The 273,940-nt window shown below is 35.7% G+C and overlaps 3 protein-coding genes and 1 non-coding gene across 5 annotated transcripts; 1 reads left to right on the forward strand and 3 right to left on the reverse strand.

Moving 5' to 3' along the window:
• Positions 1 to 24,009: 24,009 nt before the first annotated feature.
• On the reverse strand, positions 24,010 to 220,177 carry mahj (LisH and WD40 domain-containing protein mahjong). Of its 2 annotated transcripts, none has more exons than XM_089239163.1 (37): positions 220,033 to 220,177; positions 211,717 to 211,819; positions 207,756 to 207,832; positions 194,742 to 194,815; positions 185,202 to 185,312; positions 184,119 to 184,256; positions 175,424 to 175,600; positions 170,507 to 170,701; positions 165,107 to 165,217; positions 162,755 to 162,913; positions 160,164 to 160,204; positions 145,416 to 145,554; positions 145,089 to 145,271; positions 141,266 to 141,426; positions 137,387 to 137,533; positions 136,085 to 136,190; positions 119,817 to 119,921; positions 118,757 to 118,828; positions 114,604 to 114,685; positions 109,545 to 109,672; positions 99,695 to 99,776; positions 97,687 to 97,775; positions 88,143 to 88,330; positions 81,040 to 81,115; positions 80,749 to 80,810; positions 77,901 to 77,958; positions 76,639 to 76,707; positions 75,437 to 75,493; positions 62,883 to 62,965; positions 60,100 to 60,184; positions 55,975 to 56,208; positions 53,130 to 53,223; positions 45,364 to 45,462; positions 41,463 to 41,536; positions 36,852 to 36,932; positions 31,657 to 31,810; positions 24,010 to 24,160 (listed from the first exon to the last, which is right to left on the reverse strand). In XM_089239163.1, exons 2-37 carry the CDS (start codon positions 211,812 to 211,814, stop codon positions 24,090 to 24,092), a joined length of 3,960 nt encoding a protein of 1,319 aa, XP_089095289.1. In that variant the 5' UTR covers positions 211,815 to 211,819; positions 220,033 to 220,177; the 3' UTR covers positions 24,010 to 24,089. The 2 variants fall into 2 exon arrangements, with proteins under 2 accessions (XP_089095289.1, XP_089095288.1); XM_089239162.1 differs by having other exon boundaries at positions 219,744 to 220,147.
• TRNAS-GGA (transfer RNA serine (anticodon GGA)) lies at positions 167,197 to 167,270 on the reverse strand. Its single transcript has one exon. It is a non-coding gene; the product is annotated as a tRNA-Ser (tRNA).
• An 8,827-nt stretch (positions 220,178 to 229,004) lies between the features above and the next one.
• LOC149080142 (uncharacterized) lies at positions 229,005 to 229,421 on the forward strand. Its single transcript, XM_089238611.1, has one exon. It carries the CDS (start codon positions 229,005 to 229,007, stop codon positions 229,419 to 229,421), a length of 417 nt encoding a protein of 138 aa, XP_089094737.1.
• A 14,909-nt stretch (positions 229,422 to 244,330) lies between these two features.
• Positions 244,331 to 264,168, reverse strand: LOC149080143 (uncharacterized). Its single transcript, XM_089239165.1, has 2 exons — positions 262,338 to 264,168; positions 244,331 to 247,244 (listed from the first exon to the last, which is right to left on the reverse strand). Exons 1-2 carry the CDS (start codon positions 263,608 to 263,610, stop codon positions 245,620 to 245,622), a joined length of 2,898 nt encoding a protein of 965 aa, XP_089095291.1. The 5' UTR covers positions 263,611 to 264,168; the 3' UTR covers positions 244,331 to 245,619.
• Between the last annotated feature and the right edge of the window lie 9,772 nt (positions 264,169 to 273,940).

Raw genomic sequence — 273,940 nt, forward strand, 5'->3', positions numbered from 1 at the left:
TTCATGAACATAGTGATATGACAATGTAAGTTTCAACTTTAAAATGTTACAAAAATGAGAACAAAGTATATTAAAAAAAAAAATTTTCATTTAAAAACATGAAAATACTAGTGAAGCCACCAAGTAAAGATTGTCACAGGACCAGCGAAACTTATTAGATTATGGATATCGTCGAATCGTGGATACGCAGAAAAAAAACATAACTTTATCGAAAATGCATAATATTAGCATTACTCACGTTTTTCCAATCAATATTAGTCTAGAAAAAAAACCGAGATTCTCGGATTTTATCAACACGAGATAAAATTTCCTCTTTATCAGGGAATTGCTTTTATTTCTTTTCCAACTTCGTTATCAGAGGCAGCGTAGGTTGCCTTGTGGACACTCCTAGACTAAGTTTGAAGGAACTTTATGGAAATTCTCCGCAGAGTGGCGTTACGACTGTGGCAGCAATTTATTCAGACTTTAGACGCCTCAGACACTTGGCCAAGCTCTATATAATACTGTATATATGGTCTGTGTATTGCCATTCTACTTAGCATGCCAGACGACGTAAGCTGTGTGCAACCTTGCCAGCACTTTCAATAAAGTATCCTCTTCACACCTCAGCCAAAACTGACTATTGAAATTTTTTTTTCTTTATTGATTTGTGTTTATTGTATGTCGAAATGTCCTTTAAAAATAAAAATAAATTATTAATTTGGGTTAATATTTTCACTAGGACCATTTGAATAAAACCGGGATTACACTGTAAAAGTTTGATAAAAGTTTTTTATAAGACTTAAAAAATGCAGCAATAAGACTATTGGTTGCATTTGCGCGAATGTAACCGGTACGATTATTGGTTGCATTTTTTTCCAAGTTCTATAAAATAAATTTTATCAAACTTAAAAAATGCAACCAATGAGTGAGTGTAACCAATGCGCTTATTGGTTGTTTGTCCAAGTTTTGTAAAAGATCTTTTATCAAACTTTTCTCTCGAATGTAACCGATGAGATTATTAGTTGAATTTTTCAAGTTTTATGAATGAACTTTTTTAAAACTTTTATAGTGTAATTCCGACCTTAGGTTCAGCGAATCAATACCTAAACCTCATTCAAATTGACAACAGAAGTCTCGACTGCAATGGTATAAAAAATCACGTCAGCTAGAAAAAGGATGATTGGGAATTGCCTCAACTAACTTTACAATAAAGATTCAAGAATCAGCTGAAAACTGGGGAGGGCTACGATAAATTCATATGGAGAAAACAGGAGAACAGCCCAAGGATAAGTGCACTGATAAAAAAACTACTAATGTTTGTCGTAATGTTTGTTATGTCGTTCGTTTAACGTTTGGACATGCATGATAGTCAGCAGATTAAGAAAACTATGCATCGTGAAGCGTACTGTGATTTCAGAAGTTCTGCATGGGCATTATAGAAAAGTTTTCGATTACGAGTGTACATAAATTGTTTTGGGATTCAATTAACTTTACACAACAGGACGACAAAGGGTCTTGCTATCGCAGCAAAAACACCACCAGTCCTCTGATACTTTTTTTCCGAAAAAAAGCTCACCGTAATTTGTTTAACACGGTAAACAAATTGAAACTTCCTTTTGCGAGATAGAAGTCCGCAACTCCGTCTTCCCACATGGAAATTTTGTTCCTTGAAATCATCAGAAAGATATGTTGTGGAAGCCATCACTTGGTGCTTTAGAAAAGGTTATAATAATAAAAATACTCCGTTCCATACATTTTTTATACATTGTCTGGTTACCCTGCTCCTCTGAGCAAACATTATTTCACTATAACATTTTTAAAAACAGCGTGATCAAACACTTATTTCTCACCAGTGTTGATCGAACACTTTCCTGGGTGTTGCCAATTCATAAACGGATTTTCAAAGTCACATTAGAATAAATTTTTGATTTTTTTTTATTTATTCTGTGCTTAGAATGATTGATTTGATTAAAAATTATTCACTGAGAGAAAAAAAAATAATTTTAATTTTCTGTTTTTAGCGTTTTAAACGAACCATTGGTAGTGTGTTCGAACGTTCATTGGTGGTGTCAGGGCCACCACTAGTTGCTCAATCAGCCGGGCAAGAGTGCATTTTCGCACCCCCTTGTAATGTTGAAGAGGAAAAAAAAAAGAAATCAAATCATTATTTAGCGGGTGAAATTTATGCCCTCTCTGGTCCGGCGCCGGGACACCAGACCCCCCCCCCCTTCTCCCCCTCTAGATGCGGTCCTTGGTGGTGTGTTATGATCAAACACTTTTTGCAACGGGTAATAGATTACCCGTTAATAGAAGCAATTACCCATCTGTTTTCCTCTAACATTAACAAATTTTATGAAGGAAAAGAAGAAGCTTATGCTTTAATTGATATTTACGTATTTACATCGCGTTGAACTTGAGTTTCGGGACCAGAATCAGAATGCTTTTTTGCAGTTTTATCTCATTAAACATGGCATCTCGTTCTGAAATGGTGTTTGAAGAATGGTGTTTCTCAGCCCATCTGCATCCATGTATATCCATGTAATTATTAACATTTCATGTACCTGTGTAATATGTGTAGATGAAATAAATTTGAATTTGAGTTCTGGAGCAAGTTGAACGTTTTGCTGCTACTACTCTCGATTTTCGTCCACAAATTTAAGAGTTTATTTTTTTCTTCTAACCTTTTTTAGAGCTCTTATTAATTATTCTCTAAAATTTTTGGCTCGAATTGTGATTAGCAAAATCTAATGCTATTGTTGCCTCATTTTCCGAAATTTCAGAAGTCACGAAAAGTATCACATTCGCTGTTCTGCGAATGTGAGCAGTTAGTTGTCACACAAATCTATAGACATTGGCATGTAGCCTCTCAGTAGTGATGAACGTTGAACTTTACCATAGGGGAGAAGGAACCCTCCTGGACAGAAAAAAAACAAAAAAAACACACACACACACACATACAGGGTGGTAACTATCGACCGCCCAATTATACATGTGATTCCTTATGAAAAACTAATATGAAAAAGTGTTTTCAGTTTTTTTGGTGTAGACAGTGTGTGTTTCGTGGACACTAGGTAATTTAATATTTCGATGTAGAAGTTGCTTACGATAAGAAATACCTATTTGAATTGTAAAAATACTACATTTTTTGGCAGAAATATGAAGCATAAACAAAAAAATGGGGACTCAATTGGTGACTTTCTGCCACCTGTTTTTTCAGGGTTTTTGCCATTTTTTCACTAGTTTGTTATTGTCCCAGCAATGGTTCGCAAGTATGTGTAGAAACTGGTAGTCGACCCTACCGCAATTACTCAAATGAAACACTTGAAGAGGCTCTTAGTGTGATAAGAAACAAACAGATGCTCAACATTTCTGATCATATTGGGGAGGCGTTTGTAATGACCATGAAAAAAGTTGGCAAACGGCAAATTTTACTCTTGGCCTGACCCAGCTGACCAAATTTGGTATCCGAGGTGCCGAATCATAATGAAAATCAAGAAACCTTGACCTATTAGCAGGGACAACAACTTTGTAGTAGATTCGAAGAAATTAATGTTATATTTAGTGTGTTATTTTTTAAGAGCCTTATATTTTCGATTTTTAAGTCTTCTTTATTTTTGTTAATGTTTCAGGGAATTAAAATTTCCCACAAAAAGTAAAAATAAATGCTTTTTTTAGTTTAAAAATGTCAAACTGATTTTTTAGGTTTCGGAGATTATTTTATTTAAAAATTACCTAATTTTGGGCAGAAATAATTTTTCGAAAGGGTTCCAACGTTAACAACCGGAATTCAATAAAAATGGGTGTGACAGGTGAGAAAAAGTAATGGCACATAGTCCCCACCACAGGGGGTGAGTATGTGACACGAGAAAAAAATTCGTTGGTATTTCCTTGTCATCATAATTTTCTTTTAAACCAGAAATCGAAAGCTGAGATGTGAGGCTACCTTTAGTAAAATCCCCAGCAGCCTAGGCAAAGCATAAGGGACCCTCAAAAAGTGGCCTTTGTGCCTCAAAAAGTGGCACAAAGTCATCCCAGTATACGATTCTTTAACACGAGCTTTTAGGATTTTAATTGATGGTTATTTTTTATTGAATTTCAACTGTAACGTGTGTGTGTGTACAACTTTTTCAAAAATCACCAAAATTTACCCATATTTTGTGTCATAAAATTTTTTAAAATAATTTTAATAAAAAATCCCAGTGTTAAAGTTGCTATATCGCCTTTATCTCAGAAGGAAACGGATGGATAGACGTATGTGGGCAGGGCCGTATTTATGTTTTTGCCACCCCCATCCCATTTCAGTCTAGCTTTTTACCCCCCCCCCCCATGTACTATTACCAATAAATCATAAACAAACAAAAGACAAAAAAGTGGTACTGTATATAATTGCGCCTAAATTTTACTTTTCTGTCCTGTATTCGTATCCTATTCCGATCTATAATGATTGCCATATAACGGGGGAGGGGGGTGGTCGCCCGCAGGCTCTACACATCGATGAAAAACACTGATAAATTTAATTGGAATGTATGGTGCATACATTCAAATAGGAAAATATCTCATCACCAATCAATGTGCCGAGATACTTTCTGCGTACTTGGTTATAGTCTAGCAACAAAATAAATAATGCATTACATAATATTTATACATATTACCTTAAACCGCACGTCCTAAAATGTATTTTGAAATAATGAAATACTTTTTAAAAATTGTTTCGTGGACAGATTAAAATTCTAGACAGGACCCGCCAGTGGTTTGTGCACTCCTGTGATTTAAATGCTTGCATTACTTCGATATACAGCGTGTCCCACAATCGCCTGACGGTTTTCAAAATGGGAATAGCAAGAAAACGGTGACCGATATTTAAGTCATTCTTGAGGAATGTAAATGTGCGAAGTCAGGAATTTCAGTTACGTTATTCATGTTTCAAGGGATTGCAGTTATTAAAATAAAATAAAAAATTAACTTTTTATATAGCAAACCTGTGCCCAAAAACGGAATTAAAAAGTTGTTGCCCTGTCTCTTCTGATGCAAACGAAGAAATTTCCACGTTTCTAAGTGCAATATTTGCAGATATATCTAAATTCAAAAATCGGCGAAAATTTGGGAAAAAATCGTTGTCCGTTAGTTTTTACTGCTTTTCCCCCCAATTTTTCTCCGATTTTGGAATTCAAATACGTATTTCAGTAAATACTTAGAAACAAGGAAATTCTTATTAATTAACCCGCTTTTGTTCCTTTCAATTCTGTTCTTTTCCCTATGCTATTTTTATATTGAAAGCTACATAATAAAAAAAAATATAATATTACATACAAAGATTATGTAAAAATTCTTTGAAAAGTAAATTTAGTATTTAAAAGGTTAGAATAATGCACATCTAATAGATTTTCTCCTGTTATACTGAAATCAATTTTTGTGAAAATTTTTTACATGATAGTCAAAAATGAGCCACGTTTAAAATCAGTGACGAAAAATGCATCACGAAACTTCATGGTTTCCAAAACTTGGTATGTTCATTAGTTTCCAGACAATTTAACAAAATTTTAATTCCACAGATCTGAATAATCAAATTTATTATATCAAACTGATTCTAAATACGTATTGATATGGGATTTACTGAGTTGTAATTAATTTTTATTAGAATTAAAAACGAAATGAGCAATAACTAATATATATTTTATTATGATCTTTTGTTTCTATATTTAATGGCGTATATTTTTTTATTGCGATACATTGTACACTGCTCAAAACAATTAGGGGAGCAAGCAAAAAAGTGAAGAAAACCGTGCGAGACAGCCACGTATTGGCATACAATGGATAGTACACGCGTATCAATGCGCAATACAGAAAAAAGACGCAAACAAATTTGAATTAAGCTTTAATTCTTTGGAAATATGGAAAAAACGTGAAAAGATGATTTAGGGCAACAATTTGGTTACATGTAAACGATAAAAAAAAGTACTGTTTAGACATGATGCATGAGTTTTAATAGGGCGTGTGGTCTCCTCGAACAGCTAAGACTGCTGCACACCTGTTTGCCATGGATGCGATGAGGTTATCGATCAGACTTTGGAGAATACTGTTCCACTCCTCAAGAAGTGCAATCTGCAAGTCTCGGACAGTAACAGGCGGCCTTGGTCGCGCAGCAATGCGTCGTCCAGGTCAGGAGAGCACGCTGGCCATTCCATACGCTGTATTGTTTCAGCTTCAAGCATGTTCTCCACCAGACGAGCTCTATGCGGTCGGGCATTATCGTCCTGGAAAACAAAGGAATCTCCAATGGCTCCAGCGTAAGGGATGACATGAGGTCGCAGTATCTCGTCTGCATACCTTCGGGCCGTCAAAGTGCTCCGTACGTCCGCCTATGCTGATTCCACCCCATACCATCCAACCAGCTCGTCTGTATTTTGACCTTTCACGAACGAATGCGGGGTTATTTCGAGTGCCCCTGTCCCTCCATACCAGAACACGTCAGGTGTCACACTCCAGATTGAATCGGGACTCGTTTGTAAACAGCACTTGGCTCCAATCATGTTGCTCCCAATCTCGATGTTCAGCAGCCCATCTTCTTCGGTGGCGTGGGGTCAACGAAATGCAGACCATTGGCCTACGTGCATAGAGCCCTCCCTCATGAAGCCGATTACGTACTGTTTGGCTGGATACCCTTCGTCCTGTTGCCAAGAGCAACCGTCTTTGCAGCTGCGTAGCATTCTCTGTTCTGTTTCGACGGGCTGTTAACCGTATATACCGGTCATCAGTTGCTGTAGTGGCGCATGGCCGACCTTGCCCTGGTCAACGTCTAACATTTCCTGTTTCTTGGAATCGATTCCACAGCCTTGCAACAACACTTCTGGCGACTCCAACAGCGTCCGCGACACTACGTTGTGTTTGCCCGGATTCCAGTCTGCCTATAACACGCCATGCCATGGATTCCGGTAAATCACGTTGTTGAGACATCCTCAAGTCACCTTCTCTCAAAAAAAAAAAATACTGCGCAATCGAATTTCACAGTTACGGCAGTAAAACAGACGTTTCTGCAACATCCCGATTTCTGCCCTTATCTCCTTTTTCTGGTTTTTGACGTCATGAACTTTGATTTGCATATGAAGTTTTCTTCTTCCGTTTCCTGCTAGGCTTTAAATTATGGATGATTCATTTTATGTTACTTATCGGTATACATCTTTGCGTAATTTTGTAAAAACGATGTGCTCCCCTAATTGTTTTGAGCAGTGTAGTTTAATACAATACCGTACTTCTTGGAATAATCACCACATGAACGTATGCGTCGCCTTATGGGAGAAAAAGAACCATCAATATATGACGTTGTGTTTATGAACTTAACATAAGGCCCGCATTCGTCGCGCATTTCTGATATAAAATTTATTAAATAATTGTTTTTAATTTCGGAAATACTTGCTAAATGCTCAGTAATGCTTGTCAAATTTAAATATGCTACTCGGTTAAATGACTGTTGAATGTCATGTGATTCAATAGGCCAATCTCTTGGAAATTGTGTTTTTTGAAATAATGAACATACGCGTCGCATTTCAGTGTAAGCACCACCAATCTCTAAAATCACTCTTTTCAAAACGTAGACAACGTGATGCTCGTTCCATGGAATATATATATATTCTGTATACAGTGCCGTCTTAAGGCACGGCCCGGGGGACCCAAGAGAAAAGGGGCCTCACAAAAATGGGATCTGGTTGAGATTTTCGAAAATTTGTCTGGTAGGACCTCAGAAAAATCATTTGGCCCGGGAGCCCATAATGCTCATAAGACGGCCTTGTCTGTATATATATTATATACAGAAATAGTTCAAACTGCAAATGCAGAATGTAAACTGTTCACCTGTCGTGTTTGTTACTCACACATCTGAAAAGCAAGTAAGACAGGACAACATAAAGATTGCGGAGAAAACACGATTTAATTGTTGTCCCTGTATTAAGATCAGGATACGAGTCAAATTGATGTGGTTTTGCACCCACAATGAAACTAAATTACACACACACAAAATAAATATTCCTTTACTTTAGTTTCTTAAATGAGCACTGGCTCAAACTTTTTCAATTTATCGATGCATGGTATAAAAAAATAAGCGTCTTACTCCTAATTGTATTACAAAGGATTCCAAATTACCTAAGATTGAATTGTGGTGATTGTGTTCATAAATTATGATCAAAGAAAACTCACAAAATACAAAATGAATGAACTTATCAGAAATGAATAGCTATATTTGATATTTGCTTTTGTCAGGAAAAGTGTAAAATGAAGAGCTTTTCTCCCCGTTTTGTTGGTAATCGTGCGTTTAATAACTGAATGTAATTTTGTAATACTGTATACAATTGATAAAAATGTAGGTTCTGCCATGCTCCACATTTGTCCTCCCTTCTTTTTTTTCAGGAAAACGTCACAAGAGGAGAGCTGTCCTTATAGGAAAAGTAAACGGAATCGCGTGACCCCGCCTACCATTCTATACCATGATTTCTTTATATTCCGATTAGTGACTGCAAACGGATGTTGTTCTGTATTGACCAGCTTCATCCCATTTCGGTTCCCAAACAAGTTTAAAAAAAATCGTATTTTAATCGAATTCATCCATTCGATTTATAGCCACTTGACACTATTTCTACCCCCCCCCCCAGATGGTCAACCACCAAAGCTCCGACCGGCGCCAATAAAAGCATCTTTGTTGCAGAAGATTCTTTTCATATGACTGGCGTCGTTAAAATCAGTAGAATGTCTTTTTTTTTACTTTCAAAGACAGCCAAAATTGAGCTGTTGAAATGCTCTTTGTGGTCAGCCGGGAAGGGTGCAGCAGCCTCCGGTCACGGAAAAAGAACCTTCCTTCTTTTTTTTCTCTTCCTGATCACTGTACCAACACCCTCCATAGATAACCCCCCTCCCCCTTCTTTCTAGGGCCGGGCTCCGAAGATTGGTCGTTGTCCAAATCCATTAACAACCAAGGACTCTGAGCTATCAGGTCCCGACTGAAACGTAATTCGCAGGGGCGTCCGAGAAGAGTCGTACGAATCCACTAAGCCAGGGACTCGAGCTATGGGTCACAACCCAGACTATCATATTAAAAATTATGACTTTTTCCGGCGATATTATTCGTAAAAATATTAATTTCAGTGACGTTTTTTGCTGCTTACAAAAAAATTGGAATCCTATTGACAAAAATGAAGTTTTTACGGAGTTGCGGGGTTCAAGTCGAAATGAAAACACTGTGTAATTGATGTTGTGCGTCTAATGAATTAAATATTTTACAGGGTTCATGCTCATTTTCGTAAAAAAATTTCCCTGACTTTTCCAGGTTTTCCAGTTAAATTTTCAAAAAATTCCTGGTTTTTTTTAAAATCAAAAAATTGATATAAATTAATACAAATTTAGAAAAAATTAATTATATTATAAAATTATTTATATAAATTATAAAATTAATCATTTTAATTACAATATCATAATGACATCATAATCGTAGATTTTTTTTTACACACATTTATGCTTTTCAAATACACCTGATGGAGAAGAAAAATGGAACACAATTAAGGAATGAAAGATTTCCCTTTTCGGCAATTTCAATGCCCACAAGATTTAAGCCTTTACAGTTGTTTCCTTTGTGGCATAATTAGTCAAAGATGTAGTTGGTTTCACTGCATCAAAATTCTTTACAGTTGGGCTTGCACCAAAGCCTCCTAGAAGTAGTATCTAGGAGGCTTTGCTTGCACTCGCGTAAGCGCTAGAACCGAGAAGCGACGCAATCGGGGGTTGTTCACTGAACTCTGATTTCACGTGCTTGGCATAGTTCTGGATAACTTATCCGCCCATGTTGCGAGTTTTACCGCAAAGTTGCCACCACGCTTTATACGGGTCATTTTTGACTGCTTCGATCCAATCAGCCTACTGACGATCCGCTCAGAAAAGTTTTCTTACAACGTATTGTTTTCAAATAAAAATACCCACGTGGAAAATCAAAACATACCCGTGCGTCATCTGTCGTTCCTAACTGAAGTCAACTTACGAAATTATCGCAACTGCGATTTGTACCCATGGCTTTCTACGATGCGTAGTTATGATGTTTCTGGGGAAGCACTAGAAAAAGTTACGATAAAGTCGTAGCAATACGCTTTTCCAAGCAGACTTACGAAATCCTAGTTCCTCCTTGGCAGTATTTAACGTTTTTTGCGATATATTGCAATATTTTACGGATTATCAATATTTACGATGTTATCGGAATTCCCTTTTTCATCCCGACGGATTTTTTTTTCCTCATTATTATTTTTGATCAATCTTTTTTCCCGATCAGACGACAATCGTGACGATTTTCCAGGTCGTCGTCTGAAATTTCCAGGTTTTGAAGCAAAAATGGGCCATTTTCCCGGACTTTTTTTAGTAAAAATTTTTTTCCCCGACTTTTCCAGGTTTTCCCTGACCCGTACGAACCCTGTTTTAACATTAAAATGTATAGGAATGAACTGCGACCGAAGCCAAACATGTATAAATGAATGAGAGTCGCATAAACGAGTGTTACCATCCATCGTATGGAGTACATACGCAGGTCTATACATTTATAACATACCGAGGGCATATATAATTGTTATAAACTTGCAATATATTAACAAAATTTATCAAACCTACCAAAACGGCTTGTGATTATGCACATTTAGCGGATTTATCATATTTACCGTAACATACACATAGAACAAGGATGTGCATAAATAGAGAGCAGTGGTTGAGAGCGGGCCGCAACTAAATACTTTGTAAGCTGGGGAAAACACGCATTTTGGCACTTCCCTCGTGTATTGTAAAAAAGAGTAGTTAAAGGGTGAATTTTGTGCCCTCTCAAGTCTAGTGACCGGAACGCTAGACCCGCTTGTTCCCCCTTAATTGTAACAGAGGTTGAGGGAGAACAAATTAAAATAGTATAATAATCACTCTTCTTTTTAACAATTAAAACTGTCAAGTTCGGCAAAATGTTATCAAAAAGGATTTTTCTCTGTAAATCTAATAATATCCACACAGAAAGAAGTAAACGAAAAACTAAGATTGTTTAGAGCAGCGGTTCTCAACCGGTGCTCCGCGGAGCCCTCAGGTTATAAGTATTTTTGAATAGTAATATTAAATCAGTAACTTTGTTGAATGAATGAAAAATAGGCCCACGGGGCTCCTTCTCAGAAATTATATACCGAAAGGGGAGTCAAAAAAGGTTAAGAACCGCTGGTTTAGAGTACCAGTTACCGTATTATCAACAGCTTGAGAATTTTTTTACTTCCATTTTATCGATTTTTTTTCATTCGTTGAAAAAAAATAGTTCCACAACTCTGGAACATGACCACATGTCACTACTGGTACTGCAGTTTGTTATAACTTATTTAACACACCGATTCTAGGCGATTATGTTGTGATGCTAGTGCTGGTGGATGTGTCTGGTTGTTATTTCGGAAACATACAGTCATGACTCCTTTCTTCTTTTAGTTATTTAATAGAAGGGAGAGATTTTTACGACATGTTCGGTCGACAGTTGGAGCCAGACTGAACTCCAATACAAGAACACACTAGATAATGCCTAGCTAGTGAGTGGCATAAAAAATATAATAAAAATATAAAAATTGTACAAGACAAGTAGCGCCACAGTACTCCCCCACAAGTCTGAAGGACGGCATATGGCACAATGCAAAAAAAAAAAAAATGACAATATAGTTACGGCAACTAATATAGCATTGACATGTGCAAAAAAAAAATCTGTTCGAAAAATTCAAAAAATACGCAATACGAAAATTTTTTCAAAAGTAATGAAATATTCATATGCACAATTAATAGTCGAGCAAAAAATAAATTACAAATGATAAAAAAATGTATGTAATGTAAGTAAATGTATGTAATGTAAGTAAATGTATGCATATGAAAAAACGATTACTAGAATAGATAATAGACATATATACTGGGTGATTATAAAAAAACTATCCCGACATATGGGCCCCTAACTATCATACCATTCACAGAAACTGAATGAAATTTCGGCATAAGGTACTTTGAGGTATGCGCTCAAGAATGATATGGAAAACAACAGTGTCACTCTAACAGTTACGGTTACAGTGAGAAAATTTCGAAAATATCAAATGGCAACACCAGGTTTTTTGTATTGGAATGCGATCTCTATACTGAAAAACACTAAGTAGCGTTGCAATGGCACCTGTAGCACGAAAATCCCCTGGAGCTAGGCAAGGAAAAAGTAAAAAGGACTTTGCCGTGCACCAGAGCATTAATGTTCGTTTCATTCGTCACACCGTTTCTTCGGCTGAGATCCCAGCCTGATTAGTCCTCCACAAGGTCATGTGGAAAATTTGTGAAACACAATAAAATGCTTTATTTTATGCTGCTTCTCTGTCCTTATTGGTTGTCCTCACTTTTAGCCTATCTACCGCCGGTGATTTTCATGCTACAGTTGCCGTTCGAACGCTATTTAGGGTTTTTCACAATGGAGATCACATTCCAATACAAAAAACTTGGTGTTGCCATTTGATATTTTCGAAATTTTCTCACTGTAACCGTAACTGTTAGAGTGACACTGTTGTTTTCCATATCATTCTTGAGCGCATACATCAAAATACCTTATGCCAAATTTCATTCAGTTTCTGTGAATGGTATAGTTAGGGGCCCATATGTCGGGATAGTTTTTTTTTATAATCACCCTATACATATTTATATACACTCAAACCTGTTTTTGTGCGGTGGATAGGGACCTCATAAAAAAAATCGCACAAAACTTCACGAGTAGCTATAAAAAATGTTTTTCGCAACACATTTAAAAAATATTTTTTTTATGGGGTGGATAGGGACCGCATAAAAAAAGTCTCACGTAGAAAATAACTCAAAATCTTAAGAAATAACTGGAAATTGCTTTTTTAAACGAAATCAAGACACGAGGCTGGGCAGCTACTTGGAATCTCGCCAAACCTTTTGGAATCTGATTTAAAAAATACACATGCGAACATTTTCAAATATTTTATTTACATATGTACTTATTTTACACATACAAAACTGTTCAAAATGTATAACCATTATCCTTCGTAGTCTGACAATACGCGAAATTTTCTTGTGGTAAACTGGTTCAAAATCACTTTCGTCACTTGAAGATACTACCTCGCACTCGTTTAGAGTTGACTTTTTTTCAGTTACCCAATAGTCGGTGATCAGTTTTTGCGACGACTGTTGTTTCACTAGACGCTTGTATATGCCTTGGTAGCCAGATATACAAGATTGAAGCTCCTTTTGGAATTTTGAAGTTCTTTCAGAATTGGCATCGATTGCAAGAAAATTACCTTCTAATTTACTGCAAAGTTGGAGTCCTGCATATACACTGCTGGCCACCGTAAATGCAACACCCTGAAGGAAGCATGCAAATAATATGAAATTTACAACATGCATTAACGGAGGTGAGATATGCAAATGATTAGAATTTCAGCGCAGACGCACATCACGCGCGCCTGTGGCGCCACTTCAAAGCGCTATTTAAGGCTTGGAGATTTCGACGATTTGAAGTACGGCAATTGTGTTTTTCTTGTGGGTTTTTCAAAAAAACGATCAATTATGCCTCGTAGAAAACAGCGATCATCTTTTGATCAAGTATCCGAGTTCGACAGAGGAAGGATAGTGGCCTACCGAGATTGTGGATTATCTTTCAGGGAAATCGGTAGTCGTGTTGGACGAAACCAAACAACTGTAATGCGGATATGTGATCGTTGGATGCAGGAAGGTATGACGGACCGACGTGCTCGATCGCATCCACCTCAGTGCACCACTTCACGTGATGACAGCCGTATTGTGCGTATGGCAGTGACGGATTGCTCAGCCACATCACGAACCATAGCACAGCACATTCAGTCTGTACCGCATCATCCAGTGTCTGCGCGTGGCATTCGACACCGTTTACAGCAGAGTGGTCTGTCCGCAAGACGTCCATTGCTTCGTCTACCCTTGACGCAGAACCACAGACGTCTCCGCCGCCAATGGTGCGATGAAAGAAGGATGTGGACGGCACAATGGAATGAAATTGTCTTTACTGACGAGTCACGCTTCTGTCTGCAACACCACGATGGTCGGATTCGAGTCTGGAGACACCGTGGAGAGAGGATGCTGAACAGCTGCGTTATGCACCGCCACACTGGTCCTGCACCGGGTATTATGGTATGGGGCGGTATTGGATATCACTCTCGCACTCCTCTAGTACGCATTGCCGGTACTTTATAAAGCCAGCGCTACATCTCCGAGGTGTTGGAGCCAGTTGTCCTTCCTTACCTTCAGGGCTTGCCCACAGCCATATTTCAACAGGATAATGCGCGACCACACGTTGCACGCATTGTCCAAAGGTTCTTCGTCAATCGCCAGATTGAATTGCTTCCCTGGCCAGCTCGCTCTCCGGATCTTTCGCCGATAGAAAACATGTGGTCCATGGTTGCTCAACGATTGACCCAGATTACATCCCCAGCTGCCACACCAGATCAACTTTGGCAACGCGTGGAAGCTGCTTGGTCTGCTGTACCCCAAGAACACATCCAAAGTCTCTTTGAATCAATGCCGAGGCGTGTGGCAGCGGTGATCTCCAACAATGGCGGCTACTCTGGCTACTGATTTTGGCAGGAACCACACTTCACAGAAGACTATAAATTTAATCATTTGATGCTTGGTCAACATGTTATCTACAAAATAAATATTGTTGGGATATCTCTTGTCTTTCTTGGTGTTGCAATTTGGGTGGCCAGCAGTGTATTTTATCTTCTGTCATATAATCGGGTTCTTCTTGCCCATCAGTAACATCTGTTACGTAATTTATAATGTCATCATCCCATACGGTTTCATCCTGAATCATTTCGACAAGATCATTTTCACTGAAAGTATTAAAACCTCCGCCGATGCCATGTGCTAGCGTAACGATGTGATGAAATATCAAAATTCAAAAAAACTAAATGGCCGATCAAACCTAATTTTTTTTATTGATAACTTCGTCAGTTATGTTCTAATTTAATTGAAATTTTCATAAACCGCACCAAAAAAAAATCGCACAAAAAAAGACCGCACAAAAACAGGTTTGAGTGTATAAGAAAATTGAAGAATGAAAATTTTGCAAAACAATTATTTTCAAAAAATGTTGCAAAACATAATTTTCATTTCAAAAAATGCGTAAATAAGAATAATATCAAGGAATTCTTATACGAACCGTACGCCCTGATCGAGTTACATAAGGCTGTTTCGGTTCAGTGAACGGTGATTGCTCATTAAAAGTGCTATCAAGCAAAAATGCTGGTTTCAATCTGTCTATTGAGATTTTCGTTAGTTTGCCTTTCATGTTCACTGTATATACTTTTGGAGATCGTTCAATCACTTCATATGGCCCCAAATATGGTTGTTGAAGGGGCTTTCGTACGGTGTCCAGACGCATAAACACATGGGAAGAAACAGCAAGTTCTTTATGAACGAAAACGTTGTGAGTCCCATGCCTTGAAGTTTGGATCGGACGTAAAGTGTTTATGTGATCTCGTAGAGCACGTAGAAATTCTGGCTGTGTTGGCTGAGGATCGGAACTACGGAAGAAGTTAAGCGCAATGGTGATCCGTAAACCATCTCAGCAGCAGGAGTTTTGATGTCTGGTTTTATGCTGGCTCGGATGGACAGAAGTATGGTAGGTAACACTTCAGTCCAACATTCCGTGGCATGGCAGCGTATGGCACCTTTGAGCTGCCGGTGGAACCTTTCAACGATGCCATTGGAGGCCGGATGATACGCTGTCGTGCGTGTTTTCTGAGTTCCAAGAAAACGAACGAATGCGCGAAACAAATCTCTTTCCAATTGTCTCCCTTGATCGGTGGTAACCGATTCCGGAACTCCGAATCTGCTGATCCAGCCAGAGTAGAATGTCTCTACTAGTAGAATGTTTCTGCTTTTCCATCGGGAAAGCCTCTACCCACCTGGTGTATCAATCCACACAGGTAAGGCAATAGGTGAAACCCCGAGGAGGAGGAAGAGGACCAACAATGTCGATGTTAATGTGCGGACATTGAGGCAAAGGGTATGCATCGATGGAAGATCTAGTGTGGCGATGCACTTTTGAGCGTTGACACTCGATGCACGCCCTGGTCCATCGTGTAACATCTTTGCGTATTGAACTCCGCACATTCGGTTCTAAAAGTTGTAGAATGAAGCAGTTTTCACCAAAAATTATGGTTTGTGATTTTCTACCCGAATATGTGCAATTTGTCTTGATGAGGGGTCATCTACATATTTATTATTGTTCAAACTTCGAAATCTTCAATGTAAACCCTTATTTTTTTCCATCTTATCTGATTTATCGCATTGCATTTACCCTAAAAATTAAATTTCATCGCTGTAAGTATAAAAATGAGAGAGATATGAGTAAAAATGTGTTTGGGGACGCTCTCAACATTGAGAAACTGAATTTGAAGGTTGATTGCAGAGGGAAAAAACACACTAAACAAGTTTCGAACGATAAATGCTCCATATGCTACGCGAGTGTTTGGATTTTTTTTTTTAGTGCTGTTAAAAAATAAATAGTTTTTATTTTATGGAGGTGAAAAACAAACTTTTTTTTCATTACTCTTCATTTTAGTGACTTTATATTCATGATTGTACGAATATTTATACCATAATTGTTTCAAACGATGTGTCACAAAGCAATTGTTAGTAACGACAATTTCATCAATTCAGAAAAAATATAAGAATTTTCTTAGAAGAGTTGATCCACTTTGCCCAAGAATATTTAGAAGACACCAACGAATACGGCAAATACAACAAAAAATAATAAAAGATAGATTTGGTATTCAACCCAAATGAGAAACTCGGTCAGCGAAACTAGTGGTTAAATTTTTCCTCTGAAGACGGCACCCATTGGTGTTGAAATGCATTAGGACTTTTATTATTTTTTGTTGTATTTGCCTTATTCGTTGGTGTCTTCTAAATAAGAATTTTCTGTTGAACATCACACTATATTATAATTTTGTTTCATTTTTTTGCTATTCCTCAATTTTTAATAATGCTAAAAAAATACGGATGAAACGAAATGACGTGGTTTTAGCAGAGATGACTCCACCAATAGCCACTACCCTAAACTTGGCACAAACTAAGATGATTTACACTGTTGGGAGAACCGTTATTTATTGATTATTATACAAATACAACGCCACAACAGGCAAAATGCCCAACGAGGTGGCTGAGAAAAAGATGCCCATAAAATCTCCATAAATATTAACATCAATCTAATTGTATGATATTAATTTGTGAATTCTTTGCATGTTATTATATTTACCATTTCAGCTCATGAATATTGTGTAAGGAATGAAATGAATTTCTGAAATAGTGAAAAATTTCAAAATTTCGTTGTTTATTTGTTTACTCAAATTTTTAAAAAGAAAAAAAAACTGGATGAATGACTTATTTACCGTATCACTGTATACTTAAAACATTACCCATTTCAGCAAAGTTATGAGCTTCATATTGAAACATTTTCACATAATTTGTCATGAGAAATTTTTCAATGAGTTTCAAATTTATATGGTATATGGTCCCTAAAAGTGGTCATTTTCATATAATCCTTCATATCTCACGAAATAGAGGTCAGATTAGAATGAAAATGAATTCTGTTGGGTTTTCGACTATGCCGATTCGAATGAAGTAAAAATTAATGTATGCTTCTATTCACAAATTTTTAAAATATGTTTTAATAATTCATACTTTAAAAAAAAGGCAAATTCAAAATGACTAATAAAATTATATTTGGCCCATTAGAATCTATCATTTAATATAAAAATTAATGAGATACCAATATTATTTCAGCAATTATGCTCAAAAACAAGATGTTTCCGTTTAAACTCATTTTTCAATAATTTATCTTTCACTAACCGTTCATTCTCAATTGATGAAATTTGGTATTTCTGCATTTCTTAAGATACTGAATCCAAATATGGAAGAAAAAAAATGAGGTTACCATCGAACTTTCAAAAGATGGATCTAGTTTCAACATCTAGATGCCCCAAGAAAAAATGAACTTAATACACTTATGGAAGATCTTAAACGAAGAAGAATAGTACCCTTCTTTTTCTTTTACAATAAATAGAATCCAAGATATCGCCATCATTCGGATAAAAGTTGTGGGTACTGTACATTTCAAATCACTTTGTATTATCACACCAAAATAATATTCAAACACTCCGACCATAGGCACCAGAAACTGGGGGGCTGATGCCATTTGAGCTCTCCCCCCCCCCCCACAACTCCAATAACTCATGAATGTACAATACAATGCACCATTTCGCCTCCTGAGTATGGGTTTGAGTTCCTCATAAACGGAATGAATGGTGATTTTCAGCCCCCCCCCTCCTCAATGTTTCCTTCATGTCTGCACCTTTGACTGGCCAAGGATGCCGGAAGTTTTGGAACTTGTGGGTTCTTGTCTTGATCTTAAAGTAGGAAATTTTGATTTCTGAATCATTTTTCTGCGTGCTCATACCCATTCCATAAAGTACCCTGAGCACCAACAGCATCTCTGTCTCTGACACCACTAGAAATGTCAATCGATTTTTTTTCCAATTTCCAACTCTAAAGTAACAACTCTCGAGTAAAAAGAATGAAATCAGACTTTTAATTAGCCCATTGTATGTAACTTCATGTACATGACACTCATACGGCTCCAGTCAACGATTAGTAAAAATTTCTTCTAACAAAACAAGTGAATTAACATTAACAGACAATGTAAGATTATATTCAGAGGTATATTTCCTAGGTGGGGGGGGGGGTATGCAGGCTTTATCCAAAGATGACAAATGAAAGGGCGTAACCAAAATTGAGTAATTGATGATCAAGAACATGAATTAGAAAGGAAGAAAGGAGGCAAGGTCTGAATAGCCCACAGGTGGGAAAACTATAAATCCGCCTCTCATTTATTAGGATAATTTTAATTTTAAAAACAATTTGTATTGTACATATAAATACTCCACAATATCTAAACCTTTATTTATTTTCAGTGCTTTGAGTATCATTTTATTTAAACACTTATATAACGTGAATATCGCAGTAAAAACCTGATGATGATTCACAGAATAATGTAAGTGATGGTATTTTGAACTACCATAATTTTTTTTTTTTTTTTTTTAAAGATACGTAGGAGAAGATTTCAATCTATTGCAATTTAAATTTAATTCAAACAATTTAATTTAAAAAGTACTACGTTATTTTTTGTCATCCGTATAATCTGTATCTCTACTTTAAGATACAACAAAAAACTCAAATAAAGAAAATGAATAATAGGCTAATTCATTCAATTGCATTAAAAGTTTTTCTAATTTCGGAACATGAATTATGGGGGAAAAACTTTCAAACACACATGCAAACCAATAAATCATTTCCACGTTAGGTTTTGCAATATTCCATGTTTTTGCCAACAGAAATATGTAGACCAAGCACACCAACCTTGAACCAAAAGCTTAGATGCTAATCAAAACTATGTGAAAATATTCAAACAAGCCAGCCAAAGATATGCGACTAATTATAAACATAAGATTAATGGTTATATTATATCTATGCGACTGTGACCCATATTCATCTTTCTTATTGGTGATTACATTGCCTTTGTCGGTGCTCATCCTGTGGACATTATGAAAACTTCATCGAATTGTCATTCATAAGCACTGTACATTTCTACCCTTGATCTGCACCCAACTTCCTTCGCTGTGAGAAATAGAAATCCCAACAAAAGTGGGAAGTGTGACTTACATGGTGAAAATTAAATATTAATTTAATTGAATTATTAATTAAATATTTCAGGTTCTTATGGAGATACTGTAGAGGATAAATGTTGGTGACTCTCGAAGGGGGTGGGGAGAAACTCTCGAGCCCATGGAGCAGACACAAATTTACCATTAAAGATAGGCTCACTGTATAATATAATTTGGGGAATATCATACAAACCGAAATTTTTCCACATATTGAAATTTTATCACAGCAAAAATCAATAATTTAACATTTCAAATTTTTATAACTGAATTTTCAAATATAATTAAACTTTTATATGCAGTTAAATTTTTAAATGTAATTGATATTGTAATTTTAACTGTGATGGTCTTTCCGCATTGACAAAAAATAATTATTTTCAGTTAACTGCGTGTACACTTTTGTTCATGTTTTTATTTCACGTGAAAGAAAAAAACTTACATACAAGCTCGCATGGAACATGTATAGTGAAGAATCGACGGTTCAACAAATTGATTCTGCGCTGTAATATATAAGTTGATGTCACAACGAATTGACACGGCGGCAAACTTGTACACCTACGAATTGGAGCCGCGACAAACTTGTACCGCGACGAATTGACATTGCGAAATTTTTTTATCTCAACGAATTGACACAGCGCGAATTTGTACCGTGAGAAATTGACTGGCTACAAGTTTCAGCTCCTCAAATTTCTCGCTAATGAATTTGACACTTTGATTGATCACTCAGTAAATTCAAGCATTCTAGTTTTCCACTGATGGTATCCAACGCAATCAGATTAGCCTCAATTCGGTCGACGGCAGACAGCTTATACTCCATAGTGGAAATCCGCTTATCAAGTTCAGCGCAGGTGGGTCCCATTTCTTTGATTTGTGCAAAAGAATGGAGAAGAAATATGTGCGTCTTATCTCAATGAAGTCTCAGTGAAATTGAGACTTCATGTGTCTCCTCACATGGATGAGGCTGACAGGGCTGCAGCCCTAAGGCATGGGACAATCCAGGGGTGCAAGTGCAGTGCCCCTCATCTATTTCGGAGCAGCAAATTTCATTTTTGGAGCAGAAATTTTGAAAATGGAGCAGAACTAAAAACAAACTATATCTGCAATATGAGTAATTTTTCTGTGAAATGCCAAAAGTTTTGCCAAAAATGGTTGAAACAAATAATTCTAAATAAATTTCCTTCACAAATTAAAATCCATTTAAATTTTTTCTGAAGTATCTTATCTGTCACTACTTAAGCAACATGCATACTAAAAACCTAGGCAGCAAGAATTTCTGCTGCTTGAACACCAAAATCTTATTCATCCTGATATAGCAAAAAAAGTGTGTGCGGAATATAATAAGGGTTTCCGTGAAAAAAATATTAGTTTCTCACAGAATTTAAAGGAATTATTAAATTTAAAAGCAAAATGCAAAAAACGAGAAAAATATTAATTCCTTATTTACTTAAACAATTTCTCAACCTAATAGCATGTTAATAGATTACGAATCAGAGTTGCTTTCAGAAGTTCAACATCTCGATGACAATTTTTTTCAAATTTTTCATGCCCTTGAACACAAGATTTTGTATGTCTTATTCCATTAAAGCATTGGATGGACAGATTTTTCAATGTTCGAACAGACTTTTATTTATTTGTTAACAATGAACTCTCTTTCACTGTCTGTGTTACCATGTGCTAAAGATAAAAAAGCCTTCACCAAAACTGGCAAAATTTCGAACTTTGGGCTGCTTTCAAGGTTACAAAGTTTGAATATGTCTGCCCAATATCTATCTCTCTATTCTCTGAACTGATTTCACTTCTTGTAATTCTTTGCATTGTAGTGCAACCCATTCATCACACATAATTAATAGTTCTGTTGGTGCTACAATGTTAAGCAACACCTCAGCAATATGTGAGGAAGTAATGTACCATCCCAGTAATGCACGAGAGGGAGTGCAAAAAACAAGAAAGAGTACAAACGTTTCATTCTCTCCAACATGTTTTGGAAAGGTAGGACCTTAATATAAAAAAGGTATCTCACAGAAGTTATGTAAAATGAGCATCCTCCTAGTACAAACTCCTTCCTTTGACTATTGTTAAGAGCGTGCCCCTCCCCCACCAATGCAGTGGTGGACCGTGCGGTCATATTGGGCGGCGCTCTAGGAGGGATGCCAAATGGAGTTGAAAGGGTGAAAAAAAGCTTTGTTGACCGAAAAAAAAGTCGTCAGTAGCGCCAAAAATAGATTCCGCATGGGTAGAAATTTTTTTCCTCGAGCCACTCCTGTTCACCAAATCCGGATTTTTGCTATGTGAAATTGTCACGATCTGCAACCGCCGACGATAAGCACACGACCGCGTAGTGGCTAGATGACAAAACTATGAATATTTTAGATGAAGTTTTTACAGATCCAATTTTTTCCCAACGATCTTCGAAAAATGTCAGTAATTTAAACTAATAAACCAATCCCCTTTTCGATGTATGCCGTCTTTGAACGCAGGTTGGCAGCCGCGAAATTACCGTTATTTTCAGTATATAACCCACAGAAGAAAAAACTGTCTCCGAAATCGGAAAATAACGCATATTCATTCAAGGACTTTGATAGCCCGCCAGTTAACCAATAACAGTATAGGACTTTATACTTCAAGGTAGTAGAACTACTTTTCAAGGTCACGAGATAACGCGATTGTGGCAAATGGTGGGAAGTGAAAAAAATTGAAGTTTCTCCCTCCGTATCTTTTTCCGTGTCTCGGAAAGAACGTGTCCCGTGAACAAAATTTTCATGCTTCTTTTTCCTAAATTCCGGATATTTGACGCACTACAGTGCATTAGCGGTACCTCCGACAATCACAAACAAGAATTGGCGCAAATGCGCAGGGATTCGGCACCTTGGCCTACCATGTAGCAAGAGAACCGTTTCGGCGCAGTTTGGCGCAGCTCTTGCACCCCTGGACAATCCCCATCCTTGTTTTTTCATGCTATAAATTTACTACAGAGCCCCCCCACCTCAGTGAAAACTCAGACTTGCGACCCCACCGAAGATCCAACAGCCCCGCTCCACGATGTGGGGGGAAGGTCATGTCTTTTCTACGGAAAACCAATATTGTTCCCAAGAGGACTCCCTACTGCCATGGTTTATTACAGTTCCCCTCCTCCTCTAGGAATTATCACATGATCTTGAGAACACTGCTTTAGGGGGAATATTACAGATGTTGAAAGGTCCAGTCAAGCAAAGAAAGAAAACCTTTTTTTGTTCATCCAGTCTAAATGGATTTTTTGCCCTAACCATATGTCTGCCCCAATGTAGGGTGGCTACATATTGGCATTGTTCTTTTCTGTTGCTACTCACCCTCCGGGGCAAAAAAAAGAAAGGATAAAACCTGAGAGAGAAAAGAAATATTGAATACCACAGCTTCTCCAAATCCTAGATTTTAGAAAAAAAATCGAAAAAAAGATCTCTGGAAAGAAATCTGTGACCTTCACTCAAATTTTGTGACTTTTCCAGGACTTCTGTGACCTTTTTCTCATTCCGTGACCTTTCCGGGACTTTGTGACTTTCCCGTGTTGGCAGACACCCTGACCAATTTTGGGGTGATGGAATGTAAACACTTCGAAAATTTAATATCAACGAATTGCAGTAATTTTGCGTGTATAAATCAACAGATAGAAGTTTCACTCACCAATAATAAAACCTTAATGCATGCAAGTGAAATTATAGTGTTATTTTGCAGGAAAAACGCACCCCCTTCAGAAAAAAAAGAATCTGAACCCCACTCCCCCTGGAAAAAATCCTGGTTGTTGGTTATAATTTCGGAGAAAAAATTGATTTTTCTACTTGCATCCATAAAATTTGAAAAAATTATTTTTGCAAATAAGTTTCTCCCGACTTCTTAGAGAAAAAAACCTGCAGATAATATGCAGCAAATATATGTAAACAGCAAAAAATAAAATATATATCCAGCAAATATAGTATATAATCCATATTTTTATAATAAAAAAAATTCTAATGTTTTTTCAACATATAATCTGTGGATATTCGCAGAAAAATACAGTGATTTTTAGTCTATGTTAAAATAATGATGGAATGTAACTTTATCATTGAATTTTTTCCCAGAGAAAAAGTGTTAAGTTAATTACTGAGCACACTGTATATTCATAAATCTGCATAATATTATATTATACGTATAATCTCAACATATATAATCTTAAATTTTTCAGATAAAAAAAATTATTTTAATTTTTGTTAATGATGATGCTTATATTGCATACAAGTATTTATAAACATATAGATTTATTCAATATACAAAATACAATTTTAAAAATAAACAATAGGATTTATATGATGGCGTGTTTCAACTGACAAATGAGAAGTAAAATTCACTGTCCGTTGCTGTGGAACTACTACTACTTCCATCACTGCTACCTATATTTCAAGGAAAAGAAAAAAAAAATTGTTTACTGAATTAAAAATATATATAGAGTTAAAATAATGACCACAACTACAATATCTATATATTAACCACTTTTCAAAGAAATAAAAAAAGGAAAGGCTTGAATAAACTCTTTTCGAAGGAAAGACTTTCTGGATGCATTATAGGCCAGAAAAATGTTTTTCTCTAAAGACCCTTTTGTTTGCTGCATCTTAACATAAACAGTGACAGGTATCATTTATAAAAATAGTTGTACAGGGTAGGCAAAAAAATCCGTAGAAACTTTAAAAATTCATAAAAACTGGAAAAATAATCGAAATAAAAAATGGTTTGCAGGGTCAGCATCGCTAAGTCACAGGAATTTTTTTAAGACAGGAAAAAACTCAAAACAGCCAATAGATGTTGCTGCAGGTTTCCATGGCCTCCTTGGTCTCCAGATTTGACACGCAGACTTCTGGTTATGGGAATATTTGAAATCCCAGGTGTATCGATCCGGTCCATCCAATCTGCCGGGACTGAAAGATGCGATCAGCAGAAAGGTGTCATGTATACATCCGGACCTGCTGCACTCTGCCGTTGCTGGATTTGTGACTCACCTGCAATATGTTATCCCCTTTGGTGGTGGTCATGTAGAACACATATTGCTGTAATAAGCTATTTGGAGGCATTCTGTTCGTTATTTGAGTATCTTTTCTTTGACTTGTGTATGTCAGTGCCACCTATCAGCTGTTTTTTTAGTTTTTTCCTCGTCTTAAAAAAATTCCTGTGACCTAGCAATGCTAAACCTGCAAACCATTTTTTATTTAGGTTATTTTTCCACTTTTTATAAATTTTTAATGTTTCTATGCACTTTTTGTCCACCCTGCATTAAATGTACGTATACAAGCCACGGACAGGATACAAAGTTTTCGAGGACTGTGATCTACATCTGATGGGTAGGAATTTCAGCTGCTGAAAAGGAAGAGATATGCAGTGACTGTATGCGCGAGTAAACAAGCAACTATTTGAGAACACAAATTCGAACAGTAACAGAGCATGATGATTAGTATTAGGTATTGAGAAGTGTAGTAACAGAAAGAAGAGGGTGAGAGTTGCGGTAGTAGTATTAAAATGATTTAAAGAAATCTGAAGTGATGTTTTGAGTTTGCAATAAATTTTGTTTTTACTTCAGCCGTGGCCACTTCTGAGGGAGACATAACAGATGTTAACCAAATCAGAGTTAAATCACTGTAAACAGTTTAAGAAAATATGCTCACAAGCTACAAAATAACTAACAAAATTTTTCATTCAAATCCTTTCATATACATTGTTTTTTTTTTTTCTTCAAAAAAAAGCCACAAAACGTATTTTTAAGAAAACTCATCCAGTTTTTTCTTCTACAAGTCATGACAGCTTCACATGATCTGCATTTGTGAATGAGTCACAAATTTTTTAAATTAAAAATTAAATATGGGGGAAAAGTTTATGAACATTGCTATACTGGGGGGGGGGGGGCGGCAAAGCCTACCTGCACCCTTTGGCGGCAACACTGTTTTTCTCATCACATCACATCTTGTTTATTTCGTCCCACTTCATCAGTGACATGAAAAGTGGCATGTGAAAGCACCAGTGTACTGAGGAATTTTACAATCTTAAAGCAACAAAAACGCCAATGAGATTCATCCAGCACCCTTCCAAAATGGGTCAACTTCCCCCCACAAGGGTTCCCAGCCTGAAGCCCTGTTGTACCCCCCCCCCCCCATGAGCACAAAAAAAAATTGCAATTCGTATTGATTTTACTGACTAAAATCTAAGAGCCCCCAACAAAGGAGTGGGAAGTCAATATGCAGATTTTATGGGCCCGGTACATGGATTTATAGGAAACTTTTACTGCTAAAGTTACAAAAACAATGAGATTCATCCAGGGCCCCCAAAATGAAACCTGTCAACTTCCCCATCGGGGACCCTGACCTGGTGTCATATCAACTCTCCCCCCCCCCCCTGTGAGGGTCACAAAAATGTTTCACTTGTATTAATTTCACAACAAATAAATTCCAGGGCCACCTGATTGGATTTATCGCGGGCTTCCGTTGTTGCAAATTTTACAATGTTATATAACAAAAAAAAAGAGATTCATCTAGCCCCCCCCCCCACATCACAGCGGTGGTTGGCTGAAGTTGGTTTTCTGTAGTGCCCAACTTTAAGGAGCGAATGCGAGTCTATCTCCACTTTAGAAAAAGTCTCTCCACAGAGAGCAACAGACCTACAAACAGTAAAAATGTAATTCAATCATAACACATCACTCACTTCACTTCTGAAATATAGATGACAGCTTTGAAAAATCAAACAACACTACATATGCACTCAGACTGTTTGTTTGGTACACACACACACAGTTACACTTTCGGCACAATTCACTTGGTAGTAAATCACCCATAGATGGTGATAGACCTGAGTTGTGTTTGGTTTGAAAGAAAGAAAGGCCCCGGAAATCACTCACTCAAGCAATCAAATGTGCCGCAGGCCACTTAAGTGATTGGGAAATTTGCCTCGGCCGTGCAATTGAAGTAAGAATTTGCCACGAGCCACTTGAGTGATCTGGAAATATGCCGCAGGTCATTTAAATGAGGTAAGAATGTGCCGCAAACCACTTAATACCAGGGCCACTTGAGGCAGGCCAAATTGAGGCCATGGGTTGAGTACATGTATGCTTTAAAATAAGAGGCTGTTCAAGTATTACGTCAGTAAATAAATTTTTAGCAATTTTTGACCCACCCTCCTTGTCAGAAAAAGTTAGCAAAACTCTTACCGTCAACAAAATTTCATCAGCGCTCTGCCCATCATCAGAGATGTACGGAGGTGGAATCTGGGTTGGGGCTCCCCCTCCCCCAGATGACCAATTTATTTTTTTAATGCAAAAAATTTTTTAAAAGAATTAAAATTTCGAAAGAAAACATCTTTATATGTTATTATAATCAATTTCTGTTAATTTCAATGCTATTAAAGGGCTAAGAACTCAAAATTGCTCAAGAAATCCATTGCGACCCTACCACTAAGCCCTTGGTAACCCTTGACTCACTGTAAACATTTGGCCTGTGCGGACCAAATGTGGCCCTGAGGTTATTATGTGGCCTGTCCCCAAATCTATTTTTGTAAAAATGAACCAAGTGACCCGTGGCACAATTCCAGAATATTTAAGTGATCTGTGGCACATTAAGAGATCCCTTGAGTGGCATGCGACAAAGTTTTACAGCATTGGTGCAACCACCAGTGCAGTTCTACATCACTCAAGTTATCCGTGGCACATTCCGTGATTATGCCGCGGATCACTTGTATGACGTGCGACACAGACCCAGATAACTTTGATCCACTAAGTACTTAGAGATCACTAAAGTGGCTTTGTAGGGGACTCAATAGGGAGAATGTTAGTTCAGGTGCCCACAAACTAGTGAAAAGTTTTACTCGTTTTTTGCGCACCGAGTAAGATGCCATTAAAAATATTTCATATTTTTATAAAGGGTGGTTGATGACATAAGCATCATCCAAACCCCACCCCCAGTCATCAAAAGTCAGCAAATCGGAAATCCCCCATCGATGCTGATGTAATACTTGAATGACCCCTAACATAAAGATACACGAAAGTTATTTTCTGAAGGTTAAAAAAAAAGTGGGTTCAGCTAGCGGCTGATCGGCTCGTCTTCCCCCCCCCCCTTCCTGTAAAACCAGACATGGTTCAGGCTCTGTTACTAAAAGCCGGGTTTTCCTAGAAGCAGGTTTTCTGTGCCACACGCAACGTGAATCACCTAGCGCGACACACCGTCTATTCATCAATAACAAAAGCAGTAAGACTTTTCCTACAGAGCACAATACAGCTCACGTCAGTGCTTTACGTTGGGAGTGATTGGCGGACTGCTTCTGGAGGAGTTGAGCATCGTGTGCTGCTCGTTTCATCATTCGCTTCATTTTCGTGTTGTGTGTCTTCCATTCAAACCAGAGCATGCAGCCGATAGAGTACCTGACGCCAGGGTCATATACCATATAGCCGTCCTGAGCTGATGTGTCACACTTAGAAAACACAAATGCGTAACGTCATTATGTAACCCATTTCTGCCGACACAAAATGATCCAGTTCGTTTCACGCGGCGCAAAAAGCTTACTAGGAAAACCTGGCTTCGGGTCTCAAACCTGGCTTAAAAATCATATTTTTAAAAACAAAAGCTCATAATTGTATTAATTTGCTAAAATAGTACTAAATACAACAAAATCGTAACGGTTGGCATTTATGCACAACCATTGGATGTTTCAATCTCATCCAGTGCTTTCACATTTCCTATTACAAAGGAGGGCTTTTTCTCTTTTCTCCCTCTTTATATTTGGGGAAGCTTCCTCTTATTTTTCTAGGCAATGCTATTCATCACCATGGGGAATCCCTATTCTAAAAAAGAAAGATCATCCCTTCAGAGAAAAAAAAAAAAGGACTTTTTCAGGAGTGGCTGCAAAAAGTAAGAACTTATAGGGGCCCTTCCAGAGGGAAATAAAAAGTTAGGGCTTTTTAAGGAGTTTGTAAGGATGTGCGAACCCTGCTAGAGGCAGCAAACCTTTTTCAAAGCTGTGCCACTGTTAAGATCATATACAATGTACATGTCACTAAGAATTTTTATAAAAAAAACCATGCACCCCATTTTACAGGTAAATAATCCCTCCTTTCGCCCCAGTATAATTTATCTGACGGGAGTTGATCTCATCATTAAAAAGTCTTACCACTGGAAGCAAAACACCAACAGCAGTACAAATATTCAATCATTATAATTTGCTCGCAATTTGAGATGCAGATGACAGAACTAAAAATTTCCACACAACACTAGATATGCACTCTGACTGTTATGTAAACACCACTTCTCCGGCAAAACTCACTCTGTAATAAATTGCCCATAGCAATAGATCAAAGTTTTGATCGCTTCGAAAAAAAAGGTGTAAGTTGGCTACCCCTATTGCTTTTGCCACATTTTTTAAAAGAAAATCTAGTTATCATAATGCAAATTGTGTATGTGAATTGACAAAAGCTTGCATAGTGCACTATACCTTTGGTATAGCCAACAGATCTGGGGATGCTTTGAGTGTTACGATCGAATTGAGCAAACTCAACACAGTGAGAGGGCTGAGCCTTACCACACCACTTCTTTGTGGATACCTTTTAATCTAATATACAGGATTTTGAGTAATCCTATGCCTCCACAGTTTTCTTCATGTTGGTACCTCCAATTGGGTGTTTTCAAAATGATCAAAAAGAACAAAATATGTTGTAAAGAAGTTATTACCAAATTCTTGTTAAGAAGTTGAAAAGTTTTTTTCCCTGTCATTTTACAAAGTATAGCCATGGCTTTTTACTGAGTAGGATGCATCTTCTGTCTCATGTTTTGTTGGTAGCTGCCACAACCAGGAGCAATAAGAATGATGGGGAATCATCATCAGAGCAGTACCACCAAGCTTATGGGGATGGTGAAACCTAATAGCGTACATATTTGTTCAGTGTTATGAGCGATCACTAATATCCTACCATCTATTGTCAAAATGTGCATGGCTAAAGTATATGAATGTTTGTTTTGTTGAAGAAGAAAGTAGAGTTGGAAATCTGCTGTGATTGTAGTAAGACTTGAACAGCATCTTCAGTTGACCATACTTTTATGGCAGCACAGATTAAACCTTTTGTGAAGGCCTGTTTACACAAGGCAAGTGCTTTAGTTGGTAACTTAATTTTTAGTTGCCAAGTACAATACAATGTATGCAGACGATAAGGGCCATTTACACGACTTTAGTTGGCAAGTGCGCAAATGCACAAGTGATTTAGTTGGTAAGGTAATACGAACGGTTCTATTTTTCCCGGTTAAGTAGACCTATGCGCATGCGCCAGTGGGCGTGACCTGCCGCTCTTGGAGGGGGTCTTTTGCTCTCTCACGGAGGGGTTTATTTTGATCTCAAGCGTGAACCTGTTCATGCTCTGTCGTCTCCTGAAGTTTCGCTAGAATTCCGCGGAAATATTGGATGGTGAGGTGGCCAGAGGACACAACCTTCAAGTTTGTTGAAAAATATCTCCGCCATGAATGTTTGTTGAACTATAGAAATGAAAATTACCTTAACAAACAAGCTAAAAATTATTCGATGTTGGAAAAAGCTATGGAATATTCTGTCGACGTGATGTCAGGAGTTGAAAAAAATTGAAGATTCAAAAATATATATCAGCTGGGGAGGATTTATATATTAAAAACTGGAGGGGGGTTTCGAATATTTCTCTCGTCCAGAACGAATTTGCTGCCATCTGTTGTAAAAATACATGATCAAATATTTAACATAAAGATATCATCTCTATAGATTAAATTAAAAAATAATAATAATTTCGAAAATTTGGAAATAATTTTTATGTTTAATTTTTTATTATCTAATTTTTAACCATTAGAATTTCCTACGGGTGCCAAGAATCTTCTCCCATATTTTCGGCTTACATAATTCATAATTTATCTCCTCTTTAACTTTGATTAAAATATCATATAATCGATATTTACAACTTAGAGGAGAAATAGAGAAATCTTATATTTCTTCTCGATGACTTACATAAGTTTATATGTTGTGTATTCTTTTTTCCCTTCTTGGGTAAGTGAAATGAATAAATTTATATTCTTAAAAAAAAAAATCATATAATGTGGCTCTGATCACAGTATTCGTAGGTTCTATCTGATCATCTTCATCCATCGTTACGAAAGCTATGAGCTTTAAAAAAAGCACCTCTCTAAATGCCAGATAAATAAAAAATTATTACTATTATTCTCCCGCACGTTGTGCGTCTCTCTCTCTCTCCGTGGATTTGAGTAGACTGAAGCGTGCATGCGCTAACTGCACTCACCTCCGTAAAAATTATCCAATGAGCGTCTACTTACCACTTATCGCGTGGACACTTTCAAGAAGAATCGGTAAGCTAAAATTAAGTTACCAACTAAAGCACTTGTCTCGTGTAAACGGGCCTTAATGTGAAAAAGTCACCACAGTACCCACACCTGATAATCATGACCTGTATTGTTCAGATATTTGGTATTTCCATAGTGTCCTCTCTCTTTCATTCATAAATTTTAAAATTTCATGCTGGTCCCATATTTTGAAAAAATATACATTTCCAATGACTTGTGTTTAAACTCTGTTATATACCACTATTTAATTGATAAAACTTCATGTGATTGGACAATCCAATTCTATTATGGATTAATAGAATTCAGTCATTTATTAATTATTGAATAATTGATATAGGGTAATCTCTGAATGAATACTGTTATTTAAAACTAAATTGCAAATGAAAAGCTGCAACAAATACTGTATTTCGGTATGCAATTTGATTACACAACAGACTAAAACTTTCTATTATAAGTTACATACTTCTGATACAAGTTCAAGATGTGAAAAATATTTGGTATGACATGTAGAGATAAAAATAATTTAATAATAGTTGATAAATCAGTCTTACTTGACTCATTACTATCCCTGTCAGTCTCTACATGATCTTCTGCTTCCTCATTTTGTTGTCCATCTTCTTCCTCTTCTTCATCAGTTTGCTGGATACCTTGACTTTCATCATCTAAATCATCATCAAGCTGATCATCTGAATCATCATCATCATCCTATTGGAAACATTAAAAACTTATTAACTTGACAAAAACAAATAAAATGTTCATTTTCATTCTACTCTTCACAATGGTTGTGGTGTAATCAGTTAATGTAAGAAGTGGTAGGCCAGGTCGAAAAGATACTTTCCTATAGTACCAAAGGATGTTTAGAGGTGTAGCGAGTTCAATACTCGATTCGTCCTTATCAGAAACTTTCTTGATACAGAAATATAACAGAAATGGTGATAACATGACCACAGAAAGAGATTGCTACTGCAGGGAATTCCACACAATAAGACGTTGGTGCACCAACCTCTCGCTATGCTATAAATGGAACAACCTACCAGCAAATAAGCTAACATATTTTAAGATGGCTGTTGCTATGATGCATCTCTTAGCTCATATCATGTTTCATTTGCAGCATAAAGCCATTAAGGTTTATTAAAGGATTTTTAAAAATCTTTTTGGCATATTCACACAGATAGAAAAATATGATTTGTAGCAATTAAATTGAAAACAAATTAGCAAAAAAATGTTCATAAAAATATTATAAATAAGTAAAAGGTTGAACAAAAACGTAAATTAATATTTAACTTAACCTGCGAGTTGAAGAATAAAATAAAGAGGTAAATATGTGAGTATACAGAGCAACAAACTAGTAATGCATCATAAAATTTACAACTTATTTTTACCTCTTTATACATTCTTTGCCCCTTCCAGTAGTACAATATGTATGTTGTCTATGTACATTAGGGTGGGTCACCGTTGTATGTAAGAATTGTTTTTTCAAATTTCTATCCAGCACAGCATGAAAAGGATGCCAAATGGTGCCTTTAGTTCACATATAAATTTTTTTAAGAATTGGTTATCATCTTCTGCTTCCGGATTGACTTTAAAGAATATATATTTTGAAAAATATAACTTTTTTTGATGACTTGTCACAGTAAAGTTTTAAGAAAAGAATTTAATGTGTGTCTATAAACAAATACAAACTGCATGAGTAACATTTATTTATTACAAGAAAAAGTTTACAAAAATGGCATTTATATTATCATCATAATAATTCAAATAGCGCGAAAATCCTTCTTACTATTGAATTACGGCACTGCGTTTTGAGACTTTTTGATTTTTTATGAAGCTATCTCTCTAATTTTTTGCACAATGTGGATGAAATTTCTGTAACAGTCTTGACCGTGTTTTCATCAGTTTGTGTTTGACATGGCAGGCATAGTAAAGGCAGTTCTCCTGATTTTTGGACGACAAACAGTTGGATGTCTTCGTCAGGTATGGATTTCAATATTGCTGGATCAGATATATTCTACTTCTGCCAGTCAATGAGATCGATGTATGATGATGCATCAAATTTTACAATAGGAAGTTGAAACAGTCGGAGTATATTTTTCTGAATGCGGCGGGCTGCTAATTCACGGATGTGAATTTTCAGGGTGCGCGAAGTAAATGTTTCAAATGTTTCTCTTTGAGAGAGAGCTAAGGGATATATTTTGCCTTTCAGTTCTGTGGGCAAATACCTAGGTGCAGTATTCCATCTTTACAGGAAGTGTGAGTTTTGATAGCAAACCAAGTTGTAGCATTAAACTTGACAACATACGTTGCTAGAATTATTAAATTTTCAGAAGGAGATTCTATTGAAACGTACAAACATAGAATTAGATTAGCACGAATTAGCCATTAGCCACCGCCCTATGGGTGGAAATACGGGGGGGGGGGGGGGGAAGAATCCCCCAGCGTCAAAAGTGGAGTGGACGGATTGAATGTATAAATTTTACAACGTTTTCTTGCATTAAGGGTTTTTGTATGCATTGCTGCAAGTGACCAGGCAAAGACACATTGACAATGAACAAATAATTTATTAGGTTTTCTAACAAAGAATACTGAACTGAAAAGTTAATCACCTTTACGAGTCAGGGAATTCGAAGGGGTCGAGATAAGTCCACTAGCACTCAGTCCTCTTGACAGGTAGTAACGAGTCCGTAGGGTCCGGTTGATAACGAAGAAACCATCGAGTCTGATTAGCAGTGACGAGCAGTGAACAGCGATGAGTCCGGCGACGACGATGAGGTCATAGAGTCTGATAGGCGGCGATGAACGATCGTAGAATCCGGCCAGCAGAGAAGAACGATAGATGATGAGTCCGTAGGATCCCGGTCGACGTAGATGAGCGATTGACGATGAGTCCACGGGTACCCGGCAACGAGTCAGTAGGTTCCAGTCGGTGGCGATGGATGTGTAGGCTCCCGGTGTTGGATTTAGCCCATCTGATGATGACGAAGCAAGAACGTTCAGGAACGATAAGTTAGTCCAGCGTAGCAGATCGAGAGGAATCTATCTGACAACTTGGCATAGGCAACTTCTGGTGAAGGTGGAAATTCAATCCATTATTTTTTAGAGACCTCAGCAACGATTTGGCAGATCGCTTCCAAAGATGGAGAACTCCTAGCACACCAGCAGTGCTCACGCTCTAACAAATCACAAAAAGCCACAAGGAAGAAGGAACTATGCCTTCTTATACAAGTTAAAGTACTCCAAGCGCCACCTAGGCTTATTTGCATACCAGGAAGAAATTCTCTCCGAACTAGTGCACAGTGACGTAGCTGAAAAATGTACTTCTATGTGAGGAAGATGACGTCACTCCCCGGGTGACGTACAATCTAGGATCATTGTGCGATCTCGGATCGGAGATCGTCACAATGTATATAAGAATTGACATCATCATTGTGCCCCCCCCCCCACACACAGACTTGCAAGTCTATCTCCACCTATGATTGGGCCCCCCGAGACATTTTGCCTGGCAATTTGTTTGCTAAATACTTATGCCTTTTGAAACTGCTGAGACTATTCTGTACAAATGTTTGGTCTGTGCTAGCACCTTCAATAGAAAACTTGGGTAACTTTGTTAAAATTTACTTGAAACGAAGCACCAGGTTTCTTTTTACATATTTCTTTATCTTTGCTGATTCTCTCTGAAAATGTTTTGGGTCCTGATGTGCTGCCGTCAATATGTAGAAACAAGTGTCAGAATGGTAATTCGTTAATATGCAGTAAACAAATAATCCACCGCACAACAGCTTATCTAACCTTTTTTCAAGAAGACGTATGACACCTCCATATTTACCAATGTTCGCATTAGTTCCACGTCACACCCAACTACCACTAAAGACTCCATGGATATTTCTGATTCCAAGAAGAAATCAAAGATTGCTTGTTCTATGCATTCAGATGTGCCAAACGCTGGTGCTTCGACTCTAGTTCCATTATCAATGGAATATGCTCTTCATGAATGCTCTGTCTATACATTTTTCCATCCTTTTTTGATGTAATTAAAGTTTTATCCTTCCGTGTGTCAGTCGAAGTATAAAGCAGTTATTTGTAGGACTTTGGTTGCTTGTTGGTCGATTAGGAAGCTTTTCTCTCTGACAGTTATTTTTTTGTATTTGGGGCAATATTCAATGTTCTTACACTTGCAGGATGAAACAATAATTTGCGGTGAAACTCTTCTAATTGCTTCTTCGATATTTTAGGGTTCTCTTTTAAAGATTTTTGTATTTCACACATGATACGCCTTTAACATCGCTTTCACTCGCTTATGTTGGACAGAAGGAATGGAAAATGACCATATTTCTTCAACTTTTGCCATGACAATGTCATAACTTTTAGTTTCATCATCACGTTTTATCTTATGACTGTTAAACTCATAGATCTTCATAACATCTTCATATATATAGGTGGGTAACATATTGCATTTAATGTCACTTGAATGACGAAATAACGGACATTTACACTTTGAACGAGTACGATCGATGATCAAAATGACACAAACGAGAGCGACACAACCTCGCCTTATTTCAGCCGAAGTTATACTGGGAAACATGGGCGTCGCATGCGCACGCATAGGGTCTTCCTAGACTCTCCCCCACTCTACCCACTCATCCACCCCTCACACCTACAACGTGACGAATTGTCTATGTTTGTAGAAATTAACATAATTGGTCGAAACCCTGACTGAAACCTACCTTGAAAAAAAAAAAATCAAAAATATCGAAAAAAATCAAAAATCGACGTCAATCCGGAGGCAGTTACCCTAATCAGAATGTAAAAAAATCACAAGTGTTATTTTGAGACCATCTAGCACCTTTTTATCGCTGTGCCCCTTAAAAAATGAGAATTTTATTTTTTTGACCCACCCTAATGTACATCCTTCAGTTAGTGAACTTGTATAATTCATGCTCACTTCCACCTTATTGCAGTAGGATTCTATTTACAGTTTCATGTTTTCTTTATCCTAGAAATTCACCAACATAACCTCTTTCACAGAGGGGATATACACCACACCATAAAATATAACAAGTAAATTTTCAATTTCGGTAAAAAACTCTAATGAACATAATTTTTTAAAATTAGTTTCATGTGTGCTTAGATTTACACAGACATTCGGCCGAATACCTAAGCAACATTCTGAAAAAGAGCTGAATAGGTCAAATGGCAAATGATTATTCGTCCCATCACTACTTTTAACCAAAAAGAAACATTTCAAGCAGATGGAAAAATTGCAATACTCAGTCAGAAAGAAAAGTTGGCCAGAAAGAAACTGGCTTTGGTAATGTTTTTTTCAGAGAGATTACACTGTGGCAAGCAAAAAATAAACACATAGCCACACTGACTTGCAAGCAGTTTCTGGGCTATTAGGCCATGGTCTAAGGAGTTTCCTTCCTAACGTTTCACCCCCATCTGTGGTAGGCATCTCTTCTGAAGTTACGTAAATTTCAGCAGCATATGAGAAAGGCTTCGTGCATCAATCACTTAATGAATGAAACCTTTCTCACTTGTTGCTGAAAACTACATAACCTCAGAAGATGCCTACCACAGATGTGGGAGAAACGTTGGAAAGAAATTTCCTTAGATCATGGCCAATAACGCGGAAACTTCTTGTAAGTCATTGAACGCTGGCCATGGAAGCCTAAAACAATATTACATAGACATGCTGTATAATATCAAAGCATCATTCAATGAAGGAAAACATGAATTGGAAAAATCTTACTGAATCATCAACTTCTTTCGACCATCCAATACTATAGATGTGGCATACACTGTCTTTGCCTAGAACTCGAACAAGAACTTTCTGTAATCAAAATATCAGAACAAAAATTAATAATCTGGATACATAAAGCATTTTTGTTTCAGGCAAGCACTGTACAGCTAACTCTTTGTAGAAGAGTTATCTCTCTGTAAGTTACACAGACACGAGGAAAATAAGCAATGTTCTTAAAAATCATTCCCTAGGAAAAAAATTTGTGATGCGAGTTCTAATCTAAGAGAGAGGAAAAAATCTACCTTTGAAATTATATTCATATTTACAAACATTGTATATACTCAAGATAGAAATAGCAGAAAATCCACAAAGGAAGAGTATATGAAGGTCATTAAAAATATGTGATACAAGGATTAAGCAGTAATACAAAGGCCAAATTGCCCAACGAGGTAGCTGAAAAAATTATGCCCATAAAAAACATGGATGCCAAATAACCAAAATACAGCAACCCAATATAAAAGCATATATCACCAAAAAAAAAATATATATAAATATATATATATATATATATATATATATATATATATATATAAATTAGAAGAAAAATGAAAAGATGAAAAATATAAACATTTTCTGTATTTATTTTTGTATTTTTCATTTTTCTTTTAATTAAGTAATTTCTAGTTATGTGCATACAGCTGCCTTTTGAAATGTTTTAATTTTGTACTTTTGAATACATTTGGTATTTTTAATTCAGTATCTCTTTTAGAATGTATGTTATATATATATATATATATAAAATAAATAAAATATATATATTACAATATATACATATAATATACTGATTGGATCATGCATAGTCCACAGCTTTAACTGCAATAGTTTCGCTAGTCCATTTCCAGTTGCATGAACTCTAGTTATGATAAGTGTAAAAATAAATAATTTTATAAATGTGAAGTCTACTAGTTGACTAAATGATTACATTTCTCAATTGCAAAAGGACAATGCTGTGGAAATCGATTGTTAATTATGTCAGATTTCTGGACCTAATCCAATGAATGAGAAAAGTGTAAAGCCAGTGTAATTCTTTTTGGTTATTTATAAAAAAAAATAAGTCTATGAAGGCTTTTCAAATACTTAAGATAAAGAAATAATTTAATCATTTTTGTCGCACACACTATCAACAGAATAAAATTTGTGTCAGGTTTCAATGAAAATGTTTCTAAAACAGCTACAAAAGCCACCCATGGGACTGCTAAAGGAAAGTTATGTTAATATAGAGTTAGTCTCTCATTAATTAGAGACCAGTTAATGGATCATTTGCTAATCACGGCTGAATATTTTAGTCCAGTTAATAGATTAAATGGTTTGATTAAAAATTTGCAAATCAACTTGGTTTACTTGACAAAACTGATTAGATCTTTTGAAATGTGTTCCTATACTTAACATTTTAACTGAGTAGCTATAATTACAAAAAACCGAAGCAATAAAATGATTAAATCTTAATTCAAAAATACTAAAACTACCTTCTTCAAAAAACTGGCCCGCATGGGGATTTTCACCAGAACAGTGAAACAACAGAACAATATGAAAATAAAGACAGTGGGATGGCCTCTTTTTCTCTGCCCAACAAATAAATAGATCTTTTCTGGATATTATGCCAAGGTGAATCCTGAAAGAATAGTCATCTTGTTTCCATCTGGAATCGAACCCAAATCCTCTTGCAAACCGGGCAAGTTCACTACCATACACACCATTGGAGATATGATCCTGCCTTCCTTAAGGTATGAAAAGGCTCCCTTTCTTCCCAATAAGGAAGGCAGGGTTGTCTCTCCAGTGGTGCATATGGCAACACACTAGCAAGAAGACCTGAGTTTGATTCCCAGTAGAAACCAGATGACTGGGTGATATGGAGTTTAGATACCCTTCAGAAAGTTGCCAAATGTGACACCTTGGAAACGTTTGTTCATTTTCTCTGTGCTTGCCAAATGGATTATACTGCCTTCTTTCTCTGCTAGGGCTTTAAACCTGCTTAGTGAAAGAAATTAATAGCAGGGAAAATATTACCCTTAAATACCTGAAATTAATAATGGCAATATAAAAAAAATTATGTTTTCTTCCTGATTTAATCAAATTCAGTTCAGGTGCATCAAGTTTACAATAATACTGGCTCAGGGAACAAGCGCGCAGCAAAGCTAAGTCCTGCTATCTCATTTATTGATTCACAAATATTCCAATACGTTTGCATTGTGGTAAGCCACTGCATTTCTTATTCATTTTTTTATTATTATTTATGTTCAGGGGTAAGGGATCATGACTAAATGCAGCCAGCATTTACAACTTGGTAAATTTTCTTAATTACATTTAACACTCGAACTCATGGCGAGTATCAATTCTCTGTTTTGATCAAAAAACTCATGTGTGTTATTTTTCAATAACTTCATGTTGAGTTTTTAACCATATCCCAAGGAGACGACTTCTGCCCCCTTTTCTCTTAAAAGGATAGCACAGATAGGAGCAGCCTCTTCATTTATTTAGATATGGCCTATATATTGCTTGCAGGTATATTATAATATCCCACTTACAGGGGTTCTAATATTTAACAAAATGGTAACAGTTACCATGCCCTTCGTTCCCAACAATGTCACAAAAATTCTAGGAAATCTCCACAGAATAATATTTTTCACATACACACGGCCCATAACTCATTTTATACAACTTGGTGTCAGAGCAATGGGCAAATTTACCTAAGCTCTTCCCTCTTGGGATACCAACAAATGATGATAATGTTGATAAAAGTAAATGGTGATGATGACAAAGTAAAAGCAAAATCTCATCTATATTTATAGCTGTAGCAATTTTATCACGTTCCCTCTTATGTCCCATTTGCACATTCACATGCAGGTATGTTGGCAATTGGACAAAACCTTTTCAGCACTATTGCATTGTTGAACTTCATGTCATTTTGCTTTCATCATGTGGTGGTGCTGTTGCTGTATATTCTGCTCACAGTCACATTTCAGCACCAATTTTTGTTTCCATCATTCATGGTGTGAAACTACTTCTGTTGGGCTGAGGCCTAGCAACTTCAAACCCCATGGAATTTATTTTTCCAGTGAGTTTTAATTTTGTATTTTTTTCTTTTAATTTTATAGTACAAGTGTATTGTCCATTCAATTCTGTTTATACACATGTGTGGATTATTTCAATTCATTAAGTGGATAATTAATTACACATGTGTTTGCTTTAAGGATCATTGCAATTTCTAACATGGATTATTACTGTGACGTGGAGGAAGGAGGATGAAAAAAAAAAACAACAACAGATGAGCAGTGAAAAAAAGCTTTTTTATTTCCCTACATTATGCATCAACCCGAGGTCTTGGCACCCATAAGGGTAATTAAACTCTGTTTTTACTGCCTAACATAAAGAATGATGAGCCATGCGAATAGGGTCAGGGAGTGATTTCTTAGCTGATGACACATTAACAGAGATGCATCCTTTTATTATATTGGTGCAAGTATAGTTGGTGGTCAAATTATTGAGTTTTCATGTCTTTCGATTTTGATGCTATTTATTCTTGGCTCACACTAATTTATACCTTTGAAATGTTTTGAGTAAATTTTTTGTGATAGAAATTCAAAGAAAGATGGTGATGACTTTGGTTTCAAATTGAAATCCATGAGAATTTTTAGACAAGACTAAAATTCATTGTCTTGCCACTGTCAACAGCAGTTTTCATATCTGGAAAACATCAGCTCATTCTATTTAAATAGCTCATCAGCTCATTCCAATAACATTTAAGAGCAAAATCCTCTAAAACATCTTTCTATAATTTCTGAGAAAAGCAAGTAGCAGTATGAAGATTGAAACTAGTTTTGAAATCAGAAATGAACATGAAAATAACCGATTTTTTGAAGAAAAAAAAAAAAAAAACTACAAGATCTAAGCAAAGAAATTCCATGAATTGACAGATAATTGAACAGCATATCAAAATTCTTCCATAGGGCAGTCTTAGTTTCTTAATATATTCCCTTATTTGAATTTGACATATAGGTGCGTGAAATATAAATGAAATTTTTATGGCCACGAAGCTGGGCTGGAAGAGATCTCGGCAACGGGATAAGTCCAGTGGCAAAGTTCTGGCATTCATTCAGTTGATTTATTAAAATTTTTTTATTAACCAGTTAAAATTTTTAATCATTCAACACCCCCTACTTTTTACGAAAGTGGGTGAAACGTAGACATGAAAACAATTTTCTTTGCTGTAGTACTTATCAAAGCATGCATCATGGCTACTAGCAGCATGTGAAGTTGAGATATTGGTATATGCAGAAATGTAGTGGTTAGAAGTGACTACAGTTAGCTCAATTTATACCATCAATTACTGTCATGAGATTACAGGACAAGGCAACTGCATGCATCAAAAGTTTGAGGAAACACTGTTTTACAGAGAAAAGCTTCTGAATAAAGGTTGCCTTTCTGAGGTTTTTCTGTATAAAACATGAACTATTGTCATGTTTTGAAAAAGATAGTTGAACATGTTTTGAAAAACATGACAATAGTTAGAAAATCTTAATCAATACTTACAAGAATGGTTAATGTTTTATAATTACTCACTTCTAAAATAGCCAAATAGGTATCTCCAGAATCTATAGCAAGATCAACATGGGCTTTATGAGTATCTCTTGTGGCTGAAAATGAATAGAAAAAGTAGCTATAACAACGCTAGAATGAGATTTTATTTAAGTGAATACCAGTATAACTATAAATATGAATAAATAAAAATAATAATAGAAACAATGGATCTAAATGACAAAATTTTAGCTAAGGCATATATTTTTTAAGAGCAGTATATTTATATTTTATCATTGCTGGTTTTTTATTGCTATTATTGGGTTGCTGTATTTTTGATATATATATATATATATATATATTGAAAAATATCATTTTATATAAATATATGAAAAAAGAAAACATTATGTGAACTGGAAAGCCAAAAAATGAAGAATGAAAATATAAAATTCAAAAATGAGAAATTCAGAAAATGAAGAAAGTTATAACCAATGTCTAGGGCTCTCATCAGGGAGAACACCCTGACATTGGTTTAACACAAAATGTTTCTGAGAGCATGTCCTGGCATTTACAGCTCAAAAGGATGCTCGATTCGGGATCTCATCAGGGGGGAACACAGACATTGGTTTATCACAGAACGTTTCTGAGAGCATGTCCTGGCATTTACAGCTCAAAAGGATGCTTGATAAGAGGATTGAGCATCCTTTTGAGCTGTAAATGATGAGCTGAAGATATTGATTTGTGTGTCTATTTATACTTTAAAGTGATTATTTTATAAGTGTGTGTGAAAGTATGTACTGAACTATTCTGGGGAGCTGCAGATGAACCATGAATTCAGCAAGGCAGTCGTTGGAGACAAAAGTTTGAGAACCACTGCCTTATGCTATAATGATTAAAAATAAATATATATGGTCAACAAACTTGACATTGTTTTATTAAAAGTCATTTCTTCATTTGTAATGAATGTAGTTACCCTGATAAAATTATCAGATATCAACTAAAGCACTGAAACTACAATGGTTATTACAAGATATACGGAGGACTGGATGTTGTGAAGATATTGATTATTTGAGATGTAAATTTTTTTTTTTTTAAGGAACGAAAAACTCATCTCTGCCTCTACCGGGAGACAAACCCGGGTCCCTCGATTGCCGGACGAGTGCTCTGACCACTAACCTACAGAGGAGATAGAGATTTTCCTTCACTAGAGCGTATGTATGTGCTGAACGGAACCGTGCAATGGACAGTGCACCGATCAGCCAATAGCTCATGGATGACGAGCCACCAGATGGCTATATATATGACATGAATGTCGCTCTTCACTTGTTAATACAAGATATACGGAGGACTGGATATTGTGAAGATATTTATTATTTGAGATGTTAATTTTTTTTAAGGAAGGAAAAAAAATGAGCTATTGGCTGATCGGTTCACCATCCATTGCACGGTTCCGTTCGACACATATATACGCTCTAGCGAAGGAAAATCTCTATCTCCTCTGTAGCTTAGTGGTCAGAGCACTCGTCCGGCAATTGAGGGACCCGGGTTCAACTCCCGGTAGAGGCAGAGATGAGTTTTTCCTTCCTTAAAAAAAAAATTAACATCTCAAATAATAAATATCTTCACAACATCCAGTCCTCCGTATATCTTGTATTAACAAGTGAAGAGTGACATTCATGTCATACAATGGTTATGACTAGAGCCCGGATTATATGCACTAAAAAAGTGGCAAAATATGCTCTAAAAATATGCAAATATGCACTTAAAAATGCAAAAATATGCACTTATAAATGCAAAAATAAGCACTTAAAATACAAAATGTGCACTGAAAATTCCAAAATATGCATTAAACACCCCAGAATATGCATTAGAAATCTTGAAAGTCAAAAATTTCGAAATATGTATAAAAAAAGAGAAAATATGCATTAAAAAGAGAAAATATGCATTAAAAAGAGAAAATATGCATTAAAAAGAGAAAATATGCATTAAAAAGAGAAAATATGCATTAAAAAATACACCAAAAAATATGCAAAAATACACCAAAAATACGCAAAAAAAAGCGAATGTGTTTTTAAAATACATTTTTTCTATTAGTGCATACGTATTTCATTTTTACCAAAAAATATCCCCTCCTATATATGTATACAGCATATGCAAATAACTTCTACAAATTTTTTATTCAGTCATTTTTTTAGTTTTCAGTTTGTTGTAGCTGCTCAATAACGAAAATAGCAGTAATAAAAGAATTCCGACACTATTTCTAAAAACAAAATTAACATTTTGACACAGCTCTAGAAATAGCCCTACAATAAAACAGTAAGTCGTAAAATACTTTATAAATATGTATTAATTCACTAAATTTCACATACGGGGAAAAAAAATCGATGTTATGAAAATATTATGAACAATATTTATTTGGAAAATTATAAAAAAAAAATTGAGTGAGCTTAAGTAAACCTTCAAAAATATGCACTTATACTGGAAATTCTTTGATTTAATGCATTTATATGCATTAATGCTAAAAAAGGCCAAAATATGCAAATGCATATGCACATATGCATTTGCATATAATCCGGGCTCTAGTTATGACTATGCTCTATATTTCACAAACATCATAGGATATTCATTATCAACAAGTAAAAAACTAAGATGAAGTCTGAAAAGTAGACACCCCTAGTCAAAGTACAGTGGAACTTCAGCTAATGAGCAGTTCAGTTAACGAGAAATTCTTATGAGCAAAAATTTTGACTCTGTTAACGAACGATGATTTGCATTATGAGCAAAAAACTTGAGCTTTGTTTATTTATTTTCACGTTATCACAACTGAGCTGATGGTTTTTGCTTTTGCCCACACACGTGTTATGGAGAATTGTGGGTAACATTCTCCTCTACAGTCTCTGGTAAGAGTGCCTCACTCGGAAAATTAACACATGTGCAAGTGTGAATATTTACGCTACAAAACTAGATGTAGCATTGCAGCCATGCGTATGTGTGTGCACTTGAAGTTTTTTTAATTCTTTTCAAATTCTGGAGAAAACTGTGGGCTGATTATTGAAGGTGACTTTGAGGGGGCTAGCTCATGAACAGGAGCCACTACTTGTTGAAGAGATTGCGTGCTTGGGGAAGACCATGGACTAGAGGTATATGGAGATGGCATTCAAGAACTGGAGGTGAAAAATGTCTAGAAGTTGATGGTAGATGAAGTTATGGATCTCTTTTGCATGCACCAGCAAGAGTTTATAGTTGCAATATAGCGATATGGCCAGAGTTGATGTTTGGTGAAGTAGCAAGAGTTTATGGACAGTACCTCACCTGAGGAAGAGAGAAGGAAGGAGAAGTCCCTCACATAAAATGATATTAGAGAGATGTGTAGAATGTGGAAATGTGTGCAAAACTCTAGGAAAAAACCACCCAAATAAAGCTGTGGCAGTGTGCGAGAAATGAATCTGTCCAATGAACAATGCAATTTCACATTTCCCAGAAATCCTAAAAAGAGGCAAAAGTAAGTGTCACCGGATAAGGTTCTTTTTGAAATTCACACAAAAAGAATAAGTTTGCAAACAGTGAGCCTGTAAATCATCCTAAATGATAGTCGTCCTCTCTCTCGTCACTTAGAGTATAGGGACTAGGAATTTGTAAACATTATTGTATTGTATGCTTAATCAAGGCTATTATGTTTGTTTATTTTTATATTATAGTTATTTTATTGTATTATGTATTATTGTTTAATTATTGATTGAATGCTGTTTTTATTAATCATTTTCATGCGAATGAATAATTGTGGAATGAATTATCAGAGTTTCCATTATTTCCTATGAGGAAGTTTGATTCAAATAATGAGCTATTCAGATAACGAGCACGATGGCGGAACGAATTAAACTCATTAACTGAAGTTCCACCGCATATTGGTGGTTGAGAAATAGATACAAATTCAGTTATTACCTACCTATACAAGTATAATCAGATGCATCAAATGACCTAAATGAAGTTCCATAGCGCTTGAAAACTGGATCATCTAAGTTATCTATTTGACTCAACATGATAGCTACAAAAAAGTTTTTATAAGGTATTTAAACTTTATATGTATTTTTAATTGAAAAAAACTATTGTTCATCAGCAACCAAATAAAATGTTGAATATACTGAACCATGTTTATACATCTTGACATTACATGAATGACATTATATGATGACTTGTAGATGAATATGTTGTATGATTGAAATTAAGTTGATAATTATGTTTTTTACTTTATACTCCTTAAGCCCCTAAAACTATTAAAAAATATTATAAATCATAATGAAATAGACAATTAACAAATATTTGATTGGGGGAGGGACTAGGAATTTTAGGTAAATATGTGCGTATCTCAGAGAATATAACTGGGAAGGAAAAAATCTCTATTATTCAGCAATCATAAACTTTATAATTGGAGCTTTTGCTATTCATGAATTAAAATGTACATTATACAAATATTAATGCACAAGAAGACTTTTGGGATTACTTTACCAACAGTACTTAGCCCTGGTCTACTGACACAGAGGCAACGAACTACCATTTTATCTCTGAAGAATGGCCGTGTCAAAATCAATTATTGTGGAACCCATATGTAACGACATTTATATAAGTTCCATGCATGTAGGTGCTCAGGTGCTGCCATCTATCTTTTGAAGAAAAAACTGACATTGAATACACATTCTGATAAGTACAATTTAGGCTACACGTTGTAAGGTTTGTTACTCGCTGCGGCAAATTTTTTTCAAAGGGCAGAACTGCTCACATTGGCACCTTAAAATTGAGAAAAAACAAAAAATTACTTTGACCAATCACTACTGTGCTGCCTGCTGGGATTGAACCAAAGATGCCTACATGGCCATACATTTAGAATTTAAAAATTTATTTTTATTACAATTCAACTATATATTTTATGTATTTTTTGTTTTTCTAATTCTCTATCACTAAATTTAAACTATGAATGACTAGCTTGTGTTTGATAAGCAATTATGTTTCCTTATTCTCAAAATTCTACAGCTATGATCATCTTGAAACGAATGATGTAGCTTCCTTATAAAATCATACTGAAAAAGATAGTTTGATATGATTTAATTAATAAGGATTAATTAAATCTTCTAATAAAGACTTGTAGCTCTTCAATTTGTTTTGTTTGTGATAGTAACATTGCCCAACAGTGTGATACTAAATAATGTGAGTTAATGATCTCACCGGCCAAGGGCGTAGTGGGGGGGGGGGGGGGGACTTGGCCCCAAAATGTGAGAAAATGACCGAAAAAAGGGAAAAAGATGGCCAAATCTATTGTTCTATCACTTTGGTCCCCCCGAAATGAAAGTGGTCCCCCGCAAATGAAATTTCTGGCTATGCTCCTGTAACCGGCTATATTTCAGTTCTTATCGAGCACCAGTAATATTTAACCAAGCTGAGCTACATCAATTTTGTCTTCCTCTCTGGAACCACATCTTTTCTAAGAATAGATTGCTTCACTTTCAATAACAGTTGATGAAAGCATCAGACTTACGTTACTTTTTTATTTAACAATGCAAATCTAATCACCAATTATTGCAAATTCATCTCTCTATCTCTGTTTATAAATTCATAATTTTTCAGTTTAGATTTGGCATTGTCTAGTCTATGACTCATTACTGTTCCAATAAAAAAATGTCTTGCATCAGAAAGTAAAGTATATACATATACAGAGTGCATAGAAAACAGGGGGGGGGGGTTATGGCATTTTACTGGCAAACCGTTGATCCTAGAGACATACTTCCAATTAGAAAAAGTTTCCAAATAACATGTAGTATTCAGACATGTCCTTCATGTTGCACACAAGGGGTTGCACAGTTATTAAAATAAAAGAATTAACTTTTTATACAGTTTCCATGTGCCCCAAAACCCAAATAAAAAGTTGTTGGCTTGTCTCTCCTGATGCTAACAAAAAAATCGATGTGTCCAAGTGCAATATTTACTCAGATATTTGAATTCGAAAAACAGAGAAAATTTGGGAAAAATAGCTCTAAATAAATTTCCTCCATTTTCATGTTTTCATCCAGTGTCCATTGAAATTGAAATCCTCAGCAATTTGAAACATATTTTTTTAAAAGATGATCAGAAATAATAGTCAATTTGTGTATATCACATACAAACAATTTCTAGCTATGACTAAAAACAATTAGGACTGGGCATAAAGCATTTGACAGTGTATTCATGTATTTTTTTCCATGTAAAAAATTTTCCACAATGTTTACCATAAGCCAATAGATAGGTACCTGCAAAGGGAGCCAAATTATCTTCCTACTGAAAAAAAGGAACATAAAGACGCTAGTGGTAAGAGCAAAGAAAATCTGTAAAGGAAAAGATCTAGATACTGAAATAGAATGCCTAATAACCATCTTCAAAATATCCAGCAACAATTCTATGGTGTAGATCAAACAACTCTGCATCACACCAAAGAACAAACAAACAATATAGAATTACCACAAGCAGAAAAGTCTTCTATTCATCATCTGCATTACTGACAGAATTGGGAAACTTTAGAAAAGAGGAAACATCAAAACAGTGTTTGAGCCTACAAGATAAATATGCCAAGCTCTTTGACCAGTTTAAGATCACTGTGGCACTCTGATGATCGATGATGAAGGGAGGAGTCTCTAACCCTTTAATACTGGGAACATTTTGAAAACACGAATGTTTGTTAAGTATTTGACCCACACGATCGTTCGAACTCGGGCTTAAAGTGGTAGGATAGTTTGCACATGTGGTAAAATCTACATAGGCACAACTAAAAGATTAATACTGACCAGATATAAAGAACATGAGAGAAACTACAAGTTGGACCAAAACAAATAAGTCTGAGGTGCTAGAGTGACCATTCAATAAAGACCTCCTGATCAAAATCGAAGAAACTGAGGATCTATCTGGCCAAGACTATTTTTACACTGGATTATACAGAGGGGCAGTAGAAATCGTCAAACTTTCACAACAAGAAAGAAGAGGTGAAAGAGTTACGTATATACAGGGTGGTAACTATAGACCACCCAATAATTACACACTTGATTCCTTATGAAAAACTAATATGGAAAAGTGTTTCCCGTTTTTTGATCTGATCTTTGGATATACTTCTTGGATCTTGAATTCTAGCCATTAGTTCATAGGTTCAGTTGTCTCTCCACAATAGGTTCCCATGCCTAATTTCTTCAGAAGGCACCAAAGAATCAAAGGCCCTTCTCAACAAAACGAGCATTTGGTGAACAACATATCCTCTGAACTGAGGCACCTATGGGAGGTATTTCTAGGAACTCTACAGAGAACGACCAATACAAAAAAAGGTACATGAAGCGGGCAAGATTTTGTCCTTTAATAAAGGCGGGAACAGGGGCTACTGTGAACATACTTTCAGATGAAGAGTTTGAGAGCAATTTTCAAAAATGGTAATGAAAACCTCCACTTTTTCTTTCTTCTTCTTTCAAATGAATAGTACAAACTCAATCACTGTGAAACTGAAAGAGGCTCATATACAGGGTGGTAACTATCGACCGCCCAATAATTACACATGTGATTCCTTGTGAAAAACTAATATGGAAAAGTGTTTCCCGTTTTTTGATCTGCTCCATAATTAACAAGTTATAACGCTTTAAAAATTGATGACTTTTTTTACAAGTCAGAACAGGTTTTTTGCATCTCACAAAGCTAGCTTCACAGACGTTATAGATAAGCGTTAGTCTCATTTTGTTTTATTCTCCAGAAAGTACTGCATCTAATTATTTATTCTTATAATTTCTAATTTGATGACATTCAGCATGCAAGAATATTGTGACATGCACTTTATATTAGGTGAGTGCCACGGATCAGCCTTGCAAGCAGCAAGGTTATAGAGTCAACGGTATTCAATGCGAAAGCACCAAGACCATAAAGTTATTTTGCGACTGGACCGCCGATTGCGCGAATCAGGGTGTGTATTACCACAACCAAACATACGCTGGGCCAGTATCGGCCGTAAGAACACCGGCTTTCGAAGATAACGTGTTGTTGTTGGATGAATCGGATCCAACGAACAGCAGTCGAGCGATCGCACGAGAATTAAATTCAAGTCATGTAACGGTCTTAAACGTTTGGCGCGATGATTTTTTGCATCCGTATCATTACACACAGGTGCAAGCACTTTCATCAGAAGATTATCCGCGAAGGAAAGAATTCTGTCAATGGCTGCTTCAACAGCATTCCAATGACAGCACTTTCCTAAATACGATTCTATGGACTAACAAAGCAACATTTACTTGTGAAGGTGTCTTTAACAGCCATATTTGGGATTTTTCGAATCCCTATGCAACATGTTCGTTGGGGAATTAATGTTCGGTGCAGCATTATAAACAACAATCTCCTGGGACCATATCCGCTTCCATAATGTCTGATTGCTGGAAACTACCTCGTTTTCTTGAGAGATTGCCTCCCAGACTTCCTTGACAACCTTCTTTTGGCTATCTTGCAAAATCTTTGGCTGCAGCAAGATGAAACACCAGCCCATTACGCATCGAATGTCCGCGAGTGGCTAAATCAAGAATATGCAAATCGGTGGATTGGCCGCGGTGGTCCAATACAGTGGCCTGCTACATCCCCTGACCTAAACCCTTTAGATTTTTCTTTATGGGGACATCTTAAAGCACATGTGTATAGGCATGTGCTTGACTCACAAGAAGACCTCGTAGCCGCCTTGCACGCGGCAGTGACAACAGTTACACCATCCATGCTGGAGCGGGTTCAGCTCTCCCTCCCATGCCGTGCTTCTTCATGTATCTCAATGGACGGAGCACATTTTAAGCACTTACTAATGTAAGATGCAATCTTCCTTTTAGCCATTGTGGCGGTTGAGTGATCATAGTGACGGACTCAAATCACGAGGTCCCGTGTTCAAACCCCACAGTCGCCACAGCAGTGGTCGGCTGTAGTTAGTTTTTCTGTGGTTCCCAACTTTGAGGTGCGAATGTGAGCCGATCTCCCGTTAAAAAGTCTCGCGAAATATAGCAACAGAGCTAAAACGGTATAAATATTTAATCATTACACTTCGCCCACAATTTGAAATATAGATAAGAACATTGAAACATCAGAGCTAGATACTGAATCAGACTGTCAGGCACACACACTCACATTCCTGGCAGAACTCTCGGTAGTAAATTGGTCATAGCAATAGATCGAAGTTTTGTTTGGTTTGAGAGAAAGATACTTCCTCTTACCAAACTGACCTTAAAAAATTTTGAGAGTGATGAAATTATTCTTCAAACTAGTTTTTTCGAATAATACTGGCTCTAATAACTACCATAAAACTAAACGTTTGGGAATTAAACGTTGTGATTATAATATCAAAATTTTAGGCCTGAAAATAAATCATTTTCATGTTTCCAAGGAAATTTTAATGGTTTTAGGGTATGTTATGGCAGCTGATGTCAAAAATGCTGATGGTTTCGGTACAGTATCAATATTTCAATGTAGTCTGCAGCCATTAATTTTTACGTAGAAATTTTTCTTTCCAATTTTTATTCACTTTCCTATGTTATTCAACACATTATCACATTTATATCATTACCAAACATCAGTGATCTTTATGTATTGATATTCAGTTTAGTGGGTGCAGTAGCCCAGGTCGATAAGATACTTGCCTAAAAGTACCAAAGGATGTTTAGGGGTCGCGAGTTCGATATCCAGTTCGTTCTCATCAGAAACGTTCATGACGCAGGGGTACAACAGAAACGGTGACATGACCACAGAAAGATTGCTACTGCAGGGAGTCCCACATTGAGGGGTTAGCGCACCAACCTCTGGTGAGTATAAAACAAAGGCTGCCGTTCGGAACTGGCAATAAATTGCCCGGTCTAATTAGCCCTCGTATGTATGCAGAAAGTGACCGCGGTGCGACAAAAATGACCAAATGATAATTAAGTTTATAAATGATTCACACACACGCATATAGTACACTTCCAATGTGATTTGTATGCTGGCTTATGGCCTGAGCGGATCGAGAGCTCGCTGTGTTAGGAGAGGGGGATTTAAAAATAAGATTTTTTATGATATAAAAAATAAAACTAAATAAAATGAGCTAATCACTGTGAATAGGGTGACCATACCTCCTTCATTTTGTCTCGTATTTTCTGGAATAGTCTTGTTATTTTTGTTTTTTCTCGGTCCCGAATTTAAAAAAAAAATGTAAAAAATTTTTTTCTTATTTTTTTAGTCAAAGTTTTCTTGAATTTGTTATTTAATCAAAAACGTTGATACAGGTAATTTACAATGGATTGATTGAATGCAATATTATCATATAGAAGTTCCGAAAATTTCATGAATTATCGCATTTTTCGTCGCCCCCCCCCCCTCCCAATAGCTACGCGGTTTGCTTATGGTATTACCATCAAAGTTCAACTTTCAATCAAAAACTAGAGCCGATCTGATAAAATCAATGTCGGATTCAGAATCAGTGCTCCAAAAACACCATAAAATCACTGAAATATCCTTGAGAAAAAAAATCAGAGTTGAATAGTGTGAATCAACAGAAAAATTCAAAACCAAAAATTATTTTGAATACGTCAATTCGTAACGTAATAAGTTTTATTAAAAGTTTCTGATTGAATCGTCATTATTTTACTGTTTCCACTTAGTCACACCTTCGTCAAGGTACCATTTGTATATCCCTCATCATTGAAGCTTTTTACAAGTAACAGTTTCGATGAAAGTTAAAAAAAAAACACCCAAAAAAAAATACTGCCGTTTTATTGATCAACATTCTAATTTGATTAAAACAACGTAAAATAATGATAGTGCAGTAAACACGTACGCACTGTATGAACCTTCCCTCAGAAAATTAGACTTAATAGTGAAGGTAAAAAAATTGAAAATTTTGGCAAAAAAGTGCTGATTTGGCTAAAAAAAATTTCAAACAGATCTCATTTGGCTAACATGGTACAAATCTTGCGATAAATTTGCCAACATAAAAGACGAAGCTAACATGTAAGTGATATGTAATAGCAAGGTTATAGTATCACAATACATGGAGAGAAAAAGTGCCAATCGTGAAGGAAGAAGGCCGAACTTGGCTTCTAATGGGATTGAATATTTCAGTTCATTTTTAAGAAGTGACAACCCGCTGCTGGCGGAGAAATGCACTTTGGTTCAGTGTTTGGCATATAACTGACTGTTAAAAAAATGACACGTCACAAAATTTTAAAAGCTTATAACTCCCTTAATATTCGTCTGATCGAAAAACTTTTTTCTGTATTAGTTGTTCACAAGGAATCATGTGTGTAATTATTGGGCGGTCGATAGTTACCACCCTATATATATATATATATATATAAATCAAACTTGGACTCTTGCGTTAAGGACCGTGGGATCGTTAATGTAATCCGTTCCAAGATCACCATCAGAATGAAAAAAAGAATTGAATAATCTGCTATTTTGTCAGCCAGTGAGAGCAATCTAGATGCATGATAAACAACCAATCCCAGCAAGTCAAGTCTGTCCAAAAATTGTATGTTTCTATGATTCAGTCAGTTTTATCAATATCACTAGATAAAGCAACAGCTGGTGCTGGAAAAACGTTGAGTTGAACTAAGATAGTTATGTCATTCATATCAAAAGTGATAAGAAATAAATAAAAATTTCCCTTTTCCTTAATATATAAAGTATGTAAGAGTAAAATAATTATATAATAATAACCTCCATATATAACATCTCCAGAGCTGTCGAATACTATCTTGCAATTTTCCAGTTCAGGCACAGTTTTCAACAACTCATAGGTTCGTGCATCCCACTTTTATTTTATAAGTCAAGAAAACATATGGAAGAAAATTTGTTTTCAAATATATAAAACATAAATAATGCTTATATATAAACATATGAAATTTAATTCATATTTTTCACAGGAAAACAGATTTCTAAGAACAATGGCTAAATTTAATCTTATTAGAAATTTTTTTAATTCAAAAATATACAGAGTTTATTGATAATGTAATTCAAATTTGTTTTTAAATGTGCATGACAAAAGTTTTTTAATAGTACAGCAGAAGGAAGCTCCCTAATATGGACGCCCATATAATCCAGACTGATTTATTCCACCCTGGTCATATTTGTCAGGTTATGATTTTTTTTTACCCAAAATCAGTTTTGACTTTTTTCTTTGTTTACTAGTTTTCAGTTCATTTTGGTAGCTATTTTCTTTTCATCTGAATAAAAACAAGAAAATATTTTTGTTTTGAGAGAGAGAGAGGGAGAATTCATCACTGAAGTGTACTCCTGTTTGCAGCCCATGGATAAGAGCATTCTGTGTGATCCATTAAGTATCTTTACGGGATTACTTTTCTGAACAAAAAAGTGACTTTTATCAATTACAGTAAGAATGGGCAAGATTATACCAAACGAGTAAGAAGAATGCAGATTGAGTGCTGTGCAAGCTGAGAAAGTGTCTCTTCAAAACCATCAAAGAATTTCAAATAGCATACTAGCATAATTTAGGGCCTACTTCTTTGCTAACTGAAAACAATCCAGGTGGGTGCCAAATTTGATATTTGCGCCGAACGTGAAGCATGTGTAATGAGTACCAAAATATCTTTTTAGAATACATCAGCAATATAATAAACTAGGATTTAGAATACTATGGTATTGAAGAAATAATTGACATAGATAATAATGAGCAGGTTTTAAAAAATTAATAGATGGGAAAATTGTGAAATTTGTAACATGGTTTGGAAATGAGAGGGAATAGATTCAGAAAGTGGTATAAAACCTGAAAGTTATAAAGGGAGCACAGAAAGTTCCAACTAATAAGTTGTTTTTTACTTTACTGTGGGTAAGTGAGGTTTTCCTTTCAGGGAAATATTCATAACCATGGTGAGCAAAATTACCTTTGCCTCTGAAATGTACCAAATGGCAAAAAAAGAAAAGAAAAAATTGATATTGCTGTTGCTGATTTCAGTTACACTAGATCCTAAAAGTGCTAGCTATCAACTATGTAAAACGCTTATTCTAACACCATGAAGGCTACCATCAAGTCTGCAGATTTAATCTTAGGAAAGAACATGGATAAGTTCTTATTTTACTGAACCTGAGGTGACCACCACTAGATGGTCCTTCAATATGCTCTCATCAGAAGTCCCATCTGTCCAAGATGAGGACAGATGCATAACATGAATTTTTTTCTAGAAAGATTTCTGGCCCAACCCAACTGGTAGTAAATTGCTGTATGGCAGTATGACCAAAGTTGGTGTGCAGTATAGTAGTAGCTATCAACCAGAGTATGTTGTAGAATGAGGGTCGAGCCACAGGCAGAGATGTGGATCAAAAATTGAAAATGAATTAGTAAAAAAAATAAATATTGAAGATATATTTCTGTAAAAGAAATACTGTATATCAGTGATTCTCAACCAGTGCTTAGTGTACACTTCCCAGGGGTTCCACGGCCACTCCAGGACAATGAAATAAATGAACGAATATGATAAATGTATAAAAAGAGGCTTGTGCAGGGCTCTATCATAGAAATTATATACTGAAAAAGGCTCAGTAAGACAAAAAAAGTTGAGAACTGCTGCTGTATATTATGGGCAGGGTGAGACTTGAGACTAAATTTTCACCCATGCAAGACATTGGTTCGCCATCCCTTTGGTGTATAAGCGCATCAGTAAAATGACCCAGAAAATTCTCAAACGTGTCTCGGCTAGATAAAATGTATAAAATTAGTTATCTCCGAGAATCATCAATCCAATATACACTCATTGCCATTGTTTCCTTGATATCTTGGGCTGAGAAAAAGCCATCTATCTCTTTCTACCATCCCACCTGGAAGCTATTTCCTGAAGTTAAGAAAGGCTACTAATGCCTCTACTTCAGTGCCTCCCATCACAGTGCATGAAATAAGAAAGGCAAGATTGTGTCTCCAGTGGTGTAGATGGTAGCATGCTTGGTTGGTATGCAAGAGGGCATGGGTTCGAGTCCAGACAGAGACCTGATGACTTTTCTTTCCGAATTCACCTCAGCATAATATCCAGAAAATATTTGTTTTCTTAATATAATTAAATCTTTTTTTTTCAACATCTGATAAAAAGGAATATTCACATTATATTGTATAAAATTTATGTACAACTCTCAGCTGTTTCTAAATGACCAAAATTCTCATAAAAGCATTCATCATACCTTCACACAAGTTTTTCTATGCCTTCTTAAAAGAAGGTGGACTCTGTCAATACAGAAAAAAAGGTGGTTATCAGGAGTTATCTTTCTCCACAACAATGCTTGTACCCCACTACAGTAAGGTCACTGAAAGTCAAAGTAAATGGTTGGCTTAGTTATGAGACCGAAGTCTCAGGAGAGCATAGAGAATTGCCACCTTGTGCCAAGAAACAATACGTGCCTTAATGGAAATAGTGGTTGTGTGGAAAAGTAGCAGAGTTTTAACCTTAATTTTTATAGATTTATTTCTATTTCATATTCATACTTTACCAGAGGTTGAAAAAATATCCCTCATATTTTATGGAATTTTAAAAATGATAATGAAAATTTTAAAGGATACAATTTCTGAGTTTGACACAATTTCCACAGAATTTGGATGAAACACCCCATTGATCTTTGAATTGAACTTATCCAACTTATGAACTACTTGTGCACTGCGCACATCCCATATAACTCCATCTGACAGCACAAGATTGTCTGTATAGTTGAAGGTTGCTTTATTATATCTGTAGAAGTTACCAAAACCTGGTTGGTCTAGTGTGAGTATTAAGGCCCCAGTTTCCACATCATATATCTAATAACAATAAACATAAATCAGTTTGGTTTATTATACATATATGAAATTAGTTTCAAAACCATCACACATACTTGAATTGCATTATGTAAAAAAGGCACAAGTCCATTTTTCACAAAATTTATACGATATTTTCTCTATATTTCCCACTTCAGTACATGCTTTTACATATCATATATGAAAAGGGCATAATCTGATACTGCCTCATAGAAAATATCCCAAAATTTAGGCAGAAACGTCTAGTCTTGGATAGATTTTCGCTATTTTCTAAAAACTAGTTTTGTGACAAATCCCCTTGCTGAAGTGATACATTAAATAAATTTTTAAATATGTTTTGTTAGTATATTTATACTTCCATATCTCTGAAATGTTCTTTATTTTTTTAAAAAGTTCAGCTTTTCTATGGACATATATAGTCACTGGATATTTTCTTGGTATATTTGAAGTGTTTCCCCATTCCCTATAAAATCATGAAAAATTATAGAACAGGATGACACGATAAGTTCAGAATCATTAAGATTCAAAAGTGTAACTTACGAAGTAGTGATGTTGAAGCCACGTGGGTTGAGCTTGAAAACAAAAAGCATCTTAAGTTTATTGCATGAGTTTGTTATAATCCACTGAATAAGGATCTGAACTACATATCCAAAGTTCATGAGGAAATTTCTTACATGTATAAGCGTAAGAGGGTTGTCATATTAAGGTATTTTAATTACCCCGGTATTACCGAAGATTTTGAACATATTTCAGTGGGGGATGAGTTTTCTTCTAGCAGAATGTTGATAAAAAAACCATGATTTTCTTTTTAAAAATCAAAAAATCTGATTTCTTTGATTTAAATAAGATTTTTTTGATTTTTTTAAATATTATTTCTCTAAAATACAAATTTTAAATTTAAATATTGTGTCTAAATGACTGAACAATATTAAATCTTAAAGGTAAGTATATTTTTTAAGTATAGAAATTGGACAAACAACAGTTTTTTAGAAAATAGTGAACTTGATAAATAAAATATGTGCATAGTCATACGTGGAACAAAAATTTATATACAGAGGGAAAATTGTTAAAAAATTTCTGCTAATTTTATCCTTTATCAAGCAAAGGGTTAATAAAAAAACTAATTTTTTTTCCAAAAAAATCAAATTCAAAATTTTTTTTCATTTAAATTGAATACTTAGTCACACTTTTTAATTAAAAGTTTGAAATGTTGACTTAATAGGGGTATTAAATAGTTTTCATAATAGGTATACTTTTCACATTTTGACTTATAGACAATATTAAGCTCTAAAGATCTTGCTTTAAAAAAATAGTATTACCATACTAAACTACTAAAAATGCCATTTATCATACCAAAATCGTATTATTAGCTAAATTACTAAGAATTTTTTTATTTACCATTTACCATAATTTACCCATTTATCATATCAATGATATCTAAGAACAAATCATTATATGTTTAAAACAATATTTAAATTTGTATTTGATAAAAAAAATCCAAAAGTACATAGTTATATATGTATAACATTCATTAATTTTAAATATTCTGGAGTAATATCTTTTTATGTAAAATATCACTGTGAAATCAAACTTTTCTTTGAAAAAGAACCATCTTGAATGAACAAAATTCCTTATTACGAGCTAAGCTATGAAAAATTTCTGAATGTTGTGACATAATCGAAACAGCATGGAGGGTGGGGGATTAGAGTTGTGGAAAATTTTAAGTTTTTAGTATGACTTTTGAAATTTATTTACTATTTATTGTTTCCCAACTGTGACAATTATTCCCACAGATAGTATATTGGCTACTTCCACAAAGCCTGTAGTAAATTCCATTCCAGAGATAAAAATCTTGTCTATACAGTTATATTAGCACTATTTAACGACTTCACTTTTCCTATGGGAAAGAAAGTTCTTGGAAGAGACTTGAGAAACCTCTTTCTCTAAAATCTTCTGAGAAAAACTGAATTAATTCTAGCAACATGAGTCAGAAAACAAATACCTTTATCACATTTAAATATTAATTGTGTAAATAATTAAAATATGAATCTTATTATCTCTTATTTACTTGTATCACATCATACAAGTTAAAAAAAATCATATTATTCAAAATTGCTTGGAATATCAAAAGTACCTGATTTAAATCAAGCTGATTTAAACCGAGCTACCCTGTCTTCTAGTCATAATCATATTTTTTTCTCTAAGATTTTCAAACAGACAACAGAGTAAAGTACAATCTGTAAGTAAAGCAGACAACAGAAGAATGGTTCCTTGTTTTCGAACAATAAACTTTGACCTTTCGAAGAATAAACTTGACTCCCGCTATAAGGAGTATTCTTCATTATTTTTCTTTTATTTATTTATGTTGCTTTGTTTTTGCTACTGATGAAGGAACTTCCTATAGTTCCAAAACGCGTATACAATACAATACAAATACAGCCGTGGTTCTTTTTGCAATTTTGGGTTCAAATAACGTTGTTCATTCAATTGTCTTATCTAACCCAAAAGGTAATTCATTTTCTAAGGTTTTGATAATTAATTAGTTTTGGTGTTATTCAATTTATATTTGATAATTTACACATAATTCAGTTTATTAACCACTTTCTTGTGTCAACTAAATATGGTTTTTGTTTCTATTTCTTGGTGATTTTCTGTAATTTTGGGCAACACTAATTTGCAAGTTTTGTTTTTTTTTTTTCAATTTCTGTCCATCACTTGCTACAGTTAAATTCATGTTATATATTTTTAAGAAACTTTTCTGGCGACCCATCGATTTGAAGAATTAAAATCGTCATTAGACTTCTGTGTCTTGAATCAGCCACATTGCACGAATTTCATTATTTACTCCAGTTAATAGTGACTTTGTTTTATTAACTGAAAAAAATAGATAAGTTCAGATAGTTGTTTTTCCAGCTTTGGAAATTTGTTTCATTTTCCAATCATCAACTGATAACTGTATGGAGTATCTCTTTCTGATAGTTAGGTCTCTCTGTCATTTAAAAATTTTTATAATTGTTCTTTTTATTTTGACATATCTTGAACACTTGTCTAGTGATACTGGTCTCAAGTACTGAAACATCCACTAATATATTGAACATAAATTAAACCAAGGCCATAACTGGTGGGGTGGGGGGGGGGGGCAACTTCCCGGGTGGACATTTTAGGTGGGAACAAAGAACACTATTATGGGATTATCGAATTTTAAAGTTGTGAGAGCGGCAAAAAAAAACCTAGTTACAGCCCTGAATTAAACTCACAAAATTTTGAATGAGCTTTCAATGTGAACTCAATCATATATCCCCATCTCTATTTACATGAATTATTTTCAGTCGCAGCTAGAAATTCAATGTGAGGAGAGACAAATCAACTCATACAAATATTTCTGATCACTGAAAAAAAGATATGTTTTAAAGGTTCAAAATATTTGCCAAAAGTTTCAACGGTCACAGGATATTCTTATGATGGAACTGTCATAGCATTCTTTTTGCGGATGTTGATCCAAGAACCCCCATTCCAGGTCAAGTTTAATTGAGAAGATTAGCTACATAAAGAAGCACTGAATTTTAAATTATCAATTAATTTTTTTAATAATAAAAAAAAGCAAAAAATTACTGTGGACTAGAGAGTCAAATACTAAAAAAATGGTTTGATTTTTCTGGCATGTCATAAAGTACACTGGAATATAGTACATAGAACACAAATGGTTAAGAACCACTGTTTTAAAAACTATTTTTTCAGACCCAAAGACCTCTCAAGATTTAATTCTGATATTTTCAAGGTGCTAAAACTCTTCTTCATGAATATTTTTCAAAAGCAGCATGGAACCAAGAATAATAATTTCTTAAGACAAAAGTTTTTTTGTAAGCTTCTGTTTCAGAAGCTTTCTTAACTTACCCTGGCTCTTTTTCGATAAGTCCCAATAATTCTATCTTGATTGAGTTTGCTGAATTCTACATAGGACTCTTCATTTAAGGAGTGCCTATAAAAGTATTAAAATTATGCAATCACAACATAAATACACAGTCGAGTAACATTATTGTGACCACCTCCTATTTTTTGAAATCACCACGTGAAGCTAATAAGGCAAGAGTTGCGAGCAGGCTGGGTGGGAAAATAAAATGAAATGTTAGCATTACTGTCACAGGTTAAGCAAGCTACAGTGAAATCTTTACAAGTTTACCACCTATAGTGCAACATTTTTTCTCATCAACTTATAAAATACAAAAAGCTATGGCAAAGGCTCTGTTTCATTGAGATATTGTCCGTCACCTCATGAGGTTAAACTATGCCAGGTCAACTTCTAAAATTGTGGTCCTGTCTATACAGGAAACTGTCATTAATAATTTTTGTCACACCACGGTCATTTTCTGCACACAAGGGCTAATTAGACAGAGAGACATAATTCATTGCCGATTCCGAATGGGAGGTTATGAGGGAATTCTAAAAATAAAAACATTTGGTAAGAAATCAATTTTAATTTTTTGCAACATACATTAATTGAGCTATTTAACATATATGTTACATGGTATTAGTCATTCTCACAAAATTGGACAAAAAATGAAAAAAAAAATTATCAAAAATGTTAACCGAAAAATTCTTAGGGACACTTCTTTACCCTTTTTTTCTTTGATAAATGAAATATAGTCAGCAGCAAAGTTTGTTCGAAATTGATGATGAAACAATTTGATTCAAATTTAACAGTGTTAACAAATAAGCAAATCTGACATGGCATTTCGCCTATTTTAGCACTAATTTGATATTTATGATTTACACTCACAACATATTCCATCCCTTTTGGTCGCTCATTTTTAATTTGGACAGGCACAGACGCTCTGAACAGTTTTTCTTTTGTCAATTGCATTTTTATTTATTTATTTTATTTTTTGAGTTTCTCATCCCTTTTTTTGACAATTTCATGGGGACAACACATTTCTAACTTGTTTTTGTTTTGCTAGAGCATGAGAGGCACTCTCAAAGTAGTCTTTAGATCAATGTCTCCCAAAGAGGGCAATATCGCCCCCTGGTGAGAAATGGAATGAGCCGGGGGGGGGGGGCGATAGAAGTTACGGATTTAACATAGGATCCTATGGGTTTCATTGAGTTGGGGGCGATGAGGAAAAAAATTTCTGAAGGGGGCGATGGAACAAAAAGTTTGGGAAACTGCTTTAGATGAAACATTACTGCAGCTTGATATTGCAACCAAGAAACATTGGATTTTATTTATTTTATCCCCCTAACTTATGATTAATCCCTCCCCATGGTTACTTAATGCCAGGAGAAATACATTTGAATCACTGATAAAAAACTATGCATGTTGAAAACATGTGCTTTTCAGAATTAATAGAGAGAAGTCTCAGAAACATGTGGTAAACTGAATACCTTGAACAGTTTGATCGTTCCAAATCATTTATTACTTCCATAATTTTCTTACAGAACTCAGAAGCAAAATTCAACTGAACTCTAATTTTAATGAGCTAGAATTTCATTTTAAAACTGAAGGAAGATTACCTGAAACAAGCACATATTTTGCAAAACAATTGCATACAATAAGGTAATCTACTTTATGCAAGAGAATATTAGCTTTCAAGCACATAACAGGGCGCAAATTGCAAGTAATGAGCAAAAGTATGACCAACTGTTGCTATTAAAACTGCAATTTATCGAGATTTCGTATAAAAGTAGTAAAAAATCAAATTTCCCAATTTTTTTTTCATCAAAATTAGCAAATTTCACATTTATCACATCTATTTTGTAGAGACAAAATTTACGTATCCCTAATAATGATTTCTAAAAAAACCCACTTTCTTCTCTGGAAAAAAAATCAGTGTCCCACTCCTTTCTTCAGGAAATGATGTCCCACGATTTTGAGCACACTGCTCTAGGCAATTATTACAGACGTTCAAACTTACGGACAAGCAAAGAAAGGAAATCTTTTTTTTTTGCTAATTCAGTTAAATATAACTTCCCCCTACCCATAATGTCTGCCAGAATGTAAGCAACACATTGACAGATAACATCATTTTCTTTTGCTAATCATCCCTTAGCAATCCAGAAATATAAGGGCCATTCCCAAAAAAAAAAGTGTATAAACTGTTTCCAAGACTAATTTTTTTTACAAAATTTCAGAGCACCCTGGTAGTAATTTTAATTTTTTTTTCCAGTTCTTCAGATGGTATCTAATTTTTTTTAAATCAATGTTTGTAGCAAAACCTCAAAATCTGATTGCCCCAGCTTGAAAAAAGTGTTTAACAAAGAGACTTTGTGCAAATCTGATTTTTTTCAAAGCAAACTTGGAATCACATTTTATATATGTGCCATACATGAATAAAACAGACAATAAAATTTTAAAAAGAATTTTTTTTTGTTATGAAAAACTTTTTTTTGTTAAGTGTCAAGAAATCTTTCCCATTTTAAAATGTCTACTCTGTTACGGTAATTTGGGAAATATATTTTTATAGCAGATTAAATCCGATACCATTTTTGAGCTCATTGAAAGGTTTACTTTTAATGGTTGATCAACAATTTTGGATTTGACTTTTGCAAAATCAATATACATATCAATCAACAGATTGGTTAAATTCAGGATTTAAACCAATCTATGTTGATCTCTAATCTTTTAACCTGCGACTGCAGTTAAACTCTGTCTGTGAATACTGCCGTTAATGTATTGAACTTACAATAACTGATGGTTCTGTGAAGTATTCCACAAAGCACTAACATTTCTGCGCCATGTTTGCGATGTCAATATAAGTGGAGAATCCTAAAAAAAACCACAATAATATATCTCAAAAGGCATCATAAAACTCTATCTGAAAAAAGAAAAAGAATGTGTAATTTACTTATATATATATAGTGCCAAATTCACTGATAAAAAAATCTGATTAATATTTTTCAAAAACACTGTCTTCTAACTACACATCATCTTGAAAAAGTTTTTTTTATTATTATTCTGAAATAATATAAAATTAAATTGGATTGTCCAGAAAGTTTGAAAAATTTTTGTGCAGAACATCAAAATGTGCCTGAACTTGACAAAACTATTGGAAACATGTGATTGTGCACATATCCTAAAAACTGAAATTTCAAAAATATTGAGAAACAAAAATTGTTCAGGGTAAATTAATAATATAGTGTTTCGTGCTGCTTTGAACATTGTTGAATGTAATGTTAAACCCCCAAAAAGGTGCCTCCAACAACATGGAGTGATGAGATAAAAAAACTGGCTAGAGTCACTCAGGCCATCAGTCGACAGCTAGCTGATGCCAACTTTGCACCAGCTAGCTGTCAAAACCTTCATAATAATAGCAGAGGTGACATCATCTTTGGATACTTCTCATTAGGCAATCGCTACACTAGAGGTTCATTATATCAAAGCACTTTTCTTAATTAATTTCATGTCATAAAGTTAATTTTTATTTGCTCTATTCCTCCAGCAGTGTTGTGTAAAATGCAATGTACAATTTCAAAACTCAATTTTTTTTAATCATGTAAAAAAAATATTAAAAATAAACTAATGAATATGTATATTACAATCCATAATGGGTAAAATAGTTGAATAAATTGAGAACGATTGAGAATTGAGACAACTGAGAATCCAGAATTTCCATGAGAAAAAAGTTTAAAAATTAAAAAAAGGGAGAGAGAGAAACTACTTTAGTTTTATTTACTATACTGTATTTTTCATGGGCCTCCAAGACCTTCAAAACAGAATACTAAAAAAGTTACCGCAACATGAAGTTAGTATACAAAGGTTTTTAACAGCTGGCTGATGCGAAGATATATTTTGGAAAGAGTGAAAATTCAACTGCCCTGCGGGGAATCAAACCCACGTCCTTTCACTTTCAGGGTGAACATCCTAGACCACTAGATTACAATCATCCTCGGATAAGTCGCCATCTGGTGGCATTGTCTGCAATTGTGAGTTTTGGCCTGAATTAGATCAGACTGTCCATGTATGGTCCTGTTCAGTACACATGAGCGACAAGGAAAGGTTGAGAAATTTGTTGTCTCTGTAGTCTAGTCAAAAAATCTGTCTCCTTTTTGAGTGAAAGTGGGTCCCGCTCAAAAGAAATTTATCTTGAACAAAATTATGCCCTCCCCATAATTCACTGGTATCTCTATGAATTTTCTTCCAGCATGCCCCAGATCTTTGATCACCTGCTCATATTTCTTTGTTGAGACTGAGCGGTGAGTCATGTTCTGGGTAGGAGAAGGTATCTGTTAAATCAAGTACAATTCGTTTCTAAAAACATGTTCTGTCCAAAGGTTCATTTACTTCCATTGCCTACTAGTAGGAAAAGCTTGCAAAGAAGCTCATTAGCACTGAGAATTTAACGTATGGAATTCTGCACATGTAATAAATCTGAAACAAATACACAATTGATCCAGCTTATAACGTTTCTCCCATTTAGAACATTTTCCCACCTGGTAAAACTTAGTTTTGTGGTCCTAAAAATAAGTAATTCTCATTAAGATTTCCCGTTTAAAGTGATTTCCTGCTTACATTTTTTATTATGGTTTTTTTGAAAAACTTTATAAACGGGATCCATTTTAATTAACAGTTGGAGGCACACATTTATATATTTACTACTAATAAATCAGTCAATAAATTCCCTTCTGATTGATTTTATATTTCGTTAAAAAAAATCTTAGCACTTCCAATACCTTCTGATCAAATGTAAAGCAAATTAAATTCTCTCTCTCTCCTCTCCCAGACACTTATCTTCTGATTCCCTATGCATATAAATCCAATTTCCTGGTAATATTTTATGGTATATTTTATTTTCCTATTTTATTTTATTCCTGGTATATTTTATTTTCCCTCTCTGATGGTCTACCACTCTGATCTGTCGCCATTTAAGTGCCACATATTTTCACACCTGAATATGGGAGCTACATTTTGTCAGATTTGTGTTGGAGACACATATACATGTTGGTATACATTTGTTGGTTAGTTGTTGGTTATACATTTATGTCATTTGTGTTGGAGAAACTTAACAGCGCTTATGTGTGTGTGCCCAGCATTTGGAGTGTTTTGTGTTCAGTAGGTGGTGCCATCTATCTAGCGCCCCAACTAGATACTTCCTAAAATATGACAAGCACACATTTTGGCCCAACCATGTAATCTAGAAGTAGTTGTAAAGGGTGAATTTGGTTGCCCCCTCTAGTCCAGAGCCAGGGACACTAGACCTACCTGTCCCACCCCTCTCCCAGTTGCGGCCCTGCATCTATTCTCCAAACTGGTAATCCGTGCATTTTAAGTTTAATGTATACATATTTGTGTTGTAGGTCTGTGTGATCGCTGTGGCAACCAGAAGTTTTTCAAAGGAATAATAGCTAACTCAAAATTTGGAAACCTTAGAAAATCAAATTTTTTAGCCCATTACCATTGCACAATCGCAGGTTCCAAAACTCCGATTTTCATCAAAAGCAAAATTGGGGGGTTATAAGGGGGGCCTTCCCGTCCCCAAAAAAGAGCCGTCTTACCCTTTTTTTGGTGGTTCTTCTACCTTTTCTTTTTAGAACTAGGAAAGAATGCATCCCAATGTACATCATTTCTTCTTTCATCCAGTTGTGCTAGGAGCAACTTCGAGTGTTCAGCAGGGAGGTTCTTTATGATAATTTACTAACATCTTACAATGTTAACCGTTAAAATGTGCGACTAATCCTACTGTACTTAAAACTACTCCAGCTGGTCCAGATAGTGATCTTCTAATGATAATTTTCATCATGTAGTTCTTTGAGGAGTTTGTATATTTCTAATTGGACAAAGTTTTCAATGTGAATGATGAATGTCGTAATGTGATTTATGTCTGCAGTACGGCATTCCAGGATCCTCAAAGGAGCTTACAACAAAAAGTGATGGCCGTCATCTTCCTTGTGTGATAAAATCATCTTCTGTGTGTTATCTTCTCGTCTACTAACTTCTGATGTCGTGGTGAGCTACGTCTTGATGCGCTGATTCTTGGATGGTGATCTTCCCGCTAATGGTGTGTGACACATAATCGATGTGGTCTCGTGACTCTTGATCTTCCCGTTAATGGCGTGTGCTTTGTCATTGATGCGCTGATTCACGAACTTTGATCCTGAACTTCCGTTGTTGAGATTGAATTGCCCACCATTCACTGTCTGATTCCCCAGAGAAGTTATCTTGATCTTTTTAGTCTGTGTGGATTGTCGACCACATAAATCGGTGAGATCTGTTCATATCTTATACATTGAGATCATGGCTATTTTTGCTTAACAATAAAAATTGAATTAACAAATTTTAACTTAATTTAATTGTGATTTATACATTAATAAACGACTTAATCTGGAAATTGCCAATGTTTCTTTGAGTTTGCCTGTGACTTATATAATGGAAGCAAGAATCACGGGACGTAGCTGAAACTAATTCAATACAATTAGAAATGAATGATTTATTTGATTCACAGATACTTCATCTCCTTCTCCTACCCAGAACATGGTATGCTGCTCTGTCTCAACTAAGAGATATAAGCAGGTGATCAAAGACCCGTGGAATGCTGGAAAAAATTCATAGAGATACAGGTGAATTATGGGGAGGAAGGGGCATACCTTTTTTCAGGATAATTTTTTTTGAGGGGGGACCCACTTTCACTCAAAAAAGACCAGATTTTTCGAGTACAGAGGCATCTCTGATATATAAATGCAGGGATAAAGTTCATTTTAGAGCAGCAAAAATTAAGTTTTGGAGCAACAAAATTAATGTTAGAAAAAATAACAATGAATTAAAGCAACAATATTTGGCATTAATAACAAAAATAAAAAAACAGCCATATTTTCTTGTGATGAAATTTTCACACCAGTCTATTTAAGATGACGCACACTTTTTTCTTACTGAGAGCGTTATTTCTTGTTTAGAACAGCAGCAATTTAAATAGACTGAAAATTTTCTATAAGTTTTTAATGTTTTTTCTTTCTAATTTATTGAATAGAAAAATCTTAATTTTTATCATTTTTATACTTTTGTGCACAGTAGTAGTTGGTGCCACCTATCTTCCAAATCATGATGTGTGGATATGTAACTGGGCATACATTTGTATTATAGGTCTGCTGATTATCAAGGCAAAAAAAATTTATTTTTTTTTTCAAAGGTATAGCAGAAATTTAAAACCACAGAAAGTCATATTTAGCCAACTACTACTAGGAAATAGGCTGGTGTCAAGCTGCACTTTAAAAAGTCCTGGAAATGCTGCAGATTTTCACCTACTCTGAATATATTGATATATTCTATATTTTATTCTATAAGAATTATATTACAGAATCATTATATTGTAAACCAGCTGTTACCCACAGCTTTGCTCATGTGAAAATTATTCGGTGATGATTGCCCCATATAACATTTGAACCCCTCATGACCCATTTGGGGGATGAATTTTCAGGAATCCCGTCTTAGTGGGTATATCTACATTATAAAATATTATACTGACTAAATTTCTGATTTTTTCAGTGATTTCAGCTCAGCGATGATTCATCCATATAACCTTTGAACTTCCCCCCAGAGGATGAATTTTGAAAAATCCTTTCTCAGTGAGTCCCAACATTACAACACAAAAAATACCAAGTTTCATATTTATAGCTTCAGCGGTTTCAGTTCGGCTTGATTTCTCTATGTGACACCTCTTATTGAACTCCCTTTTGACCCCGTTAGAAGTTGAATTTCAGAAACTCCTTCTTAGTGAGTCTTTACGTCATGAAATAAAACAACTGACCAGATTTCATGAATAAATTATTCATTCATTATTTGATTCCCCCATAGCATAGCTGTCAACTTTTGACAATGAAAATTCAGGAGATTTTTGCACGGACCCGTATTTTATGCTAAAACCACTCCCCAATAAATACAAAAGGGATTTTTCCAAATAAAATAGGGATTTCCCACACATGAAAGTTAAACCCTAGAGCAGTGTTTCCCAAAGTGGGCAATATCGCCCCCTGGTGGACAATGGAATGGTCCAAGGGGGCGATAGAAGCTACTGATTTAACATAGGATCCTATGGGTTTACTTGAGTTGAGTTGGGGGGCGATGAGAGGAAAAAATTTCTGATGAAGGGGGCGATGGAACAAAAAGTTTGGGAGACTATGCCCTAGAGGATTAAAATCCCTACGCAAAAAACAAGTGAAATTGGAGGCAAAAAATCAAAATGGTGATCTAAAATAATAAATATTGTGCTCAATCAGAAACGCTGTGAACAAACATTCTGCACGAATGACCCCAAAATCATCGGAAGATGAAGGAAAAAAAAAAGAGTCAATTTTTAAAGAACACTGACTTTTGGTGATGCTTGATTGATGTTTTTTTTCATTTCACATGACCGATGTCTATGTCTGTAACACAACTTGTACAAAAAGGAAAAGTCTGCCCTTTTCTGGAACGTTTGATGAAAGGAAATTCATCAGGGAATAAGTATATTTAAAATTGATTAAATATGTTTTTGCTTATCGGTATTAATGTTTTGTTATATCGCACATGCGTAACTTCAACAAAAGAAATTTTGACCACATGCGCATCACTATAATCTTCAATTATTATCTAGGAATGGCTGCTAAGCTATTTCCCTGCACAATAAGACAAACAACTTTCTTGTTACCATCAGAGGGTTTGCAAAACTTTCTTAAAAAAGGAATTTCCCCATTTACGACATGTCACGTCATTTTGAAAGGGGAAAAAACAGAGGCAAAAGACTTCATGCCCCAAAAGAAATTACTTAGGGATTGTTTTCAGAAGTGGGGAATTTTTAAAATGAAGTAGGAAACTTTTAGGGACAATTAGGGATTTTTGTGATTTTCGTAAAAATTCGGGAGATTTAAGAAATTTTCGGGAGGTCGAGGGATGAAGCTAAAATTTGGGAGATTCCCGGAAAATTCGGGCAACTTGGCAGCTATGCCATAGGGATGGAATTTGGAAAAGCCACTTCTAAGTTAGTTTCTACATCAGGAAATAAAAATATTGATAAATTTCTTCAGCGGTTTTGGTTTGGCATGATTTCTATGTTACCTTTGAGCCACCTGACCCCCTAGGATATACTTTTGAAAGCCCCCTTCTTTACAGCATGAAACAAAACTTCTGACTAAATTTCATAAATATAGCGGTTTCGGCTCGTCATGATTTCTCTATGTTACTTTTGAACCTTCCTTTATGACCTTCCCCCTTAGGGGACAAATATTAAAAACCTCCTTCTTAGTTAGTCTTTACGCCACGAGACAAAACTTTAGACAAATTTCTATGTTTCGGATTGGCGTGATTTCTATGTTACCTTTGGACCCTCTTATGGACCCCCGGGTTTAATTTTGAAAAACCCCTTCTCTGGTAGTCTTTACAGCGCAACTCATAGAGTAGTGCCTGCCCCATGCAAACGATGGCCCTTGAGCAGCTCCTGTTGATCACGAGTGAATGAGTGGTTTTGAAACCATAATACCTTGAATGTTCTTCAGTAAATTTTAGGCTGTGTTTATGTGCTCAGGAGGTGCTACCACTTATGTTCCAAATAGGCAGGGTTTATACAAAATTTTCAATATGAAAAGTAAGGAGTTTTTAAGGAGTTTCAAGCAGTTTTTAAGGAGTCATGGCAAACTTCATAACTTACAAGTTTTACAGCAAAAAAGGGGCGGGGCACATATGCAAATTTATTTTTAATTTGCAAACAAACTTTCCCTCTTCTCAAAAATATAGATGTAGACGTGGTTCAAAAATTACAAGTTTTGATTTGTTACACAGCATCATAAGCATTCATAAAATAATCAATCCACATACATGCTTTCTGTCGTCACCAAAGTGTTAAAACCTTCAAGTATTAGTCAAAAATATAATTCATAACAGCATCACATAAATTATAAAAATTCTAAAAGTGATATTCATTCCCCCTCCAATTATTCAAAATAAAAACCACAGCCGACAAAGATTTTTCTTACAAAATTATTTATATTTGCTCTAGGCACACGCACGCACACACTTCCAGCACAACTTCCTAGATAGTAAATTGCCCATAGATGGTAATAGACCTGAGTTGTGCTTGGTTTGAAAGAAAGAAAGCCCCCCCCCCCCGGAAATCACTCACTCAAACGATCTAGGAATGTGCCGCGGGCCGCTCAATTGAAGTAAGAATTTGCCACGAGCCACTTGAGGCAGGCCACATTTAGGCCATGTGTTGAGCACATGTATGCTTTAAAATAAGGGGCTGTTCAAGTATTACGACAGCAAATTTTCAGCAATTTTTGACTCGCCCCTCTTCCAGTCTTGTCAGAAAAAGTAAGCAAAACTCTCACCCTCCCCCTGTCAGCGCTCTGTCCCCTTCCTCCAAACACTTATTGGTGGAATCTGAATTGGGGGCTTCCCCCCAGATGATCAAAAATTTATTTTTTTAATCCACAAAATATTTTGTAAAAATATTTTTACAATTCTTTTAAAATTTCGAAACAAAATATCTTTATATGTTATTATAATCAATTTTTGTTAATTTCAATGCTATTTGAAGGCTAAGGACCCAAAATTGCTCAAGAAATTCATTGCGACCCTACCTCTCTAAGCCCTTGGTAACCCTTGACCTACGGTAAACATTCGGCCTGTGTGGACCAAATGTGGTCCTGGCGTTATGATGTGGCCTGTCCCTAAATCTATTTTTGTAACAATGAACCAAGTGACACATTTACAGATCGCTTAAGTGACTCATGGCACAATTCCAGACCATTTAAGAGATCTGTGGCACATTAAGCGATCCCTTGAGTGACATGTGACAAAGTTTTAGAACATTGGCCCTGCCACCAGTGCGGTTCTACATCACTCAAGTTATCCGCCGCACATTCCCAGATTACTTAAGTGATCTGCGGCATAATCACAGATCACTTATATGACGTGCGGCACAGCTCCAGAGCATTTGGATCTGCTAAGTATTTGAAGATCACTAGAGTGGCTCTGTAGGAGACTCAATAGGGAGAATGTTAGTTCAGGTGCCCACAAACTAGTGAAAAGTTTTACTCGTTTTTCGCGCACCGAGTAAGACGCTATTAAGAATATTTCATATTTTTTATAAAGGGTGGTTGATGACGTAAGAACCATACACCCCCCCCCCCATGTCATCAAGTCAGCAAATCAAAAATCCCCCATCCATGCTGACGCAATACTTGAATGACCCCTAACATAAAGATACCTGAAAGTTATTTTCTGAAGGTTAAAAAAAGTGGGTTCAGCTATAGCGGCTGATCGGCTCCCCCCCACCTGTAAAACCAGACGTTGCTAGGGCTGTCACTTTTAAAAGCCGGGTTTTACTAGCAGGTTTTCTATGCCGCGCGCAACATGAATCACCCAGCGCGACACGCCGTCTATTCATCAATATGAAAAGCAGTACGACTGTTTTCCTACAGAGTGCAATACGGCTCGTGACAGCGCTTTACGTCGGCGTGATTGGAAGACTGCTTCTGGAGGAGTTAAGCTTCGTGTGCTACGCATTTCAGCGATCTGCCCTTCATTTTCGTGTTGTGTCTCTTCCCTTTAAACCGGAGCATGCAGCCGATAGAGTATATGACGCCAGGGTCATATACTATATAGCCGTCCTGAGCCGATGCGCCACGCTTGGAAAATGCAAATGCGTAACGTCATTATGTAACTCATTTCTGCCGACACGAAATGATACAGTTAGGTTCACGTGGCACAAAAAGCCTACTCCTAGGAAAACCTGGCTTCAGGGATGAACGCTCGTTACGGGATCCCAGGAGAGATAAACCCATTGTCTCTCATAGAATCTCTTGTCTGTGGATAGAGTTTGTTCCTCTTTTTTTTTGTTGCCTTTTTATTTAGCACAACCAATCTGCGAAACAGATTCGCTTTCCCCACTGGACTTCAGTTTTTAGCACTTTAAGGCGCGTCGGCGAAAAGATATGCTTGTCGTCGTCCCTTACTCCAGTGGAACTGAATTTTTTTTTCCTTTCTTCTTTTTCAGTAGCGAGTTGTAATGTGAATAAAACACGTCAAAAAAACTGCGGAAAGCAGTGACATTTTGCGGTTTCTCGGAATTTTCGTAGTGAGATATATCATTTTGCCACATGAGTAAAAACTTAAAAAAACTTTCTCACCACTGGGCATGGGGGAATTTTCGGCTACTGGTTCAGCGGAGTGATGTCGTTCTACGGACCATCAATTTCCAACGATGACCAGTTTGCGACATAGGCAGGAAAACACGTCAAAACTAGCGATTCGGTAAAAAATCGTATTTTTAGAAGCAAAAGCGTATAATCATATTAATTTACTAAATACGACAAAATCGTAAGGGTTGGCAGGTATGCACAACCATTGGATGTTCCAATCCCATCCCCTGCTTTCACATTTCCTATTACAAAAGGAGAGGGAATTTTTTTCTCTATTTTCTTCCTCTTTATATTCGGGGGAAGCTTCCTCTTATTTTTCTAGGCAATGCTATTCATCACCATGGGGAATGCCTATTCTAAGAAAGATCATCCCTTCAAAGAAAAAAGAAAGGACTTCTTCAGGCGTGGCTGCAAAAAGTAAGGAGTTATAAGGGCCCTTCCAGAGGGAAATGAAAAGTTAGGGAGTTTTTAAGGAGTTTGTAAGGATGTGCGAACCCTGATAGGAAGTGAGAATATGATGATGGATGAATATGAACAATTTTTTTTTTTATTTTGTGGCCATGATTCCTACTGGCTTGTTGTTATACTCAGAAAAAAATTGTTGCAAAATGGGAGAAAATTTTGGAAGAATCAACACAATGTTAGGTAATTTAGCACTCATTTGGCAACATTGGTGATTTAGAGCTCATTATTTAGAAACATTGGTAATTCAACACTCATTATTTGGTGATATTGGTGATTTAGAACTCATTAATTGGCAACATCTGCAATTCAGCATTTGTAATTTAGCGGACTAGCTCTTTTATATTAGCGGAATGAAAATTTTTTAAACAAAACATCAGGATTTGATGCAATGATGATTGACCATAGTAATTTCTGTTGCTTGCAGTGGCGACTTTTTCTTCCCTTTTTTTAAAATGGAAACTGACTCGCATTTGTGCTTTAAAATTGAAAGAACATTATAAGCCATCTTCAGCTGCACGACCATGGATATTATAGGAATTTTGTGATGGAAAGCCTGCTGATAGGCCGATAATTTAAATAAGGGGCTGTGGTTATCCCAATCTGATTTTCAGGGACAAAATCAAGCACGGGAACTTGCTGGGAGATTCTGAAAATCCATTCAAAAAAAAATATAAATAAATCTGTAACCTAATACCCGTAATTTTGTAAATTTTTCTAGACTTCTGGCAACTTTTTAAAGGAGAAACCAGATGGATTATTGGCTCAACATGTATGTGGCACTTAAAAAAACCTGTTGTGGGGTGAAGAAAGTATATATAAAAACTAAATATTTTTGGATTGAAAATTTTTGTTCGAATGGAAAAAAATCTTTGTAGTGCTTGCAAAGCGTGAAAAACACACAGGGTTAGCCCGTGAGGTTTTTTTCAATACAGTACTGTACTTTGCAGAAGTCAAACTGTTTTCCAACAGAGATCTCTACTTTTCAAGGTCACAAGATAGCATGACTATGAAAGATGAGAGAAGGGAAAGTAGTGCTGAAGTATGGAGGAATAAAACGCTCTCTTGGAAAGAATCATTTGACAGCACGCGGGAAATTTTTTTTTCTGTGTCTTTTTCCTAAGTTCCGCGCACACAGACAAAATTGCCAGGATGAAAGCATATTTAGAGAAACACAGTTATAAACCTTATAGGCTTATTTGTCTTTTTTTTTTTTATATATCAAAACCTTTTAAATTCACTACCTCATGAAAAATGCTATGTTGCTCCACACAACATTCCAAGTATGTTATGTACAAAAGGGCAACTGATAATTAATAAAGAAAAGCAAAAATTTTTTTTTTTTTGGGGGGAGGGGGCAACATTCTTTTCCGTTGTTAAGGTTAATGAAATTGTTAAAAACAGTGTTAAACAGTTTTGCTCAAGATGCACACCACTTTACTCAAATAGCTCTCACAAGTGATGTATTTCTTTCATAACATTTATAGGAAGATAAAAAAATAACTACTGGAAACTGTATACATCAAAATTGTAGTTGTAACAAGAATTATTTATGCAAAATCTATAATATAATACAAATTTTCATTTTTTTTCTTATTTTTTACCAGGTTTTTTTCTACTTTTTTCAACTGTCCTGAAATTTTGACAACAAAAAACCCAACCCTGTTGTTTTACAAAAATAATTTTGAGTTTGAGTAGAAGTGATAATGCCGAATAATTGAAGTTGTGAGTTGCTTTAAAACAGCGGTTCTCAACTGGTGCTCCGTGTGCACCTCCCAGAGGCTCCGTGGCTACTCAAGGAAATTAAAATGAATCAGTAAATCTGATTGATAAATAAATAAGAAAGGCCTGCAAGGTTCTGCCATAAAAATTATGTACAAAAAAAGGGCTTTTCAAGTCAAACAGGGCTCTACCATAGAAATTATATAGTGAAAAGGGCTCTGCAAGCCAAAAAGGTTGAGAACCGCTGCTTTAAACAAATGGAATATTTTAAAATTAAAATGTAAAGGAATGAATCGCAACAGAAGCTAAATGTTGTATAAATAAGACATATAAACCAGGTTCCACTATATTATAATGGCACAGCCAACAGGATCTGACAATCTGACATAAAGAAGTCTTGCTTTTGCATGGTATTCAATCTAGTTGCACAATCATGCACATGGGACAAGAGGGAAGAACTGCATGAAAATGGCTTGAAGTGCAGCTTAAAAAATCACCCTTTTGTGGCTATGGCCTATGAGTGGGCTTAGATGTAATTTGAATTTTTTTTCCATTCCATTATATTTTTACATTTCAAGACAGAGAAAAAATATAAACATCAATGTTTTCTACAACAAACAAAAAACAAATTTATACATTATGTCAGAGCTTGACAAATCCCAGGCACAAAGCAGACTAGAAAATAGGCATTGGTGTGTAAAATTGTAGTCTAAGGACGATACAAAATTTTCTGATTTCATAACAATGTCTCTCAACATCAAAAGTGATCATTAAGCTCTGGAGAAGTTACAAAATCATTAGCTATGACTGTTTTTCCTTGAGAAAAAACCATGCTCAGCTCCTAAGAAATTTGGCTGGTAGCTAAATTATTTTTTGATTTGTCGAGCCCTGCATTATATGAGTACAAAAAGATTTTACATTTAAAATAAACAGATTCACCAACAACCTTGTATGACTGAACATTCGATACCAAATTTTCATGGGCTTGAAAGCTTGATGTTTTCTGTAAAATATGAACATATTTATAAAATTAAAGAATAAAACCTTCAGAGATGATCTAAAACATCAGATAAGTTTCACAAAATGTATTCTTAGCTTTTATTTAATGAACAGTTAGGATGATGGATGAGTAATGTTCAGAGATAATGAAGGATTAAAGCTGTAAGAATTTTTTAATTTTATTGTTATTTATTACAGAACACTATATTTACATGAATGTAACAAAAATAACAGAAGAAATATTGTTTTTTTTGCTTTGTAATATTTTGAATCCCTAGACAAGTTTGCACTTATTGTTATAAAATTTAAACTTCCGATGTTTTTTCTTTAGTACTAAAAAAATTCAGTTAATTTCTTTGAAAAAATTTCCTGGCCTACCTATGATCCTTTCATGGCACACTGGCTGAAAAACCTTGACTTACTCCACAGCTCATAGGTTTTTCTGATCTTCATTAATCTTACACACCCAGCCATTCACAGCATTTAAAATAGTTTTATGACTTTGATAGTCATCATTGAGAGACTTCAATGAATATTGAATTTTAGAGCTCCATGTGCATTGTTATTGAATTAGCTAAGAATGGAACAAAAACCTGTTTCACATAGCTAAAATCATGAGAGATGCTCTCGGGAGACAAATGACATTCTTTGTTCCACACTACTGATTCTTTCAGAGCTGAAAATAGCTCTACACTAAAAGTGGACCTGTTGTTCATGCAATTCATTAATACTATCATCAAGAAGATGGTTAATCATTTCATAGCGTGCAAAATTACCAGAGGTAATTGCATCTTCTCTGTAATATCATCTTTTCATAAGTAACAAAAAGTCAACCAAGATCACTTATCCTTATTACTATTATTATATTTTTGTAGAATTAAAACATTGTGGTTTTTGTTTGTCTTTACTATGCATATACATCATCATACTTGTACCCTATGACACTGTCGATTCTGACTATGCATCCCAGCTTAACTGTGTCATGCTTAACTTTTGAACAAGAATGTATACTGAGATATCCCATTCTAAAATATTTTGGTAAATAAAATCATTTTTATGAAGTGAATTAAAAAATAATACAGCTACGAATACACAAAATATTTAGTATCAGAATTTAAATTAATGACCAAAGAAAAAAATGAAACTTACTTCACCAGTCTGAAGACTGTAAATCTTCACTTCACCAGAACTTGTCCCAACACATATTTTTCGTGGTGACTGGAGAAGGGGGAAAAAATAACACGCTGTAGAACAAGTTCAATCAATAACATATCAAACTACAGAAGGGGGGAAAAAACAGCATCTGGCCAAAGATATTCATTTGCATAGATTTTTAAAACCAGTTTTTATACCTTCATTTTCTGGGTATGATAGATTATACATATACACATGTATTAACCCTTATTACTACAAAAACTGTGATGCAGCAATATCCCAAGTACCATGCACAACTCAACTTATATAGTTCAAACATTACTTGTATTGAATTTACCTTTATAATAAATGCAATGCTTTGCAATAAAAACAAAAATTATGTGTGATTAATAGGCATAAACTTGTATAAGGATGACGTCACTCTCCGCTACCATACGAAGGTTTTTAACAACTGGCTGTTGCGAAGATATATTTTGGAAAGAGAGAAAATTCAACTGCCCCTGCGGGGAATCTAACCCACATCCTTTCACTTTCCGGGTGAATGCCCTAGACCACTAGACTACAGAGGCACCGAATCTCTCAATCTTTCCTTGGAGCTTGTGTACACTGAAAGGGACCGTACATGGACGGCCGGACCAGACTCAGACCAAGCTCACAACTGCTGATGCTGCCACCAGATGGCGACTTATACAAGGATGACGTCACTCTCCGCTACCATACGAAGGTTTTTAACAACTGGCTGTTGCGAAGATATATTTTGGAAAGAGAGAAAATTCAACTGCCCCTGCGGGGAATCTAAACGACAGATGCTGGCTATGATAGGGGGTTGGATGCACTGGAAAAAGAATGTTGGGAAAGAGGGGGCAATAGGATAAAAAGCTTAAAAGACTGGTCTAACTAATGGCACAAATTACTGGAGTACCGTGTTTATTCTACAGGTATACGTGTAGACTTCAGATACGTCATATATATTGCAAGGGGTTGTTGTATAGTTATTAAAATTTTAAAAAAAGTATCTTTTATATGGATACCCTGTACTCAAAACCCAATAAAGTTGTTGCCCTGTCTGTCTCACAAGGCTAACAAAAAAATTCCATTCTCATGTTTCTAAGTGCACTTTTTGCTGAAATATTTGAATTTAAAACTTGAAGAAAAATGGGAAAAAACAACATAAACTAACAAAAAATGTTTTTTTTTTTTTTTTTGCTAAATCTTTTTAAGGCATGTAGGAAAAATGTGAAGAATATGATAATTACCACAAAGGCACAAGCATTTACTTCATTTTCATTACTAAGGACTCTAGTTTCTTGAAATCTACAAAAAGAAAGTAACAATACATTACAGTTTAAAATATCATTGCAATTTCTTTATTTTTTTCTTAAACAACTGAACATCAGACCATACCTACAGAGGGACATAGACTTGGTTGAGGGGGTGCAGAGAAGGGCTACGCGTGCTCTTGTTGGCACACAAGGCTTGAGCTATAAAGAAAGACTCAATTTCTTGAATATGTTTACAGTGGAAGAAAGTATGTGTCTAGGGGATATGATCGAAGTGTTCAAAGTTTTCAATGGGATGGATAGGATAGACCATGAGTTATTTAAACAATGGTACTCAACTGCTTTGACAAAGGGACAGCAGTATCGTTTAGTAAGGGTTAATTCCAGGTTTTGGTGTCGCAAGGAGTTTTTCTCTAATAGAAGTTAATAAATTGATTAACTTGCCCCCTGGGGTTATGAATTCTAACACAATTGATATGTTTAAAAAGAAGTATGATAGACATAGTGGGATAAATCGAGAAGCTATTCATACTTAGATACGACAACCATAACCTTTTTTATGGGCAGTGTGTTATATATTATTAAATTTATTTTGGTGATATGTGCTTTTATATTGGGTATTTTGGTTATATTTGACATCCATATTTTTTATGGGCATAATTTTTTCAGCCACCTCATTGGGCAATTTGCCTGTTGTGGCTTTTGTGTGTGTGTATATATATATATATATATATGGAATACATATGGAAATCAACTTTCTAAAGAAAAACTTGAATTTTACTAATTTACAAAACCCCAAAACCGAGGCATAAGAATAAAATAGAAATCAAAAAAAGAAAGTTGCACTAATAATAATAATAAATATATATACAGGGTGTGAAGTCATATCCTCACACAACTTTTATATTCGTTGGCGATAGAAATATACTTTCAATTAGGAAAGTATACGAATAACATATCCATTTTAGATATGCATACATGCCAACATTGGCATGAAGCCTCTCAGTAACAATGAATTTACTGTGATGAATTAACAATGAATAACAGCTTTACTATGCAGTCCCCGCCAGCATAATGATAGCCAAATAAAAAATATTGTTCAAAAACTTGAAAGTTCATTTAACTACAGCACCCTATAAGCACTGGAATCCAGGGCTCAGGCCACGAGTCCCATTCCCCAAGCAACTGAGTCCCTCATTCATTCATGAATCTTCAATGCAATCCCTCCCTCCATATGCCCTTGCAGGTCAATATATACGGATGTCTGGCAATCCTAGGACACCCCCCCCCCCAAAATGTTTTTCTTTTTAGCAGAACTACACAGGACCTACAAAACAATGACTCTGAAACAAGTTTCACAAGCGTGGTGATACAGACTGAATATGATCGTGCAAAAATATTAGACGCCTTATTGACCTATATTGCAGATTGTATTTCCATGCACAGACAAAACAAGGTAAACAGGTAAACTAAAAAAATTAGAGAGCATTGCATAAGTGCCCAAACCATTGTAATGTTGCCATTCTGCATTGGTTTTTTTTTTGCTATTTCTCTTCAATAGAGTTATGTTTTCCATGCTTTGGCAGCACTTCATAAGGCAGATAAACAAGTTAAAATGCTGAAATTTGAAAATTTTTTCCTCGCTCATCCAACTTTTCTGTTGATCGAGGGAAAACCAGCATATAAAGCATAGAGAATGAGCTTGTTCATTAGTTTATGTGGTACTTTTCTTTATTTGCAGCAATTTTTGAATTCAAATACCTCAGAGACAATATTGCACTTTAAAACATGGATATTTTTTTGTTGGGCTCAGGAGAGACAGAGGGCAAAAACTTCCAAATTATGTTTTTTAGGACAGGAATGATAATGATGTATCTGAGGTCTACACGTTATTTGGATACTTTTTCCAATTGGAAGTATGCTTCGAGGATCAACAGTTTAGAAGTTATTCCAGGATAAAGGGACTTTCCTATGCACCCTATATATAACCCTGGTAAAATGAATGACATATCTAAAATGAGCAAGCTATTTGGATACTTTTTCTAATTGAAAGTATGTTCAATCATGTTCATTAATTAAAATTCTAGTAAACTTAGGAAGTATATGATAGAAGGTATCTGATAGAAGCGCTCACTTACAAAATTAATTAGCAAAATACATGCAGAAAAGAGAAAGATTCATGAAAATTTGTTATACGTTTAATAAACTTTGTGTATTTGAACTGAAGAGTAAACTTTTGAATGCTATGCTTGAGTATATTCAAGCACCAAATATTGAGGTGGAATGGAGTGGAAATTTGTATAAAGTAGAGCTTTCAGTTTTGTACTTGCTTTTTTACTTAATCAGTGTGAATCATGGCTGCCTATTATTGTATATGGAGAAAGAACCCAACCAGTTTATCAGTAAGTAAGCTCTTGAACTATTTTCCACTTTAGTTAAGAGCCTAATAAAATTTCCAAATCCAAAATTTCAGTTTACAGATGGGGAAAAACACATTTTTTTATACATATTTTACACTACATATTATATTTTTTATCAGTGGGATACACTACAGAATAAAAAAAATTGCTCTTAGAAGTGAAGTGTTCACCTTTTCACTAAAAAATTACTTAGCAACCAAAGGGTTAAGAAATTGTGCAGTTCTCAATTATCTAAGCGTTGGTTTTTTGAAAAACACCAGTCTCTTCACCCAACTTTAGATTGACAAGCCCATGTTGACATAGAGAAGCACAATAAAACAATTAAAGTTTGGAGCTACTTAGGAATAGCCACTCTTCTTTCAAATGTTTAACTGTGAATCAAATGAGTACTCGAAAATATTAACCTAGAACTTAGATATTTCCTGAGGATTCCAGCTCCACCCTTTCCCCAGTATGATGGACAGTACTGAAAAATAAAACAAAAATTATGTAACAAATTACGTATTATTATGCAAATAATACATATTATTTATTTATACAATATTGTTTGGCTGTGGCCTATACAAGAGGATGTGGTGGAAGGTTATATAATTTAATAAATCAGATCAATGTGTATTAGGTATTAATGTATTTCATACTGTTGCAAGTTTTTATTTCACATTGATTTGTATAAAATAAAATTTGAAAATACCCACCTGTTTTGTGAGATGCCTGACACTTATATTGTTGGGCAAAACATTCCTGAATGATGGCTCAAAACACTGGTGAGGGCTAAATTGGGAAAAAATATTCTCACTTGAGGATGAAGATTACACAAACTAAATACCATACAAGTAAGAGCTAAAAAATGAGCTCCTAGAAATATATTAAAAATTTGCTTACGGCTCAATTACACTACGTGAGTTTACTGGCTATTCCCCAGTAAATAAAATAGCTGGTGAGAGAATCAGTTTCAACTAGCACAGTGAGTTTCAATTACGCATGACTACGACTAGTAAAACTGCTCACTAGAGAAGCTAGCATCTCATTTTTCCTCTTCTCTTTCTCCCCCTTTTTTTTATTGCCATATTTCTATTTTGCTGCAAGCCAAAGTCAGCAAAGAGAAAAGTAGCCAAACCAATATTACACATGAGATGTAGCAAAAAACACTGGTGAGCAGCGAGAAAAGTAACCCACCCTTCAACTCTACTCACACTAGCAGAGCGAGCAGGGAGTTTACTATGTAACGTTATCACACAGAGTGACTTTAGTAGCAGCAAATAAAACCGCAGGCAAGTAGCTAGTAAACTAGTCTACAGCAGCAGTTCTCAACCTATTTGACTCGCAAAGACCTTTTTAGTGTACAATTTCTATGGCGGAGCCCCAAAGGCATATTTTTTTTATTTATCAAATTTACTGATTTACTTTATTTTACTTTGGCAACCGCTGAGCACCAGTTGAGAGCCACTGGTCTACAGTGACAATGAGAATACTTGGTGTTCATGAGTAATGAAAGAATTTTATTAGAAAAATGAAGTGAACTTGAAGGGTGAAATGCGTCTTAATTTACACGCACTTATAAAGCCTGTTTCTCTACTGGCTCCGCCTACACACATGTGTACGCTTACGTATTCAACATACAAGATTTGAATTTTTGTCTAGAAGCAGTGGTTTTACATTCAGTTCAGTTCTTTTCATGAAATTCGATAAAATATGCAAATTCTCTTAATTTATTTCACCAGTGTATGTTTTCAGGCCCTTAGAAAGAAATTTCATTCGGGGGGGGGGGGGGAACCAAAGTGATAAAACAATATAGATTTGGCTATTTCCCCCCCCCTTTTTTGGTCATTTTCTCACATTTCGTAGAAGGGAAAGAACCCCAAGGCGCCCTCACTATGGCTTTGCATGTTTTATTAGAAAAATATTGTTTTTAAAACTTATTAATATTTCACAGCCAATGGGGTGAGCCTTAATTATACACTTTAATCAAACAATAATTAATGCACTTTTTCCCTTTTTTCTTTTAGTTTTTTCCCTTTTTTTGCACTGTCTTGGAAGAAATAGATTTCTTAAGAAACCCAATCATTCAACACATACACAACACATTCCGACACGCCCTAATTCGTTAAAAGTTCCTCAGGGCAATAATTTTTTTTTTTTTAAATATAATAATTACAAGGTGAGTGTGCAGTTTAGTAGTACACAGTGATCCAAAAATAACACAACTCAAAATTTTTTTTGAAATGCAAAAAAGAAATAAATAAAAACTATACTTGTTTTACTGTGCATAAATAAATTTTTATACTCTTCCCCACTGAGATATTTGCAAAATTTCAGGGACAAAATCAGGGTTATCGATTCGACCATTCTTCCATCCTTCCTTTTCAGTTCGGAAATTAGGGATGTCAGTTCAGGTGTTTTCAATCTCCTTCAACTTTACTTCATTAAAAAAAGTTATGATTGCCCTATGTTCACCGCTTCCCATACAATCTACACAGAGTTCGGAAGGCTCGCAGTGGCTTTTAATATGTTTAAATGTACTCTCAAATGGTTGGATAAAATAAATAATTAAGAGAATCATACTCAAACTTTGTATGAAATGGTCTCTCTACACCAAACAAGGCTGGAGATACTGCATAACATGGAACAAAATGGCTCTTTCTCTTTTTGGACTGCTGTTGGGATCACCGATTGATATTTTTGTGAATACATTTGCCCGAAAAATTGTGCTCAGTAATTCTAACCCTATCTATAGATATCTTGATCTCTCCTTCTGCCCAGAGCCACACCTCAATAATTCTAACAACAAAACATAAACATCAGCCCTTTTACAGGTTCGTTATAATTCTGTTTTGGGTTGCAGCCGTTTCAACCACCACTGTCCTCTCTGTGACAGGCAATGCACCAGATTTTTTTACATTTCTTTTGTACCTGCTCAATGCTAAATTCCCTACGCGGTCATCTGTTTGATATCTCTCACCCCTCACTTTCCGATTTAATCTGTTTTTGAATACCAAGCCAGATCAGGCCTGCAATTTTGTAAAATCTGTAAAAATGCACATTTCTAACATGCCTGAATTTTATATATTTCGTGTCTAGATCAGGCATCTCCAACCCATTGCTCGCGAGAATCATGGTGCTCTCTGAAGTACCCAGAGTGCTTGATGCTCGTGTTTGATTTCGTGCTCACAAGAACTTGAGATCAACATTCCAATTAAACACCTTGGAGGAATTGCATTCAATGACTGAAAATCATTGTCATTCTATGCATTCGCATGTTAAACTTGCCGTAAGGGTGCTCTTCTTTTGATGATGGGTTCAGACTGTGCTTGCGACTGAAAAAAGGTTGAAGACCCTTGGTCTAGATGATCTTGTGTATATCAGTGTCTATTTAACATGCACACATATCTCAATTCAACCCTCCCTTTTTCCTTTTTTTTTTCGATGTAACTGTGCTTATATGTATGCTCACGGGCTTCGGCCTCAAGCTAATAATAAATTCAATTGTCTATATTTGTTCTAATGAAGCAACATTCATGGGTACAACATTTGTGGCAAAATATTACTACATATGATAATAAATGTGAACCTCCTTTACGAATACAGAAGAGCAGATTTTTTTAAAAGGTATGCGGCCAATTTTCTCAGAGCTATAATCAAAGCAGCACTAGAAATTGTTGCACCCACACAATTTTGGTGTGCAAATTCAAAAAGAATATTCAGTCAAATTGAAAGATGAGTGCTCTAACCCTGAGAAAAATGGCCACAAACCTGGTAAAAATAATTTGCGCTTCTAATTCACACAATAGCAGTTCACATTTATTTTACCATCAGTATGCCTGGAAATTGAAAAAAAAAATCACTTTTCATTTTGAAGTGGTGCATTTATAAAAAAAATTACATTTATGACCATTAAAATGAAAAAAATCAAATATTTCATAGTGGGTTAAGTGAATTTTGGATCACTCTGTAGTAGTATTTCTGAAATGTTAATATGCTGCTGTACAATAACCAGACAAATGGCATTACTGAAAATAACTGAAGTGGAAACAGCGAAGTACCAAACGCCATTAATACGAGAGTTGAACATCGGCTGTAAAAGGTGCAATGAGGACTGACCAATACATTACAGTTGAGCAATCCACTGCCCAAATAAACTAGAGAGCTATCAGATTATTGTTGAAGATGCGAGTGTAGCAAACGTGTATGCAGTTACTAAGCAGATGGATGATGATTTCACCCATGCTTGCAAAATTGTTTCGATATAAACTGATTTAATTTGAATGGCAGTACCAAAATTGGACCTCTTCTGGTTGACAAAAAGCTGTCTCCTCAGATTAGATGCATTTCAAGTTGCAGGGATTTGATGGCTGCTGTTGTATGCAGTGCCTAATCTCCAAGATTAAGATTTTGAGAACATTGCTGCAGGAACACAAGCTCGCGATAGAAGCAGTATTGCTGTGAAATGGTGTTGTGGTATTGTCTAAGTTTTTATTAATACTTCTGGAAGAAATTTTCTACCCTTATGATTATAAATCAATCTCTGCTGATCACGTGCATCAATAACTAATGATTGTCTTTCCTAGAGCACATGTAACCTTTCAGAATAGTAATATGAAATGTCATGTTTCCCTGAAATGTCTGGAAATTGTTGGAATATCATGCCTAAAACTTTCTCCAAACTGATCGCAGAATTCCCCAGACCTAAAGCTCATTCAAGCAAAAAGTCAGAGCCAAATTTTAATTCTGTTTTCTGCATAGATCTTATGCCACAACCTCTCCAGCAACAATCAAATGGACTGCAGTCTACTCATCTCAAATTCCTCAGAGGAATGTTTATGAGATATAGCATGTGCCAACGGGACCCAAACAAGAATTTTTACCATATTCCCATAACAATGATGTAAATGTGATAACCACAAGTGTCCCCCATTCAGTTCTTCTAGCGGGGCTGCCAAGCGAAAGGACACGAATGGTTTCATAATAACCATTACATATAGTTTTTACTTTATATATATATTAATTTTTTCTTTAATAAATACAACTAGCCAGAGCGAGTCAATCAAAACAACAAGACCAAAGCTGAGGTTCTTAGCTCTCTCCAGATAATCCCCCATTTAAAATAATCCCACATTGCTCACAAAAATAGGTTTAAAGCAAGACGACTCGGCCTGGCAGTGAATGTGTACATATATACGTATTTCTTTTCCCTTTTATGTAAGTTCTTCATGCATTTCATGTCCACAACACACCTGCCTACTCATATTGTTGTATTCATGTTGCTCACTGAATAAGGTGCTAAGCAAGATGGCACGGGTGATCCCTAATTATATATATTCCCCCACACAATATTTCTATTTTGTATATTTTCATCAAATCCACCGGAGCGAGTGAACTCAACCCAATAAAACTGATGCTGGCTTGTAGTCTGCAAGTTATCAAACCCATTTGCTCACCAATAAGGTGTTAAGCGAGATGACTCGCTACAATGGATATTTTATTTTTCACAATAGAATTCTAATTTTTCTTTTTTGTATCCTGTGTATATAATATGAAGAGTGTAAGATAACAGATGAGATGGCATAGGGCCCCCTTTAATTGCTTTTAAAATATACCTCCATCCTAATATCTGTACATTCATCCGTCTTAACGAAACCTAGAAACTTTTCTCGAACTCCCAACCCCATCTCGTCTGAAATCACCAAAAAATTTATTAATTGCAACAGTACCCAATTGTCCGGGGAAAATAAGTTGCAAAAATTTTGTATGTTTTTTTTTTTCTTTTCGACAAAATAAAATGTTATGGACTCTGCCACAAAGCTGGGCTGGAAGAGATCTCTGCAACAGGGTAAGTCCAGTGACAAAGTTTTGGCATTCATTCATTCAGAGGAATGTTTATGAGGTGCATATACAGTTGAGTAGTGGTAGTCTGCTCACCTCTAAAACCTGTGACAATCTTTGAGCATCTTAAGGGCCTCTTCACACAGAGATACTCAAATCAACCTCAAGTAGCCTCAACTTGAGTTGACTTGAACGAGTCGAGTTGCCCGTTCTCCCTCACACTATCCTACTAAAACAAATCCTGATGTCCAGGAAATTGAGTAAAAACGACTCAGTGTTTAGTTCACCTCCTTATCTCATTGTACATTATGAATGGGGGTAGGAAAAAATCAAATTTTTAGCGAGTCTAGAAGCAATGAAGTTGATATTTTATTTGATCATTTTTGTCGCACCACGGTCATTTTCTGCACACGAGGGCTAATTAGACCGGCTGCAGTCAAGTCGCTGTTTTTAATATTTTATTATAATTATAAATAATTATCATCCTACACTATTATTCCCACAAAAAAGGATAAATAGAGAGAAGAACATTATGGGTACATCCATACATTGAAAATAACTATCATCGTACACTATTCGTTATGGCCAACAGGAATCGATTCCTTGAATTCTACGGAATTAGAAAAGAGACTTACCTGGAATTAATAAATCAGCTGATTACCTTTGAGCCCTTATGACTAAGGTAAGTCAATTCATGTTGTAAATATCCATTACTTGGAGGGAAATGTAGTTATACACAATGAAAAAGCTTTATTTCCTTGATTATGCTGCTACCATTCCGAGAGAAAAAATATAGCTGTGTATATTTTGGAGGGGTTTCCCATATACTCCCACATGCATGACTTATATTTATATTACATACATTCCATTCGAGAGGGATTTGGGGTTAGGGATGAATCTGAGAACATTTCTGTAGAAAATAAAAGTTATATAAAATATAACTGTCTATCTTGTTACAAAATTCAGCGTTGGGTCAACCCTTGTACAACTTCGGAAAATGAAAATATGAAGAAATATTTCAAGATTCGAGTTACTTTTATTGCATTCGGCTAGCACACAATGTCACCAGTGACTCTGTCGCATAGTATATTTCGTCGCCAATATCCTAGTGTGAGGAGCTCCATAGAAATATGTGATCGATCTTCTGGATACCATGTCTCCTATCAGTCATAGGACTTCAGCATCCCAGTGTGAGGAGGCACTAATGTATCTCTTTCAGACCATTAAGCAACTGCCAGACTGCACATAATTATTTTGGATATTACCTGGTGGTGACATTAATGTGACTTGACTGTGTACTTTCTGAGTAAGCATTCAAACAAGACCTGTTTTTATGATAATAAGTAGAGCTGGTCTGATATCTAAATTCATAGATATATTTGCATAAATGAAACACTTCAATTTTTCAAACACTACATCCTTAACCTGTTGAATGTTTTTAACATAATATTATGCCGGAGGCTGTATGGAAGAACTGTGAAACACCAATCCTTCATTGCTATTGTCATGCTAAGTGTATGTGCTGATTTGAGACAACCAAGTAACCTCATTAACTTTTTGTGTAAGAAAATAAAACATGTTTTTCCCTTGAAATCTTTCTTTTAACTGCCCATCTCTGTTTCAGGAGCTGTATATTTCAATAATTTTAAAAGGATTTAAAACTATGACTAGTGTGTTATTTCCTGCATTTGATTTTTGAACTACAAAAAAATATATAATACATGGCACCTAGAGTGGCACACGTGAACACTTTTCAAAAACTAAAGAAATTCCCCAGTCCATTTTTCACAATCGAAGAAAATTCTCTCCAACTTTGAGGCTTGTTTTAAAACAAGGAGAAAATGCAATGGCTAATGAGAACAAATACTTGATCTGCAGGTAAAAATCACTGCCTACTCTAACAATGAATATTCACTCAGATGTCTCCCAATCTCTATATTGGGGGGGGGGGGATGTTTAGAATTGGTTTAATACTTACGTGAACAAATCAAATGGAGGACATGTTACGTAAGGATTTTTACAAGCTGCATGCTGATTTCTGAGATATTCAGAAACAATAGTGTCTAAGGAGACACGATGGCTCTTTCTTGAATCCTTCTTTTTTAAAGGGGTGCAACTATCATCTGGTAAAATTTCTTTCATACCAAACCTTTCATCATTAGAATTCTGAAATAATCATAAAATAACAAGGGTTCATATATATAAATCTCATGCTTTTATTTGAATATTTTTATTCATTTATTGAACTTGTTGACTGACCCATAAATCAGGGAAATAAATGAAAAACATGTTAGAGGCCTTTGGATTGTAATTGCAATGACAATGCATTTCCTTGGTAATAGAAACTGTTGCAATTATGACAAGAATGAGCTCAAGTTTGATTAGGCAAAAACTGCTATATGAGTCATGTATAGCTATGCCAGCCTTCTACACAGGGCGTCCATAATTAAAAGAACCTATTTTAAAGTAGCCTATAGACGAAACCAGTCATAAAAAAATTTGTGAAATTTCGTGGAGGACTTCATGAAGTAATGGGAATTTGTTTTGGGGGAAAAGAAAATTAGTTGTACATGTTGCCACCAGAGGGCGTTTTATTAAGAAATTACACATTTAGGCAAATGTTTACAATTGTTACTGCAACAAAACATGTTCTACATGATGGCCATCATTTTCAGATACCATGTGAAATTGCAAGATGGCATGTTCTACAACTGACCGAAGTGTGTGCAGGGAAATGTTCAGCACGTGGCATGAAATGTTGCCTTTAAGATCAGGTAAAATTCTTGGACTGTCATGACTTACCAGATGTTTCAAATGCTCCCAAAGCCAAAAATTGCATTGATTAAGGTCTGGGGAGGCCATAGATTATGGAAGTGCAGGATGATGACATGTTCTTCTGTAAAATATGTTTTATGCTTATTGCTTAACTTTATTGTCTTATGCTATTGTTTGCTCTTAACACACACTGCAATGTGTGGAGGAGCTCCGTCGTGCATAAAGATTGTGTCTGCAAGGCAGTGACGTGCTTGCAAAGCCGTAACAATTTTGTTCTGTAACAGCAATGCATATCACTTCCCGGTGATCAAACATGTCAATGGAACCGGAAAACGTAACTCCTAGTAGGAACAGAGAATAAATGATGCAGTAAACCTCTAAGATAGTGTACAGATTTTCTGGTTCCCAAATTCTGCACTTGTGATTATTGACTGCACCATCCAAGTGAAAATGTGCTTCGTCTGCCCAGAGGATATTCCAAGGCCAGTCTGAATCGACTTCAAAGCGAGCTAGAAACTGCAGTGAGAACTGGAGTCGAGCGTCATAATCATGTGGAAGCAATCACTGCATAAGTGAAAGTTCATCTGAGAAATGATCATCTGTGGAAATGATCTTATGGAAAGTTGAACATGACCTATCCAACGCTTGTGCTACATGCTTGACACTAGTACCAGAAGAATTTGAAACTCTGTCCTCTTCCACATGAAGCGAAACCTCCAGGATGAACAGCCAATGATCCTGTAGTTTCAAATTTCGTTATCATACTCCGAAGGTTTTAACATTTACTGGGCTTTTTTCGAATCCTCTTCCAAGTCTAATATTTCCGTAGAGCAGTTACTGGAAAAGTGCTGCTTTGGTAAACTTTGGTAAAACAATGACCACGAAAGCGCGATCTCATAAACTTATAGTCATGGTGAGCAGCAAACACATTGAGGAACAAGATCTCCATGAATGTTTCTAGGTTTTATAACAGCTGCTGCATGACATCACATAAATTTACATGTTTACTACAGGTATTCAAAGTGAAATGCTCTCTGGTGGCGACATGAGCAACTACTTTCCCCCCGAAACAAATTCTGATCACTTCATGAAGTCTTTCACAAAATTTCACACTTTTCTGATGACTGGTTTCGCCTTTAGGCTACTTTAAAATAGGGTCTTTTAATTATGAACGCCCTCTATATAATTGATTTTCTGTCTGTATGTTCTCTATACAAATCTAAAATTTTAGACCAATTACCGCCAAATTTTGCTTATACACCAAACAAGACCCGGATTGAACAATAGGCTACTTTAAAAGTTCGTGAGAACTGAGCAAAAAGCTGTTGAGCAAATATAGTTTCTTAGCCTTAACAATGACTTTTAGACTGTTTACTTTGGTTACCATGGTTCCCTAACAACTCATTTTAGACATGCATATGCCTTTACAATGGTGTGTTACTTTTTTAATGCTGCCAGTATATGGGGGAAACCTGGTAGCACCAAGTATTATAGCTTGTTACCGATACAATACAAGAGATCTGTAGTCTATTGATGTCATGTCACATGTTCATAATCCAGGTATATTGACATGCTTTCTCATTCTTTTGATTTGAATACAAAAAGCTTGCTAGGCTATTGCTTTAAAAAAATGCCAAAAATTTTTGAGACCTTAATGCCTTCTCTGATAGTGGTAAGCAAGAGTTGCGCTATGAAATTGAAGAGAGAAGAAGTATGTTCAACTGATGTTTGCTGAATTTCATAGTATCCACAAAAATGGAAATGATCAGCTAGAACTGTTAACTATCTGTTACTAATCTGAAATACAACTACCTTTAAAATCCTGCCTCCTGCTGAAACTTTGTACATGCCATTTCTCTCATCTTCTTGCCAATTTATTGTGTCAATGCTGAAGCATTTTTTTAGATAAAGATGAACTTGATTAATTCAAATTCAAGGAATTTCAACTCGCGAGTTTCCAATGCAATTTAATGTTGGAATTACCTGTTTAATTTGAATTTTTTCATTTATGTTTTGGATAATTAAAGTTTGATTCAAATATATCATTTGCAAAATCCCTACACAAATTTAAAAAACTACTAATAAACGAAATTAACACAATTGAATAATGATTTATACGTACATTTTTTCTCTTTACGGATGTAATGAAGACTGAATATTATATCTTCAATTATATACATCATAGATCTGTTGTCAACCCCCAATATATATATATAGTATCAATATGCATTGAACAGATTATGTAATCCCTTGGGCTAATACATAAATGGTAATATATATGTGTTTGTATATTGTATGTGTATTTTGTTTTTGCATGTACTATTTACGTTATGTATATGTGTCGAACAAATTTCAAAATGTGACTTTTCTCAGAAATCCTGGCAAACATTCAATCATTTTTGTTATTCTGTGGTTTACTGATCCTTTCCAAAATGTAACATGTGTAACATGTAGCCAAAATTAACAAGTTACAATCAACAAAATCTTAGCTTTTTTGCATTTTGGCTCTAAGAAGCAATGATTTCGTCACCAGTTTCACACTCTGGCTTTTGTTTCGCAGCTGTAGCTGGTGTTTTACTAGATCTTGAAAGACTTCTTTACATCTACTGATGCAAATGCTACTACTGTACTTAGGAAATATGAAGGTTTGTGTGTGGGGTAATCTTTGAAAGCTGAAATGCTGTAATTACAGTTTATTGTCTGGTAAAATGTGTTGAAGATTCATATATCTCTAGCATTATTGTTCGTTTATTTTGAAATACAAAATTATCATTTCCAAATGAGGTTCATACGTTAGTTCAACAAGCACCTCCTGGAATAGAAATTGTGGTTGACTTATGGATACGAACATTGGTGAAGAAGTGGGGAATATAATGTCACGTATTGAATATCTCGTGAAGACGATAAAAACAAATCTAAAAACACAACAGGGTCCCTATTCTAACACTTTTAGAGGCTAGACATGTTTGAAAAAATAATGCTGTTCAAGCTCGAAAAACACATCTTTCTTTTTCTAAACCAAATTGAAGATTTTGTACGTTTAACCCTCAAGTGCAAGGTTGGGTCTGTGAGACCCATGCATATAATATTCTCATTTTCCGACAAGTTGAGAGAACAATTTTCTTGAGGTTCTTGCTAATTTCCTATCTAAACTTGCTTATCTACTGTGCCAATTTTGGGTATGGTGGCTTTTTTACAGAGCTGATAAAAGATTTATCTGTAGTTGGGTCTGTGAGACCTAACCCGTGCAGTCAAACATTTTTTTTCTGATGTCCATTGGGAAAAAAAAAGGTTATCTTAAAGCGATTGCAAAAATGAGATATGAATGTTTATATTTTCATATTATAAAGTTTATTTCACATACATGAAAAAAAATCATTTTATTGTTTTAATCGTTAAGTTGCTGTTTTGGCATGATGTTATGAATACAGAACTGTTAATTTGAAATTTGCCATAAAATAGTACAGCAATGGTTAATTATACTCATTCTATGTTATGAATATTGATGAATTGGATTGTTCAGGATAACTTTTATTTTTTTTGCAGGCCCCCCCCCCCGAGCATTTCGACAGTATTAGGATTTTGTTAATATGAATAGATTCTATGCTAAACCAATAAAACAAACTTGTTAAAACATTTCTCATCGTCAAAGTATCTTAAACACAGCAATAATAATAAACTCTAATAATCAAAAATCCATGGTTGTTATATACAGTTTTTCAGAACAAACAGTTAATTTCGAATAAGGATGTAAAAGAATTTGAAACTCTTTTGGGTGATATTACATATTTATCTGGTTTCTATTTTATTACTTTTATTTCTATTTTATAAAAAACACTAATCACACAAGGTGGTTATAACTAAACTGAAGCTTTTTAGGTACTGTTATAAAATCAGACAAGACATCCTTGTTAATTGGTGATGCCTGTCTAATAGACAGATTCAAATAAAACTTGGTATCGATGTTATACGTATCACATGGAAAAGATTGACGATAAAAAAAAAATTAGAATTTTCAACACCATGGAATAATTTTGTGCTGCACAGGTCACTGTTATAAAACAGTGGGTCAAAACAATATTAAGAGAATACAATACATTTTTACAAAATTATCTGCTTAGTGTGGAACGTCTTCCAATATTGATCCATATTATTTATTTATTTATACAATATTGTTTGGCCGAGGCCTACACAAGAGGATGCGGAATTATATATGGCAAAAGTGTCGATTGATGGTAGGTTGTTCCAGTCGATAATAGTTCTTGGGAAAAAGCTAAATTTGTGACAATCTGAAGAGGCAAAGATGGGCTGTAATTTTTTGGAATGATTGAGTCTAACAGAAAAATGTGAAGGTTGGATTAGAATATTGGATGTGTCAATATTAAAAACCCCATGGAGGAGTTTGTAAAGAAAAGTTAAACAAGAGATAAGTCGAAGAGAGGAGAGCGGTTGGATATTGAGTTGTCGCTTGAGTTCCGTTATAGAGACATGTGAAGACCAACAGTTGAAAATGAAACGAGTGGACTTATTTTGGATAGATTCTAATTTGTCCATGTTGGTTTGGGTGTGGGGGTCCCAGGCTTCACAGGCATAGGAGAGGGCAGGGAGAATATATGTTTGGTAGCACAAGTGACGAACATGACGAGTTGAGTATTTTAGGTTACGGCGAAGGAAAAACAGTTTTTGGAGACATTTATTAAAGATATAATCAACGTGAAGGTTCCAGCGGAGATCGGAAGAGATTATAATGCCCAGGTATTTATATTGGGAAACCTCAGAGATCAAAGAGTCGTTTATAGAATAGGGGAATTCGTGAGGGATTCTTTTACGGGTCACTTTCATAAAAACAGTTTTTGAGAAATTGAGGGGTAATTCCCAGGTTGAGCACCATTTGGAAATAATATTACGGTTGTGTTGGAGAGATTCTTGGTCAGAAAGATTGGACACTGTTTTATAGATGACACAGTCATCAGCGAAGAGTCTAATGCGGCAGTTTATGGAGTCGGGTAGATCATTTATGTAAATTAAAAATAATAAAGGTGAGAGGACCGAGCCCTGGGGTGTGCCAGATTTGACATGAAGAAAAGGAGAGTTCTGGCTCTTGTACGAGACAAACTGGCTACGGTTAATAAGGAAGGCCTCCACCCATTTCAGCAGTTGAACATTTAGTCCAAGGTATGAAAGTTTTAGTAGAAGTTTATTATGGGGCACCCTGTCAAATGCTTTGGAAAAATCTAGGAAAATTACGTCGGATTGGAGGTTTTTATCAATGGAGTCTGTTAAGTCATGTATGAAAAGTGTTAATTGGGTAGATACTGATAACGATGATCGAAAACCATGTTGGTTAGGGAAGAAAAAGTTAATCGAATCGAGGTGGGTACGGATATTCTTGGCAATTATGTGTTCAAAGAGCTTGCAGTAAGAGGAGGTGATTGCAATAGGTCTAAAGTTGAGAGGGTGGGAGAGAGCCAGATTTATGGATAGGAATTATTTTATTAATTTTCCAGTCATTGGGTAGGTTAGAAGTATTCAGTGAGATGTTGAATATAATGAGGAGATAGTTGGGGATCCCATCTGGGCCAGTAGAGTGGGGTTTTAATTTTTTTAGGAGATTCAGGAGACCGGCTTTAGAAAAGGAAATGGGACAGGAGTTATGAAGTGAATTGAAAAAGACATATTGGGGGGGGGGGTGAAGGATCAGAGGAAAAAACAGAAGAGAAGGTCTGGTTAAATTCAAGGTATTAGGTATTATATTACCAACTGTTTCACACAGAATTCCAAGTGGAATGATCATATGTTGCATTATGCTAGCTTTCAGCTTTGACATGATACAGTTACAGCTTGTATGACACATTATAAAAGCTCCAAGATGCCTACAAGAAACTTCCAGATGCGTCAGGAAATGAAATCTGATGAGTATAGAAGTCATATACAGTGAATGGCCCCTTTATTATTTTCACCTCGTTAATATTTTATTGGGAAACCTTTTGCCTTTAATACACTGCTGATTTTTTCTGGCATGGAATCTGAGATATTGATAGGTTGTTTGTGAAATCTGAGGCCATGTTTGATGAATAGCATTTTCAATAGTGTGAGATTAGATGGTTGCGGATCCAGATGTCCGATGGCTCTTTCAACCTCAGCCTAAAAATGCTCAATGGGATGGGATCAAAATCTGGGGAGCTTTGGTGGGGGTGAGCACATTAGCAAAGTATAAACTCTCCTTCATGTTCCTCAAACCAATCCCGTACAATACCAGCACTATGGCAGGAGGCATTATGTTGTCGAAAGTCTGCCATTGCCATTGGGATAAACAATCAATATAACTGGATGTACTTGGTCAGCAACAATATTTAGATATGTCTTATTTAGACATTCCTGAACACAAATTAAAGGACCCAAAGCATATCAAGAAAACATTCCCCAAACCATCACATTGCCCCACCAGCTTCAAGGGTTGTAGCAATGCACTTGGGTGTCCATGCTTTTGTGCTGTTTCCGCCAAATTCTCACGTGCCCATCTACATGGCGTAACTGAAAACATTATTCATCAGACCACATAATTTGTTTCCAATCATCCACTATCCAATCCTTGTGCTCCTGAACGAATTCGAGACATTTTTCTTGTTAGCTGCAGACAGCAACTACAGGGGTGGGAAGTGACTAAGTCCATTTCGGAGCAGCCTTGGAGCAGCAAAATTCAGGATTTGGAGCAGTTTTGGAGCAGCAAATTCGGGATTAGGAGCAATTTTGGAGCAGCAAAATATGGGATTCGGAGCAGATATTTATAAATTGGAGCAGTAAAATTAACAAGAATATTCTCATTATCCCTCAACTCTTTTCAAAATAAAACTGCATTGTCTTTTGTTATCAAACATCTTTTCATCAGCTTGATTTTTGTTTTTGGCATTTTAGGTTTCTGACACCTTGTTTGAAAGGGCGGCTGTCATAAAATGTTTTGCACCCGTCTATTTAAGATGATTTTTGCTTACTGAGGGCACTATTTGCTGCCTTGAAGTTTTTAATTTTTTTATACTTGGAAAGAAATTGTTGCAAAATGGGAGAAAATTTCGGAAGAATCAACTCGATGTTTGGCGATTCAGCACTTATTATCTGGCGAGATTGGCGATCTAACACTCGTTATTTGGCGAGATTAGCGATTTAACACTCGTTATTTGGCGAGATTAGCGATTTAACACTCGTTATTTGGCGATATTGACGATTTAACACTCATTATTCGACAACATTGGTGATTTAATACTCGTTATTTGGCAACATTGGCGATTTAACGCTCGTTATTCGGCAAAGTTTCTAAACTAACATTCGTAATTCGGCGGACATGCGCTTTTTACTTCCAGAATAAAAATCTTTTTCACGAAACAACACTCAAATTTACACTTTAAAGCTGAAAGGCATTGCAAACCATCTTCAGTTCCACGATCACGGACAATATCGGGGTTTCGCGATGGAAAGCCCGATCAGGGGGCGATAGTTTAAGTATAGTGGAATAAAACACGCTCTTCTCGTAAAGAAACGTTTCGTGGCTAGCAGGAACAACAATTTTTTGGCGTCCTTTCCGATATTCCGGGCATACTGAAGCAAAATTCGCTATTTGGCGCAGAAAAATGCGAAAATACGCTATTGGAGAAGGATGGCGCAAGATATTAGTTTTGGCGCAGTGCGGCACAATTGGCGCAGAGTTCCCACCCCTGCAACTATGTTCCAACTGGCCTTCAGCTTAAAAATACTCCAATAACCCTTTGAATATGCAATCTTGCATGAGCTAAATAGCTTGTATAATACAGTCTTAATGCAGAATGTAGCAATCACGATGGTAGTTACCATACAATCACATTTTTGTAACACCAGCAAAAAGTGTTGCTTTAATCCCTTTACATACAGGTTTATGGCAACAAACTTAGATATCTTTATTCAAAGTATCGGTCTCAGAAAACTGGTTTCTTTGCTCTCATGTTAGAAATAGAAAGGGGAAAAGATAAAAGATTTCTCTTTTGCCCTCACCCTCCCTTATGTGTTCCCTTCCTCTCTCATATATATAGCAAAAAGATACATTATATGTGGGGAGGGATCATTAAACAGGAGTATAGAAGGAATAGGGAGAGAAAAAAACAACTTCCATTAATAGAGTTACAATGAAGCCTTACAATGATGAGAAAAGAGGTAAAAAAAAAGGGAGAGCTAGAGTGAATTTCTTCCTGTTTGTTGAAGGGTTAAGAGCTGACTGCAGCATTCACTTACAAATTTACATCCCAGGAGAACTCTGGGCATTACCCATGGAAGAAAAACTGCCAAATGAAAAATGAAAAGAATGAAATTGACAGCTGCATTCCACTATGCTATAACCACATGCCAAAGGTATCAATATCCATGCAGTACCACATTTTCCCCCCAGTGGCTAAAAATCTTTTTTTAAACACATTTTCCCATAACCATATAACATGTTCACCAATTTTCATTCAAATCGTTCTATTTAAACAAGAACTGTGAGGGTCTAAATACTGCCAGTTCAATTATAATCACTCTCTACTTAAGAATAGTCAACCTTTGATATCTTCAAGTTCTTCAAGAAGATATTACTTTGAGATTTTGAGAATTTGAGTAATACAACTTTGGTTTATAAAGAATATGTTACATAGAAGAAAAACTACTTTTGAAAATTCAAGATATAAAAATTTGACAGTAGAAGTCAAATAACATGTGGTTTCTCTAGAACGTGAATCAGTTACCTTGGAAGAGGTGAAATTTGTTGTGTTACAGGAAGAAATATTCTGTAGACCTGCTTCTCGGATAAGAGTATGTGCTGTGGTACAATAGCCTATATCAAACGACAAATTTTTAAATAATAATAGTGGTAAACTAGACAAATAATTTCAAAATATGCATTTTTAAACATACATTCAAAATACAATGAAACCTCCTCTTAACGATCACCTGTCTCTTGCAGCTAAATAATAATAATCAAGTTTATTTTAAAAGCTTTAATAGGAAGCCCCCCTTCTTTTAGACAAAATTTTTTTTGCCTCAATGGTGTCTGGAAATGAGCGGTTTTACTGCACTTATGTGTCAAAAGATTTGTTTTGTGACTACACTAAAAAAAAGGTCTTGAAAAAGGGAGGGAAAAACGCTCATAACAAACTTATAACTTCTGGCTTCCTCTTATCAATCTTTTATAACTCGTCTTACTCAAATGCAATATGTATTTTGGTAAAAAATATTAAAAAAAAAGTTGATAGAGAAAAAATATAGTGTCCTGTACAATAAGATAATAGAATAACGTTTGAACTAAATTACCATGTTCAGTTAGGGTACCAGATTTGAAAACTGAAAAAGGAGGATGCGATGCCTGCATATGCATCCTTAATAACATCACTTTTCCCAATTTCCCCAACAAATGATGCCATTATACTGCTCAATAAAACTTCCCACACAACAATAATTTTTCCTTCCCAGCTGAAACAAAACTGCTAAAAAAAAAACAACAACATAAAAAGTTCTGAGAATTTCAACATCTATTGGTAAATGTGTGTGAAAAAAACCAAAAACACTCGTATTGATAAAGAGATGTTTCAGAGTGGAAAAAAAGTTTTCCTCAAAAAAAAAAAAAGATTCCAAAAACCAGAAAAAAGGAAAATTCTCTGAAGCATAAGAGGATGCTTGAAACATAAAAAAGGAGGATATCTGGTAACCCTATGCATGGTTGGCCACATCATCTATCAAAACTACTTTCTCTTTTTCAAAATTTATCCAGCACTACTGTCTATTGCCATTGAAACAATTTACTAATGTTTTACAGCAGAAAAGATGAGTTGTGCTGATGTGTCTACAGTATGTACATAGAATTGTAGGTGTTACGTGTTCAGTAGTTTCATCAATCTTCCAGACTGGCATGTCATGCATATTAAAATTTATCTAACACAATATAGCAACACAAAATTAACACATATTACAATTTCCATATTACCTAAGGCATAACAAGACCTGTCCACAGTTCAATATTTTGAGATATGTTTAGCAACTTACCAATCCTTTGTGTATATTTTACAGCATGTAAATATAAATTACAAAGCATTAATTGTATTGACTTAAAATTATATTATAAATTAATAACCGTTCAAATTTTTAAATTTTTCTGTTTTCATTCTACAATTTAGTTTGTTATATTCCTTAGCTAAAATATATATACATTTGTTTTTGTATCATAAAATAGTTTTATTCAGTTAAAAAACAATGTTTCAAGTCCCTTAAAGCCCTGCAAAATCTTCATCTCCCCAGCACAGAATAACTAAGAAACAATGCCCCCTGCCCTCCTGTAACTGAGCTCCTTTGCCACTCGGAGCTTCATTCTTTCATACATCAGATGAATCATACCGAGGGATTGACTCAACCCAACTTCTTCAGCAATCTCTGTAGAAATCACAGCAATTAAGGAAGTGCTTTGCTGCAGAGCAAAAGCTTTTTCAAATTAACTAACTTCTTTTTCCGTAAATTTCTCTTGGGACAACTCTTATGAGGCCAAAAAAACAACAAAAAACTGCTCTTTACCATTAGTTATGACTTGCATGCCAACTATGATCTGGAAAATGTAACTCAGAGAAAAGAGGGAGTAAAACAAAATTTTGCCACTTGCATACACCTGTTTGTTTACATAAATTCTGTTCAGATTTAGGAAATCTATTATGAAAGCTTTGTGTTCAAACACAGTGAAAAAAATTTAGTCAATGAAATGCTGCTCACCTTTTTTATATAAATGGCCAGCAATGAGTTGAAGTAGCTGTTTTTCATCATAATTGATGACAGTTTCATAGACAATATCAGCCTATAAATCGAAATTTTATAAGAAAAAAATAATATGAATAAATCTATGATATACATACAGAGTTCTATGGCCAACAAGAGAAGGGTGATAGTACACGAGAGAACATCTTCAATTTTTTTCAATGCAACATAAAGTCGCACATAAATCCTTTTTGTTCCGCACAGGTTTGATGTCCATTTTCAAATTTTCTTGAACTTGTTTACAGACATATTACATATGCTAACACACAATTTAGGTCACTGGTGCTAAAAAAGGAGAAAAAGAATGTTCTAAAGCAGGGGTGTCAAACTCGGTCCCCCCCCCCCAAAGAACTAGTGGTGGCCCACGGCATCCCAACAAGAACAACAAAACCCATTTTTAACCAACAATTACCAAATTTTTCTTATTAATTAACAAAGTTTTAATTATTAATTTTTAATAATTTGCAGCACACTTGAGATGTAATTTTGAAACAAATGGTCCAAGGTTCAATTGACACCCCTGTTCCAAAGTATTAACTCTAAAGAATGAGAAGCAAACAAGATTTTCCCATACACACATATTATTAGTAAGGCAAAGGAATGGTATTTTTTCCTCTGTTATTGCCTGTAACTGGAAGGAAGACATTTTTTCCTGCCAAAGTGATGGAAAAAGTTTAAGGACAACCAGAAAACTGTGCTGTATCTTGAAAACCTCTGGTTGTAAATGCAGTAAAACCTCTCAAATCTGGACTCATAAAGCCCAATGTGATTCGGGATTATAGAATTTTACAGATAATGGAACCAGTTTTGTTTGTTTTCCAAGTTTTCATATTTAAAGCAGTAATGTGCTTTCTTTGAGCATTTTGATTCATATTTTCCTTTAAAAGAAAATTAATAAAGCATTATACAGTTGAAGCTCATTATAATGACCATCCGCTATAGTGACCATCCCATTATAACAACAGGTCCCAAGTATTTTCCCATTTCCACCATGTTGTCTTTTATCTAATATAATGACCGATCTGATCTCGACTCCAGCTTCTTTTTGCAAAGAAATGGACAAAATCCTTGGTCGAGGGTGTTTGACCTTGGCCTTTGATACTTACAGAAGGGAATACTTACAGAAGAACATAGATGGTTTAAAGATAAAGCATTGTCATTTCTATTGGAAAGCCCAGTAGTTAACTAGCACTATATCTGGAAACGGGGCTAACCAAAGGCTCACTGTGGTTGCATGAGTCGACTGTGTGGTGGTGTTCCTTCCTCTTCCACATTTTCTTATCTTTCTCTGCTATATCACATGGATACTCACACCTACTTACTACATGGTTGATTTTTTATCTTATTCTAAATTTTATTTCACAATTTTACTTAATTTCTCAATTTCAGAAAAATAGGCTAGGTTTACAGGTCATATTTTCATAAGTTTGATGTACATGCTGCAGTGTTCGAAATCATTGGTGGTCCGCTGGTCCAAGACCACTGAGTAAACAGAGGTTCTTAACCTTATTTGACTTGCGGAACCCTTTTTAGTAAAAAAAACTTCTAAGGGGGAGCCCTGTAGGCTTATTTTTCATTTATTCATCAAATTTAGATTAATTTTTATTATTTAAAAATGTTTGAATTTATTTTTTCAAATTTACTGGTTTTTTTTTCCTCGAGTGGCTGCGGAGAGTGCATATGGAGCCCTTAGAGAACTGCTGGATTAAACAATCAAACACCGTGAAAAAAATTGAGGTGGTCTGCAGGACCAGTAGTGAAAAACCTTGCACGTCCCTCCCCACAGTGATATATTGATCGCTGAAGAATATCCTATGGGAGAATCATCTATCAGCAGTGGATTTTTTTAAAATGGATGTTTGCACACACCCCCAGGTGGAATATCACTCTTCTAAATGCTAAAATATTTGGGAAAATTAATTATTATTATTTAGAATGGATTTTGTTTAGTGGACCAGTAATGATGTCTGCCACTGTGGTGGTCGAGTGGTCATAGTGACAGACTCGTGTCGCGAGGTCCTGGGTTCGATCATTTGATCATTCTTGTAGCACCACGGTCATTTTTCTGCACACGAGGGCTAATTAGACCGGGACCTACAATTTATTGCTGATTCCGAACGGCAGGCTTGTTTTCTATACTCATCGAGAGGTTGGTGCGCTAACCCCTCGATGGGGGGACTCCCTGCGGTAGCAATTTTTTGCTGCGGTCAAGTCGCCGTTTTTTGTTGTACCCCTGTGTCAGGAAAGTTTTCTGACAAGGACGAACCGGGTATCAAACTCGCGACACCTCTAAACATCCTTTGGTACTTTAGGCGAGCATCTTATCGACCAGGCTACCGCGCCCCTCCTGGGTTCGAACCCCATCATCGCTGTGGTGGTCGGCTGAAGTTGGTTTTCTGTGATTCCCAACTTCAAGGCGTGAATTTGAGCCAATCTCCCCTTTAAAAAGTCTTGCCACAGAGAGCAACAGGCCTACAAATAGTATAAATGTAATTCAATCATAATACAACACTCACTTCTCTTCTGAACATAGGTGGAGATAGACTGGGGGCACGGTCATTATTGCTGGGGGGGCATGAGGATGATGATGTCAATTCATATATACTTCAGATCAGTCGACTCCACTTTTGATGCTGGGGGCACTGCCCCCCACGCCCCCGTATCTCCACCCATGCTTCTGAAATATAGATGGCGGCACTGAAAAATCGAACACAACACTGCATACACACTCAGACTGAAGAAGTCATGATGTCTGCGGACCAGTAGGTTCTCATATTAACTGGTCCCATGGAACAGAGACTTGCTATTGCTTTACTGTATTATGTATTTAGTTTAATTTTGTTTAGGTAGATACATTTTCCTTGTAACATTATAACAAAATGAAAGAATTATCTTTGTTCTGTCAATAGAATATACGATTTTCCGGAGAAGCTAAACTTATGATTTTTTTAAAACGTTTTGATATAAGGACATCCCAATATAGTGTCAATTTTTTCGGGAATGAAGGGGTTTTTTATAACGAGCGTCGACTGTAATCCATATAATAATTCAATTTTTAACCACAATTTTGAAATTACGTAACGTTACTAATGAAAAGATCTCCTTACCTGTTCTTTAAACATATTTTGTATATTCATTGTACAGATTTTTTCTGAAGATGGTAAAAAGTAGATTCCCTGAATATATATTCTTCACACAACATTCATACTAGCTTTGGGTGTTGTAGCTTCTACAAAAGTTCACCTTTCTCACATACAGGACGATTCTTAATTCATGAGACAATCTTTAAGAGATGATATAAGACTCCTAAACAAGCATTTTTGGTCATAGAATGTATGGTCAAATCATAATTGCGAAGGCAGGAGAGGGTGTTTTTAGAGAATGAACAATAGCACTTCACCAAAAGCAAATATATTTTTCTGATGGATTTGCTCCAATAAGTGCAATCAACCATTCGAGGGTGCAGGGTATTGTAATGTGTTGGGCCTTCTCATGGTGCAACCTGAATATAACACAAATATTCGACCACAAGTCGTTATACCACTTGATCATTATTTCATGTAGAATAACCTTGATGGTCCTTCCACCAATAAAAAACTAACTTCAATTCAATCCAAGGGTGCATGAAAAATATGATATCTGTTTTTGGTGAAGTGTTGTTGAGCACTCTCTAAAAACACCTTCTACTGCCTTTATTGCGATTAGATTAGACATTCTACAAGCAAAAATGTTTGTTTAGGCGTCTTATATCATCTCTTAAAGTTTGTCCCATGAATCTAGAATCACCCTGTATACTTGAAGCAATATGTTTCCAATAGCAGCTTATACCTGTCACATCACTGGACATTTTCTGCATTTTTGGAAATTCATGTCTATAATCACAGAAAAAAACAGAGCACTATGCAAGTTCTAAAACACATGAAGGTTAACTATACAGCATGGAGAAATGTAACAAGATTACCAAAGCCGACACATTTCTGAACTAGTAACATTTATTGAGACACACAGGTGCCATCACTGTTTCTACTTTCCCAGAAAGCCAAAACCACAGTGGATATCAAAAAATATGGTACAAAAAATAAATTGGCCGAAATATCAGAAAAAACCAGAACAAAATTTAGGTGAAGAAAAAATGTCAGAGTCCTTGATTGAGGAAAAACAATTTTTGTGTGTGGATTGTGGATACATACAGATTAGAGAGCTTATACTGTATATGAAAATTTTGGGGTAATGATTGTAAATACAACGATTGTCAGAATTATTTTCATAATAAGTGAAAATAATTCAGACAAATGCTGCACTGCTTTAGAAAAAGATTGTTGAAATTATAATGGTCAGATTCTGGAAAAAAGCACAAGAACAAGAGTGTTTTTTGTTTACATCAGGGATAGAAACTTCAATTTTTCTCATGTTGGCGCAACAGTCAAGATCATTTTGACAGTTTTGGTTTCAAATGACATTGCTCCTGTACAAGTTTCCAAGTCTGAAATAGTCTTGGGGGGGGGGGGGGTTGCAGTCAATTCAGTGAAAACCCTTGAGTGGTCAGCCATAAGCCCTTTTCTTAATCTTGTAGAGAACTTGGTCACATTTTGACACATGAAGTATATAGAAATAGTACAGAAACAAATATGATCTCATTACAGTCAATCAAATAAAATTTGAAGATTCCATATTAAATTATGTATGGTTTATCTCTACCAATGAAATCCTGAATGATATGGATTATAGACAAAAACATGTCTTTCTTGATTATAAAAAATTTTTTAGAATCATTTTCAATTGTTCATATACAGTCAAACCATGATTTAATGCCACCATCAGTCCCAAAGAATTTTGGCGCTATAATGAGTTTGGCATTATATCAGATCATGGTCGGTATAGTGTTTCAGAGAAGTACCATGACATAAGTTCACACATTTATTACAAACTACTGTATCTCAATGTTTTATTAGTATTACTCCATGAATAAAATAACCTATTTTATTCGCATTCAAATTTTTGAAATTAAAAGAAAGTTGAAACTTTTTTTGGAAATTGGTAAAACTGTAAACACACTGTATAATTACTTAGTTATTAATGCATATAAAACTTGACAAAAACACACACTTGCCACTGAAATTATTGCAACCCTGCATAAATTTAGCGATGCATTTCATAAGTGCAAAAGCAAAATCAACAAAGGGAAAATAATGACACAAATGCTTTTAATTTGTTTTGGTTCTATAATAAAAAATTTCCTGTTTTTTCAGATATTGAAAGAACAACTCTTTTTAACATGATTGAATGGAGCAAAAAGAGGGAGATGATTTCTTGATGACTAAGACTACAACTACCGGGGGGGGGGGGGGGAGGCAGGTGGGTCTAGTGCCCTGAGCGCAAGACAAGAAGGGGAAGCACAAATTTCATTCTCTAACCCCTCCTTCAACATTACAGGGATGTGCGAAAATGCATGCTCGCTCCGGTTGATTGCAGCCCCTGTTAATGAATACCCATACCACTCGAAACATAATGACCAGCGAGTAAAAAGCATGAACTGTAACGAAAAAATTATCTTGACAACCTTGAACAAACTGGTGCAGTACACTCATTGAACACTTTCTCTATAAATCTGTTTCTTTGAACAGGTTGGTTGCTTAGCTTTAAGGTCCCTTCCAGCATTCAGGTATTCATGAGAAATGTGTTTTCCAGACCCCAGCCACATCATTCTTTATTCTTCAAGTAATTTGCTCTAAACAGTTATGTTGACCAATAATAACAGCAAAATGAAAAGGATAAATCCTTAAGTCTTTTCAAAAAAAAAAAAAATGACAGAAGTCTTGTGAAAATTCTCAATAAATGGCACATAAGACTTTGCATACATCCAAACAATAGGTTGGTATTATAACAAGTTGATGCTAAAAAACGGGTCCTTTACATTATAATTCTTATATGGAAGATTTGTTCACTGAAAGTTTGTGGAGCTAAGTGGGGTTGGCGCTACAACAGGGTTCAATTGTACTTCTTTCCAGAATATCTGAGCTTCATTATAATTTCAACAACATTTTTTTCCTGAAACAGCGCAACACTCACCAAAATTATTTTTACTGGAACATGTTTATGTTTACTTATAAATATCACTCTAAAATTTTTATATATTTACATCCTCAGTTTTGGAAGATATGGTCATTTTTTTCGGTTGTCCTTAAACTTTTTTCTATCACACCACGTTAGTAGCAACAATTGATATGAAAACAAAATTTCCCTGTTGCTCTTCATAATGTGAGCAGAGCTTGCATAGTTTATCCACTTCTGGAGTCATGCATGTATCATCCAAATGAGTGGAGTGCATTTATTACGCAAGTTATTTGTCTTGACATGTAATATCACCCTTCTCATTTTGGTGGTAGAATTCTGAGAGACACCCTATATAAGAACAAATAAAAGAGCTGTAGAAATAAATACAGAAAAAGTCGGATATAATTAGTATGGCTTATAATGAGAATTTATGAGACCATGAATGACCACGAGAGATTTGCAAGTGATTGTGAAAGAGCTAATGATAAAGGAACAAAAAACATGCATTTAGATATTTAGAGTTCGCATAGTGAGTTGCAAAATTACGAAAACTATAAACTTTATTGACTAAAACATCGACGAAATTCTTAACAAAAATATTGTAGTTTTTCTTGCTCTCTTTTAGAATTAGAGTAAGAAAGAATAACCACCACTTATCATCCCACATACTCCTCATAAGCATTACTCTGACACAGGGTTTGACAAATAAAAAAAATAAATCAGGTACTAACCAAATTTTTTTTCAATTGTCCATAGACAAATTCCAATTTACTAATCACGCACATAGCAAACTTAAGGCACCAACACTAGTTTTTAGTTGCCATTGGCACCTAGCACTTGAGATTCGTCAATACTTTCTCTAAGACAGTGTTTCTTAACCTTTTTTGCCCGTGGCCCCCTTTAGACCACTTTTTCTCTCCTGGCTCCCCTGTTTTACCCAGGGTCTTCGACCCTCATAAAGCGAGATCCTTCCTACGTATTGAAATGATTTTTTCAGTAAATTAGTACTGAACAAAAATTTTATAAATAAGATTGATTTCTAGACCACAAGGCTAGAATTTATTGAACTCCCCTCTAGTTTGAGTTCTATTCAGGGCTGTGTCAACATCATGGACCATAAGCAAAATGTGCTGGTAGTACCATAATTAGCTGGAAGTAACAGCCCACATATTTACCACTTATCTTCAAAAAAGTCATTGTAATGTACAAAACCTCATGAGGAAAGGTCACTTAATGGACATGAGACCCCCCTGGGCGTGGCCCCTCACAAGAGTGGGACTGACAGAGTAGCAGCCTGGGGGCCCAATATGATTCTCGTCATTTTTTTCTTTTTTACACTATAAATTTAATACGGAGGGACCTATGAAAAATCTAGCCAGGAAATCTATGAAAGACCCCATCCTAAGGGCCCTGTTGCCAAATATGGGAGGGAGTTCAGGCCTGGGGGACTTAAGATGGCCTGATTTTTATGGGTGCTGGATTCTGTAAGTAGTTACACTTCCCCCCGCCATAGTTCATTTGTGACATATATGCTCAACCCATGGCCTGTGACCTCAAATTTAATTTTGTAAAAATGAATGAAGCAGCACATAACCAGGTTCCTTACGTGACCGAACACACTCTCAGACCACTTAAGTGATCCTTATTACTGGCATATTTCCAGATTACTTGATTGTCTCATGGCACATTTTCAAACCTATGAAGTGGTCTGTGCACTTCAAAAGATTGAGAACCCTTGACTTCTGTACTGCTTCATGCCAAATTTTTTTTTTTCAGCTCTCTGTGCCCCCAAATCACCTCTAATGGCCCCCTTTCCTCTTAGTTTTCTCCTGTGGCCCCCTTGAAATATCCCAGTACCACAAGGGGGCTGTACGGCCTCCAGTTGAGAACCACTGCTTCTCAGAAGATGCATACAATAAACTTCTTTTTTACTTAAATTTTCATTCTTGCTTTCCCAATATACATACAGGATGTGAGATGATTTCAATTAAATTTTGTTTCTTCCAGTGACTGATCGACCGTGGTCATTTTCACTTCCACAGCTCATTTGACTGATACTTACACCATATTATTGTTTCCAAACAGCTGGTCAAATCATGCAAAAAAATAAAACCTTCTGATTAGCATAGGGATGTTAATAAGGAAGAAACTCAAGACAACATTTTGAAGCAAGGCTGTTGAAACTTTTTTTAGTAGCAGCATCCCTGCACTTCCTAAATATGCACATGCCTTTCCATACTTTATTTCCATCAAAATAACACTTGATAAAAATTTATTACTGGGTAATCTTGAAAAATTTCAGCAGCTCAGAGAATGATCACCAAAAACTGAAGAAATATGGGAAAAAAAACGACTGCCCATAAAAATTATGGTTGTCTTTATGTAGGTACAGATAGCTTCTCAATTTATTCCAAAATGATTCCTTCAGTAGCCGAATTCAAGGTTATTATATTTATAGTGTCATTGAAAAAACATGTGACATTTTGGTCACAAATAATTTTTCTGATAACCCTAAAATACCAGGAAATTTTTGAAAACATGAATGTTCATTATGTATTTCACCCGCATGACCGATTGAGCTTAGTCTTAAATGAATAAGGTGTCAGTTGATAACAAAACAACTCTCAAATTTAATCATTTACTTTCCATCATTCTGAATATTCTAATTTTGGAGAGACATTACTTTAGCCTCAACTATCAATAAGGGGTCAAAAGATAACTCACACATTTATTTATACAGTTGAACAAATATTTAACGAACAAACTACAACCAAAATTTTTATCAAAGAAAAAACAGTCATATTGGGGTTGAGATCAACACAAATATACAGGGTTCATAGGTAACTGTGTATGACATTTTACTGGCGAATCATTGATCCTAGAGGCATACATACAAGGTATCCAAGTAATGTGCAGTACTTAGATGTATCACTGATGTTTCAAGGGGTTGTATAGTTATTAAAATAATTTACTTTACATACAGTTTCTACATGTGCCTAATAACTCAATTAGAAAGTTGTTGCCCTGACTCTCCTCTTGCCAGAAGAAAAAAATTCCATATTTCTAAGTGTTCAATATTCACTGATATGTTCAAATTCAAAAAATGGGGGAGGGGGGAAGAGTTCGGAAAAAAAAGCTTTAAATATGGATAAAATGGTTTACTTGCATATTTAATGCAGTTTTTTCTCAAACTTTCCTGTTTTTTTTATTCAGATATCTCAGTGAATATTGCACTAAGAAATGTGAATCTTTATTTGTTGGCAACAGAAGAGTCAGGGCAAAAACTTTCTAACTGGGTTTTTGACACCCAGGGACAGTATAAAAAGTTATTTGTTTTATTTGAATAACTACAACCCCTTGAAACACGAGTGACATACCTGAGTACTACACATTATTCTGATACTTTTTGTAACTGAAAGTATGCCTCTAGAATCAACAGTTTGCCAGTAAAATACCATACATCCTGTTCCCTATGCACCCTGTATATATATACATACAGGAGCTTTTGAAGAAATTTGTTGAATCACAGAATTTGTTAAATAAGGGTTCAACTTTAGTTTACTAATGGAAGATGGTGAATTTACTAAAGATATTTCTTTTATCAATCAATCGTTAGACATGGCTCTTTGTCGAATTTGATGGAATTTTTCCACTCCCAAATTCCAAATTTATTCATTTATTTTGAAAGACTGAGCATGTTTCACTTTTTTAAACAAAGTAGATAAATCTGAACATGAGGATGAACAAAACGTACTTTTTTCAGATTAGAAACATGTATATCAAGAGATCGCCCAACAACCATTTCCATCAGCTTCTTACCATAACTCATAAATTTAGCATGTTCTTGTCTTTTGTCTCTCAAAACTGGTTCTTGCATAAGAACTATAAAATAAAATTTTGGTATGAAAATTCCAAATTATTATACTAATATACCAACAAGTGAAATATGTTCATGAAATTCCAAATGCTGACCACAGAGATATGTTCTGACTTTCAAACTCTACAACACACACACAAATTCTTTTTTTCAGAGGGCCAGGTCTCATGACTTCGAGGAAGAAGACCTCGTCTGGCTCTGGAACCCGAAGCACCAGAAAGGACTCGGCCCAAAACTCCAGACATCTTGGGAAGAACCCTACAGAGTTGTGAAGAAATTGAAAGATGTGGTTATTCGGATTCAAAAGACTCCATCAAAATGCAAGGTGGTCCACCTCAACAGACTGACTCCCTACCACAGTGAGTGACTATGTGCGACTCACCCACTAAAGGACTGAATTGTCAGGACAAACAATTTTAAAGGAGGGGGCAGTGTTATGAAAAATATTGGTAGCGTAATTTGTTGACGACCCCTCAAGTTAACAAAGCCATGAGGAAAAGAGATTCTATTGGTCGAGAACATTCAGGCAAAAAGTCTGCCCTCCATCATGAAGCACCACTCTTTGACTACTATGAGTGATGCTAGAATATTCTTTTTCTCGAACGTTCGAAGAGTCTGTAAAAATGATGCAATCAAGACATCAGAAGAGAGAGTCGTTGGATTTTACGTAAGAGAAGAGAACTCTGATCTGGTTAGCATGTTGTTGTTTTTTCCGCCTGTAAATACATGTAGAAATTACTGTTCTGTGAATAAATTTGTAACGTCCTGCAAAGTGTTTCCATCCTCTGCTTATTTCAAGGACTTGTGAGAAATATCTGGAACAATACATATGTTACAGTAAAAACAATGATATATCAGGTGGTTATAAACTATCACTTAAAGACTTAAAGGCCAGTCGTAGTCCAGGCTCTGCATGCATTATCACTGACAATTTTGTTAACTTATTAATTTTTGTCTACATAAACCGATAATTTATCATACTCAACAGTGATTATGCATAATCCAAGATTATATCAGTAAATATGATAAATTGTCACACATATAATTAATTGGTAAATTGAATGAACATTAACTATGGTCCAGGCTAGTGAATTTGAATGGTAATGTGTGTGTGTTGATTTTGTTCACACGATTAATACGTGTAAAAAAAAGGCCCACATTACCAGACTGATAATGGTTTTTATATGTTTTAATCTTCATGCTAACTTAATTGTTATTGTAAAAGACATGAAATGCTTATATCATATACAGGTAAACATAATTAATTGGTTTAATGAAGAGACAAAAGATATATATGTGTACATTTTCCCACATTTATCAAGCTTTCAAACCTTGTTTGCGAATCATGCATACTCACTGGTAAAAATGATAAATGTAATGAAATTTAATCAAACTTTTTTTTTATTGAGATGATAACACATAACCACCGGTGTACCACTTTTACACACACACAGTAGCATATGTATTTCAATATTCAAATGTATAGAAACCAAATATGACCGAAGCCAAACGTTGTATAAATGTGAAAGTCGTATAAACAGGGTTTCACATATCCCACCTCCCCATTAGCGGACAAAATTTTTGGTCCCAAGGGTGTCTGTTATCGAGAGGTTCTCCTGTGTGTTTCTCCTATATATATATTGCAGCATTGGAGTAATTGCAAAATAGTTGGAATGAAATAACGAGAATCTTGCCACAACAAATAATTTGCAAGTGATTGTCAACAGCTAATGTTAAAGATACAAAAAATATTTGCTATAAAACAAGTTATCATCAATGAAAATCAGAACAAATTATTATGAATAAGTATAATAATGAATAAATATTATGTGTGAATAAGTATTTATAGCAAGTTATTTATGAATGAAAATCAAAACACATTCGCCATAACGACAATGGAAACTCTCGAAAAGCATATTTATTTTCCCCCTTTCTTCAAGAATTATACATAAAATGGACTGGAAAGAGTGGCATTTTTATCAATCTCTTCACCCTGTTCATAGGTATTTGTAAACAGGGTATGTCAGTACATACAGATACGCAAGAAGATAAGATACAGCATGCGGTCCTCTTATATTCTTGCTTATCTGTATAGAACAGCCATCTGCAACCTATTGCTTGTGAGCACCACGGTGTTCCTCAAAGCAACAAGTGTGCTCAATGCTCACGTCTGATTTTGTGCACATTTTCATGAGCACAGAACACTTTATCAATGCTACAATTAAACACCCAGGCAAAAAATAGCATTTAAAGATCACAAATACGCAGATTTCAGGAATACGTCTGTTAAAGTTGTCGGGTGCCTCTTCATTTAATGATTTGTATAGACAGTGCTCGCGACTCGAAAAATTTTGAATTTTTTTACCATTGCATTTTCTTAAGCATACAGGGTGTCCATAAAATCACTTTCCAGCTATAAATGTGAAAAATTAGAGGACAACTGTGGACAATATTTAAAATTGGTTCATGTCTCATTTGTGAAATTGACATTTCTCTTGTGATCATATTTGCAGGCCTCCCACTAAAAAAATTAGGAAAAGTAGGAAGAAGCAAGACTAAAAAGTAGGATTGGGGGGGGGGGGGTCACCCCTCCCTAGACAACATAATCATAGCATAACAAAAAAAATTACTAAAAATATTTTTTTTATTTAAAAGTTTTTTTCCGAATTAATTTTTTTATAACACTATTTCAGTATCCCATAAGATTGACTCAAGTGAAAGCAAAATGACAGAAATGACTTGGTTACAAAAACAATTTTTGGCCAAAACAGTGCACTAGCAACCACAGAAAACCTAGTCCAACCAGTCAACTCTCTTCAACAATGTACAGCAAATTATGAAGGTGTTTTCGATTTTTAAGAATGACGCACCTTCGAGACCACTTTCAAAAGCACAGTGCAAAATGCGTAAATTACAAGGTCCAATATAAATAAGTCAAGGTGAACTAGATGGTTTTGCTGCGCTGTCAATCCTTTTTTAAAGACATTTGTTTACATTTCATTGTTCAATGCCAGCGTCATCGTTGTCGACAAATGAAGCATTTTCATTACTAGCTCTTTGCAGAGCTTTGTAAACATTGTTTAGGGCTCTGCATGTCCTAAAAATACAGAAGACAATCGAATGCTATTGGGTAGAATCAGACTCACAAAACATAGAAAAGGCCTATATGTGTATCCAACTTTTTCAACTTCATTTCCCTACAATAGAATAATTTTCCGTGCTTTGGCAGTACTAGATAACCTCCATTTTTGATTTCGAGGATCCAGTACTACTTTTATCAGACGTGCTGACCAGCGCTATAATGATCACGGGCACTTAGGACGGATTTCATGTATCCCTTAAATACTTTTCAGAAGCCCCGATATTAGACGCTTGTTATTTGTTCATAATCATGCTCTAGTGTCAGCCTGTATCGTAAGTGTGTCACCGTATTTCTTTTGATTCGGTCCAAAAGTTGAGTCGGAACAATCTTAAGCTCTGTTCACATGTGCAAATATTGCGGTAGCATTGGGAGTTCTAACACCCGCTTGACTTTTTTCCTTCGTAAGGGTGTGAACCTTTTTTAGCTTGAAATTCAGGTTTTTAACTAATCGGAAAAGACGTGGGTTTCCAGAATCGGAAATACGGACGCACTATGTTCACACCCTAAGGAAAGGAATGGCGAGCAGTCATTGGTGAAAACCAGCTTTTTCTATTTCCTATGTGAACAGCGTTTTAATGGTGAACAATACATGAATTCGAACATTGACCCTAAAATCCGTGCATGACCTATTTTTGACGTCTTGACCACATTTTTTTGTCAATAAAGCTTTTTTTCCCCTTTCAACTCAAGTTTGGTGACCCTCTTAGAGAGGAGCCCTGTGTGGCCGCCCCTCCTACAGAGGGATATAGAATTAGTCGACAGAGTGCACAGGGCTTGAGCTATGAAGAGAGCCTTGATTTTTTTATTATTATGCTTATATTGGAAGAACCCAGGTGACGGAAAATATGATCCAAGTGTTCAAAATTTTTAATGGGATAGACTATGATTTATTTATTCACCGTAAATTTACTGCTTTGGCAAGGGAGATACCAGTGCATAGGCGGAGATAGACTTGGAAGTCTGGAGGGCATGATGATAATTCGTATATACATTAGATCAGTCGACTCCACCTTTGATGCTACACCCCTAAAGTCAATTGCATTGTCATCCTTTTTTTAAAGATTTGTTTACATTTTGTAATCGTACCTGTGTAATCGTTTTTGAAAAATGAAGCACTTTCATTTCTAGCTCTTTGCCGAGTATTTTATACAATGTTTATGTCTCTGCATGCCTTAAAAATAGAGAAGAAAATGGAATGCTATTGGGTAGCATCAGAATCCCCAAACGTAGAATAGGCCTATGTATACAACTGCTTTGTAATGCAAACTGTTGTTTCACCTATATACAAAATGTGCATCATAATTTTGAATGATGAATGTTAGTTACTGTCCAAGACCATGAAAAGTAAAAACAAAATTATTTTTTCTATCCAGATCAAAGTTTTTAATGACTACTCTACTTGTTGAACCCTCAAACTAAGCAAATGAAAAATTAATAAACCAAATGGTCCCAAACGCGCCCTTCCCAATAACTTTGAAAACGATACAATTTCTGCTTTGGCAGGATCATTAATTGCAATCTACAACATTTGTACTATTTGGCAATATATTGATGATTCCCTGCTCAATTAAAACTATTATACAAATTCTGTAGATAGGATTTGGTAAAAAAGTATGAAAAGTAGGACAAAAGTAGGACATTTTACCAAAAAGTAGGACGAGTTGGAGCCCTGTATTTGGTTATTGCTTTTGTAAAACAATAAATATATTTTTAATTTTAAATTAGGATTTCTGAAAGGCTATAACTATCTCATTTGTCAGTTACATAATAAAAAAAGTAATATCTGGTTTTTACCTTGTAGTTGACAATTGGCTATCAATGGAAGATTACTAATTATCTGCATAACCTTCGGACAGTTGGCTAATCCACATAATGCCTGTTGAAAAACAAATTACACAAAGTTTTACTAAATGTAAAGAGAATACAGAAAACCTTAGTAAAGTATACGTAGGTATTAACAACCATGTTCACCACAGTGATTTACAGGTCAGTACGCTAGAATATGGGTGAATGTTATGCATAGCGATACACATATTGAAACACGGTTTATATAAATAATGAACTCTTGATGCAACCTTAGGTGTAGACAGCAGAATCTCAACAATTTCAAGGCACTGGGACGTAGAAACTTTTTGAAGCTCTTCTTTCAACCTTGATTTTAGAGGAGACCACTGTACTTAGGACAACTGTGCCTACGGATATTTCATTTTAAAATTCAAAAACAGGTGGGAATGTAGGGTGTTGTTTCCTACAGATGTAAACTAGTGATAGGCATTTGCTTACAGGAAACTAGCTTGTAAAAGACTGAAGGTGATTAAATATGCAATTTCTACTCTTTTCTGAAGGTCAAATAACAAAATGCCCATCTCATCTTTATTTTCTCTCTCTATTTTTTAATGGTTATTTGTCATAGTTTATTATCAAGGTGTTGATTTATTTTTGATTTTAACATCATCAAAATCTTAACCCTCCTGTTATCTCTCTTTAGAGAACAAAATAGCTTATGTTGTAACCTTCAGACACTCTAATGCACCTACAGACATAAAAAAAACAAGCCATTGAACAAGCTTTTTTGGATAAAATAGCTAAAAAGAGTTGTTCAAAAGAGAGGGATGTAGCAAAAGTATAATAGTAATCAGTGAGAAAAACTTCTTAGTTCTTCTATCTTTGATGAAGTAATTTTGTCATCTAGATCATAGTTTCCCAACTTTTTTGTCCCATTGCCCCCCTCTTCAGAAATTTTTTTCTCCCAGCGCCCCCCAACGCAATCTAACCCATAGACTCCTATGCTATACCCGTAGCGTCTACCGCCCCCCTGGAACAATCCATCGCCCCCCAGGGGGCATTAACGCCCACATTGGGAATCACTGATCTAGATCCTTACGTTATGATTAATTATGTATGGACAGGGAAATGGAAGAAAGCCTGGAAAAACAGTTCATAGGCATATAAATTAGTATAGTATAAAAACTACACTTTTTATATTATGTCCGCAGGTAAATCCGAGTGTTCCATAGGTACATCAGGTTGTTGTAGCCAAGGACGAAAATTTCTTTTCCCAATTTTGAGTTTCTAAAAAATCAATATTAGAAATTTTAGATTTTAAAAAATATGACTTCATTTACAAAAGTTTAGAGCATAATCTGAGCATTTTACCAGGTTAAAATAATATTCTTCCCAGTGGCTGAGAAAAAATATGAATTATGTCCATAGGTAGTGGTCTTCTCCTATACATTTTATGGGGTGGTGGACAACAAAAACAGTCATACAATTATTACAAAATGTATAGGAAAGCTGAAAACTATCTAGACAAAAATATGAACACGGTGAACAAAAATTCAGAATTGATGTCAATTTAACATATATGTTAACATTGGAACCAAGCCTCTCTGTACTGGCAATGTTCATCACCGGGGAGGGGGATGAACATGGCCACTACATTGCCCCCCCCCCCGACAAAATTTTTTTTTTGTGGAAAAATTTTTCAGGGTAGTTCACCCCCCCCCCCCCCACAATTTGTTTTTATCACGATTTTTTCAATTCAAATCTATTTTCTTCAACTTTAGAAAAAAATTAGGAATCTGACATTCCATATCAAAATAGCAGTAATGTCTGGAACAGCCCAGGTTTTCTTCAAATATTGGGAGCATTAAAAAAGTGACAAACTATTGTTTGAGAATCAGGGTAACGAAAGTAGACATTTCAAAAACTATTGCTGCTTGGCAGTTTTTGCGTCGATTTTGGGCATTTGTCCAGCTCTGACAAATTTTAAAAACAGCCTATCGTTTAAGTTCCAACCTGTTTTTTATACATACAAAATTTGGCAAAGACTGGTTTGAAATTTTAGATCTGTATAGAAAACATATACACAGAAAAAAATCAATTTTATATAAATGATCTATATAAATAGATGTTGAATTTTCATTTACAGTGGCGCCATCTGCGAGTGAAATTTGAACTTTCTTTTGTTTATCAAAAAGAACTCTAGGCCAGGATAAGTTATCTTATAGCAAACTGTGCACACCTTTTTATGTCAATTGTTGATTCATTATTAATTTATTATATTGCTTGGCCGAGGCCTATACAAGAAAATACAGTGGTTAGGTATAACAAAAATGACTATTGATGTTACAAGAAAATTCAGAAATTGTAGTACAATCTATAATATTTGATGGGAAATTGTTCCAGTTGCTATTAGTTCTTGGGAGGAAGCTAAATTTATGACAATATGAAGAAGCAAAGATGGGCTGCAATTTTTGGGGATGGTTAAGTCTAACAGAAAAATGTGAGGGTTTAAGTAGAATGTTGGAAGTGTTGATAAATAAAACCCATGGAGAATTATGAAAAGAAAATTTAATCTAGAGATAAGTCTTAAGCATGTGAACTTATTTTGGATAGATTCTAATTTGTCTATGTTGGTTTGTGTATGGGATCCTAAATTTTACAGGCATAGGAGCAGGGTTCACGCTGCAGATTGACATTGTGCCAAATCGTGACAAAATATTTCATTTTGCGAATCAATAAAAGATCGAATTCGCCAAATTGTGAATGTCTATTCTGCGCCTCGATGGTTGAATCGGCCATCTGACTCATGTTCAAAAATCTGGAAGTGAAATTTCTGTTGCTGAATCGTGAACAATGTTCAGCAACTTTCGATACGGTTCCAGAGGAGGATGAGGAGTTGATAGGGGGTGATCAACCTAGTCTGGAAAAGCTATTAGTTGACCTCATCCCTTCCCCAAGATCCTACATGCAAAAAACAACCTACTGTCTGAACCATTTACTCTATAGTCCTAGGATAGTCCTTCCCTTAGTATCATGAACTGGAGGGATGTGTGAACCAAATGTCTTTCCTAGTTCCAAGAAGAAAAAATACAAAGGAAAACCTCTCCAAATTTTTTTTTCCCTCGTTCTAACATGGATCACGATCGTGTGACCTGAAAAGAAGTTTTACTACTATGCAGTACAAATGAAGCAATTTACTATATTGTCTTGATATAACCGTGAGTTGTTGAAGAATAAGATGACGAGATATCTAGTTGCATCTGTGTGTGTGAATGAAGGGCGGTATACAGAATTTTCCAATTTCTCCATGTTTTTTTTTTTTGTCCCTTGCAGGTGACATACCGGAAATTACAGTACTTTGGTGACAGAGTAAAAAAAAGGTCAAGACATTTTATAAAGATGCAAATCAAGGCGTTAATCATTGAATAGACTATATTTCGATTCTGTTTAAGACAGGTTTCCATTTCTTGCAGTGCCTGGCTTAGACAGGTTACAATGAAACCTGTCTAAGCTAGGCATCAACAACAATAGAAAGTTTTTCATTCATTTAATGATGAATGACCCTTTAGTTGTATATCTAGCGAATTGAGAAACCTGCACCATAAGTGATACCGAGTCACCACCAGGCATTTACTTTGAAAGGGGAGGCCCTCATAAATAAAAGCACTTTACAAGAAAATGTTAATCAATGAAATTAATTCAGGCTCAATAACATTTTGTGTTGCATAAACACAGATTTTTGGTGTTCATATTTCTTGCTTAAAGTTTGTTTATTGTTGGTTTATTCATTCATGTTGAATTAAATTTGGAAGATTAAGTGGAAAAAACATGCATCCTTAATGTTAAACAAGATTTCTTTTAATTAATAAAGTCAGTTAATTTAAATAAAAAATCAGATTTAAATTTCAAAAAACATGATTTAAATTTCAAAAAAATTATGATTTTCTCATACCACGTTTTCTGAAAATCAAATCTTAAGTTTTTCATAAAAAACTTTGTTGGGCTTGATGATGCAAACACAATAAATACAAGTTTTGTTGTTAGCTGCATATTTATCTGTTACCTTTTCCTCATCCATGCTAAATATCAGTGATTTTATATAACTTACTTTTTAATTTGAAAAAAATGGAAAAAAGGGATAGCGTTTGCATATTAAGCTTACCTGACATGCAAGAGACCTCATAGCATCAGCATCTGTGACAGGAGACTTGATGGACAACAATCCACACAGGACCTGCAGCAATAAATATTTTTGAAATAATACCTATGTTTCAAATATCAAGTAAATTTGTGATTGATACTTGCAAGTACTGTCAGTACATTGTAAGGTGCAGATTGTATGTAAACAATGGTTACCTGCAATTCTATTATAATTTGAAAATAATTTTTTAATTTGTAGAACTAACAAAGTGAAAGCTCTACAAAACAATACTTCAAGGACCAGGAAAAATTTCTCAAAAAGTCTGTTTAAGGATTATTATTGTATCCAGAGGCATTATCATAATGCACCACAAAACTTATGCTGTTCTTGACAGATTTTTTAAATCTGTGTTGTTAGTATCATCATTGGTATTCATTCACTGAAAAAATTATAATAAGTTTACATATAAAATTCAGTAAAATTTTCACCCCTGTAAAAGTGTTTATCACATTACTGATGTTATTACTACACCCCACAAAAGAAGGGAGATTAATTTTAGAGTTTCCAAGGATATGTGGCTACAAAACTTTGGATGCCATCGGCTGACATTTATACAATGTTGTGGTCATCTACATTTGTGAAATAGAATTTATAGAATGTTGTGGTCATCTACATTTGTGAAATAGAATTTATACAATGTTGTGGTTATCTACATTTGTGAAATAGAATTTATACAATGTTGTGGTCATCTACATTTGTGAAATAGAATTTATATAATGTTGTGATCATCTACATTTGTGAAATATTATTTATACAATGTTGTGGTCATCTACATTTGTGAAACAGAATTCAATCAAAGCCTAAGGCTGGGTGCACATCGGTCTGAAAAGACAAATTTAGACAAGATCAGTAATTGTTCACAATGATTTGTATGGTTCAACACACACCAGTTAGTCATTGCAATTAGACATGCCTGAATGTGCCTAAACACTATCTGATAGAACAGGGCATACACTATTTCACCAATCTTTGATGTATTCATATCAAAGTAATATAGTGACAAATGTGTGAAAGCGCTCACCATAATTCCACTGTTCAAACGAACACAATTCCATATTCTGTTCATCACTTCATCAGTGTTCAAATGGGGTTTTTTTTGGTTATTCTTCTTGCCTGTGAAATTATCCTAACCCAGCAGGATAATATAAAAGCAAAAATAAGATATCTAAAGTAATACAACTTTCACTAAAAAGGAGGTAAAATTGAATTTTCAGACACCATAATACATTGATATCTGTTTTTAAAAGAAAAAAAAATGCAGCAATTTTGATGAACAACATAAAAAAATATATGTATAAACAGCATTTTTTGAATTGAAAGTACTGCTAGGCAGAGAGCAAGTTTGTGAAACTGCTGTTGGCACTGGTTGAAAGTTGTTACAGATAATCTTGACTAAAAAATAAAATGGAAATTCCACTTTAATAAGGTTTTGGTGGGAGAAAGTTGGAAATTCAAAACCAATGTTATAAATAAATAAAAAATTTCCTAAATATGTCATAATTTGTATTTTTAAACAATATATTATTTAAAAAATTCTAATTCAATATAACAAAGAAAATTGTGATAAGAAATGTGAATTGTGGCATAATTGTGTGTTGAAAATAGTAGTCAATCCTATTTTTTTCCTTGTATTATAAAAATAAAAAAATTCAATTAAAACACTATCCATTAATGTGAGCAACTCTTTTTTACATTTTCCTTTGATACATCTTAAATTCTTTTTGAAAAAATGTCTTTGCACATGCTACTGTCCTCTCAAATAAAACTTATTTGAATGTAAGTAAATATTACTATTGTGTACAATACTTCTGGGATGTTGTATTCTGAAAAAATGACTTCTCAACATTTCACCTTCAACTGTTACAAACATCTTCAAGGGTGTTGCATAAAAATAAGGGGAATGCCCAAACTTTTTTGTAATGCCTTGTTTTTGCGAAAATTTACCTTATTTGTGTGGAAAGGGTCATTAATTTAATAAAGGAAAAATAAAGGATTTTGTGGGAAGCAAGATAATCTGGTTAATTTATCATAAAAGAAATAAAATTCCAAATTTTGGTTTCATTAATTTGTATTTTGTGAAAGTCTGTTTTTCAGATCCAGACTTTTGTGAAGACTCCAGAAAATGAACCCAAATTTTGGCTGGACAGACCCTTGAAGATATTCTGTTTGCTACTACACTGGTGGAAGAAAAACTGAGGCTGGGTGAAAATTATGATTTTAAAAAAATCAAAGCTCAAAAAAAAAAATATTTCTTTTAAAGATGATAAATATGATCAGAAATGATACCAGAAAAAATCATTCAAAAATTCACAATACATTTTCAGTAAATTTTTTGCAGGTTTCGAATGCTAGACAGTGGGAAAAAAATTAAGACTATCCTTTTTTTTTTCTCATGTCTCTTACTTTCCTTATTTGCTCAATGTTGTGTCTTTCCATCATATTTTAAAGCACAAATAAGTAGATGTGGCTGTTTTCTGTGAAGTTGGATTTATAAACATGAAAAAGACTACTACTAAACCAAACACCAACTCTGGCCATATCACTATATTGCAATTTACTGCCATTAATGAGATGGGTTTGAAATGAAGGAGCTGTGAATCGGTTGTCACCTCAAGCTCGTTAGCGAAAATATCTTATCTATATCCTCCTTTGGATTCGAACCCGGGACCATGACAGTACCCTTCACGAAGGAAGACGAGTATCTTAACACCACGCCACTTGGGCGCTTAGACTGTCAGATCAAACAAGATAAATCCATGCTTTATAAAAGTGTGAATTAGCTTTTTATGGCATTGGAAAGAAACAGGATTACAATGGGATAAATAAATTTTGAACAAAAAATGTTATTTTGAATGGCAAAGATATGGGTAGTTCCATTTCTTTGATCGATTAGCAGAGAAGAATAGGGATAAATTCAGATATGAATAAATAAAAAGTATCTCCAGCAAGATTTGAAATTTTTTTGAAAATTCCTTTATATCAATAGAACTATATGTGCAATATGTTATCAGCAAGAAATCTGAATGTGCAGTATATTCAAATTAAAAAGCAAACATACATAAAATGCAAATATTGAAGTTCGTCAAAAAATAAATAAAATGTTAGGCAATAAATAGTAAAATGTAGTCAGGCGTGGAAAATAAAAATTTGAATTTCGTAGCAGCAAAAATTATTTTTGTAGCAACATTTGTCAGTTTTGGAGCACTTTAAAATTGACAGTAAATAAAATACACAGTTTTTATATACATATATGCAGTAACATACAAAGGATTACATTTTACGTTAAAAAACAGTGTTATCTCAGCTTAAAAGAAAAGGGGTGCCCCCGAGGCACAAAATACATAGCGATTTCCTCTAGAAGAAATAACTTTTTTTTTTAATTTTTAAATCAAAAACATTTTGAGAGATTTATTGATACAGTGGAACTTTGCTTAACGAGCAATTCATATAACGAGAAAACATTTTGATTTGATTAACGAGTGATGCTTTGTATTATGAGCAAAAATGTTCAATTTTGTTTATTTATTTTCCCGTTGTCGCAACTGAGCTGATAGTTTTCCGCTTTCGTCCACACACACGCTGTGAAATTGTTGGTAATATTCTCCCCACAGTCTCCAGTCAGCGTGCCTAACATGAAAAAATGAACTCCGGTACGAATGTCACTATGTATGATATGAAACTAGATGTACCATCGTAACCACGCGTATGTACACTTGAAGCATTTTTTTTATTGTGCTTGGAGAAAATTGCGGGCTGGTTGCATTATTGAACATGGTTTTGAGGGGCTAACGCAAGAATAAGGAGAGATTGTGTCGTTGGGGAAGACCATGGGACTGGAGGTTCATGAGTCCCTCATTCAAGAAATATTGAAAGAACATGGTCATATCCACAGATGAACAGGTGAATCGCCAGTCACACAAAAATGATACAGAAGAAGTGCGTCCTTAAGTCACGCTAAACCAGTGGTCGGCAATAGTCAACAGAGCCAACGATTGAAATTTGTTTTGAGAGCCAAATTTTTCGAACTTAAACTATATAGGTAGGTACATTGTTATTAACTTAATTAAAGTACTCCTCAGCTGACCATTGCTAAAAACGTCCTCGATCTGATTGAGGTACGTTCGCTGTGGTCAAACCCTTCCACCTCTCCCATCCACACTTGTCTTGTTTACTTGTTTCGTCATCTTTCGTTCACCTCTCTCTCTCTCTCTCTATATATATATCCAAACCATCTCATCATCATCATCATTTGGCGTCCCATAGGGGAAAAGCCTAGGCAAATTTTGCCCATTGCTCTAACACCAAGTGGTTCAACATGAGTTGTGGGTCATGTGAGAATGAAGAAAAATATTATTCTGTGGAAATACCCAGAGTTTGGTGGTTGCTCCGGGGACGAGAGTTACGGTATCTATTACCACATTATATTGAATCTCTGTATATGGGAGATTGTGGAGAACTGCCACCGGTAAAGCCATGTCAGAAAATTTGAGGCTGCTCCTGTCTGCGGTGCCCTTTTAGAAAAGGAGCAGAGAAGGTCTCAGGGATATGGCTGAGAACTCAACATGAAGTTATTAAATAGTAATGCATGAAAGTTCTAGTTAAAGCAGAATTGTAACTCACCAGGAATTTAGGTGTTTAGTGTAATTGAGAAAATTTACCAGGTTGTAAATGCTGGGAGCATTGACAACTTCACTTAGTGTCACCTGATGATCACCGAAGTAGTTCCTTCTCGGGATAGAAAAGGCGGGACATCGTCCCACATAGTGGAGTGGAGTTTCGTCTTCTTCTCCACACGCAGGACAAATAGGTGAATCTGTATAGCCACAGTTGTGTAGGTGTTTCGCTAGGTTAGCATGACCAGTGGTGATCTGTATAACCTGTCGAATTTGTTTCCTGTTCAATGAAATAAGTTTTTTGGCAATATTCGGATGGGTTCCCAAGGCCAGCTTGGCCTGTCTGCAGTCCTGCCTTGAGTTCCATTGCCGCATGTGTTTGTCTTCTATCCATTGTTTGACATCTCCTTTGATGGTTGACATCGAAACAGGGTAGAAAGGTTCAGGTAGCTTCATGTTCGCTGCCTCTTTGGCTATCTGGTCTGCGAGTTCATTTCCCTGGAAATTTACATGACCAGGAACCCAGTAAAGGTCGATGTTGTTGCTCAATGCGGCCAACTTATTCAGCATGTCAGTGCAGTATTTTACACACAGTTGAAACTTGAGGAAGTTGTCAAGAGCCAATAGTGCTGCTTGGCTGTCAGAGAAGATAACAATTTGTTTGCCATGATACCCTTTGGTAATCAGACTTTCAGCCAGTATGGCTATTGCTAATACTTCAGCTTGAAAGACTGTGGACGTTTTGCCTAGATGCAAATGTATCGTATGGTAGTCGTGATCCACTCCAAAGATGCGGAAAATTGCTCCAGCCCCAGTATCAGTAATCCTAGAGCCATCGGTGTAACACTCAATAACTCCTGTTGAGATGCTATCAATTATGTGAGCAACTTTATTTCTCCTGAGTATGTGGATAGTGAAGCATTTAGTAAAATTTTTTGTTTTGGAACAGGAGTCTTTTGGCATTAGTAGAGAGGGGATCTCCACTTTTCCCAGTAGACAGCCTGTAAGATGATTCTTGAAAGAAGGTTTGTATCCCATATATGGTCGATTGCACCATGTACCATTTCTTTCCATCCTATACATAGTTTTAAATGCTTCTCCTTGTAGGCACCATCTCAGAGGTGGTATCTTAAGCGTAGTTTCAAGGGCGATGGAGGGAGAGCTGGGTAAGGCTCCCGTAATAAGAATGCAAGCTAGTCTTTGCACTTTTTGCAGGACAGTTTCATAAGAGGTCTTTGATAACGCCTGATGCCATACCACACAACCATAGCTCAGCATTGGGCGTGCAATAGCAGTATAAATCCACTGAGTGGTTTTAGGGTTTAAACCCCAGGTTTTACCAATAATTCTTTTGCACAGCATAAGTATATTAGTGGCCCGTTTAGCTCGTTCATGAATATGGGATTTCCAGGAGAGCTTAGAATCCAAATGACATCCAAGGTATTTCACTCTGTCACATATGGTTAATTCTTGTCCCTTGAGGGTTAAGCTTCCAATTTCCCATTTTCTGTTCCACGTGAAAATCACAATTCTGGTTTTTTCCGTGGAAAATGTTAGTTGGTGTTTGTCACCCCATCTGCTGACAGAGTTTAAAATTTGTTGAGCATTGTGGATAAATCATGCCCTTGAATGAGCACGACTAAGTCGTCTGCATATGCCTGTGTATACCCTGGTCCTTTCATTAGATCAGAGATCAGGGAGCTGAAGACCATGTTCCATAGAAAGGGAGAAAGGATTCCTCCTTGTGGACATCCTCTTCTGATAGCTCTTTCAGCTTGGGCATCAAGAACACGAGCAGTGATTGTTCGGTTCCTGAGCATATGATCAATCCATCTAGTTAACATAGGTGGAATGTTAAAATCTATTAGTGCCTTACATACAGAGTCAAAAGTAACGTTGTCAAAGGCTCCAACGATGTCCAGAAAAATACCAACAGCAAATTGTCCATTGATAATTGTGTTTTCAATTCTCCAAATCAGTTGATGCAGAGCAGAGTCAGTGGAAAACCCTGTATTAAAACCATGCTGGTTCACATTAATCTTACCCATTAAGAGAGGAATATCTTGAAGATGCCAGAGTATCAGTTTTTCCAGTAACTTTAACTGGAAAGAAGATAATGTAATCATTCTGAAGGATGATGATTTGTAATAGGTGTCTTTTCCTGGTTTTGGTAGGAAGACACCTCTGGAGCTCTTCCATACTTTGGGTATATATCCCAAAACTAGGCTGGCTTTGAAGAGGCGAATCAGCTCAATGCCTATAACTTCCCATCCTTTTTGTAAAAAGATAGGATATATTCCATCTGTGCCTGGTGATTTGAAGGGAGAAAATCCCCTCAAGGCTTCGGTACATTTGTCATATTCAACTATCATGTTGGCTATTGAGGTGTCTACTGGTTCCAGGATGGGCCTAGCCTGTACACCACAGTCTGGTTCCGTTGTTCCACCTAGGTGATAGTCCAGAAGACATTCCAGCGTCTCCACTGGACTGGCAGTATAGTTATCATCTGGTCGTTCTATAACATTAATTTTATCATAGGAATTGTTTTTAATCAATTTGGTAACCTTGGCAGTTTCTGACAGTGAATTCATCTCTGTACAGAACTTCTTCCAAGAACTATTTTTCACTTTTCCAAACCATCTCAAGATACTTTTTTTTTTTTTTTTCAATCCTCGACACTACATCTTCTTTCACTCCACAACGCTCCCTAAAATTAACTCTTAACAAACTTTACTTAGAGTTTATTAAGTTATTATTTTACCTGTCTTATGGATATCTGGCTCCCTTCTCTGGGAAATGTGTGGAAAACGGGTTCACTGTAAGCTCGTCCGACAAGATGTTAGCTGGAGGACGTCGTCGATGAAAGCCCAAGGCACTCCATCTTGTGGGGCAGAAGCCCCAGGAGTATCATCTTCCGATGGTCGCCCCTGGTGGATTGCTTAAGCAGCGATAAATGATGTTTGATTCAGATGGAGAGAGGTGGCCGCGGGAGAGTTGTCATGAGAGATGGTAGTCCAGGAACGTCGGCTTCAGATGTGTGGCCCCTGGTGGATGGCTTCTAGCAGTGTTGACCGATGGTGGATGCGGATGGAGAAAGGTGGCCACGGGAGAGTCATCGTGAGAGGTGGTAAGATGGTGGTCCAGGAGCATCGTCTTCAGATGTGTGGCCCCTGGTGGATTGCTTCTAGCAGTGTTGACTGATGTTGGTTGGAGAGAAGAGGTCTCGAGAGGCTGTCATGAGAGGTAGTGGCGCAGGGGCATCGTATTCTATGATCTGGCAGGGTAGAGGTTGACATTCCTTACTTTGGAAAACATTGCATGTCCCCCCCCCCCATGTTCTGAGAGGAGACTCGTCTATTGAGTCTATCTACCCTGAGTACCTTAGGAAAAAAAAGCCTAGTTTTCGACAACTTTTTCCCGAATTTCAGCCCAAAATCTAGTTTTGATTGGTCGCGAAAGTGTAATGTGACATCAGCGTCAGGCTTTCACTCTGTTTTTTTCGGCAAAAAACCGTGAAAAAGATGATTCACTTGGGAGGGGAGGGAGCGAGAACAAAATAGCTAAAATGCGTGTCTGAACATGATTTTGCAAAAATCTGGAACTTTTGTGCGCTCACACACATGGTATTTTGGGGAAGAGCCACACTCAAGGGGCCAAAGAGCTGCATGCGGCTTGCGAGCAGTGGTTTGCCGACCTCTGCACTAAACAACAGTCTTCCTCTCTCTGGTCATTCGGAGTGAGCTAATTTGCAAACATTATCGTTATTGTATGTTTATTTATGGCATTATTATATTCATTTCCATTATATTATTTATTATATTATTTTGCATTATTCAATAAATGACGTTTTTATTAGTAATTTCCATGTGAATGAGTAATTGTGGAACAAATTATCAAAAGTTCCATTATTTCCTATGAAGAAGTTTGAGTCGAATAACGAGCACGTTGGCGGAACGGATTAAGTTCGTCAACCGAAGTTCCACTTAATATTTTTAAATTCTCTACATACTTGGTAATCATGAATTTAAAAAAATCACTACAGGAGAGACTTAAAACACAAATTAGAAAAGTAATTATTTTTCTTGTTTTTGTACACTTAAGTTTCAAGCATTTTTGAATGTTTGATCATGAATGTTCTTTCACCAGAATTTACCCATTTAATATTTAAAATGATAAGTGTTCCTTTTTGAGTTCACTCTCAATCATTACCTCAGTTTGTTTAACCTACTTTGACAAAACTTCTTTTGCTGGGTCATTCTTAGAAATCCTAAAAAATTTAATAGTGATTAAAACTATAGACTTAAATTATCTTTAACGTTACCATGGTAATTTAAACTATAGAATTAAATTGTTTTTAGTTTAAGCTATAGAAATAAAAACTATAGAAAATAATGATTAAACTATTAAGAAATTTAATAGAATGATATATTCTATTTTTACAAAAAATTCAATTCGAGTACATCTGTTTTCACTTTCTATTTTTTACTTATTTTGTGACCTTTTTTTCATTTCGTTACTTTTCTGGGATTTTGTCACTTTTTCATGATCGTAGACACCCTGAATTTATGGACGCTTTTGCGTCTCAACTCCTGATGGTGAAGACGGATTCGTCATTGCTGTTTTTCCAGTGTGATAATATGTTCTTTCACAAACTTTTTCATTCTGTTAAAGGGTACAGAAATGTTTCGTCAAGTACAGACAGTCAGGGAAAATCGATGCAATTTAAAAAATAAGTAAGTTAAACTCATAGAGGAGTCAACCTTTTTTATATAAAAAAAAAAAATAGCTGGGAACAGCAATTCACATAGTTTAACCCTATTTGTCAGAAGCCTGGGCACCAAATCCTGGGGAGAGGGCTTCAAGCTAATTCCATTTGTGACCCCAAGAAACCAAATTGCAGGGAGGACAAATGATGTTATCAGAAAGTCAGCTTATATTGTGATGCAACTTCAAAGTTTCTTAAGGGAAATTTTTTTTTTTGGCACAAGATGGCACAGAATTGAAGAATTTCGGCATTTTTGTAGCAGAATGTAGCCCCCCCCCCCAAATGCCAGAAATTGTAGCAAGACGTAGCAGACACCGGAAATTGCATCAAAATGTAACAGACATCGGACATTGTAGCATCTTGTGGCAATTGCAGAAGATTCTCCACCCCCCCCCCCGATGTAGTGATTACAACCTAAATTTTATGGCTTTAAAATAGCAAAAGTTTATCATTTAACATTACTATATGTTCAGTGAGCTCCAATCCCAGCATTTTGTACGATTGTAAAAGAGTTTGATGGCAATCTTTAATTCAAATACACTATACATGCAGACTTTTCGGTTATACGTTATGCTGGTACAAGGGCATTTTTAAATAGTTCCTAATCTTTTTGAAATATTCTTTTTGTTCACATTTTGATTTACTGCAATTCTTCACTACCGATCCATTGGAAAGACAGAATACCTGTACGTTTCCACTCAAAAACATTCACTGTTTTTCAAAAAATGTGATATAAGGCACCTAAACAAGCATTTTTGGTCAAAGAATGTGTGGTTGAATTGAAATAGCAAAGGCAGTAGAGTGTGTTGTTAGAGTGCACAACAACACTTCACAAAAAACAAATATCATATTTTTCTTACAGATTTGCTGCGATATGTGCTATCAACCATTCGAGGGTGCAAGGGGTTGTAATGTGGTAGGCCTCATCAGATTGGAGTTCAGTTTTATTGGTAACAGGACTGTTAAGGTGATACTAGGCTAAGGGGGCCATTCAAGTATTACGTCAGCATCAATGGAGGGAAAGGGGTTTAAATGATATTTACGTCATCAACCACCCTTTATAAAAATATAAAATACTGGGAATGCTGAAAAAGAGAAACCTTCCCCTAGTTTGTGGGCACCCGAAATAACATCTCCCAATTGATAAATTCTCCATAGATTTCCTTCTCTCCAGTAGAACTCTCAGACCTCCACATTTTGTCCCACTTACGTGTTGTCCTTGAGTGATTTTCTCGACTCCCATATATAAGCTGACACATACTTTTCTAACAGGGGTAGGTGGTTCTCCTACAGTGTGCTTGGTGATCGGGGAATGGGAGATTGTCTACTTTTGCCCTGCTGTCTATGCTAATGATACAATTTTTCATGAATGGTGGATTGCCACCCACTTCCCTCACCCGCACATTGTCTATGCTCCTGTATGATGTGAATGAGAAAACAGGTTGCAATTCTTTACGGGGCAAGCACAGAAATTATGATTCGTGAAAACAATTTTCTTATATGATGGATAGCTGTAACCACAACTGGTTTGCGCATATATATAGGTGGGACATTAAAAAAAGAAGCAAACGTTTGGTGTATTTATTTACTATTCCCCTGAAGTACTTGGTAACATGTGGTGTGGGCCCACCTTGAACTCAGAAAAATACTAGTAATCATTGACTAGAGCCAAGACCAGACACCATCCGCAACAATTCCATTACTTACATCGATTAGCTAAAGGAATTACTCCAAATTATTCCAATGGTTGTTTTTAAGCAACCATTTTGCCATTGACTGACATCTCTGGAATTTAGAGAAACCACGATGAAGATGATGAAGCTCAAATGCTCCGTACTCTGCACCAACTAGCCACAGCAATCTATACCACGCCTTTAATAAATGCTTAATTTAAACCAGGAATGGATAAACTTATAACACAAGCTAAAAATACAGTTTGTTCAATCTATACAATCATATGAAAAATAATCCCTATGAATACATAGCAAAGTTCACTGCAGCAGTGTCAGGTGGTGGTGGTCAGACTCTCTATGTATATTTTCGAAAGGCAGTCCAATCAGAGGCACACACAGGATCAACCTTTGCAAGGAGCACAAAGGCTTAGGGCAGTGTTACCCAACTTTTTGAAGTTTGCGGCACCCTTACGAATAACATTAAAAACTTGGGGCACCCTGCCTTGATTATAAAATACAGTTTAGTACAACAAAAATCACTGCGTAAAAATATATCAATATAGAGTTTTATTCGATTAATCATTAATGTAAAACTTATGAACATTACTTAGAACACAGATATCAGGCCTTACAGTTGGCAACGAAACATGCACATCATCTTCAAGGTCTTGCAGTGTATTTCTTGCTTTGTACTTTATTGTCTCCATAGCGGAGAAGGCTTGCTCGCATAGATATGATGTCGAAAAGAGCAAAAATGTGTTAATTGCTTTCTTCATTAGATTAGGATACTTCTCTCTCCAGTCCAGGCCAAGAAGCAGCCACCGACGCCTCCCTCTTGGTGAACTTACCTTTGAATGCGGAATAGGCGCAAACATCAATAAATTCATCTTGCTCGCAAGCAGTGAAATCTATTTTCTCCACACTGTCTGCAAAATCAAATGGTAAGACAAACCAGTTGAGGTTCTCAGTGGAAGGAGATTAAAAGTACATGTCTATTGCATCCTGCAATCTCGAAAAATGAGGTCTTTCAGCTTATCCGAAGATGATGTCGCTCTCCGCTATTACTACGAAAGTTTCAACACACAGCTGGCTGATACAAAGAAGTCCAAAGTACGAAAATCCACCTGGCCTTGCGGAGAATCGAACCTACATCTTCTCACTTGTCGGATGAGCACCCCAGACCACTAGAATACAAAGCCAATGGATTCTTGTTCCTTAGACCTCGTATGCTCTGAACGGGGCCATACATGGACAGCCAGCCCTAACACATTGCTGACACCGCCACCAGATGGCGACTTATCCATTAAGTCTGTCATGCATGAGCGTAATTAATTTGACTTAATTTATTTTAAGACCTAAAGTGGACCATTATATATATTTTTTATTCATCTCCATAACATCCCGTGGCACCCTAATTAAAGTTATCACGGCACACCGGTTGGGAAACACTGGCTTAGGGGGCTGAGTTGTAATAAATTGAGAGAAATTTTGAGTTCTTAGCCTTCAAATAGCACTGAAAAACTAATAAATTGATTATAATGACATATAAAGGTATTTTTCTCTCTTTCAACATTTTAATTTCTTAAATATTTATTTTCTCTTAATATTTTTTTTTTTCATCAAAAGTAAATATTAGATTGTTGGGGGCTCATGCCCCGTGTACATCTCTGATCCCAATATGCATTAGGAGATGGGGGCAAAGTTGATGAAATTTTGCTGACGGAGGGAGGGGGGGGGGGTAAAAATGGCTAAAAATCTACTGACATAATACCTGAATGGCCCCTAAGCAATGACAAACAGTACAATGACTTGTGTCATCAAGGTTGCACTATTAAGAGATCCACCACATCACAATCTCCACCCCTGCACCCTTGACAGGGTGTCTACCACATAACAAAAAAAAAAAATTTGGTGACCTTTTCTCATTCGACATAATGAACTTGAAGGACGGTTTTTTCACATCAGTGGTTCCCAAACTGCGAGTCGCGACCCCACTAGACAGGTTTGTGTGTTAATAAAATGGGGGGAATGTGAATGAATTTACATTATAGAAACATGATAAGAAATCAATTTTAATCTTTTGCCAGTCCTGTTAAATTGAACATGTTCATATATATATATATATATTAGGCACCTCAGCAGTTACATGGTCATTCATATACAGCACATATGAATCGGAATTCAACGCTTTCGAATAGTTTTAAAATCTTTCTCAGGTCTGTATCCATTCTGTTACTTTTGGGTAGCCACCAGACAGATCATCTAAAATGCTTAGATAAGATCGATTTCTATTTGGCGCAAGTGGGTACATAAATAAAATTATGATACACATGGTCAAATGAAATACCAAATGTGCTTCCCTTCTGGTATTAGATCAGGGCTGCACAAATCTCCAAAAATTTACATGGCCCGTCAGGCATGTGACTTACAATAATACATGCCAGAAACTATTCTACATGCCCGAAAAATATTACTACATATATTTACTAGATTTAAGTTCACTGAAAGGGGGGAACCCTTTTCCAACTGCAATAAAAAACCTCAATTTTTTTTTGAATTTTTAAAAACTTTGTTTTTAATCAATTTAAAGTTCATTTGAGTACAACACCCCACAGGATCTTAAGGGTTCAATCCACATAAGCGGATATGGGTTGTTTCTCTACCTGGGTGGGGGAGAAGATGAATGTCCTCGTTTTTTAACCAATAAATTTTTAAGCAACAATAAACGTAGGGGGAGGCAACAGGGAGACAACCCACCCACCCCATATCCCCATGCCCCTAAGGAACTTTGCGAAATCACCTAAACCCTCAGTAATTCATGAATATTTAATCAAATCAATCCCTGCATACACCCTTGCGGGTCGTATATACAGGCATCTGGCATCCCTAGACTCTCCCCCCTCCCACCCTGCAATGTTTTCGTCATATCATAGTTCCTTTGGCACCTATAAGAAAACTTTCCAAAACAAGCTTTGCAAAGGTATTCGCAGACATTAAAAACGCATCCTGTGGAACGATGGGTTTTGCATTTTCTGCAAAACAGTAAAATGAAAACAAAAAAAACTATTTTTTCCACTATAAACAATTAAATACTTATTTTAACATTAACAATTAAGTTCAACGGTGCTCTTGACAATATGAATCATTTTTCCAATCTAAACATTTTATGAATCAAAGTTTTATTACAATAAAATTTTCCGATCTCACCCAAAAGGTCCAGTGGTCCAGTTTTCGATATCAAGTTGAGCATTTCAGTCCTCTCTTTGATGACGCAAAGTCACCGGCTTTCCTCAGAAACCGGTTTGTCAATTACAGATGTGAAGCTACATCAGATTAATCAACCGAGCTTCAGGAGTAGTTACCCAATGGCAGTTTGTGTCACCTCTAAGCCTTAGTGCGTTGTCGTAGAGGATCGCCCAATATCCAGTCATCAGACGTTCTCGATCACCCCGACACAACGTGTCAACTTTGAAATCTGTAACAACTGCCACAGGCAACCCTATTGTGCTTAACGACATTGCCCCACTTGGTCTGCAATAGGGCTCAAAGTAAACATTATTTTGTAAAATACCAGCCAGTGGGAGTGTCTCGGCAGAATCAATTATCAATTTCACATCATGTTACATATTTCAAATTGAAACAATCGGTACGCCAAAATGACAACAAAACAACCGAGATGAGTCTGTCGCAATCGCCAATCGTACGGCAATCGCGATTGGCCTCCAGGAAAAAAAAGGTAAATATTTATACATATTCTGATAACCCAAACCATCGATCACATTGAATCAAAAAGTGGACTTTTGTACCGGGGGTGTAACAATATGTTACACATGCGGATGGAAAGCTACTATTAAACGTTTTTAGTTGTGTGCGCTATGGCCGTGTTGCATATCAAAGCACTACGATGCATAGCAATAGTGGGCTCAAAACAGCAAAAGAGCCTAGAACATTTTTGAGCGGTGAGTGACAAGCAGTTTGTCTCATCGGTTCAACAATCGGAGCTGACTGCCAAGATCGGTGGTTTGCAGTCAGAAACGACGTGCGTCAGAAGAAAATGCGTCTAAATAGAATGTCCACGAATGAGCCAATTTCTTTACTGATTGCATTACCGAGCACAGATAAAACATATCGGCGAAGGTAAAATAAAAAGTTAGATAAAACTTTGCTCATAGAAGAAACCATCGTGAGGGCAAACACATACTGCAAGTCTGATTTTCCAATTCACAATCAGTGACCCATACACTCGAGCAGGGAAGCACAGTAATGGCTGACAAGACTCCAGCTCGGAAGCCCATATAATTCTTATTATTTTTCCACACAATAGTGGGCCCCACTATACAGGGGCTCATGAAAAAACTGGCCTGTGCATGCTGAGAATCTCACCTTAGCGGTCCTGCTGCAGTATGTGGGAGGGGGCATTGGACCAACCAAGGGCTTTTTTTGAGGATAGATTTCACATATTACTATTCACGTATTTCCAAGTCCAATATTATATGCTTGTTATTTGCTTTATCGTCAGCCTAGATCACGAACTTGTCACCGTATTCCAGTGGTTCTCAAACTTTTGTCCCCCCTGATTCCCTAGCCTAATTCATGGTTCATCAGCGGCTTCCCATAATAGTTTGGCAGATTTTCTCATTTTAAAGAATAACTTCAAAGCATAGATAGGCACGAAAATCAATACCTCAAGCTCATCGCGACGCAGAGTCGGAACTAAATGGGGAGGGAGCCACTGCACTGGGAGGCGAAATTTAGGGGGTGGCCGTTTTACGTAGGAACAAAAAATACTCTTTTAAAATTATCAAATTTTGGAATTGTGGGGGCAACAAAAATCCTAGATACAGCCCTGCCGCGACCCTGAACATTTTGTGTCGCAAAACAATTAATGGCAAATGATTTACTAATCTGATCACGGACCCTATTCTAGTTCAGGATTTATCTTCTTGAACTATCTCGTTCAGTCATATGGGCTTACTGCACAATTTGTCGTTCGCTATAGCTAATCCATAAAGATCAGCGTGACAAAATAAAAAAGATGACATAATTGCAAAAAACAAACTTTCTTCTTTCACGGAAAAAAGAATTGTCATTTCTCATGGCCCCCTAGAAGGTAGGGCTATAGCTTTGAGGCCCGGGACAATTACCATCATTTTTTTCTTGCTACAAATTCACTACAGAGCCCCCTCCTCGTGAAGTTATCCGGATTTGCAGATCTGCTACAGATCCCAGCTTAGGGGCCCTGCTGCACAATGTGAGGGTCATGTCCTTTCTCATATGGAAACCAACATTATTCCCAAAGTGGCATTTGCACTATGACTGGGTCCCCATGCAGGGTCAGATAATTAAAATGTGAAAAATAATGAAATGCCCTTGTTGGACATAAACCGCAAAATGCAACCGCAACCAGCGTCACTTTTTCCTCTACTTTTGCAGAAATTTCAAAGGAAGACACTTGGTGGGGGAGAAAACCTCCCATTCTGTCATTATTCTATGGCCTTTGTATTAAAAGCCATAAATTATTGCTTCTCCGAGGCCCAGGCAGGATGACTGGACCCCAGTCATAGTGGGAAGGGCCTTCAAGAGGTCTTTAGTCCACTGCTTCAGGGTAATATTGCAGATGTTGAAATGGCTGTTTATTTTATAAGTTTTTCTTTTTGTTCATCAAGCTAAATTGCTTTTTTCCTCCACCCATAATGACACCCATCCTCTTCCCCAATATACACATTGACAGGTAATGTCTTCCTTATTTTTTGTTAATCCATCCCCCACCCTAAAAAAAACTTGGAGAAAAGAAATGGAGAAAGAAAAAAATACTGAATGCTCCACAAAAATTGTGATTTAGAAAAGAAAAAAAAACTTAAGCTGTAAAAAATCTATGACCTTCGCTCAAATTTTATGACTTTTCCTTGACTTCCGTGACTTTTCTGTGATGGTAGACACCATGCTTGATGATGATTGATAGCACATACCACAACAAGTTCATCTAAACAGTCTATTTACTTTTGGTGAAGTGCTGTTGTGCACTCTATAAAAACACTCTCTACCATCTCTGAAATTGTGATTCTACCAGACATTCTATGACCAAAAATGCTTGTTTAGTTATCTTGTACCCACTCTTAAAGTTTGTTCCAGCGGGCCATAAATTAGAATCACTTTGTATACAGTATATATATATCTTGAAATGCAATAAAGAATTAATTATTTTTATGAAAACTAAGTTTTAAAAAAAGTTACTCACCTTTACCACTGGATATCTACACACACAGTTGACAATGATATTTAAGGCTGAGCATCGCACATCCCCTTCTGTCAGGACATCACCATGAGCAACCTGCAAAATTATGCTACAAAGAGTTTTGAGTCAATAGCAATAATAATACCATTTAAAATTACACAAAGGATTTATCGTATCACACTTCTGTGCACAATACAGAAACTACAAACAGAGACAACTTCATAAACAATTTTGGTGACCTAGTGGGGAAAAATACCATAGTTATTATCGCCCTTGAAAGAACAAAAATAGGTGAGGAGCTCAAAAATATACTGAAGGCGATTTTGAGCAATATAAAAAAACTTGTAATTATTCTAAATTTCTACAAAAAATATTGTTAAACAGGAATTTATGGTTGCAAAAGGAGTTTAAAATCACACTGTTAGCAAATCCAAACAGGATTTAGAAAAAATCCTGGATTTTTAGAATCCAGACATTTAGAAAACATCTATAGAATCTATAGACTAATCTCTTTTGCCGTTTCCTTGTAATCAGAGAGCTTGGATTTTTAGAGAATTTTCATATGGGAAAAGATATAACATATTTCTTTGAAAGAAAGAAAAAGAAATGAAACATATATACAGGGTGCATTGCTAACTGCACACACAGACAATTACTGTTGATACTAGAGGCATAATTCCAATTAGAAAAATCATTCAACTAATGTGTGGACCGCAGATATGTTTCATATTGCAAGGGGCTGTATATTTACAGAAATAAAAAATTTTTTTATAAGGTCACCCTGTGCACAAAAACCCTATTATAAAGTTATTGCCTATTTTATGAAGTCGGTCTCTACCGAGTCCAAGAAAAAAATTCCAAGTTCCCAAGTGCAATATTTGCTGAGACGTTTGAATTTAAAACACAGGGAAAAGTTGGGAAAAAACAGGATAAATGGAGGTAAAATGAATTTTACCTGCATTTATGGGTGTTTTTTCCAATTTTTCCTCTGTTTTTTAAAATCAAAATATCTCAGTGAATAGTGCACTTAGAAACATAATTTTTTTTTATCCTCAAGAGAGACGGGGCAACAAATTTTTAATTGGGTTTTCAAACACATGATATCCATATATATAAAAAGTTAATTTTTTTATTTTTACAAATACACAACCCCTTGCAATATGAATGACTTATCTAAGTCCACACATTATTTGGATACCTTTTCTAATTGGAAATAAGCCTCTAAGATGAATGATCTGCCAGTAATTTATAATGTGTGATGTTAGCTATGCATCCTGTATATTACACAACTATCATATTGCTCACCTCATTCCAGGTCTTCTGGTAACCTCTTGATAATAAGTTGATCCTAATGCACTCCTAAATGATACTGGTTCACATAGAGCTAGTTTTACTTTGTTGCTCATAGAGCAAACAAAAAGGACATCCAAAGCACTTTTGACAGTTTCTACCCTATAGAACATTTTTAACATTCATCAAGATTAATTTCAAATATACTATAAGCCTAAAATGACTATAAAAATTAATACAATTTTTGAATTATGTTTCAGTCATTAAAAACGTGTAGTTTTACAAATGCACAAAGAGTTTTTCAAACTCGCATCACAACACCCAGTTTGAAGATTAAAATTTAAAAAAAATGGCTTTTGTACATAAGGTGAATTCATATTTTTCCCATTTCATATATTGAATTTGCTAGTAGATGTCACAACTAACGACAACACTTTGTCGCAGTGCATAAGTGGCTGTGATCTCGCTATATTATTATGTTTGAATTCAATTTTTTTTTCGGAAGTTCGAATCGCAAAAAAGGTAGTTATTCATAGAAAGAGTAATATTACTTCAATACATTTGGAGGTTGTGCACATATGCATAAATATGCTTTTGTTTTATATATATCTACACTGTTTTTCTGCTATATTGGTGTCGCTGGTTATTAGAGTTTTTGCACTACACATAGGGACAGAACTAAGGAAGAGGAATAGAGAGGGGTGTGACAAATTTTAGGGGAAGAAAACACTTAAAAAATCATTTTTTTACAGAGAGTGCGGGAAAAATAATTCCCCCTAAAAAATTAACCATTACGTCTATTCATGACCCTGGTCACACACATTTTCCTCTTCTGTATATTTAGGCAAGATATTGTGACTGAAAATATAATTTTAGTGTATAAAGGATGGAATGTGTCCTCTTCAAATGAACTGATGCATATAGTATATCCCTTAGACAGTGAAGGTAGACTAGAAAACAAGATAAAAACACAGAGGTCACTGAACAAATCATGTGTTCAGGTAAATAGGAAAGCCTCCTCCACGGTGTCATGTTACAGAATTCCACACATGCTTAAAACTTTAGGGGCAATAAGGAACCTCAAGAAGTTTGAATTTTGGGGGAAAAATTAAGAATGGCATTTCTTCACATAAAGGCATATTTTAAATTCTATTACAATGGCAGTTTCGAAATTTTTTTTTTTCCATTCCACCCTCCTTCATAGTCTTGCTAGCTCCCTAACCACTAGACTGCCAGATGGCTATTGATATAATGGCTCATAATTGCACGTATTGGCATTGTGTGTGTGAGCAATTTACTACCATAAAGAGAACTCCAAACATTGGTGGAAAAATCTGATTCAGAAAAAATTGTGCCAGAGTGAAAAGAAGAGATCATAACCAGAATGATAATGATCTGAAAATCAGAGCTGAATTTATGTTCTATGCAGCTTATGCCAGACAATTTCAGCTTCACTTGTTCTTAGATTAGCATTGGAACAAAGAGGAGGTAAAATGAGTAACACTTTACAGAAATTTCTATAAATCTTCAAATGGGGCAGTGTATTTTGAAGAGAAAGGTCCATCTGATTAACCGGCAACTTAGTGTTTCTGAGGGTAACAGATGTTCAAAAAAACCTCAAGAAAGCACTCTGCCATACAAACGTCAGGTTTCACTACACGTACACGCACATTCCCACATGTACCGATTCGTTGGGGGGTTCCGCGGGGGGGGGGGGGGGTGCATGTGTGGTGTAGTAGTAGTAGGTAGAGCCTCCAAAAAATGGCTCGGGGATCCATGATGTTCTTAAGTCAGCCACCTTGTTGGGCAATTTGCCTGTTGTGGCATTGTATTTGTATTTGTATAATGCCTTTCTAAACTCTTGTTAAATCCTGGAACTTCAATGGAGAACGTATGTGAACATCGGGAATCTTCAAGGACCACTCTGGAGCAATGGTTTTTATTAGGTGATTTCTGAAAGTTGGGGTGTGCGTGAAATGTGTTTCAGAACAAAAGAGTGATTGGAATGACAATAAAGCAAGTGACTATAGTATAGCACAAAGGGTCCTTTATGCTCTCAGTTTTTAACCAAGCAATCTGTGAGTTTGTGCCAATACCAAAACTGCTCTAGAGAATGCCTTGCAAGTAAAGGTATCAATGGTAGCTAAAGAATACAAAGATTGATAAATATCCATTCATATTCAAAGAACTTCTATATTTTTCACAAAAAAAGTGATAAACTTTCATTTTTCATATCAGTTTTTCAAAATAATTTTCAACTGTAAGAACTATTAAAATTATAAAAATTTCTGAGGAAATAAATTTGTGTAGCTGCTAGATATATTCAATTACCCAACCCACACGGGTAAAAGGCTTACATCCCGGAAGGGACAGCCTGGGTCATGTCTGATCTGACAGATATACCCAATTCCGAAAAAAAAATAGAGCTCAGGTATCAGGAATTAATATTGCATAAATAAAGTCTTCTTGCAGGGCAGTAAAAGCTAGAGATACAATATCGAAGCCTATGGGTTAGCTTGGCAAAAGAGAGGTACACACACTATGAGATAAATAAGTTTCAGAGACTTTGGTATAGAAGGTGAGGACCAGAGTGAATGATTATGAGTTCATGGCAGAAATCAGAATCCTTAAATTGGCCACTCAAAAGTTAGCAGAGATTTTAAACATTCTTAAAAAAACGGTGTATGGACATTTAATGAGATTAGTAGCAGAAAAAACTGTATAGATCAATAGTCAGTGTGTCTCATGCTTTTGAAAACAGAAAAAAGACAAGTTTGAGGCACCACGTTGCTTTGGTAGCCCGATACAAATTCTGTGAGATAGACTGGAATGATTCATTACATCTAACATACTGATCAGGTATTGCACCACCTTACTTTTATTTGTTTCACACTCAACAAAACTCTTTTTGAGGAAAATCACTTGCTAAAGTGATGCTGTTAAAAGCCACATTCAGTCAAATCTTGATACGTTAAATATGCAGGGGCTAACGAAAAACTCACGATTTATCACTAGTTAAACTCATACACAATACAGTGTTATTTACAAATATGATATTAGTAAAAAAAGTAAAACTAAAGGTGATAAAGAAGTTCACAAAGATGAATTAATGAAGCATCAATCTACATATTGGAATGTTAATATGTTGCATCTATCCAATATTTTTGGAACCATTCCAGTAAAGACATAAGCTTTCAATCTTTTGCATTTTGTAATGAAGTTTGAAGAGAGGCAAGCACAAATATTATTCTAAAATTTTTTTTCCAATTTTTTTTTTGAATTATCAATACAGTATCCTCTCAGAGGGATGCTGTACCTTTAAACTATAAAATTTTTCTTAAAAAAATTTGGATTTCTTTCTATTTCAACATCATTTTTTCTTTTAAACCTAACACATCAAACTTTTGCTTCAATATCTTAGAAAAATCTATATGGAATCAGAATTTGTACTGTTATTCGGCTACTGCATACACTTGCTACTGAGTAAAAATAGTGATTTTGAGTGACCAAACTGGCAACAAAATATTTCCATAGATGTATACATCGCACCTTTTAATTTTATTACTGCAAAGGTAAATGCCATTTTTGTTTTATTCCTCTCATATCCAAAAACTTTGACTTGAAAGAAAAAAACTTCAAGTTAAAGTAAAGTTTTGATAATAAAGTAACATTGGAGTTTCTGCGATGACATTAAATCTTAAACAGATACTCAATTTATTGTGAATTGACTGTATGTTGAAATTTTTGCAACCAAAACAAGTCAACTTCTACAAGGATAGGAAATTGAAAATCGTGGAAGAAAAAAATATTTTAAAATCTAAATTTAAAAAAATGAAGCTCATATTGAACAATAGAAGTAAAGTAAAAGCCTATAAAATAGAAAAAAAAACTCACTTCCCTGAATTATTCCAATCAAAATTGATCACAATAATCTTCAAAAGTAATGATATTCCATCCAAATTGAGAAGCTGGTCAATTGGATCCCAATCATGATCTGGATCCAGATGCTTCTTGAGAATTTCTATATTTTCCTCTGTTGATCTATGGCCTGGTTTCTAATTAAATGTATAAATTACATGGGGTTTCTTTTTTCTTCACAGAATATAAACACACTATAAACTTGCAAAATTTAAAATTCAATTATTCTGTCACACTATTCTTACATATTCTATTATTTATTCCTGTAAAGTGTGCAGTTAATAAAATTCACAAGTCAATTTTAGCATAGACCCGGTAGTCACTTCCACAAAGTTAACAAATCATCACAATCATCACTTGCTGCTAGTGAAACCATGTAACACAAGGTGGACACCACTTTGCTTTAACCACTACTATAATTTCCTGCCTATAAGCCACAACAGCATATAATCTACAAACAAGCAAATTTCATCAATTAGAGGGGATTAAAGTTATCCTTTAATCTCTGTTGCAACATATGATCTGTGCATATTAATAGAAACGTACCAGTTCATAAATATTGGAGAAGTGAGGTGAAAATCATAGTAGTATTTAGTAGAATATTCTCAGAGAATGAGCATATTCTACTGAATGTTAAATTTTCAAACCGCCTCTGTGAACTCGATAACATTTTTCTGCTGATCAGAAAGTTTATTTAGCATGACTTGTGCTTAGCTGCTCAGAAACAACTTCAAACTGCAAGTCCAGTCAAATAAGCCCTGGCAGTGACAGTGGTCTCTCAGTCATTGGGAGACACAAAAACCTTGGATAATCATCAACTATCCCATATGTATAGTGGGAAAACCTAAAAATATGAAGGAGGGGTTATAAAATGTGACTTTGCTGAGCCCAGCTTTTGTTGAAAGTGCTTCAAGTAATGTTTACATGGAGCGTGTGTGATGATAAATTATAGTAATCCATGCTAGTGGTTGAATTCTTTGAGGGAAAAAAAGACCTTTTGAAGAATTCGTTTGATGTTGTAGCAAAAGCTTCATAATTTTTAACTCATTATATCTGAATAGTTTTTGTATCTTTAAAGCTATATTCCTATCATCCCAGGTGCTATCACCATTTTTATTGCCATTACCACTAGGTGTTGACGTTATCATGCTTATATTAAAAGAGGATGTCATTATTTTTTACTGATATTAACCTAACATGAAAAATATTTAATTTTTATTGATCATTTTTTTCGCACCATGCAGTGGTGGCAAGGTCTGGTGGCATCCGGTGCAGAGTTTTAACTTGTCACCCTCATGTCCACCAAAATATAAAATGAAATTTATTGAGGAAGTAATTTTTTAATAAGACAACAAATAAAAGTCAATTACCAGGAAATACTAAAAAATTGCTTATGCATTTCAACATGCTATGTGCAGGGACGGCTCGAGCTTACCTACTGCCCGGGTGCGAAGCATCATATGCTGCCCCTAATGGTGACCCTGGCAGGAGGCTGACAGGGCTTTAGTGAAGGAGACCTCGAGATAAACCTGATTTTTTTTTTCCAGGAGAAAGCCACACATCATATTGTTTACCGTGCAAAATGTGCGTGACCATACATCCCGCTTTTGTAGTAGATTTTTGTTTTTTGTTTAATTTCATAATTATCTTACCATTCTTAATAATGTCAGACAACTTAATCCTTGAAACAGCACTTCTTTTTGGGAGCCATCATCACTTATCCTGTGAAGATGATATGTACTGAGATTATTTTTACTTAGAAATTTTTTTCAAAGGTGTTTCTGGTATTCCAGTGACTGGCCAAGTGAGAAGCCGAATTGTTCCTTTGCTTTCATTTGACTATTTTGGAACAAATTCTGGGTGAGGGCATGGCACCCCCTTCCCCTTCATCAGGGCCCTTAATGCTGGGATCTTTTGTGAGCCCCCTCAGTCAGACATCTCACGGGATTTTCTATAGTTAATTTATAGCGTGAATAAGCCAAAAAATTGATAATTGTCCCAGGCCCCAGGGCTAGAGCTTTGTCAGTTCCACCCTTGTGGGGGACCATGGGTGACGGAACCAAAATGCACACTTGCCCATTGTGATAAGAATACAGTGACGGCGCTTGGCCATACGACACACTGCAACTACACGGGGCGCCGCTCAAGAGTGCTAAATTCGAGATGAATAAGTAAAAAAATTTTATTGGTCGAAAAAAAACAAAGAAAATTTTGTCTGCTTTGGAGGGGTGCAAAATCTGAGATGAAACGGCATAGGAATTGTTTTGATAAATTGCGAGGGAGGGGCATGACCCCCCCAACAGTAGGGCTGATGGGGCTGCAGCTTGAGAGCCCGGGACTAAATCCTTATAATTTTGCTTTTTTTCCACACTATAAATTAACTGGAGAAGGGTCTCCCATAGAAAATCTGTCTTGGGTTAAGAGAAAGATTCCAGCCTGAGAGCCCTGACGCACGATGTAGGAGCTATGGGGTGGGCACAATAGGCAAGAGACGCACAAAATAGGTCCCGCAGGAGCTTTGCTTCATTTTTGCCACAACGTTTCACTTGGACAGGCGTATAGTTTTTCTTTCCGCTGAGCAACAGAGATGAAGATATGGAAATCAATGAAGTGGGAAACTCTGTCAACATGATATTCTTATCCTCTGAAGACGACACCCATAGCGCATCAAAATACATAAGAAATTTTTTAGTATTTCCTGGTATTTGCCTTATTCATTGATGATTTTTTTAATATTATTATGATGTTCGGGTTAAAAATATGATCTTGTTGCGCAGAACGACTTGGGGCAAATAATATTTGTGGGAAAGATGAGATGATGGGTCACCAGGACCTTCTGTTTGTTTATTTGAGCACCAACACAGTTCAGAGAAACGAGATAGAACACCCTCCCTACGCACAACACAATAATACTAAATTATTACAGCATCACATCATTCACCCGCAATTTGCTGCAATTAGCGATTGTAAAGGTCCATGTAAATTATTTGACATGTTATTTTATGTAACAAAAAAGGCGCATTAATACAAAACCGGCAATTTTTTTGTCACCCCTCAGAACTGGTACCCGGTGCGGGCACCCGCCTTCCTACGCCACTGGCACCATGGTCATTTTCTGCACACAAGGGCTAATTAGACAGGGACCTACAATTTCTTCCTGATTCCAAACGACAGCCTTTTTTATACTCACAGAGTTGGTGAGCTAGCCGCTTGGTGTGGGACTCTCTATGGTAGCAATCCTTTTCTGTGGTCATGTTGCCATATCTGTTGTACTCCTGTGTCAGGAAAGTTTCTCAGGATGAACTGAAATGGGTACCGAACCTGTGACACCTCTAAACATCCTTTGGTACTTTAGGTGAGTATCTTATCGACCTGGGCTACAGCACCCTAATTTTTATAGAGCTAAAACTTTTAGTAAGTGAGTTCATCTTCATGAGGTTTGACTATTCTATTTGCTTTTGTAATTTTTCCTTGGAAACAGAGAAATTTGATTTGATAATGGGTGACATGATAGTGTCAACAATACACCCAATTTTGTAGTATAACAAAGGATTCTACTATATTCATTTTCACAACATTTTTCATAATTTTCCTTATTTGTTGCAATACATTGTGTAAAAAAAAATAGATGATTTTAAGAGTACTAATCATTATACAGTACAGTAGGAACCTCTGATTGCAAAGCCTACTTCAAGAGGCATGAGTTACGCACTGATTAGTTGTAAATCAACAGATGAACCTATCAGCATTTAAAGAGCAAAAGAAGAAATAAAGTGAAAAAATCTAAGAAAAATCTTACTGAACTTCCAGACTGTGATTGAAGTAATGATGTGGCCCTTGATTCTGCAAATGCTTCATAAAGTTTCTTCATAGTTACACAAACATGTCTACACACTTGACGACCTGATGTAACACTATCTGCACTGAGGCTACTACGATTACTTCTATTTACATTTTGCACCACAACATCCAGAGTACTCATCTAGGATTAATAATTTGATCAAATCAAAAATCTGATATTTACATAATTAGCAAAAAGTTCTACGTATGGTTTCGACATCTGAAGTATTTAAAATAAAAAAATAAACTGTATATTTAAAATATTCAAACAAAAAATAGCACCCACAACATTAAGAAGCTTTCGTAGGCCATCTTGATCAAAAAATAATACTTGAATAACATCATGCTGTAGGGCAGATCCGAAAAATCCCACCGCATTAGCCCTGCCAGTTGCATGAGAGCATTCTAAGAGCCAGAGTCCATAGCTGAAAAAAGAAACACTTCTTATGCAAGAAACTTTTTATTTATATGATAAATTTATTACTTAATTATTCATGCGAAATAATTGTTACATGATTTATTATGCACCGGTGTCCAAAAAAATTACGGCAGCATGAAAAATTAATGGTAGTCACTTTTAATTTACATATAAAGTGTAAAATGATTAGAATCATAGAGCGATTGCATAAGCCTGAGAATAACCCTATCGACTGTAATGTTAATGGGGTACAAACAGAAGATTTTCAAAAGTCACGCAAAAAATACTGAATTTCTTACTTAGAGTGAACTTTTAAACTTAGGTATGGTTCTGGAGAACAATGTGTAAGTTATATACTGGCAAAGCTTTCTCATCAGATTTTAAATTCAATGGAGAATATCTGAGGAATTTTTAATAGGATAGCACATATCAATGGCAAGCAGTGTGGATCTATCCAACAAATGATAGAGGTCACAATACCTCAGAGCATAAGAAAATTGTGTTAGAGAGATTCACCTATTTGATCCTTTAAGTGAGCAGAAAATTCCATCTTCATTTTTTAGCCACATTGTATACATTTTATTTTATTGTATTTTACTATTAATTGCTATTGATCATATGATTTTGAAAGAAAATTTTTATTTTTCACTTAGCCACTAAGAAAAGTGAAACTTCTTTTTTTTTCTTTAATTTTACTAGTTGTTTTAATAATCATAGCAGCCATGAAAAAATTGTCATTTGGTGCTCTATGACAAACCACAACTATTTATAAAGCTAGTGGAAACTTCATAAGCTTCCGATTTTATTTTTTAGATAATATCATTGTATTGTTTAAAAAATGTATACATACATGCCAGACTTGGAACCAAGCCTCTCTGTAGTGGCAATGTTCATCGCCAGGGGGACCCCTTGACCACAATTTTTGTTTCTTGTTTTTTTTTTTAAATTCAAACCATGTTTCTTCAACATTAGAAAAAAAGTGAATCTGACATTCTATATCAAACTAGCAGTAATATCTGGCAACACTGTCCAGGTTTTCTTCATACTGGGAGCATTAAAAAGTGATAAACCATTGTTTTGGAACCAAGGTAACCATAAAGTAGACATTCCAAAAGTCATTGTTGCCGGACAGTTTTTTTGACGATGTAAGTTTTTCATTATTCAGCACGCTTCATCTGGCAGTCGATATTGGCAGTAGTAGCCCCAAAAAGCTTCCACACACACAGAAACTATTTCACACTACAATTCAGCAAAGTGTAACGATCGTAGTTGTAGCGATCAAATGCCCAGAAAATATTCGGTGAAGGTGGCATCACAGACATTTTCTACAACATCCTGGACCTCACTATAAAAATATTCCCATATTTTGTATTGAGCAGTACAGAAGGCCAGAATTACTTTTTGGAAAGCAGTTCCTCTAAAATCTTATTGAAGAACTGTGTTCATCATACGCGTTGCCCTTGCGCAAAAGGAAACGTTTGTGCGCTCTTGATCATGTAACTGTTCGTGAGCGATCAAAATAGTAATAAATAAAAATAACCGATCTGATGTGGCAGGTAACATAAAAATGTGGAAACAAAACTGTTTTAATTTTTGCATGGGATATACAACTTCAACATGCGATGAATGTGCAAGAATAATAATAAAAAAAAAATTGCTCAACTGCTCATCATAAATTCCACTTATCAGTAAGAAATCAATACTTATTTGACAGAATCATATTATAGACTTTCTCATATTCAATTTGACACACTTATTTTACATCTTTGTCCTATTATAAGATTACTGAAAAATGTTTTTGGTCAGGGGTGTGGAGATAGAAAAAAAATGTGACATGTTGACTGATTATTCAGGAAAATTGAAATAAAAAATTTTTCCATTTCGATTGAGAGAAAACCCTATTAATACCCAAAATATTTTCTATGGTTTGTTATAAATTTGTACCTCCTGTTATTAGCATGCTGTACTTAGATTTGATGCTGTACTGAGCATGACTCAGGAGAAATGCCAAAACATGTAATCAAGTGTCAAACAAAACTATATACAGAGCTTCATGTAAGTGTCCTAACTCAGTCTTTATCTCATGAACCATTCATTGTAGAGGCATGGTTCCAATTTAAAAAACTCTCAAAACGTGTTAAAAAAAATCACCCTGCACCAGTTTTGAGATTGAAAATACAGTGCCATAAAATAAAAAATTTGAATTTTTATAATGGCGCCTCATTCTAAAAAACCAATTAGGAAGTTGCCTCATCTCTTCTGAGGCCAAAAAAAAAATTACATGTTTCTAAGTGCAATATACCATGAAACATTTAAATTCAAAAATTGAGAGAAGTAGGGAAAGAACAGCGTAGATGAGAGAAAGGAGCATTGTCTGTCAGTTTATATATACTGTTCTCATACAACTTTCCTTTGATAATTAAATTCAAATATATTGCTAAGAAACGTGAAACTTTTTTTGTTGGAATCAGAAGAGACAGGGCAACAACTTTTTAATTGGATTTTTTAGGATAGGGGGGTGTCCCTATAAAAAAAAAAGATTTTTTATTTTATGACACTGTATTTTCACTTTCAAAATAGGTACAGGGTGATTTTTGAACACACATTTTGAGATTCTTTTTTTTTTATTGGAACCATTTTTCTATAACAAATGCTTGATGAGATAAAGGCCAACTCAGGACTTACAGGTTACCTTGTATATTGCTGTACCGGCTGGAATGGATAAGTGAAGAACAAGTGACTGAAATTTTTTTCCAAATTTCGAAAAATGTTAAAAGAACAGTAACCTTTTTTAGTTTAGTTTTTGCATTTATAATTATAATTGATTAAGTTTTATTAAGAAAGAAAAAAAGGAGAAAAAAATGAGAAAAAAAAACAATATATATAAATATATAAATACAGTATTCTACTCAAGGGATCGCTTGATCCATCAAGAGTATACAAACATAAATTTTTCTGTGGTGGCAAACACTTTCATATACTAACAAGTACTAAGCAAAATACAAGTATAGAGATAGACAAATATTTCAAAGGCCTAGGTGACACAACACTGTATACTGGGGGCCGAGAAGTACCTTCCTATTGTAGTAAAATATTAATATAATTAATTTTTTGAAAGCCCTTAATTCATTTTCATATTTTATTTCATTTGGCAGGTTATTAAAATATAATGGAGCCAAATATATGCATTGCTTTTGGGTTAATGTTTTTTTAGGTTGTATAATATTATATTGAAAACCTAGACGGAGACGTGTGTTTGTTGGGCATTGCTTGATTTCAAACCAAGTAGGATTTTTATAAATAAACATTAGACTTCGGTATATATACAATTTTTCAATATTAAATCTATAGTCTGATTTATAATTATAGGCAGATGGTGTAGGGTTACGAGAAGAAATAATATTTATAGTTTTTTTCAGAGCACTTATTAAAACATTTAAATTGGACTCATAATCACCTCCCCAAACACATATAGCATACTGAATAAGTGAGTAGAACCAAGCAAAATAAAGTGTATGAATAAATTGAGGAGATATAATATTTTTTAAGCAATATAAACGAACATTCATGTATTTTATTTTGTTACTAAGTGCAGTTGCATGAGAGTTCCATTTCAAATTTTTGTTTATAATGAGTCCTAATTATTTTTACTCTTCAGTTTCCGAGACAATCGGACAAAAACATTTGTCATCAGAACATCCCAACTCATGGCATCGAGTTATAAGTGTTTCAATATTTCTATTGTATAATTGAAAATTTATGTATTTAGTTTTGTTGAGATTCAATGTTAACTTATTATGCCTCAACCAAGTGTTAATTTTTGTTAAATCTTCTTCAGTATCAGATTTCAGCATGGTATACGTTTGTTCTGAAAAAACAATAGCTGTGTCATCAGCATAGCTAATCAAATCACCATGTAGATCCAGGTTATTGATATCATTAACAAAGATTAGAAATAAAATTGGTCCAAGAACAGAACCCTGTGGGACGCCAGTTTTAATAATCCTGTATGTACCTATTGTATCATTTATTTTAACTGCTTGCATTCTATTTGACAGATAAGTTTTAAACCAGTGAAAGTGTTGCCTCTCAGACCTGAACAATATAACTTATGCATAAGAATTGGATGATCGACACTATCAAAGGCTTTTTTTAAATCTAAAAACATAGCAAGGGTTCTTTTGCTCTCATTAATACTTTCATATACTTTTTCTGAAAATTTCAAAATTGCCATCTCGGTATTCTTATTTTCAAGAAAACCGAACTGATTTCTTGAAAAGAAATTTAATTGATTTAGAAAATTTATAATTTTGTGTTTCATTATCTTTTCCAAAATTTTCGAAAAAACAGGCAAAATAGAGATCGGACGATAGTTTTTGAAATCATTGACATTACCTGATTTATGAATGGGTATAACAAGAGCACATTTTAATTTATCAATAAAAACTCCATTGAGAATTGAAGAGTTTATAATGTGGGTTATAAACTTTAAATGGTATTTACTGACAATTTTTAGCATTTTTGGAGTGATTCCATCATAACCAACCGCTTTATTATTCTCAAGTATGTTTATTAAATTCTTTACATTCCTTTCCTCTATCTCAGTAACAACTATAGAATTATACTGGTTTGGTACTAGAAGTTCTATTTCATCTATTAACTCAGAATCAGATTTATTAAAAAAAACAGGAAAAAACTCAAATGTTACAGCAGCAGAAAAAAAGAAATAAGTGAAAGAGTTTATAAAAATTAATTAACACAGATATAATTATAATTGATTACAGAAAAAAATAACGGATAGAAAACTGATCACCCAAGGGTGAGTGGGAAAGTAAGTAGTATTGCACTGGGGGTGGAGGATGGAAAAAAGGTTAAGAACCACTATCTTAGTGCGAACCACACTTTTTTTATGTCAATGTTGATTTGGTATTAATTTGATATTTATACTTTGGAGATGCAGTCTTTGCATGACGTAATTTTTTACTCGATAGGATAATGGAATTAAAAGAAGTCCTTGAACAAAAGAAGTTTCTAAAAAAAGCAGACTCCTGTAGATTTTCATGAATCGCCATAGTTCCATATTTTGTGGTAGAAATCCATAGAAACTACGGAAATACCTTAGCAGTTGGAAAGTCTGCTAATATCATCAATTACAAAGGTGGATCAAATATAAACCATTATTTCCTTCTGGGAGGGTACAGTGGTTGTAGGTGGCCCTCTAATGTTAAATGGCAGGTGGTTAGAATGTCTGGAATGTTTCCCCTCTTCTGCACAACTTGTGTTTGCCCTCAGCAGTATAATAAGTGAGCAAGAGGTACATATAAGGTGTCCCAAAAGTTTATGAAATTGGATTAATGCGTCAGAAATATTTTATTACAGACCAGATACACAATTGGCATTCACAGAGTTTCTAACTTTTGGAATCCAGAAATCTGGAGATTCTCCCAAGGGGGGGGGGGGACTAACATCCCAGCACTCATAGACTCGATCAAAAAAAATTCACAAAAAAAATAATTAATTTTTCATCAATAAAGTTCAAAAAGTTCCATTATTCCCCCAAGGCAGGTTCTGCATTGCCCCTGAGCAGAATATAATTCAATGTCAGTCTTTCCATGCATAATAGAGAAATCACATCTACATACTGCTCATAAAACATGTGTTTCCTTTTGTGGATGCTACTGTATTAGTGATTTATAATCTTGGGTATATGAACTCTTCAAAGCAGTTTTATATTATCTTTCTGAAGACATATTTAATCACAGAAAACAATTAAAAAATTCAAAATACAAAGCTGCTGATGAAAAAACTTGTATTTACTGCACGGCTATTAATGGAATACAATATACAGGAATTTCAGCAACCAAGGGCATCCCCTTAAATTAATCAAACAAATGGTCCACATACACCCCCCCCCCCCCCAAATAACCTTAAAAATGATACAATTTCTGCTTTGGCAAAATCATTAATTGCGTTCTCCAACATTTGTAATATTTGGCAATATATCAATGATTTCTTGCTCAATTAAAATCAATTACATAAATTTTGCCAATAGGAAGTGGTAAAAAAATAGGACAAAAACTAGAAAGTAGGACATTTTACCAAAAAGTAGGATGAGTGGGAGCCCTGGAAATCTAATTTTCTGCCAAAATCTAGAAAAATTTTAACAAATCCGGAGAGCAGGAGTAAGAGTGAAAATTCCGGAGTCTCCAGCCTAAATCCGGAGAGTTGGCAGGTCTGCAATCATCAACTCATTTGAAAGAAGGAAAATTTTTATACAATGGAAAACAATGCATAGAGGATGTCCCAAAAGTTTATACAATACAATAGAACCTTGATTATCCGGGTAGTGGATATGCTATGAAAAATTTTAGTTTCATGTTTGGGTTCTTCCATATCCATGTTGTTGTTTCTGTGAAGGTTTTGGAAATTAAAACAAACATTTAATATAACTGGATTTGTTCATTAGTTTACAGAACCCCTCTTCCATTCTTAGAGGTGAAGTCCATGTCAACACGTTGAAATGGCAGCCCCACAGGCACACATAAGAACTGAACATTGTCCTTGGACAATGGACATTTCAAAATTTACAGGCGCTGCCACGAAAAGCTTCTCATGTATAGGGGATATTATTTGAAATTAATTGTTTTTTTTTACAACTGAAAGATAAGGCACAAGGACGGTGTAACTTCAGATGAGTGACCATGTGACTCATTGGCTAAACCAGTGCTATATTCCCTATTTAAATAATTCTCATTGTACATTTTAGAACTGTGCAGAATGGCTGACAGGAAAAAGATAACCGTGTTTTTCGGTTATCTGTGATCTTCTTTCCCACCATTAGCCCAGATAATCGAGGTTCTACTGCAGTGGTTCTCAAATTTTTGTCACTTGCAGCTCTCTTGCCTATTCATGGTTCATATGCTCTCTAGACTAGTTTAGTAGATATTGTGCATTCATAGAACTTCAAAGTATAAATATGCATGCACATCAATATTTCAAGCTCATTGTGACGCCCCTTGACAAAGGCGATGCTCCTATGAACCATGATGCACACTTTGAGAAACACTGTTCTGTATTTCTTCTATCAGTGAAGTACAGTCTATTAGTAGTGAGGCTACATAACTGTGTAAATGAGCAATTTATTTCATTAGAATTTCTTTGCACGAATATGAATATATTCACTAGAGCAGTGGTTCTCAACCGGGAGCCATATGGCCCCAGGATATTCCAGGGGGGCCACAGATGAAAATCTTGCAAAAAGGGAACCACGGCTACTGATACGGGGGCCACGAAGAGAAGTTTGTGAAATTCAATTTTTTTTAGTCACTCGGACAAAAAAAATTAATTTCAAACAAAATGCATAGAATATCTTTTTCACAATTTTCCCCCCATTCAAGTAATATTAACATGAGGAAGGAAATAAAAAAAGTGTTGCATGTAATCTCGATGGTTTTATGACTTGGGGGTGACAGTAGGCCCTGACACAAACTATAGAAGAGGTTTAAGCAAAATGGAGTAACTGTAGGGTCAGAAAATTGTGTGTGTTCAAAGACTTTTCATTCAAAGCGGACTGCCATAAAGAAAGCAGGCAAAAATTTGTTGACCATTCATTGACATTTTTTTCAGTGCTGGTAGTAAATGTAATCCAAAAAGTAGATGGGTGAAAAATGAAAGCTTGTAAAAAAAAAACCCATCGTTTTCATGCAATTACAGATGGATAGCCATCTAGTTTAGCACAAAGCTATCTTCAGCAGGCACTGAGTGGGAATATATTTATAAAAATCGAATAAAGAATGATTGCTCTGGGGTTTTTTTAAAATGAATTTTGATGGGAGGGGTGCCAATCCATTGCCTCTGATGAAAAGAAATAAAGTCAAATCCAGTTACAACAAACTCCAAGAGACCAAATCATACATGAGAAAAAATACCAGCGAAATTTAATTATTTAAAACTACATTGTGTGCGGTATAACTTAATAAACTGTAATTGAATAAAATTACTGTTGTTTCAATCGCAAGTGTTCATATGCCATTCCTTTCAATGTAACAGGAAAACTTAATTTTAAACATATTTAAGACGGTCTTAATGTCATTTGGTTTGCTGATTGGTTTTTATAAGCAATCCAAGCAGATAATATATTGAGACTTCCTCTAAGATTGACACTACATCTTTAAAGTTTTTTTAATCGATACTGTAAAGCTTCCTATTAACTGCCCTACTACTTAAGCCTGCTGCTGGCCTGCAACATCCCAAATAATTTCAATGCAATTTTCCTATCCTGCAAGAACAATATTGTGGACATTAGAAAAAAAATTTTAAAAGGGCGTATGACCACACACATTTAAAACAATTTAAATCCGTTTGTTTGAGACCCACTGCGTCTGCTGATTTCTCAGAAAAGTGCAATAAATTCTCACTTGAGACTTCCCTTTGAAATGTCCAACCGGCTCAATGTGTCTCTTTGTATCTGTCAACCTAAAATTTATGGTTTTTAGTGTTGATAATATGCATGTAAAACCAATTCAGCGACGTGTTTTCACAATCTACAAAAACCGCATGGATTTCATAGTTGGAAATGATGTCTAAATGCCAAAGATTTGGAGTTTGAATCGAAATGAAAATGTCAAATAATTGAAATTGTGCTTCGTATAAATGAAATATTTTAATATTGAAAGCAATATATATAGAGATTAATCGTGGCCATTGTGAAATGTCTCATAAATGTGAAATTTTGTCATAAAACAGAGAGTGAGGCGCGAATCCCCTTGTGGAATTTCAAGGCACAAGTGGAATTTCGAGGTATTTAAGCACAACTGAACCCATCTTGGTCATTTTTCTTATTTTTCTCCCCACCCTTTCTTCCTTTTGTTTCCTTCCAAAATTTATAAAAGTAAAAAAGACTGTTTTCAGATCAAATTGCCAAAGTTCAATTACTTTAGTGCAAAAATGTCAGATTTATTTTTTTTTGGGGGGGGGGGCGAAATACAGTCAAACCATATAATAATGAACTCCAAGAAACAGGAGAAATCAGTGTGTAGTAACAACATTTCATTACAAAGGAATTCCAGATTTTTATGTTCCCATGTAAACCTATCCAGGGGATTAGAAATTTTTTTGTTAAAACGATATTCTTTCCCGCTAAAACGGGAGTCGACTGTATTTCGTCTCAAACAATTTTTTACGTGTATATGCAGGCTGCATGGGTAACAGGGCGTATGGCACTTTACTGGCGAGCTGTTAGTCTTAAAGCAGCAGTTCTCAACCTTCTCTGACTCGCTGAACCCCTTTCAGTGTATTATTTCTATGGCAGAGCCCTTTTTTCTATATTATTTTTATCGCGGTACCCTTTAGGCCTCTTTTTTTTTGTTTATCAAATTTATTGATTTATTTTATTATCCTTGCGTGGTCGCTGAGCCCCTGGGAAGTGCACAAGGAGCACCGGTTCAGAGCCGCTGGTCTTAGAGACATACTTCCAACTAGAAAAAGTATCCAAATCATGTGTTCAACTCAGATATGTCATTTATGTTGTCAGGGGTTGTATAGTTACGAAATTAAAAAAACTTTTTATATTGTCCCCATGTGTCAAAAAACCTAGTTGTTGCTCTGTCTTTCCCGATGCCAACTAAAATAATTTCATGTTTCTAAATGCAATATTCACCGAGATATGCGAATTAGAAAAATTGAGGAAATTTGGGGAAAAAACAGCGTTAAATGCGAGTAAAATGGTTTCTCCGCATCTAATGCTGTTTTTTCCCTCCAACTTTCTTCGAGTATCTCAGGGAATATTGCACTTGGAAATGTCAAATTTTTTTGTTGGAGACAGGGAGACAATTTTCCAACTGGGTTTTGGGGCACAGGGTGTCCATATAAAAAGTTAACATTTTTATTTTGATAATTATGCAACCCCTGGCAATATGAATCAAATATCTGTGTACTGCACATTATTCGGGTACTTTTTCCAACTGGAAGTATGCCTCTAGGACCAATGGTTCACCAGTAAAATGTCATATGCCCTGTTACCTCTGCGCCCTGTATATTAAATATAGTGCGGACTGTTATGTGAAATATTATGTTGTATTTAAGCCAACTTGTATGTTGCTTCATTCGCCTGCGAGAGAGCGGCCACATTATGAACCAAAAAGCCACTTGAAGGTAGCTTGTCATCCAACGAAAAATCAGATTTTCACCGTTTTGAATTCGAAGTCAACAAACTGATAATTTTCTTATTTGAAAATCTGATTATTTGCGCTTAAAATCCTGATAATGAATCATTATTATGTTAACATGAACAGTTTTGTCACTGCGTACATGATTTCTCTGGAATGAAATGGTTCAAACAAATATTTAAAAATATTTCACACGTATTTTAGTTCATTTTTTTAAATTCACAGCAGGACTACAACATGAACCTATATCCTTGATACATGTATTATTGTTGAAAACGATGTGAACGGTTGAACTTTTCAATTGCGATTCATTTGTGTGGCTACTCCTTCATTACTACTTTTATCCACATGAAGAGAATAAAATTAATAAAACTGCTTGCTATCACCTTTTGCCGTTTTATCATTCTAAGAAGGCATATTTTAGAAGCTACAACTGACATTTCTGAATGAAACCATAATCATTTACACAAAAAAAAAACTAATTTGAATATTTAAATTTAATTAATTTATATTGAATTTGAATAATTGAAAATTAATGAAATTAAATTCAAAAATATTTACACTTCAGACAATTTTTGAATAACTATCTTCTAATGGGAAAATGGGGGGGGGGGGTAGAAAGTTAGTAATGTATGTTTGCAAGGGGGGCCACAGGAATGAGAAATGTGAGAAATGGTTCAAAGGGGGCCATAGACAAAAAAGGTTGAGAACCACTGCACTACAGTCATTCTGAACAGGTAAAATGCATACTTTTTTTGCCATTTTGTTATTTTACTTTTTTCACTTCCCGCAGTTTAACCATGTTTTTACGATGTTTTTCCATGTTTTTCTGTGGGGGTCAAGTGGTCATGGTGATGGACTCGAATCGCGAGGTCTCAGGTTCACACCGCAGTGGTGGTCGGCGCAAGTTGGTTTTCTGTGGTTTTCAACTTCGAGGTGCGAATGCAAGCCGATTGCCCCATTAAAAAGTCTTGCTGCAAAGAGCAACAGTCCTACAACGGTAAAATAATAGTGCCCCGATTCAGAATTCTGCAAATTGTGAGGTGTGCTGTGTCATGTTTCTTTAAATGTGAGCACTGAGCAGACGATACCCACAAAGAAATTTTCTCCATTTATCACAAGAGAATCAACAAAATACAACGGTGCGATACCCAAGAATTCTCTCCAGATAGGATTGATGCTCAATAAAAGAAAAAAAATTTAAATCTCATTTTCAGTAAAAAAAAAATCACTTTTGAATCATTTCTATTTTCTAGAACAGAGGGGGGCATATTTCTGATTGGCTTGATACCTCCCAGTAGCATAATTAATGCTGTAGTATATTGCCAAAACCTTGCAATGCCTTACGCAGGCTATTCAAAATAAACAGGGTGTAATGTTGACAAATAATGTTCCCCTGCTCGGGCTCACAGAGCGATTGTCCCCAATCAACATCTCAAACAGATTCAAGTGGCAAGTTTCAACCATACAGCATGAGATCCTGAGCTCAGTGGCTTTCATTTGTTTCTTTAACTAAAGAAGCATTTAGTACAGGGGTTCTCAAATTTTCCACTCACTGTGCCCCTGGCAAAGGTTAGTGGTGCACCAGGGTGCCACAGCGCACAGTTTGAGAATCCCTGATCTAGAGAACAACACGTTTATGATGAGTTACAATGTGGTTCTGGTAGCCAATGCAGGTTTTTTTATGACATTGGGGTACAAAAACTAGCACCTAGATGAAATAATTGTTGGGAAAATGGTGACAATTACACAGAAAAATTACCCATGAACTAACTAGTGACTAATTCGTAGTAGGCATTTTGACTGAAAAAACGGTTTTGAATAAATAGTAGCCATTGCATCTTTACTTTTCAAACACCCCTCATATTATAATATTTCTGGCTAAAAAGGCATAAAACCATCTGAAATTGTGGGGAGGCTCTATGTACTGTTTAGGAAAGATATACTCTCAAAAACTCAAGTGTATGTTTCATTGACATAAATTCCGTTAGAAGAATGTGATGCTGTTGAAAATGAACTTCAACAACAATGACCACGGATAAACATTGTTGCAGAAAACATTCATTGTCTTTACGGAACTATTGAAATGGATGGCCACATAAAGATTCCAGAAATAGCATAGGCAGTTGTTATTACCTATGGGGAATGCTGAATACATCATTGAGGATGTCCTAAAGTAAGGAAAAGCATCTACTAGTTGGATTCCTTGTTCCCTTAGTGAGCAATAAAAACATACTCAAATATGTAAAAAAAAAAGAAGAAGCTTTAAACCCTCTAACAGTGTTTCCCAAAGTGGGCAATATCCTCTCGGTGGTCAATGGAATGGTCCAGGGGGGCGATAGAAGCTAAGAGTATAACATAGGATCCTATGGGCTCACTTCAGTTGGGGGCAATGAGGGAAAATAAATTTTGAAGAGGGGCAGATGGAACAAAAAGTTTGGGAAACTATGCTCTAACAGATCAAAGGAGAATTTTCCTGCACTGTATTACTTGTGATAAAATTAGGGTTCACCATTATGCTACTGAGTCAAAATTAGCGAGCATGTTGTGTTAAAATAGAGAGGAAGTTGGGCCAGTCAAGACTATAAGATGTTTATAGGCTAGAAAAGTTCTTGCAACTGTTACTTTGGATACCAAGGGCATTTTAAAAAGTGGATTTTCCTCAAGAATAAATGCTGCTTATTACTGCCAATTTCAGGCCCAAACTGCTTACCAGAGAAAGCACCGTTGGTTGCCAATATGTGATGTCATTCTTCTCCACCAAAAATGTGAAGCCACAGATTGCTACATTAATGGTTGAAAAGCTGAGAAGAAAAAAGCTGAAAAGTTGACTCACTGGTCAGCTCTGGAACACCCTCCTTGAAGTCCAGATTTATCCCCCTTGCGACTACCATTTGTTTGGACCACTTACAGAGAGGCATTTGGATAACAGAAATTTCACAGCGATGCAGGAGTGAAGGAACATGTGTGCAACTAACTGCACACACAGTCCTATCTTTTGAGGGAGAGGTGAAAAAATTGTGGATTCTTTTTTAGAAAAAATGTACTTCAGAATTTGATGATTATACAGAAAAATAATGTGCTAGTTTTACATCTCTTTATTCTTCTGAAAAAATAATAAATTTCAGTTTATATTTGATTTGCCCTCATACATATAGTAAAAAAAATTATCATTCCGACAGCACAATCTATTCATGCTAGTGCACTGATTAAAGAGTCATGCATTAAATAATGATATAATTATGATGAAAAAATTCCAGAAAATATTAAATGAAATTTATGTTTACATATAAAATGAAAAAAATTGTTTTTCAATTTTTTATCCCTTTCCAACCTTTGAATATCATATAACATAAATTTGCATATGATTAATTCAAGATATACAGAAGACTGGATGTTGTGAAGATATTTATTATTTTAGATGTTATTTTTTAAGGAAGGAAAAAACTCATCTCTGCCTCTACCGGGAGTCGAACCCAGGTCCCTCGATTGCCGGACGAGTGCTCTGACCACTAAGCTACAGAGGAGATAGAGATTTTCCTTCACTAGAACGTATGTATGTGCTGAACGGAACCGGGCAATGGACGGTGAACCGATCAGCCAATAGCTCATGGATGACGAGCCACCAGATGGCTATATATATGACATGAATGTCGCTCTTCACTTGTTAATACAAGATATACGGAGGACTGGATATTGTGAAGATATTTATTATTTGAGATGTTAATTTTTTTTAAGGAAGGAAAAAAAATGAGCTATTGGCTGATCGGTTCACCATCCATTGCACGGTTCCGTTCGACACATATATACGCTCTAGCGAAGGAAAATCTCTATCTCCTCTGTAGCTAAGTGGTCAGAGCACTTGTCCGGCAATCGAGGGACCCGGGTTCGACTCCCGGTAGAGGCAGAGATGAGTTTTTCCCCTTCCTTAAAAAAATTAACATCTAAAATAATAAATATCTTCACAACATCCAGTCTTCTGTATATCTTGTATTAACAAGTGGAGAGCGACATTCATGTCATATATGATTAATTGCTAGCCAGTGCATCATTATGAGAAAAATGTTTCAGATATTTTTAACCACTCAGTAGGTGTTTAATATTCAACACTGCGTAATAAATGTCTGCATAGTACTGGTGAGCAAATAGAGTGGATTTTGATTGCCAAATGCAGGCCAGTCTTTCATTCAAAAAAGTGGGGCTTGGGTCTTGCTTTGGGCCTTTACTGAGATCCAAAGCAAGAAAATACATTCATATAAACATCATTATTGATTTGTTGATTTCTCACTCCCATTTTGGAAGATCAATAGCAGAACACCCTTAACATATAAAATGCATTATACTAGCCACATTTTTAGATTTCTTATTTTAATTTTTATGCCTGCCAAAAAATAACAACCTTAAAGTATTCCATTTAATCATGAATATTAAGAAGAGTTACATCAATTACCTCACAAGATTCCAAATTGTATATCTTGGAAGAAGGCAAATCTAATAAAACAAAAAATAAAACAAGTTAAATATTTTCTTACTAGAAATCAGTTTTCTCATGAAAGTAGTGGTTTATCATCATCTAATTTGAAATATAACTGATTAGATACATCAAACTTTTAGGCCATGGGGAAATTAAATTCTTTCATAGTTAGAACATATTAACCAACTGAAGATCCATAAGTCTCATACCAATCTACTCAAAGAAGGTTCAAGGTGTTACTACACAATTAATTATACAATGTGTCATCTTTCAAGTAAAGAATTTTCTAGAACTGTTCTGAATATATTTTGCTGCCTCATTTTTTACCCCCACCCCCAGTTCCAGCCCTGATTTTGCTAGCTATTACATATATGATCCTAGGCTTGACATATTGCAAGATTAGAATATGATTATTGGTGAGTGAATGTGTCTGAAAAGATTTTCCAGTTTTAAGTGACAAGGGCTACTCAAGCTTGAAAGACAGGCTACATAACACACAAGAAGACTGAAGGAGTTTTCTGACAAAGATCTAGATTACCATCACAAGAGGATGTCACACAACGAACCACATAATTGGCAAAACGTTTGAAATAGATCAATCAACAGTAACAATAAAGGGTCTACATATCTTTTGGGAAGATCCAGAAGATCAGAAACATTAGACAATGATTTTTATTACTACAGCGATTTTTCGTGAAGATTTTCTTAAAGAAAATTATGAAAAAAAAAACCAGTATGTGTTATGAATTTGTAGTAAGTAATAGGAAATTTTGTGTGGTAACTGTACTCCAGAAATAAATCATCGTGAGAATATAAGCGATACCAGTTTCCACTTTCACCTCTCTCTCCAAGGAACATTGTGAAAAACAAATAAAAAATTTTTTTCTTCAAGTTTCAAAGTTGATCTATGTATAGGCATGCAAAAAAACCTGAAATTCCAAATTTTAATACAATAAGTGACTTTGTTCATAGTTCAACCTTTAAACGGTTAAGTATGAGGGGTCCCAAGTTTCATAGGCATAGAAGAGATCAGGGAGGATATAAGTCTGGAAGCACATGTGACAGACATGACGGGTGAAATTTTTTAGGTTACAACAAAGGTAAAAGAGTTTTTGGAGACATTTATGAGAAATATAATCAACGTAAAGATTCCAGTGGAGATTGGCAGAGATTATAACGCCCAGGTATTTATAACGGGGGAATTTCAGAGATAAAAAAATTGTTGATTGAATAAGGGAAATTGTGGGGAATTCTTTTACGGGTAACTTTCATAAAAATTGATTTCGAGGAGTTGAGAGGCAATTCCCAGGCTGAGCACCATTTGGAAATAATGGCAGGTTGTGTTGAAAAGATCCTTGGTCGGATGTATTGGAAATGACAATTGTCTGCGAAGAGTCTGATATGGCAGCAGTTAATGGAGTTAGGTAGATCATTTATTTAAAATAGTGAAGGCGAGAGGACCGAACCCTGAGGCATGCCAGATTCAACATGAAGAAATGGGGAATTCTGGCCCTTGAATGAGACAAATTGGCTGCGGTCAATGAGGAAGGCCTCCATCCATTTTAAACAGTTGAACACAGCTTGTGCCAAATCATGTTGAAATAGAAACTGGCCCACACTCAACTGCTCTCAGCGCAGCGGAAAAAAAGCCACAGCTGATAAGGAGATGTAAATAATGTAAATAACCCCCCCCCCCATCTTTTCCTTTTCTTCTTTTATTTTCGGTGGAGGTATATATATACACACATAAAATTATTGTAAATAATATTGTACAAAGATAAAATTTTTTCTAACATTGAAAACTTGAATCATTGAAAATTCTGCATATGACAACAGTATATTCATCATACTGACCGGCCCTTAGACGATTCCGTTTTTCTTTTGAACTCCTTCACTTCACGCCCTGGGCTCGTTCCCCCCCCCCCCCCCCCACCCACCTAAGCAGCGACTCGGGTGTAACAGATAGGAAAGAAAAATCTTTTCGTATCGTAAGAGGGTAGATAAGAAAAGAGAAAAGAAAGGTATGGGATAAAATCCAACATACAGATAATCGGGTAGCCGGCTGTCTATGCTATCAAAATGAAAGAGAAACGAGAACGAATGAAGTGACAGCAAAAACCATTAAAGTTAATTAAAGCCTGCAAGGGTGCCAGCTCTTATAAGAAGAGTAAAAGAATATGAACAATTTGCACACTCACGCTAATGGCTTCACGCACATTCGCTAAGCAGGTGGCGAAGAGAGATGAAGGGGGTATGGGCCGCTATCACAGCAGCAATTGGGACCCCAGCCCACCAAATATGGTCATGGTCACTCAACTGTTGTTACAGTGCGAGAAGAACAAAGTTTCCAAAATGTCAAAATATGATGCTGTGGTTAAAGTGTCATGCACAAGAACCAAAGAGCTGAGACAATACTATTAGAAACAGTCCTATACCATTAGGTCACTGTCACCAAACTTCATTTAAGGCGCAATACAGTTGGGCAGATAACTTTTGGCAGAAATACTCCAACAAATCAACAGACAATGGCTAGCTTAAGAAGAAATAAAAAAATATAAATAACTTACTTTTTTCATCACATCTTCTATAAAACTCAAGTAAAGCAAAACATATGAAACACCCGTAGCAGCTAATGATGGGCGTTGAACACTTAAAATTGTTTCAATATTTTCTTTTGAAATAAAGTCAAGGGCACATTTCTTGTGAGTGAATAGAACTGCAATGAGCTAAAAACAAAGGTATTACAATAATTTCATTTTTAAAGTAGAGGCTCTGCATAACAAATGTTAAGATAAAAAAGTTTTCTATATATAATGAAATTTTCATCTCAGAACACTCACATTTTTGTTACGTTGCTTTATGTGAAGAAAATTATTTGTCTACAGGGTTGGTAAAAAAACCAAAAAACGGGGTTTTTTGGTTTATATAGTATTAACATTAAAAACAATGAAATTTCTGAAAAATCATTCAAACTTCTAATAATTAACTAAAATAAAATGTTTATTAATGTAATTAACACTATCCCCATGCTAATTAATCAACAAATATTTATTACATTTTAACAAAAACCAACTTTTGCAATTTAATTATTTTTTGCTTAACTCAATGGATTACTGTGTGTTTGAAAATTCTTTTAATGTTATTATTAATCATATAATATATATAAAGGTTTTTCTCCAGTTACTTTCAGTATACTTAATTAGGAAGCTATTTTGCAAAAAGTAATAAAAATTAGGTGAATATAATGTATTTAATGAAGCATAAATAATGCAGATTAATTAGCAATGATTTATGATATACAGGGTAATTATAACTAAGGTTCTGATTTCAAAACACTGTAAAAAAAGAATGATTGTCAGAATGACTTGAAAACTGACATGAATATTCCTGAAAAAATTAAATTTTATTTGATAAAGGGGAAAAAATACTTAAAAACGTAAAATTAATGACATCATCCAACATGTGGGAAATTTGCTCGCTTAAACCAACGTGGTTTAAACCAAACAACCCTGTTTGGCTCCAACAAAAACTTTTTTTTAGGGATCCCCAAATGCCAGTTTGGTAAAAAGAAGATAGAGAATTAATTCTATGGCTTCCTACTAACAGTAAAAAGCCTTGATTCAAATCATAAACAAATACAAAATATAAACCAATTTCCTCTACTTAAAATCAGAGAAAGTGATTTTTAATGATTCATTACTACCTTTTTTTATTATTACACCACAAGACTGTGGTTGCATGTGTGAAATCTGAACGTTTGTGATCTGAAACGTTCATGACCAGCAACTACTGATGATAATTACACGACAGCATTGCAGCTAGATTGCATAACTGCAGATATTTTCTGATTAGAGTTTTTACCCAGAATCTCAGAAAATATTTGACAATTTCAACTAGCTAACATAAATCTTACATAATTTTTTACAAAGTTCATGTGCAATCTAGTCGAAACAAAATTAATTTACAAAATTTATAGATACACTGGCTTGGAATGCAGGTAATAAGCACCCTTGAAAGTACTGTAATTTCTGGTACATAATTTAATATACCAGAATCTCCAGCAATTTATGTATATACATGCAAGAGAAAACATTCTATTAAATTGAGAAACTCTGTAAATAGTCCTCATTCAGGGCCATAACAAGATATAAAATTTTAATAAACCATTTGCAGATAAAGTAAAATTATGATGAATGAGTAAAACTAAATATTTTGAGATTGAAATTTTTCATCTTGTTTCCGAAAATGAAAAAAAATCTACACTGCTTGCAGAGCGTAAAAAACAGGCTTTTTCTTGGAAAGCTGGCTGGTTATACCAATACAGTATAGCACCTCCTTTGTTACTCTCTACTTTATATAAAGTAATAAAACTACTCTACAGTATTATGAGATAGCACAATCATGGAGTTTATGAATATTCAAAATAATTAATCTCAAGGGTGCAGAAAATGTTAAAATTTTAGAATTAAATTTTAGAAATCACTATTATTGGGTTATTTTCTAGTTTGGTGTCAGTAAAACCGCAGTGTGTCATATATGTAATTTGGATAACATTAGCAGAACATGCAGAGGATTCACAATTATCCCTTCAAATACTACTACTAAAAACCATACATACACTTCATAAACATTTCACTAATTTATTTCTCATGAATTGGTACATGCGGGAAAGTGTTGTATGTATATATGTGTGGCTTTAATGTATTTATGATGTCTGAGTTGTGTGTTTTGTGTTTGAGAAGTTCTGCCATCTGCCTTCTATATTGCAAGACGTTAAGGGTGATGCCTGAAGTTTCGTGTTTTGGGCATCTGATATTTTCCACTATTCCAAATACTAATCAAAATATCATATTTGTCAATATAATGTAATAAAAATATTAAATTTCATGGTAAGTTTTATACTATGAAATTCTACTTACCTTCAAAGCATCAAATGAAAGCCTCACATTTGGCTGTTCATTTAAATTTGTATATTTCAAAAGTAATAGCATAGCACTTCTTCGTGCCTCTGAATACATGCACGCCATGAGCTAAAATAAATAAAAAACAAAGGATATACAACATGCTTATAACGAACACTGATATTACAAATTTATTATTTGCTCATAATTAACAAACACAAATGATCAGGAATTTTTTTTGTAATCTTAACTAAATCTTATTAGTAAATTTAACGTTTTACAATGTGGAGGCACCGCTGATAATGGTCCTTCTCTTTCCCCCAAAAGACTTTCAGTGCACATTTGCTAATCTTTAACTAGATTCGGATGTTTGTTTTGGTAGTCTCATTGTGTGGGAGTAAATTTTGGAGAATGTCATGAAAAATTAAAAATGAAAAATAAAAATTTGTATTTACATGTGGCAGAGTGAATACAAATTTTTATTTTTCATTACACTTTAGCTAACCAGTAAAAGCAGTTTAGAATTCATAACTTTTGAATTTTTTTTCCTTTTTTTCCCAGCATTATAAGAATTCATTTAGTAATCAATGATGCAGTTGCTATACATCAGCCGTCAATCAAATTAACTATTTTATGTTTATATAGATCGTAATCATTTTCTGTGTAAGACTTACTTGATGAACTCGATGCAAAACTAAGTACCATTAAATCAAAAAACGTTATTTTGATGGGCGATATCAATATCAACGTATTTAATCCTGAACCGGATCATATAGTAAAAAATATGAATACCATGTCAAACAAGTCCTAGTTTTTTCCCTTTAGTAATGGATATATAACTAGGTCCAGTTCACTAACTTGCATTGATGACATGAGTTGTCCAGTTGCAAAACTCATTAAGAGCCAACCAGATTTTTTTTACAGAAAGTGAAAAAGAAACTTTCGCAGAGTGTATTTTTTGAGCTGACTGCTTGAAATTAAAAATTTTAACGGCATAACATTAACATTTTAACTAGTTTCAGCTCAAAAAATACACACTCTCTCTCTACAACAGTTTCTTTTTCAATTTCTATAAAACATCTGGTTGGCACTTAACGAGTTTTGCAACTGGACCACTCACATACACTTATGTGACTCATCAGACATTATTAAATCCTATTCATCCATAATTTAATCAGATATCACTAATCACTATCCAACTATTTGCAAACTTCAATTTAATACTTCAAATATATATGAATTAAATAGAGTAAAACATAGAATGAAAAAAATAATCACTAGTTTCACTAATCTGTCATCCTTTCTCCAAAACTACGAATTCAAAATTATAATTCTCGCTCTGGACTAGCATTTGATAAATTTTTATTCGATCTCCATACTATACTTCAAAACCATTCTAAATACATCAACACTGCATGCAATAGAACCTATGGGAAACCTTGGATTAATGATGAAACACAAAAATTATACTTTAAACTAAAAAATTCCCCTATGACCTGACCTTTCAGCAAACATAACATATAAAATCTATATAAAATATAGTCACTTTATACAAAAGCTTGATAAAATATATAATAAGGTCCCTAATAACAAACACCACAGCAAACAATTATGAAACAGAATGTCACAAACTTAACTATAAGACAAAACTATATTTATAGACCAATAAAATTTTCATTCTTAAACAATAAATGGCTAGAAACAAAAAAAAATAAAACCTCATCTATATTGAATAACATATATCAAGTGCCGAAACCAAATAAAACATTATTCCAAAAGAGTTAATAGATATAACTGCAGCAAAAATTATAACCTATAACATGCAATCAATCATACAAATAATAACATAAGATCCAATCACGATATATTAATATTTTCAATAAACACTTGTCTTGAATTCATACAACAACAATAATAGATCATAAAACAACACAAAATGTCATTCTAAAAAAAAAGGGGAAAAAAATTAAAAAATAACGGCTTAAGAATTACCTATTTACCATAAACAACGTGAAAGGCAATTTTCGAAATCCTGGTATATAGATATGTCGAAGGTTTAAACAACTGGCTGTTACGAAGATATATTTTGGAAAGAGAGATAATTCAACTGCCCCTGCAGGGAATCGAACCCACGTCCTTTCACTTTCCGGGTGAACGCCCTAGACCACTAGACTACAGAGGCACAGAATCTCTCAATCTTTCCTTGGAGCTTTCCTTTCCAAAATATATCTTCGCAAGAGCCAGTTGTTTAAACCTTCGTATGGTAGTGGAGAGTGACGTCATCCTTGTACATAGATATGTGTGTGCATATATATGTATATACACACAATTTTTGAACTGTAGATAAAACATAATTATGATAATTAATACATTTATATTCCTCTGGTCATTGCCAACACCTAATAAAATGTTATTATTCATTCATTGTTTTTCCTTTTTCTGCTAATCATGATTACATACTAATTTCATTGCATACACCAGATTCATCAATAAATATCAATATCTGTGCGAATAATGACATATATCAACCTATTTGTTTATGTATATTACTGTTTTCTTTCCCCCCCCCCTTTTTTTGTTTCTGTGTTTATAACTCTTTTTTTGTCCTTAGCTTTTCATTTTAATGGATGTATTACACATATTAATTACAAATTTGATTCAACTATTGATAATGACTGTACCCTAATGAAATTTGTGTGTCCACCAGTATGGATCTTATAGGATCCCTTGATAGAGTTTTTTTTGTCACCTAAGTGTTTTAATTAATAAATATATTTATAACAAAACATTAATAGTATTTTTTTTACTTTTGACCAAACTCAAGTTTTGGTCAAAAAAATAAAACATAGCATATGATTACATTTTGGTTAAAGGTATTTATAACAGTATCACATAAATTATAAAAATTCTAAGTGATATTCATCCCCCCTCCAATTATTCAAAATAAAAATACCAAAGCTGAAAAAGACTTTCTTTACAAAATTATTCATATTTGCAGCAGCTCTGTATTCACCTACACAAAAAGTTATTTTTTTTAAAGGAGAGGTGTGATGTTACTTGTATAATTTCATAATTAAATATCACTCTTTTTTTCAAAATGCTCCTTAAAATTTTGGAGAAGAGTGAAATTACTCTTAAAAATTATATTTTTGGATAATTCTGAGCATGACTATGAAAGATGGGAGGGGAAATGGTGCTGAAGTACAGAGGAATGAAACATGCTCTCTCGGAAAGAATCATTTCGGGGCACACAGGAAGAAAATTTTTCACGTCCTTTTCTGAAATTCTGGGAGTTTGATGATGCTGAGCATGCCATTGCAACACTGATACATACAAAGCAAGTATGAGACTATATTCAAGTTTCCACAAGTACATACACAAAATATTCAATACACCGTATTTTCCTCTGTATAATTATTGTGGATTATCTGTTAAAAAGTGTTTAGTCATTGAAAAAAATATATGGATTATGTACTGCTGTGGACAATCTGCAGAAAATGACGTTATCAGCCTGATGAGTCTGAATTGGAAGGTTTTTGATTGAACTGTAAATTTTGTTTCATGTGTAAATAATGCTATTGTTTCATAAATAAATTTTATTAATTAGTGTACCAATAGATTGTGCTTATTGAAACACAAGGTAAGTTATTTATTTTAATTTTTTTAAATTCTGGGGATAATACACTACAGTGGATTATACATGGTTTTTGTGTCTTTTCTTCACATTTTGCATGCAGATTATACCCCACGGCGGATTATACACAGGAAAATATGGTATATAAATATATTCACAAACAAGCACTATTTAGTGTAGAAAAATATGAAATACACTATTGGAGCAGGATGTTAATTTTGATGCCTATGTCGTAGAGTTTCTACCACTGGTAGTAGCACCATTTCCTGGCAGGAATGATATTCAGAACTTAGCTAATGCCTTTTTTTTAAATTTCAATTTCATTGACAATTTTTTTGGACAGCATAACAATCTTCTTTTGCCATTTTTCTCAGCATATCAGAAGCGGTTGAGGTCACTGGAGTCCAGCCAATCAGGTACTGTAATGTCAGCTGCACAGGGCATTAGCAGAGCTGTTCCCTACAGAGCACCCACTACAGGGTTTTGGCCGTGAAAATAAAGAAAAAAATCTCCTAACACACCCCCCCCACACACCTTTTTTTTTTCTTCCTCTTTTCAAAGAACTTCTTTCAGCATCAAGTACAATTCTTCGTCAACCTTAGTAGGAAGTATTCCAGGGTAAGGGAAAAGTAATGAATTTTTTTAGAAACAGCTAGGAGGATATTAATGACCCTTAAAAAGGGAAATGAAAATTAATGACTTTTTGAAGAGTTTTTAAGCACCGTACGAACCCTGAATAATAATAAAAATAAGTAAAACACCACAAAAAAATCAAAGTGCAGAGCTGAACTTTTTTTTTCAAAAAATTAATATATATAAAGAAAAAACAATTTCTGTTGTATTAAGAACATCTCCCGCAGCACCATAGTTAAGTGTGGCCATCTATAGCACTTGGTAATAGTAATGATGCACAAGGGACCAGAGAAACTTATTGTTATAAATGAGAGTTGTTATAAATAGAATATATTAACACTATAAGAAATGCACCAGACTAGAGAGTAGGTGATTATTGAGGATTTTCACTGTATATTGTTTCTAGTAAATACCATTTTAACATATCTAATGTGTTTATGCTTCAAGCGATCATATTAGGTACAATAGTTTCCAGAAGTATCAGCCTGAAAAATGACTAAATAGGTTTCAAAAGAAATGAGAAAAGGCTTCAAAAGAAATGAGAAAAGGCTTCAAAAGAAATGAGAAAAGGCTTCAAAAGAAATGAGATAAGGCTTCAAAAGAAATGAGAAAAGGCTTCAAAAGAAATTTTTCATGTTTTAAAAACACACCTATTTTCTATTTCATACCAAAAACCAAAACGTAAACTAGCCTTTCGCATGCTTATTAGTGCAACATTCACGATGATAAATTTTTGTTCAGGCCCTATTGAACATCAGCGCTTACTTTATTGAGAAAATAGATTCAGTAATATTCTTTAACCATTGAGAAGTGATCAACAGGACATTGCCTTTATTATAAAATTAATTTATTATGGATTCAGTTTATATGATAAAAAGAATTTCAAATATTAATTTTGCATCACAAAAGAGGGGCTTAATCTCTGCGACTGCACAGTGGTGGTCAGTTAAAGTTTACTGTCTGTGGTTTCTAACTTTGGGGTGCAAATGTCAGCTATTTTATCCTCCAGAAAAAGTCTTGATACAAGCAAAAGCATACCCACAACACAAAACAAACTTTCGTACATTCATTGAACATTCACAATTTCATAGACTATTACTATTTCAACTTTTATTCTACACTTTTTGATTTCTAAAATAGGAAACTAATACCTCAGGGTAATCTGCAATTGCAGTAAGATATTGAAGTATGTAACGCTGTTCATCTGCTAAAGTAAGAGGATAAACTTGATGACTGCCAATCATAAGAGGCTCCACATCTGACCAACTACTGCTAGATAGTTCACTAATACCAAATGTGCTTTTGCTGGAAGATCCAAAGTCTGCATTGTTTGCAATCAATGAAGGCTAAAATGTAAAAAAAATCAGCATGAAAAAGTTGTAGTTGAAAAATCTATAATTTGATACAAAAATTCAACATATAACTTGTCTTTGTGGTGAGGTGTATACTAAATATAGTCAATACACAAAAGTTAATAAATTAGACAAAAAAGGGGTGCTGATATTATAGACTGGGAGTGCACAACCTTTGGCACATGGATCGAATGTCGCCCCTTCCCAAGGGGTTCCACCCGGCTCACAAAAGGTGTTTTGATAGAAAAGTATCAATATACATAAAAGTATAAACAGCTAGCCTGACCATATTTCTTTCATAAAAGTACAGGAAAGCATTATCCATTGCCAATTACCATCAAAAAAATTGGCAAAGTGAAATAAAGTTGTTAAATACCACTAAAATTGCTGAAAAATTGCTAGAAGTTGAAAATAGAGGGCTACTGTAAGTTGCAATTAGTAAAATTGCTAATTCACTAAATCTTATATGTTTGACAAGTTGATATATATGCAGAGGTCCCACTAAAGAAATTAGAAAAAGTAGGAACAGGGCGTTTACCCCCTAAGACAACAGAATCATAGCTTTATACAGAATGCATACAAAAAAATACTCTACTTTTTCATAGCACTATTTCAGTATCCTATAAGACTGACTCAAGCCAAAGTAAATTGAGAGAAATGACTTGGTAACAAAAACAATTTTGGGCCAAAACAGTGTACAAGCAACCACAGACAATTCTTTTCTGTTTCTCCTCACAATATACAGGGTGAATAGCAAACAGAAGGTATGGCATATTTCACTGGCAAACTGTTGATCCTAGAGGTATACTTACAATTAGAAAAAGTTACAACGTGACATCCCCCAATCTTTTTTTTTTGTTGCAAATGGCAATATTTTTCCTAATTTCATTTTGAATTTGGTTCCTATGAATGCTGAAAATATCATTATAAATCATTCTAAAATAAGTATTTCTCATTTTGTGTTACTTTTTCATTATTTAAATTCAATGGAGTATCGTACTGAAAAGCAATATTACTCATACTGCTTTTTCAGTATGACATTTTCCATACTATAAGGTGGGGGGTTGTTCTATTTATCAACATAATTATGTTGATAAAGGAGATGTTATGATGATGTAGGAAAGAAGCCAGGAAATGGACCACAGAGCATCCCAAGGCATTGTAAATCAGAAAGACCTGCACCCCTCCTCCTGTGGGAACTTGTACAGTGGCTGGAGCAGTACTAGCTTTTAACTATTGCTCTCTTCCCTGTCCCAGCTTTCTTCATCACATTATGAATTAACTGTTCTACCGTGTCCACATTCAAATATTTTTTTTTTGTCTTTGCATTTTCTTTCAAAAATACTGTAAAATAAATATTTAATTGTAAACTCTAATTTGTATAGTATTATTGTAATTGACTGGGGACAAATTATGTTATGTATAAAAACGGCTTTGGTAATATCAGGGGTTCTTTCCATATCTCCATAGTTTAGTAAGTTCAACCATAGAAACTACGGACAAACCATAGCAGTTGTGACTCTGGATATGCCATTCATGTTTCAAGGAAATATAGTTATTAAAATAAAAAATTAACTTTTTATACAGTCCCCATGTGCCCCAAAACCCAATTGAAAGTTGTTCTCTGTCTCTCCTGATGCTAACAAAAAAAATTCCATGTTTCTAAGTGCAAAATACTCACTCAAATATTTCAATTCGAAAAACGGAGGAAAAAGTTGGGAAAAAACAGCTCTAAATGCAGAGAAAACCATTTTACCTGCATTTAATGCGGATTTTTCCAAAATTTGCTCCATTTTTCGAATTCGAATGTTTCAGTGAATATTGCACTTACATGGAATGTTTTTGTTGGCATCTGGAGAGACAGGGCAACAACTCTATAACTGGTTTTGGGGCACAAAGGGACTGCATAAAAAGTTAATTTTTTTCATTTTAATAATTATACAACCACTTTAAACATGAATGACATATCTGAGTACTACACGTTATTTGGAAACTTTTTCTAACTGGAAGTATGCCTCTAGGATCAATGGTAGGATCGCTAGTAAAATGCCATACCCTATTCTTTAATGTCATTCTTTTCCTCGATGCACAGCAAAATTATGAAGACATGCAAGATTTTAAAAATGACACTCCTTTGAAACAACTTTCAAAAGTATGCTGATTGTACTTGACGATTGAAAAAAAAAAGATCTCATAATAGATAAATTTTTACAATATAAGATTTTATTGATACATTTTTAAAAAACACTGGTTGAGAGAAATTTCAGTGAATTGAAATTCTGGTTTCATAGGAATGGTAAGCTTACAAGATAGTACTCATTCCTATCCTTCCAGGAAGCATTGCACTTACTTTCATTCAGTATTTTTTTTTCTCTTCAGTATTCTGAATGCAGGGGTGGGAAGTGACAAAGTCCATTTCGGAGCAGCTTTGAAGCAGCAAAATTCAGGATTCGGAGCAGTTTTGGAGCAGCAAATTCAGGATTTGGTGCAGTTTTGGAGCAGCAAATTCGAGATTTGGAGCAATTTTGGAGCAGCAAAATATGGGATTCGGAGCAGATATTTATAAATTGGAGCAGTGAAATTAACAAGAATATTTTCGTTGACCCTCAACCCTTTTCAAAATAAAACTGCAGCATGTCTTTTGTTATCAAACATCTTTTCGTCAGCTTAATTTTTGTTTTTGGTGTTTTAGGCTTTTGACACGTTGTTTGAAAGAGTGGCTGTCATAAAATTTTTTGCACCTGTCTATTTAAGATGATTTTTGCTTACTGACGACACTATTTGCTGCCTTGAACAGCAGCACTTCAAATGAGCTAAAAAAGTTTTATAAGTTTTTAATTTTTTTATACTTGGAAAGAAATTGTTGCAAAATGGGAGAGAATTTTGGAAGAATCAACTCAATGTTTGGCGATTCAGCACTCATTATCTGGCGAGATTGGCGATCTGACACTCGCTATTTGGCGAGATTGGCGATTTAACGCTCTTTTATTCGGCAAAGTTTCTAAACTAACATTCGTAATTCGGCGGACATGCGCTTTTTACTCCCGGAATGAAAATTTTTTTTCACCAAACATCGGGATTTAACATAATGACAATCGACTACAGTAATTTCTGCTGCTTCCAGTGACGACTTTTTTTTTTAAACGGAAACACTCGAATTTGCACTTTAAAGCTGAAAGGCATTGCAAACTATCTTCAGTTCCACGATCACGGACAATATCAGGATTTCGCGATGGAAAGCCAGATCAGGGGCCGATAGTTTAATTATAGTGGAATAAAACACGCTCTTCACGTAAAAAACGTTTCGTGGCTAGCAGGAACAAAAATTTTTGGCGCCCTTTCCGAAATTCCGGGCATACTGAAGCTAATTCGCTATTTGGCGCAGAAAAATGCAAAAATACGCTATTGGAGCAGGATGGCGCAAGATATTAGTTTTGGCGCAGTGCAGCGCAAAGTTCCCACCCCTGTGAATGTGTTCTTGATGTGTCAATCACATTGGGATGCAATGATTTTTTTTTTGAGGTGGGTTGACTACTACATCAGTCATGTTAAGCACAGAGTAGAACAGGGTCACAGACAGAAAATAATCCCAGGGAGACAGCAAAAATGTGTGCTTAAACTTATATTTGCTCCTTCTCAAGTTTTAAAAAACAGTTTATATTTTAGTTATATTAGTTTTGGGGAAAAAGAAATCCATTATTTTTACACAAACTTCAAGACTTTATTTAACATATTTCAGATTACCAATTTTGGTCAAATATGCACCGTTTTGTTCTATAATTTGTTGCCATTTTAAAGGTAGCTTCATAATGCCTCTCTCATAGAAATCTTGGTCCCTACTGGCGAAAAACTCTAGTAATCGATTTTCACAATCTTTTCTTGATGCCAATTTCTTATCACTAAGGAAGTTTTGAAATGCAAGAAAAACATGGTAATCGCTTGGTGCCAGGTCCGGACTATATGGTGGATGCATCAAAACTTTCCAACCAAGCTCCCAGAGTTTCTGGCGAGTCCCTAAAAACGTGTGTGGCCTGGCATTGTCCTGATGGAACACAACACATTGCCTGTTGGCCAAATCTGGCTATTTCTGGTCAATCGCTAGCTTCAAAAAGTTGAGTTGTTGACAGTTGTTACAACTTACTCAACCGTTTGAAACTAGCGATTGACCAGAAACGGCCAGAATTGGCCAACAGGAGATTTGTTGTGCTCCATCAGGACAACGCCAGGCCACACACGTCTATAGTGAGCTTAGTTGGAAAGTTTTGATGCATCCACCATATAGTCCGGACCTGGCACCAAGCGATTACCATGTTTTTCTTGCATTGCAAAACTTCCTTAGTGATAAGAAATTGGCATCAAGAAAAGATAGTGAAAATCGGTTACTAGAGTTTTTCGCCAATAGGGACCAAGACTTCTATGAGAGAGGCATTATGAAGCCACCTTTAAAATAGCAACAAATTATAGAACAAAACGGTGCATATTTGGCCAAAATTGGTAATCCGAAATATGTTAAATAAAGTCTTGAAGCTCACGTAAAAATAATGGATTTCTTTTCCCCCCCAACCTAATATTAAAGCCTGAAAATCTGAGTAAACACACATAAATTTACTACTTTATTTCAAACCACAAGTAAAAAAAAAATCGAAATTTATTAAAATTGCTATACAAATGCACTACTTGAAACGAACAAAAAAAACATCAGTAGTTCTTACTCACTGATGATGATGATGATGATGGTGATGAATGAACACGTGTGGATACAGCTAAAGATGATTCTGAACTAACTTTGCTGAGGTGAGCAAAAGGCCTTTCAAGTGAATTATATTCTTTTTTCTTACAGGTTTTGAAATAATCGGCACTTAAATCCTGCAGCCTCTCCACCATGATAGACGCCTGTATAATATTCAATATAATATCATAGATTAAAAGATATATAGATTACCAGATGCTGAAATCATTAGAACGATAAAATCAAAAATTAGAACTGCAAAAAAACTACTATTCAGAAAAGTTCTGTAAATGCCCAAATAACACACAACGTTGGACATTTGAACCTAAACTTTAACCCATAAATGCAAAATCTAGGTCATTTTTGTCTGAGGAGATACCTTTTGAATTAGGAAAAATATGACAACGCATCTAAGGTTTAAAGCAGTGCATATTCTAAGCTCTAAAATTCTACTAAAGTCTTTCAAAAATGCATGCAAGTTCTTATCAAAACAGTCAGAAATTATAAGTTGAAGCATTCAACTTTTTTTTTCAGCTACCTCATTAAGCAGTTTACCTTCCTATTTGTTGGTTTGTGACAAATAAATACTTATAAATGCATTGATCATTTTATCGCACTAGTCATTTTCTGCACTCGAGGGCTAATTAGAATGGGACCAACAATTTATTGCTGAATCGAAACTGCAGCCTTTTTTTGTTTATTCACTAAGGAGTTAATGCACTAACCCCTTGACGTAGGACTCATAAGCACATTTTTTGATGAAAATAACGATGGTAAACTGATGCAGTAACAAATGTTTGGTGGCCTATGTATCTGGAATGTCTACCGCATTCATAAAAAATTATAGGTGCCAGATAAATTTTTCAAGAGAATGTTTTTTTTTTGTGATGCACAGCAAAACCAATACAGTTGCCACAAGACTGGAGCAAGGATGATAACATACATTTCTCTGCCTATCTGGCATGGTGCTTATATTTTTTAAAACAATCCTGGAAGCTTGCAGTGATTTTAAGGATGAGATAAAGGTACTTTGGTTTTTATTTAAAAAACACAATTTCGAAGAAATTGATCATAGTTTTTGACTAAAAGACTTCCTCAATGGAATGTACCATACATTAAAAAATAAATATTGTAATTCTTGAAACATCAGGTAGCTACATTTTAACTCCCCACAATGGCAAAATTTAAAAAAAGGAGGATTTTAGCTTAAAGGGAAAAAAATACAAAGAATTCCAGAAAAAAATTCACAATATGGGAAGAAACAGCACAATTGAACATTTTGCAACCAGTTATGCGGAAAAGAGAAACAGTTGCCCCATTTTCATATATCTACATTACACCAAACAAGACGTATAGTTGTCATATTTGCTTCTGGGTTAATTTTAAATATAGTTATTAATCAGCAATTGTTATCACAGGGTTCCCAGCAAAATCTGCTTGCAATCATTTCAGACTCCCTGACCAAAAGCGTGTACACTGTCACGCGCATATATAATTCTAAACCATACAATATCACTCTATATATAAATCAGTTTCCCAACCTTTATTGTCCCATTGCCCCCTTCTTCAGAAATTTTTTTCTCCCATCGCCCCCAATGCAATTTAACCCACAGGATCCCATGTTGTACCCGTAGTTTCTACTGCCTCCCTGGAGCATCCCATTGCCCCCAGGGGGCATTAATGCCCACGTTGGGAATCACTGATTTAAATTATCGTCCCCCCCGTATTCGTGGGGGTTACGTTCTGGGGGGTGGGGAAAATACGGGAAATCAGCGTATAACTGAAACCATAGTTTTTTTTCTTTTCTCGTTTATAACATCATGATAAGAGCAGGGTGATGCAAAGGTAAAAGGGAATGTAAAAGAGGTTGCAGCGATTGATTGTTGGTGATGTTTTCTGAAAGAACATTGTGATTTGTTTGCCGTTTCTTCTTATCATCAAGTATGTTGGAGTATGTTGACAGGACTTCCTCTGCCAATTTTTCTACATGTGAAGAACGTACCATGGAGAGAACTATATCATGAAAATAATCTATTGCTGATTTGAAATTGTGAATCTCTCCTGCTAGGTTACTCATGGTGAACTTGTCTTCAACTTCTTTATTTTGATCTTCGCCTGGTACCGCTTGTTTCATGAGCAATCAGCTACATTAATTCGCCGCTGTGGTGGTCGAGTGGTCATAGTGACGGACTTGCATCGCGATGATCTGGGTTCGAACCCCACCTGCACCACAGTGGTGGTCGGCTGAAGTTGGTTTTCAGTGGTTCCCAATTTCAAGGCGCGAATGCGAGCCGATCTCCCCATTCAAAAGTCTCACCACAGAGAGCAACAGGCCTACAACGTTACAAATATTCAATCATTACACTTCACTCACAATTTGAAGTATAGATGGCAGCACTGAAATATCATACACAATACTAGCTACACACTCAGACTGTTAGGTGCACTCACTTTGTTCCAGACTCTGCCACGAAGCTGGGCTGGAAGAGATCTCGCCAATGGGATAAGTCCGGTGGCAGAGACCCTGGCGTTCATTCATTCAGCTGCATTAATTCCTCCTCTGTCAATGCCTCTGAATTGCTATTAATTAGCTGTCAACTTCTCTTCTATATCCATATCATTGAACCCTTCTCCACCCACCTGTTTCGCTAAAGTGACAATGTCTTCTCTAATCTCTTCAGTTGGCTCTGTAAAAATGGTTGTATCCTGGAACACACATTGTGGCCAAAGGTCAATAAAACCCGAGTTGACTGTTTCTCTCTTAAGAGCTGCCATGGTCCATCCAAAATATTGCGCGGGAGCTTCGACTTATCCTTTCCCTTTAATGTTCACGGATTCGTAGATTTGAAAATGACGGTGGGCCTTACCATGTACTTTATGCATTTGCACAAACAATATAGTAAGTCTACCTTATCTTGCCTTAAAACCAGGGGTTTGCTTTTCTTCTTGGGTGATAAATGTTCTATGCAGCATTTTCTTCCAAAATAATGCAGTTTTGTTAGCGTTAAACACTTGCTGAGGTGAGAGAGAGAATATCCCTTCTCTTCAATAACTTTCGGCAGAGTCTTTGGAAATTTGCTAGCTGCCTCCTGGTCGGCAGCGGCTTGATCGCCAGTGATTTTTACATTGCGTAATGCAAATCGTTTCTTAAACCTATGAAATCAACTTTTACTTGCATAAAATTCTGATGAAATAGACGTTTCACGAGCCCTTCCTTTTATAGAAGAGTAAATTAATCTTTTCGCTTTTTCCCATTATAATATTACAATCAATTGGACTACCTTCTTTGTAGCAGTCTTGTACCCACAAAAAAAAACCTGCATTTTCGGTATGAGAAACACATGGATTCTGTAATAACATGGATGCACAGTTTTCGCTGCCACAGGTGCAGCTACAGCCACGGCTGATCGAAATTCAGATTCCTTTCTCTTGATATATCTCAGCATAGATTCATTGATTCCATAATGGCAAGTCACAGCAGCAATTGACTTACTTTCGCCAAACATAGCCAATATATCCAATTTGTCTTTTTAGAGCATTATCAGTAGCACTAGACAAATGCACCATCCTAAACATGCACAACTCAAATTTTGTAAAAACGTGAATGATGATTGCTGAGTGTTGCTGAAAAAAAATTCCAACGAAAAAAAAACCCCGCAAATACGGGGAGGGGGCGAAAGTATATCATTTCTCAGTAATATACCATTGAAAAACATATTACAGACAGAATGTTAATATTTTGCCGCCACCACCCCTTACAAAATCCAATTGTGTATATGATCTCAAAAAAATTTTTAATTTTATAGGCATGGTTCCTGCTGGCTTCTTGTTATACTCAGAAAGAAATAGTTGCAAAATGGGAGAAAATTTCGGGAGGCTCAACAAGATGCTTGGCGATTTAGCACTCATTATTCAGCAAGATTTTGAAAAGTTAGCATACGTAATTTCGCAGACTAGCCTTTTACTAGTAGAATGAAAAAATGTTTCACGAAACATCTGGACTTGACAAAATGACGATTGACCATAGTAACTTCTGCTGCTTGCAGTGGCGACTTTTTTCTTTTTATTTGAACACGGAAACCGCTAATATTTGCAATTTAAAGTCGTAGAGCAAACCATTTTCAGCTGTATGATCACAGATATTATCACGGTTTTGCGATAAAAAGCCTGCTATTTCAAATAAGGGGTCGCAGTTATCCCAATCCGATTTTTGGGGATGAAATCGAGTGCAGGAACTTGCCGGGAAAATCCAAAAATTCATGCATTCAAAAAAACCTGTCTTTCTCTCTAATTTATTAAATTTTTCTGTACTTCTGGCAACTCTTTCAAGGAGAGATCAAATGGATTATCAGCTAAACATGTTTGTCGTGTGGTCGCGCATTATCCTGTTGAAATATGGCTGTGGGCAAGCCCTGAAGGTAAGGAAGGACAACTGGCTCCAACACCTCGGAGATGTAGCGCTGGCTTTTTAAAGTACCGGCAATGCGTACTAGAGGAGTGTGAGAGTGATATCCAATACCGCCCCATACCATAATACCCGGTGCAGGACCAGTGTGGCGGTGCATAACGCAGCTGTTCAGCATCCTCTCTCCACGGTGTCTCCAGACTCGAATCCGACCATCGTGGTGTTGCAGACAGAAGTGTGAATCGTCAGTAAAGACAATTTCATTCCATTGTGCCGTCTACATCCTTCTTTCATCGCACCATTGGCGGTGGAGACGTCTGTGGTTCTGCGTCGAGGGTAGACGAAGCAATGGACGTCTTGCGGACAGACCACTCTGCTGTAAACGGCGTCGAATGGTACGCGCAGACACTGGATGATGCTGTACAGACTGAATGTGCTGTGCTATGGTTCGTGATGTGGCTGAGCGACCCGTCACTGCCATACGCACAATACGCCTGTCATCACGTGAAGTGGTTCACTGAGGTGGATGCGATCGAACACGTCGGTCCGTCGTACCCTCCTGCATCCAACGATCACATATCCGCATTACAGTTGTTTGGTTTCGTCCAACACGACTACAGATTTCCCTGAAAGATAATCCACAATCTCGGTAGGCCACTATCCTTCCTCTGTCGAACTCGGATACTTGATCAAAAGATGATCGCTGTTTTCTATGAGGCATAATTGATTGTTTTTTTGAAAAAACCACAAGAAAAACACAATTGCCGTACTTCAAATTGTCGAAATCTCCAAGCCTTAAATAGCGCTTTGAAGTGGCGCCACAGGCGCGCGTGATGTGCGTCTGCGCTGAAATTCTAATCATTTGCATATCTCACCTCCGCTAATGCATGTTGTAAATTTCATATTATTTGCATGCTTCCTTCAGGGTGTTGCATTTACGGTGGCCAGCAGTGTATTTTAAATCTGCCATACAAATTTTCCCTTTTCTCAAAAATATAGATGTAGAGCAGTTTAGAAATGATAACTTTGTTTTTAATCCAGCATTATAAGAATTCATGAAGTAATCAATTCACATACAGATAATCCATACTTTTCTGTTGTCAAAAAAGTGTTCTAAAACCAAGTTTTGGTCAAAAGTAAAACATAACATTTGATTAACACATTTTGGATAAAAATATTTATAACAGTCTCACATAAATTACAAAAATTCTAAGTGATATTCATCCTCCCCCAATTATTCAAAATAAAAAAAACCAAAGCTGAAAAAGATTTTCTTTACAAAATTAATAATATATATATATATATATATATATATATATATATATATATATATATATATATATATATATTTGCAGCTACTCTGTATTCACCTCTCAGTGAAAGTGAACATACACGCACATACACAAAAAAATATTTTAAATTAATTTTTTTTTAAATTTTATGGCCATGATTCCTGCTGACTACTTTTTAATTATAGTCAAAAAGAAATCGTTGCAAAATGGAGAAAAATTTTGGGAGAATCAACATGATGTCTGTCAATTTAGCAGATATGCATGTAATTTGGCGACATTGGCGATTTAAAATTTGTTATTTGGCAAAGTTGACAAGTTAGCATTTGCAATTTGGTGGACTAGCTCTTTTACTCACGGAATGAAAAATGTTTTCATGACACAACAGGATTTGATGCTATGACCTTAGTAATTTCTGTTGCTTCCAGTGGCAGCTTTTTTCCCTTTTCAAAAACAGAAACCGCCTCACACTTGCGCTCTAAAGTTGGTAGACTAGAGTAACTATCTTCAGTTGCACGCGACCACAGATATTATCAAGGTTTCATGATGAAAAGTCTGATGAGGGGCCACTAATTTAAATAAGGGCGTATAATTATCCCTATCCAATTTTCGGGGACAAAAACGTCGATGTAGCAGGAACATTAAAAAAATTGTGTCTTTCTCTCTAATTAACAAAAATTTCTCTGGACTTCTGGCAATTCTTTAAAGGAAAGACAGGATGTCATAATTTCATAATAAAATACCACCTTTTTTTTTAAAATACCCCTTTAAAATTTTGGAGAGTGAAATTACTCTTAAAAATATTTTCAAATAATTTTGAGCGTGACTATGGAAGATGGCAGGAGGGGAAGTGGTGCTGAAGTACAGAGGAATAAAACATACTCTCTCAGAAAGAATCATTTCGGGGTACACAAAAAGAAAACTTTTTGAGTCTTTTTCAGAAATTCCAAGAATTTGATGATGCTGAACGTGTCATTGGTGACACTGATACATACAAAGCAGGTATAAAAGTATATTAGAGTTTCCAAGTACACATATACAAAAAAATATTCAACCTATGTATTCACAAACAAGCACTATTTGGCACAGAAAAATACGAAATACACTATTGGAGCAGGATGTTAATTTTGGCGCCTATGTCGCAGAGTTCCCACCACTGGTAGATGCACCATTTTCTGGCAGGAATGATATTTAGAACTTAGCTAACACCCTTTTCTTGAATTTCAATTTCACTGTGAATTTCTTTGCCAGCACAACAATCTTCTTTCACCGTTTTTCTCAGCATATCAAGTCCAAAAGCTGAATGTTAGCATTGTTCTGCAACGAGCCCTCGGCTGACTGGAAATATTCTGCTTTGGGGATAGGAAGTGAGTGAGGCCATTGGAGTCCGACCAATCAGGTGCTGTAATATCAGCTGCAATGGTCATCAGCAAAGCTGTTCCCTACAGAGCACCCGCTACAGGGTTTGGTCTTGAAATCTCTACAGAGAAAAATCCCCCAGACCCACGATACCTCTTTTCTTTTTCCTCCTCTTTTCAAAGAACTTCTTTCAGCATCACATACAATTCTTCATCAACCTCAGCAGGAAGTATTCTATGGTGGGGGACAGCAATGAGTTTTTTTAAAAACAGCTTGGTGGATTTTAAGGACCCTTAAAAAGAGGAAATGAAAATTAATAACTTTTTAAGGAGTTTTTAAGCATCATATGAACCTTGTATATGGGGCTGCCATTTCAACATGTTGACATAAGAGTTCAGCTAAGCTCTGAGAATCGGGGGGGGGGTGAAAGAGTTCTGTATAAGAACAAAGAAATCCAGTTCTACGAAATAGAAATGTTTGTTTTCATCAAAACTTTCACAGAATCTTGCATAACCAATAAAAAAGAATGAAAACAAAAAAACCAATGAAAACAACAAAACAACACAGATAGGGAAGAGCTGAACATGAAATTTTTGTACAGTAGAGAGATTTATTGTTTGTTTTATTTTTTTTTTACATAAATACAGGATGAAACAAAAAAAAATCAGCCAAGGGGTCTAGAGACCCATACTGGATGACACATTGCAAATTTAAAATGAATAATAAGGAACACAGTTACTTATCTACTTTGTTACAGTTATAGTTATTTTGTAGCATGGTTAATCTGCTTCCCGGTTAATCCGCACCTGGATTTATTTTTTTGGGATTATCCATTCAATTTTGATAAGTATACAATTATAACAAAAATGTTTTCTTAAGTATGTTGGACTGAGCTGCTAAAAGTAAAGAACTAATTTTAAGGCAAGGATTAAACTACAAGTTTGATAAAATGTCTTTTACAAAACTTTAAAAAAAAACAACCAATAAGGTTATTGGCTACAGACTCGAATGTAACCGGTGTGTTTATTGGTTGCATTTTTCCAGTTTTATAAGAGAAGTTTTACTAAACTTTTATACAGTAATCCCAGTCGAACATAGTGTTCATAATTCGAAAGCCCTACAAATATTTTGAAATCTGGCATTGCCAGTCTAAATCCGAAAAAATGGCAGCTCTACATGCTGAACGAAGAATAAAAGAACTTGCAAAAAGTTGTAGATCAAACTGATCAACTAGATCAAACTGAGAAGTCAGCAGTAGCTGAACATGGTATCAATAATGAACAAAAAAATCTTTTTTTTTTCTGAAACCCAGGTGCTGACAAATGAAGACATTTAAATTTTTACAATCAGGGAGAGGGCAAGACTGTAGAGCTCAACCGGACTTCAATTTCTGCTCCAAAGAACATCAGATTCTCTATGAAGTGATCCAAAAAGTTACCCTTTTTGAATTTTTCCCATTGCTCTATTTAGCTTTGTGTCATTAGTTGATTTATTGCATATATACATTGCCATATAATTGCACAAAAATGCCCCATATTTCCAGTATATTATCAATGCCCCAGTCTATTGATCACTTTACTTAATAACATCATCCTCGAGTATGAACAGCTACGAATATAATTAACGCACCAAACAAACAGTCTTTTCTTTATAATTACGTGCAACATCTTCTTGATCCAGGAGCACTGCTAATATAGCAGTACTATATGATCTTAATGGATTTGTTGCTCTCTCTGACCACATTATGAATTGGTCAACAAAACCTTCCTGGAATATAAAATAGACTTAATATAAATATTCATTAGCATAAAAATATCCATAATTGCCATTCAATGATATTTGCTGTTTTATTTCGATTTTTGTACTTCTATTGAGCAACAAACGAAATAATCAAACCCCATTATAATAAACTTCAAGAAAACAAGCATTTGGCTCACTTTATTCAGAGGTTTACTACATCCAATCTAATAAAATATGGATCACACAACAAAAAATATCAGCATAGCCCTCCCCCCATCTACCAAAAAAAGTCATCAATATACAGGGTTAGCATAAATGAATGACCAGATTTTAAAAATTAATATTTTCAAAAATGGCTCTTAATTCTTTTGTTTCTCAACTGTTAATGGTACTGATGTATTCTTTAAGTTCATTAAATTTTTTTGGCAATGGTGGTTTATAAACGAACTTGAAGAACACATCAGTGCTACCCTTGTAACTGAAAAAAAAAATTTGGAATGGTGTTCTTTATTTTCATGTATCACTGATTGAATTGTTTTGAAAATATAATTATTTAAAATCTGGTCATTCATTTACGCTAACCCTGCAGTGCTATGAAAAATTAGAAAAATTATTAGCATTACAAGTTAACTGCAACTAGGCCATAATTATGTACATTTGATTTTCTTAATTCTCACCATAATATATAACACATTCTTCCACTCTAACAACATCATATTCTTTAAAGGGGCCTTTAGAGACCTGCAAATTCCTACTTTCCCAAGGAAAGTTATATTATCTTATCCAGCGTAGATAGTCACAAATAACTTTTTCTTTTGGTTATGTTTTTACTGAAATTAAATGGCTGACTAATCGCCGTATTCACTGTCTGTCATGGCTTTGAGTGAGTGAGTGGAGATATATATAATATCATATCAATCTTCATAACATATGACTAGAAATTTTAAAAATGGTATAAGGACAAATTCTTACTTTTGAAGCAAAATAGTCCATGTCTAACCCAGGCGTCAGATCTAAGAAAATTCGACATGAAACAATATTCATTTCTATACCTGCACTCTCACTGAGATACTCTGTGGACAGCTGGGAGAAAAGTTAAAACAATAAAGAGTAGTTTTTAATGTCTTAAATTATACTATACATATATACACACAATATATAAATTATAGGATTTTTTCCCATAGTGAATATTTAGTTTTTCACACAAAATTAAAATTGTTTTTTTTAAAAAAAACAACTTTAATTATCATTATTTTATTTGTAATCAATCATAGTTAGACATGCTAACATTGGCATGAAGACTCTCAGTAGTGATGAATGTCATGCTTCACTCGCACCACTCCTTACACAACATAATTTTAACACAAAAAAAAAAATCACTCAAAAATTTATTGTTTTTAAATATAATTTTTTGAATTAAAAGTTCATTCAAATACAGTGATACCACAGCTAATGAATGCCTCTGCTTACGAATGCTTTGGCAAACAAAGATTTTTCACATGTTTTTTTCTACCTCAGATAACGAATATGGATCCAGCTAATGAACATTTTTATTGATATGGATGCTCATGCTAACATAAAACAGCTGAGTTGTAAGCTGAATTTGGGCGCCAATCATCACCAGAATCTCTGCACTCGAGCCGATCAACTCAAGTCCACCTCAAAATCTTTTTCCAGATGTACCTTCACTTCTATTTTTGAAAGTTTTTGAACCATTTCATGTGAAATGATTCAGTTAATAGAAAATACACTGAAAAGAGAAAGAAACCTAGGTTTTTAGAACACACATTCTTTCAGTGCAAGACGCAGCATCAAACTGAACAGTCTCAACATTCTAGAAGTTTATCAGACACAGAAGTTTGCTGACCAAATCACAAATGGTTACAAACTTGACTGGATTATGTTAGGACCAACTTTAAAAGACTAAAGCTGGTGTTGGTTGTGTATATAGTGTAAAATGAAAAAGATCAGTATTTCATCTTCCTGTAAATTCTTATTCACACAATTTTGAAGCTGTTCTATTTTAGCCTTCTGTCAGTTTTTGCCGTTTTTACAGAGCTCCTTGGTGTTTTAAAACAACTTATCTTTAAATTTTGGGCAGTTCCTAGAATGAATTAAAATAATTTCCCATAGTACTGAAAAACAAAACATAGTACAAAAAACTAATTTTTCCACTGTACTATGGGAAATAGTGTTTCGGCTAATGAATGCGATTCTGAAATGTATCACCTTTATTAGCCAAGGTATCACTGTACAACATTCTATAGACACTACTACTACTTTACTGCACACCAACTCCGGTCTAAAGTTGGGTTGGAAATCTTTCTCTCTAACACAGGATTGTAATTTTAAACGGTCAAAATTGGTTTCAACCACGCCACTGGCTAAAAGTTGTCAAAACTATTAAAATACATTGAAATGGTCTTAAACTATTACTAAATCAGTTTGGTTAGTGGTTCTAACCATGCACAAAACCTGTTTTAACCATCTTGGTTGATAATCAGTTTTGACCATTTTGAGTGATTTACTACTATACATGACTTCAAAGGACTGAAAGAAATGGCAACCAATTTTTCCATTATGAATTATATTTAACCAGTAGTTTCTCATAGATCTCCCATAGTATCATATCATGACACCCTTTTCTCACAGCAGGCAAGGCTGCTCTGATAGCAGGTTCTACACAACTACTAGCCTATTGAAATTAACTTAATTATCACTTGATTATCTTATTTATTCATTATTTTAAAATAAAAATTATAGGAGAAACGTTTAAAATTATTACTAAATCAGTTTCAAGACCAGTTTTGACTACGTCAGAATGGATAAAACTATTTTTAACCAGTTTCCTTGTGAAAATGTTAACCCTCCTTCTGTTATAATTAATAATTTTGAATTTTATTCTGAAAAGGAAGAGTTAATTAAGAACTCTTAACTATCCAAAATCTCAAAGTGGAAACCAATTAGATTTTTTCTTTTGATGTTATACAGGGTGACAACCAAATACCAAAAGCAAAATTCAGTGACTTTCTGGTGACTTTTCTGTGACCTTTTCTCATTCGCAGGGCTCCCACTCAAAAAATTAGAAAAAGTAAGATGGGGGAGGGATGGGGGAGGGTACCCCCCCCCCAGACAACAAAATCGTGGGATAATAAAAAACCCTGGGTTTTTTTTTTTTAATTTTAAAACTAATTTTTCTTTCATAGCACACTATTTCAGTATCCTCTAAGACTGGCTCAAGCCAAAGCAAAATGACAGGAATGACTTGGTTACAAAATTTCTTTTGGCCAAAATAGGGTCTTCGCAACCACAGAAAGTTATTTTCTGCTCTCCTCACAATATATATATTGCATCCTTTTTTGGGAGTCATCCACAGTCCAGTCTGTCAACTCTCTTCGACAATACACACGGAAAATTATGAAGATAAGTAAGTTTTTTAAGAATGATGCTCTTTCAATGCCACTTCCAAAAGCAAAATGTGTAAATTACAAGGTCTGATATAAATAAGTCAAGGTGGACTCGATGGTTTTCCCGCATTGTCCATTCCTTTTAAAAAGGATTTGTTTAAATTTTAGTGGTCAATGCCAGAGTAATTGTTTTTGACAAATGAAGCACTTTCATTTCTAGCCCTTTACTTCAGCATTTTAAATATTGCTTATGCCTCTACATGCCCTAAAAATACAAAAGACAACTGAATGCTATTAGGTATCATCAAAGTCACAAAACCTAGAACAGGTCTATGTACCCAACTGCTTTTTTATGCAAACTGTTGTTTCACCTATACACAAAATGTGCACCATAATTTTGAACGTTAGTTATGAATGTTAATTACTGTACAAGACAAGACCATGAAGTAGTGAATACAATTTTTTTTTTTTTTCAACCAAGCAAAAGTTTTTAATGACTAGTCTACTTGTAGAACCCTCAAAGTAAGCAAATGGAAAATTATTAAACCACCAAATGGTCCACATACACCCCACTTGCTAAATAACCTTAAAAACAATACAATTTTTTTCTGCATTGGCAGAATCATTAATTGCAATCTACTTCACATTTGTATTATTTGGCATTATGTCCATGATTCCCTTCTCAATTAAAATCAATTATACAAATTTTATTGATAGGATTTTGTTAAAAAAAGTAGGAAAATTGGGGCATTTTACCAAAGAGAAAACAGGGTTCATACAAAATTTTCAAAATGAAAAGTAAGGAGTTTTTAAGGAGTCACGCCCCCCCTCCCGCCATGAAAAAAAAATTGCACCACTAGACTAAAAACAAAAGAAGCCTGCATGTGGATTGATTTTCATTTAAATGTCTTTTTTTAATCTCTATTTCAATGTTTTCAAGATTTCAACTTTCAGAATAAAAGGTACGATGGGTAGAAATTTCAGCTGCTGAAACGGAAGAGATATGCTGTGACTGTATGCGCGAGTAACAAGCGACTGTTTGAGAACACCAATTCGAACAGTAACAGAGCATGATAATCAGGATTAGGTATTGAGAAGTGTAGTAAGAAACAAGAGAGTGAGAGTTGCGTTAGTAGTATTAAAGTGATTTAAAGAAATCTGAAGTGATGTACTGAGTTTGCAATAAATTTTGTTTTTATCTTGCTTCAGCCGTGGCCACTTCTGCAAGAGAGTGATAACAGATGTTAACCAAATAAGAGTTCACTGTAAACTGTTTAAGAAAATATACTCATAAGCTACAAAATAACTAACAACATTTTTCATTCAAATCCTTTCATCTTTCATATACATTGGGGTTTTTTTTTTCAAAAAAAGCCACAAAACCTATTTTTAAGAAAACTCATCTAGTTTTTTTCTTCTACAAGTCATGACAGCTTCACATCATGATCTGCATTTGTGAATGAGCCAAAATTTTTTTATTAAAAATTAAATATTGGGGAAAAGTTTATGAGCTAGCTGCACTGGGGGGGGGGGGGCAAAGCCTTCCTGAACCCTTCGACGGCAACACCCTTTTTCTCTTCACATCATATCTTGTTTATTTCGTCCCACTTCATCAGAGTGATATTTAAATGTGGCATGTGAAAGCACCAGTTTACTGAGGAATTTTACAATATTAAAGCAACAAAAAAACTGATGAGATTCATCAAGCACTCTTCCAAAATGGGTCAACTTCCCCCATGAGGGTCCCCAGCCTGCAGCCCTGTTGTACCCCCCACCCCATGAGGACCACAAAAAATTGTAATTCATATTCATTTTACAAACGACTAAAATCCGACAGCCAACAATTAAGGAGCGGGAAGTCAATATGCAGATTTCTTTATGGGCCCGATACATGGATTTATACAGCAAACTTCTACTGCTAAAGTTACAAAAACAATGAGATTCACCAGGGCCCCGAAATGAAACCTGTCAACTTGGGACCCTGACCTGGAGCCATATCAACTCCTCCTACCCCCCCCCCCTCGTGAGGGTAACAAAAATTTTCCACTTGTATTAATTTCACAACAAATAAATTCCACCTGACTGGATTTATTTCAAGCTCCCGTTGTTGCAAATTTTACAATGTTATATAACAAAAAAAAAATTCATCCAGCACCCCCCCCTCCCCATCATCGCCACAGCAGTAGTCGGCTGAAGTTGGTTTTCTGTGGGCCCCAACTTCAAGGCGCGAATGCAAGCTGATCTACACTTTAAAAGTCTCTCCACAGAGCAACAGACCTACAAACAGTACAAATGTAATTCAATCATAACACATGAAATGTGTTATGATTGAATTACATTTGCGTCGCAGATTTTACATGTGTCACAGATTTTCGTATATTCTGCTTTGGGGCACAACACTACATACGCACTCAGACTGTTAGGTATGCAGTTACACTTCTGGCACAACTCACTAGGTAAATCGCCCATAGATGGTGATAGACCTATCTCTGTTTGAAAGAAAGAATGCTGCCCCCCCCCCCACGGAAATCACTCACTCAAGCAATCTGGGAATGTGCCGCAGGCCACTTATTGCGAAATTTGCCTTGGGCCGCTCAATTGAAGTAAGAATTTGCCACGAGCCACTTGAGTGATCTGTAAATATAGCGTGGGTCATTTAAATGAGGTAAGAATGTGTCGCGAGCCACTTAATTTATCTGTAAGTGTACAGAGGCTATTTGAGGCAGGCCACATTTAGGCCATGAGTTGAGCACATGTATGCTTTAAAATAAGGGGCTGTTCAAGTATTACGCAGCAAATTTTTAGCAATTTTTGACCCACCCCTCTTGTCAGCAAAACTCTCACCCTCCCCGTCACCAAAATTTCATCAGGGCTCTGCCCTCCTTCCTCCTAACACTTATTGGTGGGATCAGAGAAGTACGGGGTGGAATCTGCGTTGGGGGTTCCCCCAGATCAAAAATTTATTTTTTTCATGCAAAAATATTTCTTAAAAGAATTAAAATTTCAAAAAAAAAAAAAAAAAATCGTTATATGTTATTATAATGAATTTCTGTTAATTTCAATGCCATTTGAAGGCTAAGAACTCAAAATTGCTCAAGAAATTCATTGTGACGCTACCCCTAAGCCCTTGGTAACCATTGACCCACGGTAAACATTTGGCCTGTGCGGACCAAATGTGGCCCTGGGGTTATGATGTGGCCTGTCCTCAAATCTATTTTTGTAAAAATAAACCAAGTGACTCATTTACAGATCGCTTAAGTGACCCGTGGCATAATTCCAGACCATTTAAGTGATCTGTGGCAACTTAAGAGATCCCTTGAGTGACATGTGACAAAGTTATAGAGCATTGGTGCAGCCACCAGTGCGGTTCTACATCACTCAAGTTATCCGTAGCATGTTCCCAGATTACTTAAGTGATCTGCGGCATAATCACAAATCACTTGTATGTGTGATGTGTGGCACAGATCCAGATCACTTTGATCCACTTGGATCTGCTAAGTACTTAGAGATCACTGAAGTGGTTCTGTAGGGGACTCAATAGGGAGAATGTTAGTTCAGGTGCACATAAGCTAGTGAAAAGTTTTATTTGTTTTTCGCGTACTGAGTAGGACGTCATTAAGAATATTTCATATTTTTATATATTGCACGGTAGCAATTTTTTGCTGCGGTCAAGTCGCCGTTTTTTGTTGTACCCCTGTGTCAGGAAAGTTTTCTGACAAGGACGAACCGGGTATCGAACTTGCGACACCTCTAAACACCCTTTGGTACTTTAGGTGAGCATCTTATCGACCGGGCTACCGTGTCCCGAATCCCCCATCGATGCTGACGTAATACTTGAATGACCCCTAACATAAAGATACACGATAGTTATTTTCTGAAGGTTAAAAAAAAAGTGGGTTCAGCTAGTGGCTGATCGGCTCGTCTTCCCCTCCCCCTTCCTTTAAAACCAGACATGGTTCGGGCTCTGTTACTAAAAGCCGGGTTTTCCTAGAAGCAGGTTTTCTGTGCCACACGCAACGTGAATCACCTAGCGCGACACACCGTCTATTAATCAATAAGTAAAGCAGTACTACTGTTTTCCTACAGAGTGCAATACGGCTCATGATTGGTGGACTGCTTCTGGAGGAGTTAAGCGCCGTGTGTGTCGCGTGTTTCAGCGATCTTCTCTTCATTTTCATGTTGTCTCTTCCCTTCAAACCAGAGCATGCAGCCGATAGAGTAGCTGACGCCAGGGTCATATACTACACATTTCTGCCGACACGAAATGATCCAGCTCGGTGCAAAAAGCCTACTCCTAGGTAAACCTGGTTTCGGCTTCAGGGACGAACGGTCATGACGGGATCCCAGGAGAGAGAAACCTATAGCCTCTCATGGAATCTCTCATGTTTGGATAGAGCCTGTTCCTTTTTTTTTATGGCAACTGATCTGCGAAACAGATTCGCTTTCCCCACTGGACTTAGTTTTTAGCACTTTAAGGTGCTGCAGCAAAAAGATAAGCTTGTCGTCATCCCCTACTCCAGTGTAACTAAAAAAAATTTGTTTTCTCTCTTCTTTTTCAGTAGCAAGTTAATTGTGAGCATGTGAATAAAACACATCAAAAAACTGCGGAAAGCAGTGACATTTTGCGGTTTCTCTGAATTTTCGTAGTGGGATATTGGCTGTAAACAAAAGAAGAGAGGGATAAAATAGGAATAGTAGGAGAGCGTTGCAGTAAAAAAAAGATGACTGCGGTAAAAGTAGAAAAATAGGAGGGCTGTGAGCTCTACACTGAGTATACTGTGTAATATAGGTGGTTCGAGACATTGTTTCACTGCACCAGTAAAAGAAAACTCCCAGCGGTGTTCAACTTTTTCTCATTGCTAGGCGTGGGGGAATTTTCGGCTACATTCAAGTATTCATACTTCATTTCTTCAGTCATTAATTTAATTGAGTTATTAAGGCATTATAACTAAGTTTTAAGAATTAATAGGAAAAAAATTTGAAAAGTTTTAACCATTTGTAGTTAAAACTGGCCAAAACCAATACTGACCAGGCCGGTTTTAACCATGGTTTAAACCACCCTTGCTTAAAACTGATATAACCCTTTCTCTAGAGAAAATCATATTATACTTCTGTCCTCGTCTTAGACAGGTGAGACTTTTAGCGAGAGTATATTGAGGCACCATCTACTGGTGGTTGCCTCAAGTTTGGTAGGGAATGAACTTATCTATGTGGTGTCCTTCCCGGGGATCGAACCCATAGCCCTGATGGTAGCTTTCATAGTGGTACACAAGCATCTTACCATTCCATAGGTACTGGAACCTAATTGCTCTGGCTACATAGTTCTTCCCCCCAAGCAACTTTAGGAGATTACAGAAGCCCTCAGTAATTCATTAATATTCAATGCAATCCATCCCTGCATAAGCCCTTGTGAATAGAATATATAGGAGTCTACTATAATGCACACAAACTCCGGTCATATTGTTATACAGCAAGTTTGAAACAGTGGAGTTTCGTTGATGAAGGTGCCATCTATCGGTGGTCACCCCAAGCTCGGTAGGTAGAGAACTTGTTTTTGATGTTCTTCTTCCGGATTCAAACCCATGGACCCTAATGGTAACCATCATGGTGGAAGACAAGCATCTTATCACTGCACCACTCGGATGCATATACAGATGTCTGACAACCCTAGACCCCCCCCCCCACCAATGTTTTCGTCATATCAGAGCAAAGCTCCTTCGGCATCTATAACATAACTTCCTGACACAAGCTCTGTGGGCACACACACATTGAAAATGACTATTGCGCATGCAAAACTACTAAAAAACACCCTATTAATCCATAGTAAACAGGGTCCACGCCACCTTCAAATCATTGAGAAGCGTAGCAATAGTGGGCTCAAACCAGAGCAGAAGAGCTGAAAACAATGTTAAATGGAGCAATATGTAAGTGATCGAGCAGTTTCTTCCATGTGAAGACCATACTGGTGCCAATCATCACACAAAACAGTGATGCATTTCAGAAGAAAACACCATCCAAATAGAATGTGCACGAATAAGTCAATTTCTTAGCAGATTGTATTACAGTGTACATACAAAACCGATCACAGCCAAGGTAAAATAAAATTTTAAAAAATTAGAGGGAATGTTGCTTACGAGAGCATAAACCTTCATGTGAGGGTACAAACATAGTGCAGGCAGATTTTCTGATTCCGACAGTCTTCGCGCTGCTCACCTGCACACGGATATCATGGGCAGAGATAGGGGACATTCCACCCCCAGCATCAACGGCGGAGCCGACCGATTTAATGTATATGCATGATCGACAGATTTAATGTATATATATGAACTGACATCATTGTCATCATGCCCACCCCGGCAATCATAATCCTGCCCCTCCCAGACTTTCAAGTCTATCTCCCCCTATGAGAGGAGGTAGAGGGAGATTTTCAGCTGCACACTCAGTTTTGCACTATGATGCAAAAATGAGTGCAGCCGAAACCAAACATGGTTGAAAACTATCATGGACTTGATCATCCTTGAAACCAATCATGGTTGATTTCATGGATCCAAAACTGTCTTTACCAGACATAGGGACCAATCACGAACCCCTCCGGAGGACTTCTTAAACTTTTCAGACTTTTTGACATCTGATATTAGACACTTCATATTTGTTCTATCGTCAAGCTCTAGTGTTGGCATGGATCACAAGCTCAAGAGAAAGCAATTTCTGTAGTTGAGCGCATCATCTACGGACAATCTATAGCAGTTAGCAACTCTGTATAGTAATGTTCATCACATGAGCGGAGATACGGGAGGGGGGCATTGCACCCCCAGCGTCAAAGGTGGAGTTGACTGATCATATGTATATATGAATTGACATCATCATCGTGCCCCCAGCAATAATGACCGTGCCCCCCCCCCCTAGACTTCTAAGTCTATCTCCGCCTATGGTTCATCACCATTCTTTTTTAGCCTATGATTGATTTGAAAAATAGTGAATGCGCCACATCAAGTGATGCGAGCTCTAAAATTATAAGTTTATTTTGGGAGTTGTCATGAAAGAAAATATTGAGTTTGAAAAAATAATAGATGATTATAGGGAATTTTAAATTTATTTTCCTTACTGCTGCCATGAAATCTTCACTTCTCACAATTTTCTTTAGCATATGACCAAAGGCACAGTTAGGAACAGAACGACCTAGATGTGAGGTGAAAAAAGAAGAACGTTAATATCACATAATTCATAGAGATGCTGCTGATGTGCTATAGCACCTCACACACAAATACCCGGATTGAAAATTTTCAATCAGTGAATTTCAAAAAAGGATGAATAAAAATTTGGTTCACATGTCCCACCTAGTGCCAAGAAAAATAAAGCACAGTAAAACTTTGATTAACCGTCAGCGTCCAGACCAGGGCTGTGACAGATAACTGAATAGAGATAACAGAAATCTCTTAATACATATGTACACTAACGTGATTTCCCTGCAGGCTTGGTGTGGAAACTGAAAATAAAATCCTTTGAAAGTGAATAATACATACATATTGTATTTAATTTGATACAACAATCAATATAAACTTCAATATAAGAGTAGTAATGTGTATAGGAATGTATTGTAATACTATAAAGCTAGGTTATATTACTTTAAAATAATCTGTCATCTATGTCCTTGAGGCTGGAGCTTTCTGTGTGCAATGTTCCATACCATAAAATGGGATGAGTAGAAACAATGGGTTGAATAGAAACAAAACTTTATAAACATATATAGTTGTGAATGCATATAAAATTACTGGGAAATAATTTTAAATATTATTTTTTCTATGTTGGCAACACTTCAAACCAACAGGGGAAATAACATTTTGTTCCATTGGCAACATTGTCTGTTGGTGTTTTCTTCACTGAATTCTTCAGGAGTTTTTTGTCTGAATTTTCCACCTACTCTGAATTTGTCTGGTAAGTAAAATTCAATACTATATATAAAAGTAATTAGGAATGTAAAGACTACCTTCAACATCAATATGAAACTTTAAGGACTGTTTATGGTTTCGATTTCAATACCTCTGGGAATTTTTACATTCTTAAAGTTATGATTTTGGAATGTGTGAAGTGAATAGATACACAACATTTTCAGGTAGTTCTATTCACCCCACAAATAGTTTTTTTGTCCTGGTGTGCCATACCAGTACTAATACTATATAAAAACCGATTTCTCGCCTGATTTGTTTATTTTATAAGTAACAAAACTGTGTTTTTTTCAGGGTTGCCATTAATATGCCACGGAAATACAAACCTGTTGTTGGAGGATACAAAAAACATAGTCCATTGGCAATAGTTTTAAAGAGCTCCTTCAGAGTCTGAGACAAGATCAGACTCCCAAGACAAGACAAAAAAGGACTAAAGTTAATGTCATACCCGGCAAAAGTGTAGATCTTGAGGACTTCATAACTGAAGATATGGATCCTCAGTTTCGTCCTTTGATTCATCATCAAAGGATGATAGTAACTATTCCATGCAGGACAGCAATGAACAATTAGTTTTGGCCTCTTCAGAGGAAAGCATGTTTACTGATTAAGTTGAAGCTTCAGACACAAATACGGTGGTCAAAAAAAGTATATGGAGAAATAAAAACTTCTTTTAGATGTAATGTTTGTAAAGGTAGTTACCTTGAAAATGATGGTTTTGTTGGAACATTTTTGGAGAAGATGTCATCAAAAAACTGTCCTCGCCAATTGTTAATACACACACAAGTTCAAGTTTCAAAGATATATGCTACTTTTTAAAAAGGATTTCACTGATGTTGTAGTTTATTAATGATGCCAAGATTATATAGTGAGAGAGAGAAGAGTTGTATTATATATCCTACAGTATTAGCTGGTACTAAGACATATTTGCTTATTTCACTTATTTTTTATGTTAATAAACCATTTCCTTGAAAAATCACTGTTTACTGATACAATTCTTGATAGAACCTCTTATAATTTCTTGTTTCCACTCAACCTCTACTGGTTAAAAAGAAACCACAGTGTATTTAAATGGCAGTTCCTACTCACCCCTCTCTGCTGGGCAAGTAGAAACACTATTATTTTTATATAATCGAAATAAAATTATGAAGTAAAATATCATAAATAGATAGGGGCAATACAGACCTAGATTTTGAATAGTAATTTGTAATTTTTTATTTAAGTTCAATAGGAAAGTTTGCAATCCAACTTTAAAAAGTGTTTCTACTCACCCCATTTTACGGTATCTTATGCAGAAGTATGATCTGTGTTTCATTTGCCTCCTCTTGCATTTCTATCTCTACCAATTTTTCCAGCATGCCCCATGTATTCGATCAGGCAATTATAAAGGATGAATTCCACACCCCCTCTAGTCCAAAGGGTACCAGACCCACCTAACCCTCCCCCCCCCCAGTTGCTGCCCTACATGTATCCAAATCGGTAATGCGTGGATTTGAAATTTAATGTATACATATTTGTGTTGTAGGCCTGTGATCATCGTGGTAACCAGAGATTTTTTTCAAAGGAATAGCCAAGTCAAAATTGAAAAACCTTAGAAAATCATATTTTTAGCCAATTACCACTGCGCAATCACGGGTTCCAAACCTGGGTTTTCACCAAAGGCAAAATCTGAGGGGTATGGGGGCTCATGCTCCCTCAAGATCAAAAGTTAAAAATATTTTTGTAGAAAATTAAAATATTGGAAAAAAACACACATTCTTATATACTATATGTTAATTTAAAGTTCTTTTTGAGTGCTAGTGACCTACAATTTTTGTGGAAGAAATCCTTGTGCCCCTCCAAAAGCCGATTCTGCATACACACCCATGATTTTCGCAGTGACTACCACATAGCAGCTAGATGACAAAACTGTGGATATTCAAGGTTGGGTTTTGCTGATCCTTTTTTTTTTTCTGACGATCTCTCAGAAAATGTTTTATAATTTGAACGGGCATTCCAAATCCTTTAAGATTTTTAAAAAATTGTGCATTCGCAATCTTGTAGGAACAAGAAAAATTTACAGCACATCGACGCAATTTTTAAATGCCGGCAGATAGCCATGAAAGTACCATTTTCCGGTATGTAACCAGTAGGGAGAAAATCCGCAGGGGACTAAAAACTCAGAAATTTGGAAATTCTGTACACGGTTCCTCATTCAGGGAAGCAACTAGGTATATCCATCTTATTCTTTAACAACCCACGTGTATATCAATACAGTATACAAAGTAGTAAAACGACTTTTTCAAGGTCGCACGATAACGATAGACTGTAAAAAAAGTTGAGAGGTTTTACTCTCAACTTTTTTTATGTGATTAATAATAATTTGCCATGCGGTATTCTTGGACTTTCTCATCTCCATGATTTCAAAATAGTGATAAACTGCGCCTATAGGAAACTGTATCAAAACAACAGAGAACTCTTTACAAAACCAGTTGGAGATGAGGTTACATCATTGCATATTAATCAGTAATTGTATTCAAATGAAGTATTGAATATGTGTAATAACGAATACAAGTTGAAAAACTATTGTATAATTATAATCATGTATTTTCTCAAAATAAATATGATGTTGGGTGCGTGAGAATGGAACCCCAGAGCGAGTGTTCCTGACCTCTAGCATTCCAGTCTCATTACGACCATATAGAGTTTCTATAATAGACGAGCAAGAGATCAATTCTCAGATAAGTGAACTTCTAAAACACAATATTATAAAAGAAAGCTGTAGACCATATTCTGCACCTGTCACATTAGCACACAAACATGGGGAAGGTAAAACACGTTTTAGTGTCAACTTCAGAAAGTTAAACAAAATAACAAAATCAGATGCTCCCTGCCTTGAATTGATTTCTTGCTTGACAAATTGAGCTGTGCAAAGATATTCTCCACTTCGGATTTAGCATCAAGTTACTGGCATATTCAGATGCACCCTGATGACACTGAGAAATTGGCATTCACTACAAATTCAGGTCTCTATGAGTGGTGTAGATTACCTTTTGGATGGAAGAATGCACCAAGCATTTTCCAACGCACCATTCGAAGAATTTTGGCTAAACATAAAATTAATTTTTCCATAAATTACTTTGATGACATAATCATATTTTCTTCCTCAGTAGAAGAATATTTGAGTCACCTTAAAGTTCTATTCAAAATTTGTGAGGAGGAACAATTAAAATTGAAAAATCAAAATGTATTTTTGCACAGGCCAATATTGACTTTTTAGGATACCATGTTCATAATGGTAAAATATCACCTAACAATGCAAACATTATTGCTATTCAAAAACTTCTATTCCCCCCAGAAATGTGAAAGCTTCAGAGGTTTCTCGGAACTATTAATGTATATCACAAATTTATTCCACAAACTCCTTCCTATCTCCCCTAAATAAATTTTGAAAAAAGATCAGGTTTGGAACTAGACTCCTGAATGCCAAAAAAGTTTTGAAAAATTGAAGCAAGCATTAAATTCTAAACCTATATTGACCTTGTATAGCCCTAACCTCCAATGCCATTTAATTGTTGACGCTTCTAAAGATGCTGTTGATGCTGTACTAAAACAAGAAACCCTGATGGCAATCTACATCCAATTGCATTTCATTCTAGAACACTTAAAGACTATGAAAGAAATTATGCCGTCACAGAATTGGAATGTTTGGCTATTCTTGATGCTTTAGATAAATTCCATCACTATTTACATGGCCGAAATTTCTCAATACATACTGATCATGCTGCCTTGGTTTCGCTTAAAAAGATTAAACATTTAACAGGAAGACTCTTTAGATGGTCATTGAAATTATGTATGATTGTACCATTAAATATAAACCAGGCACCACCAACATTGAAGCTGACATATTATCTTGTAATCCAATGTGTCATTTTGTAAAAGAGGCCACTCACCTTCTGGATTTGGAAGTCATCGAGTCCCACAAGAAGCTGGATAATGTTGATGATAAAAAATATAACATCAAGGATGTAATAATTTGTAGAGGTTTTAATAAAATTTTAGTCCCCTTTTCATTAAGAAAACCCTTCTCAAAAATGAGCATGAACAATTCAGCCATCCAGGCATTCAGAAAATGTTAAATTTAATCAGCCCTCATCTACTATTGATTTTCACAATTTTATAAAACATTGTAAAACATGTCAGTTCAACAAAAAATTTCATCAGAAAAGATTTGGTTCATTAGCTTCAGTACCCCCAGCAAAGAGCCCTTTTGAGATTGTCTCCATTGACACAGTTGGAGGTTTTGACCCCCAAAGCAGAATGTGCCAAAATCTGCGACGTACGTCGTAGAACAATTAGCGCTACTGCAGAACAATTCGGAAGAATTTAAAGAAAAAGTGCAAAAAACACTATTACATGTATGGGGATTTTTACCGCAGAACATTTCCAGTCAGCCGAGGGCTCATCGCAGAACAGTGCTAAACATTCTGCTTTGGGGTTTTTTACCATTATAACTCCACAAAGAGATATTTGCATATCACTATTGACCCAACCATGCAGCTACATATATTTGGACCATTGCTTCAAAAAATGAAAATACTGAAACCTACATAAATTGCTTGAATCAAATATTTCAGGTACAAGTGCCAAAAAAGATACTCAGTGAGCGAAACGGTGCTTTAACCTCAACAATATTCAAGAAATTTTTACATCATAACATGAAACAACTGTTACCCTCAGCTCACCATCCACAGACAAATGGTAAAACAGAAAGAGTAAATCAATCCATAGTAAACCGCCTCAAATACAAAGTAAACACTTCAGCTTCAAGTTACCCTAGGAAGAGATACCTTGATCAAGTCACCCAAAAGTACAATAACACTCCACATTCGGTTACTCAAATTTCTCCAGCTTACCTGCTATATGGAATAGTCCCCTATGGTCTTCCATTAGGGAATAGAGGGATATATCCGCCACTAGAGGAAGCTAGGAAATTAGCCATGACTAGAACTGTAGAGTTTCATAAGAAAAACAAACATTCCAGTATCCCGATACTCATAAGCTTACCCCATTCTTTTCAGTTACATACACTATACTGAAAAAAGTATCTGATGTCAATTTTGAAACTGATCGTCCACACGCTCTTACTAAAAACTAATCTGAATTTGTACATTCTATTAAGTTAAGATACTTCTTCCCCTAGTGTAATCTTAAATTATCACATGAATAGAGTAACATATCATGCTTATCTCCTTTGTGTATATGGAGAGATTTTTAGTCTGTGTGCTACACTTTACAAACGGATTCACTTATGTGATATGAATAGCCATAAGTGATATTGTTCACATTTTTCATGTATGCTGTTCACATTAATTTTTGACATTATATTATTTGCATATCATTGATTGCAGAATTATTTTTATTCATGTAATATTGTTTGAATTTTTTCCAAAAACACTGTGGGAAAAGATATATGGTTGAATTCATTACTTTTGAATATCTGTATTAGTTAATCAGAGTTTATTTTGAATTGTATAACATACATGTAGGATTTTTATTTTTAGTTATTTTTGTTGTCGGTAGATGGTGCTGCGGCACGCAAGTGAATAAGTAGTATTGTAAAGATTAGTTTTGGCAACAGTGAGTTTGCCGGGAGAAGTCGACGGGAAAAGCCACGTTTTTTTTGTCGTATCTGTGTGATCGTCTTGTATGTTTTGTGCGAGTAATAAATGTTTAGAAAATGGAGGCTGTGTGTTTTTCTCAGTGAAGGGCCCACAGAGAAATTGGGGGTTTGTCCGGGATCGATGTGAATTCATCGGATTTGGATGTGAGGGCAAATCGTCTTGATTCGAGTTTCCTCTTCAAGTCGCGCTGATTCAAGTAAGCCACCCAGGCTCTGAGGTTCGACCATTGCAGGAAGGTTTCGTCTTTGCGGGAGTCAGCCCGACTCAAGTTTTCACGATCAGTTTCATCTTTGCAAGACTATCTTAAAAATTTCGCGACCCGTTTCATGTTCGCGAGACTGTGCTGAAGATTTCGTGATTGGTTTCACGTTCACGAGACTGCGCTGAATATTTTGCAACCAGTTTCATGTTCGCGAGACTGCGCTGAAAATTTCGCGATTGATTTCATGTTCGCGAGACTGTTGAGGATTTCACGATCAGTTTCGTCTTCATGAGACTGTGCTGGAGATTTCGCGATCGGTTTCGTCTTCGCCGTGGGTCGCCAAGACTCGAAAAGTGTGTGTCCGTGATAAATGTGGATCGCTATATAAGTGTTTCCTGCCCGTGAAAAAAAAAAGTGTTTCTGACCGAAAGTACATTGCAGTGTCATTTACGTCTTTTTACACGAGGTCGCCATGTATTATTTGGCACAGGGCATCAAAGAGGACTTGAAGGTGCTTGCGAGTGAATTAGAGTTGGACACGCCCCCTAATTTCAAAATCATAGATCTCAAGAACGCCATTCTGAAAAGCGAAGAATATGACGAGGAGTTTTGCAAAGAGTTGCTAAAAACTATCATAGGTGATAGAAAGGAAGAGCAGCGGAGGAAAGATGAAGAGCAACGGAGGAGAGACACAATGGAAAAGCAGCGGAGGAAAGATGAAATCGAGGAGCAACGCAGGAGAGACGCAATGGAAGAACAACGTATGAGACTGGAAATAAAGAAACTGAAAATTGAGGTTGAATCGCGATCAAGTGGAAGGACTACTAAATTTGAAAACACTAAAAGTCCAGGCAGAGAGTTCCAAAACCTGATGCAAAGATTCGATATGAGTGACGATATAACTCTCTACCTTATGCTCTTTGAGCGGCAAGCTCGTCGGGTATCACTACCAAAGGAGGAATGGGTCACTCATCTTCTAGGACTATTACCTCATGAAATAAACCAACTGATTACATGAGAGCCCGAGGAGAATGTGGAGAATTACGACCTCGTAAAAGAACTGTTGATGAAAAGATTTAAATTGACGGCGGAAAAGTTTCGTCAGCTGTTTGTCTCGCATCAGAAGAAGCAGACCAGTACTTGGCGAGATTTTCATCACGAATTAAGAGCATATTTTGATGGCTGGACGTCCGCTTCAAAAGTAACAACATTTGATCAGTTAAGGGATTTGATCATCACGGATCAAATTAAAAAGCGAAGCCCAGTTGATTTCCGAGATTATCATTTAAACGAATGGAGTAATTTTGTGTCTCCTACCGAACTGTCAGAAAAGCTTGATGATTACGAAAGTGTTAAGAGACCTGTCAAAACATCACATGCTGGTGAGTGGGAATGACAAAAATTCCCGAAACCAACATTCCAAAATTTCCAGGATAAGTTTTGCAAAATCAAGGACGGCAAGAATAAAGCAGAAGGGGTATGGAAGTTTGGAAATAGACAAACTGAGAAGAACAATAGTCAGATGAGATGTTACGGGTGTGGTAACGTGGGCCACTTGAAGTTCCAGTGTCCCAAATTATTCAAGAGCAATGATTGCTCAACATTGTTAAACAAGGACAGCGAGAGGCAGAAAATGTCAGATACTCACATTACTGAACACGGTGACAGTACCGAAGTTGGAGAGGTTCCTACTAAACAGATGAAATTCAAAAATTTGACAATTTGTGCACTCGTCGACATGGGCAGTGCAGTATGCCTGTTGCATGAGGATGTATACAGACAAGCTGTTGGCGTTCCGGAATTGATGCGTAAGCCTCCATACTACTATCTGGAATTGGAGCGGGACAGGTGTGGACTAAAGGATCCTTTGAACAGGAGGTTAAATTGGGCGGAAATAGCTTCACCCTTACGTGGCATGTTGTACCCACAGCACAACTGAACTTTCAAGCAGTGATTGGAGTTGGAATCTGAAAACAGGCTTCATTGCACTTCAACGAAAGTGAAGTCACTTTTCATAAAGAGGGGAGAGGACATTGGCTCATGCAGATATCTGAATTGGATCAAGACCAACTTGAACTGGGTCACATTTGTGATAGAGAAGCTAAGAAAGACTGTTTTGTCTTGCAGGCCGGAAAAGACTGAAAAAATGAATGTCTCTATGAGAATTATTCTCAATGATGAAACACCTGTATATCAGAGAGCTCAATGCCTATCATTTCCTGAGAGACAAGTAGTGAACAAGCAGATCCATGAATGGCTGGAAGAAGGAATTATAAGGCAAAGTTCTTCTGTCTATGCCAGCCCAGTGGTATTGGTGAAGAAAAAGGACAACACAACTAGGTTGTGTGTTAATTACAGAAAATTGAACAGGAAGCTCGTCAAAGACAGGTTTCCTCTGCTGTTGATAAAAGATGTTTTAGATAAGTTGCAGAGGGTGCAAAATTGTACACCAGACTAGGTCTTAAAAACGGGGTTCCTTCGTGGTTCCCGACGGTCAGTTTGAGTTTAATAAGGTCCCATTCGGGTTAAGCACCAGCATTTTCAGGGACCTCATGAACAAAGGTGTTGTTATTATTTATATGGATGACTAGATCATCCCCTCGGCTGATGAAAGGGATGGCTTGGATAAGTTAGAAACTGTTCTAAGAGTGGCGTCAAAATATGGCCTCGAGATCAAATTAAAAAAATGTGAATTTTTGAAACGACGGGTAGAGTTCCTTGACTATATCGTAGAAAATGGGTCGATACGCCCGTCTCCGAAAAAGACACTAGCAGTGAAAAATTTTCCTGTCCCAATGAGCATGAAGCAAACACAGAGTTTTTTAGGACTAGCAGGATATTTCAGAAAGTTTATCCCAGGATATGCCAAGATCGCCAAACCACTAAGTGATTTGTTGAGAAAATACCATACACTTGATTTTGGTCCCGAACAAGAAGAAACATTCAAGAAGCTCAAAACATTACTAACCGAAAGTCCAGTGCTAAGTATTTTTCAACAAGGACGGAGAATAGAGTTGCATACAGATGCCAGCAAACATGGTTACGGTGCAGTATTACTACAAGAAGCTGATGATGGAAGCTTACATCCAGTTTACTACATGTCGAAAAAAACAAGTCCCGCTGAGGAGAAGTACAGTAGCTATGAGTTAGAAGTACTAGCAATTATCGAAGCATTGAAAAAGTTCCGGGTATATCTGTTGGGTACTAGATTCAAAATTGTCACAGACTGTTCAGCATTTCAGAAGACCATGGACAAGAAAGATCTTGTTACAAGAATCGCTAGATGAGCTTTTCTTCTGGAAGAATTTGACTATGAAATCACTCATAGATCCGGTCAGAGGATGCAGCATGTCGACGCCTTAAGTAGACACCCAGTCATGATAGTTGGGAACGACACCTTGATGGCGAAACTGAAGAATGCCCAATTAGATGATGAACAGATTTGTGCCCTTAGAACACTGCTTACTGACAGTGAATCTGAGGAATACTTTGTAAGGAACGACATTCTCTACAAGTTTATGAATGGTCGTGAACTCATTGTGGTTCCAAAAGACATGCAGATGGAGCTGATAAAATTAGCTCATGAAAAAGGTCACTTTTACACATCTAAGATGGAAGAGGTTATCAAGCAAGAGTTCCATATTCCTAACTTGAGCAAGCTGACAGAAAGAGTTATTCTCAGTTGTGTTCCATGCATATTGGCAAACAAAAAATGCGGCAAAAGGGAAGGGTTTTTGAACTCAATCCCAAAAGCAGATGTACCACTAGGAACTTATCACGTTGATTTCATAGGTCCCTTACCTTCAACGAATAAGAATTACCAGCATATACTAACTGTTGTAGATGCGTTCACGAAATTCACCTGGTTGTATCCGGTTAAGTCTACGTCAGCAGAGGACGCCTTAGAGAAGTTGAAGCTTCAGCAGAAGACTTTTGGGAGTCCGTACCGGATTATAACTGACAGAGGCTCAGCATTCACTTCGAAAGTTTTCAGTGATTATTGTGCTGAAGAGGGCATCATGCATTTGCAGATTGCCACAGGTGTTCCTCGTGGGAACGGACAGGTAGAAAGAATCCACCGCACTCTAATACCAGTCCTAACCAAGTTGACTCTCGATGATGCAACAAAGTGGATCAAGCTTGTTGATAAGTTGCAGAGGGTCTTGAACAGCACGGCTAGTCAAAGTACGAAATACACGCCATTTGAACTTTTAACTGGTGTGAAAATGAGAAATAAAGAAGACATTGTACTAAGAGATCTCCTGGTGGAAGAGGCTGTAGATGAATTCCACGATCAAAGAAATGTCATTAGAGAAGAGGCGAAGAAGAATATCCACAAGATTCAGTCTGAAATAGGCGTACTTACAACAAAAAGAGAAAAAAGGCACCCAAGTACCAAGTTGGTGACCTGGTGGCTATACAAAGGACTCAGTTCGGCCCCGGACTGCAGTTGAAACCAAAATTGTTTGGTCCATATGAAGTGACAAAAGTGAATGCTAAGGACAGATATGAGGTCAGGAAAGTTGGAGATCATTCAGATCCTATCACCACTACTACCGCAACTGATCTCATGAAATTATTAGAAATGTATATGAATACTGTGTTTTGAATTTTTCATGTTTATACGAATATTGTGTTCATGTAAAATGTCACTGAGATCAGTGAGCCGCAGGATGGCCAAGCTGTAGGATTTTTTTTTAAAGTAATTTTTGTTGTCGGTAGATGGTGCTGCAGCATGCAAGTGAATAAGTAGTATTGTAAAGATTAGTTTTGGCAACAGTGAGTTTGCCGGGAGAAGTCGGCGGGAAAGGCCACGTTTTTTTTGTCATATCTGTGTGTGATCGTCTTGTATGTTTTGTGCGCGTAATAAATGTTTAGAAAATGGAGGCTGTGTGTTTTTCTCTGTGAAGAGCCCACATATATTGTCTTTAGTAGAATAATATTGCAATTTGCACACACCATGTGAATATACTATTAGTATTACTTACTGATTGGCTGATCAAACTCGAATTTTAAACTTAATTCTCAAGGTTAATATGTTTCCTACTTCCATACTCTCAAGCTCTGTGTTTGGATATGCCGCCCCTCCCACCCCAAAACACTGATCTTGAGAGGGGGATATGTGATAAAATATTCTTAAATTTAATATTTCACATTTCAAATTGTCCTTTGTTCTTGGTTATCTGTCTAGGAGCAGGTGATAGACGACCCCACCCCCACATTCTACTCCTCTCTGATGCATACTTCTCCAATTTGCAGCTGCCCTTTTTAGCCAATCACAATTAATTAATCCACCTGCCTTTAATACACCTAAATTTTCACATCTATTCTTTATCGAGATATGTATGTTATGTATTCACTTTTCCTACAGTCACCATGGAATAAAGGCACCATTCGCTTGCTGCTCCTGCTACCGCTTTTCTTTTGATTTAACCTACTGCAATTCAATTATCAAAATGGGTGAACGTGACATACATATACAGGGTGATTATAAAAAAACTATCCCGACATATGGGCCCCTAACTATCATACCATTCACAGAAACTGAATGAAATTTTGGCATAAGGTATTTTGATGTATGCGCTCAAGAATGATATGGAAAACAACAGTGTCACTCTAACAGTTATGGTTACAGTGAGAAAATTTGGAAAATATCAAATGGCAACACCAAGTTTTTTGTATTGGAATGTGATCTCCATTGTGAAAAACCCTAAATGGCGTTCGAACGGCAACTGTAGCATGAAAATCACCGGCGGTAGATAGGCTAAAAGTGAGGAAAACCAATAAGGACAGAGAAGCAGCATAAAATAAAGCATTTTATTGTGTTTCACAAATTTTCCACATGACCTTGTGGAGGACTAATCAGGCTGGGATCTCAGCCGAAGAAACGAACAGTAATGCTCTGGTGCACGGCAAAGTCTTTTTTACTTTTTCCTTGCCTAGCTCCGGGGATTTTCGTGCTACAGGTGCCATTCTAATGCTATTTAGTGTTTTTCAGTATGGAGATCGCATTCCAATACAAAAAACTTGGTGTTGCCATTTGATATTTTTGAAATTTTCTCACTGTAACCGTAACTGTTAGAGTGACACTGTTGTTTTCCATATCATTCTTGAGCGCATACCTCAAAATACCTTATGCCAAAATTTCATTCAGTTTCTGTGAATGGTATGATAGTTAGGGGCCCATATGTTGGGATAGTTTTTTTATAATCACCCCGTATATAGAGAGAGAAAGTAAGTAAAAACTTAGATACTGAAATCAAAAAATAAATGTAAAAAAATTGAAATCATTCATAATATTTCAAACATACATGGATGCCTCTCATCGAAAGGATCAGGGTCTTGTTTGTAGTAAGTTTCAGTAGCTTCTTCTAAAACTGCTGCAATGCTAAAAAAAAACAAAGATTATCATTAATGAAATATTTGTCACAATCTTAAAGCTGCATGAACGAGAAACTTTTTCCATCAACAGCATATGAAATGAAAAAATGGAAAGAGAAATTTACAGTTTATCTGATATTTTTATAAAATTCATATTAAGTAAAAAAATTTATGATCAAACATTTTAAAAATATCACGATTCCAAAATTTTCATTCCCAAGAATTAGTTCATTATTCACTAACTTATTTATTATATACAGGGTGATTCAAAACTCAACATACAAACTTTTAGAGGAGGTAGAAAACACAAAAACAAAATAGAATCTTAAAGGAATGTATGACAGGAAACCCCTACCTGATCAGCTGGAAGATAAAATAATGAAGATGCAGAAATAACAAGCCGATACTGGGTGGAAAAACTCTTTATTTAGTGATACTTTACACGAGGTCAGTACGTGTACACGTTAAGTTTCACAAAAAGTGCTCAAAGTTCTTACCATCCGCAGTTATGAACACTTCACAATGGGGATGCATTGATTGTCGAACCCTTTCAAAAATAATCAGCATTTTGCAGAGTTTGCAGCTGCGACTGAGATTCTTGCAACAAGGTCAGTGTCAGAGTTAACGGGCATCTCACAGACCATGACTTTCAGAGTCTCCCACAAGAAGTGTCCTTGTGTAACGTATCACTAAATAAAGAGTTTTTCACCCATTATTGGCTTTTCATTTCTGTATCTTTGTTTATCCTTCAGCTGATCAGGTTGGGGTCTCCGGTCATATATTCCTATGTGATTCTGTTTTGTTTGTGTTTTCTACCTCCCCTAACAGTTTGTACGGTGAATTTTGAATAACCCTATGTACTTATTAATAATTATTTTTACTCTACGCAAAAAAAAAGGCTGATTCACATATAAAATAGTTGAAACTGATTGTCAAAAAAAAAGTCTGTTCGTAGGCAGAGATAGACATGAAAGGCTGGGGAGGGGCACAAGATAATGAAAGCTGGTGGGGGCGCATGATGATGGTGATGCCAATTCATACACAGGGTGCATAGCTAACAGCAGGCATAGCATTTTATCAGCGAACAGTTGATTTTAGAGGCATACTTGCAATTAGAAAAAGTATCCAATAATATGTACAACTCAGATATGCCATTCATGTTGCAAGGGTTATATAGTTGTTAAAATAAAAAAATTAACTTTTTATATGAACACACCCTGTGCTCAAAAATATAATTTAAAAGCTGTTGCACTGTCTCTCCTGATACCAACAAAAAAAGTTACACATTTCTTACAAGGAAAGGGTCCAAAGGTGTCATTCTGAAAAAAATTATGAAAAAATATAAGTATATTCGTCTCACCCAGAAATACATAAAAACAAAAAATTAGCGGTGGAATGCAATTATTAAAGCTACAAAAAATTATTAAAAACGGCAACATTTGGCTACTCATCTCTCGTGCTTCTTGGCGATATGTATAAAAAACTTTTCTCCAGCTTTTTTTTCTGGAAACTTTAGTTTTGTTTCTCTTTTTCCCTCTCTTTCTCTGTCTGTGCTGTATGTAATCTTGGATTGTTTGAATGACGTCGCTCTAAGACTTTAGGGTTGCTGGATTTTTAATTTTATTCTTGGCCTCTTTGCAATTTTTTTGAGTGACCCATAATTGTTCCACCGGATATTTTAATATTTTTGTGCATATTCAAATGAGTAGAATTAGAGGTAATTTTTTCAAAACCTTTTGAGGATGACATCTTTGGACCCTTTCCTTGTTAGTTGCACTATTCACTGAGATATTTGAATTTGAGAAATTGAGAAAAGTTGAAAAAAAAAAACCAGCAAAACTGACAGCAAAAAAATATAACAGAAAATGGTTTTTACTTCCATTTATGCTGTTTTCCCCAACTTTTCTCCATTTTTTTAATTCAAATATCGCAGTGAATATTGCACTTAGAAACATGCAGTATTTTTTGTTGGCATCAGGAGAGACAGGTTACAGCTTTCTCTAATTGGATTTGTGAGCACAGTGTCCATATAAAAAGTTAATTTTTATATTTTAATAACCATATAACCCCTCGCAACACGAATGGCATATCTGAGTTCTACATGTTATTTGAATACTTTTTCTTATTGGTAGTATGAATCTAGGATCAACAATTCACCAGTAAAATGTGGTGCATGCTGTTAGCTATGCACCCTGTATATTAGATCAGTCGGATATGTCATTGACTCTGGAGAGCATCGCCTCCCATATCTCTGCAATGTCTATATTTTAATCTGTAGTAAACTGCTTCCACCGCTCTTGAATGATGACTTTACAGAGGTCTGTCCAGCCGAAATTTAGGTCCGATTTCCAGACCCTTCATAAAATTCTGGATCTGAAAAACTGACCCTTTACAAAATAAAAATAAATGAAACCATAAATTTGGCATTTCATCTGTTTTTTGTGATAGATTATATATAACTAGGTTATTCCACTTCCAACCAAATTTCTTATTTTTCACAAAATTAATGATCCTTTTCACAAAAAGAAAATTTTCACAAATACAGACCCCTGCTTTAGTGGGCAGCTGAATTATTTAGTGATGATTTGAATCAGTGATATCCTTGCTTTCTTGAGGTTAAATTCTTAAAATGACCTATAAATCGTTTATAAACTAATTTTGTAGTTTTTCTTTTATCATTTCCCTATTATGAAAAGTTTGCTCTTGCACCGTATTTCCTTTTTTTCCTGACTCTAGTAAATCTATGCAATGTTTGAGTTTGAGTGCCATCTATGGGCCTCCTCCCACGGGAATACTGAAGTCTGGCGACTGATAGGAGACTCCGTATCCAAGTGATCCAATATTGCTGTGAGGAAATATTGAGGGTGAGGTGCTCCTCACATGGCACATTGGCGACAAAATATCCTACGTGATGGTGTCACTGGCAACTTGACGTGCTAGTCAAATGCCACATTCGTAGCAAGACTGAATTATTTCATCATATCTTCCTCGGTCTAGGTTGTATGTGGAGGTGACCCGGCATTAAATTTCAACTTGTATTTTCTATAGATATGTTCCCTGATGCAATCCTCCTCCATATATCCCTTTTGACTGGAATACATGTAATGTAAATATAGGTCATTCACACACTGATCTGTATGTACATAGGAAAACCCTGATAGCCCTCCAAGATAGTTATATGTTTTCTCTCGGTGCAGTAAAATCAGTCAGCTCTTATCGAAATCAAGCTTTTTCCTCTTACAGAACTACCACTCCTTTCCAATAATGAATATTTACCAATTTGACTTACCTCAAAAATTATTAGCAGTCGCTCATCAAAACCTATCTATCACTCCCTCATTTCGGCAAAAATAATAAACCTGATTAATTTCAGGTAAGTCTCTTTCAGTGTCATCTTAACACATGGGCCCCACCTAGGAATGGCACGAGGGGGCCTCGAGTGCAGAGGGGCCTCAAGAAAACAAGATCTGTATGCAATTTTTGACAGCATAGTATGTAAATTGATAGGCAGGTTCTAAGGCAGGGGATTTCAGAAAAATCAATCAACCCAAGCCCTTTGATGCTTTTAAGATGACCCTGGTCTCTTTCCTCATTCTATAAAATCAATGAATTTGGAATCTGCACGCGATTTCCATAATTCTGTGACCATAACTACAATGAATGTTCTAATGTAAGGCTACACAAGATCGATTTGATTATGCCCAGTGTGAGCAGACCCCATTTTCTACATAAGAAAAATATATAAATTCTAATCTGTTGCTGAGATAAACCGAGAAATTTTTTTGCTTGTGCACATCTCTAACTATTTGAGTAGGTAAAGAATTAAGGAAATAAAACATTTTTTGTGTAATGTTATTGAATATGAAATTAATATTTTTATTAAAATAATACCTTTTTAGTAGATCCAACAATGTTTCTCCTGATGGCCTTTCATTTGTCCACTTGTCAAGTAACCTAGATAATTCTCCTGTACTTTCTAAAGCAGCCATTGAGCCTGTGAAAAGTCATGAAGCAAAAGAGATAAATACAAGGATAAGAAATATTACAAAATATAGGCAAGATTTTGATAACAATTGAAACTTCATAAATGCTTATTAATTTAATAAACATTGAAATTCTAAAATTTACATAGAGCAGAAGAATTATATTATATTTATCGTATTTTCAAAAAAGTAAATGTTGTGTTTCACTCATTTGACAATTAATATTTTAAACCAGTTTCCCAAACTTTTTGATCTATTGACCCTTCATCAGAAATTTTTTTTCTCTAATCACCCCCCCAACTCAAGTGAACCCATAGGATTCTATGTTAAATCTGTATCTTCTATCGCCCCTAGACCTTTTCATTGCCCACTTTGGGAAACAGTTTTAAACCATTTAACCCGTTTCAACCCATATTAGTAAAGAAAAAAATAAAACTATAAATATATAGAATAAAATATAAATATATATAATAAAAACCTCTCTATATACGTTAGATATATAATATAGAGCCATATTAGTAAAAGAAATTCAGTAGGCTGTGTCATAGACACGACCCCAAGTTTTGATGTGAATACGTTCTTTGGATCTCGAATTGCAGGGGTACTGACAATGAAATTGGTATAAAAAATTTTTTTTTTGGAATATCTAACAGATGATACCATTGTCTTTTATTTCTATTGCAAACTTCTTGAGATATAGGGTAAAACAATATTTCGTTATGCACACAAGTTGCAGATCTAGTGCGAAGACCAGAAGGGTTATTAAAACCAAAGTGATGTCATTGGATTTGTCTTAAAAATGCCTATCAGATACTATTAACTTCTGTTTGTGTTGCGAACCTCTTGAGATATAGTGTAAAAAAATTTCATTATAAAAGCAGGCCATATGCCTGGTGCTGAGACTGGAAGAGGTATTAAAACCAGAGTGGCATCATTGGATTCCTTTTAAAAATGTTTAGGCCTATCAGGAGACACCATTAGCTTCTGTTTGTGTTACAATCCTCTCAAGCTATTACGCAATTTTTTGCAAATTCATCCAGTATCACCATGATTTAAAAGACGTATTCAGAATAAAAAAAAAACTCATACATGCAAAAAATGAAGTAAATTCCCGTCATGTTGTATCTACCATCTACATACTTAAACTTTATTTTTGGTGGTAAAGGAGTAGGTTGATTACAAGTAGTAATTATCTCAAGTTTTACAGAGAAATACATAAATATCTCACCTGATATAATTTCATTTTTTGGTTTAATAAAATTATTGAAGTTTTCTTTCATTCATTTTAGTTTATATTATTTTTTAAGACAAACAAACCTGCAGAAAAAAAAGTTAGATGCCATCCGACACTGGGGTAGAACAGGAAAATCGTAATATCTGACAAGACTCAACATAGAAAAGGAAAGGATTAAATATATTTCATATATTTCTCTTCTGAATTCATTGAAAGTTTGGCCATTTATGTGTTACAGAGAGAAAGACCACTACATTCTTTTTTTCCTGAACATGATGCCATGTAGCTGCTTTTTATAAAAACATATGAAGGAAAAATCTTCAAAAATTTACCATGGTCCTTCAGTAGTACAATTCTGATATGTGTTACACATTCTACCATAGGCAGAGATAGACTTGGAAGACTGGGCACGATAATGATGTCAATTCACATGTATATGCATATACATTAGATCAGTCGGATCCATCATTGATGCTGCTCATCTCCCTTACATTCCACATAGGAAAAATAAATTATTTACAACTGTCTCAAGATTTATAAAGAAGAAACTCAGAGCTTTTCATATAAAAGGGAGATCTATGGGTAACAAGAAGGGAAGGGAGTGTGTTTTATTTCTTGATCCCACTTTGTTATGTGATAAGATGCGCTAGACCTGGGGTTGAATCACATTCTTATCTGTCACACATGCACTTCGTCCATGAGCCTCTAACGAATTGGTACATGCTTCAATGTACGTGATCGTGTTGCAAACCTAACATGAAGTTTGTTTTGGTGTAATGCTTGTTATAGTATTGCCATCTACTTTTCGAACTATGAAAGAAGTATAATGATTGAAGATTTGTGCTGTGGCTCTCTGTGGCGAGACTTTTAACGGGAGATCAGCTCGCATTCGCGCCTCGAAGTTTAGAACCACAGAAAACCACCTTCAGCCAACCATACTGTGGTGATATCTGTCACACTGTAAAATTTTCATACAGAGGCCATATTTTACGAGCCTTTGCTTGATTTGAACCCATTCATTCATTCATTCAGATGTCACCAACTACAGGAGTGACATTCGTAGCACAAGCCTGTGAAAGACTGTCTCACTGTTGTGTTAATATAAGCGGGAATAAAAAAGCCAAACTGAAACCCCTTACTCTCTTGTATTATTCTGTAAATACTCAGGGTACAATATAAAACGAGTGAAAATAGAATAGTTTAAATTAAATCAACTTACACTATATCTTTGAAAAGAATATGGACTGGCATGATAAAAGACAGCTGTGGAACAAATTCTTTGAATTCCTATCATATCCTACAGATAAGTTTCATTCTACATATGAGTATTTGAGATTACAAGCATGCTTTAAGGAATGAAATATGTTCATAAACTGAAGTTCCACTGTAGTGACTATCTATTCTGATTTGCAGAACCTGTTTTATAACACCCGGCTAAGTCAAGAATATATAATTTGAGAAATTTATATTATTTAAAGTGATCAAAACTAATAGATAGCTACCTTGCCACACAAGAGTTTATTTGTATGCGAAAGCAAGATTTGTGACATCACAATGTCAGCTTCTATTGGCTGCGCTATCATAAAAACTCAGAATATTTTTAAACAACAGGATAAACTTCGCGACCCGTGGGTCTATTTGGAATTTAGAAACTCTCACAATTGGAATTATTTTTTTGGTTTTCTTTTCATAAATTCTGAATTTCTGCTAATTCTAGGATCATTTATATTAATATACAACTTTTTCAATTATTTCTTTCATTGATTCTCACAATATTTTCACTAATTCTGACATTTTAATTAATTCTTACAATATTTTTACTGATTCTAGCAATATTTTCATTAATTCTGAAATTTTAATTAATTATTTTATTATCTTCAATAAGAAAATGCTTTTACTTATTCTGGAATTATGTATTTCTTTCATTAATTTCAAATTCTCATGAATTCTGAATTTTTATTCGTGGGCTTTTATTTTTGTATACATACTTTTCAGTATTCTTGTGCATCATTGGCGCCAAAGTACTCACCCTTAGTAATTCATAGCACCAGTCTAAGCAGCCTCAAAACTAATTCAGAAACCAAAATCTCCTATATAAAAATTAAAAATCAAGTCCAGAATCCACAGGTCTATAACACTTCCGATGCCTCTGCTATGCATTTTGTAATAATGTTATGAATTTTTTAACACAGAATTTTTTAAATCCCATCCCCAACTCTTTTACCATTGCACCCTTTTCACATTCTTCATTTTTTGAAGCACATCGTATGGCATCTATATTTCATTCACGAATTAAAAATGTAATAAAAGTATGCTAGTATTGTTTTTTAAAGTTAAACTAAGATTTAAAGCATTTTTTATTGTTTTTCGGATAATTTGAGTTTCTCGATAATCTGAGGTGGCCTCAATCCCAACCACTTCAGATTATCAAGACTACTGTATATGGATTTATGTGACCCATCTCAAAAGTCCCTGCAAACCAAGTTTGGGTTGTGATTCATAGGTTAAGAACCCTTGCTTTATAAAAATATAAATACAAGATCAAAAGCCTAAACAGGCAAATTTTCCAACAGGGTAGCTGAAGAAATGAAGAAAAAAAGAATGAAAAAAAAAGAGAAAAATAAATATAAAATTGAAAATTACTTTATTTTTAAATAGCAAAATAAAAAATAAAAATTAGAGAGGGAAAAAGATAAATAACTGCAGCATGTTAAACTTCACGTGACCATGACAACTAGCAAAAAAATGGAACCAGTTCCATTCATAAGCAGGTGACCTTGGGAATGCATGTCGTGTATGACCGGTCCCATAGAATGCACTTCTGTCCATTTTTCTGGTGTTACTTCCTGCTCCTGCTTCACGTTCGTGTGGCTATTGCCTAAGCTCTTGCTGTTGTACACAAATGAAGATTCATTAATCCGTCTGTAGTCATTTCCTGGCCATGCTACTCCACTAGTTCTTGAATGTTGTTCTCATTTTCACCTCATATCCCATGGTTTTTTCTCAGGACACAATCTCTTCTACATCTGGTGGCTCCTATTCATGAGGTATCACCCCAAATAACCATTTTAAACCATCTCCTGCTCGCCGTAAAGCCTTTGTTTTCTGTTGTCATACCTGGAAGTTTGCGTACGAGATCAGGGTAACCAGGTTTTACCTTCTCTTTTGCAGATAATGTTCTCAGTCACAGTATCATCATGGTTGCTTTTCATTCATTCACACGAGAAGCAACTTTTCTATATCCTACAGCACATGTGGTCGTTGCTTTGATACTCTCATAACTTCTTTTGCTGTATTTAACCCTTTTATTGCCTCTTTAAATGTTGTGAAAATCGTGGATGTAGACTCCTTATAGAATCTTATGATATGTCTGCTACTCTTATTCCTTGCTCGTGCTTTCCAATGATTTCCTGAGTAATCATTTTACAATATGTATCTTGCAACAGCTATAGTATAATCCTTTTTTTTTCTTTCGAAGCATTTTTTGGCAGTTTCGCTGGCACTTTTCTTCCTTTTAGAGGTTGCTAGTAATAATAGGCTTTTGTATAGAGCGAAACATTTTGAATTAATCAAGTTCACTAGCACATTTGGAACAACTATAGTAAAATTCCTTTTCGACAAAGTGTTGGCATTTCTTTTTCTTCTGTGAAAACAAGGTCAAAAAGCATGGAGAGAAGCCACCAAGAGTGAAACGGAATAATGCTTTTGAAAATTTTTCTTACCAAAGAAAAAAGTGGGCAACACATAGTTACAAAGGGTTAATACTATAGCTGTTAAAATGTAAAAAAATTACGATAAAAAACAAACGACAAAAACAATAACAAACAAAACAACATTCTTAGACTAAATAAGGAATCAAGATTAAAAATATAACATCCTGGAACTGATACAGGATTGAAAATAATAAAAACCAAGGACTCTCTTTTGAATAATACATAAATAAATATTTTCTGAAATATACAGTCAGACCCGATTTAATGAATTCTGATTCAATGAATTCCTTGATGTAAAGATTTTTGAAATTTTTGCAAAAACAGAGGTTAAATTCTTATTTAACGAATAAAAAAACCTCGATAATATTTTTTGAACTATCCAAAAAAAAATTATCAATTCTCATTTCTCTTTACCCACTACGAATCAACTCACTCACCTTTTCTTTCGAAACAAACAAAAAAAGAATAGGAATGTTCCTTTTTGAATAAAGGAGACAACAAAACCAATCGGTTTATGCCAATACCATAAAATATTGTGCTGTCCGCATTTTTTTTCATTTTTTAGATTTCATTAAAAAAAATAAAGCTACTTCAAATTTGTGCTATGTCTTGATAAATAAAGAATGATGGGTCATCAGCAATGTTTTTCAATCAGCAAAAAAATGAAAATCTTGACTGAATTAGATAAAAATGTTGGACCATATCAAATAAACTTCTATCAAACAATTTTTTTTTTCATCTTGACTTTTTAATTGTCAGAAAAAAGTATTAGCAGCAACTCTTAAGTAGTTTTTAAAATTTGCTGTTTTGAGTGTGTTTATGCTCCTGATCAAGTTGACTCCAGTTTAATGATTTGCTCGATCTAACGAATAAAATTGTAAATTTTTTCAGATTTGTCAAATCGAAGATCGACTGTATAAACCCTGACTTTTTAAATAATACATCTCGGGAAGGGGGCAAAAAACTCTATGGGTTTGGTCAAAAACAGTCTCTGGGTTAAATAAAAACATGATTACAGGATTAAAATTATAAAGGCTATTATGCAAAAAGAGGTTCTTAGAGAACACATCCTGATATTTTTAACCACACATTAAATAATGTCTTTTAAAGCGGAAAAAACGTTATAAGCGGGATCAATTGTGTATCTGTTTCAGATTTATTACATGTGCGAAATTCCGTATGTTAGTTATATTTAGCAATTCTCAGTGCTAATGAGCTTCTTTACAAGCTTTTCCTACTAGTAGACAATGAAAGTAAATAAACCTTTGGATAGAACATGTTTTTAGAAATGAATTACGTGATTCACAGATAACTTCTTCTCCTACCCAGAATATGGTCCACTGCTCCGTCTCAACGAAGAAATATAAGCAGGTGATCAAAGACCTGGGCATGATGGAAGAAAATTCTGGAACCCAGGCCAGGTAAATTAGAGTACAGCGGCATCTCTGCATGATAAGGAACAGTACAACCCGACCTGACGACGATAGAAAAGGGTTCACCACAGCTACTCACCTTAAATGGAACAAAGAAGTGGAAGGTCATTTCAAATAACTTGCGAAAAAGAAAGGAGGGACAAGGGTAGCACCCCCCTATAGTTGGCTTGACAACATAGAAAAACCCAACGACTATCGAAGAAGTATCCAAACTAGTGCTGCAAAGAAATGAAATGGCAACCCAGCTACAATAGAGGGCCAGAGAAAAAAATGCCAGCCTTCCTGTAAGGAATTTGTTCGCCAGATTTCATTTGGATTCTCTCTGGTTGAATATTATATCCCCAATGCAGAATGCACCAAAATCTGCGACGTACATCACACAACAATTAACGCCACTGCAGAAAGTTTGGAAGAAATTTAAGAAAAAGTACAAAAACACTATTACATGTATGGGGGATTTTTACGGCAGAACATTTCCAGTCAGCTGAGGGCTCATCGCAAAACAGTGCTAAACATTCTGCTTTGGGGTATTTCATATTTCTATTTTCAACAATTTTTTTATACTAGTCATTATAGTTTTAATCCCACAATTGTGTTTTTATTGAGTCCGGGTTTCTATGTATATTCCAGAGAATATTTATTTATATATCAGGAGGGACTATTTAAAAGGTGATCTTGGTTTTTATTATTTTCAATCCCGTATCTGGTCTAATGATTTCATATTTTCAGTCTTGATCCCTTATTTAGCCTAAGAATTTAAAAATAAATATTTTTTGTCATTCATTTTTTATAGTCAATTTTGATTTTAACAGCATTATCCCTTTTTAGCGATGAGCTGCCAAATTTTTCCTTTGATAGGCATCCAATAGCACGACTTCGTTTCACTCTTGGCAACTTCTCATCATGATTTTGGACATTTTTCTTGCCACAGAAAAATCTCCAATACATCACTAAAAAGCTATTACACTATAGCTGTTCTAACTACATTAATGTTAACTGCTAACTACAAAATGTTAATTTTTGCTCTTTAATCGAATCACTAATAAATCAAATCACTCGTTGACCGAAGTTCCACTGTATTATCCTCATATGCATTTATGAGTCAAGCATCTAGTTACCATCTGATACTGCAATTACTGTCACATTTGCATGTACATTCATTTTTCAAGTGAAGCATACTGACTGGAAACTATAGAAGTACCCACAAAGTCTACAGTACATGTGTGGGCGAAAACGAAAAACCATTGGCTCAGTTGCGATCAAAGGAAACTAAATAAACAAAATGTAAATTTTTTGCTCATAATGCAAATCGTTGTTCATCACATCAAAAATTCAAAATTTTTGCTTGTTAACCAAATCACTCGTTGACTGAAGTTCTGCTGTATTATCCTCAGTCGCATTTATGGGTCAATCATCAAGTTATACATCTAATATTACATTTCCCCCCATTTAATATAATTATATCAAAGCTTTATCAAATAGTGACAGTTGCTTTTATAAGGTAGGACTTGAGATATGACTAATGAAAAAAAAACCAATAATGCGCAGAACATACCTTTAATCATCACTTCCAGGACTTTCTCTTTTTCTTCGACACATAAAATATAACTAACTACACCGAAACATGAATTTGAATAAATTTATTAATCGGTGAAAGAGCTTTCAAATCGAAACAATGATATACGATCGTTTCCGTATATCATATTAAATTCAAAATATGCATGAAGTAAATAGGTATATTACATAAAACATGACACGTCTTTATAACGCTCTCTTGTTAGCTATTATAAATAACATGATATCATCATTGAATAGCAAAAGTTAAAGGAACATCAATAACCCACCGTGCTAATATGATTGAAGAACTAAAATATGCAAAATAAAAGCTATTAAAAGATTGCATTAAAACGTGCATTGATTGTTTATACGTCGCGCCATAACATCAAAAAGTTGACCACACAGATGCACATGTAATTCAGCTCAGTTCTAAAAGTTTACACTGGGACTATATATAGAGAGTTGCACTAATAAATATTTTTTATTCAGTGATACGATGTAGGGAATAGCTTTGGAAGCTGAAAGCCCTGTATAATAAAGCCTAGTTGATATTCTTTCTGACCATAAAGATAGATTTTCCTATACTCTGTTCCTTTTAACTTGGATCCTGATGCAAATAAACCGCCGTACCAATTTTTGATATCACTCCGCATCCTTTATCTCTATTGGTTATAATTTTACCCGTCCCTTCATTACGTGTAACACGTACAATTTTTCCTCGGATTGTGAAATAGGAAAATTCTTTTATTACGACCCAAGTAGTCGCCTGACGTCAAACATAACGTGAAAATTTGGTCATTTTCTCTGACTGACGTCAGTCAAAAAACATCACGTCATTTCAAAGTCATTTTTTAAAGTCATACTTTTAATTGCAATTTTGTTTGAATGAAAATGTAAAACTTTTCAATGATATGTTCATATAAATTTATCAACACGTTATATAAATTATAAGTGCATTGTTATATAAATAATAAGATCAGAGAATCTGTGAATTCTGTCAACAATTGAAAAAGATGCAATGGATTCTTTGACGTGTACATTGAACTAAGAAAAATGAATTTTAAAATCTTTTTCTTTTCGATAATTCTAATTAACGCAAATAATTATATTTATAATTATTATATTTTTCAAGGATAAAAAACAAAAGAAAACGAAAAAATAACTGCCATCGGCTAAACTCAGCAGGAGATTACTTAACGGAAATTGTAATATAATCAATATATACTGAATGTGTGTGTGAAGCCTTCATAAAATAACACTTGAAGGGTGCTGCAACGATAGCGCGGTCGGTAAAGGCATCGCGTGAGATATATGGTGGAAATTCTCAAACCATTTGGGTTCGAATCCGAACTACGTCACACTGTCATGCATTTTTTCCCCTTCCGTCTCTTCGAATAGCGCTATCTATCTTCTGAAAGTCAAACTATTTGCAAATGGTCATTTTTTGACATTTCTAAAATGGACATAGTGACCATTTTATCACGTCATGTTTGAGCCATTTTATGACTTCCAAAAACGTTTTTATTGACGCCAGGCGACAACTCGGGGAATTTACAGTGCTAATAAAATTTTCACTGTTGTCCGAATTTCGTTGAAATAAAAACAGTTGAAGACGCTAATTAAAATAGCGAGCGGTGTTTTTCAAAATACTTTTAGCCCTGTTTTTATATATTCTGTGGGAAAAGGAAATCGGCATTCAAATATTCATACATTGTTACAAAATATACAGGAATGCTGCAAAATATCCACGCACACACACACACACAAAAAAAATTTAATTGAAATTAACAAAAAAATACATTATATATATATATATATATATATATATATATATATATATATATATATATATATATATATATATATATATATATATATATATATATATATATATATATATATATATATATATATATATATAGACAATTTCTTTCATTATAAATGTAAATTCGGAATCGAATTGTGAAAATAAGAAAAATAATTCACAGTGATAATTCCAGCAACCCCCCCCCCCATGAAAATTCAGAATAAATGAAATATTTCCAGCATTGATGAAAATTAAGAATCCATGTGTGTGTGACATTATTATTACTATAAGTATAGGGAAGGCCCTCAAAACAAGGGGCCCACCATCTAATGGCGGCTCTGTTTTTATGGCAGATACTAAGAAATCCTTTATTTATTTTCTATTCATTCCCCCCCCCCATCGAAATTTTAAAATTTTGTTTTGGAACTAATTCACACACATGATTTTCTGGTCTGAATATTCTATCAAATACATTATTAAATAATATTACGAATAACTTACCCTTTTGTTGCCGTTCTTCATTACTTAATTACGGGTCTATATATTTGTTTCACTGCATTTCAATATTTTACTAGTTGGAGATTATTATATATAATAATAATCCATATAAGGATACTTGGTAGGAGTGAAATTCCTTTTATTTCTCTTTCACTGGATGTTGATGAACTCTGTGATCAATTGATGATTAGCTTCAACTGTCAGATCGACCTTAACGTCCAGTTGCCACAGCTTCTCCCCCTCGATGATATGAGAAATCGCATTTCGCCAATTGTCCACTGTCACACCATCCAAAGCAGTTGCTAATAATTCACGGACCTCTGGAAGTTTGTAAGTTTTGTTGTTTCGACCAACAAATCCCTTAACTTGGCTCCAAATTAATTCTATCGAATTCAGCATCCAATGGTGTGAGGTAACCGGAGGACTTCGTGACCTGCATGCTTTGCTACTTCATCTACGACGTAGTTATCACATTCACTTTTGTATATTTCCACAAGCTGTAGCAGTTCCACTTTGATGACGAAGTCGTACAGTCAGGGCCGGGCTTAGGAATTTTCCGGCCGCTCCAAAAAAATTTTTGCAGTGTCTCCCAACTTGTAAATTTTTAGACTTACGAACATAAATCTTGAAGGGGAAAAAATTGTTCAGGAAGAACTCGTTTTATTACACTTATTTTTTCATTTCATTATTTCAGGAATGAGTTGATGGTTGAGATAGTAATCAAACACGATATATTGAGAGGCTAAAAATTGTAAAAAATTAGAATTCATACATTGTATATCCATCTTCTGGAATATATGAGAGAATGAGTCTCAGATGGTTGTGTTAGGAAATTTCGAAGAAGTTTTCTATAGTCCGTTTCATGTTAACTTTGCAGTGGAGAGGAAGCTACGAGGGAACCTCGTCACTCGTTGCTATGGCAATAAAAGCCTCTTAACCAATGTATCGATGCGCGGCCTGGGTAAGGTATGGACGATTTCTAGGATACCGTGAAAATGTCGTTGTGGTTGCTATAGATTTTTGGATAATAGTAACCAATATTTTTTTCTAATTTAAAAATTTCAAACGAAGAAACATCGGTTCAAAACGATATTTTTCCTTTCTTTTTCCCAAAATCATTAAAAAAATTGAAATATTCTGTATAAATGATCATCATAAAACTCCGATTTATGGGAACTTTATTTTGCGGCGGAGGAGTACACTCTCTACCTTTCTCTCCACTGCAAAGTTAACCTGAAACGAACTATAGCCTCCCTAGCTAGGCTGGGGCAACTGGGGCACTGCCTGGGACGTCCTAAGAGCATGATAGGCCCTGAGTCAAGTGATTTTTCTAAGGCCCCCACCTTAGAAATTCTCGAAAAATTTAACTACTTCTCGTCTTTCTGAGGCCTCTCTCCTCGTTAGGCCCCTGAGCAGTTCCCAGGTGGGCCCATGTGTAAAGACAGCACTGCCGAATGGGGGGGGGGGGGCTCCAAAAAATTTCCACTTTTTTGCTTAATAGGAAACCCTTTCAAGAAGGGCTCCAAGGAGAGGTCTGTTCCGGAAAGGCACAATACGGTCATGCTCCTAGGGAACCATCATGAAAGTTCACAGGAAGGTATGCAATTAACACTCTGAAAAACAGTCGAAGTTGCCTCACTCCGGGGCAATCGTCATCTAAAAATGTCCATGCCACAGGCTACTATGAGTAATGGAAGCACCACCGGATGAAACTACAGATTGTGCGCACTATTGGTACCTTCCGACCAGATGGTAACTCCAACGAGAGGGGAGGTTGTCATGGGAAAAAATTTCTCATTTCTTTTGTGGTGTCCCTTTTGTTTGATGCCCTAAGCATGTTTTTTTTCTTGTTTGATGTAGCCCTGTTATATCTTTAATGGCAGAAAGAAAGGCCAGACTTTTTTCAGGGGTAAAGAATGTGACACCTGCATACACTCTTTTCCTGTTTGAAATAAGTTAATGCCATACCATAACACTAAAAATGATATTATAGGGGCTTCTAACTGAAAGCCTCCTTTCACAATCAATAATACTTTGATGGGGAAAAAAATTAAATTTTAATCAAAAATTTCCAAAACATCTGCTGAGAAAGAAGATACTTACTTTTGGAAGAATTGTGGCTCCTGAAATTTTGCAAAATGATTCCCTTTTCTGCACTTCCCAGTGGCTTACCTTACTGGTGTTTTAAGCCCGATGTGCCGGGAACAGATTCTGATATGTTTATTATTTAGAAAATTACGTTGGCATTAAAAAAAAGGTTAAAATCATCTCCAGAAATGATACGTAAAAATTTAACGCCAAATAAAGTCAAAAATTTATTTTCGAAAATCGATTCATATATACGGAAGATAAAAAAAATGGAAAAATTATATTGTGAACAAAAAACAATATGCTTGCTACTCAAGAGAGCTATTGCTATGTGAGCAACACTGCGAAGTTTTTGCGAATGCACTCGTTACGATAAGTAACCCCCAACCCTATTCTACGAGTTTCATAGCGCAGGGGTAAGAAGGAAAAAGATCTTGTTTACCACAACGAAATTTTTGTTGTTTAGTTATAAGCACCTAATAAAACGCAGCTGCAAATGATATTTCAACTGGCTTTTCGAAACCAGACACGCACATATATGTTGGCAAAGCGAGATGTCTTGAAGTGTGTACTGTTTTACGACTATAGCGAGGAAACGTTCTGTTGACAACCAGAGCAGCAGTGGAGAGAGAAGGGCGTAATCCTTCTGACACCCACCGTAAAGCCACAATGGCAAAATGCTTTGACCTATTTGTTAAGGACAAAATGCTTTGTCCTTAACAAATTTTTTTTTCCTTCCTCCAGATAACGTCTAACTAACACGAAAAAAAAATGAAAGTTATGAAACGAGAGGCAAACGACTATATTCTTGATGTTATTGTACTGTAAGAAAGGTGAAATGTTCTTCAACCAATTATTTTGAGCATCGCACACGTGCTTTTATTCACATTCGGACCCAAGTTAGAATGAACAAACTTTAGAAGCAAGTTTCTACAGTGCGTGCAGCGTGAAAACGCTGATTTTCGGGTTTTTCACCAATCAGCATTTTCACGCGCGACGCAGAAATTCTACTTCTAGGAAAACCCGGCTTAAAAGTCATATTTTACCTAAGGACAAAATCAGCGTGCATCTCGTAGTGTGCGGACACATATTTTTGTGCTCCGCCATTTCTTTTTCTAGATAACCGATCCCGCACGTTGCTGATCCCAGAGAAAGAGGACCACTGGAAAAACTTAGGGAGCTTGTCCCGCGACTATGTCGTAAATAACAAGCCGGATGAGAAAATTCCTGCCATCGTCCAAGCAATAGCGCAGCTCATGTTTAGGCTGTCAGATGAACAAGTTGCAGCCATCCTTGAGCCCACAACAACAAAGAGGACCTGCAAAACTTTTTCTCTTTTTAGGAAAACTTATCAACTGTTCGTGGACGCCAAGACGTTGAAGACGGAGCGGGAGAGAGTCGGTGCTAGAACTTCGCTAATCGAGAACAGCTATCTCCTCACCGTCATCGCTCATCATACCCACTGCGAGATCGTCAGAAAGAAGTACAAGCCAGCGAAAAAGACGGAAATCAACGAAGTCACTGCTGAAGCTGATAGTAGGCCTCTATTCACGCCGGTTCCCTTCCCGCCTTCGGGAAATTCTACAATGATTGACGACAACGCGGCAACATCTAGCTGACTACAGACTCCGCCCAGCGAGCCACAAGAGTCAATCGAATCGCTTCCTGCCACAGTGACAACCGAGGGCTGATAGCCCAATCACGGCACAACCTCTACGCAGAAAGATCAAGATCCCACCTGCTATTATAACAGCCAATGGGAATTGAAGACAACTATCTCGAGAGCTCGACGAGGTCTGCTCCGAGTTATTCGAAGACAAAATCCAGAGAATGGAAAGGTACTTATCTTTCCCTCCAACGAAAACGATCATAGGGCAGTGACCAGGCACTGCAATGAAAAGGGAAGTGACTTTCATTCATTTTCCATCGACTCCGAGAAACCAGAGACATATGTCGTGAAGGGTCTTCACCCTTTCTCCTCAAACGAGGACGTTTTTATTTCTTTACAGGAATGCGGGTACAGTGTGATCAGAGTTTAGCAGATGCGCCGAAGAAGGGATGGAGTGAAACTGCCCATGTGGACAGTGGAACTACCACCAGCCCCGACATTAGTTAAGCTGCTGGAACTGAAATCTCTGGACAAGCTACGGGTGAAAATGGAGAAATTTCGTCCCAAAGGAGATAGAAGGCACATCCATTGTTTCGGTGCCAGAACTGGGGGCATCACTCGTCGAACTGCACGGCGCCCGAAAGGTGCGTCAAATGCACCCGGCCACATGCATCCAGAGACTGCACAAATGTGCGCGGGTTCGATAGACCCCAATGCACCAACTGCAAGCAGTTCCATACTAATTACAGAAAATGCACTTTCTCCCTAGACACAGAGAGGCTGCGAACAACGTATAATCCAGTCAACTTGTCTGCTACGGACCTGCTGATTCTTTTTTCTTCCCCTCTTCTCTTTTTGTATTGTCCTCTTTTTAATGTTATTTTTACTTATTTTTATTTTTTAGCTCCTTCTTAAAAATCTAAAAATCTCCAAAAAAACTAAAAAATTTTGAAAAAAGAAAAATCTCTCTAGTTCTCTTTTTCATAATTTCACCTCTGGACTTTAGTTTCCCCATCTATCGTTTTCAGGTCAACAGCCAATCAGGAACCTCGCGGATTCCGATCCAATGGCGGCTCGTCATTGGTCTTGGTAGTTTTTTTCTTTTTCTCGTTTCAGGTGCTGACAGGATTCGGCGGCATTTTACTTGCGAAAAAATTACGAGACTTCTGGAGCTTGAGATTTTAACTTCAAATTTGTCCTTACACATCATTATACACACACATATTGACGTTCCAATATAGACCACGTACTTCCGTGGCCCACGTCTAAGACTGGTAGAGCGGTCATTAAAAATTGTGCCGTGGGACCAGCGAATTAAATTCAATTTAGCTCAATTTCAGAGCGGATTATAACCCAAGGAGGTTCATTGGAGAGCGTTCAATATCCGCTCTCATTCATTCCTCCATGTATTTCACCACTGAAAATGGCCATCGAGCAATATAAGTAATGCGGAACCTTATTTTTTTAAGCGTATTTTACGCAGTGCTTTTGTATTTTTAGCCCACTCTAATGCTTAGTATATAATATACTATAACTTTCAGTTTTAAAACTAAAAATCAAATCGGAGATAACCAGGTCGCTCAACCTGCAACCGTAAAGTTGCCGGAGATTCCTTTGCTGAGTTTTTCGGGAAATCCGGAAGAGTGGAGCTCATTCAAATCGGAGTTAAAATCTTTAATTATAGACAATGAATCATTGAATGAAGGTCATAAACTTCACTATCTTCGAGCCTCATTAAGAGGGGAAGCGAAACTTGTCGAAACGGTCGACGATACCTTCAACTCACTTTTCGGAGAATTAGAGAAGCGATTTGAGAACAAAAGGTTCATTGCTGACACACACATCAACGCTATTCTTAACCTTGAGAAAATACGTCATGAATCAGCTAAAGAGCTTCGAAAAATGGTGAATACTGTCCTGAGGCATCTCATAGGGTTCAAAGTTGTAAACCTTGAGATGAATAAGCTAACTGAGATACTGCTTGTTAATGCTATTTTGCCTAAGCTAGACCGTGAGTAACGCAAGCAGTACGAGATGTCGCTGAAAAACACGGAATTTCCCGAATGGGAAGAGTTTGTTGACTTTTTGCAAAGGGGTCAAGTACTTGAAAATACTCAGCGAGTTTCCTACGCGAAATCTAAATTCGATGCATTTCCAAATCCCAAAAGTCTGATAGCCAAAGCGAATGCAAAGCAAAATTCCTGCCCCATTTGCGGAGAGAATCATCCGATTTATAAGTGTAGAACTTTTCATAGCCTTTCTGTTGAAGAGAGAATATACAAAGTAAAAAATAAAAAACTGTTTTAACTGTCTGGAATCCCATAGAGTAGTGGAGTGCGGCAGCGATAACAGATGCCGTATGTGTGGGAAGAAGAATCATTCGTTAATCCGTAGAGAGGGTGCACAACCACAAAAATCAAAACAAAATGAGCCCCCCCCCCCCCGAAAGAAAAGAAATCGGGGCTTGTGAGACCAAGAAAGAGAAAACGACAGACTCATGTGCCGCATCTTCCAGTGTTTACAATTGCTTACATTCGAGCGAGAAAAGGGGATGCGTTCTGTTGTCAACAGCAATAGTTTACATTCAGAGGCCAGCTGGTGGGAAGTTTCCAATACGGGCTTTACTCGACGCCGGCTCTCAAGTCAGTTTTGTCAGCAATGAGGTGGCAGACTCTTTACGACTTCGCAGAGACACTGTAAACATTCCTATTGCAGGACTGAATGACTCTCTTCTGAACGTAAAGAAAAAAGTAACAGCGCTAATCGCTAACCGCGAAGGGGACTATAGTAAAAAACTTGATCTTTTTTTTAGTTGTTCCAAAGATAACAGATTTAACGCCGTCAAAGCATTTGGATTTGACCTGCGTTGAGCTTCCTAGAAACTTGGGTTTCGCGGATTCCAAATTCAATATTCCACAAAAAATAGACGCATTGCTGGGTGCAGAAATATTTTACGAGTTATTGGAGAACCAAATAAAATTGAAGAATGAGCCTATCATACTCCAAGCATCTGTGTATGGGCAGAGAGACGGGGGGGGGGGGGCCAGCGCCAATGGTAGGGTCGACTGATCTAATGTATAAATGTATATATGAATTAACATCATCATCATCATGTCCCCCCAGCAATAATGACCGTGCCCCCCCCCCCCAGACTTCCAAGTCTATCTCCGCCTATGCTCCATTGCCATTTAACGAGTTATCGGGATGAGGTTGAAAAGGGTTTGGCGAAGTTCTGGGAACTGGAGTCAATCGGGATAATGGACGATCTTAAATTCAAGGAAGCCGACGAGGCCAAACAGTTGTTTGACAAAACACTCTGTTTCAAAGACGGACGATATGAAGTTAGCCTACCATGGAAGAGAGATTGGATAGAGCTAAATGATAACTTTGGTGTCGCAGAGAAACGATTGCAGAGCCTTCTCAAGAGAATGCGGTACGATCCGACTTTGTTTGCTCAGTATCGTGAAGTACTAGACAATTACTTGGATCAAGGGATTATAGAAAAAGTACCAGACGCGGAGAGCACTGATGGAAAACCAGTATACTACTTGCCACATCAAGCAGTATTTCGAGCAGAAAGTATCACGACAAAAATGAGAATTGCATTCGATGCAAGCTCTCATAAACCAGGTGAACTGTCCTTAAATGACTGCCATTGGACAGGTGCTACCTAAACTCGAACATTTTTCATTTGTTGACGTACTTTCGTCTCAACAAAATCGTGTTTCTTGCAGATGTCGAGAAAGCATTTCTACAGATTTCTCTTGCAGAAAAAGAAAGATGCAGTGAGGTTTCTATTCACCAATGCAAGGTGCATCAGCGATCATGCCAACGTGCAAGAGTTTCGATTCAAAAGAGTATTATTCGGCGTCAATGCCAGCCCATTCTTACTTGCTGCTACGATCAAAACACACATAAAAAAACAACGCGACAACTATCCAGCTGCAACTCAAGTGCTCGATACCTGTGTTTACGTCGGTGATCTAGTGGCTGGAGAAGACACCGTGGCAGAAGCATTGCGAGTCTCTCGTGAAACTAGAGAGATCATGAAAGGTGCCAACATGAATCTTCGTTAATGGATATCTAACGATCCTAGGCTTATTCATCTATTGAAGAAAGTGGGATTTGACGCCCATCCTCAGCATACGGACGACATGCACTAAGTTTTGGGAATGTCATGGGATGCTTCTCATGATTATCTAGCCATGGATATCATGGACCTTGTTGAATTTCTGAAACAAAACAAAAATACAAAACGCTTCTTATATTGCAAACCACAGGTAGAATCTTCGACCCCATTGGACTTCTTAGCCCCTACACGATTAGGCTGAAGTGTCTATTCTAAGAACTGTGGCTTCGAAAATTGGTATGGGACGATGAGCTTCCAGCGGATGTCTATGAGAAATGGATTCAGTGGTGTTCGGAACTTCCCAGCCTATCCGAACTACAAGTGCCGAGGGCCATTCTCGATCTTTCTGAACATGACTCGAATGAAGTAGAGATTCATAGTTTTTCAGATGCCAGTCAAAGAGCCTACGGAGCAGCGGCGTACCTCAGAGTTCGGTTCAGGGACCATATTTCCGTGAACCCGATTACTTCCAAAAGCAGAGTTGCGCCACTGAAGAACCTTTCTCTACCGAGGTTGGAGTTACTCGGAGCACTGCTCGCGGCAAGATTGACCTGCGAGATTGAGAAAGTCGTGAGAAGGAAAAGACCATGTAAGACCTACTTCTATTCGGATTCACAGATCGTGTTGCTGTGGATAAAGGGTTCAGTAAAAAGATGGAAACCATTCGTCGCAAACCGTGTGAACGAAATCGAAACTTTGACAGAAAAATACTGTTGGTTCCACTGCCCTGGGAAAGACAATCCAGCCGATTTGGTTACCAGAGGCATCAGTGATGACGCTCTTTTGCACAATGACAGATGGTAGACCGGACCGAGATTTTTGATGGGAGAAAATATTGCTTATGAGGATTCACCACCTGTGGTTACCGAACTGTTTGAAAGTGTCAAAGAACTCAAAAAAGATTCGAACAGTAATTTTGATGACACTATATAACTTGTCTTTGACTCTAACTACCAAGAGTTCTCTCATTGAATATATCTTAAAAATTAACAGTAGTTACGTCTCAATATTACGTATACAGTCAAACCTCGTTAATGAGCCACTCTTGGGAGAGCAAAAATATGACTTAGTAGGCGGAGTGACTCGTTAAACGGAGTAAGCCATAGCTGTGCCAATTCCTGCCTGAGGACAATCGGGACTTCCAAAAAGTGACGTGGTAACCGGTTGACGCACTAACGAGGTTTGACTGTATTGAGTTTTGTATTAAGATTTTCCTATAACTTGAGATCTTGTGAAAAACGAGCAGGTAACTTAATGAGAATGGAAATACAATTTTCTGAAAATCTCCTGATAAAAACTATTCAAGGGTTGGAATTTAACTAGCGGCTAAAAATCCGACATTCCCTGGTGAACTTGGCCAATCATAGAGGAGCGGGAGTGAGTTACTCTCGAACCGGTCGTTACTTCGTGTACAATACTTCGGAAACTATTCGGAACTTACAATGCGCAAGCGCGTTCTCCGTAATTTTTTAATATTCTGCGCTCTTTTCTCATTTTTTTCGGGCTCTCATCTTTATTTTTTTCCATCAATATTTTCTACATAGTTCTCTTTTTTTCATCAATTTCCTGTTGGTTTGGGTTCATGTATTTGAGGTTAATTGATTTTTCTTTTATAATTATTTTTCCTACATTGTGTATAATTCTGTTTTTATTTTTCCTGCATTAAATACATTTTCCTGTAATTTTTCCTACATTGTGTATTTTACTGTAATTACCTTTTCTACATTACATGTATCTTTCTGTTCTTATTTTTTCCTGCATATTAAGTACATTTTCTTGTAATTATATTTTCTACAGTAAGTATACTTTCCTGCAAAGAAGGATAAAAAAGCTGAAAATCCTATCCTTGAGAAAATTCTACGTACATCTATGCTTTCCTGTAATTAACTATATGTTTAATTTCTGTCAACCCCCTTTTAAATATGACTCAATAGAATTAAAGAAATCTTTGGGATGAAATAAAATAGAATTTACAATGTCTAAGTCTCTTCGTGCATGCCGTTTCCATGATTTATTCAGTGTGGGAATAAAAAAGGAACCGAAAACAAAATAAAGCTGTCTAAATTCATTAACATTTTTCGAGCACTTTCAAAGTGGTTTACTACAATTTCTGCTTGTATCGCTGGACTTTTGTGACAAGCTTATGACTTTTGAATTTAGAACAATTTTAAGGTGCAAATCTAAGCCAAACTCCCATTTAACCCTTTAAATGGTTTTTGAAATTTTCCTGATCAGCATTATAATTGCCACATTTGAAATTGCAAAACCTTGTTATTACGTGTGTGGCTTTCTATGAAGAGAACCCTTTTTTGTATTATTTATATATTGAGCATATATTTCTCTTTTTTTTCTCGCTTCTTCTTATCTAACCTAGAACAATAGCTAACTCTGCCCACTAACAGTTGTTTGGTTGGAGGGGAATGGAAAACATTTTATTGTGAAAACAGTTTCACTGCATTTTAATAGAAGACAAAATATTTCGGGGTGACAGAAATAAAGCAGATCAGGTTTGACAAGATATCTCAGGATTGCCACTGAAAGGGTAAAAAATGTCTCTTTGGGCAGAGCAACACGGTCTATAATATTAAAAATTTAATTCATGATCATGTTTATTTTTAATATTGTAGAATCCTGTCTGCAATGTCTTATTGATGGCCTTATCCGCTGGGCTGTTAGAATAATTGTTTAGTCTACAGTTTATATCTGATATCTGTTTATCTACTGTATATAAATGTTTATCTTCAATGTTATAGAATGTCTGATCTCATATTGATTTTGATGGTCTGATCTTCTCTGCTATATCAGGAAATTGCTTATTCTATAATGTATAAAAATTCAAAACACCACGTACATCTGCACAGTATTACAGAATACTATGAAAAATAGCATTTTCAATCTATGGAAATACAAGCAGTAATTTAAAAAAAAATTTAAATTTCAAAATATATAAAATCATGTTTATTTCTAATTGCCTTTGGGACTATGACATAGTGTGTGCAACTTTGTTTATTTACGTTAAACGTCATTCAATAACATATGACTTAATAAAAAAAAATTTGTGTTCAAAAATTTTTTCCCTCTCACTGTGTATAATTATTTGTGCATTTCTATTATTCTCACAACCGTTAAAATATTATATAAGCACCAATAGGGAAAAATAAGGTTTTATATTTGCTTTTAATAGCAAGGAAGGGAGGGAATGGAATGAAGATTATCTAAGCATTTCGATGAGAACATATTGGCATGGCTTTATTCAAATCGGGTTTGAAGAAAATTGAGTATATCAGTTTATCAAGGATACAGTACCTTGGCTAACAATTTTTTTTTTCATAGTTTTTCTGCCTTGGCTAACAGATGCGATTAATGAACATTTTCTTTGAAACAAATGCAAGCAATGACATAAATCAGCTGCATCATGAGATGAATTTAAGCTAATCATTGTCAGAATGTCACTTGACCATTGATTTACTCACATCCCCTTTTTTTATAATCTTTTTCCCAGATGTACCAAAACACAAATGGATGGGGGAATACCTACACACTCGACTGTGTTAACACTGGCTTAAGCAGAATAAAGCTGGTGTTTGTGTGCATAGTTTAAAATAAAAAGTTCTGTATCTTATACTCCTATAAATTCCCATTTATAGCTCTCAAAGCTATTCATTTTAGCGTTTGGTCAGTTTTTATCGTCTTTATAACATTCCTTGGTATTTTAAATGTTGAGCCATACCTGGAATAAATCAAACAATATTCCATAGAAACTTATGGGAAATTGTGTTTCAACAAACAAAAGTGATTCTGGAGCAAATTCCTTCATGCAGTACTGTATCCTCATTCAGAGCCTCAACTAGATACTTTGTCACGCAGGCAAGAAAGAATTTTGGCGCCCCTTCTGGTTCAGCACCCAGGGCACCAGACCCGCCTGTCTTCCCCCCCAGTTGCAGCCCTATCCTCATTTCCAACCAAATCTAATACAGTATCTCGTACTACTAAAGACATAATTATCAAAAATTTCCTGTTAATTGAGCATTCATCGCACTGATATAGATTTTTAATAGAATCATTTTTCATCCTTTTAATCAAAGCATTGACATGTGATTTGGAAAATGATGCATCAGTACTTGGACCAGATTTTGACCACATTTGGCATTTTAATGAAATGAAACTCAGCACTTAGATATGCTACACATATTAGTAAACAGCTCAGCAAACCATGCATTGAAGATTATTGTTTAGATGAAAGGGGTTTTGAAACCAACTTGATCGATGCTCTTCTGGGCATTCAAAATGTACATGCACTATTAAGGAATCAAAAAGTTATTTTTTTAGTTTTGCTGGCAAAAGATGTTAGTAAAATATTATAAAGCACAATGGCAATTGATGGTTGTTTTGTTGATTGGTAGAGGTGCTGACCTCAGCAGTGCAATGTCCTGAAATCCCGATCTATTTTACTAGGTTGCTTCAGATCAACAAGTGGGGGGGGGGGGGGGCGCTTACACAGGACCTTCCTTTAAAGGGGGGGGGGTACAGGGTAAAATATTTCCTCTCATCACAAGCTTTCAAAAAACATTTTAAATTTACAGAAATTAATGAAAACAATAGATATATTTTTATACAATATTTCATTAAAATTATTTGAATTTAAATTTTTAAATTCAATTTTTATCTCTTGGAGGTCACAAGGGGGGGGGGTGTACATCATACAATATATTATTATATCCCCCACCCGCGTATCTCTCGAGAATGGGGAGGGCAGCCGAAGCCCCCTTGGTTAATAATGGTACTAATCTAGAAGGTTTTGGTCCAGTTTACTTGATTTTGCTGACAAGTGGGGTTGGGGAGGGGTAAAAACCCATAAAATTTTGCTTAAGTAATACTTGAACGGTGTATGGTTACGGCCCAACCACTTCTTTCTGAAACTATTTTAACTTTTCTCCAGCTCGGAAGGTTTCAATCTGTTGTTTACACACAGGGCAATTTGCCTGTTGTGGCGTTGTATTTGTATTTGTATATTTGTATTTACAGTGTTTACGCCGCTAAATTTACGGTTCGAGAGTTACTCATTCCCGCTCCTCTGTGATTGGTCGAGTTCACTAGGGAATGTCGGATTTTTAGCCGCTAGTGGAATTTAAGGCAGAAATTGAAAGGCTTAAGGGGAGAGAGGCTCTAAGGAGCAACTCCAAGTTAGCTTCCTTGAACTGTTTCTTAGATGATGATGGTATTTTGAGAGTTGGTAGAAGACTTCAGAATTCCGATCTAAATGCCAACAGTGAATTTCCCATGTTATTGCCATCTAACCATCCTCTCACCATGATCATATTAAGATACCATTTAAAGTATTTGCATATTGGTTCTATACAGTCATTATTATATCATGTGAGACAAACGTTTTGGCCAATCAATGGTAGAAATCTTTGTAGGAAGCTAGTACATGAGTGTCTTATTTGTTTCAAAAACAAGCCTGTACTGCAAAGTCAACTTTTTACCAAGCACTAAATGGAGTACTGCCAGGATCACCAAAGTGTTCCATAGCAACGATAGAAAGATAAGAGTTGTAAATATACGTTTGCCCAGCAGCAAAATTTTGAAAAGTGTGAGAAATATTTGTGTTTTACCTATTGAGTAAGAATTATTTTTGCATTTGTGTATAATATGTTCTAATGTATTTGTATTGTATATTCATTTCATTTACTTATTCAGGACATTAATTTCTATTGCGTTGTCATTCTATTTTGAAAAATTTTGTAATTGAAGATGTATAATTGAAATTATGTAATTTCAATTGGCGGGAGTGTTAAGACCGCCAAGCTGCGTCATGCACCAAAACCCTCCCACTGCGGGGGAGAAGAGGAGAGTTGCTGCCTTAGCACGAGAGAAAGAGCACGGGCCTTCCGTCGCTCTCTTGAGTTATGTTAAAATAGCATAAGAATAAAGTTTAAGTTTTCAAAAGCCTTATTCAGATACAGCCCACTTGCTAGAGCAGAGTCAAAACAACATGCTTGCACGCACTCCAGGTAACTTTTGCTCACTCACGAGCTTGCAAACTCTCTAGGCCACTTTTTGGTTACTCACTGACCTAGCCTCTAGCAATCTAGGCAGAGGTGGATTTATTGAGGGTTATTCAAATTTTGCCGCCCTTTTTCCAATGTTCTTGGACAATCATTTGACGCCCTTGGCTATGGCCCGCTAAGCTCCCCATAAATACGCCACTGCAGGGGCTCTCACAGGGTGAGGCTAACAGGGCTTCCCACGATTTTTTTTTACTTATATGTCTACAAATTCACTATAGAAGGGCTTAAAAATATGAAAAAATATGAGCAAAGGGCCCCCTCAAAAAAAAAAATCCTAGGTCAAGAGCCCTGCTTCAGAAGCGGGTTTTTGAACATAGCCTCTCTATAATACCTATAAAAATATAGGCCTCGGGCCCCATCTAATAATTTGAAATCTTTCAGGTGCGAATAACTAAGTACCTGCATTAAACGTTACAAATGGATCCCGCTTATATTTCTCCAAAAACAGTCATAAAAAAAAACGTTGTAAGCGGAAAAACGCTTTAGATGGGAAATATCAATGAAAATTAATGAAAGATGGGATCACGAAAATGAATTGTACTAAGCGGGAAAAGGTTCTAAGAACAGTGCCGTGACCAGATGCTTGGTCAGCATTTTGGCCCCCCCCCCCGTAATGTTGAAGGGAAGCAAAAGGGTGAAACACGCCCTCCTCCGGTCTAGCACCCGTAATACATATAGTTTGTAATTGGATTGTTTATTCATCTGTTCTCATGTAAAAATAGTGCATTGTTAGATATTTGGAATGCTACAGATTTGCAAGTGTTCTCTTCTCCTAGCCACTATTTCTGCATTCCTACCGCACACCGGTGCACAGTTGCATCTTTTCTCAATATAGTTTTTATATTCAGTATGTCATACAATTTTTCTCCCTTTCCACTAGTGCCATTTCATGCATAAACAATTTTGTAAGCAATGCCCTTTTTTTTCTGCAGCTCTTGCTTTTATTTTTTAATACTTTGTTCCTAACACATTCCTTTCTGCCCGTTCTTTTTATTTTTACCCCGGTGGTGACCTATCGGTTAGAAATTCCTGAGAATATAGACTGGGTTGTGCCGTTTCGGTTAATAAGTAAGATCGAATGCCCGGGGCACCAAACCCGCCTCCCTCCACAAGTTTCGGCAGGGGGGGGGGGGGGAGAGGTTCAAATACGACAAAAAAACCTGCTGACGTAATACTTGAGCGGCCCCTTATATAATAAAAATCTGGAGATGTTCAAGATATATAAAAAAAGAAATGGAAAACTACACACACATAATTTTTAAAATTTCAGTTTTCAGATTCTTTTTAAAAAGTTTTAGGTTTGTTAATCTAAAATAATCGTTGATTCGTTACTGGTCTATAAATTTTTACAAAAAGCATTACTTTCTTATAAGTACTTAGACAAAAAAAAACTACCTAATTAAAACCAAAAAATCTTCCTCAGTAATAGTGTACGGCTCGAAAACGTAAACGACAAGGTCATTAAAGAACGACTAGTGGACTGAAAGGAAAAGGTTTCTATTCGAATTTTGATCCTCAGAGTTCAGACGTTTAGCTTGGAGTGGCGCTGCGTGAACTCTCGGAAGGATCGTGCATGCGCATTCCAATATGTAGTGGGTAAAGAACTAAAGAAAACGATAGTTCACTCAAACGAAGACCGCTACGTACAGTTCTTTTCCTGAACTAGCTCATTTGAACCAGTTCATTCATGAATTACACAATACACATCCCTACTTTGAGAATTTTCTGAATTTCGGAGGCCTCTCTTAAATTTCGAATTGATTTCAAATGCCAAATAATGTTGCAGATAGTTAGACTATAGTGAACAAGATCTTATTTGAAAATTTTTAGTATCTAATGCAATTTAGCGGGAGAAAAAACGATTTCCTCCAAGTACTATAGGTGTGTGAATGGATAATATTGTGGTTTTTCTCTATTTGTATGAGTATTTCACACACACATGCTTTGGAATCGTATTATATTGAACTACAGATAGAACAGTATGCACAGCATCATGCGGCCCTCGCAAAATGATCTTCGGAGTTCAGGGCCTAACTTTGATGTCTCCCAGGAAAAGCAAAATTTTTGGGACCCCTGAGATTAAGGCTAATAATGAACCAATATATTTTTCGAGGAAAAAATTATATTTAGGCCACTTTTATTTGATTAAACCAAACACAACTCTGGTTTTAACTGAAGCGTGACTTAGAAATATCAGAAAGCCAGTTTTTAACCAATTTGTAACAACACTGATTTACGGAATCAGAAAACTTGCACAGAGCACTATATTCAAGGTGGGGAATAAGGAAGTAATCAAAACTTGGACGACTCCAATATCTGAGCGTTAACGAATTAAAGCAGCTTTTATTGCACCCTTCTAACCATATTCCATAGAGAAAAATTCGGAAGTAAAGATCCTAAATGTAGAACATCACTTCTTGCCGAGAAAAAATAAGCCAATTACCAAAACCTAGCATAGAAAGCATACTTCTAGTTTTACCGCTTCTTGCTTTCAGCAGTTTTTTTAAAACTTAAATATAGTATTGCTTTCCATTTCAGCAGGGATGGATTAACCCTTAAGCAAAATAAGCACATGCTTAGGGCACCACAGAATGTTATCAAATTATACATTTCTTTTTAAATGGCTCCGCAGAGAGCACTTCAAATAAATGAAGTGTGTGCTTAGAAGTACTGCAATATCAGACGTGCCAACTTTTGGAATCCAGAAATTCTCCTGGGGGGGGGGGGGGGGGGGGTAACCCCCGGCACTCTTCAAAAAAAATTTTTTTTTAATCACATAAGTCATTAAGTTCCATTATCCGAAAGGCAGGTTCTACATTGTCGCTGAGCAGAATACAATTCCACGACAACATGAAATTTCTGCCAAAATCTGGCAAAATTCTTACCAAAAAAAGCAGCTAAATGTGAAAAAAACCTGAAAGTAAAAATTTTTAGTCTTCAAATGAAAAAAAATTGTTGAACTGTGTAGTCAATGGCATGAAATGGTGGGGGCACCAAAATTACTTAAGTGCTTAGGGCCTTCAAGCGTCTTAATCCGGCCCTTCGTTTCAGCATTATGCATTGTCAAAGTGCCTTTTTTTTCTGGCAAAGACTAGAGAATCTGTTGAAGTTTCTGGCATAGGCTGGGATTACACTATAAAAGTTTTATAAAAGCTCTTTGATAAAACTTGAAAAATTCAACCAATAAGATCACCGGTTGCATTTGCTCGAATGTAACTAATGTGTTGAATTTTTCCAGTTTTATAAAAGACCTTTTATCAAAATTTTAGTGCAATCTCGGCCTTATGCACATTATATCTTGGACAGTTTAGCTACAACACAAAAGAAATCTTAGTATTTTGCGATGAACATACAATTTCTAAACTGGTCCCATGTAACAAATAGAAAAACACCCATATAAACACAGACGTAGAATTAATTTTTCATATGAATTACACAGTGGAAAAATGAAATCCCAACAATAAAAATGGTGTTCTACCCTCTTCTAATAGGAATTTTATTTTCCTGAAGTGTATAACTCTTTCAGACCTGGTACTCACTAACGTGCAGGATGCTTTCTCTTGCCGTGGATAGCTTTTTTTTAACCTCAGGGAGTTCAGCCCTCACTTCAATGATAAAATACCCACAGTCCTTGAAGTCATAGCTGAACTCAAGGTTGAAAAAATATCTAAAGCAAGAAAAAACAACCACCTTCCCTGTTTGTGCCATCTGAGTCTGAAAGGGTTAAATACTTTCAGCAGAATAAAGTTTAACCTTACAACAATAGAGAATTAATTGTATATGGAGTCTGTAAAGATGAACCAGCCTAGGTATGTTAAGATGTTTTCTACTGCATCTTTTTCAATATCCTTATTCTGTTTGATAGAATTAGCATAAAAACTTAAAATGAAAAAGAAACAATGAAATGAAACAAAAATGCTGACATTTTATTTCATGATCATGAACCTTGTTCACAGACACATTTTACTGCACTGATACACGCATTATGTTTCATTAAATTTTTTATGTAGAAAAAATAACAAAATCAACAAAAAACGTATTTGAACAAAATGCTTACATTGAAATATACCATGAAACCACAAAGTTATTTCATGAAATTGTTTTGTTTTTTTTAACGTTTGCCATACCCAGACATTAAATCATTATCATGACTATCATGTGATATTTACATGGAGTTAGACAATTGAGATAAAGCCCCAGAATGAATTCATACAGAAAGCTTAACTGACAAACGAAAAATTCATTCAAAATAAAAACCAAAAAACTGCATAGCTTCTTGATCTCTCATTTGTGTTTTTTTTCAAGCTTCATTTACTTCTCTATTACTGTCAGCTGGATGATGCTTGTCAAAAGAATTCACCCTATTTTGACTCAAATATCAATTACATTCATTACTTCTGTGTGGAAAATTCATTAATTTTTCAAAAACATTTCTGTATCTGATGGCAAAAAAAACCCAAATAAACTGTGTTGAGGACCTATACAAAATTATGTTATTACAAAAAAATATAACCGGTCAAAGCAAACTTCATATATATGTCTGATATATTTATTCTTTTGCATTTATACAGCATCTATAAACACACACACACACATCACACATACTAATATCTTTTCCAATAAAAGTTCAAACCCCTTTCCCAAGTAGAATATTTTGCTTTTCTTCATAGGCATGTTCAAACAAGAAAAATTTCACACTCAATTATATTAATTATTCACAAATTTAAGGTAAATCTTTTTTCAATCTTGGAAAAAAAAAGATCATATGAAATCACACAAGACTACATGGAAGCTTAAGGACAGAACTGGGTTTGACAAATCGAAGAAAAAAAATTTAGACACGAGCCAAACTTTTTTTTTGTGACAGTGGTTCCAAAATGATATATTTTTACTTTTCTAGTATTTGGAACCCATCTCAATGCTGGTAAAAACACAAGCATAGATTCAGAAAATTTTTCATCTTCAGACTAATTTACTAATCAGACATATAAAACCTTTAGTGCTATGGCCACAAGGCTCCAGGGATTTGTCATGCCCTGGTGCAGAATATGGCAATATTGCATATAAGGGAATAATAATTGCAAATAGTCAAGGCTTTAGTGTTCATTATAAAAAGTTTGATCAAATTAATTTCTCTCCCGCTGTCTGAAGACAAAGCCGAGGCTAAAAAAACTAAAATGAAAAGAAAAAAATTCACAAACACAGGAAAAGGTAAAAACATAGGAATAAATTGGATTGAATGGTTAGAAAGTATATGTACTAGTTATTATAATCTTGTCCAATACATACACGACTTAGTGTTTGTTTGCAATTGCAAAATAAAAACTGAATGGTAATTAGCAAAAAATTATGTTTTCATATACTTTACCCTGGAGTTTTTTTTCCTAAAATTAATTCAAACCACCAAAATCTTACAAGTCAAAATTTATTTTTTAAAGATAATAAATCTAATTTCTGATCAACAAAAGGAAATCAAAAAGTTCAAATTGATAAGCAAAATTTAAGCTTCAATGCTTACCCCCCAGAAAAATAACCAAAAATTATAATTTTTTCACTAATATGTTTTCTAAGAAACTGATAATATTAGTAATGCACACAAATGCATTCACTTATGACCATGACTAACCTAGAAGTTTCCGATAAGTTTAAAATATGCCCGAGTAACACACTTCAAGTATATTTTAGTATGTATTGATTTCAACCCTTTGGGCTGCTAAGCAATTTTGAATAAAAATGGACAACACAGAATTTAGCTCTCTTCTCAAAGAGAAGATATGTCTAGTGTGACCCTTATTGAGTACGTGAATTTTTTTTCAAAACCAACCAGTTTTTCTTTCTCTTATTTCTATTTGCTGAAGTTTAGGTAAGAAAAAGTAAACAAAGCAAAAGAATTATTTGAACTGTTCTTCACTTTCTTCATAAACAGGCAGTCATTGAATTAAATAACAAACCAGTAAAAGTAGTATGATACTGAAGGCTAAATTTTTTGTTATATATATCTATCAACCTTTCTCCCACCACAATATTGGTGCTTAAATATATTTGAGTAACAGCTAGAAGGTTAAAGTTGTCCAAGTGTGACTCAAACAGGAGTATATTAAAAGGATTAATTTAGGCAATATTTTATCGTTAATACAGTAATACCCCAAAGTTACGATAGGTGGGGATTGACGACAACCGTGTAAGTCAAATGCATATAAGTCGGCTGAAGCAGATTTCAGTTGGTTGAGGCCCCTTAAATTAGAAACAAGTGTAAAGTTATGGGGTTTTCAGGCCCTTCAGAAGACTGTGCCCCGAGTGAACCCTTAAATCCGCCCCTGTAAGTCGGGTAGTTTACCATAGAAATGCATATAGGCTAAGGGTTGGGTTTTTGCAAAAGTAGGAAAAACCCGGCAAAAAATGGGGGGGGGGGGAAATTGAAAACAATATTACATTATGGATGTTGTGTAATTATCAATCATTAAAAACTACAATTTTGATGAATAGGTTTCCACAATTTATCTTTTTCCATATTTCTATTAATATTATTAAGTCAATATCAATAATATTAATAGTATCAATTGTGGGAACTTTTCGTGTAAATGGTATTTCAAGCAAAACTGTTTAAGCATGATTTTTAACAAGCTCATTTCCCTTAACAACAATAATGAAGAAATTCTACATATGCCAAAAAAAAAAAAAACCTCTTTTCATTCTCAGTTGTCCTTTAGTGTGTACACATATTCAACGTTTGTTGAACAGTTCTTATATGAAGTGGAAAATTTAAATTTTGATTGTTGCGATTATCAACTTGAGCAAAAGGGAAAAGATCATAATACTACAAAAAAAACACACACACAGAACACAAGGTCTATAATTGTGCTACTCTTTTATGTGCTTTTATCATGGCTGCAATAGCTTTAGTACCGGGCATATGGCTAAATTTTCCTCATCTCTTTTTATAATCCTTGGAGTCCTTATATCATCTAATGTTAAAATAGTTTGTTATGTTTGTTATTGTTATGTTTGCTTTTAAGAGATGCCAAAAAAGAAAAAAAAATTGACAAAAATAAATGTTGAAAATTAAAATGCTGCGAGCTTAATCACAATGACAGTGATCTGTTTACAGATTCATCTATCTAATACTTTGGTATGTAACATCGTGGCAGTAATTTCATTGACCTTTATTAAAACTAATGAAATCAGGAATTTTCTACTCCCACTTCTGTGATGTAATTCATATTGTTAAGCTCCATTAAGAAAAGACATATGCTTTATTATGAAGTACAGGCAACTTGCTTGGCAAAAATAGTTTTTATTCATATTTATCTCTAACCATTTTGTTTAATTAAAAGGAAAACAGCTGATTCCAGAGATGAAAAAAAATTGTTTTAAATATTTCACCTTTGTGAAGTTAGTTAAGGTTCTCAGAACTTACTTCATGAACATAAAAGTTCAAATTTTGAATTCTTTCAATTTTTGCCACTGGCAAAAATAAGGCAAAACCTTGCAACCCTGAGGCTAAGTATTGGTTAATTGGAACCATATTTTTAAAAGAACACCCGTCTCTTTCTTTCTCACTAATCATACATCCCATTGTGATCAAAGAAAATAATTTTTTTTTATCATACCTTAATAACCTCTACTACTTCAGTGATAATCCTGTGATTACGATTGAATTTTAAGAAATGTTCATTTTCCACAAGAAATCATGCAAGTTGGGGTATTACTGTATTTTAATGTCCAACTGAAAAAACATTTTTTTTTTTAAAGTTAGAGACATGTCCCCACATAAAATCCTGATTGTGTGAAAAAGAAAAAAGCAAACTACGTAAAACTAAATTTATTCACAACCCTTTTATGCCCATTAAACCTACAGATATGCCCAATGAAATTCTTTAAAACCTGTTTTTTCCTCACATAATGATACTTTATGTTGAATTGTTACCTAATGAAGTTTTATTTCAGTTCCTGAAAAAATTTTACTTCTTTATAGTTCTCCTGCTCCTAAAAAGGTTAATGCATATTTATATAATAGCCATATTTTAACGTATCTATTACAGACTTAAAAACAAAACCAATGTTTTTTAAAATACTATAAAAGTTACTGATTTATTTTTAATTCAATTAGAGATAATGAATGTTCTAAAGCATTTGAAAAAAATCAAAAAGTTTGATTTTTCATCAAAAATATTTATCCGCCATAATAGTGTTAGTTCAATTAACATCATGTTGCTTTCAATCAACTGATACCTTTTAACACACATATATTTATATTCACTCACTACAAGTACGATATTAAAATACTCATTTTAAAAACAGTTCATAAGCTTGTACAATGCAAAAATAGGTTGCTATTCATTTCAAACCTCATAATAATTCATGAACTCTTTTTTTTTTTTTTATGCATACAGCACAAACAATTTCATTACTAACTTTTGAAAATTAAATGGTCAACAAAAAAAAAATATATATATAAATTAACAACAACAAATTTCATGCATACATTGGGCCATCAAATATGAAAACTTGCTGTTTAACTCTCATGGAACTTGAACAGCTCAATGACTAGTTTGATCCAGTTCTAATATAATGTTGAATTTCTTTTTGAATCCAGGGTCGAAAGTCAGTGAAGCTTGCATCAGATGTAAATGTTTGCAATACAATAGCTGAAAAATTTTCTGGGAGATTTCACACGAACTGTGATTCTACAATAGCTGAATCTATACCAGTAAAACAATATTTATGAACGGAATGACTTGGGAAAAAAAAACTGCTGTCAGAGATAAGGTATTGATTGCTTCACTCATGGTGAATAGCACTTCCATATTTAACAACCCACTAATTATAGTAAAATGTTTCTAAAAATCATTAAATACATCATTAGTGAAAATAATATATTGTAATGGACTGTATTTCCCCAAAACCAAATACATAAAAGACATGCAGTAAATAAATTATGCTAACAAACCAAACAGCTTAACTGTCTCATTTTAGTTATAAGATTTGTTTAATATATTTCAACAATAAAAATAAACATACACACAGTAGGTATAGTATTTTTTAACTAATGAAATTTGTTTTAAAAAGCATGTATCTTTTATTTATAATGAGTAAACATTCGCACCACACAATCAGTCTTGTACCATTATTTATTTACTGCATGCATTCAGTATCTAGATTCATTCTATTGTAATCTAAATATTAGCTGCAAACATGTTTTTGTTTTAAAATTGAAGAAAAATCTCTGCATGATTTTAAAGTAATCATTTCAGTTATATTCATTCAATAAATCTCAAATTTTTTATTAAAAAAAAAAATATCAAAGAAATAAAATTCAAATTTGATAGTGAACAAACAAAATTTAAAAATTCTGTATGGTGTTTTAAATGTTCCTAACAACAAAAATCAATACAAGATAAGAAAACAATTATTTCAGATCACAACTAGATGTTTGCTTGCTCCCAAATATCTACTAAAAAAACTATTTAAACATATGAATAAATTATGCTAAAAATATAAATATATCCTATTGTATATGGAAAATACGAGTCAAAAAAATGAGATATGCACAAGCATATCAAGGTTTCCCTTACTTACAGAAATATATTCCTCTGAAAATTTCATGCCTGATTTTTGCCAAGCCATTTTCCTGTATCAAAATATTATACAAAAAAATTCATAGTACACTCTTCAAATGAATGACATGAATGGGCTGAATTCTGATGGCTGACCAACAACATTTGCTCCATCGTGAGTGCTTACTGCTACAACGTTCACTCTGTTTTGATCTGACATCATAGCAGGAACAGCTGATGGTGGAGGCGGCCCAACATGAGGATGGGCATGAGGATGTTGATGAGGGTGTTGGTGATGATGGTGATGGTGAGGTTGATGATGTCTTTGCTCCATAAATGCAACCTGATAGTTATGCGCAGCAGCCCCTAATTGTTGTAATGCTACTGCAGCATGGGTATGAAGTGTTTCTTGGTGAGATGTTTCATAGCTATAGACAACTGGTGCAGCAGCAGTAGGAGGCGGATTGATAGCAGAGACAGCTGTCTGAAGTTCCAAATGTTGCTGTGGCTGTTGTAGTTGAAGCTGGTTTTCAGCTTCAATAGGTAGATTTTTATTTGGAGGAGAATATACATTAGGCTCATAACCAAGCCGTCGTTGTTTTCTAGGCCTATAAGGTCCTTTAGCCGTAGCATTTTCCCCATGATGCTTCCGAAAATGTTCCTTCAGCTTATCTCTTCGTGAACTACAGTAATCACAGTGATCACACTTGAAGGGTTTTTCATTTAAATGAATACGTTCATGCCTCACCAGGTGACTCTTTTCAATGAATGCTCTACCACAAATTGCGCATATGTGAGAACGTACAGCTGTATGAGTACGATGGTGTGATCCTAACTGACTTTTTTTAGGAGTACTATACTTACAGTTTGGGAAATGACATCTAAAAACATCACCAGTATGAATTCGTTTGTGGGAAAATAGGTGAGACTGGTATTTTGTACTGAAGCCACACGTGTCACAGAGAAAAGGGCGGTCCTCTCTGTGAGAGGCAAGATGTTGATCAAGACTTGCTTTGATAGCAAATCTTCTTTCACAATGTTCACATTGATAAGGCTTTTCACCTGTGTGACACCTCATGTGGCAATCCAAATTGGCTTTAGTTCTGCACCTATGATCACATTCATCACATTTAAATGGTCTTTCATCAGTATGCCTCATACGATGTGATAATAAGAACTGTATACGATCACATGTATATTCACACGTTTCACAGCGGAATGGGGGACCTTGAAAATGAGTTTTCATATGCAAATAATACTCTCTATTCCATTTGCATGTGAAATCACATACTTTACACCTGTAAGTAACATCTTTAGCATGTATTCTAGAGACGTGTTGCTCTAAACGTACTGAACTATGAGCAATGTATGAACAATTAGGGCACTTTACTCCATCCTTCCATTTTGATTTATTGCCATGGCCATTAATTGATTCTTCCATACTCGAATCAGTAGCACTTGAAGTAGCTCCATCATTGCCATCATCATCATCCCCTTCATCATCATCAGAATCGGTTTCTGAAACATAGCATTTTTTAATAGGTCGATTTGTTGATTTCTTTGTTTTTATTGCTAGTACTTTTGGTGCTGGTTTCAAAATCACTTTAGAAGATGGCTTAGAGGCTGGTGCGTTCTTTGAGAACTTCTTTGTGATTGCTGTAGCAGTGGATTTACGAGTTATTTTTATGGGAGGAACAGTTTTCTGTGTAGAACGTGAACTTGCATTGACTTTTCTTGGGGCTAAAAGAATTTAAGATTTATAAGTTATATTATATATATAGTTTGATATTATATACTACATAAGAACACTCAAATTTTATTATACATCTGAAAATAATTGATACTAATTTTTATTTAATAAAGAGGCCCCAAAAAACTATTAACCCTTCAAGCCCAGAGGAGATTTAAATGTAACTGCCAGTTTTCCTTTGCAGATGTTTAGTAAAATAATTATAACTTTTAAACTAATCATTGAATTAGTTTGAAATTTTTATGTTTATAAAATAACATTGTCTATATCACTTGTAAGTAGATAACCTAAAATTTATATACCGTAGCCAACACGTATAAGAATGTTTTGTCCAGCTGTAAATTTTGATTCTTATATCCGGAAATTTTTTGCTGTTACTCTTCCAGTTATCACTAGAGTATGTAAGGGGGTGGGAATGGGGAGCTTCAGGCGAGATTGTTTTCAAAGTAAAAACCAAAAACCTTATTAATTTCCTAATTAATATTTTTAATTCCTAAAATTTTAAATCAGTTTAAACATCTATAGCATAACATTGTCCTGTCCTTCGACATCATTCGTTGCCAACTTAGAATGACTAAAATGTTACACAGCAACTGTACTGCCCCCCAAAGCAGAATGTTTAGCACTGTTCTGCGACGAGCCCTTGGCTGACTGGAAATTGTTCTGCGTTAAAAATCCCCATACGTAATAGTGTTTTTTGCACTTTTTCTTAAAATTCTTCCAAATTGTTCTGCAGTAGCGGTAATTGTTCTGCAACGTACATCGCAGATTTCGGTACATTCTGCTTTGGGGTATACTGCTACTGTAGAATTGTCATGGCCGTATTGTCGAGGGTGGGGCTAGGGCTCTAGCCTTTTGACCTGGGATGATTCTCATCATTTTCTGTTCTTCCAAGCTGTAAATTTACTAGAGGGGGGGGGGGGGGCCTTTGAAAATTTGACCCACCAAATATTCCAGCCTAGGGGTTCTGTTCTAGAATATGGGGCATGACTATCATCCCAGCTCATAACTCCAGATCACAAGTTCCCAAACATTTTGTTCCATCGCCCCTTTTTAAGAGTATTTTTCAATCATTGCCCCCAATTCAAGCCAACCCATAGGATCCTCTGTTGTACTCGTAGAATCTACCACCCCCTGGACCTTTATTGTGCTTGCCGGAGGGATATTACCTACATTGGGAAACACTGATTTAGATAGATTCGCTTATTAGTAACTTTTCTGAAAAAAGACTAGCTTTTTTGTTTGTTTTTTAAACCATAAACTTCTTGTTAATAAGTTTTGTCCTTCATGGAAGGATGCTCACTTTTCTACAAAGCTGTAATCCTTACTGTTTGGGGCGGGGGGAGGGAAGAGAAAGCAACAGTCAATATAGAATGCTTTTATTATGAAGGTAAAAGTCACAATAGGTAGTCTTTCAAATAACCTTGTGAATGATCAAAATTAATCTACAAGTTCCCACCACTGAGATGAACGGTGGCAGCTTTTGAGTAAAAAAAAAATTCTTGTTTCATTCTTGTAAGCGGAAATCTGATTCTTATAACCAATGATTTTCCTATGTTAGAACAGCATTTGATTTTCGTTTTGCCGATTTGATTCTTATTAGTTGATTTTTATAAGCGGTGGCTACTGTATTTTCTTTGGTAAAATTGTTTTTTCCTTTTCTACTGCTGACAAAAATTGGATTACTTTCGATTTTTTAATGCAAAGAAGCTTTTGCATATTTGTTTTTTTAGGTAAAATTTTAAAAATGCACGTTTTAATTTCAAGCACTAGGCCTCAAATATAGAATAGGTGTAAATGCATGAAAAGATGAAGTGTTAATAGAGATGAAAACCAGACTAAGGCCTGAGATAAAACTGGCCAGTGTTGTCTGAGCCACTCTGTTCCTTCGACACATATAAAGGGTGAAGAGGAGATATAGAAAAGAGAAACAAAAGCCATTATGAAAGATTTTATGAGCTATCGTAGTTCCCTAAAAGCTCTAGCACAGTATCACTTGCTCCATGGGAAGAAAGGCACATATAATCATTTCTCAGGAAGCAAATGTTCAGAGCGAGTGAAAAAAGATATAAAAAATTTTGTATAATTAAAACACTCAGAATAAAATATGATAAGTGAAAATAATATAATAGCAGACCTGCCAACCTTAGAAGAAAAAAATCCTATTCTATCCATAAAAAAGTGTAACATGATCAGTTCCCAATTTACGAAGGAAAATCGGAGAGGGTACCCCCATACTAAAAATTCATTGGGAAGTTATATAATTATAATCAGAAAAAGTAATTGCTGCTTGAGGAAAATATGTTTTTTCTTTTAAAGTATTCTCAGGAAGACAACAGATCAGTAAAAAATTTGTTTGCTCGTGTCTATCTTTTGACATTTTTGTGCTACTGTTTATCTAAAATTCAGAGATGAATGATTTCACTCACTAGGACAGTCCCCTGAACAGGTTAAAACATGAAAAAAAAAAAATTCATTAGACAGATGCTAAAGTCAAAATTTAACATTCTATTCACTTGAATGCTTAATATTAGTAGAACTTTATATAATAGAATAATATCGCACTGGAATCAAGTGCATTATTTTTTGTCGAAAATGTCTGAAAATCCAGAAAACTTCCAACCTTGAATAACTCAACAATAAAAAGTAATTTTATATTTCGGGCATGGTAAAATTTCAATGATACTCAAATATCGAGAACATAATGGTATACAAGGTGCGTTCCATAAGTGATGCGACCAAATTCATAAAAAATCATTTATTGGGCATATTCGTACAATTAGTTAAAAATCTTCAAAATAGCACCCTCCTGCGTCGATACATTTATGGAGGCTGTGTTTTCAGGTCTGGAAGGCCTTCTCAGGGAAGTCCTTTAGAGCCGGTAACATGAGCCTGGATGTTTTCAATCGTGTTCCAAACTGGGTAACCAGTGAGGTATGGGTCCTGGCCAGGAAATTGTTGACAACGAAGGCGCTGTGGCTTGGCGCATTATCGTGATGAATTTTCCATGCATCCTTGATGTCATTTCGGCAGCGTGCGACCCTCCTTTTCAGCCTTTTGAGTACTTCCAAGTAAAAAGCTGCGTTCACAGTGGTCCCGGTAGGTACGAATTCGTGGTGGACAATGCCTCTGACATCAAAGACAATGAGCATGGTTTTGATCCTGGACTTGCTCATGCATGCCTTCTTGGGCCGGGGAGACGATGGGGTGTGCCACTCTGAACTCTGCCCTTTTGTTTTCGGGTCGTATTCAAAAATCACCGGTGATAACTGAGTTTAAAAAATTAGGATCCTTTTCACACATTTCCAAGAGTTCTTGGCATCGGAGCACATGCATGTCTTTTTGTTTGTCGGTCAACACTTTTGGGACCATCGCTCCGTGTTACATTAAGCCCAAAACGGGCTTCACAGAACGCATGTCCTGACTTTTCGACAGCTCGGAGGCGACTGAGAATGGGTGCGTTATGAAGCTAACGCCCCCTCCACCTAGCCCAGCAGGTTAGAGGGCGCTGTGGTGTATAGTCGCATCTGGAAAAAATTGGTCACATTACTTATGGAACGCACCCTGTATTATTGTAAATCTATCAAAAATATGCCTGAAGTATGAACACAATATTCTGCACTAGTTCATTTAGAAAATTCAGCCTGAATTAAAAAAAAAATAAAACTACATAATTCATGAAACCATAAAGGGTTAGGACGGCATGCAAATTTCGGAAAAATATTGATCCATCAAATGGATGCTAAAGGATTGGGACATCACTCAATGTACTGTCTAATACAGAGACAGCTTGAGACATACCAGGCGTAACAGGAGTGCTACAGCTTCTCAGCTCTCTCGTGACTTGTATGCAGCCACAGGAACCCGTGTATCAAGGGTGACTGTTTCCAAAAGACTTCATGAAAGAGGGTTGTTTGCAAGAAGACCTGCTGTTTGCGTCCCGCTCACTTCTACGGACAGGAGAATCCGTTTATCATGGTGCAGAGAGCATAGAGATTGGAGTATGGATCAATGGGCAACCGTTCTCTTCACTGATGAGTCCTGGTTCAGCCTAAGCACCGATTCTCGCCGTACGTTCATATGGAGAGAACCAGGGACGCGCTATCTACCCTCCAATGTCCGCGAAATCGACCATTATGGCGGAGGAGTTTTAATGGTCTGGGCAGGCATCATGTTGGATGGCCGCACATCTCTCCATGTCTTTGAAAGAGGCACTGTGACTGGTGTGAGGTATAGGGATGAGTTCTTGGAGCCCTATGTTCGCCTTTTCAGGGGTGCAGTTGGCCCTGAGTTCATTTTAATGGACGATAACGTGAGGCCACATAGAACTCTTCTGCTCGACGATTTTCTAGAGAGTGAGGATACTCGCCGGCCCCAAAGCAGAATGTGCCGAAATCTGTGATGTGCGTCGCAGAACAATCATTGCTACAGCAGAACAATCTGGAAGATTTTAAGAAAAATGTAGAAAACTATATATTATGGGAACTGCAGAACATTTTAAGTCTACCGAGGGCTCGTTGCAGAACAATGTGAAACATTCTGCTTTGGGGTTCGCCGGATGGATTGGCCAGCCAGATCTCCAGACCTTAACCCTATAGAGCATGTCTAGGACGCTCTGGGGAGGGCAATTGCAACTCGCAACCCCCCTCCGGGAACCATCCAGGGAATGAAAACAGCGTTGCTGAACGAGTGGGACCAATTGCTACAGGAAATGCTAAACTGCCTTATTTCAAGTATGAAATCACGCTGCGAGACCTGTATATCTGTAAGAGGGAAACCATACCCCCTATTAACCCATTTTTTTGTTTATTCTGCAACCGCTGTTTCATACCTTCCGACTCCAACGAGTGTTACGCACGATCATGCGTGTGTATTACAATTATTGATTGTTTTTTTGTTTTGTATTGTATCAATGTATGTACATATCAAATTTCATTAAAATCGGTACAGTAGTTCTAGAGATAATCGACCAAGTCTTCAAATTCTCTTAATTTCTTACACCAGTGTATTTCTTCCCATTACTTGTAAAAAAAAAAGACATTAAATATAAAAAGAAAAACATTTTCATGAATGTTTTTAACTAACAATTACCAATCCTTTTCAATAACACCTTTTGATTTGAGTGATTCACTTTCACTAATTTCTTTGGTTTTCCACATCCAAGTAAGAGGGGGTGGAGATCTCTTCTGAACAGCACGTTGCAAGGCATCCCAGATATGTTCAATAATGTTCATGTGTGGGGATTTTGGTGGCCAGCGGAAGTGTCTAAAGTCAGAAGAGTGTTCCTGGAGCCACTTTGTAGCAATTCTAGACGTGTGGGGTGTCGCATTGTCCTGCTGAAATTGTCCAAGTCCGTCGGAATGCACAATGGACATGAATGGGTGCAGGTGATCAGACAGGATGCTTACGTACCTGTCAGAGTCGTATCTAGACATATCAGGGGTCCCGTATCACGCCAACTGCACACGCCCCATACCATCACAGAGCCTCCACCAGCTTGAACAGTCTCCTGTTGACATGTAGGGTCCATAGATTCATGAGGTTGTCTCCATACCCGTACACGTCAATCAGCTCGAAGCAATTGGAACCGAGACTCGTCAGACCAGGCAACGTGTTTCCAATCCTCAACAGTCCAATGTCGGTGTTGTCAGGCCCAGGCGAGGCGTAAAGCTTTGTGTCATGCAGTCATCAAGGGTACACGAGTAGGCCTTCGGCTCCGAAAGCCCATATCGATGATGTTTCGTTGAATGGTTCGTTATGCTGACACTTGTTGATGGCCCAGCATTGAAATCTGCAGCAATTTGCGGAAGGGTTGCACGTCTGTCACGTTTAATGATTCTCGTCAGGTCAGTCGTCATTGGTCCCGTTCTTGCATGATCTTTTTCTGGCCGCAGCGATGTCGTAGATTTTAATTTTTTTACTGAATTCCCGATATTCACGGTACACTCGTGAAATGGTCATACGTGAAAAATCCAAATTTCATAGCTACCTCGGAGATGCTATGTCCCATCTTTCGTGCGCCGACTATAACACCCCGTTCAAACTCACTTAAATCTCGATAACCTGCCATTGTAGCAGCAATAACCGATATAACAACTATGCCAGATACTTGTTGTGTTATATAGGCGTTGCCGACCGCAGCGCCGTACTCTGACTGGTTCCATATCTCGTTATTTGCATACGCATGCCTGTACCAGTTTTTTTGGCTCTTCAGTTTATTTTAACTTCCGCATGTAGAAACATCTTCAAAAGGTTGCTTTCTTTTCAATGAAGTAGATGTCTCTTCACTGCATGAAGATTCCTTATCATCAGTGTTTGATGAACACAAAAACAAGTGATGAGCTTCTGATTTCTTGCGTTTATTCACACAAGCACGGATTCTTTCCACTTTTGCACCAACTATGGTATTGCGAAACTTACAAGTCACTTGCCATTTGTTATCAGTTTTATTTGCCATAGTCCATTCAATGGACTGTTTTCTTCCAGAACGTTCAGCCCTTGGCATGGCTGACTAAATTTTACCACCAACATCTACACTTCTCTCAAAGTAAAATTTTAGAACTTGGATAGTTTATACACACAACTTGTCTAGCTGATCAGCAGAAAGAAATGGTGAAATAGAGGGAAAACATCCATTATTGTTGATATTCAGGTAAAAGCAAAGGTATCTAGAAAAAATTAACTCTTAACCTACAATATTTTTTCAGAGAATAAGATTGATGTTTTTTAGAATTTAGTTGCTTACAAATAATTAGTTAAGATTTTAGTTTTTTTAATCATAGTTCTAATAAACTGCTTTACTCCTTATCATTTGGGAACAGTGTTTCTCCACTAGAGGTGTTTGAACTCTGGTTGCGCTTTAAGCACACATGAAACCAGCTAAAATTTTTATCAATATTGATTTAATGTTCTGTGCTAACTATTATTAATATACTTATATACATAATAATTGTCATAATTGTTAGAATATTATGTTCATGGACAAACAATTGATTTATTTCTGTTTTTGGTATCTGGCAACACATTATTAGTCAAGTATTTAGTTTCAGAGTTTTGGCAACAGTACAGAAAACATGGCTGCTCAAGTCTGAACAGCAACAGATGTTGTCTCTCACTTTAAGTGTTTAAATCTCTATTAAATATGTGTCTGTCTTCAATTGAATATTCTGGTTATAATTACTTACACTCACACACATTAGTAATAAGGATATATTAACAGATCCAAAATAATAAGAGGTTATGGGTCTTTTCATGCTGACTCTGCTTGTGTGTGTGAGTAAACTGAGTTCCTAAGCCTAACTCCAGTCAAGAAGCCTACAAGTGAAGTTTCTAAGGATGGAAGCTGGCAAGATTCAAGTCAAGCGATTGAGTGGCAAAGGAGACTGGACACTATGGAAATATAGTATAAAATTTGCATTAAGTTTCTATGGTGAGACCTTAGATACAGTGACTGGGAAAATGCAACTGCCAGAGAAGCCATTGGATGGATCATCAGAAACTATTGTAAGTCAATACAAGATTGACTTGAAGGAGTATAATAAAGCAAATAACTGTGCTATGATGGTTCTAACAAATTCAATGACAGAGGACACATTACAGAAAGTAATGAGATTTGACTGTGCTAGGGATGTATGGCTAGAGTTACACAAGCTATTTGAAGCCACATCTGAAAATCAACTGTACAACATTTGTTTAGAGTTCTTCCAGTTTAAGTGGTCATCAACTGAGGATATGGCAGCAAACTTATCCAAATTGAAGAATCTGTGGAATGAGCTTAACAAAGGTTTAGAAAGTAAACAAGAAACCAAGATTCCACATATGCTGCTGATATGCAAGATACTTGATGCTCTTCTTCAAAGTTATCATGCTTTCAAATCAAGTTGGTTGCTCCTGAGTGAAGAAAAAAGAACTGTTGATGATTTAACGACACAGCTATGTTCTCATGAGTGGGAATTAAAGACAGATATCAATGAAAGTGAATCAGGTCACGAAGCACTAGTTGCAAGTTTCAAACCCAGAATCAGAAAATAGAAGAAAGCACATCTTCAAGTAAAAAATATAGTATGTGTAATTACTGTCATCTGAAAGGACATTGGGTCAAGAACTGCCGCAAATAGATTGCTGATGGTAAACCACAGAAACCCAGTTCAAGTCGTTCCACAAGATATCAGAGTAAGGGCGGTAGTACTGCTGCTGTCAGTACGACTCTCTTGGCTGTAGATGATGTTTTCGCTGCAGAAGTGAATTGTGACGATTGGTATATGGATAATGGTGCATCTATTATCATGTTATCAACAGCAGTAATTTCTTTGTAGACTTTGAAAAATTTGAATATCCACGTGGTATAACTGTGGCAAATGGAAAAGTACTACCAGCCGTAGGGAAAGGTACAATAAAAATAATGGCCATCGTAAATGGTAGAAAACAATTTAAAAATTTACAAGATGTCTAGTACGTTCTTGATATTAGCAAGAATCTGTTTTCAGTATTAGCAACACAAGACAGAAACCAGAACAGTGTATTTGAATCAACATCTAGAAAATGTTATCTGAAAATTAATGGCGAAGCAGTCATTAGTGGATCACAAGATATCGGTGGTGGTCTTTTCAGAGCTGAAATTAAGGTGCTGCTACCTGAAACCGCAGTCGAAGTAAATATGGCAAGCAAGTATGATTCTCTTCTTCAGCTTTACCATGAAAGATGAGGACATCAAGATAAACAGCATGTGAAGTCATTAATGGAAAAAGAACTCAATATCAAGGTCAACATTGATAAAGTTATGTGAAGCCTGTACTTTTGGCAAGGCTCATCGTTTGAAGTTCGGCACTAGAGATAGAGAGAAAGCCACAAAACCACAGGAGAACTTATCTCTACAGATATATGTGGACCATTTGATGTATCGTGTAGAAAGTATAGATACTTTGCTGTTTTCAAGGACCAGTATACCAAGTTCTGCTATGTTTTATTTTATGTGTTATTCTGCTATTTTTAGCTCATGCTAAAAACTTGGGCCATAAAGTTGATCAAGTATTGAGTGACAATGGTGGAGAGTTTGACAACCAAACAGTCTAAAGAATTCTTAAGAAGAATGGAATTATTCACAGATTGACTGCACCGCATACTCCTGAACAAAATGGAAGTAGTGAACATGAGAACAGAACTCTTGTTGAGATGGCAAGAACTCTCAAGTACTCCAACAAAGAAATGAGCTTCCGCTTTCCTATGGGCCGAGTCTATCAATACTTCAGCTTATATTTTGAACGGGACTGGAAAATCTTCGGTTCACAATGTAAGTCCATTTGAACTATGGATGAAAAAGAAGCCTTGAATAAGACATGGCGTATCATTGGGCCAGTCTGTTATGCTTATATCCCAAATCAAATAAGGAAGATGATGGATAAGAAAGCAACAAAAGGTTATCTTATTGGATACGATGGAGATGAAGGATACGAAGGTATTGCATCTATATCAAAGAAAGGCAGACAGTAATTTGCTGTCGTGATTTTGTATTTCAAGAGAAGCCCTTACAGACTGAAAATACTGTGACACTTTCAGTCAAAAGAAATGTTCACGATGAAGAACTTTCAAATGAAGGAAAGTATACCCATGATGAAGAATCAGAGGAAAACAGCTGTAGCTCAGATGAAAATGAAGAGGCTGAAACAAACGTCAGACAGCTCAGAAACAGAAAGGAGTTGAAAAAGCCTGAAAGGTTTGAAGACTACATTATGTTAGCAGATGTCTTCATGGCCGATGCAAATGAACCAGAAACTTATTAAGATGCAGTCAATTGTACAGACAGTATATTTTGGAAGAAAGCCATGGACTCTGAAATGAATTCCTTAAAAGAAAATTGTACATGGATTCTACAGCCATTACCTAAAGGATCAAAAGCAATACCTTGTAAGTGGGTGTATCGTATCAAGAAGAATCCAGATGGTAGTATTGACAAGTATAAAGCGAGACTTATAATCAAAGGATTCAGTCAACGTCATGGTATTGATTACAATCAAACCTTCAGTCCGGTAACCAAGTTAGGAACAATATGCTCGATAATCAGTATTGCAACAAGTGAGAAATTGCATTTGACTCAATTTGATGTCTCTACAGAATTTTTATATGGTGATCTAGAAGAAACCATCTATATGCAACAACCTGAAGGTTATAATGATGGGACAAGTAATGTGTGCAGACTAAAGCGCAGTCTTCATGGTCTTAAGCAAGCTTCTTGCTGCTGGAACAAGTGTTGGAGATTTTTTGTTGAAACTAGGATTCAAAGCAAGTGAAGCTGATCCTTGTTTGTACATAGTTGGGGTTCTTGCGGCAAAGTTGACTATGATTGCCAATGTTTGAAACAATCATTTCCAGGAATGGTGTTTCATGAACATCAGCCAGAAAGATCGTTTGGTTCATAACGCTATTCTAAATTCCCAAACATCATTACAATGTCAAGCAGGACATATGGTACCCTTCCATATGTATATGTACCCTGCATTGAAATTATATTTCTCGGGAAAGGCAAGCAAGAACGATTGTTTGCCCGGGTTTTTGTGTGTGCGAGAAAGTGCCATTAAAACCGTGCTGACAGTGACAACATTCCTTAGATTTTTCTCCCTCGTAAGAGAATGTATGGTAAGATATATGATATGTTTTTTTTTCTTTTAATTACTGGTTTATTTTATATAACTTTTTAATTTTATTAATTTGAGCCGCAACAACAAATCTTTGAAACTGTTTGTTTGGCACTTTTAAGTTTTGGACGTTTGATGTGGATGTAAATAAACCATTTAATGTTTTGGATATTGACATTTTTTTTCCTAAATCAAAATGTGAAACCAACCATAAAAGCAATGTTTGCAACATGAATTTCACATTCAACATTTTTGCAAGTGACAGCTAAAATATGAGATGTCTAAATGACAGTATGATTCATAATTTTTTGAGAATTAAAAAATTCAATTTTTCTCATTTTGATTTTCCTGAGTAATCAGTCAACTTTTTTTTTTTTTCATTTTGCACTCCAAAAATAATTTATTATACCTCCAGTTTAGAACTATTTATTTGTCATTAAGAGATTTTTATCAGTTTGAAGCACAAGTGTTGTCATTGGCATGTTACTTGTGGTTGTTTTATATTAGAAATGACATTTGTAACTCATTTTTGTAATACACAAGTTTCTAGCTGATGAAATAAAGGAATTTTTTTTTATTTCACAACTTGGTTTTTCTTTTTTACAATAACAGACAATGGTAAATTTTTATACGTATATGTAAGTGGAGTTCTGAGTTCAATAAAATTAATTTAAATGAAACACACATCATTTGATCATTGTATGAAGATATGCACTGTAACATGGGTTACTAAATCACAAGTTAATTAAAATTGTTAAACTTTGTATGAAATATTTTAATTAGAAAATGGCCTCAATATTCCATATAATTTTGAATAAATCATTAGCATTTTTCATTTTGGAAATAGACTGGGACAGCTCTGCTTATTGATGTCATAGCCAATGCATCATCATACATTAATGTTTGTGCATTTAATGCATTTTCCTAATTTTTATTTTATCAATTTTACTATTTAGTATAAGCATCCAGTTGAAATTGTGAGGAGTCATTATACCTTAAGCTAGTTTCTAAATTTTTCCATCAGTATTATGTAGATATATTTCTGGGGTACGAAATAATTTAGTAAACCAATAAATTTAGTAATATTTAGTATAAAAAAAAATTATATATATATATATATATATATATATATATATATATATATATATATATATATGGTTTTTTCTTATAAAATATACAATTTGAGTAAAGCACAGCATAAACACTGAAGGTAAAACTATGGAATGATTTGACATTCTCTGATACAAGATTATTCTTGATCTTCCAATATTTCTTCAATTGCTTATATATACTATGTGCATTGATATAAACCATCTGCTGTGCTCTTTTTACAACAGATAAGTGTTTAAAAAAAGGTTTATTACATCATATATGTAATGGTGTGATTTCTGTTATTAAATTATCTAGATAACCACTGATACTCTTATTGTGCATAACATTTAAATATATCTAGAGATCAAAATACTAAATTGTAGGACTAAAATGTCATTTAATTTGACAATTTTATTGCTAGCTTGTATATGATGCTTAAGAAACTCCTGTAACTTATCCTTAGTCAAACTTAGTTATTCTTACTTTTGTACTATGATATGGTATACTTACTAGCATTTATAATGCAATGGTTTTCTAATTGAAGCTGTATTCAAACATGCAAAAAAAATGCTTTGGATATCAAGTCCTATCAGCTCTGCTTTGGTTGAAAATATACTTTAAAACTGTGAAATTATACACACTGAGCTAAGAAATTTTTAGGGGAAAATAAATTAGTTTAGTTAGTGTACTAACAGATGCTGCGTGAGAATTTTTATATGGAATAAAATTTTGGGCAGATCAGAAAATTTAAAATATCAAAATAGGTATTTTTCCTCAGTAATTATAATTCTGAATATAAAACCCTTTAAACTACATAAAAGTAAGTGTTTTGTTATTCAACATATCTATCAGGTTAACAAAAACTATTTGACATCATTGACATTTTTAATGCCAAGTTAGTTTCTGGGGTCAAAACCTAACCTTGATGCCCTATCATATATATTTTGAATAAACAGCTCTATTCCGCTTAGCAAATTGAACACAAGTGAAAATAATATTCGATAAATAAACCATAAAATAATATTTTATATGTTCTAGACTCTTATGTTGAAAAATTCAAAATTGCAAATTATAATTAACATTTTGTTTTAATTATTGTAATAAATTAATGTTTGAAAAAACATTGTAATATGCAAAAAGTAAGTTTTTCATCATGTTATATACCTATTGTGTTCAAAACATTATCAAAAGGTATTCATTTAGGTTTTTGACGCTTGTCATGTAAAAAACCGGTTTTTGCACAAACCCAACCCTGTCAAAAACCCTGGAAAAACCAGTGGGTTGGGTTTTTTCTGAAAAAACCTGGGTTTTTGCCAACCCTGCTTATTTTATTCAGATATTTTTATTTAAAATTAATTTTTTGAATTGAGAATGTAAAATAGAAAGTTCACTCTTAAAAAGGAAAAAAAAGTTTGAAAAGTCAAAATAAAACAATTTGCATTAGATAAACACTATACCATTGATATTTATTTACATCATTATAATGCAGACATGCCAACATTGTCTTAAAGCTCATCAGTAGTGATGAATGTTCAGTTTCGCCATGGGGGGATACTCCCTTAGGACAACATAAAGATGGTACAATAAAAATAATCACTCAAAAATTTAATTTTTAAAAAATGTTTTAATTCAAAGTTCATTAAATACAGCACCTCAATGGCACTGGAACCTAGAGGGCTCAAGTCACATGAATCCCCCCCAACCCCCGAAGCAATGTGCTAAGGTCACAGAGTACCTTAATAATTCATGAATATTCAAAGCAATCCCAACCTGCATACGCTCTTTTGGGCTGTACATATGGACATCTAACAACACTAGACCCCCCCTATCCGTTTTCTTCGTATCAGCGCTCCGACGGCAAAACATTCTTTCCAACACAAGTTCCACAAGCTCGACCATGCACTATGCAAATGAAGCTGGGTCCGGACCTTCCAAACTGAACCATTCAAAAACCTGTTTTTAGCCCACAGCATGAGGTAGTTTTGGTGGAAAACAGGTCTTTTGCGCGTTTGGGCATTGATTAGAGTCGTGGGTTTAAACGCGGCTTTACAGATTGCCTTCAACACAGACAAACAGATCGGTGTGCGAGAGAGTTCATCTTCTCTCGAACTCTCTCACACGCGGATACGAATTAATCATTACGGTGAAGATCGATGTAATTTTATAAAAATATAAGTAAAATACCACAAGAAACTCAAAGACCAGAGATTTTTTTAACCGATTTCCGTAGTATTGGGATTGAGTGTCTCCCATTGCTCCGTACTTCATTGCGGCCGTCCGTAGCAGTTGGCAACTCTGATAATGAGGAGTTAATCTGATAATGTTATCTAATGAAAAATATTTATGTTCAGTTTCACAATAATGTAATGATTGTGGCTATGCATATATTCAATACCTTCAATAAAATGTATTTTTTAAAGAAAAGTGTTCTGGCAGATTCGGCAGGGTTTTGCTTCATAATCATACATGAAAAATAAGATGTGAAGTAGAAATAACATGTATAATTAAAAATTGAAAACAATGTTTATCTAAACAGAGCAATATTAATTTACCATCGATTTTATAAAAAATTAACTTAAAAAAATCAAATGATTATTGATTTAGTTTTATGTTCTGCTAGTATTTTTTTAATATTAGTATTGTGCAGAAAAAAATCTATAGGTTTCCACATAACATTGAAACTTGGGGGTTTTGAACACTATCCTGTGTGTTCTGTCCAAAACTCCAACCCTGAATTTTAGTGTTCTGTGTTTGCACAACGTCTCGAAGTTATGAATTTTTTATTTAGGAAAAATAAAGTTAATATTTTTTTCTAAATAAGGCAGAAACAGACTTTTTTCTCTGAAAATGGTAAAAACCTCGGAAAATCTACACCAACCCTGCCAAATGAAAAAAAGTACTCAAATGGACACCCTTAGCCAAAAAATTCTATGTTCCTCAAGGCGAGGATTTTCAGCAGAGAAGAGAGCCTTACACTGATTTCATATTGAAAATATATCATAAACACGACTTGATAAATAAAAAATCCAGGACTTCATACCCTTTTCCCATGTTAAAAGACAATAGCATTAAATTAGAAAATTTTATGTGAATCAGACTTCAATCTTGCAATCACGTACAGATAAGTTTAGGCACCAGTACCAATTTTATACTTGCCACAGCACCTGGGATTCGTCAATCTCTGTTTGAACCTGCACATTCATACTGAAGTTTTTTTTCTACTTAAGTAGTTTGAATTTAAATTATGACTTACACGATTTATATATATAAATAGCTTATTTTTTTTCACAATTCACATTTAAATACTCATACTAACACTCAAGTATGATGAATATAAACGTTTATCAAGTAGTTACTTACGAGATTTTAATTTGAGTTTTCTTGGACGAATTTTTCTCCTACTAACACGAGAAGGCACAGGTGTTTCTAGTGCAAGTTCTTGAGAGCTTGTAACAATTTCTTGGGAACTTGCACTGTCATCATCAAAGTCTAAGCAGTTTCCATCATCAGCTTCTCCAACCTCAAAACTACTTTTGCTGGAATCTTTATCAGAGTTATTATTTTGTTTATCAACAGCAGTACTAACAGAATCCTCTATTACTTCCTCTGTTTCTTTTTCTCTCTCAGTTGGAACAATGTCATTTTTTTCTTTTGATGGTTGTTCTCTTTCCAATGGCGCTACAGTTATAGGTACAGTTTCTTCAGTATTAGAATTAGGATATTTCTGGAGACCTTGAATAGCAGCAGATATTGCTATAGTCATAAAGCTCTCATTATCTACATTATTACCACCAGGACCATACTGACTTTTTAGAGAACTGTAAATAGCACTGTAGTCAGTCAACTCTATCTTGTTTTCTTCTAAACAAGAAAGTAAAAGGAACATGCACTTTGGATTCTCGGTATAAAGACGGGTATTTATTATATGCTCTTCAACAAAAGATCGCTCGATAGAATCCCAACTGATAAAAGTCAATAAAGTTCTATAATCACTTTCCCGACTACTTACATCATGACTGACCCATCGACAAATAAAGTTAAGTAGCTCTGGCTGAGGTATCAAACACTGTTTCTCTTTAAAAAATTGTTCTAATTTACTAACTGCAAAATCCAGTATTTCATTCTGTTGAAAAACTTCTGCAATATGATTATGTATAAACATTGAGGCATTTTTCTGCAAACCTGGCAAGTTATACTTCTCTGCCATTTCTTGAACACTCAAACAATTGGATGGGTCCATATAACGATCTAAGTATTCAGCACAGTAATTCTTTAGTTTGACTACAAGAAAATGATTTGACAAACGCAATAACTCTGAAACATTATTTCTGTCAATTACTACTGCTCCTGTATACATAAAATTTAAGAGTAACTGAAAAGCATCTAGATTTTGGCAAGTGATAGTTAACTGTTCTTTTACAGTCTTGTGTGTCTTTAGAACTGAATCAAAATATGGACTACACGCAGCCAAAACATTTCTATGAGCCTGGAACTTTTGACCTTGCACGTGTAGCACAACGTCACAAAATCGGCCAGCTTCTCGCTGGCTCCACAGTTTCTCTAATATAAAACAAGCTTGCTGATTTTCAGTGAAATTCATAGCATTAGATGGTAATATTGTACTAACTGCCATTTTGAACTTTTTTCTATAGCACTTAATCAAGAAAATAAAGATACACGAAATGTGATAAGATCCAAACTTCCTTGCCTGGCCCTATACGAGCACCAGCAGGAAGGGTATTGAAAATAGATCTCAAGCTAACGAATGACTCAGTTTAGATGGCGTATAATGATTCAATTTCATTGATTTAATTTAATTGGAATTCATTAACAAAAAAATTACATAACTTTTACATCTATAATAAGGATATTGACAAGATGTTAGAGCCGAAGCTATATTTTTCGCTTTCTCCTTAGATGCACAAAATATAACATTGATTACGAGGGGTCTGATTGTCATGAACGCTCAGACTTAACCCTAAAGAGGTACCAAGATTTTTACTTGCACATGCAAATACCACTCGAAAATCGAAATAGAAACAGTGTATGATAGAACAGACCATACTGACATTGCTACATAACGAACTCACGGTAATCATCGAGAGATAAATAAAATAATCAACACACATGAGGGAACAATCACTAACTGCACTTAAACAACACAGGCCCGTAGGCCGGAAAGGCAGCGGCCAACGGACGCACCCTGTTAAAGTCAAATTTCAATACCGCCTTAAATCGATGATGAACACTAAAGCATTTGCTCAAAACAATATCAACTGAATCAACTCACAAATATTTTTACTGACTATAACTATTTTTTCAAGATGAAATTTCAATTTTGTTCAAACAGATTCAATTGTTTGAATAAATATCTATCGGACTAATATGAACGTTTTGTTCATATAAGGGTTTGGTGACTAAGCTGACCATATTTACTCAAGACAAATACGAAATATGGAAAATACGGGACAAAAATATCGCCAAAAATAATTCCAAAAGTTAGCAAAATTGCCAACTCATGCTAAAATCACAAAAAAAAGTCACCAATCACGATAAATGAAGAGCTACTTCAAATTGAAGTGAAATAAAAAAACATGACACATATGTGAGATAAATGTTATTCAGGGCGCAACTGGGGGGAGAAGGCAGGTCTCGTGCCCCGGGCTCTGGACCAGAGGGGGCGCAAACTTTATTCCCAAACCTCTCCTTCAACATTACAAGGGGGCGTCAAAATGCGCACTTGCCCCAAGTGACTAAGCATCTAGTTACGGCCCTGTTATTAGTAGTCGTAATTATCGTAATGCAATTTCTGAGTTGCAAAGATAATTTTAATCGTTGATTTGAAGAATGAAATGTTGAAAAAGTTGGCTTCGTAGAAAATACGTGAAAAAAGGGAACATTTTTGCAGAAAAGTCGGGACAACCAGAAAAACAAAAAAAAACCAGGACTGTCCTGGGAAATACGAGACGTATGGTCACGCGAATAATGACGTCAGAAAGGATGAACTCCGTCCTAAAATAAAGACGGGGTTGATATTATTTCTTCAACTTTTTTATACATATGAAAGGTTTTTCGTAATATAAAAACATGAAGGGATCCACATTGGAAATTAAGTGCTACAACAAATCTGTTTTATATAAAATAAAGCATTCAACATCGCAAATAGATGCAGTGACCATATGATCTATATTTTACGGTTCATTGCAGACGTTTGGCCAACTTAAGACTAGGGTGACCATACGTCCCGTATTTCCCGTGACAGTCCCGGTATTTTCTGTTTTTTTGGCTGTCCCTACTTTTTAGCAAAAGTGTCCCGGTTTTTCCCGTATTTTGCCGCAAAGCCTACTTGAATTTTTATTCTTTATTGAAGTCAAAGATTGAAATTATTTTCAACTTATAAATTATATTATGATAACTGCAACTATAAATGAGTATATGAATCTCCCACATTTGTCTTAGTGAAAATTTTTTTTCGTGGAATTCATTTTAATCCACTGCAATTAGCAGTAATGCTGCATTTCCCGCCATTGTGATTTCTCCGTAATTTCAACAATATTTGGCGACTTTGTTCGGTTTTGGCGTCATTTTTGGCGATAATTGGCGATGTACCGTATTTTCCCGTATTTGGAATCCCAATGTCCCGTATTTCTCTCGAGGAAATATGGTCAGCCTACTTAAGACCCTTCATACAGGGGGTGCCCTATAACCGGTTTTCTAGCTACTCTTTTCGAAAAATCAAGTGACGTCACCCGATTCCTCACGCGACCGTCTCCCGTTGGAACACTGAGTAAAATTACTGCTTTTTGATAATTTTTTTGCATAGTTCTAATTCACAAAACTCTATCCTTTTTTCTGAGTAGATGCCACAAATACCGCTGATTATCAAAATAGATTTTTTTTTTCCACCCATGTATGCAATGTTAAATCAATGGGAAGTATGCACGTTTGTAAAATCAAAAAGGGAAACGGAAAGGGAATTATCAGAATGGGGGGAAAAATTTTCCCCATAAAAGATGGCCTTTTGATATTCAACGTTCATTGGGAATGTATAAATTGGAATAAGTTATGTTTTCATCTTTTTCTTATAACTCGGCCTTACATTCACAGCCGCAACTAGGGGAGAGCAGGCGGATCTGGTCCGGGGGGGGGGGCAAATTTCACCCTTTCACCTCTCCCTCAATCAACATTACAAGCAGGCAGTGGCGTCGGAGCCAGGGGTGCTGTGGGTGCTCGAGCACCCACGGAAGCTTGTAGAACGGGTCCGAGCACCCACAGAATGGATTCAAAAATCGAAATTTCCTACATGAACCTTACGACGGGCACCCACAAGTTTGAAACACTTCCGACGCCCCTGCAAGCAGGGCCGCAACTAGATGCTTGGTCACCCGGAGCAAGTGCACATTTTGGCACCCCTTGTAAAGTTGAAGGAGAGGTTTGGCAATAAAATTTGTGCCCCGTCTGGTCCAGCGCCCGGAGAACGAGATCCACCTGCTCCCCCTTAGTTGCGACCCTGATTACAAGGGGACGCAAGAATATGTACTTGCTTGTCTGACCACGCATCTGGTTGCGGCCCTGCCCACATTACTTGTTGAACATAGAACAGGGCCTGATTTCCGCATGGGGAAGTGAAGCATTTGCCCTGGGACAGGACCGCAAATAGATGCTTGGTCACTCGGAGCAAGCAAGTATTTTGGCGCCCCCTTGTAATGTCGAAAGAAAGGTTAGAGTATAAAATTTAGCCCTGGATCCGGAGCACCAGACCCGCCCGTTCCCCTCCGGGTTACAGCCCTGCCCGGGAACTCCAACATTTTAACAACATGCGTTTACTGATTAACAAAACGTCTTTGATCCAGGTCACGGATACCCCCCCCCCCCCCGATGTCTGATTTGGGCCCCGACATGGATGTTCAAACTCTTCGGTTTCCGGGCCATATGACAATGAAAACAGGGATAAAATTAATTTCCAAATGTTTAATTGATGCTTGAATAATTTCTGCATAGTTACTACTATACCATAATCATTAGTGCATTATATAATATAATTCGATTCCACATACGTGTTATCCAGGCGTGTACTTTTTAGCTGCGGGCCACAAACTGATACAATTACCGTGTTGTAAGCGCACTGGGTACTTTCTTAACAACACTTTTTCGCAAGCCGATGGAATCTCTTGTCATCCCACCATTGGGGGGTGGGGACTGGTTGTCCCGTATATACAGGACTCTAGCCCTTATGCGGGAGGGGCAGTGGTTGTTGCATTGTATATTTTTCAATTATTAGGGGGGGGGGAACTCAGCCCCATCGTAAAATTTATTAGGGAGGAGCTCGAACAGCCTCAACCCCAGGTTCCAGTGCCTATGGCCCGGGGGCAGGACCGGGTTTAATCTTTCAGTGGCCCGGTGCAAGAACAGTTTTGCGGTCCTGGTGATGGGATTAGGCACAGAGGTTAACTTATTTTTTGCTCTATAAATCCACCGAAATTTCTTTTAGGGGCGTGGGGGGGGGGAGGGGGGTCTTCGAATTTGGATCCGTAAAAAATCTTTCCGAGGAGGAGGCCCCAGTAAGTAGGGCCATTCTAGCGCATGGGCAGACTGGGTATGGGCAGTGCAGGTGGTTACAAAGCTTCACGTTAACGAGAAATATGTAAAACAATATAATGTCTAACAGAGCCGCAACTAGGGGGGTGCAGGCGGGTCTGGTGCCCCGGGCACTGTACTAGAGGGGGCGCAAATTTCACTCTTTAATCTCTCCTTCAACATTATGAGGGAGCGCCAAAATGAATGATTGTCCCGGCTGACTAAGCATCTAGTTGCGGCTCTAATGTCTAATATTGTGAAATAAGATTTTGAATCGGGATGACTGGCGCTTTAAGTCTGATAGGGTGAGTCCCTTGCACCGAGGGCTCATCACAGTGTTAAAATGCCATGGCCAATTTATGGGAAAGGCAGACCGGACTGTAGGGGTTTTAGTTATCGGTCTTATATTTCCAATATATAAAAATATAAATTTTCTTGAATTTCAACCAAAGAAGCCAGATAAAAATCTTAGTCTAGGGGTCCTTTCAAAAATTAAGGCCCTCATCCAAGTATGTGGGGCCGCAGATTCACTACCATATGTGTGTCTTTCAATAAATCGACATATTTTTCATCAATAGATTCAATAGAATTTCAAGTTCTGACTTTTTAAAGTATGTGGTTAGCGTGAAATATTATACGTGATCAATGAAGTAAAATCCATTTTTACGGCCCCTAATAATTTGCGGCCCTGTGCGATCGCACCCTTCCCAGCTGCCCAATTCCGGCCCTGCGGGCCGGGAGTTGTGCACCCTAGGTTTAACCAAACGTTTAATCAGCAGAATATCAGAATATTTGCGGTACATATAGCAATGGCATCTCAAGATGATGTGGCTCACCATTCGGGAATCACAGGCCCGTCACTGTCTTCAATATAATCCCTAACATATCTCGTGGCACTGCCGTAGTCGGAGGGAAGAGCAGATTCGTCCTAAGAGCATCTTGGGGCCCCCGGGCAAATTGATTTTTTAAGACCTCCCTACCTAACTAGAAATGGTTACACAGTGCCACGACTAGATGATTGGTCAGTCGGGGAAAGCACGCATTTTAGTGCCTCCTTTTAGTATTGAAGGAGATGTTAAAGGTTGAAATTTGCAACCCTTCTGGTTCGAACCCCACCGTTGCCATAGTGGTGGTCGGATGAAGTTGGTTTTCTGTGGTTCCCAACTTCAAGGCACTAATGTGAGCCGATCTCCCAGTTAAAAAGTCTCGCCACAGAGAGCAGCAGACCTACAAACACTACAAATGTAATTCAATCCTAACACATCACTCACTTCCCTTCTGAAACATAGATGGCAGCACTGAAAAATCAAGCACAACACTAGATATGCACTCAGACTGTTAGGTACACACATAGTTACACCTCCGGCACAACTCATTAGGTAGTAAATTGCCCATAGATGGCGATAGACCTGAGTTGTGCTCGGTTTGAAAGAACGAAAGAAAAGAAAGAAAGCCCTTCTGATTCAGCGCCCAGTGCACCAGACATGACTGCTCTCTCCTAGTTGCGGCCCTGTGATTGCTTACCAATTTGCATGCTTTATCTCGAGCGATATCTCATTATCATGAGGGCCACCTCTGCGTGAGACCCCGGGCCGTGTCCGGGTGGGCCCATGCGTTAACAATACACTAGGAAAGAGTGCGATTACTTTTTTTTAATGCAGTAAAAAAACGAACGAAAACCCCTTCCTCTTGTTATTGCCCCTTACCCACGGTTCCGTGGAATCCTGTTTGGGAATCAATTTCACTACATTATAACTGTTTAAACAAGTTTTTTTTCAGGTGCGGGCGAGTTCAAAATAATAATAATAAACACAAATACTGTTATTTTTTACCAAGAAATTTTTTTTAATTCAATCAAAATTATTAAACACTTTCAAATGTATCTAATATTTTTCTTTCCCTGTATGTTTTTTTCTCGGTAAAGACGCTTTCCTCATAATTTTCCTCTCGTGGAAGAGAGAAGCTGCTTCCATTGACTTAACATTGCATACAAATAAATAATTTTGCAAATCAAATAAATTTTTTAAAAATTGAAAAAAAATATCTTGACAATAAGCGGTTTTTGTGGCATCCGCTCAGAAAAAATGAAGTTCTGAGCGTGAAGACTTATGCAAAAAAATTCATGAAAGACCAACAATTTTACATTATGCTCCCGTTTGAGTGGGTCACATGAGGAATCGGGTGACGTCAAAACGAGTTCCATTCTGAAGCTCGCGCTTGCTAATACCTAACCTCATATATTCTAGAAACCTTGGCTTTCATATACAGTATATAGAGGGGCTTTGAGCATCACCACCTAGAGATAGAAGGCCTCTGCACTGTTTGCCATAAACGTCATTCAGACTACCTAGCAAGTTTGCTACATTTTGAAACACAGCATCCTATTTCGTTTCTTCTTATTTTGGCGTAGAATATACCTGATTGACTCGCAAATACCGCATAGTGATTGGATGTGGGGCATAGAAATCGCCAATTCTGAGCCCGATCATTTCTTTTCCTCACAACGATGATACTGGCACGAGCAGGGAATTTTTTTTCCCTGAATATTCTGAGGGAAAATGGACTACTTACTTGACGTCACAAGCAGAGTGCTAAGGTGGTGATGCTTTAAGCCAACTCAGCTTTGCTTGTTTTGGCGCTCCCATTTTTTTTCTTTTCAATCGAAACGAACCCAAATTTCTCATCTTTAGTGAGGTGACCATACGTCCCGTATTTGTTTCCGAAACCGTCTCGGTTTTTTTGTTTCTGGCTGTCCCGACTATTTTTGGCAAAAATGTCCCGGTTTTCACGTATTTCCAACGAAGACAAGTTGGCTTTTTATTCTTCAAATCAACGATGAAAATTGTCTTCCCAACTCAGAAATTAAATTACGATGATTACGACTACAAATACGAAAATTTATCTCGCATATTTGTCATGTTTCTTAAGCTCGATGGAAGCATTCATTTCCCGCAATTTTTCCATAAGTTGTGGCAACTTTGCTTACTCTTGGCACCATTTTCAGCCATGATTGCCATTGCCCCGTATTTCAAAGCCAAATTTCCCTTATTTTTTTCGAGCAAATATGGTTAACGCAATCTTTAAATCTTGGATGAAATAACTGTTAGGGGATAGTCATAGTAGCCAAAAGCCCTGTATAATTATTATTATTGTAAATCATGGAGGAAAGAATAATTTCCAAAATTAAGTATTCCACATCGAGCTTATATTATATATAAGCTCGATGGTATTCCAGGTATAATTATAAGCTATAAGTAAATCTCCTTATAGCTCAGTGCGTATTAGACGAGTTCAGGTTGAGCATTGTCAAAACTCACATGCGCGAGTGTGGATTGTCTCTGCACCACTGTTCGGCGATCAGATACGAAAATGAAGATATCGTAGCGTCCCATTTCAGTCTAACCTTTTTTACCCCCCCCCCCCCCATGCCATTATTAACAAATCGTAAACAAAGAAAAACGAAAAAGTGGTACTGTATATTAGTTGCGCTTAAATTTTACTTTTCTGTCCTGTATTCGTATCCTATTCCGATCCATAATGATTGTCATACGAAGGGGGGGGGGGGTGCTCAACCTCCGGCATGAAGGCGTCTACACAGCGATGAAAAACACTGATAAATTTATTTGAAAGTACCTCAGCACCAATCAATGGTGCCGAGATACTTTCTGCGTACTTTTTTATAGTCCTAGCAACAAAATTAATAATGCATTACATAATATCTATACATATCATCTTTAAACGCGCATCCTAAGGTGTATTTTGGAATAATGAAATACTTTTTCAAAATGGTTTCGTGGACCGATTAAAATTCTAGACGGGGCCCGCCAGTGGTTTGTGCACTCGTGTCATTTGAATGTGCTTGCATTACTTGAATATACATAGTGTCCCACAATCACCACACGGTTTTCTAAATGGGAATAGCAAGAAAACGGTGACCGATATTTAAGTCATTCTTGCGGAATGTAAAGTCAGGAATTTCAACAACGTCATTCATATTTCAAGGGATTTTGTATGGTTATTAAAATAAAAAATAAATATTTTTATATGGAGCACCTGTGCTCAAAAACCGAATTAAAAAGTTGTTGCCCAGTCTCTTCTGATGACAACGAAAAAATTTCCACGTTTCTAAGTGCAATGTTTGCAGAGATATCTGAATTCAAAAATTCGTTGTCCGTTAGTTTTTGCTGGCTTTTTTCCCCCAACTTTCCTCCGATTTTCGAATTGAAATATCTCAGTAAATACTTAGAAACAAGGCAATTCTTATTAATTAAACTGCTTTTGTTCCTTCCATTTTGTTCATTTTTGTTTCCTTCCATAGTTTGGGAGACTATGATCTAATGCAAGGATACCACGTGATCCAGTGAAAACAAACACGATCTCCCATAGAGATCAATGTGTCATACCATTTATGTCCCTATGCTACTTGCATATTGAAAGCTACATAATACAAAATATAATAATAGTATAGAACAGCAGTTCTCAACCTTTCTTGACCCACGGAGCCTTTTCTGGTATATAATTTCTATGGCGAAGCCCCGTAGGCCTATTTTTTATTTATTCATTAAAGTTGATTCATCAATACTGATTTATTTTTATTATTCAAAAATAATATCCTTAAAAATAATATCAAAAATAAATCCTTCTGAAATGGAGATATAGCAACTTTAACTGCCTTTTGTCCATACTTTACAATTTTATACAATAAATTATACAATAAAACCTGCCAACAACGGCCACTGACGGGACCAAAATTATAAGCCGTTCTGTTCATTACGAATATTTAATTGACTACATACCTACTACATGCTATCTCTTGGTAGCTACAAACCTTTAAATTTAATTTAAAATTTTAATTTTTTTCTTTTAAATATATTTAAAAAACCAGTATATTTTAATTTTTAGGTTTCTTAAACTTAAAAAAAATAATTTTATTAAATACGAATCAGGGGTGAAAGAGAAAAATAATTACAAAAATTGCGAAAAAATAGTTTTTATGCACGAATTTCAAACTAAAGATGCGGGCGTTTCGTGCTCGTTCACTTTCCCGTATTTCTCTCGAGAAAATATGGTCGGCCTAGTAATACCTCCATGCAGTACATGGCACACGCACTGAGCTATAAGTAAACCCATCGAGCTTATATTACGGGAGGGAGCATCCAGCCGCCGCGACGTCGTCTACATCTAATGCAGTGTTTCCCAAAGTGGGCGATGGAATGGTCCAAGGGGGCGGTAGAACCTACTGATTTAACATAGGATCCTATGGGTTTACTTGAATTAGGGGGCGATGAGAGGAAAAAATTTCTGATGAAGGGGACGATGGAACAAAAAGTTTGGGAGACTATGATCTAATGCAAGGATACCACGTGATCCGGTGAAAACAAACACGATCTCCCATAGAGATCAATGTTAAAATTGCCGATTTTAACATAGAATTGCGGAAATTTAGTAAGGTTTTCCGCCGCATCAATAATTTTAAAAATTGAATTGAATCCTCGATTTTCGAAGCATTGAGTTCGCTTAGAGATACGAAGCCCAGAAAATTAAATATAAATTAATTAGCCAGACCCACTTTTGAGGTTGATATCCATGCAATAACATTAATTTCAGCTTTTTATTTATATCTCAAGCACGAAAATGAAAATTAATGTCTCCGTATTGTCTTATATTATCCAATTGCATCAATCCGTATAGTTTAGGATGTTTTGAAATTAATTATGGAATTATTTCTTTATTAATTATTATTTCTTTCATTACTTCTGGAGTAATTGCTTTAATCAATTCTGGATTTGTTTCTTTCATTATTGCTGAAATTATTTTTCATCAACGCTGATATTATTTCTTTCACTGATTCTGAAATTATATCTCATTAATTCTGGCATTATCTCTTTCATTAATTTTGGAATTATATCTCATTAATTTTGGAATTATATCTCATTAATTTTGGAAGTATCACTTTTTCATTAATGCTGGAATTATTTCTTTCATTAATTCTAAAATTTTTCTTTCATTAATGCTGAAATTACTTCTTTCATCGATTTTGGAATTATCTCTTCCATTAATTCTATAATTTTTCTTTTATTAATTTTGGAATTATCCCTTTTTCTTAATTCTGAAATGATTTCTTTCATTATTAATACTGAAATTATCGCTTTCATTTATTTTGGAACTGAAATTATCTGTATCATTAAAACGAATTTTTCTTTCATTAATTCTGAATTGTCTTTCATTAATTCTGAATTATCTTTCATTAATGCTGGAATTATCACTTTCATTTATTTGGAGCTGAAATTATCTCTCATTAATTCTGGAATTATCAATTTCATCGATGCTGAATTATCTTTCATTAATGCTAAAATTATGTTTGGTTAAAGTTATTAATCTGCCTG

The sequence above is a fragment of the Pholcus phalangioides genome, unplaced genomic scaffold, assembly GCF_987345545.1.
Source record: "Pholcus phalangioides strain wild (caught in Gottingen) unplaced genomic scaffold, Ppha-v1.0 ptg000011l_1, whole genome shotgun sequence".
Classification (NCBI taxonomy): Eukaryota; Metazoa; Arthropoda; class Arachnida; order Araneae; family Pholcidae; genus Pholcus; species Pholcus phalangioides.

Coding starts and splice junctions, on each gene's coding strand:
- LOC149080143 (XM_089239165.1), bottom strand. CDS start 263,610: ATGGCAGTTAGTACAATATTACCATCTAATGCTATGAATTTCACTGAA. Junction 247,245..262,337: donor AAAACTCAAATTAAAATCTC/GTAAGTAACTAC, acceptor AAATTCTTTTAG/CCCCAAGAAAAGTCAATGCA.
- mahj (XM_089239162.1), bottom strand. Junction 99,777..109,544: donor ATGTTTCTAATCTGAAAAAA/GTACGTTTTGTT, acceptor TTCGATTTATAG/GCTGATATTGTCTATGAAAC. Junction 81,116..88,142: donor CCTCCATTTGATTTGTTCAC/GTAAGTATTAAA, acceptor TTCCCAATTTAG/CCCTCACCAGTGTTTTGAGC.
- LOC149080142 (XM_089238611.1), top strand. CDS start 229,005: ATGGACGATCTTAAATTCAAGGAAGCCGACGAGGCCAAACAGTTGTTT.